Source organism: Abramis brama (assembly GCF_963993115.1).
Source record: "Abramis brama genome assembly, chromosome: 4".
Lineage (NCBI taxonomy): Eukaryota > Metazoa > Chordata > Actinopteri > Cypriniformes > Leuciscidae > Abramis > Abramis brama.
The window spans coordinates 14,318,931-14,584,309 of NC_139966.1; the positions used below are offsets into that span (position 1 = coordinate 14,318,931).

General features: G+C 39.4%; 3 protein-coding genes across 3 annotated transcripts in view; all 3 read left to right on the plus strand.

Moving 5' to 3' along the window:
• Nucleotides 1-34,771: 34,771 nt before the first annotated feature.
• Nucleotides 34,772-40,003, plus strand: LOC311082065 (neoverrucotoxin subunit beta-like; the record flags this gene model as incomplete). Its single annotated transcript, XM_084112809.1, has 2 exons — nt 34,772-34,862; nt 38,274-40,003. 2 exons carry the CDS (start codon nt 34,772-34,774, stop codon nt 40,001-40,003), a joined length of 1,821 nt encoding a protein of 606 aa, XP_083968935.1.
• A 73,835-nt stretch (nt 40,004-113,838) lies between these two features.
• On the plus strand, nt 113,839-238,616 carry LOC311081638 (NLR family CARD domain-containing protein 3-like; the record flags this gene model as incomplete). Its single annotated transcript, XM_084112228.1, has 7 exons — nt 113,839-114,094; nt 215,038-216,841; nt 217,846-218,019; nt 218,400-218,573; nt 232,947-233,120; nt 233,494-233,540; nt 236,584-238,616. The coding sequence occupies 7 exons, from the start codon at nt 113,839-113,841 to the stop codon at nt 237,108-237,110; spliced, it is 3,156 nt and encodes a 1,051-aa protein (XP_083968354.1). The 3' UTR covers nt 237,111-238,616.
• Nucleotides 238,617-265,183: 26,567 nt separating this feature from the next.
• The window catches only part of LOC311081675 (uncharacterized protein), a 2,516-nt gene continuing 2,320 nt past the window's right edge, over nt 265,184-265,379 (plus strand). Inside the window, exon 1 of the mRNA XM_084112288.1 lies at nt 265,184-265,316. Coding sequence (XP_083968414.1) covers nt 265,258-265,316 — 59 coding nt within the window. The 5' untranslated portion in view covers nt 265,184-265,257. The remainder of the gene's footprint in view (nt 265,317-265,379) is intronic.

Consider the following 265,379-nt stretch of genomic DNA (forward strand, 5'->3'; position numbering starts at 1 on the left):
ATAATGATGAACCACTTTATTAATCACATACCTTTTGCGTTGGGATAACATAAGTGGGATCCAACACATGCAGGAGCTCCCTAAACCCATCATCATCCACAATGGAAAAGGGTTGGGAGTCCTTGATGACCATGTTCACTAGGGCCTCATTCACCATTTCTTTTTTGGAATCTATAATAAAATACAATGCAGGTGTATTGTAGGAGGCTGAAATATTTTTTAAATGTTGTCTTTAAAAAAAAAAAAAAAAAAAAAAAAAAAATTATATATATATATATATATATATATATATATATATATATATATATATATATATATATATATATATATATTATTATCAATTACTTTGACTACTGTGTGGATTGGTAGTAGTTTGTGCATGCACATGCAGTGCTCGATAATGCCTGAGCATGGAGGAGGTGTTATTGCTGTATGTCAGCTCCTTTAGGCACAGCAAGCATTTCACCTTGAAACATAAATTAATAGACATGAAATATAATACAGTTATATAGTGAGGATAATTTTAATATCAAGACAGAATTTTGTTTTATAATAATAATACTGTCAAGTGTATTTAAAACACCATGGCTTCCCACACAAAAGGGAAGGACTTGACCAGACTCAGGATTTCACTCGTTCTTCAATTTATTTGACCAGTAAACAAGGAAGGTGAAAAACCTTTAAACATACAACAAATAAAACAAATTAAATAAAGTTCTATATTTCACATCAAATACAATAAAGCACAGCAAAGTACATCAGGCAAAGGGTATGTATATTTTACACTTAGATTAACCATTACTTCATTATTTATCAACCCAGGTAAGCAATGTAAATCAGGCATTGAATATAACCAGAAAGCCAGCTCTACTTTTAGACCCATTTACTTTTAACTTAACCTGTTATTCTTTGTTTAATCTAGATCATTCTATACAGAATTTATATATGACATATTTCATTCATAATTTCAACCTAAATGTAATCAAGCATTCCAAACGATTTTACTATGGATTAGCATAAGATTACTTCTGTTCAGAAATGGTTAAGTCTCTTTGTACAAAGCTAAACATTTACCCAATGTACAGAAATGTTTTAGCTTCAATCTATTAATAGTGCAATTAACAATGCATATCTATCAGCAGACCATAAATTTCGCTTGCCCATACAGACTACGACGTAGCCAGCGATCACATTTAAACAGTCTTCAGAGTCCAGTAAAGAGATGTGAGCTTACCGGTAGCCCTTTTGATCTTTTCCTTTTCCCATGAGTTTTAATTCCGTGATTCTTTAGCGATTTCTTCTTTCTTCTGCTGCTCTTAGCTGCGTTGCCAACCTGAACAAACTCGCGCCGCTTCTATTGTCTGAAGGTTTCTGGCGTGTGCTGCTAATTAGTCTAAATTCGCTCACCTGCTGAGGCGCGCTGCGGAGCTGCACACCCACTGTTACGCGCATGTAGAAGCAAGGCCGCTGTCACATACACCCGCACGCAGACACACCTCCCGGCAGATCGCCGCAACAAATACATATACCCTATTCTGACCAACCATTTCAAAAAACTCCCAGACTGGGGAGGTTTTCCTCTTTCTTGCTGGCTCCATTACAAGGAAAAAGGTCACAAAAGCAAACAAATCCAAAAGGGCAATCCAAATCAAAAAGCAGTCCAGTCCAGGTCCAAAAATCCAAAGCAATCCAAATAATCTTATGTAATTAATATAATACTAAAATATACTATAATTAACAATAACAATATACTATAACTAATATAACCTGATATAATGTAATAATATATAATCCTAACACATATATGACACAATAACGACGATGGCACAACTCTCTAACTCTCTAACTCTGACTCTAACTCTCTGACTCTCTGATTCTACTACAACTGATTCTACAACTCCTGACAACACCCACAAAGAGGCGCGAGTTTCAAACCCCTTTTATCCGGAAGCGACACTCAGACCGAACCGATGACGTATCCACACAAACCGAGGCCTCGTTTGTCATCAGTCACGTGATTTTCACGTAAACAATACAAGCCTCGAATCGCGGCTTCATCTGGCATGCCCATTTTTTCTCGACACAAGCTCCGATGCCTCGGTTCATATGTCACATCACTACTTACCGTCGATCCAGATCTTCAGCCTGTCTTCAGTCCATCTTCAGAGTATCGTCATCATCTGCATCTGCAAGAGAGAGAGAGAGACTTGGTCTTTCAGTTAACCCTCTGGGGTCTAAGGTGTTTTTGGGGTCCTTGAGATGTTCTGACATGCCCTGACATTTTTGCTTTTTTCAGTTGCTTATAAACATATTAATGGCAAAGGTGTAATTACACTCTATTTAGCACAAACAGGGCTACCATCATATGTGAGCACCATGCATGTACATGTTTGTATTTTTGAGAGAATAATGTTTATGCATGGTTATTGAAAAAACTAAAAACTAAAGTTTCTGAAATAAGGCCATAAAACACATTCTAAATATGTGTCAATAAGACTTTTGACTAATGGATGTCATCGCCTAGTGTTTTTTCTGTAAAATTATGTGAAAATCATCCTGCCTAATCATTCACAGAACACAATGCATTGATTTAAATTTTGCAAAACACTTTCTGTCTGGAAAGGCAATATGCGGAGTGGGCGTCAACGATCATGCATATTTAGTGGTTCGCACCTGGAGACAATGGGGCCGCATACTTAATGAGGCATTCATTCAGGTGTGTCACAAGAAAGAATGCAAGAGCAACAGTTGGAAGCATCTCGTGTTTTTTTTATTTTTCCACAAATTGTGCTTGCAAATTGGCCTATAATATCAAAAGGAAAACATGTCTAGTAATTGTGCAGTTAATTCTCATACTGTATTTTAAGTTTTGGAACATTTATCCTCTCCCCAAATTTGTCACTAATAAAACACCAATAAAAAATTATTTTAAAGAAAAGGCTTATATTTACCTTTTATTAGTTTGTTTACATCTACCTTGTATTTTTTTTTTATTAAAAAGGTTACAATTACAGCAACAATTCAAGTGTAATCTTTCTTTGTAAAAACTAAAGTATACATTTTATCATACATATTTCAAAGTTAAGAATTCATTACTTGAATATAGCCTAGGCTACATTGGAATAAACACTATAACATATTATTTGATTATTTTTGACAAAACATACTATATTTAACATATGAGCAAAAATTGGCAAACAAAAGCTTATTTGAGGTGGCAGATATTTTACAGTAAAAATGTATAATCTATCCAAAACTAATCAATGAAATGTTGTCTTTCATATGTCTGTAACATAGTAACTTTCGTTTTTATTATAAGAAATATAAATGTTAATTTGCAGTTTAATATGTTGCTTATACAAATACATTTTATTTCAACATATTTCACTCGATTTTTACTCAGTAGCCTATAGCAATACAGTTTGCTAAAAGCAACACATTCACAGACAGAAACGATTCAAATTTAAACCGTCTTTTGCCAGTTGTGGTAAACAGCGGCATCTCTGCCGTTCATTCATTCATTCATTCATGCACAGATACGCGCCGCACTTGAGAATGAAAAAAAAACTTACTACATTATTCCATAGCCTCGGATCTGTTGCTCCTCGTACTTCTGAGGTACATTTTCCATTATAGTATTATTCCTCACAGCGCTGCGAGACTGTGTAAACAAGTACAATGATCTGATGTGTTTTCTCGAGCTGATATGGGGACGTTCACAGTTTGCAGGATTGCCTCAGACATTTGCGTTTGAATAGCACGCGCTCTCCGTGGGCGGAGTCACATTACATCTGAATGAGCTCTAATTAGCTCGACTGGAATCACTCTCTTTTAATGCAGATTTCACAAGATGAGAATATTTGTTTTTTATATAAATTACTTCATTTAAAATAAGAGAATTCAAGCTTCATGCCTGTGTGTCTGTTTGACTGAGTATTCGCTGAGTTCAAGGGCGTAGATTTGGTTTGAACATTGGGGGGGTTGAAGTTTGGGTCTGCATATTTTTCATGTGATCATGGTATAAATATTGGGGGGGTTGTAATGCATAGATTTAAATATTGGGGGGGTTATCTCCCCCCCAACCCCCCCACAAATTACGCCCCTGGCTGAGTTACAGTTCATTTTCGGACGCGTTTCAGAATGGACTACACGGACAGAGAGAAAGCAGAACTCACTTCGTGTTTATTTGGCAAAAAGCACAACACTTTGTTTTTATTGTGAGTATGCACAAAAATAATACACATTTAACAGGATCGATTGATGTATAACACAAGCATATTAGATAAAAAGTAATATTTTATTTTATTTATTTGTTTTCACTGATAAGGAAAAAAACGAGCCTATCGCGCCGGCGCAATAGCCGACCTCAGGGGGTTAAGTTATCTTTCCTCATACGATTATCTACTTCCTGTTTACTCACCTTTCACGCTGTGTCCGATCCATTCTGCTATTAAAATATCAAACTTACCATCTTGTCTGCTTCGTTTGTGCAAACCTGACACTATCGTTTCGCTAGATAACCTCTTCTTCAGCTGTAATCACATACAGCCCGTTTAAACACTTCAAAGATGTTTGAAACTGCATTGATTTGGACTTAAAAACAATGGTAACCAATGGAATACATTGTTAGACGGAAAATCCAGAAATGTTTTCCTCAAAAAACATAATTTCTCTCCCGCTGAGGAAAGAAAGACATGGATATCTTGGATGGCATTGGGATGAGTAAATTATTAGGAAATTGTCATTTTGGGGTGAACTAATCCTTTAAACACACACACACACACACACACACACACACACTGGGTTTCCATGTTTTATCGGGACGTTCTACAGAAATAATGATTTTATAATGTATAATGTAACTATATACATTATATAACTATAATGTAACTATATTCTGTTTCCTAAACCTTACTGATGTATTTTAACAATGTGATTTGAGTATTTGTATGCATTTCATATTGGCAGCATTATATTACTTCATTTTTTTAATGGCTCTGATAGGTTTAATTTGTAAACAATTTAAGGAACACTTAATACTAATGTTATTAATGTCCAATAAAGATGAATATTTTAAAGATCTGAAATGCAAGTATCAAGCGCGAAACACAAGTAACTTTGTGGGCGGATCTCGCAAATCTAAAATGGGTTGGTCTGAAGTAGCTTCATTATTCATAGGTGTGGTTTGGGCGTAACGTGAAATAAACCAATCAGAGCGTCATCTCGCATTCCCTTTAAAAGCAGGCGCGCTTGTTCCATGGCGGATTGCTATTATAACGGCGGATTTGCCACCAGGAGCACATCGCGCATTGCCACTCCCGGACCCTCAATTGTCCAATCCCGCTGTGGCGCGCATTGCATGCCTATCAGAGGAGGGAAAAATAATTATAGTTCTTCTGTTTAAATCTTTTCAACTTTTCATTTTCCGTTTATTTTCTATGGTGTTATTTTTGCAATGTAGTCTAACATTAGACTGAGATTACTTTGCTTACCTCACTATAGACGATGCAGCAGGTATTCTGTCAAATAAGCTCTCCTCTCCCGTTTGCGCCGGAACCGCCCACGGGAGCGCAAGTTCATTCTTTAATTTACTGACGTGCATCTGTGGAGGGAAAAAAAAGGAATGATACATGCGTCAGTTACAAAGTCAATTGCGCTGGGTGCAAGATAGGACCCCATAAGTCCTTGGCACAAAAAAGCAAACATAACATAGTAGCCATTAGTTTAGACATTTTTGTGGAAAAGTCCTTGTTGCCAATTGTCATTTTGTACAAGCATGTACTTAGAAATAAGTTAAATGTGTATTTATTTACACACCTGACGGGCCATTTCGGGCCATAGATCGGCCATTTCTAGTCTCTGTGTCCACCCGTAGCAACCATTGAAAGATCCTTTTTCTGCCAAGCAGGGGTGTGTTTTTACCAGTGCCTCGGATACTTCACTAAAGTCTGCACTGCTGGGGTAAGCTTTATACCTGTAGATCTCATCGCAGACCTTCTCTAAAATGTCAGATTTCATTTTTGCAGTTGTGTTGCCACAAGGCCCAAATATGAAATCTTCTGTTAATTCCCTCAAACTGGAACCTCTTCTAAATGATTTAAATGTCTCAAAGGTAACTGATTAAACTCAAATATTTATGGACAATCTTTTAGTTGAACGACTTCAGAAAGACCACGCCAGAGAACTTCATAAACCCAAGAAAACGGAGAAGAGGAAGAAGACAGGCAAGGACCCATCTCCCCCGGGACCAGCTGATCTGGCAAGGCAAGCAGATGATCAGAATCATATGGCAGATCATCATCTCACGTCCGAATTTCGGGTGAAGACCTATACCTATATTTCTGTTATTTTTTACTTTTTAAAATATTATCTTTGTATTATTCTGAAACTTTTTTAAGTAAAATGAAACCATTTTTGGTGATTCTGAAACTTTTAAAACAAGTCTCAGAGTGATTTTTTTCCCTAGAAGTATCATTACTTTGTTGTAGTTTAGATATTAAGGCCGATCGCCACCGGTCAAGACCTCCCGTATACGTCGTCAGTTCTAAAGTGTGGCTTTCTACCAAGAATATTCCTCTCCGCTCCATTTCGAATAAGTTAGCTCCTAAATTCATTGGCCCATTTCCTGTCACCAAAGTCATTAGTCCGGTGACAGTCCGACTCAAACTTCATCCTTCCATGTGTCCAAATTAAAACCCGTATTTTATTCTCCCATTAATCCGCCGGCCCCGGTTCCTCCACCGCCGCAACTCGTAGATGGGGAACCTACTTATTCGGTAAATCGTATTCTGGACTCGAGACAGAGGGGACGCAGATTTCAGTATTTGGTGGACTGGGAGGGTTACGGTCCGGAGGAGAGAAGTTGGGTTCCTGCTAGGGACATCCTGGATCAATCCCTTATTGATGATTACAATCATCAATACAGGCGCTCCTAGGGGAAGGGTACTGTCACAGTTGATGAATTTATTGACTCTTCCTCGCGTTGTGTTTATGTGTGTGTGTGGGTCGTGGTCGCTGATTATCCTCCGGGAGAATCAGCTGCAGGTGATTCTCATTTCCAGTGCCTATTTATTCTCACCTCGTGCGTCTTGAGTTTGTCAGATCGTTGTTTTGTGGATGTTCCCAGTACCGTTCCTGTTCCTCCTCGGTTCCCCGTGTCTCCAGCCTGTGTCTTCGTTTGGGAGATTCACCGTTGCAGTTTTGTCTTCACGTCTCATCTTCACTGGGATTTCACCTCACTCGTCTGACCATGCATCTTCGAGTTGGTTCTTCGTGTTGTTCAATAAAGAACCAGTTTTACTTGCTATTGTCTCCTCTGTTTACTTTCCGTAACAGTGGCTCATCATTAATCATGCCACCGTCCTCGTGCCGCTCTCTCACGGCCCTCGACCTCGTCCTGCTCGCCACATTCAGAAAGTGTCAGCAAGACACTGTTCGTTCGCTTAATTTGGTTCCGGTGAGAGAGGACGCTGGCGCAGTTGGCTGCCGCTTCTCTACCGTGTGTTTATTAGTTTATTATTTTATTCATTTTATTAATTTTAAACTTATTTTATTACCGTTATTTTATGCTACGTTAAGTTGCAGTTCTTAGAGATAGGCTGCTGGATGCTTATAATCTTTTCCGGCGTCCTCATTGTTTTTGACTTTCGTACTGCTGCGGCTGGTCCGACACCTGCTGTTTACACCTGTCCGCACCCTCCCTGAGACGGAGTGAGTGAGTAAATCACGTGGATTTTTTCGGCTCGTCTGCTGCTGCTCTCTGTGAATCGCTGCATCTTATCTGCAATTTGGGACGTGTTCAGGATTTCTACTGGATTGGATTGCGGTATGCTGTACTCACTTGCAATAGTGATCACCCTGGTCTACACAATCGGATTCACTGAAATACACGAATACAAACTGTGGGACGCCAATATGAAAAGGTACTCATTCTCTGAACTTCTATCACTGGATCTTCAGTTGCCTCTTAGCGATTGTGCTCAAAATTCCCTGAGAGCATCCAAACTGTTGCGTCGGCCAAAATATGCACATCGTGGCTCTCATATGGGCTTATATAGCCTGCCACGGACTTGTATAAATGTTCTATGCTCCTACTCCCGGAGATTTGAACATCGCAAGTCCCGTGGCATTTGTATGTCCAATCTATCTTATCCACGTATGTCTCCAGAGAAAAAGCGCGGCAGGAATGAAACTTCTAAAATTAGACTCGCGCAATTAAATGTGCGTTCTATAAATAAGAAAGCAGCATCGCTTTATGACATAATTCTGGATGGAAAACTTGACTTTCTTTGTCTTAGTGAGACATGGCATCAACCAAATGACTGTTACAACTTGAACCTGGCCTCGCCACCTGGATATACATACATTGACAAACCTAGGCTTACCGGTAAAGGTGGTGGTCTTGCAATTCTATACAAATCAGAACTGACGGTTACTTTAATCTCTACACCTGAAATGTCTTCGTTTGAGTGTCTGGTTGTGAAAATTAGTGGCAATTCGCCTATAATTATTACACTTATTTACCGTCCTCCTAAGGTAAATTCAGTCTTCTTTTCTGAACTCGCGGAATTATTGACTCTGTTGAGTTTGAATTGTTCAGATATTTTGCTAATAGGGGACATAAATATCCATGTTGAAAACCCAGACTGTTCTCAAACAGCAAATTTCATGCACATATTGGACTGTTTTAATTTTAATCAGCATGTTGATTTCCCCACTCATAAATCTGGACACACATTGGACTTGGTTTGCACAGTTGGTATAGATGTAGACCAACTTAGAAATGATGAGCTACACTTCAGTGATCACAATTTGTTAACCTGTGAATTTTCTTCCTCTGCTTCTTTAAAAGCTTCTAAAGAGCGTGTCATAACATTTAGGAATATTAAGAACATTGATGCTCAGTTGCTTCTTAGCTCCACTGCTGAGCTTCCTGTGACTGATTCTGTGGACAGTTACAACTCTGCGCTATCGTCTATTCTTGATATTGTAGCACCACTGAAACAACGAGTCGTTTCTTTCACTAGATCATCTCCCTGGTTTACTGATGAATTACGGGCACTTAAAACCAAGCAAAGAAAGACTGAGCGCTTGTATAGAAAAACCGGTCTTACTGTCCACAAACTTATGTTTGAAGAACAGCAATTGAAATATCATCTTGCCCTTAAATCCACCAGAGAGGAATATTACTCGCATATGATTAATGAAGGTGCAGGTAATCCAAGATTGATGTTTAAAACAATTAACAAACTTCTTAAACCTCATAGCCAAAACATTTGTTCCTCTGTTGGTATGTGTAACAAATTTCATAAATACTTTACAGAGAAAGTTCAAGATATTTATAGCTCCATGGCTATTGGTCCCTCTCGTCTATTTAACAAGCCCCATCCTATACATTTATCTTCTACTTTCGCTAATTTTGTCACTGTTACCACAGATGATACTTCAAAACTGGTCATGTCTATGAATTCATCCACATGCTCTCTTGATCCCATACCTACTGAGATTTTGAAAAAGTGTCTAACACCATTGTGCCCCTCTATCACCGGTATTATTAATCACTCTTTATTAACTGGTCAGGTCCCCTCGACCCTTAAGTTAGCTGCCATCATACCAGTCCCTAAAAAGACTGGTTGTGATGTGGAGGATTTGTCTAACTATAGGCCTATCGCCCATCTACCTTTTCTAGCTAAGGTCTTGGAACGAGTTGTAGCTGGCCAGCTACAGGAATACCTGTCCATTAACAATCTCCTAGAACCATTTCAGTCCGGATTTAGATCAGGCCATAGTACTGAGACTGCTCTCGCCCGGGTTACAAATGATCTTCTCACTTCTGCTGATATGGGTGCCTGTAGTATTTTAGTATTGTTGGACATCACGGCTGCTTTTGATACAATATCTCATGCTGTCCTTCTTGAAAGACTGTCTGTATGGCTAGGAATCTCTGGTACTGCTTTTGAATGGTTTACATCTTATCTCACTGATCGCTTCCAGTTTGTGTCTTTGGGGGAAAACAAATCTTTACCAACACTAGTTCAGCAGGGTGTCCCACAAGGGTCGGTGCTTGGTCCCATCTTATTTAGCATCTATATGTTGCCTCTGGGTGACATCATTCGTAAGCTTGGGTTAGGTTTTCATTGTTATGCTGACGATACGCAGATCTATATCAGCATGCACCCTAATCCTAATCTTGCAGTTACAGCCCTTAGCACCTGCTTGGATGAGATAAAAGCCTGGATGCATGACAATTTTCTTAAGCTTAACCAGGCAAAAACAGAACTTCTTTTCGTCGGCACTCCAACATCTTTACTCAAACTTAACATTTCTGAGCTCAGTACTGTAAATGACATTGTTACACCGTCTCTTCAAGTGCGCAATCTTGGCGTTATCTTTGATCCTGAACTTATGTTCGATGCACATATAAAAAAGGTATCAAAAACAGCATTTTTCCATCTTAGAAATATCGCTCGACTACGACCTTTTCTATCGCTGCCAGATGCAGAAAGGCTTATTCACGCCTTTATTACGTCGAGGCTCGATTACTGCAATGCACTCTATTCTGGTCTCCCAAATAAATCCATCCAAAAATTACAACATATTCAAAATTCTGCTGCCCGGTTATTGACACATACAACCACTCGTCAACATATTTCTCCGGTACTCTTTGATTTGCATTGGCTGCCGATACAAGCACGTATCGATTTTAAAACACTGATTTTAACGTATAAAGCTATTCATGGGACGGCCCCTGCATATCTCTGCAGTTTAGTTACCGCTCATACTCCGGCCCGCTCTCTCCGCTCTTCCAGGTCATGCATCCTCCAGCAGCCTCGATATAAACTAAAGTCCATGGGTGGTCGAGCATTCTCGGTCTCAGCACCACGTCTATGGAATGCTCTACCACCGGAAATTAGAGACTCTCCAACATTGGATTGTTTTAAGAACTCTTTAAAGACACACCTTTTTAGAGCTGCTTACTGTAACTGAATGTGACTTTTTATTGTATTTCCTTGTAGCTGTTATTTTCTTTGTATATTGTAGCGCTTTGAGTCTAAGAAAAGCGCGTTAGAAATAAAATGTATTATTATTATTATTATTCTGGTTTAACAGGTTTACGTTCTGAAGAAAACAACTCCACAGTCCTTTATGAAAATGCACGTTTAATTAAAGGAGTTTCAAAGTAACTTCTGCTCAAGACAGTTCAAGTTCAGTGGAGGAACAAGCAACACCACACCGTCATTATTCACGGTTAGTAAATACTACTTTATAAAATACTGATAGATATAGATTTAAAAGTGTCATGTATCTGTTCACATTGATCTAGACTTAATAAACACCATTGACACATTGTTTATACAGTTTTTTATTGCTTAGCACTAGCAGCGCTGCCAACTTTTGAGTTAAGCTTGGTGTGAGAATTATAGAGAGATATTTATTGTTTGAATTTTGTAATAAAATTGACAGTATTTGAAAGCTGAGACTTTGTTTCATATCAATGTAATCTGCTCTGTCTTGTCTGTCAGAATCAGTGTCTTTGCTCCATGAGTTTTCACTGCATGAGAATATGGTTGTGTAACGAGAGTAAGCGTGAGAACAGTGTCAATAGCGTGAGTCTCGCACTGAATGTCTGAAAGCACTGGCACTTGTAAGTAAGCTTTTCTCCCCGAATCACAGAAGCGAACGGCAGTTATTTAGCCATGAGATCTCTTATTTATTATTATATGTCAAGACTATTTACTGGAGAGATGATCTTCATTCATCAATACACAAAGTTTGGGCATTTATATGCTGACCAAAGGAACTTACATTATCTTTACAAGGTAGAGAAACGTGTTCATGTTTAAAATTGAATGTATATCTCATGCTACACAATCCTCATTCCTTAAAGAGAATACTTCAGTCAACATATGTATCAGTGGACACTATGCTAGATTTCATTCACATTCCTCTGTGGTTAAAACTAACTCCTCTCACTCCTCTCCATGTCCTTGGCATGCAATCCTCACACACACTTGCTGTGTGTATGGATGCTTATAAAAATGTTATAGTCATGAAAAAATGCCTTTATTTTTTCTGAATTCCTGAGTGCCTTGGCCTTATATAATTTTTGCAAGTTGAACTATCCCGCATCAAAGAGCACTGAGATACTGATTTTATACTCCAGTTTGGATCTTGTTCAATCAAATGTTTGTCTTCACTAGTGATGGCCGCTTTCGTCACATGAATTCAGTAAAAATAGGCTTTGTTACGTCCCAAATGTTTCTAAATTTCAAAGGTTCTCTGTTGGGGGCTGATCCCAGTAAACCTGTGTTTATGGTTTTTACCTGATCTCAGATCAGTTTTATAGTTTTGTAGACATTTTAATGAGATGTTTGTGTAATTTGGTGATGGACAGCCCTGCCCTTCAACAATCTAAACTAACTTGTACAACAACATTACTCACTGCTTAACTACAGTAGTATGATGCATCATTGAAGAAATCCACTAATTCTAGTATCAAAATGATAAATCTGTCAGATAACTCGTTTAGAGTAACAGTACTAGAGCATAGACTGCCTTAATGTTGAAAAAGGGAAAAATTAAAAACAGAGAATATGAGGTGGTAATGAAATAGATTTTCACAATGACTTTTGGAAATTACAGGGTGAAACTTGTGCTAAATGCAATTTTGATCCATTGACAAAATCTTAATGTGAAAAGTTAATGTTAATCTTAATGTTAATCTTAATGTTAATGTGTTTGTCTTAATGTGAAATCTGGAGGGAATAAGTGAATTCTTCCTGGTGCCTTGAAGGGAAGAATGTAGTGAGCAAGTCTAAGCCAGATGTGTGAATTTTTCAGATGTGACAAAACTCCTCTAACAATGAGAAATCAAAACACTCGTTGTTCTAATGACACACACTTTGTTTGTGGTAACAAAGCTTATCTATTCCATTGTAAGGGATTTTAAGGATGTTATTTGGCTTCTATTACTGGCAATGTGAGTAATCTCAGAGGAGAGGATTATGTGAAACATCTTTTAATCATGACACAGATCGAGAATTGAATCTCTGAAACAGAAAATATGATCAATTTACAGAATGAAGTACAGACTCTACATGAGGCCACCTTTGGTGTTTGAGGACACAGCAAAAACTGCACTTAGTTCTGTTGCTGACATTGCAGAAGAAGTGCATGTAATGAGGAAGCTTGTTTTACTAAAGCGAATGGCTCTTGATATTCTGTTAGCCTCCCAGGGAGGAACATGCAACTGTTACATGTTCATATATACCAGACAACACTGGAAGAGCAGTGCACGATTTAGCTAAACTCAATATGGATCATGTCTTTTCTCCTCTGAGTGGGACGCATGGTTCGCATCAATATTGGGGCCACTGTGAATCAATTGAAAGCACCTTTATTAGTTACTGTTTCAGGAGTGTTTCTCATCTTACTCTTGTTCATTGGTTTGTTTTGTGACACACTCAGCTGTCGTAAGGCTTACATCTTACGTCAGACACACACCCTCAACTGACGCTGGTATGCGGTTCGACAGAGAAGACCTGTTCTGTTAAAGAGCATGTAGAAGGAAGAGTACAACCTGATCACACAAGCTTTTCAGAGTATGTTTTGATCATGATCATTGCTTTCATTTAATCAGTCTATGTAATCCAGTGTTTTCATACATGATTAAGAGGGGAATGAAGGATCTAAGGGTTTCAATAACAACCTGTTTTACTTAAGAAAGCAACCAGACATTGGTGTTGTTTTATTTATTTCCTTTTATACCTGATTTCATGATCATTTATAATCATTAGTTATTTATGTAGCTGTTATTTGATTGATCATTTATTTATATTATTGGATTTACATCATTGATTTATTTTTGTCATTTAATTATTTTATTATAAGTTTTGTTTTTATATTTTATATTTCTTTTTCTTTTTACTTATTTCCCTGCTCTTGCAGTGCTTGCTATTATTGTTGTTTAATCTCATGATTGTGTGGTTTGAAGGGATGTTTGTCTTCATGAGTTAGAGATGAGAGAATGTCTCCATTTCAAGGTTTTTAGCGTCACATGACGATGTTGAGAAGCAGTAATTTTCCATTGTTTTTCTCTTGATATAATAACACTTGTTGGAATTGTACTGGTCAGGCGAAGTGTAACATCTAGATGAAGTCAAAGCATTGAAACGTACACAACTAAGACTATTAAATAAACCACTCTTTTTTATTATCATCATTTCGTCTCCTGCTTCTGCTCTTCCCTGACTTTCCCAGTCAAACTCTCAGGCTGAAAGAAGACTTATATCTTCTGGCAGGGATTCAGTGTCCGGGTCGAATCTATATCTGATATTTCTGACTTGGAGATCCATCCGATCTAACATTTTGGCATGATCTAACACCATCTACAGTCCAAAGATTTGGAAACTTAAATACATTTCATTAATATTCTGCCCATCTCTGATCATGTCCTGCTCACAGACTCAGAATGAATGTCATAATGCTGCAAACGCTGGTCTGAGCTCAGAGAAACCTGATAGTGCTGTCGTCTCTTAACATTATATTTCAGTGCTGTCTGTCTGTTTAACTGTCTGTCTGTCTGTCTCTTAACTATATGTGACAGGTTGAGTGTTTTTAATACTTTCCCTGGCTCTTGGTTCATTAGAATTAGTTTTTACATCTTAATGGTTGTGTACCTCTCAAATGGGAAGAAACGCCCATTGGAGATACGTCTTGACATTGAGCAAACCTGTGCGGCGCAATAACTGAGGTGTGTTAGCTTTTAGAGGCTTTATAAAAAGCATGTTTAAGTGTGGTCGTGTCATTCTCCCTCTAAGTGTGTTCATGTTCTGTGGGCAGCGGTCTATCAGCTTTAATTTCCTGACACATTTCCCTGGGAGGTGTGTGTGAGAAGTGGCGAGCACAGTTAGCATTAGAGTTGGGGTACTCGAACTTGGACTCGAGTCCAATTTTGAATGAACTCAGACTTGTCACGCACTTGGGTAAATTTGTACTCTGACTTGACACGGACTCTGACATTTTAGACTCGGAAAATGTGCAGATTTCAGTCGAGTCCAGGCACTGGAGGACACAATATCAAAAACAAAACGAAACTCCTTGTGTTGTTTCAGCGTTGAGCATTGTAGCCAATCACAGAAATTTATATTACACACATGAACGCAGTGGCAAATCAGAGGCGTTTTAGAGTCACCATGCAAGGCAAGGCAAGGCAAGTTTATTTATATAGCACATTTCATACACAATGGCAATTCAAAGTGCTTTACATAGAAGAAATTAAAATAATAAAAAGAGATAAGAATAATTAAAACAGTTTAGAAAAATAAAAAAATAAAATACAGTACAGTACAGTCGGACGAACATTGGCACAGTGCTCATTCATTAAATGCATAGCTAAACAGAAGTGTTTTGAGTCTGGATTTGAAGTGACTACTGTAGGAGCACATCTGATCTCCTCTGGAAGCTGGTTCCAGCTGCGGCTGGCATAATAGCTAAAAGCGGACTCGCCATGTTTAGAGTGAACCCTTGGTATTTCTAGCTGATATGATCCTAATGATCTGAGTGATCTGTTGGGTTTATATTCAGTGAGCATATCTGCAATATATTGAGGTCCTAGGCCATTGAATGATTTATATACCAGTAATAATACTTTAAAATCAATCCTAAATTTAACTGGGAGCCAGTGTAAAGACCTGAGGACTGGTGTGATATGTTCATATGTTCTGGTTCTGCTCAGAATCCTGGCGGCAGCGTTCTGTATGAGCTGCAACTGTCTTATGGTCTTTTTGGGAAGGCCAGTGAGGAGTCCATTACAATAATCCACCCTGCTGGTGATGAAAGCATGCAAAGTTTGACTTTTTGACAAACGCAATGACTTCAGTTTTGTCTTTGTTTAACTGAAGAAAGTTTTGACACATCACACTGTTGACTTCATCAATGCATTTGCACAGGGTGTCAATGGGGCTGTAATCGTTAGGCGATAGGGCTAAGTAGACATGTGTCGTCTGCATAACTGTGGTAAGCAATTTGGTTCTTTCTCATTATTTGGCTCATTGGGAGCATATACAGGTTGAACAGGAGTGGAGCAAGAATTGAGCCTTGAGGGACTCCACATGTCATGGATGTCCACTCAGACTTATGGTCTCCTATACTCACATAATAACCTCTCCCATCTAAGTATGACCTGAACCATTTTAGGACTATCCCAGAAAGCCCCACCCAGTTTTCCAGCCTGTCAAGAAGTATGTTATGATCGACAGTGTCAAATGCAGCACTGAGGTCGAGTAGTACCAGCACTGATAATTTGCCTGAATCAGTTTTAAGCGAATATCGTTTATTATATTTATGAGCTCTGTCTCTGTGCTGTGGTGCGGTCGGAAACCAGATTGAAAATTGTCAAAGTATCCATTCAAGCATAAGAATTTGTTCAGCTGAATGAAGACAACTTTTTCAATGATCTTGCCTATGAAAGGAAGATTTGAAATCGGCCTATAGTTGCTTAATATGGTCTTATCCAGATTGCTCTTTTTCAGGAGGGGCTTGACAACTGCAGTTTTCAGGGAGTTTGGAAAACTCCCAGCGAGAAGTGAGGCATTTACCACTTCTAGAAGATCTGCTTCTAAACTGTTTAACACACTTTTGAAAAAAGATGTGGGAAGTGTGTCGAGGGCGCATGTTGATGTTTTAAGGTGCTGTACGGTTTCTTCCAAAATTTTGCCATCAATTTCTTTGAAATCAGACATAGTAACTACTTTCTCAGGTGGTCTGATCTGTCTGACCCCAGCGCAACTCAAGGATGTGCTGATCACTTTTCTGATATTATTGATTTTCTCAGAAAAGAAAGAAGCAAACTCACTGCACTTGTTGTCTGAGAGCATTTCACTGGGAATCTGGCTTGGGGGGTTTGTCAGTCTCTCTACAGTAGCAAAGAGTGCGTGTGTTGTTTAAATTGCTGTTTATAATATTTGAGAAGAAAGTCTGTCTAGCTTTGCCTAGTTCCATATTGAAAGCATGAAGGCTGTCTTTGTAGATGTTATAATGGACTACAACTACATGCGGTGAATTCGCTCAAAATGTATGTTCAGAATCAGTGCAAGCTTTATCCTTTTGCAAATCCCCTTATAAACAACAAAGTCTAGACGCGATATAAATAAGAGATTCACTGTGCAGTGTGGACAACTTCACTGTTTATGATGAGAGTTTTAGTGAGAGTGCAGAACGCGGTGAGTAAGTGATGGCTTAAAGATACAACACGATTTTTTGCCGCAAGAGGGCGCCGTTTCCAAACAATAACAAAGGCAAACCTTGATGACGTTATGAAGGAGAGTGGAATGATGGGAGATGTCATTCTCACCATCCAGAGATGTGTGGAATTCAGGAATCATGATAACGAATGTGGTAATTTATTAGTTTTTGTATTACCTAAACGTGTGATCACACTATTTTATGTCATTGTGATGAATTAACTGCAATGAACGCGAAATGTAATGGAATATTATCCTGTTACAGCTATTTTTTAAGTTCAACTGTGCCAAGGAAATTGCCATTATGCACACCATGAAAGGCAGGTTTCCAGATGCTAAATGTAATGTACCATACCATCTTCTTCCGTTTATCCGGGGCCGGGTCGCGGGGGTAGCAGTCTAAGCAGACTTCCCTCTCCCTAGAGACTTCCTCTAGCTCTTCCGGGGGGACACCGAAGCGTTCCCAGGCCAGCCGGGAGACATAGTCTTCCCCGGGCTCTCCTACCAGTGGGACGCGCCCAGAACACCTTCCCGGGAAGGCGTCCAGGAGGCATCCGGAACAGATGCCCGAGCCACCTCAGCTGACCCCTCTCGATGTGGAGGAGCAGCGGCTCTACTCTGAGCTCCTCCTGAGTGACCGAGCTTCTCACCCTATCTCTAAGGGATCGCCTAGCCACCCTGCGGAGAAAGCTCATTTCGGCCGCCTGTATCCGGGATCTTGTCCTTTCGGTCATGAGCTGTGGGTGAGAGTAGGAACGTAGCCTTGCGGCTCAGCTCTTTCTTCACCACGATAGACCGTTACATCGACCGCATTACTGCAGAAGCTGGACCGATCCATCTGTCAATCTCCCGTTCCATCCTTCCCTCACTCATGAACAAGACCCCAAGATACTTGAACTCCTACACTTGAGGCAGGAACTCCCCACCAACCTGAAGTGGGCAAGCCACCCTTTTCCGACTGAGGACCATGGCCTCGGATTTGGAGGTGCTGATTCTCATCCCAGCCGCTTCACACCCGGCTGCAAACCATCCCAGTGCATGCTGAAGGTCCTAGTCTGAAGGGGCCAACACGACAACATCATCCGCAAAGAGCAGAGACGAAATCGTGTTGTCCCCAAACCTGACACCCTCTGGCCCCTGGCTGCGCCTAGAAATTCTGTCCATAAAAATTATGAACAGAACCGGCGACAAAGGGCAGCCCTGCCGGAGTCCAACATGCACCGGGAAAAAAATCTGACTTACTGCCGGCAATGCGAACCAAGCTCCTGCTTTGGTCGTACAGGGACCGGACAGCCCTTAGCAAAGGACCCCGGACCCCATACTGCCGGAGCACCCTCCACAGGCCACCGCGAGGGACACAGTTGAATGCCTTCTCCAAATCCACAAAGCACATGTGGACTGGTTGGGCAAACTCCCATGAACCCTCCAGCACCCTGTAGAGCAGGGGTGGGGAACCTTTTTCCTATCAAGGGCCATTTACAATTTTTTAACATTCTTTAAGGGCCATTATAATGAGGTTCTGTGTTTGGAAGGAAGAAGACAGGGTCGGCGTGACTGGGACTCATATGTTTTATTGGAAACTCAAAACTATAAACAAAACAAAAGGTGTGCAGGCAGCGCATTCACCATAGCCTCGTTACAGCACAAAAACAGTCACACAATAATACTCTTTCCACAGCTTGGGCTCAACTCTTTCCACTAAATCACAGACTCATTCCTCTTTTAGTCGGCCACTCATTCCACTTTTAGTCGGCCACTCATTCCACTTTTAGTCGGCCACTCATTCCACTTGCTGTCGGCCACTCATTCCACTTTTAGTCGGCCACTCATTCCACTTTTAGTCGGCCACTCATTCCACTTGCTGTCTGCCACTCATTCCACTTTTAGCCGGCCACTCATTCCACTTGCTGTCGGCCACTCATTCCACTTTTAGTCGGCCACTCATTCCATTTGCTGTCTGCCACTCATTACACTTTTAGTTGGCCACTCATTCCACTTTTAGTCGGCCACTCATTCCACTTTTAGTCGGCCACTCATTCCACTTGCTGCCTGCCACTCATTCTACTTTTAGTCGGCCACTCATTCCACTTTTAGTCGGCCACTCATTCCACTTGCTGTCGGCCACTCATTCCACTTGCTGTCGGCCACTCATTCCACTTGCTGTCTGCCCCTCATTCCACTTTTAGTCGGCCACTCATTCCACTTTTAGTCGGCCACTCATTCCAGTTTTAGTCGGCCACTCATTCCACTTGCTGTCTGCCACTCATTCCACTTTTAGTCGGCCACTCATTCCACTTGCTGTCGGCCACTCATTCCACTTGCTGTCGGCCACTCATTCCACTTGCTGTCGGCCACTCATTCCACTCGCTGTCGGTGTACGAGTCCTCAGTCCTTCTCTCTCTCCCATCTCTCATTCTCCGGCAGCTTATATCCGTCTCCCCAAGGTAATTACTGCAACAAGACACAGGTATTCATAAAATAAACACCAGCAACAAAAAAATATAACGTTATAACACATTTATTCCTCCGCCAAGCAATGTAGTTCCAGAGAGGTTGCCAAGCAAGGTTTAAACTTTACATAAACAAAGTTGGTTATGTCTAAAACTAAAGTGAAAGCAAAAAATCTGCTTGTCAAATGCGTGTATATTAGATGCATCGCGTGAGAGACAGTAGCCATTGTAAACATTCTGCCACTTGTCCTTAAAGGGAAAGTTCACCCAAAAATAAAAAATAAAATTCTGTCATTATTTACTCACTCTAATGTTGTTACAAACCTGTATTAATTTCTTTCTTGTGCTGAACACAAAATAAGATATTTTGAACACTGTGGCTAATCAAACATTTGCTGGTCCCCATTGACTTCCATTAACTGTTTGGTTACCCACATTCTTCCAAATAACTTTTATTTAACTTTTATTTTCAACAGAAGAAAAACTTATTCGAGTTTAAAACAATTTGAGAGAGTAAATGATCTATCCCTTTAATGTTAATAAAAAAACAAAACACAAAGAGGAAATCACTCACTGCTCTTGACTGAGAACTTTAATAGATTATTTAATTTGTATATTAACTTGTGTATGTATGTGTATCTTTGTTCTTAATATTTAATAACAAAGAAATTAATGACAGTTGTGTTTATCTTCGCCACTTTGGCCTTAGATGTCTGCCATTTTTTTAGTATTTTATATTTTGTTACCTAAGGCTTTGTTTTTAAAATAGGGACATTAGTTTGGCTGTAATGCTCAGTCACTTGCAAAATAGTAAAACCAACATGAAAAAGAATCGTGATAAAATCGTGATTTTCCTGAAAAAAAATTGTGATATGATATTTTTGCCATATCGTTTTATAATAAAATATTGAACACATATCACTAACCTCTCTAGTGCGATGGTTGGAACTGCTTCTCTTTGGCAAGGCGTCTGATGTCACATGGTAGTGATGATGATGCTACTCGCAGCTGGTTTTCCAAGTTTGAGTCAGTCAGTCTTGAGCGGAATCGAGTCTTTGCAAGAGTCAGTTTTGAAAAGAACTGCTCACAGCAGTAAGTCGTCCCAAACAGAGATGCAAATTTCAGTGCATGTCTCCTCAGAATGGGAAAACCATCAGAATGTACATACAGTTTATAGAACTCGAGCAGAGAGAGGTTGTTGTACTTAGCTTTGAGCTCGTCATTGCTTTGAAGCTCAATAATTTCAAGTTGTAGGTTGTCAGGTACATCAGATGGTTCCACATTAAATGGCGTAGCAAATATCTTCAGTTCCTTTTGTTTACTTTTCATGTCCTGAAATCTCTCGCCAAATGCCTGAAGCAGTTTTGCACACTCACCAGCATATTCAGCTGTCATAGCAGGCTTTTGTTCTTGCAGAGTAGGAAAATGCACAGTGTTACCCTTTTCCAGTTGCAATTGCCACAGCTGTAATTTCACTTCGAATGATTTCACATTTGAAAGCAGAGAGCTGAGAAGCTGGTTCGGACCTTGAAGCTTGACGTTCAGCTCTGACAGGTACTTTGTTATGTCCACCATAAAGGCCAAATCACACAGCCACTTGCCATCATTTAGTTCAGGGGTTCTCAAACTTTTTGTGTGTGTGGACCACTATTTGTAATCAAGAATTTTCGCGGACCACCTCATAATACACATAATAAAATATGTCTAGAGTCCTACCTGAATTAATCTGCACCTCTAAATAGGCTTACTAGCACTAAAACTATAACTGGTCATCACATCAGTACAACAGGCTTGTTAAAAGAAAGTTTACTGCACACAACGGCTGCCACATATTTAATTTATTTATTTACTCAAGCGCCCGATCGAGGGCATAATCAGGTTCATTTGAACAACAGGTTTATTTCCATAGCGATTTTAGGGGATTATTAATCTTCAGAGTTTTACAAGTCCTCAAAAAGTAGCCTACCTAGGCTTGAGTTTGTCCACTTAACAGCACATCTGCAAAACATTTCAGAAACGCGAGATCAAGAAACTAACTGGAAATTAAAATAATAACAGGCCTTATTCATTCCATTTATCAACATTTCGTTTCATATAAACTGCCTATGCCTAACTGTGCGTTCACACCGGACGCGAATAGCGCGTCAAATTCAAAAAGGGATCATATGTCAAATTCGCGCCTGCCGCGTCTAGTGATACTGTCACGGTGTGACAAATGAGAGGGCGGAAATAAAGTTCGCCGCAATTGTGTCCCCTCCGGTACAATAACAAGGACACACCACCCCCCGTGTAAATGTGTATCTGTTGTCTTGCCAACCGGGATGAGGAAATCGACATCAGGTGTGGGGAATTAATCTAGAGCCATGACGAAGCCATGTGGGCATTGAGAAGGATATAAAAAGCCAGTGAAGAGAGACTGTTGTGTGGTTCTCCCCCGTGAGAAGTCGTTCTATTTGAGTGTTGCAGAGAAGAATTGTGGTGTGCAAGGGAAAGTGTTGTTGGAGGGGACTCGAGGAGCGTGGAAGAGTTGTGAAAACACACCGTTGCCTGGAAGGGAGAGAGATAAGTAATCGACCATTGGATCTCTTACCTGCATGTTTCAACACTGAATTTAAGGTGGATTGGAGTGCTTTGATTGTGCTATCTAAACGTCACTGAGTGAATTACACTGATTCATGTTCGATCTCTTACCCTCTTCCCCCGTGTTGGAACGGTGATGTGAATCCTGTCTATGTCTGTGGAGGAAAACCCCGAAACATCCTTTCCCAACATTGAAGCTCGTTGCTTGTGGCACGGAGACCTCTGGGTGAGTGCTGGCCTTATCTGCACTTATTGAAGTGGATTGCAGTGCCTAAATTGACGTTTCCCCCCTCACGTTGCATGTTTGGAGTGAAATTGCCGTGTGTGTGTGTGGAAGATTTATTCTCTCTTGCCGTGCACTCCCCACGTGCCATGCTGGTCTACTGTCAGTAACTGGAGCTTAATAATGTCGATCGGCCCCATCTGTTGAGGACTAGAAGGAACAGCATCCGTGAGTCAAACTAACCTCTCTGTTTTGAAGTAGTGATTCTGATTGTCTTAGAAGGAGCTCTGCCCAGCCTGTTGACTTAAGTTCGCTACCTGCCTGTCAACTCACCTGTATGGTGAGAAGTGTTCGTCCCCTTGCAACACACGTGAGACTGCACACTCTATCTGCAATCTTGATTCTGTTTGTCTTAGCAGAAGCTCCGCTCAGCCTGTTGACTTTGAGTCTGCTGCAGCCCTAAGCCCACCTGCACGGTGTGAAGTTATCTGTCCCCTGCAACACACGTGAGAACTGTATACTGCTGTTGAAGTTGATTCTGTCTGTCCTAGAGAAGCTCCGCTCAGCCTGCGACTTTGAGTCTGCTACAACCCCAAGCCCATCTGCATGGTGTGAAGTTATCTGTCCCCTGCAACACACGTGAGAACTGTATACTGCTGTTGAAGTTGATTCTGTCTGTCCTAGAGAAGCTCCGCTCAGCCTGTGACTTTGAGTCTGCTACAACCCCAAGTCCATCTGCATGGTGTGAAGTTATCTGTCCCCTGTAACACACGTGAGAACTGTATACCGCTGTTGAAGTTGATTCTGTCTGTCCTAGAGAAGCTCCGCTCAGCCTGCGACTTTGAGTCTGCTACAACCCCAAGCCCATCTGCATGGTGTGAAGTTATCTGTCCCCTGCAACACACGTGAGAACTGTATACTGCTGTTGAAGTTGATTCTGTCTGTCCTAGAGAAGCTCCACTCAGCCTGCGACTTTGAGTCTGCTGAAGCCCCAGGCCCATCTGCATGGTGTGAAGTTATCTGTCCCCGGCAACACACGTGAGAACTATATACTGCTGTTGAAGTTGATTCTGTCTGTCCTAGAGAAGCTCCGCTCAGCCTGCGACTTTGAGTCTGCTCCAGCCCCTAGCCCATCTGCACGGTGTGAAGTTATCTGTCCCCTGCAACACGCGTGAGAACTGTGTACCGCTGTTGAAGTTGATTCTGTCTGTCTTAGAAAAAGCCCCGCTCAGCCTGTTGACTTTGAGTCTGCTGTAGCCCCATAGCCCACCTGTCTGATGTAAAGTGTTCATCTCCCGGTAACACACGTGAAACCTGTATCCTCTGCTCCCAGTGTCGATACTGCCTGTTCAGAAGAAGGCCCGCTTAGCCTGTGGACTTCGAGTCTGCTGCAGCTCCAGAGCCCACCTGTCTAGTGTGAAGTGTCCATCTTCCTGCAACACACGTGAGAATTGCACACTCTACCTGCAGTGTTGATTCTGCTATCCTTCGCCAAAGCCCCGCCCACCGGTTTGACCTGAGCTCACTGTGCACCTGTCAGTCTGCCCGCATAGTGAAAAGTGGACATCTCAAGAGAGTGAATGTGAGAACTGTGCACGCTGCTTGAAGTCGCCATTCTGTTCGTCCCCGAGGAAGCTTGTCCAGGCTGTCGGGGTGAGACAACCGCATCCCGTTTGACCACCGACCCACCTGTGAAGACTCACCTGTCCCTCACAGGCCACTGCGAACCTTGCACCGGTGTGAGAAGAGGAAGAGCCCTGACCATCTACTCACTTGTGGAAACTCACCTGTCCATCGCATACCATTGTGAACTCTACATCGGCGTGAGAAGAGGAAGAGCCCTGACCATCTACTCACTCGTGGAAACTCACCTGTCCATCGCATACCATTGTGAACCCTACATCGGCGTGGGAAGAGGAAAGGCCCCGACCGTCTACTCACCTGTGGAAATTCACCTGTCCGTCATAGGTCCCTGTGAACCCTGCATCAGTGTGGGAAGAGGAACAGCCCCAACCGCATACTCACCTGTGGAAACCCACCGGTCCATCACAGGCCACTGTGAACCTTGCACCGGCGTGGGAGTGGGCCCCGGAGACTACTGCATTGCCTCGATTCCTGGGAAGAAGAAGAAAGGAAGATTTTAGTTTAGGTTATTCAAATTACTTTTAACTTTAATAAAAAGAACTGTTATTCCTTTAAATTCCGTCTCCGTCTCGTCTCTGACACGCTCCTCAGGGTGGTCCTGGTTCAGGGGTGGGCGCAGTCCGGCTTGGCCCATCCCGACCTGTGACAATACGCTTGACCACTTTGTATCAATTTGCGCGTCAAGAGCGAAATTGACGCGCGTAAAAACAAAAGTTTGAAGCGAAATTTCGTCCGGTGTGAACTCACCATTAAAGGCTATGCGTGTGATGTGATAATGAGAACATATTTGCCTCTGCCCTTTTCTCTTCAGAGAACCTGTTGCTATCCACCGAACCAATGTTGTTCTAACGGCACTGAACTTGAATGTCACGGCCGAACACCACTAGGCTATTTTAGTAATCACACAACTTGACAATTTAATTAAAATGTTATATCAATATAGGCCTACATATTCTTTTTACTTTTTTAATGGGAATTTCCTGGTAAAATGAAGGTAAAAAAAATATTATTTTATATTTTTGCCTTTCCACGGACCACCTGCAGTACCCTCACGGACCACAGTTTGGGAATGGCTGATTTAGTTCCACAACAGGTTTTCCCTTAATCTCCATGAATTGTTTTACTTCGTCCCTCAGTTTGTAAAACCGTGTGAGCATATCTGCGCGACTCAGCCATCGCACCTCACAATGGTAAACCAGATCTCCGTACTCAGACTCAGGATCACTCAGTAACTCTTTGAACTGGCGGCTGTTTAACCCTCTGCTTTTTATGAAATTTATTGTGGAAACGACAGTTGTCATTACACTGTTGAGCTTCAGGGAATGTGCACATAGACTCTCTTGATGTATGATGCAGTGGCATACAACTAAATCACTTGGATCGAGACTGAGACGACTCATTTCTTTTTTGACCAACGCAGTTAATCCCTTTTGCGAGCCAAGCATGGCTGGAGCTCCATCAGTGACAAGGCCACTTAACTTTTCAAATGGTAGTTCAAATTTGTTCATCACCAAAACAACTTGCTCAAACAAATCTTCACCTTTTGTAGAGCCATGCATGGCTTGCAAAGACAGCAGTTCCTCGCTTGTATCAAATTCAGCAGTAATCCCACGCACAAAAATGGCTAGTTGGGCAGTGTTTGTTATGTCTGTTGTTTCATCGCAGGCCAGAGAGAAAAACTGGAATTTTTTTGCAGTGTCCTTCAGTGTTTTTTCAATGTCTTGTGCAATATCAGTTATTCGTTCTGCAACGGTTCGTCGAGATAAACTGACAGCGGCAACAAGGCACTCTTTCACAAACTCTCCTTCTGAATGAGGTTTCAGTTTCTTAGCAATTAACTCACTCACCACAAAACTTGCATGAGTAACATTGTCTCTGTCAGAATGCGGTCTTGTGAAAACTGCTTGTTGGGCAACCAAACTCCGCCGAAAATTGTTAACTTTATCCAAGCGCATTTGTCCTTGCAACTCATCGAGTTTAGAATGTTTCGAACTGTAATGACGTTCGAGATTGACCTTTTTCATCACTGCAAGCGCATCCCCACAAACTAGGCAGACTGGCTTGCCTTTCACTTCAACAAAAAAAAAATCATTTGTCCATTTTTCTTGAAAAGCGCGACATTCTGAATCTACCTTTCTTTTTTTGACAGTCGCCATGATGCATATCAGCGATGACAACCGCTACGTGTCTGTTGCGTTCATTCTGACTGTGACCCGGACACAGTCGTAAGCGACCACCCGGAAACCTATTATGTTATTTTATAATATTATTGTATATTATCTATTATATTAAATTTAACGTGGTTAGTTAGTTAGTTCAGGGAAGAAGGAGGCGGGAACCGGCAAACGTTTAAACCACTTTAATACATTAATACGCAAATGACAAAACGAAAGTAAAAGCAGCAGCTCCTCGTGGACGACTACCACACACACATAAAGTAAAGTCCATGCCTGGTCCTCCGCTGTCTTAGTTCCGATCCTTTTAATGCGCCCCGAAGCTGATCAGTGAGAAACTTGAAATCGGTGCGGGGCGCGGTGAGAAACTTGAAACCGGTGAGGCACGCGCCTCCGAAGCTCATCCGTGAGAAACTTGAAACCGGTGCGGCGCGCAGGTGACTCATTAACACTCGCGCTACTGGCCTCGCCCTGCTCTCACGGCTCGTGGACTTGTGCTGCTTGCCACTTTGCCTATTTTGTGTTTTCTATCACAGTAAAAGTAATTGCTGAGATTTTTGTTAATGAATTTTATTTATTTATTTATTTTATTTTTTTTGGGAGGAATTGACTCACGGGCCGCATCAAACTGTTTTGCGGGCCGGACGTTCCCCACCCCTGCTGTAGAGGGTATAGAGCTGGTCCAGTGTTCCACGGCCCGGATGAAAACCGCACTGTTCCTCCTGAAACCGAGGTTCTACTATCGGCCGTATTCTCCTCTCCAGTACCCTGGCATAGACTTTCCCAGGAAGGCTGAGAAGTGTGATCCCCCTGTAGTTTGAACACACCCTCCGGTCCCCCTTCTTAAAAAGAGGGACCACCACCCCGGTCTGCCATCCCAGAGGCACTGTCCCCGTCCGCCACGCGATGCTGCAGAGGCATGTCAGCCAAAACAGCCTCACAACATCCAGAGACTTGAGGTACTCAGGGCGGATCTCATCCACCCCCGGTGCCTTGCCACCGAGGAATTTCTTGACTACCTCGGTGACTTCAGCTTGGGTGATGGACGAGTCCACCCCTGAGCCCTCAGCCTCTGCTTCCTCAATGGAAGACGTGACGGCGGGATTGAGGAGATCCTCGAAGTATTCCTTCCACCGTCTAACGACATCCCCAGTTGAGGTCAACAGGTTCCCTCTCCTGAGGCGCCGGACGGTTTGCCAGAATCTCTTCGAGGCCAGCCGATAGTCCTTCTCCATGGCCTCACCGAACTCCTCCCAGGCCTGAGTTTTTGCCTCCACAAACACCCGGGCTGCAGTCCGCTTGGCCCGTCGGTATCCGTCAGCTGCCTCAGGAGTCCAGCAAACCAACCAGGCCCGATAGGACTCCTTCTTCAGCTTGACAGCATCCCTTACTTCTGGTGTCCACCACCGGGTTCAGGGATTGCCGCCTCGACAGGCACCGGAGAGCTTACGGCCACAGCTCCGAGCAGCCGCTTCGACAATGGAGGTGGAGAACATGGTCCACTCGGACTCAATATCTCCAGCCTCCCTCGGGATTCGGTCAAAGCACATCTCAGGCTCCTTCCCCGCCAGCGGGGTGACGTTCCACGTCCCCAGAGCTAGTTTCCGTTTCCAAGGATCGGGTTCTCGAGGCCCCCGCCTTCGACTGCCGCCCGATCCTCTCAGCACCGGCCCCTTACGGTCCCTCCTGCAGGTGGTGAGCCCACGGGAAGGCGGCCCCACGTCGTTCCTTCGGGCTGAGCCCGGCCGGGCCCAGTGGGAGGAGGCCCGGCCACCAGGCGCTCGCATACGAGCCCCAACCCCGGGCCTGGCTCCAGGGTGGGGCCCCGGCTGCGCCATACCGGGCGACGTCACGGTCCTTGATTTGATTTTTCCCATAAAGGGTTTTTTGAACCACTCTTAGTCTGACCCGTCACCTAGGACCTGTTTGCCTTGGCAGACCCTACCAGGGGCATATAGCCCCTGACAATATAGCTCCTAGGGTCATTCGGGTACTCAAACCCCTCCACCACGTTAAGGTGGCAGTTCGAGGAGGGGTAAATGTAATGTCACATCTAGAATTTCTTCCAGAAGACCTCTGCTTTTCTCAACTTCTGTTTGTAATTGATTATTGATACCGCGTCCGGTAATTACTGAGTGCTGTAAGTTTCTCCATTTAACATAGCAAGTTCTGTGGACTCTGTTGCTTATCATAGATCCTGAGCCATGATACCACAGACATCTTGTATCATCTCTATGGCTTAGAGCACTCTGGGAACCCATTGCAAATATTCTGGAAATGGTTTCCCTTGGGAGTCTACATCTCCTTCAACATGCGTGTAACCTTTGTTGCTAACTTTCTGACAATCATCTCCCTTTCAATGTCCATTCATTGATCTGACCATAGATCTGGGTCATCAACCAGGATGTAGATTACTATAGTAATTATAGTAGTATTATTTACATATATATATATATATATATATATAAAAAAAAAATACTATAGTAACTATACATATATTCCACAAACATAAACAAAGAGTATTCAGTCTACATGCAGTATGATGCCAAAAGCTTAATACAATGCCAATTATGGCACTAAACTGACTACGCCACCACCGAAAAATGGCCAGGGACCCACAGGTACATCAAGTGCAAAGCACACAGATATGCAATGGCTGAGACAGATATCAGACAATGATAAAGCATTTCACAATTTTATTCCTAACCACATACAATAAAATACAAAACTAGTATCTTTTAATATACAAACATTAAAATGAATACATCAACCATAGAACATATTTCACACACACAGTTTCACCATTTCAGAATTGGGGGATTTTTTTCTTGCCTATCAAATAAACACTGCAACTACTCGTGCTCTCTCACCACACAACACCGAACCACCCGCTGTGAACACTGCAGACGAATAGCCGAACCACCACCACACACAGAGGACTCTGGCTAGTACTGGGACCCCAATTCTGATTGGAAAGGAAAACAATATGAGACACAAGCAAACACACACACATACACATTCCACGTAATGGTCTGTCGATTAAACACTTATCACATGCTGCCAGAAGGAATCAGTTTGTCGCACAATGATGGCAACCACTCACTGGCTGATACTCGTTAACTGTTGTCAGCCCAGAGCCATCCTATAAAGTTTAACCCCAGATTAGATTACAAAAGAACATTCAAAACACACAATAACAACTTTGAAAAACAAACAAAATTCAAAGAGACATAATATTCACAATGAAACACAATAGTAATGACAAAACACATAGCTTCTCAACACTGTACTCCTCAAGTCCTAAGGTCAATACTGGAAACATCAACTAAATTTAAATAGCTTGTTTAACTAACTGGACACATTGTATTTTTAGCCAGAATGCAACCGAATGCATATTACATTTATTTACCTCAATCAAGGTTTGTATAAACACTATATTAGTGTTGAAAATAACTCCCTTGGTGTTAATCTATTGACACACCTAGTTTTGACACACCTAGTTTCAACACACTTGCTGTAAATGGAGCTTGTGAGGGAGAAAAAACACACTTTTGCTGTTAATGGTCCAAAACCCAAGGTGCACAGCACAAAGCAGTGTGCCCCGATAGCACAAAGCAGTGTGCCCCGATCACACAGAGCGAGCAGTGTGCTACGTTTTTTGTGTTGCTAGGCAACCACCGAAACAGCTGTCCTGTCAAGTAAACGTCAAATCAGCCTTTTATTATCGTTATTTACTTTCTGTTAACATTGTGGTAGTTACTATTCGTGAAGTCATTAAAAGGGATAGTTCACCCAAAAATGAAAATTCTGTCAGTAATTACTCACCCTCATGTTGTTCCAACCCCGTAAGACCTTCGTTCATCTTCGGAACACAAATTAAGATATTTTAGATTAAATCTGCATATTGCAGGTGGTGAGCCCACGGGAACAATATGCAGGTGGTGAGCCCACGGGAAGGCGTTAGGTGTGATCAGGGCCTAACAGTGTTTTTTTATTTCTATCAAGTGTAAAAAATGTAACACTACTTAACGTGTAAGTTTAACTCGATTTAGTGTGTACCTATAAACACAGAAAAAGTGTTAATTTCCACACTCTGAGCCCTCATTGGAGGAAACATATGATGTTGTCAGTATGCGTCTCCAAGATTGACAGATGAACGAGAAAATTAAATACCCACATCAACCTGCTGAAAACGAAAGTAAAGAGCGAGAGACAGAGGGAAAGAGAACAAACTCCAAAACACAAGTCACACTTATCACATGGGACGTAACAGCCACCTACGTGTATTGCAGTATTGCAGGAAGACTCAAAATGCATTAGGAACAAAAATATGTCTTCAAACTAATCAGATGCATATGTCATTTCACCACAAAATTGGTTTTGGTTAAAATTATTTAATGGATTGCACTGTTTATGAACAATAAATAAAGCGAACGGGTTGAAGTGCGTGGTTTCTCTAGATCGATTAGAAAAGGAATAAACCTCCCCTTTCAATCGGATCGAAATTTCATTTGGATCGAGCTCAATCGGATCGAATAAAGCTGCAGTAGGGAGCTTTTAGAAAACGTTGACTTAGTAAGCAGGGCCACCGATGACGGCGGATAAACAGTTATGGCACATTCACTGGTAGGGATGAAACATCAACAATATGCTTTACATTGACTATGGCCTCCCCATACTACAAACTTGGTCCTCAAATCATTACGTATTTTGCAATACATGTAATGTAACTTTATAATGTTGCACTCTTTCTATAAGTTATAAATAGCTAGTAAGTAGAGCCCGACCGATATATCGGCGGGCCGATATTATCGGCCGATATTAGGCATTTTCTTAACTATCGGTATCGCCATTTATAATGGCCGATAAATTAATATTTAAAAAAATGCAGCGTGCAGTGATTTATGTAAGGATGGCGCTGCCAATAAAGCACCTAAAAGTAGGGCTGTCAACTTTAGTCGTTTAGTCGACTTATCGGTCGATGCCGTCTTGGTCGACTGACATTCTCATTGGTCGACCAGTCGCATATTTTTTTTTTTTTTTTTTCACCAATAAAGAAATTTTCATTGATTTACTCCTTGATATTTATTACTTTAAAAGCAGTTATATATTACTGTATTCTAAATATAATTAGCCTATGTTTTATCCCCAACTTTAAATGCTTTAGGCTATTTTGTAACAGCACCACAGTTTAGTGCACCACGTAGAACACTCGGGAACCGCACCGGTGGCTGGCTGCACTGCTGCTTCGCGCTCAGTAAGGAAGGTAGTAATCTCTATGTGTCTGTCTGTCCGTTTGCATTTTGATTATTTCGAGAACCGTTCATCGAATCGACCTCGCAAGGGAGTGCAGTGTCGCATTTGGTGCAATATAGACAGACACGCGAGACGCGACACGTTCAGAATTAATAGTGAACAGCGCGAGCAGGAAGCGGCGCACCTCACGCGAGCAGGGCTATATTCTCCGAGAACGGACACTGCACTAGTGATATAAAATGCACACAGTCTGTTAACTTAAGCAATACTTTTAAGGTAGTCTAATATTTTTCTGACTAACAAATTACTGACACAGTAAAGGGTAGATTTAAATAAATAAAAACTAAATTTAAATAAAGAAAAAAACGAAATTTAAATACAGAAAAAATGAAATTTAAATAAAGAAAAAGTAAATTTAAATAAAGAAAAACAAAATTTAAATAGGCCTAAAGAAAAACTAAATTTAAATAAAGAAAATCTAAATTTAAATAAAGAAAAAACGAAATTTAAATAAAGAAAAACAAAATTAAGTTAGCCTAAATTAAAAACGAGATTAATTTAGATTGATAATAACGGGTAAAAAGTCTAATACATTTTGTTTCTATTATTCTATTTTCCACAATGTCAAAGCAACAGCAGCAATACAAGCTCAGGCATGCACTTCGGTCCATACAAACTCCGCTGTTTTCCGCGTGGCTCGAGCCGCGCCTGAGACGCGTGTCTCACGAAGGCAGTGTGCAAACTCCAACCTATTAACATGGGAGTCGAAATAAAAACAGACACCCAACGCAGCTGAGACTCTCACGCCAGCAGCCAGTGTGTCGCCGGCCTTATTCAAGCGCGAATGAGAACTGTTTCGCGGGGGATCCCAGGTGTCAATAAAAAAATTTAAAAACGTTTTTTCGTTGTTGTTTTATAAATGCTCTATGCCAATTGTTTAATGAATATTCAATCAAAATGCAAAACATCGACTTAGTCGACTAATCGTTGTGCAGGACAGGACTTTGGTCGACTAAGCGTTTCTTTGGTTGACTACAGCCCTACCTAAAAGCTGTCACAAAGAACGGGCAAAAGTGGCAAAAAAATAACGGCCGCGTCCGGTGTATTTAAACGGAATTTAAATAAAGAAAAACAAAATTTAAATAAAGAAAAAACGAAATTTAAATAAAGAAAAACGAAATTAAGTTAAATTAAAAAACGAGATTAATTTAGATTGATAATAACGGGTAAAAAGGCTAATACATTTTGTTTCTATTATTCTATTTTCCACAATGTCAAAGCAACACAGCTTAACCCAAAACACAAGCTCAGGCACTTCTGTCCATACAAACTCCGCTGTTCTGCGCTCTAGCGAGAGAACACTCCCGTTGCTGGAACACTTGCTCATCAGTTCTATTTCTAGCATGCATGCGTTTTCCGCGTGGCTCGAGCCGCGCCTGAGAGACGCATCTCACGCAGGCAGTGTGCAAACTCCAACCTGTTAACATGGGAGCCGAAATAAAAACGGCCATGTCACCCAGTCAGTGTGTCGCCGGCCTTATTCAAGCGCGAATGAGAACCGTTTCGCGGGGGATCCCAGATGTGAAAAAAAAAACGGATGTCAAATTTTCAAATCGAATACCAACCCACCGAACGAATATTCGAATATTCGGGTCCAGCCCTATAGCCTAGTTTCACGTTTAGTACATTTTGCTTACTACTTATTTAAAATAGTATAAAACTACTGTACATATGTAATTATAAACGTTTTCATTATGATATTATTAATTTTACTTTACTAAAAAGATCTGAGTTCTTCCTTCACTGGTAGATATTAGAGAAATTAAGATTAAAAATAGAAGATAAGGTTTTGTCAGTGACACTTTTGATATATTTATTGATACAAGTTATGTTTTAAATAACGTGACTAAATTAAAAGACAAAGTCGTTAGTGAAGATTATGCAACAGTATTTAGAATATAATATAATATAAAATGCAATGCAAACTAGTTTGGTTACAGCTCAAATTCTCATTCTATCATTCACCCTGCCTCCATTACATATCTTTGTCACACAAGTGTTTGATCACCACATTTGAGTGATCATTGCAAAACGTTTATATATTTATTCTGTTTATACTGTGTATTCTATATACAGTACCCATCAAAAGTTTGTACACACCAATTGGAAAGTGTGTCCAAACTTACTGTACTATAATACACATAAATAATATTGCTACTGTATTATAATATACACATAAATAATATCGGCCGATATATCGGTATCTGGCTTTTTTTTTATCGGTATCGGCATCGGCGCCCAAAAATCCATATCGGTCGGGCTCTACTAGTAAGATAATATAACGGTAACTAACGTTACAGTATGCAAGTAATTATTCTAGATCTATGTAATGCTAAATAAGGTTTGCTAGTACATTATTTCAGCAACATAACAAGCCAGTGAATTAGCAGGTTTCAATTGTTGCTTTGCACAGTGCGTGACATTTTATCTGTATGTTATGCGGCTAGAGTTTTGACACTGAGTCAATGGGCTCTGACGGGCTTGTTTATCGTCATCGGTCTTTTGCCGTTTACATGTCTTTGTTGTATGAGCAGGTGCCACTCGAGAAATTGGCAGTTTTGGTTTCCGCGACACACAGGCAGTCTTGATTTTGAACGACAGTACGCGCTGTGTAAGAGAGGGGTGTGATCAGCGCGTACACGAGCTTGATTGACACTGCTAAGACACTCCTCCTGGCTCTGATTGGTTGTTTCTGACCGGGAGCGGTGTATTTCTGCAAATGGCAATAGAACCACTGGGAGGAGCCAGAGGATCTTGATTTTTTCACAGATTATCTGTCTCATATTCTACTGTCAGGACATAATGACAGTTTTAACAAATATGTAAAAAATAAATTTTTACAAAAGTTACCTACTGCAGCTTTAAGGTGTGTACATGAAGGCTTTTCAGTCCGATTGAGCCGTCAATCCCATTACTAACGGATTATTTGGTTGCATGTAAACGTAGCCGGAAGGATTTATGCCTTAATATTTTTTTTTAATTTTGAAAGATTGAATTAGATTGCATTTTAAGGAACGTTAAAACAATTAGTAAACTAATGAAATTAGTAACAAGTAAAAATAATTTTAGAATGATAAAGTATTCATTATTAATCTTCAAATGTATAAATGTCCCCATTGTTCATTGTTATTTCCTGCAGCCATGGGATCACAGACCATTGAAGTGGCAGCTCTAGGAAGACCTCTGTTTCCTGGTATGCTTTATGACTGCCGCAAGGATACCTTCATTCCAGGTGGTGTACAGTACCTACTAATATGCTTTTTACTCTCTTTTTCACCCAAATGTGAATCAACAATGTGGTAATTTAGAGATTTAAGAGAAAGGACACAACTATTAAATTGGTAGTCTAATAGATACAAAATTGGCATGTTGACATTGTGTCCTCAATATTCAACAATATTATTGGTCTGTCTGCATTGACATTATTATATGAGAACTGAACTGAGCTGGACGATGACGTCACATTTTTTTTCCAGAGCAGCTATAGTATATATATATATATATATATTAGGGCTGTCAAACGATTAATTGCGATTAATCGCATCCAAAATAAAAGTTTGTGTTTACATAATTTATGTCTGTGTACTGAGTATAATTATTTTCTATATATAAATACACACACATGCATATATATATTTAAGAAAATGTGTTATTTATATATAAAATATTTATATATAATATAAATTATATATAATATAAATATGTATACACAGTATATACATGCAAATATTTATTAAATATATACATGCATGTGTGTGTATTTATATATAGAAAATAATTATACACTGTACACACACATGTATTATGTAAAAACAAACTTTTATTTTGGATGCGATTAATCGCGATTAATCGTTTGACAGCCCTAATATATATATATATATATATATATATATATATATTTGTTTTTATTTTATTAAAAAGGTTATACAATTACAACAACATTTAAAATTGTAACAATATTTCCAGTGTAACCTTTCTTTGTAAAAACTAAACTATACATTTTTATCATACGTAATTCAATTCATATGAGCAGAAATTGGCAACATTATAAGCTTATTTGATGTGGCAGTATTTTACAGTAAAAACTTTATAATCTATCCGATTTTGTAGTCGATTTTTACTCATCTCAGTAGAGCAATAGAGTTTGGTAAAAGCTGTTCATTCATTCACACACAAAAAACGCGATTCATTTTTAAACAGTCTTTGTGCCAGCTTTAGTAGCTCCACAAAAGCAAGCATCTGTGCATTCATTCATTTACACACAGAAACGCGATTCATATTTAAACAGTCTTTTTGCGTACAGACACTTGCGATTAGAACAAAGCAAATAGAACTGACCTATTCCTCAGCCGGACCCGTCGCTCCTCGAAATGAAACTTTCGGAAATTCTGAGGTAAATTTTCCAGGATTATTATCAAGATAGTATTATTCCTCACAGCATCGTAAAGTACAGTCTGAAAGTGAAATCGCTGTGTGTGTTATCCAGCTGATGTGGGCGTTTCACAGGTTTGTATGGATCGCCTCACATTTGCGTTTGAATAACGCGCGCTCTCCGTGGGCAGAGTCACATTAAATTTAATGAGCTGAGATGAGAACGACTGACATCTCTCTCTTTTCATACATAGTACATGAACTGAGAATATTTGTTTTTTATATAAATTACTTCATTTAAAAGAAGAGAATTCAAGCTTCATGCCTGTGTGTCTGTATGCCTGTTTGACTGAGTATTCGCTGAGTTACAGTTCATTTTCGGACGTGTTTCAGAATGGACTACACTGACAGAGAGGAGGCAGAACTCGCATCATGTTTATTTTTCTTTATTTGGCGAAAAGCACAACAATTTGTTTTTATTATGAGTATACACAAAAAAATACACACTTAACAGGATCGATTGATGTATAACACAAGCATATAAGATAAAAATTAATATTAGTATTTTCATTCTTTTTTGCACTGATAAGGAAAAAAACTAGCCTATCGCGCCGGCGCGATAGCCGACCTCAGGGGGTTAAAGGAACAGGCCGACTTTTTGGGGCTTTAGCTTATTCACCGTATCCCCCAGAGTTAGATAAGTCCATACATACCCTTCTCATCTCCGTGCGTGCCGTAACTCTTTCTGACGCAGCACCTGAGAAGCCCCGTCATGAGGAGCAGAGAGTTCGCTCAGAGTTGGAGTAAATCACTCCTGAGAAGTAGCAGTGCTTTGCCTTCTGAGAATATAGTTCCCAGTATGTATACGGTTAGAAGATGGCTGTGTCTCATGTGACCTTGTTATTTGTACACGCTGTGACTATTGTAAAAGTTTATACGATTAATACCGTTCCAAATTATCCTACATCCTATGCAGGATATATGGATAATCCCGCGGTAACTACAGAGCCTATCCTATAGTCATACTTTTTAAGAGTTAGGCGATCAGTCTCTACAAATTCGTATTTTATTATAAAGATAATTAGAATTATAAATATAATAAATGTCCCCTTCGTAGTTTAAGTCTGCCTGTTTAGGTACTCTTCAACCGTGTTCGCTATACAACAATAACCCTGTTGTAAGCTGCCTCTTTGGCTAGGCTTTCAAATCAATCAAATCCCACAGTGCATACAATTTCTTATCAGAAAAGAATGCTCACCCTTGTGGAGTTTCTCTTCCAGCTAGGACCTTCCTGATCCAGGGGGAAGAAGATGACACGTACTCAAAAATCCAAGTTCCAGTCAGATGATTATAATAAATGTTTAACAATATTTATTAGAAAGAATCAAAATGAAAGATATACTTGTTACAGATTATAATAGAGTACTTAACTAACAGAGTAATATTAGCTAGGCTTAAAGCTTCTTGCATCCAGAAACTGCTGGGGTTCTGGATTGGAGATCGCAAGGAAGAGCACTGAGTCCTGTTCAGCTCGCTTCCTTTATAGTCCGAATTGAGGTGTCTTCATCAGATTTACAGTAAGGCATACATGAATTCAATATCACATTCGCAACTGCTGATCCCAGCTAGTGTAGTCTATTTCCGTACCCGCCTGACTGTCCCTCTGAAGACACAATAGCTCCTTTGTATGTGTGGACACAGACCCTTGTCACTGCTCTCTCATGTGACTTGAGAGAAGCAGAGATGGACAGAGAACTCTTTATTCAAAACAATATTTTTAGACAGTCATATGCTTTAGTAAACCAGAGAGCGCATCTGCAGCAGTATTTGTTATAGGCTTCTTATTGTGACCCTTTCTGCGTTGACGTCGAGTTTGAGGTGTGGGTGAAGTGAATGAAATGACGCTCTCAGGTGGAGCCTCGTGACCTTGCATCACACTATACAAATCACAACATGTAAATAGGAAAATGTTGGTGTTATTTTGTCACTTATTGGGAGCAGTATGCTAGCGTCAGACAGAGTTACAACACGCATGGAGATGAAAAAGGTATGTATGGACTTATCTAACTCTGGGGGATACAGTGAATAAGCTAAAGTCCCAAAAAGTTGGCGTGTTCCTTTAAGCTGGATGATGGTGCTATTTTCTTCTAGAAACAAACTGTGTTGCATTATTTTCCTGTTATCACTGTAAAGCTGAAACAATCTGTATTGTAAAAAGAACTATATAAATAAAGGCGACTTGACTAAAGGCGAAAGCCATTTCTCATTTCAGGTGTCACTCTGTGGGATAAGAAGTCACTGAATGAAGATTTGGACACCCATCCACAGCCCATGACAGATTTGAAGTTCAGTAGCTCCGACTCTCTCTCTAGTAAGTCCAGTCTCCTGGATGTGAGTGCTTCCCTGAAGGCCAGCTTCTTGGGAGGGCTGGTGAAGGTGGGAGGATCTGCCAAGTTCCTGCATGACACCAAATCCTCAAACCAACAGTCCAGAGTTACAATGAATTACAGTGAAACCACAAGATTCGACCAGCTCACTATGAGCCATCTGGGTCAGATCACTTACCCTCAGGTCTTTGACCAGAAAACTGCAACTCATGTGGTCACGGCTGTACTGTACGGAGCTCAGGCCGTCATGGTTTTTGAACGGACATTTTCAGAAGACGAAGAAAAGCAGGAGATTGAAGGAGAACTGAATATCATGGTCCAGAACATCTGTGGATTTTCTATTGAGGGACAAGGAGATTTACAAATGACAGAAGATGATAAGAAAATGGCTAAGAGCATCACCTGCACATTTTATGGTGACGTCCGCCTTGATCAGAACCCCACCACTTACATGGACGCCCTAGAGGTGTACAAAAAGCTCCCCACTATAATGAAGGAGAATCCACAGAATGCAGTTCCAATAAAAGTCTGGCTCTATCCTCTTTCTCTACTGGATACAAAAGCTGCTCAGTTGGAGAGAGAAATCACCAAACATCTGGTTTCCAACACTGAAGATATAATAGAGGGGCTGGGAGAAGTAGAGAGGACATGCAACGACTTCTCCAGAAAAACTCTGGTAAATGTTTTCAAAGACGTCAAAGAGAGGCTCTGTTTATTTCAGGGCTCTCTTAACATTTACAAAATGGTATTCCTAAAAGCAGTGGCCAAGGTCTTGCCTGCTATACGAGGAGGAGAGTTGAAGCAAAATTCATTGGAAAACATCCTGAAGATCCACTACAGCTCCCCCTTTAATGCCGACATGCTTAACCAGTGGTTAGATCATGCAACGGCTGAACTTAACATCTTGAGTTCTCACACCGAGATACTGGAGGGAATCAAAACTGAAGACTCAAACCGTCTCAACGCCATCCTCCTTGATCCTAATATTGATGTTGTGGTGTGCTTGACCTTCACATCTCTGAAGTATGAAGACCCGTATCTTTCAACCCTGAAGAAGTTTCTGGAATCTGATGAGTTTAAAGAGCTAGATGTGGGAATGAAACACAATTCTAGCATGTTAGTATCAGAAGAGTGGCTCAACGATCCTGGTGTCATGTCAAAGATGAGAAAGAACTTAACTCTTTTCAGAAGTTTTTCAGAGGCTAATAAAGATGAAAAGAGATATCGATTCATTATTTCTGTCATCTCCGATCCCTCCAGTCCAGGCTCCTCTATCTATCTGTATGAAACAGGGAAGCTGACAGACACACAGTTCCAGCCCGTGTCGAAGCCTCCCCCACCAGAAGTGAAGACGGTCCTGGAGGACAGTGTGTCCCTGAAACTGCAGAAGTCCCCAACTGGAGAAACTGTGCAGTTCAGAGTGGAGTACCAGCAGGAGAAAGCAGATTCTGGCTCTGAGGAACAGTGGATTATCATAAACACCGCTGATGAAGACTTTAATCTGACTGGATTGGAGTTTAGAAAGCAGTACTTAATCCGCTACAGGACAGTGGGTAAAGTGGGAGTGAGTGAAGCCAGTGACACTATCGGGCCCATACAGTCTCCAGGTGAGTGACATATGCACTTCTCTTTGCATTTTATATATATATATATATATATACAGGTCCTTCTCAATAAATGAGCATATTGTGATAAAGTTCATTATTTTCCATAATGTAATGATAAAAATTAAACTTTCATATATTTTAGATTCATTGCACACCAACTGAAATATTTCAGGTCTTTTATTGTTTTAATACTGATGATTTTGGCATACAGCTCATGAAAACCCAAAATTCCTATCTCAATAAATTAGCATATTTCATCCGACCAATAAAAGAAAAGTGTTTTTAATACAAAAAAAGTCAACCTTCAAATAATTATGTTCAGTTATGCACTCAATACTTGGTCGGGAATCCTTTTGCAGAAATGACTGCTTCAATGCGGCGTGGCATGGAGGCAATCAGCCTGTGGCACTGCTGAGGTGTTATGGAGGCCCAGGATGCTTCGATAGCGGCCTTAAGCTCATCCAGAGTGTTGGGTCTTGCGTCTCTCAACTTTCTCTTCACAATATCCCACAGATTCTCTATGGGGTTCAGGTCAGGAGAGTTGGCAGGCCAATTGAGCACAGTAATACCATGGTCAGTAAACCATTTACCAGTGGTTTTGGCACTGTGAGCAGGTGCCAGGTCGTGCTGAAAAATGAAATCTTCATCTCCATAAAGCTTTTCAGCAGATGGAAGCATGAAGTGCTCCAAAATCTCCTGATAGCTAGCTGCATTGACCCTGCCCTTGATAAAACACAGTGGACCAACACCAGCAGCTGACATGGCACCCCAGACCATCACTGACTGTGGGTACTTGACACTGGACTTCAGGCATTTTGGCATTTCCTTCTCCCCAGTCTTCCTCCAGACTCTGGCACCTTGATTTCCGAATGACATGCAAAATTTGTCCAAAAGTCCAGTGCTGCTTCTCTGTAGCCCAGGTCAGGCACTTCTGCCGCTGTTTCTGGTTCAAAAGTGGCTTGACCTGGGGAATGCGGCACCTGTAGCCCATTTCCTGCACACGCCTGTGCACGGTGGCTCTGGATGTTTCTACTCCAGACTCAGTCCACTGCTTCCGCAGGTCCCCCAAGGTCTGGAATCGGTCCTTCTCCACAATCTTCCTCAGGGTCCGGTCACCTCTTCTCGTTGTGCAGCGTTTTTTGCCACACTTTTTCCTTCCCACAGACTTCCCACTGAGGTGCCTTGATACAGCACTCTGGGAACAGCCTATTCGTTCAGAAATTTCTTTCTGTGTCTTACCCTCTTGCTTGAGGGTGTCAATGATGGCCTTCTGGTCAGCAGTCTTACCCATGATTGCGGTTTTGAGATATGAACCAGGCTGGGAGTTTTTAAAAGCCTCAGGAATCTTTTGCAGGTGTTTAGAGTTAATTAGTTGATTCAGATGATTAGGTTAATAGCTCGTTTAGAGAACCTTTTCATGATATGCTAATTTATTGAGATAGGAATTTGGGGTTTTCATGAGCTGTATGCCAAAATCATCAGTATTAAAATTTATTGAGAAGGACCTGTATATATATATATATATTATACATATATATATATATATATATATATATATATATATATGTGTGTGTCTGTGTGTGTGTGTGTGTGTGTACTTATCGAAATACAGGCTGATGTTCAACCTGCTGGGCATTGCTGCCTGACACACCTCCACCGGTGCCTTTTGTGCAGGTGTGCTCCTCTGAGCACCTCTCTGGGCATAAAACGGGTCATCAGCTGGGGACCACCAGTCATGGATGTTTCACTCCTTTAACCCCAGTATATCTCCTGGTGGTGGAGTGATGGCAGGGATCACTCCCTGCCACCCCCTGCTGATGCCCTAGGTGTTAATTGGCCCCCACCCCTTATGCTTCCTCCTTAGCCACAGCCAAAAGCTGCCCTTCTCTGCCTCCTCTGCCAGTTCTTTCATGGCTTTTCGACACCCTGCTCCTGTACATCCCATTTCGCGGAGCCCATGGGACAGTGAGCTCCACCAACAAGATGGTCTTGCGTGGCTCTGACCACATGATCAAGTCTGGCCGGAGCAAAGTTTCTACAATCTCCCTGGGGAATTGGAGCTGCCTCCCCAGGTCGACCCTCATGTTCCACTCACTGCCAGATGAGAGGACTCTAGACGTTGCTCTCTGATGAGGGTGGTTGATTTTTTTCTCCGGCCCTTGCAAACAGGATGGGACTTCTCGTTGGCGTAGAAGGTCTACTATTAGCCTCCTGTCTACATGACTCTGCCACCTCTGCTAGCTTCCTCAACACCAGATCATGTCGCCACCTATAGCGGCCTTGGGACAATGTTGTCTTGCAGCCCGACAGGATGTGCTGGAGGCTTGCATTGCTGGTACTGCAAAGGGGGCAGAGTTCTTCAGTGCCTGTATATATATATATGTGTGTGTGTATATCTATCTATATATATATCAGTGGCGGCTACTGGTCTTTCAAAGAGGGGAAGCTCATTTTCGGGCCTACATCATAAAAATTATTCATTTATTTATGTGTAAATTCTACGTTCCTTTTCAAGAAAATGCTCTGTGACAAATGAATGCAATAATATAATAAAGGTATAAATAATAATATAATAAAACTATAATAATACTACTTATAATAATATATATTTTTAATTATTTTAATAATTATTTTTTATTATTACTAATAATAATATAAAAAATATAATAAGTAATAATATAATAAAGGTATAAATGTATAATTGTGTGAAATGTATCATGGAAATTGGCTAGCAATTTCGACAAGCAAATACCAAGAAATGAATGCAGCAGTCTGTCTTTGAAAAATCCATGATGAGACTGAGCTCGAATAGCTTCAACATCAGCGACTTTTTATTGTATGAAATTGCTATCAATCAAAAGGCGATGCAGCCGTCTAACAGACCCTCCAATCATCACCCAGGCCAGCCCACTCCTCATTCACCCCCAGAGACGCTGAGCGTCTGTGGGCGGGACATAATCGCAGCATTTATCCAATGACCGTCTAGTTTCGAAGCGCTGAAAAAAACTGTTCAGAGCAGCCCCATTGAAGTCCATGGATGCTGGGCTTCAACAGGGAAATGCACTGTGACGCTACAGGAATGAGAAGGAAATCGAGTCAGCCGACCTATATGTAACTGATTCTGAACGAACTTGTCTTTGAGATTAACATTTTCTAACGCATTTTTAGTCAGTTAAAATATTAACACAACAGTACATATTTGACCATTAATTTTTTGACATTATAGGGGAAGCCGAGCTTCCCTTGCAGTCTTAACCCTCTGGGGTCTAAGGTGTTTTTGGGGTCCTTGAGATGTTCTGACATGCCCTGACATTTGTGCTTTTTTCAGTTGCTTATAAACATATTAATGACAAAGGTGTAATTACACTCTATTTAGCACAAACAGGGCTACCATAATATGTCAGCAACATGTATGTACATGTTTTCATTTTTGAGAGAATAATGTTCATGCATGGTTATTGAAAAAACTAAAAATGAAAGTTTCTTAAATAAGGCCACAAAACACATACAGATGGTAACCAACCAGAATGCCTATTACCGCCGCGCCAGCCTCCGCGGCAAAACTACCGCGGCAAAAATAATTCAAAGTCATTCGCATTTCAAAGTCATTCTCGAAATGACCGCCAGGTGGCGCAAAGGGATATTGTGCAAAACAGCAGCAATTGCTGCATTGCTGCAAGTGGGGTTAATGTCAATTAACAGTAAGGATGAAATACTAAAACTATGGTAAACAGAATAGAACATTTTATAGGGCCAGAAAAATAAAATAACAAGTTAAAAATAGAGACGATAACAATATAACCTGCATTTCATATTGTAGGCCTAGACGTCGGTGGGCGACAAGCCTATTACCCGGGGAGCAGTGCGATAAAACACACACACACACAAAAATAAAATTAATACCCAAAATAACAAACAAAAGTAAATTATGTGCAATGAAGCTGATTATTTGTACTATTCTATTGAGGAATGAGACGAATGAAGAGCGCTTCTCGCTCGTGTGAGCGAACACTCATCGGAACGTTTGGGCATTCCTCAACGAGTGAAGTGTTGGCCGAGTGGGAGAACTTACGTGTTGATCATTTAGATGACACGGGTTCAAATCCCGAATCAACTTGGACTACTATAATTTTTATATTAGCCTATTAATGCATTGTATAGCCTATTATTGATGCAGAGAGATTTGTCTAGTTCTAAAACTCTGTTGCACCATAGTTTTTTTGCTTATATTTATAAAATAAAATTACCATGCATTTCCATTTTACACTAAGGAACAAATATTATACAATGACTTTACTTCTGTAGCCTATAATAATTCCAATCATAATTTCAAAAGCAGTTCTGTTAAAAAAATGCTAATTCAATAGACCATATAAAATATATAAAATAAAGATATGCAACAGGCACATTTAAACGACAAACAATAAAATCAGAACCAGTGTTCTGTTGCGTTCATGGTTCCAGTGGCAGTAATGCATGCACGGCTTTTCAAAATGTCACAAAGCGTTTTGAGATTGTTTTGAATGAAATGTTGAAGTTTATAATTAAGTGTTTTGGCACACCACGACGAGTGGCGCTATGCATTGTTCTAAAGCCAGGTTTTATTCTGGCATGTTGAATTAGTGTTCGACAAACGCGGCGGCGCGTTCATTTGGATTTATTTTTCTCCTAACAGCTAACATAACTTAATAGGCTACTCTGTAGTTTTTTGATCATACAGATAAGAGTAGAGTATAGCCTACATCATTCAAAACTGTAAACTTTTATTCATATTAGGCTAACGACAAAAGTTTGTCTGTCTCTGTCTCCGGGAACTGCGCGTCACAAAAATGAACCGAACGCCACTTGCCTCAGCTCAGTCACGATACGAAATTAATCGGCTATATGTCAAAAGCCTGATTATGAAATCCATATGAAACCGAGAGGTACAGAGGATCTACTCAAACATGTTTAGCTATCATGTGAGCGCTTCCCAATGAGGAAAGGAAGGACAGGGTGAAAATATCGCTCAAATTAAATGTAGGCTAAATCGCCCTGAATTAAATTGTAAAAACAGATCAAATGAATGTATTTGTCAATGTTGCTGTTGGAAGGCCAACCAGCTGGAGTGGAAAAGGGAAATGACGTGCTGTACAAAAAGTTGATGCAAAATCCAAAAATGGTGTTTTATTGGAAGGTGTTAAATATTTACAGTGCAGGAGAAAACAAAAATAGATAAAAACTGTACAAAAGGGAACAAAAACAGCAACAATGTGCTAATTTTGGCTAAACCAAATGGCCCAAGTTCGCAACGCTGCTCAGTCTTAGAGTCCACAATCAGAACTGACATCCTTTCAGCCAGCAAGCCTATTTATAGGCTGAAGCCCCTCCTATAGAGCATACCAATCACATGTACAAACATTTTAGTTTGTAATGATCAAATGAAATAATATAAACACCCAAAACAACACTTAAACCTTCCAAACAGGTTAAACAACAACCATTAACAGAGGAAGAGTTTAACAACAAATTAAATGAAAAAGCAACTGTTTCTAGATCCCCTCCCCCTCTGACATCACACCAAAATGGTATCTTCCACAGGAAGTGATGTGGCGGTTTCTATAAAAAACAGATTAACCTGGATTATGGGTTCGGTTGTACAGAGTGTGAACTGGGAAGTTTAACTGCAATAAGGTTTGTGGAAATTATGTGGAAAAATAAAGGTAATTATTATATGAATTATTATGTGTTCTGGCATTCTGTTATTTTAAGAAAAATAATAACATCTTTTAAGGAAATGTATCAAGAGTTGAAAACTATAACAAAACACAGCAGCACCAAACTTTAGACTAAACAAAACAAAAACTCCATAACACTTTCCTGATGTGTACACAGATGTAACTATTGCCGGCAATGCACAGTATTAGTGAAATGGGTGTGTTTGTAAGTCCAAGTTTATAGAGTCACCAGGTTAACCTATGACATTTCTCCCCCCTTCCTCAGACACCTGAGGTGTCCTAGAGAGGTAATCCGCTGTACAATTTTGTGACCCAGCTTTGTACAAAATTTCAAAGTCAAATGGCTGGATGGCTAAAAACCATCTGGTGATACGAGCATTTGTGTCTCTCATACGGCCCAACCAGGCCAATGCCCTGTGATCAGTCTCAAGTGTGAATTTCCATCCCACCAGGTAGTATCTTAAAGTGTCCAATGCCCATTTAATTGCCAGACACTCCTTCTCAACTGTAGAATACCTGGATTCACGGGGAAGGAGCTTCCTGCTGATGTAGGCAATTGGTTGGAGCTGCCCTTGACCTTCCTGAAGAAGTACAGCCCCAATTCCATGCTCAGAAGCATCAGTCTGTACAGTGAAAGTCTTTTCAAAGTCAGGACTCTGTAAAACAGGCTCTGTGCATAAGGAGTTCTTTAAGTCTTGGAAAGCCTTCTCACAGTCCTGAGTCCAGTTAACTTTATTTGGCTTGTCTTTCTTAGTTAAATCAGTTAGGGTAAAGGCTCGTTCAGAGAAGTTGGGGATAAAACGCCTGTACCACCCCACAAGTCCAAGGAAAGAACGGACCTGTTTCTTGGTCACTGGCCGTTCTGCATTCTTGATGGCCTCCACTTTGCCCACCTGGGGACGTATTACTCCATGACCTAGCACATACCCTAGATATTGTGTCTCAGTCCTGGCTAGAGTGCATTTGTCTGGGCGGATGGTTAGACCAGCATTCTTAATTCGCAGTAGTACATCCTTCAGATGGCCCATATGCTCCTGCCAAGTTTGACTATAGATGATTATGTCATCTAAGTATGCAGCAGCAAACTTCTCAGTTCCCCTGAGGATCTGGTCCATCATCCTTTGGAAAGTAGCTGGAGCTCCGTGAAGCCCAAAGGGAAGGACACGGAACTGAAAATGTCCAAAGGGTGTTTTAAATGCAGTCACCTCCTTGCTCTCCAAACTTAGTGGAACCTGCCAATATCCCTTGCATAGGTCAAGTGTGGTGAGATACTTTGCTCTGCCAAGGCCCTCCACTACCTCATCCACTCTTGGCATGGGATACGGGTCAAATTTGCTCACACTATTGAGCTTGCGGAAATCCAGACAGAATCTCAGACTGCCATCCTTCTTGGGAACTAGGACAATGGGATTGCTCCATTCACTAGATGAAGGTTCAATCACACCAAGGCTCTGCATGGTCTCCAACTCCTCCTTCATAACTGGCAGAAGTCTTTCTGGGACCCGGTATACTGGCTGACGAATGGGTTTGGGATCCTTGAGAGTTATGTGATGGTGGATAACGCTTGTTCTGCCAGGTGTTTCCATAAAGAGTTGGGCTGGGATAATTTGTAGAAGTTCCTGCATTTTACCATCTTCCAGGTGCTCAAAATTCAGCTGACTGTTCCTCTGATGACCAGGCAGGTATTGTTCCTCGATTTCCTCCTCTCCCTCCACAGATCTCACGAACAAAGCAGTTGCGGTTCCCGCTTCTTCCTCAGACATAGGATCTAGTTCTGTGGAACGAGCATACCACTTTTTCAACATGTTAACATGGAAGATTTGCAAGGGCTGGGTCCTGGATGGGATCTCGATCTCATATGTCACAGGACCCACTTTCCGCTTGATTTGGTAGGGGCCCTGCCACTTCGCCAGCAGTTTATGCTCACTCGTTGGTAACAACAACAAAACTTTTTCACCTGGTTCAAATGTACGGGATCTGGCTGTTCGGTCGTACCACTCTTTTTGGCGTTTTTGAGACTGCAGGAGATTTTCTCGTGCAAGGGTTGTTGTCTTCTGCAGATGCTCTCTCATCTTTAGCACATAGGAGAGAATATTTTTCTTGTCTGGTTTATCAGTGGCCTCCCAACTCTCCCTCAGTACATCCAGAGGCCCTCTGACCTGGTGAGCATACAACAGTTCAAATGGCGAGAATCCTGTAGACGCATGAGGCACCTCTCTATATGCAAACAGGAGGAATGGAAGCCACTTGTCCCAGTCCTTGCCCGTGTCAGAAACATATTTCTTCAGCATCGTTTTCAAGGTCTGATTAAAACGTTCAACAAGACCATCAGTCTGTGGATGGTAAGGGGTGGTTCGTACTCTCTTTATGCCCAGCAATTGATATACCTTTTGTAGGGTGTGGCTCATGAAGTTTGGGCCCTGATCTGTGAGCACTTCCTGAGGTATGCCTACCTGCGAGAAAAAACGTAGGAGTACAGTGGCTATTTGCTTAGCTGTGACCTCTCTTAGTGGGTATGCCTCAGGGTATCTGGTAGCGTAATCGCAAATAACTAAAATAAATCGGTTCCCTCTCTGACTCTTTTCCACAGGCCCAACTACGTCAACTCCTATTCGCTTAAAAGGAGTGTCAACTACAGGAAGTGGTATAAGGGGTGCGTAGGCAGGAGTACGGCCAGTAGTGAGCTGGCATTCTGGACAAGATTTACAGAACTCCTTAACCTCACTGTACATCTTTGGCCAGTAAAATCTCTTTGCAATTCGCATTAATGTCTTCATAAAAGCCAAGTGACCTGCCCAGGGAATAGAATGCCCAAGTTCTAATACCTCCTTCCTGTATACCTTAGGTACTATTAGCTGCAGTCCGTCTTCCTTACTCTGTCGGTACAAAAGACTATTTTGTACAACAAAAGTCTCACCAAGCAAAGACACAACACCCTCATTTTCCTCAGCCTGTTTAAAACATTGAGTTAGAGTTGAGTCCTTACGCTGAAGTTGGGCTAGATTACCAGGGACCACTAAGTCTGCTTCAGTGAGTTCGGGTTCTTCTGCCCTTTCCTCAGCTTGCTCTGAAGTTTCCAACAACCCCTCAATCCATTCCCTGCGTTTCTGCAGCCTTTCCTTCTCTGTAGGCTGTGACTCACCTAAGCTAGTCTCAGAGCTGAAGGGCATTTCTTGCAGAATGTCTGGTGTTATTTCTTGGTTCTGTGGAACCTGTGTCAGCTGCTTTGCTTGGGCCCTCGTGACAACGCCACACCATACAGTCTCTTGCACCAATTCAGCTAGTACAGGGAAGTCAGTACCTAACAGTACAGGATAGGGCAGCTTGGTTGCAACACCCACATTCATCAGATATGACTGATTACAGACCTCAATATAAACCTCAGCAGTCGGCAACTCAGTGCTATCCCCATGCACACAACAAACTGTTACTGCGTCTCCTTCATTCCAGGAATCTCTGGGTATATATTGGGCCTGTACCAGCGTATGGGAACAACCTGTGTCCACCAATGCTGGAAGGGGTTTACCATTTAACAGTACAGTGATGACTGGCTCTCGATCGGGCTGTGTTCTTAACTGTTCTGGCCGTGGCATATAACAAAGACCAGTTGTCTTGGGCTTTTTGAGGGGGCAAAGGGGCCTAGTGTGACCTGGCTCACCACAGTTATAACATATGACAATCTCTCCCTTAACTGTTGTCGGGGCCATTGTGGCCGATGTTGAGGGGTTAGAATGACTGGGCTTAAAGATTTTAGGGCCACTTTGAGAGTTTGAACCCACCCCCAACCCATCAGACTTACCCTTCAAAGAGTGGAGGATGCCAGCATATCGAGTAGTTCCAGGCCCCTTCCGTGCAGCAATGTAGGCCTCAACCAATGTTGCAGCCTCTGCAGCGGTGTCGGGATCTCTTTCCCTTACCCAAGTCCTCACCTCAGGGTACAACACTCGCAGGTACTGCTCCAGCACAAGGGACTCCATAATGTCCCTCTTATTACTTTGCTCGTAGTGTACCCATTTGGAGAACAAGTCCTTCAGTCGGATGTAGAGTTCCGTAGGAGTCTCATCGGCAGGGGTACTAAGAGACCGGAATCTCAACCGGTATGTCTCCGCACCGATTTCATATTTTTTTAGAATTGCAGCTTTCACTTGGTCATAGTCTCTGGTTTGTGTAGGGTTCATAGCCACAAAAGCACTTCGGGCCTTGCCAGTTAGCAAGGGAATAAGACGAATGGCCCAGTCGCCCCTTGGCCACTGATACACCTCTGCAAGTCTTTCAAAAGTTGTAAGGTAGTGTTCAATATCATCACTGTCCTCCAGCTTGGCTATTCGAGGTTCATGGTCTATCACCCGCCTTGCAGCTCCTTCCGAAGCTCCATTTCTTGCTCGCTCCATGTCTAGCTGCATTTGGGTGACCTGGTGGCTGAGAACCTTGTAATTTTGTTCACGGCGAGAAGCCTCCTTCTCCTGCCTTTCATCCCGGTCCTTTTGGTACTGCATGAATGACTGGAACATTTGTGCCAGCGCTGTGATGGCAGCATCTCCCCCAGGGGCTGGGATTTCCGCAGGCAGCAATCTCTCCTCGACAACACCTCCAACAGCACCTTGGTCCATTACTGCATCTGTGCCCTCTACAGGCTGACCCCTCGTTTTGGGTGGCATGTCAGCAGGGCATTACCTTATGCAGGCACGTCCCTCACTGGTGGGACATCCCACTTCTGACACCATATGTTGGAAGGCCAACCAGCTGGAGTGGAAAAGGGAAATGACGTGCTGTACAAAAAGTTGATGCAAAATCCAAAAATGGTGTTTTATTGGAAGGTGTTAAATATTTACAGTGCAGGAGAAAACAAAAATAAATAAAAACTGTACAAAAGGGAACAAAAACAGCAACAATGTGCTAATTTTGGCTAAACCAAATGGCCCAAGTTCGCAACGCTGCTCAGTCTTAGAGTCCACAATCAGAACTGACATCCTTTCAGCCAGCAAGCCTATTTATAGGCTGAAGCCCCTCCTATAGAGCATACCAATCACATGTACAAACATTTTAGTTTGTAATGATCAAATGAAATAATATAAACACCCAAAACAACACTTAAACCTTCCAAACAGGTTAAACAACAACCATTAACAGAGGAAGAGTTTAACAACAAATTAAATGAAAAAGCAACTGTTTCTAGATCCCCTCCCCCTCTGACATCACACCAAAATGGTATCTTCCACAGGAAGTGATGTGGCGGTTTCTATAAAAAACAGATTAACCTGGATTATGGGTTCGGTTGTACAGAGTGTGAACTGGGAAGTTTAACTGCAATAAGGTTTGTGGAAATTATGTGGAAAAATAAAGGTAATTATTATATGAATTATTATGTGTTCTGGCATTCTGTTATTTTAAGAAAAATAATAACATCTTTTAAGGAAATGTATCAAGAGTTGAAAACTATAACAAAACACAGCAGCACCAAACTTTAGACTAAACAAAACAAAAACTCCATAACACTTTCCTGATGTGTACACAGATGTAACTATTGCCGGCAATGCACAGTATTAGTGAAATGGGTGTGTTTGTAAGTCCAAGTTTATAGAGTCACCAGGTTAACCTATGACAGTTGCGATATTGTTTCATTTAAGTTCATAATTATTCTATAAATGTTATTTAGTTTAACAGCAGCACGAAGCACTGCGGTTCGAGATTTATTTGAATACAAAAATAAAAAACTTTATTTACAAATCGCACCCTGGTTGTAACCCAGCAAACACATTTACGTTGTGGCAACGTCTCTGGCACGTTGCATTTCTGCTATGGCAACGTCGCTGTCTACGTGCTCGCAACATTGTAAGAATGTAGAATTGTAAGACGTGACAGGGCTGTAGCAACGTTTTTGCGCGACATTCAGCAACTGAGAGACGATGTTCTGACAATATTTTTATATGGTGTATTTTGTTAGATAATTATATACTTTTTATCATTTAATTGTTTATCTATATTATTATTTAATGGGGCTATCAACACCTGCAAGTGTAGCCTACACTTTGAAGAGTAAAATTGACAGAAGGTTTCGTTAATTCAACTTTATTAAAACTGCATATAATCAAATTGCACTTCCAAAAGTCATACATTTGTGAAAAAAAGAAAAAGAAATAAACGAATATACTAATTTATTTTAAGTATAATAAATAAAACATTAAAAGCAAATAAGGCAGATCAGAACATTTAATGAACAAAACCGGGTCTGTATGGCACAGTAGCCGAAAGCAGGTGTCACCGGGGAAACATCCACAAATCCAGAGGAGCAACGAAACGAATGAGACTAAATAGCGGAAAAATCAAACGAAAAACTAAAAAGTGCGAGCGATGCTACATTAATCACATTAGAATTAAAGTTGTAGGTTGTGTTTGATAGCTGAGGTAGGCTAAACGCAATACTCATGTAGCCTTGCTCGATGATGAATGAGAACACAATGAGCCCAACAACAGGTGGTTGGGATTTAAAAGGCTGATTTTCCCGCTTCAGGGCAGTGACGAGTACATATGTAGTCCAGTGGTTGTCAAGACACCGTTGGCACAACCTTAAAGACCCACTCCGATGAAAATCATGTTTTTCTAGGTGTTAACATGTTCTTGTGGCATTTTTCTGATGTTAGAGGACATATCTTGAGAAAAATAAGCTCAAAGTTGTATTTCTGAGTATTTCTGCATTCAAATGTCTGTGAATCAGTAGCAGACGCTAAAATGCCGGCTAAAATAGACTGGAGTTGTGACGTAGTAACTCCACTGGGCGGTGCCACAAGCTCATACTCCCCTCCGCCCCCGCCGCTCAGGTTCTGAGGAGTAGAGAAGACGATGGCGGATCAACACCTATGTGCGGTAGCGGGTTGCATTGCTAACTGTACGTTCACACCGCCGCCGACTTGAGCGGCAAAGAAGCTCTGGCCGCCCTGTCAAGGACGCTTGTCAAAAAGTACGAGGAAGCTTGTTGACGCTTTGGCCGCTCTGACGTAGCAGCATTCTGTGTTCGATCATGGGAGAAGAGAAGTGCCACACCATGAAAAAGTAATAAAATAAACAAGCAATACATTGACACTAGAAACCTTTTATAATGACAGCATTTGTATAACCGTTTTGGTCACATTATTATTTATTATTATTAATAGTGAGTGCGCGCGCGGCCGGGGATCTCTCTCTCTCTCTCTCTGCTATCTCTCTGCGTTCTTATATGCCCTGTCAAGCGCGCCCTGTTAAACTGGCAGAACTTAAAAACACATGCAAATGATAAACTTTCACTCTGATGGTTAAACTGCAATTAATCCGATAATGATAGGAAACCCAGCAACGGCGATGATCAGCTTCTCCTCCGTTTTCTCGGAAGCTCAAGTCGGCGGCGGTGTGAACGGGGGTGGAGGGTCGTCTCCGTGCCAACGGCTCCGCCCACAACGCAGAGGCGAATTGCTAATGAGCTACTGCCGCTCTGCTGAAGCAAAGTCCCAGAAAACGGCACAGGTTTTGTGATTTTGGCTAAAAACGGCATAATCATCATTTAAAGACCACTGAGAATGTTTAAAAATAGCTCAAAATATGATCGGAGTGGGACTTTAAGCAATGGCCCTGAAAGGTGGTTTAATGTCAACATTGTGACAACGCTGTAACAACCTTCACTACACAACGTAGTTATAGCAACCTTTTGGCCATGTTGTTAAAACGTTGTTAGAAGGTTGGCTACGTTGTGCCAACGTTCTGTGTTTGCTGGGAAGGATTCAAAGATCCCTGTGGAATTTAATATTGAGTTGAACATTTTTTTCATGACAACAAATGAACATGCGTTTGAAGATTGTATTTAGTTTTGCTTGGAAAAAGCTGGCCCAAACTGAAGTAGCGTTTTAATTCTTCAGTTATTGAAATATGCCTAATTAAATATTTAGTAATAAACATTTATAACAGAAATATTACTACATAGCCTAAATTATTTAATTCCTTCATTATCAACACTTGAATAGCCTATTGCTAAAGTCTAGAATAGCGATTTAAGTGTGAATTGCAAACTCTTTGTTTTGTTTTGCAAACTCAGATAAGCCTGTGGGGGGTTTGGAGAAGGCAGTTGCTTTATATATGCAGGACAGAGGTGTTAATGTTCCGTCTTTCATATGCATAGTGTCGGATAGCCAAAGGCAAAGGCAACATTCTTTTAAGGATAAATCTCAAGATCTCCAAAAGTCCATATGTAGGCCCTATATCTTATTCAATTATAAATATTGTAGTTTTATTGGTTGTATTTAAAGGTTTTCCACACACAATTTCAATTTAGCAGATACAAGCTCTTTAATTCGCAATCAACCTTTTTTTATTGTAAGGTGAATTCAACAAGGCATGCTGTGTCTTTGAAGCAACAAAGGCTATTTGTTACAGTTTTTTCTTTCGTGATTTGTGTGGATGACACGCAGCGACATAGTATTTATCAGCTGTATGGTGTGTTTTTACCCTGAAATGTTTAATTTCGAGAGAGACCCGGCGCGCGCAGTGGGAGACAAAAGAAACTTACTAAAAAAAGATCCAGCGCGAGAGAGAGGCAAAGAAAAACGCCTGCTCTTAATTTATGTTGTTTTGAACTATTTTCGTTTTACCGTTTTAATTTTTTAACTTAGCTGCAATTTCTTTGACAATAGAAATGTAAAATGTTACAAGAATAAGATTAATAAGATGTTTAATAAGATGTTAATAATATGTTTCTTATTTTGCATCGCAAAGGGAATAAACTCTATCGATGCAAAACTGTTTTAAATAAATAAACTGTCCCGACACTTTATTTATACCTTGAAATGTGCGATGGGTTTTCAAACTTAATTAATTTTATTTTTCTTTTACATTTTCATTGTTTATTTTTTTTAATTGAAAGCAATACTGTATTGAAAGTATTTTTCTGATTTGTTCGATCTGTTTTGAAAAATGTCTTCCGTTGCTATGGCCGGGTATCACTGTCAGTCATCTCAATTTCGTGAATGATTCACACAAAAAAAATAATTAAAAAAAATAAAAAAATTTAATTAAAAAATTAAAGATTAAAGACGAGCTTCATCATCTTAATTTTCTGGTGCGATCGGTTGACAGCCTTCATCAGTTGTGATCGTCTTTGCAGCGGCTCAACTGGAATGTAGCAAATTTATGTTGTAATGTACAGTTGATAATTAAACAAGATGCTTGACTTTAATAAACAGATACATTTAAGCATCAAGAACGGAAAAACATAAACACTGTCGGCTACACTGAGATTCGATCTCAGATCGCTTGAAGCTCCGAGAGGCTCATGTTGTTGCATTGACCACAGAGCTATCGTCTGAATACAGTTAAACTAATGTCTTATGCTCTTACAAAGCAAATATTTTTCTATTGCAATGTTTTATGTTGATATTTTTTTCATTATTCAATTTAATCAATTTAATTTCAGTAATTTCAGTATTGTGATTATGAATTCGTTCAATGTTTCATATGAATTGATTTGCTACTGCTTTCAATCGCTCTCAAAGAGTCGCGGCCGGTCGCGGCGCGGCGGCAGATTACGCAATAGAGAATAAACTGACACTTTGCGACGTCTGTGATTGTAGCGCCTCTTAGCGGTAAGAGGCTGCAAATACACCCGCCATTTAAAAGTATTATTCTGGTTGAGTACCATCTGTACTAAATATGTGTCCACAAGACTTTTGACTAATGGATGTCGTCGCCTTTGAAAGAGTTTTTTCTTCAAAATGATGTGAAAATCATCCTGCCTAATCATTCACATAAAACGATACATTGATTTAAATTTTGTGAAACACTTTTAGTTTGGAAAGGCAATATGCGGATGGGGCGTAAACTAGGGCTGTAATCAACCAAAGAAAATCTTGGTCGACTGAAGTCCTGACATTTTCGACTAAAAATCAACTAAAAATGACGTTAGAAAAAAAAGCGTTAAATTAATTAGCTACGCACTGTGCGCAGTACTTGGTAGCCTTGTTGTCCGCCTAGATGGATTATAAATAAACATAAAAAACTAGTAGGCTATTTGCAGTATATTAAATCGTTTTTGACCTAATTATTTTGCACTGAAATGAGTCTGACACACGAGTCTGTCGGCTCTGACAGCGTTGCATCCGTTTATATACTGTCTATGGTTGCATCACGTGCACCTGCGCAATATCATAGCCTATGATTTACGAAAATAGTGATATCATCACAAGCACTTTTCGAGGAATATGCAACATAATTTAGACAATTGTTTTTGTCATATGTATTATAATAACTGACACTAACGTTATCATTTCAGCCGCTCTGAGCAGCTCAGCTTCGCGGCTGAGACACGAATAGACTATTAACTTTTAAAAAAATGCTGCCACACTGCCGATGTCTTTGTTGACATGGTAGAAGAGGACTGACTATGAATTAAACGCTCTCACAATTAAATAATATTCAGCAAACCTTCTAGCCTACTTTCTTCAATCTGTCTCTCTTCTCCAGTGGGTTGGGCTAATCCAAAAGAAGTGAAAACAAGGGGGGTGTTCTGAAGACAGACTGTTACCTGTGAAACAGGGGTGCTCTGAAAACACCCCCATTAGCAATTAGTGCTTTTCACCTGGGGCCTATACCATGAAGCCGGTTTAGGTGGCTAGCCAGCTACGTTTCAGCTTAGTTTCCGCCAACCCTGGGTTTTAGGTACTATGAAAGTAGCTTGGCTTTAATCGGTGTTCGTTGCCATGGTATCTTACGCTGCACGGCTAACCTGCTCCGGGGCAGGTTATGTTCTGGATTCAAGATCTCAGACTGAAGTTTGACCAATCAGCTGAGAGCAAAGAAACATATAGGTGACGTAACTTATTCCAAGTGTCTGTTACAATGACTTCACCTTTTCTTCCAAATCCGGTGGACATCTCAGCACAAATTGTTTGACGAGCACTTCGTAGAGAAAGAGTTTTTAGCCAGACAATATCCCCTTGCCTTAACTGATAGTTACTTGTATGAAAGATACAGATTTTCCACGGAAGGAATGTCTTATCTTTGCGAACTTCTTGAGCCGCACATAAAGATTTTAACACCTCGAATTCATGCACTTACTGTACCGCAAATGGTATTGCGTTGCGTTTTTTTGCAAGTGGTAGCCTACATACTTGCACGTGGGTGACGCACAGAAGCAAGGGGAAAACACGGTTTGTCGAACCATTCGCAAGGTGGTCCTCACTCTGCAGAATAGTTTCATTAATAGTGTTCCCTGGACATTTATAGACCATGTCCATAAAAGAGGGCTTTTATAAAATTGCCGGTAAGATATATTGATAGGGTGACATCACATGAACAATTTTTTTTTTTTTTTTTTTAAAGCAAATTTCACAAATGTAGGCTACTATATACATAATACATGTTAAGAATTATTTTAAATCTTTATTATTATTCTGTTAATCTTATGATAGGATTCCCTAGAGTCATTGAAACATGTATGCAGTCTATTGCTCCAATCTCCACTGCTCTTGTAACGATCACCAGCTGGAGCTGCCCTTGTGAGCCACCAGAGGGCAGTCCACATCAGACTATCATATTCACTCACTAACTACATTTCCCATAACTCACTGCCCGGACTCATCACTTATCACTGATCACATTCACCTGTACCTCATTCACTGATTGCATTCACCTGTCTCATCATCCTGTTAGTCTGTCTATATATACCTTGTTCATTCATTCACTCACCGCAAAGTCTTGTTAAGTGTTACACTGCTATTCTGAGCGTTTCCCTGGTTGTCTTGTTTCTTGTTTTTGGATATCTTGCCCTGTTTCCTGGATTACTCTCTTGCCTCTGGTCCCTGCCTGTTTTGTTTGTTTGTTTGTTTGTTTCTTTGTTTTGGACTGCTTTCCTGTGTATGACCCTAGCCTGTATGTTGGATTACGCCTCTGGATTGCCCCACAAAATAAAGCTGCATTTGGATCTCCTACTTCGTGTCTCTGAGCAGTACGTGACAGAAGACTTCGCCACACTTCAGATCCAGCAGCTATGACCTCCTGTAATACAGCAGTACGGATCTCACCTGATCTTCCCAGCATGAGCCGGGAGTTCGCTGGACAGATCGCGGCCTTAGCCCTGGATAGCCTCGATCTGTTCCAGTACACCTGGGGGTTTTTTCCTCTCGCTGCCTCTTGCTCTCTGGGTGACGAGGCTATTAAGTTATGTTACCGGCTGGGGGCTAAGGAGGTCGACCCGAGGGAGCTCCCCGATCTCTCTGGTCTGGATTGGAGAGAGGCACTCTCCAGATGTCTGGAGAGCTTCCTTCCGTGGCACCCCCGTCCAGCCGAGCCTGCACTTCACGCCAGTCCAGCCGAGCCTGCACTTCACGCCAGATCTGCCGAAGCCAAGACAGCAAGCGACATGCCCGCCAAGCTAGAGTGTTCACCGCTGGTCCCGTCCAGCACAGAGCCCTCTTCACCGCTGGTCCCGTCCAGCACAGAGCCCTCTTCACCGCTGGTCCCGTCCAGCACAGAGCCCTCCTCACCGCTGGTCCCGTCCAGCACAGAGCCCTCTTCACCGCTGGTCCCGTCCAGCACAGAGCCCTCTTCACCGCTGGTCCCGTCCAGCACAGAGCCCTCTTCACCGCTGGTCCCGTCCAGCACAGAGCCCTCTTCACCGCTGGTCCCGTCCAGCACAGAGCCCTCTTCACCGCTGGTCCCGTCCAGCACAGAGCCCTCTTCACCGCTGGTCCCGTCCAGCACAGAGCCCTCTTCACCGCTGGTTCCGTCCAGCACAGAGCCTTCACTGCTGGTCCCGTCCAGCACAGAGCCTTCACTGCTGGTCCCGTCCAGCTCAGAGCCCTCTTCGCCGCTGGTCCCGCCCAGCTCAGAGCCCTCTTCGCCGCTGGTTCTGTCCAGCTCAAAGCCTTCTTCATCGCTGGTCCTAACCAGCTCAGAGTCCTCTTCGCCGCTGGTCCTACCCAGCTCAAAGCCCTCGCCGCCGCTGGTCCCGTCAAGCTCAGAGTGCGCTTCTGCTGATCCAGAGACTGTTCACGTCGCTTCTGCTGATCCAGAGACTGTTCACGTCGCTTCTGCTGATCCAGAGACTGTTCATGTCGCTTCTGCTGATGCAGAGACTGTTCACGTCGCTTCTGCTGATCCAGAGACTGTTCACGTCGCTTCTGCTGATCCAGAGACTGTTCACGTCGCTTCTGCTGATCCAGAGACTGTTCACGTCACTTCTGCCGATCCAGAGAGTGAGCTTCACGTCACTTCTGCCGATCCAGAGACTGTTCACATCACTTCTGCCGATCCAGAGACTGAGCTTCACGTCACTTCTGCCGATCCAGAGACTGAGCTTCACGTCACTTCTGCCGATCCAGAGACTGAGCTTCACGTCACTTCTGCCGATCCAGAGACTGAGCTTCACGTCACTTCTGCCGATCCAGAGACTGAGCTTCACGTCACTTCTGCCGATCCAGAGACTGAGCTTCACGTCACGTCCGCCCGTCAAGTGTCTCGTCCCGCCGAGACTGAATCCGTTCCTGAGCCTGAAACTGATCCGGATACTGAGCTTGAATCTGTTCCTCTTCCTCTTTCTGCGCCTGTGTCTACAGACAAGATGGCCGACTCCACGACTGTGTCTCCGGACAAGATGGCCGACTCCACGCCTGTGTCTCCGGACACGATGACCTCCGCCACCGAACCAGTGTCTCAGGACGAGATGGTCTCCGCCGAGCCAGTTTCTACGGACAAGATGGTCGCTGACACGTCTGTTCCTGAGCCGGAGCCAGTGTCTGTTCCTGAGCCGGAGCCAGTGTCTGTTCCTGAGCCGGAGCCAGTGTCTGTTCCTGAGCCGGAGCCAGTGTCTGTTCCTGAGCCGGAGCCAGTGTCTGTTCCTGAGCCGGAGCCAGTGTCTGTTCCTGAGCCGGAGCCAGTGTCTGTTCCTGAGCCGGAGCCAGTTTATGGGAGTATACACAAAAATAATACACATTTAACAGAATCGATTGATGTATGAAACTTGTTTTTAAAATCAAAGTCAAAAGAGTATTTTCGGGTCTCAATTCAACTCATAAGGAAAAAAGCGAGCAGATCACGCCGGCGTGATTGCCGACCTCTAAGGGTTAATTAACACATGGTTACCGAGTCGATCGTTCCCTGCGATGCGTTTTCATGAAAATCGAATGTATAAAGACAGTACATTACGCGTTGACATGCAGGATCCATCTTGGAAAACAGTCTCGACTAATCGAGCCACGAACGCCGTGCTACGTTAGATTTCACAAACGTAATTCCTATCGACCAGCTATCCTATCGACGGCGTTCGTGGCTCGATTAGTCGAGACTGTTTTCCAAGATGGATCCTGCATGTCAACGCGTAATGTACTGTCTTTATAAAGTATCTTCTTATTAAACTGTCTGTACACTTACAAAGTTCTCAATGCTTCGGTTTGTATGTAAGGACCCTCATTATGTTACCGTGTTAGTGTGAGGCTATTTTGAGCCTTGTTAGTGGTATTAACTAGTGATTTATTTTTACTTACTCTGTGCCCCATATACTAGTGTTATGAGCTAATCTGTTTTTAAAGATAAAACTCTTTACATTCGATTTTCATGAAAACGCATCGCAGGGAACGATCGACTCGGTAACCATGTGTTAATTAACCCCAGGTTTATTTTTCACTGGATTTGTCCTTTAATAAAAGCACACTGAAACTGCAGATAGGTCTCAAACTGTTTTATTGGTTTTGTGGGATGGGAGGGAGAAAGTGAGCAAGAGAAAGTTGCATTAATAAATATTCATACTAAAGTGTTACTTGGTTAAATAAGTTCACATACTGAGATCAGTTTTATCCAGCTGTCTGATCTCCAATTTATTTTTATTTTTTTTGGAGCCTCCTCAGCTCACAGTCCAGCTCCTTTAGTGAACAGTCTAGTTCGAGTCTTCTTTAGTGTGCAGTCTAGTTCAAGACTCCTTTAGTGTGCAGTCTAGTTCCTTGACTTCCTACAAACACAGGACTGACTGTAATTTATGTCAAGGGTTTTAAATCCTTACCTTGTTCACATTTCTTCTGAAGCCCATTGAGGTAGAGGCCTCAGTTTCTGGGGCAGGTTGTGAAAAGTCCTACAATAAAAGAGATGTGTAAGGGCCAGTGCCTTTTTTATGCCACACATTCAAATGTTTGCCATAATAAAAAGCCCATGCATTCACATCAGCAACTGTCTGAGAACACACAGACAGAGTGTCTTCATTTCCTTCACCCTAATAAATAAAAATAGGCCAATGTAAAGCATAACTGTTGTTAAGCAGGTTATGTTTCTGGTGTTCTGTCTGCTGCATACTGACCTCTGTGTGGGAGACTGTGTGTATGTGTGCTGGCTTCAACAGGGACACTGTATTTCCCTCTACTGCAGAACATACAGTCAGCCATATTTAAAACTTAAAGGTCCCATTCCATGGATTATTTTATTATTTTATAATGTTTCCTGGGGTGCCCTTATAATATTAGGATGTTTTTTAGATATTTTTTTTTTTATAATTTAGAAATAAAAGGCATATTTCCTAGCCTGATTTCATTCCCTGGTTTGAACACTCTGTTTGAAGGGGCGTGTCTGCTATGAGACTTCACCGTAAACGCCCTCTGCTGTGATTGGCTGACATGCTTGCATATGAAATATCTGGCATTACATGTGGAACTATCTGGAAAACTTTTACTATTACAGCTATTATACGTTTTTACTATTACAGCTATCGGGATTAACGAATCGTGAGAAGTTTTTTAAGTATTTAGATACATTTCAATCACATAAAAGGTTGCAGTGATGAGCATTGAGCAGATGACAGTCTGTTGATCGCGATGAAGATCTTATCATTGCAACGCAGTTTCTGCATTCACTAATGATTTCACCAATGCAAACATGAGGTATATAAATACAGTAAGAGCTTCGTTGTGCAGTGTAACAGCGTCATTGATTTCATAATGAGTTTTGGCAAGTGTCCAGATAAACTTGCGCTGTGTGATTGACAGCTTGGGCGATTGGAAAGGGATTGTTCTTTGATCGCTTTCTGTATATTAATCACAGTTTAAGTAAGATTATTTTCATCCTACTAAGCGAAACGATGTGAAGAGTGATCGCTACTTCCATAGTAAATCACTACTTACCGCTTGCTGGAATATAGTTGAAATTGTCCCCTTCGTCAGTATGAAACGCTGAGAGAAGCCTGCTTGATATTGTCCCAGGTTAGAAAAACAGTCCGTGGTGAAATGGACAGAGCAAACTAACAACTTCGAATTAAACTTTTGCGGTATCCGATTATAGATAAACATGCACACCCAGTGTTACTTGCTTAGAGGAGCCAGCACCAGGGTCAGATTGTACAGCACCTGTAATCCCATCCATAATCGGCCGTCCCTTATTGCCTACTCAGAGCCAACTCCTCAGCCAGTGTTTTCTGAATTTAACTCTTTATTTCTGTTTGCTGCAAACAAGTGTTTGTGATAAAATGTTCATAAAAATAATAAAAGGTTGTGGTAAATACTCACCACTTTGAATTACATTTGTATATTTTGTCTTTATCTGCTGCCAAGAACATTTGGAGATGGGGTTGCATCTAAAAAAAAATCAATGAATATTAATCTTTCTTAGTACATGCACATTTTTTATACATTATAAAAATAATCTATATTACACATAGGATACACATACATATAATAATTTTACATAAATATAGAACGTATTTGTTTAACTTACACATTAACAATCAGCAATCTTTCTCCAACAGTCTTCTCTTGCTTTGGCAGCAGAGACCGTATTGTTTTGAGCTTGAAATATTTAAATTCATCGTAATTCTGAATGATTATCTCTTGCTCCTCCGCAGAAAAATATATCGCTCTCGCTCTACCCGCGATTGGTTGTTCAGTGTCGACGTCACTCTTTTATGTGCACGCGCGCGTGGAGTAATCATAGCTTAAGGATCAAAGCCTGAGTTGACAGAGAAAGTTGATGAGCTGCATCATGGTACCAATAAAGCCTGATTGCATCGGTTTGGTTTTGTCAACTCAAAACTAATCCTGTAACCCCGAGTTTGTTCAGCTACCTTCATGGTACAGGCCCCTGATGAATTGAAAGCTCAACGCGGCAAAACTGATGAAATGAACGCGGCAAAAAATCGACCAATCAGAATTTTGGTCGAGCCAGAATGTATCGACCAAATAATCGACTAGGAGATTACAGCACTAATATATATATACTGTATACATATATATATGAAGAGTTCAGATGCAAAAGCCTCTAAGTGCCATCTGAAATTTTCTTCTAGAATGATCATTTTTATCAAGCTCGTATATATAAGTTCAATAATTTCACTTAAATGGCAATGCAAATTACCTATTAATTGTCATTTAAGTGAAATTATTGAACTTAAATATACAAGCTTTATAAAAATGATCATTCTAGAAGAAAATTTCAGATGGCACTTAGAGGCTTTTGCATCTGAACTCTTCATATATATATATATATATATATATATATATATATATATAGTATAAAATTAGTTCACAGTTGGAAACACAGTTGTTGTTGTTGTTGTTTTCACAAATTGTGCTTGCAAATTGTATAATATCCAAGGTAAACATTTCTAGTAATTGTGCAGTTAATTCTCATGCTGTATTTTCAGAAAGTTTTGGAATATATTCTCTACCCAAATGTGTCACTAATAAAACACAATAAAAAATTATTTAAAGAGAAGGCTTATATTGACCTTTTAAGTTTTTGTTTACATCTATCCTTGTTTATATTTTAGCTATTTTATTAAAAAGGTTATACAATTACAACAATTAAAATTTTAACAATATTTCCAGTGTAATCTTTCTTTGTAAAAATACATTTTATCATACGTATTTCAAAGTTAAGGATTCATTAGTTTGAATATCGCCTACATTGGAACAAACACTATAACATCTTAGTTGATTATTTTTGACAAAACATATATATATATTTAACACATGAGCAGAAATTGGCAACATTATAAACTTATTTGATGTGGCAGTATTTTACAGTAAAAACTTTATAATCTATCCGATTTTTGTAGTCGATTTTTACTCATCTCAGTATAGCAATAGAGTTTGCTAAAAGCTGTTCATTCATTCACGCACAGAAACGAGATTCATTTTGAAACAGTATTTGTGCCAGCTGTAGTAGCTACACAACAGCGTGCATCTGTGCATTCATTCATTCACGCACAGAAACGCGATTCATATTTAAACAGTCTTCTTGCATGTACAGACACTTGCGATTAGAACAAAGCAAATATAGAACTGACCTATTCCTCAGCCGGACCCGTCGCTCCTCGAAATGAAACTTCCAGAACTTCTGAGGTAAATTTTCCAGGATTATTATCAAGATAGTATTATTCCTCACAGCGTTGTAAAGTACATGAGTCTGAAAGTGAACTCGCAGTGTGTGTTATCCAGCTGATGTTGGCGTTTCACAGGATCGCCTCACATTTGCGTTTGAATAGCGCACTCTCCGTGGGCGGAGTCAAATTAAAACATAATGAGCTGACATGAGAACGAATGACATCTCTCTCTTTTCATTCATATTACATAAACTGAGAATATTTGTTTTTTATAAAAATTACTTCATTTAAAAGAAGAGAATTCAAGCTTCATGCCTGTGTGCCTGTTTGACTGAGTATTCGCTGAGTTACAGTTCATTTTTGGACACGTTTCAGAATGTGCTTAACTGACAGAGAGAAGGCAGAACTCGCTTCGTGTTTATTTTTCTTTATTTGGCAAAAAGCACAACACTTTGTTTTTACTGTAAGTATACACAAAAAAAATACACATTTAACAGGATCGATTGATGTATGAAACTCCTATGGAGTGAACAGAGTATTTTTGAGTCTCTTTTACAGTGATAAAAAAAATCGAGCTGGTATCGCCGGCGATACCGTCGACCCCAGGGGGTTAAAAGACTAAATACAGTCACTAAGACATATTTGAGAATCGGAATATCAGATTTCACAATAAGAAGACAATTGTTCAAGCTAAAAAGCAAGTAGGGTCTACCAAAGTGTAGACAATTTTTGTTATGCAGTTTAAAGACAAATAAATATATATATATATATATATTTAAATGTCTCACTTAATTCTATTCAATATTACTGTAGTGCAATTCAGAGTAAAATGTTATGCAATGTGTGTGTGTGTGTGTGTGTGGATCCTGACTTTGCTTGGGTGAACCCGCTCCTGATGATAATCACACTCTTCATGTCTGTTGATTTCCACAGATGTTCCCAAGACCAGGAACGACTTCCTTCATTGTAAGTCACAAAGAAAACAAGCAGAGAAACTCACTGAGTGTGTTCATGTTCTTCCTGTAAAAGCTGAGAGAAAACATGACAGAAACATTACAATCCTAAATGAACTAGTCATATCTGAAATGAAGACTCAAGATGGAAAGTTTCTGTAATTCACTGATGTGTGTTTTCTCTCCATCAGATTCTCATCAGTTCACTCTGGATCCGAACACAGCGAATAAACTCCTCCGTCTGTCTGAGGAGAACAGAGTGATTACTCGCACTTACAGACTCCTGAGCTTACTTATTTTCACAGTCCAGCAGTATCCTTATCATCCAGACAGATTTTATTTATATCCTCAGGTGTTGTGTAAAGAGAGTGTGTGTGGACGCTGATACTGGGAGATTGAGTGGAGTGGTGAACATGTGTTTATATCAGTGTCATATAAGAGCATCAGCAGGAAGGGATTGCGTGAAGAGAGTTTGTTTGGATATAATGATCAGTCCTGGAGTTTGATCTGCACTTCCTCCAGTTACTCATTCATACACAATAACATATGGACTGAACTCCCTGTAGAGCCCATCATCAGAAGAACAGGAGTGTGTAGAACAGGAGTGTATGTGGATCACAGTGCAGGAACTCTGTCCTTCTACAGCGTCTCTGACACACTGAGCCTCATACACACAGTCCAGACCACATTCACACACACACTCTATCCTGGGTTTTGGGTTGGTTTTGGATCATCAGTGAAACTGTGTTGATGAATGAGAATAGACTGATGAGAGACTCTACCCATAATGCTTTGAGCTGCATGATAAATCAGTGACAGTGAGATGTTCTAGAGTCTCTTATTGTCTCTTCATTACATTAATAACACAGCTGAACTTCTGTCAGTGAAATAAAGAGAAACAGACAATGATACACAGAGAAGAGAGAGGAAATATGAGACACAATGAGACTCACTGAAACATGTCTGGATGATACGAGCAAAACTAGACTTTCAACTCTAAACTCAGTTTGAGACATTCAGAGATGTTTTATCTGAACTTCTCGATCTGTTCAAAACATGATTGCTCTGCTTTGGGTTATGTGTGTATTATTAAAGACGCTTCTGCTGTAATATATTGCATACTGTACTAAACCTGTTAGTGGGGGTTTCTGGATTGATCTTTATCTTTTTATTATTATCTTAGTTTTTTATTTTTGATGTGTGATTGTTTATTAATTTTACTTTTAAAGATGATGTCAGAAGACAAAGATGTTAAAGTTAGAAGCAACAATGAAAGAAATACAGGAACAGAAAGTTAAAGTCGAGGGAATTAAGACACATATTCAAGAGAATGAATCAGTATCACAGTTTGTTGATCAATTCCTGTGTGAATGAAGGATCTCATGATTCTCTATACAAACCTGTGTGTGTGTGTTACCTATGACGTAATTTCACATGCATGAAACCTAATTCACGTACACAAAAAAAAATCACGTGCGTAAAAAAAATATTCACAAAAAGCAAATTTCACATGCGCAAAATAAAATTATATATTCGTAAAATACATTTCAAAAATGCAAAACACAATTCGTAGATGTACATCTGTGCACAAAAACCTTTGAATGTTTAAAATGTACGAGTTTATCCTTGAATGTGAATGTGCAAAACGTCATTCAAGTGTGTGAATCGCCTTGGATGTGTGTGTGCGCGTGTGAGACTTTCCTGGCAGCGCTCTCCTTCTACATCTATCATATATTCTATCATATATTCTTTGTTGACATCTGTTAATTATTGTCATAAAAGCCACATTTAATCTACTAGGCAATGTACCTGGGCTGTGTGAAGTGTGTATATGCACACACTCTTAATCATGTGCCTAATATGCTGAAACCAGCTCTGTTAATGTTTCATGTCTCGTCACATTCAAACAAATCACATCAATCAGAATCACGCAATTTGACGCAAATTATATATTTTCAATTCGAAATCTAAATGGCAACATTGACAGAAAAGTCGAGTGTGTCACTGGATTACTGCCGGTCATTTCTAATGTAAAACAGTTGACATATAGTAAATGTTTAGATGGCCTTCCTATTTTAGATTTTTTTTGTCCCATTTCCTATTTTATTGGTGTTTAGCGACTAAACACCAACAAGCCTCTTAACACACAAACACAATAACTTTATCATTCTAGAGTTGCAATATTTTTTTTATCTAGACAAACCTAATTCCTGACTTGCAAACAATAGCATGATAGCATCTTTACTGACACCATCCCCATTAGCATCGCTACTCTTTCCCTGGCCGTTATAATCACCAATATTGTAATTATTCCGAATTTTTAATTCCTGATTTGTAACACATTTTTCACCATCACTACTTTCTTACGGTTTCACTTTAGGACAGCCAATACGTTTGTGACTAAAAAACGAATGCCAAACCTGCCGGCAAAGCACATGAACTGGGGTGGGGTGAATGGAAAATATGGCCTTGAACAACTTGCCATCAAAGATTTTGTCCTCAGTAAGTTTTGTTTGTGTTTCATAGGAAAAACATTGACACTTTCTTGCCAAGAGTTGTATGAGAAGATTGATAGTGAGACTGTGATCAGATTTGTAGTAAACGTTCCCCGTTCACAGGCTGTGATGCTTGCTTTGGTAAGTAGTGACCATGCAGGGTGACCAAACTTTTATAGGCCTTTTTCTTTCACAATTTAAAAAAATAAAATTATATTTGTTTAAAATGAAGTCTACAACATAAAGTCCACATAAAGTGAAGGGATCAGAATACCTTCTGAAATGACTGTATAACATTCATCTTCTCCCCATCTGGTCTTAATGATAAGTTAGGATCACCAGCTTCATGTTTAAACGGGCAAACTTATGCCACATATCAACACACATAAACCCGACGGATGAATTATAATAGTTCCTTTTTTATTTAAGGAATCTGTCCGACTAAATGTAAATCGTGCCAGTGCTCTGGATGGAGAAATGATAAATGTAAAGTGTAAAACGATGGCTGGATCTGACAGGGATGGGGGAAGAAGAAAACAAACAAACTCTTCTTAAAGGAACACTCCACCATTTTTTGAAATAGGGCTTATTCACCTTCTTTCCTACATTTAGATAGGTGAGCAAATGCATTTTTGTCTCAGTGCATGCATTGTTTTAGTTTGACAGGGTCGGCGCTAGCTTAGCTTAGCATAATGAATGGAATCCTTTGTTGCCAGCTAGCATGGCCTGAGTAAAAGTGATAAATAAAAAAATAAAAAAAACTGAAAAAGATATATCTGCGCCCAAGCAGCAGTGCTTCGGCTGTGCTTCCCCCTAATATAGTCCCAAGTCAATATCTGCCTAGGAAATCGCCTAGTGTTAATCAGCATTGCTATTTGTACTCGTTGTGAATACGCAGGCCACAATAAGTAATTAGGTGGGTTTTTTTTTTAAATGTATCACTTTTACTCAGGACATGCTAGCTGGCAACAAAGGATTCCATTCATTAAGCTAAGATAGCGCCAACCCTGTCAAACTAAAACAATGCATGCACTGAGACAAAAATGTATTTGCCCACCTATCTAAATGTAGGAAAGAAGGCGAATAAGCCCCATTTAAAAAAAACGGTGGAGTGTTCCTTTAATTTAGTACCACACCTGTTCTGTTTTCCCTTGATTGCTCCCTAGTATATTTAAGCCTTCAGTTCAAACATTTGCAGTTCACGTGGCTGTTATTATGTATTTCTCCCTGTAATTCTCCTGAACTTTAACTGAAAAAGACTGGTTGTCCAACAGTCTTCTCTAGTATTTGCTCTACCATTATTATCCTGTTGCACAGGCTTAATGGGGAGGTGCATGTCAATTTAAAATAGAGCAAGCATCAGCAAAATGTTTGAAATGATCAAAACTTAATAGACTGTATTTTTATGCTATATGTTACACATATAGAAAGGAGCAGGCGTCGATTCTTGTGCAACACATTTAATAAAGGAAATATGGCATGCAAATCTGCAAGACAGATATGAGATTCAATGTCAATCACAAGCGGAGCGTCTCAATTCTGTTAGCTATCTGCTCGTCTCTGCATTAACTGCTATATTACGTGTTCTCATTCAATATTACATTTTCTCATTACTCATTTTAGCATTATCTATACCATGGCTGTTAAACAAACTAATGAAATAATTCACTTGCAAATACAATTTACATATTAAGCACTTGAACACATATCTTGCACCATCAAATCAAAAACACTTTTCAGAATACATGCATTCTATTTTCCAGCATGACTTGTTTACTCTAAATAACAAATAACACTGTAATGTTCTCCTATGTCACCTTTCATAACTCTTTTATATCATTACTGAGCGAATCACGTCGTCTGAGTTTATTAACTCTGCCGCCGCGGCATACTATTGCACGAAATGGCGGACACCCGCTAACTCCACGTGCGTTACTGAACCCGCGTCACTTAAACTATAAATTTAGCCATCGAAATCTCACAATAACTATAAACATCGCTGTAAATAATGTATTTTCATATCTGTGCACAATACAAACTCGCATTTCACATACAAGCTTTCATTACTGTTGTTTCTGATCATGTTCTATTCACGAGTAGCCTAATGACAATAGCCTACAGTTTTTGTCACAATGAGACTCACTGAAACATGTCTGGATGATACGAGCAAAACTAGACTTTCAACTCTAAACTCAGTTTGAGACATTCAGAGATGTTTTATCTGAACTTCTCGATCTGTTCAAAACATGATTGCTCTGCTTTGGGTTATGTGTGTATTATTAAAGACGCTTCTGCTGTAATATATTGCATACTGTACTAAACCTGTTAGTGGGGGTTTCTGGATTGATCTTTATCTTTTTATTATTATCTTAGTTTTTTATTTTTGATGTGTGATTGTTTATTAATTTTACTTTTAAAGATGATGTCAGAAGACAAAGATGTTAAAGTTAGAAGCAACAATGAAAGAAATACAGGAACAGAAAGTTAAAGTCGAGGGAATTAAGACACATATTCAAGAGAATGAATCAGTATCACAGTTTGTTGATCAATTCCTGTGTGAATGAAGGATCTCATGATTCTCTATACAAACCTGTGTGTGTGTGTTACCTATGACGTAATTTCACATGCATGAAACCTAATTCACGTACACAAAAAAAAATCACGTGCGTAAAAAAAATATTCACAAAAAGCAAATTTCACATGCGCAAAATAAAATTATATATTCGTAAAATACATTTCAAAAATGCAAAACACAATTCGTAGATGTACATCTGTGCACAAAAACCTTTGAATGTTTAAAATGTACGAGTTTATCCTTGAATGTGAATGTGCAAAACGTCATTCAAGTGTGTGAATCGCCTTGGATGTGTGTGTGCGCGTGTGAGACTTTCCTGGCAGCGCTCTCCTTCTACATCTATCATATATTCTATCATATATTCTTTGTTGACATCTGTTAATTATTGTCATAAAAGCCACATTTAATCTACTAGGCAATGTACCTGGGCTGTGTGAAGTGTGTATATGCACACACTCTTAATCATGTGCCTAATATGCTGAAACCAGCTCTGTTAATGTTTCATGTCTCGTCACATTCAAACAAATCACATCAATCAGAATCACGCAATTTGACGCAAATTATATATTTTCAATTCGAAATCTAAATGGCAACATTGACAGAAAAGTCGAGTGTGTCACTGGATTACTGCCGGTCATTTCTAATGTAAAACAGTTGACATATAGTAAATGTTTAGATGGCCTTCCTATTTTAGATTTTTTTTGTCCCATTTCCTATTTTATTGGTGTTTAGCGACTAAACACCAACAAGCCTCTTAACACACAAACACAATAACTTTATCATTCTAGAGTTGCAATATTTTTTTTATCTAGACAAACCTAATTCCTGACTTGCAAACAATAGCATGATAGCATCTTTACTGACACCATCCCCATTAGCATCGCTACTCTTTCCCTGGCCGTTATAATCACCAATATTGTAATTATTCCGAATTTTTAATTCCTGATTTGTAACACATTTTTCACCATCACTACTTTCTTACGGTTTCACTTTAGGACAGCCAATACGTTTGTGACTAAAAAACGAATGCCAAACCTGCCGGCAAAGCACATGAACTGGGGTGGGGTGAATGGAAAATATGGCCTTGAACAACTTGCCATCAAAGATTTTGTCCTCAGTAAGTTTTGTTTGTGTTTCATAGGAAAAACATTGACACTTTCTTGCCAAGAGTTGTATGAGAAGATTGATAGTGAGACTGTGATCAGATTTGTAGTAAACGTTCCCCGTTCACAGGCTGTGATGCTTGCTTTGGTAAGTAGTGACCATGCAGGGTGACCAAACTTTTATAGGCCTTTTTCTTTCACAATTTAAAAAAATAAAATTATATTTGTTTAAAATGAAGTCTACAACATAAAGTCCACATAAAGTGAAGGGATCAGAATACCTTCTGAAATGACTGTATAACATTCATCTTCTCCCCATCTGGTCTTAATGATAAGTTAGGATCACCAGCTTCATGTTTAAACGGGCAAACTTATGCCACATATCAACACACATAAACCCGACGGATGAATTATAATAGTTCCTTTTTTATTTAAGGAATCTGTCCGACTAAATGTAAATCGTGCCAGTGCTCTGGATGGAGAAATGATAAATGTAAAGTGTAAAACGATGGCTGGATCTGACAGGGATGGGGGAAGAAGAAAACAAACAAACTCTTCTTAAAGGAACACTCCACCATTTTTTGAAATAGGGCTTATTCACCTTCTTTCCTACATTTAGATAGGTGAGCAAATGCATTTTTGTCTCAGTGCATGCATTGTTTTAGTTTGACAGGGTCGGCGCTAGCTTAGCTTAGCATAATGAATGGAATCCTTTGTTGCCAGCTAGCATGGCCTGAGTAAAAGTGATAAATAAAAAAATAAAAAAAACTGAAAAAGATATATCTGCGCCCAAGCAGCAGTGCTTCGGCTGTGCTTCCCCCTAATATAGTCCCAAGTCAATATCTGCCTAGGAAATCGCCTAGTGTTAATCAGCATTGCTATTTGTACTCGTTGTGAATACGCAGGCCACAATAAGTAATTAGGTGGGGTTTTTTTTTAAATGTATCACTTTTACTCAGGACATGCTAGCTGGCAACAAAGGATTCCATTCATTAAGCTAAGATAGCGCCAACCCTGTCAAACTAAAACAATGCATGCACTGAGACAAAAATGTATTTGCCCACCTATCTAAATGTAGGAAAGAAGGCGAATAAGCCCCATTTAAAAAAAACGGTGGAGTGTTCCTTTAATTTAGTACCACACCTGTTCTGTTTTCCCTTGATTGCTCCCTAGTATATTTAAGCCTTCAGTTCAAACATTTGCAGTTCACGTGGCTGTTATTATGTATTTCTCCCTGTAATTCTCCTGAACTTTAACTGAAAAAGACTGGTTGTCCAACAGTCTTCTCTAGTATTTGCTCTACCATTATTATCCTGTTGCACAGGCTTAATGGGGAGGTGCATGTCAATTTAAAATAGAGCAAGCATCAGCAAAATGTTTGAAATGATCAAAACTTAATAGACTGTATTTTTATGCTATATGTTACACATATAGAAAGGAGCAGGCGTCGATTCTTGTGCAACACATTTAATAAAGGAAATATGGCATGCAAATCTGCAAGACAGATATGAGATTCAATGTCAATCACAAGCGGAGCGTCTCAATTCTGTTAGCTATCTGCTCGTCTCTGCATTAACTGCTATATTACGTGTTCTCATTCAATATTACATTTTCTCATTACTCATTTTAGCATTATCTATACCATGGCTGTTAAACAAACTAATGAAATAATTCACTTGCAAATACAATTTACATATTAAGCACTTGAACACATATCTTGCACCATCAAATCAAAAACACTTTTCAGAATACATGCATTCTATTTTCCAGCATGACTTGTTTACTCTAAATAACAAATAACACTGTAATGTTCTCCTATGTCACCTTTCATAACTCTTTTATATCATTACTGAGCGAATCACGTCGTCTGAGTTTATTAACTCTGCCGCCGCGGCATACTATTGCACGAAATGGCGGACACCCGCTAACTCCACGTGCGTTACTGAACCCGCGTCACTTAAACTATAAATTTAGCCATCGAAATCTCACAATAACTATAAACATCGCTGTAAATAATGTATTTTCATATCTGTGCACAATACAAACTCGCATTTCACATACAAGCTTTCATTACTGTTGTTTCTGATCATGTTCTATTCACGAGTAGCCTAATGACAATAGCCTACAGTTTTTGTGCTCAAAACTTACTTCACACAAAAAAATACCAAAGAGAACGGTTCATGAACCCCTTTTATCTATAATAAACTGAGTTAATCTTACCTGAAAGACAGATATGAGATTCAATGTCAATCACAAGCGGAGCGTCTCAATTCTGTGTGTTAGCTATCTGCTCCTCTCTGCATTAAAGTCCCTATAAAGTCAAAATTAAGTATGTGTTCTGAGTTTGTCACACCACAGAAAAATGTGTTATTAGCCACCCAGCCAAATCTGAATGATAAAAAAAGCCGGCAAGTACATATAAGCTATCAAAATCTTGAAAAAATGAGCAGTAGTCTCTGCTCTCAAACGCTGGGGGCGTGTCCGCTGGCTGCGCTGAAATCACGCCCACTCGCGGGAAAGCTGCCGTCGCCACACTCAACTGTCACCGCTACAGCCGGAATGGATGCTCCTAGGTTTTACAAAGCTATACATGTTCGAGCCTGGACTACTAATATAATTATAACATAAGCACACAAGGCAACTTACACTCATTGGTGGGCACGCACTGCCGACGATGGCACCAGTTGTCGGCGCGACGGGAGGATGAAGGCCGAGACGGGAGATAGTCGGCTCGGCCCCACTCACCAGTAACAGCGGATTATCAGTGAATCCCAGTTGTCTCCGACGAAAGTTTATAAAACTATCCCGTGTAAAATGATCACTACAGAAGCGGGTTTTGGCGGTGATCCTCAGCTGTCCATCAAGGTGGCTCTTAACAAAATTAATCCACCTCTTCTTGATGTGATCGTTTTTCGGAAATTTAAATAAGGACACCGATCTGTTTTGTACGTGATCGCATCCAGGTAGTACGCATTTCCGTGACGAAGGCATAGCTTGCTAGCAAACTGTAGGCTGTAGTAACTAATAGTACAGACAGTAACTCGCGATCGGCAAACTGATGTGAATGAATGTGCTATATTGTTAGGGGAGCGTCAGGGGCTCCAGTGCGTCATCAAGTAGGGGTGTGTCCAGGAGCTCAGGGGCTTCAGTGCGTCATCGAGCCCCCGTTTTAGCCCCGCCCAAAAAATCCGGAACACAGCAATGGTGAAAAACTGTTTAACGGTCTAACTCCACAATTCAGTACTTCACAGTTCACAGTCTTTGTAATATGTTTAGCAATACATTTCTAACATTTATAATGTGTTTAGAATTTTATTTTTAGAATTGCCTTTACAGGGACTTTAACTGCTATATTACGCGTTCTGGAGCAGATCTTAGCGAGAGCTCCCCCTAGCGGTTTGGGATAATTTACACCGCTGTATATACATAAATACAATACATAGTTCCCACATGACGTCACAACATACGGGCATTTGCCAACCCGGCGCCATTTCTGAGGGCAGAACACAACATTCTTACAATGCAGAACATGAGAAGAAGTAGCTGAAACGGAAATTTTGTGATTAAAAAGTGAAAATAGTCATCTCCTGCTGGGTCAATGGATGTTCCAATCGTGCCGGAGGTTCAGTTAAATTTAGTTTTTTAGCATTTGCCGACCCGGCGCCATTTCTGTGGGCAGAACAATAGTAGAAGAAGCTGAAGCGAGTTAATTTCGTGATAAAAAGTGAAAATGGTCATCTCCTGCTGGGTCAATGGATGTTTAAATCGTGTCGGAGGTTCAGTTAAATTTGGATTTTACAGTATACCCGTCATTAGACTTCATGAATGTGAGAAGACTAAGCTTTTGTCAGAACAACGACGGAGGTTATGGCTGGCGAGGATAAACCATAGACTGTAAAAAAAGATGGACGACGCCCCTTCGCTCTCTTCCATTGATGAGAACTGAAGCCGCCAGAGTCCCGTTATGGCGCTGACATATTGGAACTTGAGTCTGCGCAGTAGCGATCTCGGGACCAGACCTGCGCAGTAGTGAGCAGGAAGTAAAGCCGCGAAATCAACGCTCCGCCCTCACTCTCGCAGAATGCACTTAGGGAGAGTGGATTCTGCACACTTTTTTAAAAATTGATTGCAGTACGACAAGAGGCTTGTTAAAATAAAGTAAATACAATCTCCTCAGTCGTCCGAAGATCCCGAAAAAAATGTCCGTTGGTGCTTCAGTGACTACTTCGCTCGAGAACCTGTCAATCACAGCTGTCATGACGTTACACCACCGCATCACGTAACTAACTAAAAACCAACTTATTTTTGAAACAGACACTTGAACTTACATCAGCATGATAAAAACGACAGCAAATGAAAGAAACCACCTTTGGAAAAAAGATATTTGAAGTGTAATTTAATTGTTTAGTTGGTCTCACGTCCCATTGAATAACACGGGGAGGCGGGACTTATGACCTATACTAGGACCAGTCACCGGGGGGCGATCGAGACGTTTTGGCTTCACTTTTCATGGCTTGTGCGGCACGCTTGGGATAAACAGGAAAGAAACTCCCTCAAAACACGCAAGAATTTGTTGTTTTTTATTGCGAGTGAGTGTACACAAAAATAAGTTAACACTTTGCAGTTTGAATTATGTCCTGTATGAACAAAATGACGAGATATTAAAAACATACAAAAACAACGTTGTTTCCACTGTTCGATCGCGCCCGCGACTCTCTCACTCACACACACACACAATCACACACACACACACATTCCAGCACGGCAATCTCAGATTATGTCCCTAAAGAACCCGCGTATAAAGTAGTTCCGCATTACATTAATTAATTTGCACGCGAGTTTTATTTATTTTCATACCGTGTATATTACCGTGTATATTCATATTCATGCACATATTTCCAGGCTGGGAATTGCTCACATGTATTAAAACTCCTAGCCAATACCAGATAATGATACACATGATAATACTGTATCTGAGGCAAAGCTGCATAATCAGTGCTCAGTGCTTCCTTTGTTAGAGCATACGGATCCACACCATTTATGACTGAAATTTTCGCATTGTACCTCTCTCTGTCTTGTGTTAATAGAGTCTCTTTATAATCTCTGTCACTTAGTTTCTTCATGATTTTCGTAACATTTGCTTGTAAAACTCATAGACAGTATGGTAAAACATTGTAAACACAGCAGCTTTTGCCCTCAAAGATGGCATCTCCGGGGAGGTCACGTGACATTAATTGGCCTGTGGGAACTATGTATACCCTTCTTGCAGATCTCTTATTAAAGTAACCAAACAGGACTCTAAGACCGGCTTTAAACAAGCACAACATTTAGTCTGAATAGATTACTCTGAATATAAATGTATGCTAATCTCTCACTTTCGTTTTTAATGACTTATTCACACTAGTGCCACATATACTGCAATTTAAAAATAGTTGTGACCAACTAGTGAAGCAATATGTGAAATGAAAAAGACCATATAATGCATAAAAAGTTGTGCTGCCTCTGTTGCTAGAAATGGTCTTTTATGCCTGAAGTTAGCCAAATTAAATTGAATGATATTAGCTACCTTTTTGGCATGTTCTGAAATGACAAATGAGAGTCTAATGCGACTATACAAAAATGTATTATTTTATTCAATATGAAATTGGTATTTTTATCATACTGGAATTAAGCATATGGGTGATTCTTTAACTATGGTACTTTTCTTGCCCCTGGATGAAATAATAAAATCTAAAAAACATTTCTTCTTTTTTGTTTTTGTCACTTACTTCACCCTAAGGGGAACTTATGAAAAATGTATCATGGCTCAATCATTCTTTTTATTATATAATATGAGGCCTTTTATACATGGTTTTTACTGTTTTCCCTCTGTCCCTAAGCCAGACTTTGTACCTTCAACCTCGCTTAATTCTAAATTAAATATTTAAATAATGTAGATTTCAATTATACATATTATATATTGCAATATTTATTCACATTTTCCTATATTTTTCATAAGTAGAACCCTTGTCCCTTGGGTTCACTGTCATTTCCACCACACTGTACAAAATAGAATCCTGGGATCATTGTTTTAGGTTTGTATACTTAGTAACCATAGCAACAGAAACTCCACAGTGGAACACATGGCTGGGTGAAAGGGTGACCTCTTTAGGGGGTAATGAAAAGAAGAAAAATCAAGGTAAATATGACTTAAACTGAGAGTATGTTTATTGGTCGTCATTTCCAAACGGCTCATATTTCACATGGACGTAAAAATAACTGGATAAATTTAATTTAATAATGTGTAATTTGTGTATATTTAATGCTAACTCTAAAACTAATATTAGCAGGCTAACATAGCATGATATTTTAGAGGGAAAGGGGGGAAATGTAATTTCCACCACAGTCATTTCCACCACGGGGTTCATTGTGGTGGTAAAGACATGTTGTGGTGGAAATGACATTGTTCGTGCTAAACAGCAAATTATTTGGGCTATAATACTAAAACTTTAATGTAAAAAAACAACAACATATAATTAATGTAATAAACTTTAATATAATTAAAGTTAAGGTAGTAAGGAAATATTTTATTATTTATTATTGTTACAATATTTTTGGTAAATAAGAGAACAATAGTTAAGTAAGTTTGACATGAACATGGAGACTGCATTGGGATCACCAAGTTCAAGCACACTTACCAGCACCTTTCAACCCATCATAGACCTGCATAAGGGACTGATTGGAAGTTGGTGTGTGATACGGTATGATGGGGATCCTTACCCTGGCATTATACAGGATGTGGACCCTGAGGGTTGTGCTCTGGTGAGAACCATGAGTCATATTGGCAAAAACAAGTTCTTCTGGCCTATGAGAGACGATGTAATTTGGTACCGGCCAGAAGATGTGATCAGGCTGGTCCCAGATCCTCTTCCAGTAACCCCTTTTCCACCAAGGCAGTGCTGGTGCCGGTTCGGAGCCGGTGCCTACTCGCGAACCAGTTCTTTGTGTTTCGACAGCCAAAGAACTGGTTCTCGGCCAGGAAAATTGGTTCCAAAGCGGCACCAACTCTTTGCTGGACTAGAACCGTTCTTTTACCACGTCATGCTTACGTCGGGGGCTGGGGGCGGGGTTATTGTCGAACTTCTTCTCAAACGTAACCTCCGTCTATAGTAATCCAGACGAGCAGCACAAATGTGTTCTAAACGTCGTCTTCTGACCCCAATATAGGATCGCAAAGCCAGGAGAAATATTTGCAGAAAGACGATGTAGTCCAACATTGTAATTGTTATGCTTGAAGTTGGCACAAGCGTTTCTAGGAAAGCTAAGACGTAGCCTATGGCAACGTACACAGTGACATAACGACGTCGTTCGCTGGGCTCTCTAGTCAGTGGAAAACCAAACAAATTCTGAGAGGGTTTGCAAGTTGAACCAACTTTGAACCAGCACCAGTTCCGAACCAGTTCTTTTTTGGTGGAAAAGGGGTAAAAGAGCATGTGATGGTGGAGCCAACAGTTTGGAAGGAAATATGCTCTGTTCTTGACCATGACACATAACTGAACCTCAGGCCCATATGCAAGTTTGATAGATACAGTATTTTGCAAATACAATGTCTATTTAGTCAGATTCAAGTTGTTATTCCACATTATTACGTTTGACAGTACATGGATTTACGACATAACACACATGACAGTAACGTTTAAGTACAGAGTGGTTGCTCTGGTTCAGCATATAGGCATATAGAAGTTTTTGATTTCAATATTGCCTAATATTGCCTAATCAAATATTGCCTATTTTATCTGTTATTCAACATTTATATTCAACTGGTTATATTAAGGTTATATTAAGGTAATGATGACATAAAGGGTTTGCTCTAGTTTGTACTAGTTTGTACTAGTTCAGCATGTAGAAAGCAGTGAAGAAATGATTTTTGATTTTTAACACATATTCATGTTTTTTCATTTTTTGGATTGTTTTTCATTCAAAAATATTGATTCAATATTTTTGTTCACTAATGATGTTGCTTATTGATTTGCTCTGGTTCACCACATAGAGCAGTAGAAAAATAGTTTTTAATTGGAAGTTGCCTATCTATGTCATTTCCGCCACAACATGTCATTTCCGCCACAACACATATTTTAAAGTAAAACATATCAAACACATACAATCAAACCAACTATATTCAGTGGTGTTGATAATTGTGCAGTTAGGGGTAAGATATGTGTATACACTTTGAGAAATACATGATTTTGAGCTATGATAAGTAAATGAAATGTTCCAGTGATCTAGTTTTAGGTGTTTTTTTAGTGTAAACATTGTAAAATCTTTATAGTTACATTTCTGAAAAATAAATAAATTACAAATTTGATCAGAGATGTGTGTGCTATTTAATCAAATATATTTATAACAGAAGATATTTAATTATTTTCTCTTCAAGACACACGTTTTGCTATGTGATGGAAATGACCGTTTTCTTGGACTGTCAGATAAAAATGGAAAAATATATATATTATTCAATACAAATCATTACAGCCAACTTAAGGGAAGGTTTCTAAACAGATTGAGAAACCAACTGATACTAAAAAACTCTTTGAAGAAATGTTTATATTTTCTGAAACTGTCTAGCTCAAAGAGTACCATAGTTGAAGAATTACCCATATATAATCTTAATCAAGTAAAGAAAACATCCATATACAGTACCTGTTCATTTTCAATACAGTATTTTTTTTCCCCGCCGGATTACGACGAAGGCTGCAATGCCCTGTAATTGTGTCGTAGGAGACATGCACACCTGACTGCAACAGAACTGCCCTGATGTCAGAAAGAATGTTTTCTGCTCTCTAGAAAGACCAGGGGCCGTATTCACAAAACATTTTATCTTACTCACACGATCAGCGAAAACGAATAAAAACGCTGTATTCTGCTACCAGGCCAGTAGATGGCGATGAAACACTATAGACTGAACAAGTAATACGCATGTGCATGATGTCATCATCTTCAGAGATTCGTGTTTTTGTTCTTTACACGGAGACCGTTTTCAAAAACTTGCACTTTGAAACAGTGGCGGATACAGAACGTCATTAATAGGTGGGCCTGGTGAATATACGGAGGGGCCTCGGTTTTTTAAGCTTATATACACGCCTGATAAATATGTCAACTATAGCAGATCGGTACTTTGGTAGTGAATTTAAATAGGCCTATGCCTTGTACTCATGTCAGTCAGGATCCCGCCTGCTTTAAACCTGAAGATCATCTGTCTGTCATTACACGCAACTCGCATGTAGACTATTACAACGTTAAAGGTGGGGTATGTGATTCTCTTTTTTGTCCATAATTTCAAAATCACTTGAAATCCTATTCCTAAACCACTTACAGCCACAGGGTTAGAGGCACTGAAATGAAAATTAAGCAATTTAATCATCTGTGGAACGGGCAGGACTCGAAAAACTCCAGCCAATCATTTCAAAGACCAGCTAGAATCATTGGACAGTAAGTGCGTCAATCAAACGGTCGTACCATACCCCCCACCCCATCCCCTCGCACGCTTCGAATGGGTGGAGTCAGGGCCAGCGTTGGAGGAAAGAAGGTAGGACCATATGAGTTGTGTATTTTCAAAATCTGCCGGCCGTTTTGCAAATCCCACACCCTACCTTTAAGTCCATAGGTGTAATTTGCGGGTGGGTCGGACATGTCCCCACCACTTTTTGCTAAGGTCGATATTGTCCCCACCACTTTTTAAAACATCTCGCGGCACGAATGTACCAATTCTACAAATTAATAAAACGTCTCCAGTTAACTGGCAGAGCATTCATTTCGTTCATTTTTTTAAATAAGGGACGATCTAGCGCTGAAATGTGTTTTTTAAATCAAGTGATCAAAGTGCTCGTTGCTGCTGCGATCAGTGGCGCGGATACAGTGTTTTCTTGTGTGGCTCGTGCACACGCCGTACAGTCTTCACTCGGATGCGCGCTTCAATCCGTTGCGGATACTCTCTATTCGTTCTGGTGAAATCACAAAACATAATGCACACAAACGTGTCCCTGCTTGATATACAACCACTGATGAACATAATCGGTTTTGGTGAGAAAACAAAAACCACAGCGCTACCTGAGCTCTAAACCAGGCGGAGTCTCCTGGGCTTTGAGTTGAAAACGTTGATTATGTCATCATAATCCGAACTTGTCAATAAGTTCTCTTTCAAAAGACAGAAGTGCAAAGTTTTTCAGGCGTCCAGTCAGCATGGATGATCTCGTTTGGATCCTGTTTGTTGCTTTCGGTCCGAAAGTTTCGAAGCTAACGCAGTGTTGCGTGGACTGACACGTGATATGCCGACATAATATTTTTCTTTTGTAGCTATTTTTCGTAGCTACAGTACATAACTGTCCTCAGGAAACTATTAAAATGAAATTATTTATTAATTCATTATTATTATTATTATTAAAATTAAAAATCTTTAATGATGGCGGTGGGGACAAAACTGTTTTTTGAAATAGGCTTTAGTCCAGGTTAGTGCTCTGTATCTGTGACCGGATGGGAGTAGTGTGAAGAGTTTCACACTAGGGGATGGTCTATGTCAGCTGCTATTGCGCGTGCTAGGCGTGTGATGGCTGTGTCATTCATGTCTGATAGGCTGGGTGTGGGGAGACTGATAATCTTGGAGGCAATATGTGTGATTTTAGTGAGTTTGTTTTTGCAGGTTGCGGTTAGCATTGTGTAGAAACTGGTTGAGCAGCACAGCAGGTTGAATGATGCTTGTCAAATTTAAGGCTTTTTAAGACCTTTTTAAGACCCGAAGAAAACAAAATTAATACCATGCATTAGGGGTGTGCAATATTGACTAAATGTCTCGATATTTTCAAAGTTTTGTTGATAATAATTAGATACTATTTTACTGATTGTGTTTTTGTGCTTGGTGCCATGGCTGGTTTAGGCCTGTTGTTGACAGCTGACTGACGAAGATATTCATATTTTTCATATTCTATGCAGTGGTCAGTTAACAGCAGTGACAGAAATTATATATTTTTTATTAAGGGGTAATATTTGCCATCTTAAATTGATTTCCAGGGCCCAGTTTTTCAAAAGTAATCCAGTGGGATTTCAGATCACGGATTGGATCAAATCTTGGAAATGGGTTTTTCAAAAGCAAAAGAGGGATTCTGAACTAAGATCAGATCGTGTAATCCGATCTTAAATTTGATCTGGATCAAACCTGCCCTTTGGGTTTTTCAGAACTTTGAACTCGGTTTGGGATCTATTTGATCCAAAAAAACAGGATTATCCTGATCCCATCAGAAGGGTGGATTCCGTTGTGATTTTTCGAACCAAATAAAACCAGAGAGGTTTTTTTTTTAAGTGAATGATCACAAAATCAATGTTTACTGATGATATATATATTTCTTCATATTTGAAGCATATATGAAGCATGTCACATCTAATGAGATATGGTAAAACAACAAAATCTACAATTTAACATTATAACAAAATAAGGAAAGTAAAATGTTTCTGTTTATTACAGTGTTTCTGTTTCTTAAAATAAAAATAAACAATGGTTATTTGTGGCCACCGGTATTTTGCCAACTGTTGTTCTTTGCTAAGCCAGTAGGCTACACTGTTGGTTCCATTTAAGGCTCTAGTAAACAGGATTTGGTGATCCTGAAAAGTTCCTATCCGGATCAGATTGATCCAATCCGACGTTGCTTTGAAAAACTGGCTCAAAAGTAAGCTGGATTACGTGATCACGGATCGCAAAAAAAGGATTACTAAATCCGGATCAATTTTATCCGGATTAAACCTTTTGAAAAACCGGGCCCAGGGCCATTTTCACCTATATATGAACATTTGAAGATGTATGCTTCACCTTTTATGTCAAATTCTAACATTCAAATTAAATTATATTAGAATAATTACACAATACCACTGTTACCAGTCAAATTAAATCATTAAATTAAAATTAAATCCATCTTTGCAGTGCAGAGGTGACACAGAAGTGGCATCAGATCTGGCATTAATATATTTACACTGCATTTACAATTGCATAAATAAAGCTATGAGATTGTTAAATATGAACTGATTTCTAATTTTAACGTTCTAATTAAAGGGTACTTTAAATGTGAAACTAAAACTGCCAGTAGGTGGCGGCAAGTCACTGTCGGCAAGTCACTGTCTTAATAAGTGAGTTGAGGGAGTCATTCATTCAACCGATTTGTTCAAAAAGCTGATTCATTCGGGAAGCAAGTGATTGTTCATAGTAGGTGTGTTCGACATCGGCTGCGGCTGGATGTAACCGATCGGCGAGAGTAGCCGTGTGCAGGCGGGGAGGAGCTGCAAACGGAGACGTGAAGTCGGACACTTTCTGGTTCCCGTAGTGACCGCTCACGTGGTGTTTGCATACTTTACCACAGCTGAAGTGAAATAAATGCAATATTTGCCAAATAATACACAGATGTTTCAGAGACATTTTCATTCAATACTTTTATGTACTGCTTCACACAGCGTCTGTTTGAATAAGAATAAAGTTCAACATAAGCTACTATCAATGAAGTGGAGTCTACGTTTTTTAAGCAGTTTTAATTTGATAAACATGACACAATATAACGTCGCAACTACATGAAAAGAGTTTTTACTGTTATAAAAAATGTATTTGTGAGCAAACTAAAGGTGTTTGAATAAACACGAAACACACGTGATCATTGTCATGCGGTGAATCCGGCCAGTCGTGCAGCCCAGTGCAGCCGCTCTTGAGAAGCTGCGCTGACTGAGTTCTCCGGCTACTCTCGAATTGCTCTCGCGGTACTTTGATGGCACACGTCACAGTCACGTGGCGTCGGCGCTGTATCAAGTCGGACAAAATTTCTAACCGGCATGCACTGCTTCAAGTCAGCCGCCGATCGGTCTGCGCAGAGCTGCATGAAGTCGAACAAGCCTTGAATCATTAAATTGATTCGTTCAAAACGCGGATTACAGTCAAAAAATCATTGCTGTCTGTTGCTTTGAGACTCTGCTATGGCTTCATTTTGAAATTCTTGTCAGCGAAATAAAGGGAAATCAAACAATGTTGACTATTGTTTATAAAATGTAACTCACAATGTTAATTTATTGTTAATTTAACTGTTATATAAAATAAATATCACATTTGCAATTGTGCACGGGAAAACGGCACTCTTGCTGATGTGATATCGTAGGCCTATGATAACAACATAATATGATATAAATATAAGACAAACTCATTTGGGAACATACCTATAATTGCACACATCAAGCAGTGAAAGCAGGAGAGTCAAAAGCAATGTCAGCTCGCAGTGCCTCGTACACGCTAAAACAATGATTACAATATCCTAATAGATAATACACATCGCACACCACTACGCACATAAAGAATGAAATTAGAATTGAACTGACATTTACCAACTTGCTTCTCCTTCTCTCCTCCTTTCGCATGCAGGAGACGGACGTAACTCGAATGTGACGCGAAATGTCACGTGAACAAGCAAATCCACAAAGAAAAAAGTATGCTAATTAGATGGTTCTAATTTGGAAAACATTTAGATATGTCTAAGTCAAATTTGCCATCGAAAATTTAAGACCTTTCATAAGTAAAAATAAGACTTTTTATGGCCTTAAATTAAAAAAATCTAATTTAAGACTTTTTAAGGATCTGCGGACACCGTTACTAATGACCACAGTGATTGGCTGATTGGGGAGGGGTCTCTGTCAGTGATATAAATATTGTAGAACAAGGTATCATGTTGCCATATTTGTCACGAGGTGACAAAGTTGAGGCGGAACTAAGTCCCGCTGAAGTTATGTTCCCCCCGGGACGGTGCCATTGTAACACCGGGCCGGTTCCGGCTGTGTATCTGTCACCATAACAACGGCGGCTAATGACAGATAATCATCAGGTGCGGGGGATTTACGCTGGGATCTGTGATGAGGCCGCGTAGGCAAATGGAGTGTATAAAAAGGAAAGTGAGGAGACAGTAGGTGTGGTTCTCCCCTGAGAGAAGTTGTTCTTTTGGTGGTGTTGCTGATTTGCGGAGGCATCTGGAGAGTGTGAGAGTGTGAGAGTGTGAGAGTGTGAGAGTGTGAGAGTGTGAGAGTGTGAGAGTGTGAGAGTGTGAGAGTGTGAGAGTGTGAGAGTGTGAGAGTGTGAGAGTGTGAGAGTGTGAGAGTGTGAGAGTGTGAGAGTGTGAGAGGGCTCGGCTGCATTGAGGGTGAAGCGAGTTATGGAGATCGAGTGAAGACTGGAGAACGCCATCATCCTGAGAAGGGAGATAAGTAGTATGAGTATCGGATCTTATTGAATGTATGCACCCGCACTGAGCTGGATATGAAGTGGTGAAGTGTATTGATCATGAGTGTAATTGTCACTTGGGAGTGTTTGGACTGAATTATCGCTGAACTCTTGTTTCTCTTCTTCTGAGTGTGAGCGAGTGTCGAGGAAGCTTTATCCACCGTGCCAGTAAGAAGGCACCGAATCCCCTCGTTATTTGATGATAACTGATTCAGTACGACAGTGGAAGAATCGATCAACGGGTGAGTGCTGGCCTTATTGCACTGAGAGAGAGAGTGGATATGCAGTGCCTGAATTGATGTGTCACACAGTAGTGAATTGAAGTGAGGTTGCAGTGTGTGGGGATCATATACATTGACTGCCGTGTGCTCCCCGTTTCCTATTTCCATCCGCTGTCACTGAAGATGGATTTCAGGTGTTGAATGTGAATATTTCATCTTTGCATGTGTGGAAAGAATGCACATACTTGTATAACTTGCTCTGTCTGCTTAATAGAAGAATCTCTCCGTCAACATCTCTGCATGTGATGTCTGCCTGAAGGAGAGACACACATTGGACATACCCCTGTCTGTTTTACAGAAGCACGCCCCAGCCGTAAGCTCTTGTTTCTGCACTGAGGAAAAGCATGCATGCACACTTGTATAACTTACTCTGTCTGCTCAATAGAGAATCCCTCCGCTAATGTCCCCTTACGTGATGTCTGCCTGAAGGAGAGACACCCACTGGACATACTTCCGTCTGCTTTATAGAAGTACATTCCAGCCGTAAGCCCTTGTTTCTGCACTGAAGAGAAACAGTCACGTACTTGCATTGCTTACCCTGTCTGTTTAACAGAAGAATTCCTCCGCTGATGCCCCTTTACGTGATGTCTGCTTGAAGGAGGGACTCACATTGGAAATACTCCCTCGTCTGTCCGACGGAAGCATACCCCAGCCGTAAGCTCTGGTCCTTGTACTGAAGAAAAGTATGCACGTACTTGAGTTACTCACTTTGCCTGTTTAGCAGAAGAATTCCTCCGTCGAAGCCCCTCTGGGTGACGTTTGCTGAAGAGGAGGCTCACACTGGAAGCATTCACGTCATCTGCTTGCAGAAGTTCGCCCCCTGTTGCAAGCTCTCTTATTCTTACTTGGTGAAAGAACGTATTTATCTGAGTTACTTGCTCTGTTCGTCACTAGAAGAGCTTGATGGCCGAAGGTTTCTCCACCCTGGTGTACGACTGCTGAGGGAAACACTTACTGCCAATACCCACCTGCCTGGTAGAAGACTCTCTCCTACTGGCCAACAGCTCCCGTACTGGCCCCGCCCCGATTGTCGACGGTTCGACTTACCTGGATACTCACCTGTCTGTCCAAAGAAAGACCCTCTCGACCACGAGACCCTGTCCCGCTTCGCGTCTTAAGAAGGTATACGTACCTGGATACTCACCTGTCTGTCCAAAGAAAGACCCTCTCGACCATGAGACCCTGTCCCGCTCTACTTACCTGGATACTCACCTGCTGGTCGGGCCGGTGGCCGACTTCCTCCTCCCCTAGTCGTTACGTCCTGGCACGGGTTGCCTTGAAGAAATCCACGCCTTCCTGGGGGTCAGAGGTTCGGTCTCCGCACCTGTTGGGGCGGACCCAGAGGCTCCATTAGGACTTTTAAATTAATTTTATTCAATAAAACTTGTCAAACTTTATTCCACTTGTCTGTCTGGTCTTTGGTACGCTCCTCGAGGTGGTCCTGGGTTTTAGGGGTGGGTGCAGTCTGGCTTGACCCCCTCGACCTGTGACATATTCAAGTTAAGATTTTAAAATAAAAATGTTGCCATATTCAAATAAAGGTTTTAAAATGAATGTCACTAATTAAACTAGTATATGTTAACCCTCTGGGGTCTGGGGTGTTTTTGGGGTCCTTGAGATGTTCTGACATGCCCTGACATTTGTGCTTTTTTCAGTTGCTTATAAACATATTAATGGCAAAGGTGTAAATTCACTCTATATAGCACAAACAGGACTTCCATAATATGTGAGCCACATGCATGTACATGTTTTCATTTTTGAGAGAATAATGTTTATGCATGGTTATTGAAAAAACTAAAAATTAAAGTTTCTGAAATAAGGCCACAAAACACATACGAAATATGTGGCAATAAGACTTTTGACTAATGGATGTCATCGCCTAGAGTTTTTTCTTCAAAATGATATGAAAATCATCCTGCCTAATCATTCACATAAAACGATACATTGATTTTAGTTTTGTGAAACACTTTTAGTTTGGAAAGCCAATATGCGGATGGGGCGTAAACGCTCCAACAGCATCATGCATATTTAGTAGTTCACACCTGGTGAGACGATGTCCCTGCATACTTAATGAGCCATTCATTCAGGTGTGCCACCTATAGCTAACTTAAATATACAAGCTTCATAAAAATGATCATTCTAGGAGAAAATTTCAGATGGCATTTAGAGGCTTTTGCATCTGAACTCTTCATATATACACACATATATATATATATATGCATGCACATACATACTTTATAATCTTTTCAAAACTAGTCAACGTCTTTCAAAACTAAAGTATACATTTTATCATACGTATTTCAAAGTAAATGATTCATTAGTTAGTTGATGACTTTATTTTTGACAAAACACATACAGTATATATTCCTCATCTCAGTATAGCAATAGAGTTTGCTAAAAGCTGTTCATTCAATACAGCAGTATTTGAAAATCGATCATATTTTGTAAAATTACATTTATATTTGCATTTATGTCAAAACCTAGACACTTTTAAACATCAAAAGGACATTTATTAATATGTATTCGTGTCAAAATGACAAATAAACAGATTTTCCTATTCAATTTTGCATGGAAACGCTTCCAAGACGCTTGCGTGTCGCGTGAAAAATAGGCGTCGGTTCCATTTCTAGCATGCACACGTTTTCCACGCGGCTCGTGCCGCGCCTGAGATGCGCGTCTCACACAGGCAGTGTGCAAACTCTAAACTGTTAACATGGGAGCCGAAATAAAAACGGACACGCCACGCAGCTGAGACGCTTACGCCACGCATCCAGTGTTTCACCGGCCTTATCCAGCGGATGTGGGCGTTTCACAGGTTTGTATGGATCGCCTCACATTTGCGTTTGAATAGCGCGGTCTCCATAGGCGGAGTCACATTAAAACTTAATTAGCTGAGATGAGAACGACTGACATCTCTCTCTTTACATACATATTATATAAACTGTGAATATTTGTTTTTTATAAAAATTACTTCATTGAAAAGAAGAGAATTCAAGCTTCATGCCTGTGTGTCTGTATGCCTGTTTGACTGAGTATTCGCTGAGTTACATTTTCGGACGCGTTTCAGAATTGACTTCACTGACGGAGAGTAGGCAGAACTCGCATCATGTTTATTTTTCTTTATTTGGCGAAAAGCACAACACTTTGTTTTTATTATGAGCATACACAAAAAAAAAACACACTAAACAGGATCGACTGATGTATAACACAATTTTTTTTATTTTATTTTTTTGCACTCATACGGAAAAAAAAGAGCCTATCGCACCGGCGCGATAGCCGACCCCAGGGGGTTAAGCTAATTCTCAGCCTCTTACATGTCTGCATCTCAAGAGATTGCAGAATTCAAGGGACAACATTTTTTCACCTTTGTTGTTGTTTTTTCAAGCGGATCCAGCAAAGCCGTTTTTTCTCTTGGATACATGGCCTAAATGATGAAGGAAGGAAGAATATATCTTATACTAGCTACTATGCCAGCCGCAGCTGGAACCACCTTCCAGAAGAGATCAGATGTGCTCCTACAGTAGTCACATTCAGATCCAGACTCAAAACACATCTGTTTAGCTGTGCATTTACTGAATGAGTTCTGTGCCACTGTACGTCCGACTGATTACACTGTATTTTATTTTGCATCCTCCTTTTTACTCTAAACTGAACTCAAATGGCACTGAGAATTGGGTAAGAGAGATGAAAACTTGCTGATGACCTGGGTCTGTGGTGTAGTAGTTAGTTTGGCGTGATTAAACTCGAGGTTCTGTGGGGTGTGGACTGGATCGACTCCATTCCTAGAGCTTCCGAACAAATGGGATTGTGGGGTTTGGACTGACGGGGCAGTGAACCCGAGGTTACCCCGTGAATCAGTCCTAGAGCTCCTCTTGTCCGATTTTGGGGGAAAATCGGGTCCATCGGAGACGTCCAATAGATTTCTTAGGCGCGCTGAAAGAACACCACAGACACAGTGTAATCACCATGGGAAAATCTCAGAGTAAAACTAGGAGTTGTGAAAAATATGATACACCAGTGTTTTGCCAGATGAGAAGTTTATCTATGTATCATCTTTTTACTCTCTTAATTAATTTTATAACTGTATCATATCTCTTTTAATTTTTTTTTATAACTGTTTTAATTTTCCTTGCTTTTATTTTGTGATTATTTTAATTCCTTTCTATAAAGCACTTTGAATTGCCATAGTGTATGAAATGTGCTATATAAATAAACTTGCCTTGCCTTATACGCAACATACAAATATGCTCTGATACTGCACAACATCTATGTACCTTGCATCAAAAGTTTATGCGAAAACATATTCAGCCTGAGAGAATACTGGTTACATGTAACCATGCCTAAATGCAAGTAGAAATAATAATTATAATATAGAATACAACCAAAAACCAGTGATGGTTTTTACTGACCACACCAAAAATGGTTGTAATTGACTGGGTCCCACTAAAAGAAATAGCACATATTCCAGCATATAGCATTCTTTTATAACAACAACAAACTGCAATGGACTGTAAAACAAATTTAAAAATAATAGTAACCCTGAATCTTGGTCTTTTCCCATTCCACACAGAAGTCATTGCAAATGTGTCTATGTATAATGCTTTTTTTTGTTTGTTTTTTTCAGAGCCATAATAGTTTTCTGTTTCCATGACATTTTTTTAAATGTTGTCCAGATTTTATTTTTAAGTGCAAAACAGATTAAAGCTGCCATTTGTCCATCAGTCAGTGGGCTTTCTGTGTCTGGGACGATGACACTGGAGTAGCCATCAGCAGTAAGTCCACTGTTTTCCCCCACTCAATGTGAGGAATATCCATACCCTATCAAAGCAAAATAGAAAAACCTTACTTGTTTGCAGTATTATTTATCCTAATGGCTTTATGGCACTTACTGTAACCTACACTTTTGTAAACCACTTTGCTAAATATTTATTAACCCTCTGGGGTCTGAGCTGTTTTCTGGCCCTGGAGGTGTTCTGACATGCTCTGACATTTGTGCTTATTTCTGTTACTTGTGGCATTGTCATGGCTAAAGTCTGATTACACTGTATTCAGCACAAACTCTGCTACAATAATATATCAGCAGCATGTATGTAAAAGTTTGTAGTTTTGAGATAATGACATTTATGTGTGGTTTGTGAAAATACAAAAAAAATAATAATGTTCTTGCATGGCAGCAGTGAGATGGTATCTTTCAGCTAGCATTATCTGAAGTTTTGGACTGACCGTTGATTGTGAACACTCTTGCCGGATATGAAGCTGCCTCTTCCAGTGCCACGGACTGTAAACATGAGGCGTGCAATGTCTATATTTTCCACACCCTGATCAGCCCGTACCCTTTAAACAGAGTTATTTTTAAATTTTTTATATATATATCTCAACAAAACATTAATGTGGAACATGATGCATGCTTTTAACTTAGTTATAAAGGGTACCCCATTACATCAATATGTGATGCGATCCGGGAAAACCCACCACATGGTGAAATTTTACCTATTACAGTTTTGATATCATATGGAAGCTGGTATCATGCCCTTTCCAAATCTGTTTTTATTTTTATCATAGCTTGTTGGTAGCAAAAGTTATGTTTATCTGAAGTCGCTATGATTTTCTGGAACGGAATTTTGAGAAAAACAGGTTTAATTAATTATATTGTTATAAAACTGCGTGACATTATAGTTTAAACAGGATTGGCGCGAAATGCGCACTATACACATTCACTGTACATGTTATGTGGTTTATTTTAAAGGTAAACTATCTTTGTAGTGTTAAGAGACGGACAGGTGTATGGGATATACGGCGATTGTTTTTTTTTTCACCTAGAGAAAATGGTCGCATAGAATGCATTAGAGAAAGAGAGTATTTTCAGCTTGACACTATAAATCGCTGTTTTTCTGCACTAAACAAGGGAATTTTGCCAAGATATTTTCAGAGATAAGAGAAAAGATGTTATAGAATAATTTAATAAAAAATAAAAAAAATTGACAAAAAAAACTGACATTCAAACTATTTTGGAATTTACTGAAAACGGCCCAGCACGACATCCGATGGGTTTTCCCAGATCGAATCACATATAGACTTTGCTTTAACAAAAAAAGATCTATACAGTCATGCAAAAATAACTGAAATCGTCTCGGTTACTAACGTAACCTCGGTTCTCTCTAGAAGAGGGAACGAGTGTTGCGTAAGCTAGCTTATCCAAGCCCGGTATTTATAGCCATAAGCCACTCCTATTTCGGCGGGACATGACGTGCTAAGGCGCGAGTGCCTTCATTGGCGCTGACGTCACTGGCGGCTCGTCGATAGGCTGCTGCAGTTGCCGCAGAGCAGCCAATGGGCGCACGAGCTACCTCGCCTAGGTCGGCTTGCTGCTGCAATGCGTTGACAAGAAATGCTAAATTATGGATAATTTTTGGCTTCAGTATTCTCGAGAAAAGGAGGTTTTCCCGTAGCGTAAGCTAGCTTACGCAACACAAGAGTACTCTCGTAAGAGAACCTGTATAAATGGCTCCTGAAATACAGCATGATCTTTATCCAATTTATAAAAATATAGAAACAGTGTTTTAGGCAAATACCACACAAAAATGTACTTTTGGTTATTTCAAAGAGGTTTAAAACCATTCAAGCATGACTGTAAAACTTAAACATTCCTAAGTAAAATACTTACTTAAGAGGGAAACCAAACTTCTCCACAGATTCTTGGAAGAATGCCAGGGATGTTGCGGCAAGGTTGTTGGAAGCTGCACCAAGATACATAATCTGCAGTACAATGCAGTTTTACTACTTGGATGACAAACATGTACTGTGTATTTATCACTGAATACTGTGCTTACCTTCCATGAAAAGCCATCTATGCCACCAAAGATGACAATGTTGTAGCTGTAGGAAAACACACATACAAAAAAGATAAATATAACTTGGAGAAAATGTTAGTTGTTTGCTTTTTCACAGGTAAGCTTTTGAAAAAGCATCTGAATTGTGAACTTATACTTGTGAACAAGTAAAAAAATAAAAAATAACAATTGCAAAATGCAATACAGCAATTTCTAAAACCCTAGATTATTACTGTCATTTTTAGAGGCAATCAAAAAGTAATTTAGTATGTCAAAAGTGAATGTGAGCAACAGTTATCATGTTTGATGGAGAATATGTGTGCAGTAGCATGAAAGCAGCACTATTAAATAAAGATGATATGATGAATAGGCCTATGCAAAAGTATAATTATTTCATTACAATATTATCTTACTGTTTTTAATTTATCTGTCCTTTGTCAATAAAAGGACTTTAAAAACTTACTGGATTAGTTTATGATTTGTATCAATGTGCATCAAGGACTGGGGGCTAGGAACGGAGTAGGTTCTTCGAACAATGCAACCTAAGTTGGTAATTCGGTATATGACTCCGATGGTGTCAACACGGTGCATGGAAGCTCTGACCTGTTCATACTGCACCCGCAGTCCTTGAGCTTGAAGAAGTCCTTTCACCATTCGATATCCAGAATGAGGCTGCCTGGATTTTATGTCTATGACACACTGGTCCAATTCTTCATCTGTCAGAGTGCTGTACAGTGCCCTAACTGAGAGATCAGACTCAGCCATGCGTTGATGGACTGTTCGTCTCGACACCCCCAAAAGCGCAGCTATGCATGGGATGGACAGATTAAGGTCCAAAAGGCTGGAAATGTACTCCAAAGACAGGACCATTTTCGGTCGTCCAACTGGTCCTTGCTAAAATTGCACAGTTTTATAGTTTTGCTTACTTTTTTCTTTTTCTACATTTACAAGGCTATGTAGCTCTGTCACGGCATCTAAAATAGGCTGTGAAACAGCTACATGACTGGATATGGCATTTAAAAACACAAATTCTTGTGTGCTAATGAACTCTAAGTAGTCCAAATCCAGAGGCAATTGTCCAAGAATATGCTCTAAAATCAAAATGTGGTCAAGCAGCCATTCCTTAGAAACAAAAAAATGGAAGTCAGAAAAATCAGCTGCATTAATGAACATACAGTAATTACATGTCAAACCCTAACATTCTCCCAATAATTTAAATGCAGTTTCAGGGCTCTATATTCAGCAATATGTAACCCTCTGGGGTCGGCAAACGTGCCCGCGCGTTTTGCTGGATTTTCTTCACATTGTAGCACAATAAACTTCAATTACTCCGTCATTTATGGTCATACAGAAAAAAGAAATATGAAAAAAGAATCTGTGGTATTTCTACTTTTGTATGTGTCCACTTACAATCAAATCAAAACATTGTGCTTTTGTAAAATAAAGAAAATAAACAGGGTGTGCTTTCTGCCTCCCCGTCGCGGTGAACTTTTTTTTCTTGAGCACGTCTATAAACTGAAACCAAACTCAGTGAATACTTGTCACACATTTATGAGCCATATACCTTTATAAACATTTAAGTGTGTACTTTTAAATGATCGGATTCAAACTGAAAACAAATATTCTCTGTTTAAGTAATTTGTATAAAACCAACAAGATGTCCAGTATCTCAAACGCTTGCTCATTATTTTTAATTTGACCACGCCTACGCGCGCAAAAGAGATTCACATGCAAATCTCCACATGGAACGCGAACGCGTTTTCATTACCTCAAAAACAAAGCACGAAAAAACTTCACAAGTCTCTGCTTTTCGTCGAGTTTGAAAGACGCGCCGTGAGCTTACATTGGATTTACCTCAGAAGAAGAAGAACGCGATTTGAAGACAAGAAAGATGTAAGGTAAGAAATTCTTACATATTAGTTTGTTATTGTTGCATAAATTTCACATTGCAGTTGAACTGTTGCTAGATATATGGTGAATATTATAATATTTAGACCCGTGTTTACTGTTACTGTGTTTGTGGATATCTGCTCAAACGTAGATATGTATATGGTAACCATAATGTTTCATATTTTGGAGCGCGATCGCGTTTGAAAAGCAAAACGCACCAAACGGATTCATGTTTTTACTATTATCTCATTTCATATCATCATAACGAATGGAAACATTTGAAGTAACATATGATAATCAATATATTTTTCTCTAGCTTAGTTGTTACTGAAATCTTTTGGAAGATTTATAGGCTGCTATAGGTTATTGTTATTATTATTTTATGCAGCACTGCGCATAGCCTATATGCCTACAAGGCACAACAAACTTGGTGTTCATTATATTATATATTGTTGGAAACATTTGTGTGTGTGTGTGTGTGTGTGTGTATTATGTGAATTTTAAAAAGCAATTTTAACCAGAAAAATCTAAAATGTATTCCCAAAATCGTGCAGGCCTTTCTCTTGATTTCAACATGTTTTGTTTTTTTTCTTTCAGGGCCCAGATGCCACTGAGTCCTGCTGACTTCAACATTCACATGAGTCTCTGTACATGAACATGGTAAAGAGAAAATCAAACACCTTGGAAATGAAAGGTATGTACAATGTTTTTAGGAATGGCACAAAGGTCTCTGTCTTTGGACCATTGTTTTCAATAAGTGCTTTTTTGTCATTTGTTTTGTATCTTTGGATTATGTTGTGTTGTAAATAAATCCAAACAATCAAAAAGCCATTCTTTTTTAAATCTCTCCTCATTCTTTGTGCAAGGTTCCTCATAATGATAGGGCCTGATAGGGCCATTAGGGGAGGGTCTTTGTCTTCCTCAGGTGTGAAAGCCATCAATATTAATGATGTGTTCACGCCTCCTCGCATAAAGCTTTCTTACACAAAACATGTCTTACAAATTTTAAATCGATATATTGTCTTATCTGAATGAGTTGTCCAGGATGATTTTCACATAGTTTTGGAGTAAATATTCTAGGCTACGTGATACAATTTTCAAAAGTCTTGTGAATAAATAATCAGTAAAATTATTTCTGTTACTTGTGACATTTTCATGACTAAAGTCTGATTACACTGTATTTAGCACAAACTCTGCTACAATAGTATATCAGCAGCATGTGTGTAAAAGTTTGTAGTTTTGAGATAATGACATTTATGCGTGGTTTGTGAGAAAAAAGTATTGTTTTGTAAAATAGTAAAATACAAGTATTGTCACTGAAATAAGGCCATGATGGGTTTCAGTGACAATACTTGTATTTTACTATACAAGTAGGATTTTACTATACATGTATTTTACTATTATACTATTTTACAATACAATACTTTTTTCTCACAAACCACGCATAAATGTCATTATCTCAAAACTACAAACTTTTACATACATGCTGCTGATATATTATTGTAGCAGAGTTTGTGCTAAATACAGTGTAATCAGACTTTAGCCATGAAAATGTCACAAGTAACAGAAATAAGCACAAATGTCAGAGCATGTCAGAACACGTCCAGGGCCAGAAAACACCTCAGACCCCAGAGGGTTAATAAAACATCATTTAGATGAAATATGATATCACTAAAAAATGAATGTATGCCGTCTCTGTGCTATCGTTCAAAAACCTCAGAAATTTCTCTGCCTGAAAGGACATTTATTCTTGTTATCTGTGATTATTTGCTGCAGAAGTTACCTTGAGGTGTTAGTCATTGACCTACAAGTAAGCATGTTTGCCTTATGTTTGTGTTTATAGAGATTGGTATTTAGTTATTTATAACTGTGTCACACACGCATGTCCAGACATGCCCTCAGCTGTTGTTTCTGTTAGTCTAGAGGCGGAATGTCTGTGTCATCAGTTGTGTGAAGATGTGGTTTCTTTGACTGAAACGGAAACATTCCATCCCAGTACAGGCTCTCTTCTTCTTTTGGCATTGACTACATGAACACCACTGGGTCTCGTATATACGTGCTGCCTGACTTTAGCTTCTGCCTCAGCTTCTTCTATCTCTCTAAGCTTGATTTTCCAGTACTCTGGTTCATAAAGGTATGGGTGAGCATAGAAATACATATCCTCCTCACTGTGAAAATCTTCTGACATGTTTTGTAAATTGCATCCTCAGATTTGTGTATATGCGTGAGCGGCTACTGACGGCTCTCGCGCACTCTCTGAACACTTTCCATATGGTGCACGTCTCATTGTATAATTATATGATACTTTTGTATCCTTTTTGTAAAGTTTAAAACTTGAGGCAGGACATTTTTCTACAATGTGATACCTTATTGGCCTTTATTGGATTGTATATTCCATGGTGAAATGTTACTGATGAGGATTTAGTATCCTTTGGCTGCCTTTATGTACCAATGAATGTTTATTATTGTATATATGCCCAGCTATTCTTGTTAATTACTATCATTTATGGTATTTCTTGTTTTCCAGACTAATGCCTCTACTGCCTGTAATTGATATCTACCTGTGACATACCTGTACCTCTGCGGCTTGTTCTTTTATCAATACATCATCTAAACCTGCTCAACTGTTTCCTCATCCTTTCATTTTTCCAGACAGTTTCGCACACAACACTGATTTATGAATTATACAGCGCTTGTAAGCTGCCACCAATTATATTAGCTTCTGTTTGCGGCTCAGAATGTTCTGGATAATTGCTGTGCAATGCATTGAAACATTGCACTGTTATTATTGATGCATTGTTTGATGTTATCAGGCGTACAGACTGCCACTGTCCGCATGCATAACAAACACATTGGCTTTGCGTTGTGTTAGTCAGGCAAAATAAAACAAAACGTATCCACTTTTTTCTTCAAACTAGCCATGTTTTCGCTGTCAATGACAAATCACAGCATTCAAAGACCGCTGATGTTCAGTAAACTGTAAGCTTGTGCTTGTCATCCAAGAACATGAGCTTTCCAGAGCCACAGTAAAAACTCTGCATACATAAAATTGACAAACAAACCATGAAGTCTCATAGGCACTGCATCTACGTTGAAGAGTTCTGTTCAGAGCTTCTGCAAGATGGCATTCAATGCTACCTCTCTCTTGTTGCTGCATCATACTTGTGCTGACCCAGACAGCATGGTAACATTGATTCAATGTTGAGTTTTGATCCAAACCATCATTTTGGTTGACATCAAAATTTCAATGTTTAAAGTGTGTTGGATCAGCATTGAAATTTTGATGAAAGGGAACAGCACACATGGTTGAAGACAGTGACACTGAACTAACAGTGAGTCTTAGTTCATGAGCACAAGATCTTGCAGGCATGTATCTGTGCAAAACACTACTGGGTGTTTCCCAATCAGTGGGGCGTTTCAGTTCATGATGGGCACTTTCAATGGTGTTACCTCAGTTGCTCTAATACACTGGGGATTGGTTTAGGGGTGGGCCCTCATGATTTTAGCAAGTCTATTGAAAAATGGTTGAAAAACACCAATTGCAGTTTGAAAATTGGCACTAAATGGTATACGCCCATTTTGGTTTTGCATGTGGGCTTCTCAGTAGTTAATTGATGCTTCCTTATTAGAGAGAAAACACAAGGTGCGTCCTATACGGAAGTCTTGTGTGTTTGACATGCATGAACTCTCTGAGTTTCAAACAATGGTGCATATAATGTTTTTCTGTTTTTAGCATGCTTTTTACTTGCATTTTATTTATTGTTACTAAATCTACTAACATACATTAATTTTCAAAGTAAGTAAAGTGTTGAAATAAATCGCACAGATAGCATGGGGACATTGTTACAATGTTGAGTTTTGATCCAAACCATAATTTTGGTTGAAATTGATATTTCAGTGTTTAAAGTGTGTTGGATCAGCATTGAAATTTTAATGAAAGCCAACAGCGCACATGGGTGGAGACAGTGACATTGAACTAACAGTGATTTGTAGTTTATGAGCACAAGATCATTCAGGCATGTATCTCTGCTGAACACTAGTGGGTGTTTCTCAGTGGGGCGTTTTCAACCGCTTTACCTGATTTGCTGTAATCCACTGGGGGCTTGGTTTAGGGGTGGGGTGGTTTAGCAAGTCTGTTGAAAAATGGTTGAAAAACATTTATTGTAGTTTGAAATTGGCCACTGATTTGGTAAACGCCCATTTTGGTTTTGCATGCGCACTTCTCAGTAGTCTAATGCTTCATCATTAGAGAGAAAACATAGGTGCATCCTATACAGAAGTGTTGTTTGTTGAAGCACCTGACATACATGACTTCTCTAGCACAGTTTCAAATGGTGCATCTACTGTACCTTATTTCTCTCTTCCTTTGTTTTGCGTGCTTATTTGCGTATGATTTGTATTGTTACTCACTGTAATTAGATGCATTAAAAAGTTATTAACTGTTTGAATAAAGCATCTATTTTTCTACATTCTTAAAAAATGCATATTGCTTTAGTAAAGTTTATTAGTAATTTCCTGACTAAAGTTCTAACGTCATTTACCAGATTTCTTGAAGAGCAGGAGACATGAACATGAACAAGAAAGTTACACTGCAAACATAGCCCATGTCTTGCATCCGTCAGTGCTTGCATGCAGAGCACATTGCTCCTTTAGGAGTGAAGGCAGATGAAGATGGACAATAAAAAATAAAAAAAAGAGAAGCACCCTCCTGATAATGCTGACATTGATTATACACTGAGTTGTTGTCGAAAGCATAATCACCTGACCTGGGACTTATCACTGCTTAATCAGGTAATCATTCATATTCCTGAATCTGTATTAAATTTGAGAAATGTAACTGATTTCCATTCAGTTTAGCTTGTTTCCACTGAAACACAATAACAAAAAACATCTTGTGTTTATTAAGAAAGTGACTGGCATGGCTTTTTTGTGATATTTAAAGAGATTAAGGTCTACATAAGGTGAATCTGCAGCTTTAAAGGGATAGTTCAGCCTGAAATGAAAATTATGTCATCATTTATTCACCCTCAAGTTGTTCCAAACCTGTATGAATTTCTTTCTTCTGCTGAACACAAAAGATGAGAGTGAAGAATGTTGGTAACCAGAAAGTTGACGGTGGCCGTTGATAACCTGTCTGTGCTGCTTTCCAGTCCACTTTTAGACACGCACTTGCGAACTTACCTAAGCACTTCCCCTCGGGGGAATCCCCGCCGCCATTTTGAAGTGTGTTCCACTTCGTGAAGTGGACGAGGGAAGTTTATATGGACAGACCCTCGTTCCCTCGATTTTGACCGAGGGAGCGAGTCTACTTCAAATGTACACTTCAGGCACCTATATGTCCCACAATGCAGTATGACTGTGACGTCACCACAAATCTCGTCTAATCACCACCACAACAAACAACTCTATGATATATTAATTATATATATATTTTTAATTTAAAACAACCCACACACACCTATACATTTGGATACTGCATTAAACAAATTCGTAAAGGGAAAAAAATTTAAATAATAAATCAACTCCACAGCTGATTCCAAGTGATCAAGGGCTTAGGACGTTCCAGTTCAGCCCATTGCAGTTTCCGCCAGCAGTGGGCACTCGTGCATCGTAAGCAATGATGTACATCCGAGTGAACAAGACGGAGGGAAGTTAGCGAGTTAAGGGCATGACAATTTTGGACTGGAACGCAGCCCTGGTTACCAACATTCTTCACTCTATCATCTTTTGTGTTCAGCAGAAGAAAGAAATGTTAAGAGTGAAGAATGTTGGCCACCGATAACACTGGAATGTTATCAATGGCCACCGTCAACTTTCTGGTTACCAACATTCTTTAAAATATCTTATTTTGTGTTCAACAGAAGAAAGAAACTCATACAGGTTTGGAACAACTTGAGGGTGAGTAAATGACAACAGAAATTTCATTTCGAGCTGAATTATCCCTTTAAAGAAATTTTCATTGAAAAAACCTAAGCTCTTTTATTCTACAAGATAAACTTGTTACTTAAATGCTATGCAGTTTCACAGAAAATGAACTGAGATATAGTTAATGGCTATAGCTCAGAGGTGTTTGTTCCTCTTCATGAAGAGTTTAGCTATAACACACCTGCCTGGAAGTGTTCATTGATCCTAATGACCTTGATTAGCTTGATTAGCTGCATCAGTTGTGTTTAATTAGGGCTGGAGATAAAATCGGACACCCCTGCCATAGTACTTTCTTTTGATATTGAAGCATTAATAGATTTTAGAAAAATAAATTAAATGAACAGAATTTAACAATACTATAATCGTAGTTAGAATATGTTGTGTTCAGTGACTTTTTTTAAAAGTGAATTATATTGTGTTTAGTATATTAACATTCTTGAATGTGGCAACTGAACTGACTTGTTCTTGAGTAACATCATGCTTTCTTTTTCAGATTTCAGAGAACCCAAAGGAAAAGAGGCAGTAGTCTGATGTAAGACAGATTTTTAAAAACCTGAACCGTTGGACCACCTGTAGTTATGACATCAGACTTCTGAAGACAATTTTATTTTTAAAGGTTGAAATGCTTTTGTCCTATTTCTCCCCCTTTCTTTTTTAAAGAATGATCTTTTAATATACTTTTGTCATTTATTGATTGAATAAATAAATTAACTCAACTGCTGGAAAGGTGTCATTTATATTTTAAAAGGTTTTTGCCAAATTTTGAAATGGTCAGGAATTTGTTGACTCACCATTGAAGTGTAGTTGAAATATTAAATGTTTCAACATTAACTTGGTACATCAGAGGGCAACATTGTTTGACATTCCTTTTCAGTTGTATTTTCAGTGTTTCAACAAACTGTATTTAGAATCAACATCACATTGTAACATTGATCAAACCATATTACCAAAGATTATTTCTGTTAATTTCAGAGTTGATTCAACAGCAGTGATGTAGATTCAACATCTTAGTGTAACGTTGATTCAATATTACCATTGATTTTTGTTAATTTCAGTATTGATTCAGCATCGGTGATGTAGAATCAATCATAGTGTAATGTTAATTCAGTAGCATTACCATTAATTTTTTTGTTCAACAGTTTCAACATTAACTGAGGATGCAAAAGTGATGTTGATAAAATATCACTTTGTAATGCTGAATCAATACTATTACCGTTGATTTTTGGTTGAAATCTGAACATTATTTCAACATTAACCGAGGGTGCAAGAGTGATGTTAAAGCAACATCACTTTCTAACATCATTTCAATGTAATCAGCGTTGATGCAGAGAACGCAAAAGCTTTGAAAAATATTTTTTCCTCCCATCCCATATTTTTTCCAACACCATGTCCCTTTAGGGGCTCCGTAGGTTCCTTAGGAAAACTGCCACCTTAAAAGCACAGCAGCCCCCTGGTAAGACTCAAGATTTTTAAGTAGTAATACAGAGTTGAGTGGCTCCTCACTTCTGTTGTGCAAAGTGTCAGGGGAAAATAAAGAGGATTCCTCAGTTGACAAATGCCACCTTAGCGTGAAATCTGCTGCCGATTAAAGTAATACCACCCTGACTGAAGATGCCAATGGGAAAAAAGGACATCTGTCAAGCTGACACTGCTGTAACAGTGGATATCAATAATGACGATCTTCAACTGCTATATGTCCAAAATGTGACTGCTTTCAGGAAGATCACGGCTACAACCTAGAGTCTCCGAGGGCGTTGAAATCAGTCCACAGAGCAAGTTTTAAAATAAAATACAGGAAAAGGCTTAGAAGCCAAAAGTCCAGGGGCCTGATGTATAAACGTTGCGTACACACAAAATGGGCATAGAAATATGCGTACGCATTTTTCCACGCACATATCGGGGATTTATAAAAAATAAACTTGGCGTAAATAAGTGCGCACCGTAAGGATGCTCTTGACCGTGCGTACGCACTCTTTTAGAAGAGTATGTGTTTTGGCGACACCAACTGGCCCAAATAGCAATAACTATTTAAAATGAAAAACTTCTAAATTATCCTATTACATCACCCAATAAATCAAATTGCATCAACCTGAATTATCATTATCAACATTCTTAACCAGGTGCAAATACTTTGAATTTACTAATTTTTTTTAATGAATGGGGTATAAAAAGGTATGTGCGTATATAACATATCATCATAATGGATGCTCTAGTGCTGTTAGAAGACCTTGCTAATGACGCTCTACGGAGGGAGTGTGTTTTCAGAGACCGTGAAGATTTCCTTGCTCATGATGATGATTGGCTCATGAGCCGATTTCGATTCCCAAGAGCCATCCTCTTGGAATTGTGTTCTGAATTACGGCCAGTATTGGAAAGACCCTCGCGGAGAAACCACGCGCTGTGTGTTCCTGTACAAGTATTGACCACATTAGGCCACTTGGCCACTGATACTTTCCAGCGAGAGTTGGCAGACCGATCGGGTATGTCGCAGTCATCCCTGAGCCGTGTCATGCCATATGTATGGGATGCCATAGTGGGGATGGCACCCCGATACATCCGTTTTCCTTACACGCAAGCTGAACAGGCCAACATCAAAATGCAATTTGCAGCAATCGCCGGTTTTCCCAATGTAATCGGTGCTATTGACTGCACTCATGTTGCAATAAAGGCACCATCTGAGAATGAATTTGCTTTTGTTAACCGAAAACATTTTCATTCTTTGAACGTGCAGATCATATGTGATGCGCATATGTCTCTGACAAATGTAGTTGCGAGATGGCCTGGGTCAACTCATGATTCCTACATTTTGTCCAACAGCAGTGTAGGGAACAGACTGCAAACAGGAGCTGTGCGTGATGGATGGCTTCTTGGTAAGTCGGCAGGAATGCGCATGTAATTGTAATTGAGTAATAATGCAAATGTGTTTAAAGCATACCTTTTAAAATGTTTTTTCTTTTAGCTATAATTATAATCTCCAATGATAAACAAACCCCCACTTATTTTAATATTTTTTTAAAGCAAAATTTCACATTAATCAATGCAAATTTTCAGGAAACAAAACATGTTTTATAGCATTTAAAAATTAAGTCAAATGTTATATTGAATCAATATTGCCCTGGAAAAAACAAAAAGCTATCTGTAGGCTATTTTACAAGCATGTACTTTCTTTAAAGTATTCTTATAATATTGTTTATAATTGTTACCTCTGCCTAGCACTTTAAATGTTATATTAATTGTCCCATTGTATTTACATTCATTGTTTTGTTATATTTTCTTTAAAAAAAAATTGTTAATGTTTTACCTCTCAGGAGACAGTGGTTATCCCCTTAGAACGTGGCTGCTAACTCCACTAACTAGACCCCAAACCGAACAAGAACGGCGTTATAACGAGAAGCATTGCCGGACGCGTTCAGTGGTCGAACGCACTATTGGTCTGCTAAAAGGACGCTGGAGGTGCTTGGATAGGTCTGGTGGCACAGTATTGTACAGCCCTACAAAGGTTTGCCGCATTGTGGTGGCTTGCGTAGTGTTGCACAACATTGCTCAAAAGAATGGTATACCTGTTCCATCGAACGCCCATACTGAAGATAATGAACCTGACCCTGGCCCTCCTAATGCAGTGCATAATGCTATGGCAATACAGCGGCGTATAAATGTAATAAATGGAATGTAAAAAGGCAAGTGAATTCAAACTTTTTATTTTTTCACAAGTTCTTTAAGTGAACCACTTATTTCTGACAAAATTGTTTTTATTTCTTTCAGTTCGGAACACACCGCATTAACAGCATGAACCATGTGAGACGTTGGGTCTGCAGTGGTTCCCAAACTTTTTGAAAGCATGGCACCCCTTTGTAGTGTTTTTTTTCCCACGGCACCCTAACCCAATTAAACTAAACGAACATATGTACATACATATATACAATTATATCCAGATGAGCAAACAACCAATGAAGCATAAACAGCAGCATGAATTTATTATGAATGCATTACAACAGACATAATATGAGGCGAAACAACCCCTTCAGATGAATCATCAGTCCATTAATAACTGGACACACGTCAACAGACTGATTTTAACCAATAAGGCTACTGTATGTGAGAATCATTGGAATAAAACAGATTTAAAGATACTTAACTCTTTAAATAATAATAAACTCCAAATATTTTTGCATATGTTGGTGTTTTGATATGATTTTAAAATATGCTGTAAACAGGGTTAGCCTATTATAGTTTTGCATTTTTCATTAGTTTTTATTTTTATTTCGTTTTGACTTTTTGTTTTCAAATTCAGTTTAGTTTTAATTAGTTTTTAAAGTGGGTTTGCTAGTTTAGTTTAGTTTTTATTTTTTGAAAATGCTTAGTTTTCGTTTAGTTTTTATTAGTTTTAGTGTTAGTTTTAGTCTTTTTTTTTTTGTAATTTGGGTTATTTGTCAGGGGCAAGATTCAAAAAGACATAATGACATAACATTATTTAATATTTGAATCACAGCTTATATAGTGTTTTGACATCGACAACCACAACCAAAAAGTGCATTTTTCCTCAAACTTGCGACTAGTTAACTTTCTAAAGAAGGCGCAATCGCTTCTCGGGTCAACAATAACACACTGACAAAATTATATTCAGAATTTAAAATATTTTTATACCACTTTTTAATGTGTGATTATGTAAAGGTGTTCACGAGATAGAGAGACCAACCTTTCGCGAACTTGCTTGAGACACGGTATGCACGGAGGGGAGGAGCTGTGTGTGTGTGTGTGTGTGTGTGTGCGCGTGCGCATGTGAGAGACGCATGAGTGACAGAGAGAGCAGGGAAAGGAGATGCAGCTGAATGAATACGCTGCGTTTTTTAAATAGCGTTTTTTCCCACCTAGTTTTCGTTTTTTCGTTCGTTTTCGTTAACGATTATAACCTTGGCTGTAAAAGGTTATTATATGGTACGATAGTTATTTTAGGCTGTTTAAATTGGAAAATAAAGCTGAGATTCTGTGGCACCCCTAGCCAGTTGTCACGGCACCCACTTTGGGAACCACTGGGTCTGCATGACTTCTTCCGTCAGTACACGCCTTGAGTTACCAGCGCTCGGTGGTGGCACAAAGGATGATGATGATGATGATGATGATGATGATGATGATGCACTGGATTGCGCACAGGATGGGGTTGCTTGGGCATTTGATGATGGCGGCACACTGGACGTTGGTGGAGGCACACAAGATGCCGGTGGTGGCACACAGGATGGTGGTGGAGGCACACAAGATGCCGGTGGTGGCACACAGGATGGCGGTGGTGGCACGTAGGATCTAAGCCTACATCCCTTGTCTACCCCACTTGGACCACTCACCGGGCTTGAAGGCATTCCAGGATTAACTGTTCCTTTAATCATTAAAAAACGTTTAATTAAATAAAGGTTGTATTGCATATCTGTAAATGTGTGAAATAAAATGTGCACTTGATGACTTGCTTTTGTCTTTTTAAGTTACATTTTTAGCATATGAATAAACAGGAAAATCGACTATTTTAATAAACGTATATATCTTAAGGGCAGCTGCATCTATTGCTAGATTTGTCACTTGGATATTTTAGGACTTTCCACTTCCACGGAATTTGAATTGGTTGATTTAAATTATACACAATAAAAAAGCAGAATTTTAAACAGACAAAAACTTATATAATGTGTAGATAAATCAATTACTTACCATCGTCACCGCAAATCACATCCGTATCACCTTGGAATTCTGGAAGAACTCCACTTAATCCTGTTTCCCCTATAATCGCACCCACCCTTGCATCAAAGGCTGAGAGGTCAGTGATTCCTTGACCACCACCAGTTGTTACGACACTGCGCCTGTGTGCACATAATCACAGGGAGATCATACATATTCAAAATAGGCGGTCTTAACCTCCAAATATGGTTATTTCGGGAGGAGATTGGGGTAAGCTATAAGCACGTGCACCTGCGCACAATATTCAGATAATTGTGATTTATAAAGTGAACCTTGCGCAGGTTCTGGCGTACGTACGGTTTTATAAATCTGAAAACTTTTGTGCGTACGCAAATTCTGCCTTATGTGCGTACGCACACTTTAAGGATGAAATCTACGCAAAGTTTTATACATGAGGCCCCAGGTGTGTAAAGAAATAAGTTTGCACTTTAAAGGGTGTTTTTCACCAAAGAAGCCTCACTCACAACATGTCACAACTCCTTTTGAAACTGGTTCAACTAGTTTTCTGAAAGAGTTGTTTTAACAGGTTTGAGTTCTGAAGAAAACTCCCCCCTCCACAGTCCTTTATCACTTTAAAAATAACTTCTGCTCAAGACAGTTCAAGGTTCAGTGGAGGAACAATCGTCATTATTCATGGTTAGTAAATACTACTTTATAAAATACTGATATAGATTTAGATTTAAAAGTGTCACTGTATGGATTCACATTGATCTAAACATTGATCTAAACTTAATATACAGCATTGATACATTGTTTATACAGAACTTTACAGATTTAAACAACACAGCTTTCTGCAGCCTTATTTGTCTCTGTATCTCTCTTCATAAATAGCCTCATTCATCTCACAACATTTATTTCTCATTTAGATTAGGAGATTTTTTTTCAAAGATTTTTAACTACATGATTGTCGTGGCCAAAATAATAATTAAAATATATTGCGATATCTAAAATAATAATAATGCTATCAGTCAAAGTAACCTTTTATTTATTTTTTGGCTAATGAATCACACAATTGCATACAAAGGGAAATGCTAACCATTTTTAGTTTAGCCACTAGCAGGGCTGCCAACTTTTGAGTTTAGCTTGGTGTGAAAATGGAGCGCCAAAACTGTAATAAAATTGACAGAATTTGAAAGCTGAGACTCTGTTTCATATCATAGTAACCAGTTCGGTCTTGTCTGTTGATATCAGTGTATTGTAAAAAGCGCTATATAAATAAAGGTGACTTGATATGCATCAGTGGAAATTATGCTACATTGCATTGCATTAAAAATACAAAACTGATATGCACATCCCAAACACCCAGATTGGGCTCAGATTGCACCTGATGAAGACCTGATGGTCGAAACGTTGTGCTTTTAATAAATTTATCTTGAGTAGCATGCAGTGTGCGGACTTCACATTGCATTGCATTCACATTCCTGTCAAAAGTATTCTCTATAAGGAATGAGGATTGTGCAGCATGAGATATACATTCGATTTTAAACATTAACATGTTTCTCTATCTTGTTGGGATAATGTAAGTTCCTTTGGACCGCATATAAATGCCCAACCTTTGTGTGCTGGAAATGAAGACCACCTCTCCAGTAAATTGTCTTTCTTTTCTGTCTTGACATATAATAATAAATAAGAGATCTCATGGCAAAATAACTGGTGTTTGCTTCCGTGATTCAGGGAGAAAAGCTTAATTACAGGTCTAGTGCCAGGGCCATTTTTGATTTAGTCTTAGTCTTCATCTTCAGACAAAAATGCTTATTGGTCTTAGTCACATTTTATTAATTTTGTCTTTAATAGTTTTAGTCTAGTTTTAGTTGACGAAAGGTCATTGCAGTTTTTGTCAACTTTTAGTCATTACTTTTAGTCAAACTGCAGTTAGCGACATTAATTTTGGTAGCTATTTATATGTAGTCTTTAGACAAAAAATGTCATTATAAGTTTTCTCTCTAGGCCAATTCAATTAAGCTTATGAGAAATTTAAATTGAGGTAACAGGCTGTATTGACATTGCACTCTTTAGCAGTAGCACTTGTGCAATTCTACATACCCCTTTTCCTTAGTTCAGTGGTTCAGTGGTTTTTAGAGCGCCGTACCCCCTCTCTTCCACTTAGACTGCAGTCACACCTTTTCCATTAAGGGACAATATTTGCCCCCTTTAATTGATTTTTCAAGTTAATTTTTTACCTTTATAAGTACCTTTATAAAATAAATAATGCTTTAAATTAAACAATGTTCAATAAATATGCAATGATGGTAAAAACGAAGTGATACTTTTAAAAATGAAATTAAAATCGGCAGTAGGTGGCGGTAAGTCACTGTCTTTATGAGTGAGTCATGGAGTCATTCATTCATTCAGTAACAAAGCAAGTTGCTATATTTATGAACGGGTCATTGAATCTCACGATTCGTTCAAAGCCACAGATTTGTTCACGAATCACCGCTGTGTGCTGAAGTTCTGCTGTGGCTTTCGTTGCAAAATAGAGCAATAACCCTATTGACAATACTGTTTTAAATGTAGTACATCACTTAATGTTACCCTTCTGTTTGTTGAACTGTTGTATAAAATCAATGTCACATTTGAAATCGTGTGGATATTCAGGAAACATTGCATTCTTGCTCGTATAATATGATCAACATTAAAAACACTGCTGGATATCAGCCTGCATTTTGATCGCAGATTTAGTCGCACAGATAGCGCAAGCGGTTCGTGGCAGAGCACGGACCGACTGAATGGCACTTTAATTTAAGTACAAAATCTCAAATGAAGATCGCTGAACTCCAGCTTCTTCAGCAGTGTAGCGCGCGCATGGATGCCAGATACTATTGAAAAGGCCGGGTAGAAAGCGTGTTATTTTAACAGAAAAGCTCTGACTGGGGGTTTAATTAATAAAATCTGGCAACCAGAACGCTCGTAAAAACAGTCAATGTGTTGTCGTCTCCTTTATTTGACACAAACAAGTGGTTTTGGTCAAGTTTAAAAAAAAATGTAAACACATTTCAGTCTTGTCTTTTTTATTCTGTTGATATAGTCACAGTTATCGTTTAATGACGTGGGTGTCGTCTCTCATCGTCTTGTCTTAGTCAGGGAAAAAAAGGTTGTCAACAAACATTGTTTTCGTTAACGAAATTAACACTGGTTCTTACACTTACTCACGTTAGACAACCATATTCTCACGCAGTTTTAGTAAAAACTCTAGTTGCTGCGTTTTGGACGAACTGGACTTTATTATGCGTGCAGGGCAACCACCCAGTAGAGCATTACAATAATCTAGCCTTCAGGTCATGAACTAAATGTTCCGCATTTTTCATTGAAAGCATCTGTCGTAATTTAGATATATTTTTAAGATGTAAGAATGTGGTTTTACAGATGCTAGAAACGTGGCTTCCAAGTGAAAGATTGGTATCAAAGAGCACACCCAGGTTCCTAACCAACGACGAATACTTCAAGTATAGACCGTATTTTGGGTTAATACGTGCAGAGGTTTTTTGCCCAATAATTAGAAACTCTGTTTTTGTTAATTTTGTGAGTTGGTAAGTTTCATTTGAGTATCATCAGCATAACAGTGAAAACTAACGCCATGCTTCCTAATGATATCTCCCAAGGGTAGCATGTACAGAGTGAACAGCAACGGTCCTAGTACCGAGCTTTGCTGTACTCCATACTGAACTTGTAATCGATATGTGGTTAAAAATAACTCCTCTCACTCCTCTCCATGTCCTTAGCATGTGATCCTCACACACACTTGCTGTGCGGACATATGAATGTTTTTAAAAATGTTATAGCCATGAATAAAGGCTTTTATTTGTTCTAAATTCTCGAGTGCCTTAGCCTTATATGATTTTTGCAAGTTGAACTATCCCGCATCAAAGAGCACCGAGACTTTATACCCCACCAGCTCTCTTTGCATCTGGGGTTCAATAACATTTTTGTCTTCACTAGTGATGGGCGCCTTTGAAGCACTATTTTGTGAAGCTTTGAAACCTTTGCGAATTGTAAGTCACATGATTTTAGTAAACAAGGTATTGTTACATCACAACTGTTCCCAAATGTTTCGGAAATTTCAATGGTTCGCTGTAGGGGCCGATCTCAGTGAACCAGTGTTTATGGTTTTTACCTGATCTGGGATCAGTTTTATAAATTTGTAGACATTTTTAATGAGATTATGTATTTTGTAATTTGGTGATAGACAGCCAGCATTCAACAATCTGGGCTATGTTTCCTGTACAATGACATAACTCGCTGCTACAGTAGCGTAGTATGATGCATCGTCGAAGAAATCAACTAACTAGTTACGACTATTTCCTGAAACTGTATCAAATTTGTAGTTCAACCACGTTAGTTATAGTTAATGATGTCATGCTGGTAGTTGAGTAATAACTTAAATTAGTATTTATTTGAAATGAAAGATATTGTATTGAATGTCAGCTTGCTTATTTTGCTCAAGATAAGGATTTATTAAGTCCACATTTTATAAAAACAAGAAACTATGCTTCTAACCACAGGTGGAGAGCTGTAATTCCAACCACACAACTTTGCGACACTGTTTGCGAATGTTCGTTGGAGCTATGTTTCGGCAAACACAGACTCGTTGAACTACGCTAATAACGAAGAAACTTGTGACCATAGTGCTTTTGTGAAACGCATTGAATGATTTGTTCAATCTGAATGGTGCAACCAAACTGACAATTCTAGTATCAAAATGATAAACCTGCCAGACAACTTGTTTAGAGTAAGAGTAACAGTACTAGAGAATAGAATTGCTTAATGAGACAACAAATGGCAAAAGTGTTAAAGGGAAAGGGGAAAAAACAGGCAATGTGAGGTGGTAGAGTAGATTTTCACAATGACTTTTGGAAATTCCAGTTGTACTAAATTACAGGGTGAAACTTGTGTTAAATGCACAATTTTGAACCATTGACAAAATCAAATCTTTACAGACGTGTCTTTAATGTGGTTGATTATTCCTGAGACAACAAACTGCTGTTCACGAGCAGTATATGTCACTACAGAAATTATTCTCATTAACATTATAGTTCATGGCATTTGACTGCAACAGTACTGATTCTAGCTATCAGTTTGCTCTTAATGTGAAATCTGGAGGGAATAAGTGAATTCTTCCTGGTGTCTTGAAGGGAAGAATGTAGTGAGCAAGTCTAAGCCAGATTTGTGAATTTTCCAGATGTGACAAAACTCTTCAAACAATGAGAAATCGAAACACTCGTTGTTCTAATGACACACTAACAAAACTCATCTATTCTTTTGTAAGTGATTTTAAAGCAGATGCTATTTAGCTTATTTATTACTGGCAATGCGAGTAATGTCAGAAGATAGGATTATGTGAAACATATTTTCATCATAACACAGCCCTTACAAAAAAAAAAAACTTCTTTTAAACTAAAAATAAGAAAGTATACTTTCAGTCTACATTTTATATACTTCTCAGAAATATACTTAATGTACTTCTAAGAAATATACTTAAAATTACACTTAAGTGTACTTGACTTATACTGAGGGAAAAGTCCAAGTATATCTGGCCTGTACTTGTACTCAATCTTTTGACCGAGATATGCTTAAAAGTATAATTAAGTATTAAAAGTATACTTGGCTTGTAGTTGTGTTAACTCTTTTGATCGAGTAGCGTATTAAATATACTTTTTTAAAATAGTTTTTCATATACAGTCTTATGAAACTTACATTTTTGAAAATATTGATTAGAATATTGATATAAAACAGATGTGTTTCTAATTCTGCATATCTGAATTTTTGTTTAGGCTAGTCCACTGGTAGTGTACATAGGAATTTACTTTAATTCTACTTTACTCTTTCCCCACCATTTACTGAATTTTTCAGCTATCCATGTTTTCACCGTTATACGGTAGGGGGCGCTATGACACATCTTCTAGTACAGAATCTCCAGATCAAAACACAGGAGAAGAAGAAGCTGAAACAAGCGATAGAAGATTGCTCACGCAAATGTAAAATAACGTGACCATCAAACATTAAAAAGCATGTAAATCAAAACTGCTTAATATTACCAAATGAAATGTCGAACCCATGAAGAGAAAACGACTGTGAAGCTTTGGGGGTGTTGGACTCGATCTACTCCATCTGTGTTTTGATCATCGTTCTCAATCTGATCAAGGCGTATTGACAAAAATGTGATTTTCTCAACTTTTGTTTAAAATGTTGCCTTTCTTTATGAAACTTACCAACATTCAAGTGTTGATAAAAAAATTTTTAATTATCAAATACTGAGTAACAAAAATGCTTGCATTGTGTTCCCTTTCTAACCAAATGTTATTGTTTGATTGTAATCATAATGCAAAACCTGATACTTATCTAATAAAAATATATAAACCTTGACACACAGGGCCCTATTTTAATGATCTGAAACGCAAGTATCAAGCGCGAAACGCAAGTAACTTTGTGGGCGGGTCTTGGGCGCTGTTGCTATTATACCGGCGGGATAAATGACTCTTGCGCCCGACGCAAATCTAAAATGGGTTGGCGTGAAGTAGCTTCATTATTCATAGGTGTGGTTTGGGCGTAACATGAAATAAACCAATCAGAGCGACATCTCACATTCCCTTTAAGAGCAGGCGCGCATGGCGGTTTGCTATTATAACGGCGGATTTGCCAGGCAGGCACACGCCAACAGCGGTTCACAGCTGAGGAGACCGACGTTCTCGTCAGGGCCGTAAAAGACAGAGAAGTGACACTGGGGATGGGAGAAACCCACCCATTATGGCCAAGCATGCGCCCTTAAAATAGCATATGAATATCATGCGCAACGCGCCACTGACTTTAGACTAGGTTTTTCCTGGTCAGTGGCGGAATTGTTTTCTAAACCTGCAAAATAGCACCAAGGAACGTTTGCGCTGGAACACACCTCCTCTTTGCGCTGAACCGCCCCCGGGAGCGCAAGTTTATTTCCTAACTTACCAACGTGCGTCTGTGGAGGGAAAAGTCTGCTGTGCGCGGGTGCAAAATAGGAATGATACATGTGTCGGTGTACAAAGTCAATTGCGCTGGGTGCAAGATAGGGCCCACAGTCTTTTAGAATGTCTAAATATATATCTAAATAAATAAAAAACTAATAAAATGGAGAAATTATGTGTAAAAAAAACAATGGGAATCAAAAAGCCTCTCTATGTATTTATATAGGGAGCTATAGCCTACAGGTGGTTACACGACATTACATACGTTTTTTATTTTTTAACTCCTCACTTAAAAAAAAAAAGATTTTAAAGGCCTGCACTCTATTTTCTACTTAAAATGTTGCATTTATTAAAAATAATAATAATAATTCTAATGGAAGAAAATGCTCATAAAAATTATATAATTATTACATAGTACCATAGAATCCTTTCAAAATTCTAAATAATAATCAAAAAAATATTATTGACCAAAAATATATTACATTTTAAGGCTTTGGTCACTTTTGACCATGAAGGAGCCAAGTGTGACCCCTAAACGAAGAGGACCAGAGGGTTAACAGATTTGTTTGGATGAGAGTCCTGGGGTGCGTTTCCCGAAAGCATCGTTGGCCAACTATGGTCGCAAGTTCATCGCAATGTCCATTGAACTCTATTGGTAACGAGGGAACTTGCGACCATAGTTGGCTAACGATGCTTTCGGGAAACGCACCCCAGATCCGATTACAGCTTCATTTTATAATCCAAATAACATTTGAGCACTCACGTCCAAATGTTAAAAGTGAAACTACTTCAGATCTTTTTCTTCTTGTCTTGCAGCTGTGAATCTGTAAAGGACGATGGCGTCGGTTGAAGAGCTGCTAAAGAACTCACTGATGGACCTTGGAAAAGATCATCTGAAGGAGTTTAAATGGCACTTAAAGAATGACAAGCTTATATATAAGTCTGAAATGGAGAATGCAGATATCTTAGACATAGTGGATAAGATGATATCACGTTTTGGGCCAGAAGAAGCTGTGAAGATCACAGTGGAGATCCTGAGGAAGATAAACCAGAATAATCTGGCTGAGCAGCTGGAGAACAATCACAAGCAAGGTAACATTTAATTCACAGTGACTGTAATGTGACTGACTGACTTTGCTCTGTTGATGTGTTTGTGTGGTCTATGTTTCCCAGTGAGTGATCCTCTCTCTCACACACACTCAAGTCAGGCTGAAGGCAATATAAAGACGTCTGCTGCGGTTGGAGCTCATTCAGAAGAGATCAGGGGTAAATAACAATCACTGCCTGTACATGGAAATGAGAAAATATAACAGCAAGCAACAATTACAGGGCCAAGAAGAACAGCAGCAGATCTTATACAAGTAAATTTATTAGAACAGACTGTGTAGTCATTTTTTATGAATGGTTAAATGGTTTACAAGCAACATCTACATATAAAGGGTCATTGCAATAACCCCAACCTAACCCTAATACAGTCTTATTTATTGTTTGGTGTGCTAGATGTCAATGGTTTGATCAAAAAGCTTTTAATTATTTTGGTCAGCATGGCCTTAAGTTGATCTGAGTCCAATAGTGACAATCCAAGGAATGCTCTGGAAGGATTTAGAAATTAATCAGAAGTTATTAAGAATATTTTTAATTTAAACCAATTGCATTCGAGTCAGTGTTAGTCAATGCATTGTCATCACCATTTATGTTGTCAACTTCAGCATAATCAGTGTAAGATGTGCATGTAAACACTATTGCAGTAAGAGTGATTAATTTGAATATAGTAGAAGCATGATTTTATGAAAAACACAATCACTTACTTTTTGCTGTATTTTCCCTATTTCTTAAAGGATCAACTGCAGACGATAGAGAAGCTACTCTTCATGATTACACAGAGACCAGCCTCACACTGAAGGACATATTAAAACAGGACTACGAGCAGATATTGGTTGGTAATTCAGAGACGGGTCATCAGGAATACCTGAATGACATCTACACTGATTTATATGTGGTGGGGAATGAGACTGGAGGAAGAGTGAACGACCATGAGGTGAGACAGATCGAATCAAATCACAACCAATTGACTGCCAAGGAGAAGCCAATCAAGTGTAATGACATGTTTAAAGTCCAGTGTGACACGGGTCGACGAAACAGAAAAGTGCTGACAATGGGAATCGCAGGAGTGGGAAAAACTGTCTCTGTCAATAAATTCATCTTTGACTGGGCTGAAGGAACAGAAAATCAGGATATAGTCTTCATATTTCCACTTCCATTCCGTAGATTGAATTCGATTAAAGAAGAGTACAGTCTCATGGGACTGCTCAACAAATACTTCTTTAGTAGTCCTGAAGAATTGCCCTCTCTTCCTCAAGGTGATGGTAAAGTTATGTTCATCTTTGATGGGCTGGATGAATGTCGCTTTACTTTGAACTTTAAAGAAGATGACACATTTACAAATGTAAATGAAAAAACAACAGTGAGTAAGATAATAATAAACCTTATCAAGAGACATCTGGTTCCCTCTGCTCTCATCTGGATCACATCCAGACCAGCAGCAGCCAGTCTGATACCCCGTCACTACATTAATCAGGTGACAGAGGTGCGAGGATTTAATGATGAGCAGAAAGAGCAATACTTCAAAAATAACAGCAGTCCTGAGGTTGCTGGAAATCTCATCAGTCACATCAAGAAATCCAGGAGTCTGTACATCATGTGCCATATTCCTGTCTTCTGCTGGATCTCTCTCACTGTTCTTCAGCCTCTACTGGCTCGAGAGAGTAATGACAAAACTCCCACAACTCTCACAGGGATGTACACAAGCTTCTTAATTTCTCAGCAGCAACAGATGGAAGAAAAATACTGTGATGACTCTGAACCTAAAGCCAATGCAGAGTCTTTTGATCAGATTATTCTGAAGCTTGGGAAACTGGCCTTTCAACAGCTGGAGAAAGGAAACCTGATTTTCTACAAAGAAGATCTTGAGGAATGTGGACTAGATGTCAGAAAAGGGTCGTTGTACTCTGGGTTATGCACTCGAATGTTTCAGGAGGAAAAGGTTTCAACAAGAAACATTTACAGCTTCGTACATCTCAGCATGCAGGAATTCCTTGCTGCTCTTTATGTGTTTATGATGGGCAAAGATGAGAAAGCTGACCTATTTCTTCAATCCTGGAGAGAAAAACTGACATGGAAACTGTCCAAAAAGCCACTGCTTCAGCTTCATAAGGCTGCAGTCAAGAAAGCTTTACAGAGTGAGAATGGACACCTGGACCTTTTCCTCCGGTTCCTCCTGGGTCTGGAGTCCAATCAGAGTGACCTGAAGGGACTACTGCCAGGACTGGAACTCAGAACAGAGAACATGAAAAACACAGTTAACTATATCAAAAAGAAAATAGAGAAGGAGAAATCAGTAGAGAAGACCATCAATCTCTTCCACTGTCTGAGTGAACTGAAAGATGACTTTGTGGAGGAAATCCAGAAGAATCTGAGCTCAGGAAATCTTTCAGCACATAATCTCTCCTCTGCTCAATGGTCTGGTCTGGTGTTTGTGCTCCTGATGTCAGAAGAGACTCAAGAGATGTTTGAAATGCAGAAATACAGAAGATCTGATGAGGCACTGATGACACTGCTGCCAGTGATCAGAAACACCAGAAGAGCACTGTAAGAGTCTCCTTTACATTCATTTAAAAACACTGTTAGTCTTTTGTAATAGCCTTTATTTTAAATGGGTGACTTGCTGGCCTAGACTGTTCAGAAAAATAAATAAATGTAATTTATGTGATGATATAAATGCTGGTTTGATGTTTTATGAAGAGAGAATTGTTTTAGCTTTATTGATGTTTGTTTTGTTCTCTACACAGGCTACAGTACTGTAATCTCACTTTTCAGTCCTGTGAACGTTTGTCTTCAGTTTTGCAATCCTCAAACTCCTTTCTGAGAGAGCTGGACGTGAGTAACAATGATCTGCAGGATTCTGGAGTGAAGCTTCTTTCTGATGGACTGAAGAGTCCAAACTGTCAGCTGGAGATACTGAGGTGAATGGTTTTAAAATAATTAACTATGCTATAATCAGAGGCTGACTTAAGTCCCTTAACCAATAAGTGAGGTAAGCGGCCGCTTAGCACCCCCAAGAGACATAACAACATTTGCAGGAATGTGTTTTTTTTCCCCATATTTATACAGAAGTATGAACCATATGGACTGCACAAGTCTGGGAAAAATATTGCTTGGGGTGGGGGGGACAGGAATTGACTATAAAGTTTGAATTTGCAAAATGACTTATGCTTCTATTTCATACATGGATTGCTTCTGACAGCACTGAACAAGCTAGCAGCGCCATCTAGTGGCTGTGAATGCTTAGCATCTCAGCCGGGTTTCAAAATTAACACCACACACCAAATGGCGATTAACTTGAAACAGTGTTACTTATCAGTTGGCTGGGATTTTTTTTCATGAATTCTAACAATGCATGGTTGAAAGAACAGGACAAGAACAAATTGTGAATGTTGTGATGTAATTGTATATATATAAATTCTGACTGTAAGGACCAAGGTTAGAGCTAGGCTGTGAGGGCTGAATGTAGAAGGCTAATGATAAAGTAATTCCAAAACTGTAACTCCAATTTTTTTCCAAGGAGTCAATACAAAAAGCCAAGAGGGTGAGTGTTTCCCAAAAAGGTAAATTAAAAAACATCTAAAAATGTCAACAAAAAAATAAAAAAAGCAAATGTCAAAAAATCAAACAGAGCAAATAAATCCAAAGAAAATCACAAGAGTAATTTATCAAAGACTGAAGAGGTTGATAAAGCTCAAAATATATATATAAAAAAAAAAAATTGGAACAGAGCTACTTACTACTCGCAGGAAACGACGCACAAGTAAGAACACTAACACATGATATGATGGTGGGAAAATAAAAGGAAACACGAGGGCCTTTAGTGGCCAAAACTACTAAATAAACCTAACACTGACATGCTCTGTGTTTCAGAGTGAAGCATGGCACTGTATTCATTTACACACAAGCAACTCATGATCCTGTGTTTTCAGTGTTTCAGAGCGACTCAGTTCACAGTAAATCAGTGGTCTCAAACTGAGCTCCTGGAGGGTCACTGCCCTGCAGAGTTTAGATCCACCCAGCTCCAAAACACCTGCCTGGAAGTTTTTAGTAATACAGGGGCCCGTTCTTCGTACATCGCTAACTCAGTTAGCTGGATTTGATTGTTGACGATTTGGCATGATCTTGGATTGTTTGGTTCTTCGAAGTTCATCCTGGACTTGCTGTCATAGCAACAGGTGCTATTTATACTGCAACAGTGATACTTATTTGTATGACTGTTAATGTTTCTTATCTAAATGTAGATTATATATTTTCAATTCAAAACAATAAAATAAAATATAAAAAACAGAATAGTCCATTGAAATTACTGCTAACAGTTAAAAATAAGAAATACCTAATGAAAGGCTGAAATAGGTATAAATATTTCTATAATAAAGTCCGAGGCCATGGCTCTTAGTCGGAAAAGGGTGGCTTGCCTGCTTCAGTTTGGTGGAGAGTTCCTGCCTCAAGTGGAGGAGTTCAAGTATCTTGGGGTCTTGTTCACGAATGAGGGAAGAATGGAACGGGAGATTGACAGATGGATCGGTGCAGCTTCTGCAGTAACGCGGTCGATGTACCGGTCTGTCGTGGTGAAGGAGCTAAGCTGCAAGGAAAATCTTGATTTACCGGTTGTGGCAAGGGGGGCATGGTTCTGCAAGGTCTGTAACGGGAGAGAGAGAGAAAGGAGACGAGCGGTGCGTAAGTAGGTCAAGTGCAAAAGACGAACACCTGTGTCTTGTTGCAGTAATTGGCGTGGAGAGACCTGATAAAAGCCGCTGTGGAGTGAGAGAGAGAAGGACTGAGGACTCGTACGCCATCATCAAGTGGAAAGAGTGGCCGACAACATTGTGGAATGAGTCTGAGCTGATCAAGTGGAAATAGTTGAGCACAAGCTGTGGAAAGAGTATTAATGTGAGACTGTTTTTGGTGCTGTAGCGAGGCTATGGTGAATGCGCTGTGTGCACGCCTTTTGTTTTGTTTATTGTTTTGAGTTTTCACAATAAAACGTACGAGTCCCAGTCACGCCGACTCTGTCTTCTTCCTTCCAAACACTGAACCTCATCACACCAGTCGATCTACTTTCCTACTCTCACCTGTGGTCATGAGCTGTGGGTTATCACCTAAAGGACAAGATCCCGGATACAGGCGGCTGAAATAAGCTTTCTCCGCAGGGTGGCTGGGCGCTCCCTTAGAGATAGGGTGAGGAGCTCGGTCACTCGGGAGGAGCTCAGAGTAGAGCCGCTGCTCCTCCTCATCGAGAGGAGCCAGCTGAGGTGGCTCGGGCATCTGTTCCGGATGCCTTCCCGGGGAGGGATTATGTCTCCCGGCTGGCCTGGGAACGCCTCGGTATTCCCCCGGAAGAGTCTAGGGAGAGGGAAGTCTGGGCTTCTTTGCCTAGACTGCTGCCCGCCCCCCCTGGATAAGCGGAAGAAGATGGATGGATGTATGGATGGATGGATGGATATTTCTATAATGCAAATAATCATAAATGTGTCTGACGACTTAACTTCATTTAGAAAAGTTATATTTTTACTCTGGTACATTTCCACAGACACTTTTTTGACTGAGTCTATAGAAAATAACAGTTGCAAATACAAACTGCACTGGGATGAGTTTCACAAAAGCATCATAAGCCTAGGTTGATCGTAGAACAATTGCCACTAATAGTCTCAACGATCAACTTAGGCTTATGATGCTTTTTGGAAACGCAGCCAAGGTCAGTGTGTGATAGTAACGCCTGATTGCCAAACTAAAGTCATGTGGACTGTTGCTGTATGTCTTTGTAGATTGTCTGGCTGTATGGTGACAGAGGAAGGCTGTGGATATGTATCTTCAGCTCTGAGTTCAAACCCCTCGCACCTGAGAGAACTGGATCTGAGCTACAATCACCCAGGAGATTCAGGAGTCAAGCTGCTCACTGATAAACTCAACCATCCAAACTACAGACTGGATAAACTCAGGTATGTAGAGTTTTAAGCAACAACAAAAACAGCATTACAATCTTAACCAGTATTACTTATTACAAACCAGTTACACTTTATTATATATATTACATTACTACATTACTCAGAGGTTTAACTCTAGTTATGCTACGAGACTACTGAATGCTTCATTCTGATTGGCTGACGAAAATTCTAAAGTGTGCAATTATTTCCAGTTAACACACAGGTAAAGTAGTTCTAGGTCTTTACATATCACTTTGCAAAATTATTTCATTTATTTCAGAGGTCCTGACAGCCTATAACAGCAAAGGAACCAAAACGCACAAAGACTAAGAAAATATAACAAAGAATAGGATATAAATCACAAACCATTTCCAAGTTACAAAATGACTTTATTCACTTTCTCCCGCTCTCCCATAAAAACGCATACACATAGAGTAAAGACACACTCATACAAAACCACTGAAATTTGTTGTCACGCTGCCCTGCTATTTCATCAGTAAAATAGTTTTGCAACTTATGTAGTATGGGACTGTGTTTGGTGAGGTTCAATGAGGTGATGCATGTGCACATACCCGGCTTTTCTTATTACAAAATATATGTTTTGGAATTTTGTGCAGATACAACATCTAGTATATATACAAATTAAATGAAACACAGCTCTGCTTTTCTCTAACCAGAGCATGTGAGTGTGATTGGCTGGAGATTGTTTCCACCTATTGCAACTGTCACTTCTGTCTGTGTATATTTTGGCTAGTCTGGCATTGGTGTAGTGTACTCTGAAGAATCTTGCATTGCATCAAACTGTGCCGGGCGCATATAGAGTAAGAATGTTCTAAATCAATTATATAATCCCACTCTATTTCAAGTATAGTGACCACCAGCTCTTGTTCCCAAGTATTTTTGAGTGAAATAGAGGGGTAAGGATTTAATTAATCTATTTATTCATAAATTAGCCCTTTTCTGTCTGAGCTAAGAGAGAGAAGGGTGACCATTTTAGAATCAGGAGGAAGATTAGAAAACTGGGCAAACTGATTTTGTACAAAATGTCCGATCTAAAAGAAGCGAAAAATGTGTTTTGGGGAGATCAAACTTCTGACAATTCTGAAAAGGATATAAATATTCCTTTATCATAAAAGGAATGATATCATAAAAGGAATGCCGCTGTTCGTTTGTACTGTACTGTATTTATTTTTTATTTTTCTAAACTGTTTTAATTATTCTTATTTCTTTTTATTATTTTAATTTCTTCTATGTAAAGCACTTTGAATTGCCATTGTGTATGAAATGTGCTATATAAATAAACTTGCCTTGCCTTGCCTTGCCTTGCCTTGCCATAAATGTCCTTGATGGTACTGAGACCCCTAGAAGACCAGTCACGAAAAACTAGATCAGAACATGATGGTAGTAAAGATAAATGGTTTACTATAGGAGCCAGAGCAGATGGTTTGATTAAAGTGAGTAATGTAGATGAATTGCTGCTCTCTTCGGAGCCAGGTGAAAGTGTAAACAAGACTTCACCGTCTCCAAACTAAGCGCTGTCTTGCTCTCTCTCCCTCGCACATATTAATCAAAATAAATCGACACGGTGGTAAAAGTTCGGAAGACCAAAGCTTCATGTGGAGCATTAAGAGATTTTTTTTTGCCTGAATTACCGCTGGGTGTGAATTGTGCTAATAAGTTGCCTTATCTTCTCTGAAAAGCGTTCCAGACATTCAGCTGACATAAAACAACACTTTAATTAAATGAAAAAAACTATCCAGTGATGAAATGTTTTCTGTGTTGACAGAAATCTTGGATGTCCATGTCCTAACTGCTGGGATAGTCACACAACGTGCATGACGTGTCCAATTCGCGAACTAATGACTCCTTTGAACCGATTCATTTTAATGAATGGTTAAAACAACTGATCTTTCCAACAGTGAACTCAGGAGACGTCTGAATCGGTGTAACTAATCAGTAACACTTTACAATAAGGTTCTATTTATTACATAAATTACATAAAAAGTGCACTTCGCTAACTCAAGCTTAAGCTTTAAAATAAATAAAGCCACTTGTTTTTTTGAAAAGCATATGACTACATTTTTCCACACAGTGCTATCAAGAATCGATAAGAGAATCGTTAAAGAATTGGATCGATAAGCAGAATCGTCAGTGGCATTGATATTGATAAAATCTTATCAATTCCCATCCCTATGTGAAGACAGTAAAATTATAATCAAACATTAAAGAACATACATGTTTTTTTAATAGTTTTTTTTGAGAGTTAAAAGAATTAAACATTTTGCTAACATGAGGTCTTGTGTCACTGTCAGTCTTTTTACATCAGTGCAAAACTAGGGTATGCAGATTAAGACCACTATTCATCAGCATGCATTGATTAATCCCATGGCATGTAGCAAAAAAAAAAAAAAAAAAAAAAGGTGCGACCAAATCATATGCTGGTGCGACCAACTGAGAAAGTTGGTAGCACCAGTGCAACCAGTGGAAAAGTTAGTCTGGAGCCCTGTGTGTACACTGGCCCACCAGCAATAATATCTGGCCCGTGTCCGCAGCCAGATTATTTTGATAGTGGCTGGTTCTGAAATAGATCTGTCATGACTGCAATTGTTACTCACAATCACTTCGTTGTTAGTGATTTTGCTTTCAAAATAAAAGTATGAGAACATTTTTGCAGCAATGTTTTATCTTGAAATTAATTGAGAGCTTTTAATTTAAAAAGTTTTGAAAGACATTCAAAAGAGTCTGTGGATCGCTAGACACACCTCTAAAATAGCAGTCATGAAATGTGTGGTATGAAAAAACTAACAGTGAACCATTGAAATGTTTGCTTATAACGCAGGGCCTCAGCACCAACATGTGAACAATAACAAAGTTATTTCTTTTTTGTCAAATTAGATTGACAAGACAATCAGCAAACAACTAATTTCTTGATCATGGATGCAGAACAGCTGGGGGTGCAAATGCTTATACTCCTGAAATGACAGAGTAAACATGAGTAGGCTACATTAATTAAAGTTAGATTAAATTGAGTAACTACGTTCAAAATACATTTTGGCTATTTGGGCTAATTTGAAAACTGGCATCTTCCATCAGTCATGATTTTTTGGATGTTGGGTGATATGGATGTCACTTTAATCCACAGACAGTTCTCCAGGTTTTTATGCGTCAGTCATTTCTCTCATGTGTCTTTATCGCATTCATTGATGAGAAGGTTGACTCGCATGTATAGGTGGAAGGGAACATTGTCAGCACATAAAATGCGAGTGTTTTGATTGTGCTGTACTCTTCTGAGCATGCCACCCAAAAGGCACTCACAGACTCCGCACTTCTGAGCGCATGAATGACCAGGGAAGTTGTTTGGAAATCAGTTAACTCTATCTGAAATGCTGCCTCGTCCAACAAGGGGATCGTTTTTTTCACCACACTCTCAGAAAATAAAGTACATAATTGTACCTTTAGGGGTACAATGGCTTGTCACTGGGGCTGTACCCTCAAGGGTACATATATGTACCTTTTAATGCCTTTTGACCCTCAAAAAGGTACATATATGTACCTTGAGGTCCAATAATAAGCCCTATGGGGTACATTAGTGTAGATTGTACCTTGGAGGACAGAAATGGATTCCTACTGTAACCCTATTTCTGACAGTGCAGGGAGGAGAAGTCTCCTGGTCGGACTGTGAGAGGGTCACGCACAAAAGCAATAATATCCTTTGGGATAGAGTAGTCCTCAAACCTAGAAGTGAAGTTGGCCCGTAGATGAAGGTCCACCATCAGCTCTGTCACTTCTCCCAGTGTTTTTAGTGTACTGAAATGTAGCAGCCAGCCAGTTGATATATCTGATTTCAACAACTCCAGCTTCCTCAAGAATGATTCCAGTTTTTCAACCATGTCCGCTATGGTTTTGCCTTTCCCTTGTAGCTGCAGATAAGCTGATTTAGGTTGCCAAATGTATCTGCTAAAAATGCAACATTAGACATGAAATTTTCATCTTCCAGGAGGGCAAGGTGATCAGCTGCTACCCTCATTTTGCTTAATTTAAGGAACACCTTGACCTCATCCAGAAGCGGCTCAACGCGTTTCCTTTGCTTAACTAGCGCACGTCATTGTGTAGCAGCAAGTCTTCGTAAGTGGCCTCTCCTGACTCAGCAACAAGTTGTCGGAAAAGACGATGCTGTGTGCTTGATGTTCCCCTGACAAAATTAATGACTCGCATCACTTTATCCATAACTTCCTTTTGCTAACCGCTAAGCCTGGTGCAAAGGACACTCTGGTGGATGAGGCAATGCAGTTCATGTATTTGGGGGGGGCGATCTCCTTCACTTTGCTTACCAGACCTCTGTGATTTCCCACCGTCGCAGGAGCCCCGTCTGTCACGATTAGGTTAACCTTCCCAAATGACCATGAATGCAGCTTAAACAACTCTTCCACTTTTATAAATATAATGTCCCCAGTCGTGTGCCCTTCTAATGGAATAAGAGAAAACAGCTCTTCCCTGAACTCCTTTCCATCAAAGTATCTAACATAGACGCACATCTGGGCTACATCAGTGTTGTCAGTGCTCTCATCAATGGCTAGGGAAAAGTAGTTGGCCTGATTGAGACCACTGATCATAACTTCCTGCACAGCATCCGACAGCGCATCTATGCACTGGGTAACGGACCTCGCATATAGGGGTAACTGTTTCACAGAGGCAATAATAGCATTCATCGACTTGTCAGTAGCCGCCAGTCCTTTCAAAACTTTGCAAACAGCGACAACTTCGTTGCAGATAAGACACACCTATTTTCGCTGCCAACTTTCCTCTTTAGACTCTTTGATAGTGCCATTTTCTCTCACCAGCTTAAATGTTAACATCACTCTGCACACGACATAATAACATACCTCCAGCATGCAAACAATACATTTAAAAAAAAATGCAGTTTAGTATGTAAGGATGCCAAGGAATAATTCTGAGTGGAAAAAGTAGGCTACGTCAAATAATTATTACAATAAGTTAGGCTCCATTGTGTAACAAGCTAATTAAAATGATACACATTTATTATTCACAATATGGTAAGAGGAAATAAAACATAGTTCGTTAAAAGCATGACTCAAATGCCATTAATGGGCTTATTAAAGTCCTTTTAATATTTTGAGTTATTTTTATCTATTCCGCATCTCCCACATATGTGTGTTTTAGCAACTTTTTACCAAGGCGGTCTGTATCTTGTGCAAGTTGGTGAATGAAGATACTTGCTACGTGTCACTACTGCTTTATCAATTTATCCAGTGTAAAACCCTGACACCGCCACAGAAATGTGGCTTTTTGTTAATGACTGTCCTACTACAGGATTTAACACAGAGTAACAGCAAATTTTATTTTATTTTTTTTGGCCCGATACCAAACTTACTTGCCTACCCCTAGTATAAACAGTAGCTGGCTCGATGTAAGATCAGCAGATCTTAAACAGATTCTTAAATTTATAATCACAAACCATCTCAGGTATTTCCATAAGAACAAAGTAATATACTTTATTCTTATGGAAATACTGAGATGATGCAATGCTAATCGACATAAATTTTATTACACAAAGAGTACTTCAAAATAATATACTGTCTGCCTCATTCTGCAATGAGAAGCCACTTCAGATCCCAAATGGAAATTATTTCAAACACTCGACTGATGTTATGAAGTGAGTTCGGAGTAAAAACATGTAATATTTGGCGCTTTTTGCTTTTCAAATGCACATCATAAGTGACTCAAACTCACAGTGCTTGCAGAGATGGAGCAGCATTCACTCTAGCGATCAAGCTATTCTGATCACACTGACGCTCCTCACTATGAAACTTGTCACTATTATTGTTTAGCAGAATATAAACATCCAAGTTTGAGCAGATATTCACTAACGCAGTGTATTTCACAGTAAACACTGGTCTAAACATTCTTCTAATATTCATTATATTACAGTGTAAACACTCATTATGACCGCCGCTAGCATAGCTAGCGAAAGCGGTCATATAGGGATTGTCAAAGTTTTTTTTTTTTTTTTTTTCCGTCATCTACTGAATTTTTTCGTCAACGATACCAGGGACACCGAAACACCGGGGAACATGAAATTTGGTGGGCATGTAGCCCCACTAGACTTTTATGGAAAAATTTCGTTTGGTCCCCGGGGGCCACTCCCCCCCCGCGCTGGGCCCCCCCAAACCCAAAAAATGCAGTTTTTCCTAAATAACTACCTGAACCGTGGCACCGAGGATGAAGAATTTTTTATGGTATGTTGGTCTACTAGACTTTTACGGAAAAATTTCGTTTGGTCCCCGGGGGCCACTTACCCCCCCGCGCTGGGGCCCCCGTGAATTTTTCGTCAACGATACCAGGGACACCGAAACACCGGGGAACATGAAATTTGGAGGGCATGTAGCCCCACTAGACTTTTACGGAAAAATTTCGTTTGGTCCCCGGGGGCCACTCCCCCCCCGCGCTGGGCCCCCCCAAACCCAAAAAATGCAGTTTTTCCTAAATAACTACCTGAACCGTGGCACCGAGGATGAAGAATTTTTTATGGTATGTTGGTCTACTAGACTTTTACGGAAAAATTTCGTTTGGTCCCCGGGGGCCACTTCCCCCCCCGCGCTGGGGCCCCCGTGAATTTTTCGTCAACGATACCAGGGACACCGAAACACCGGGGAACATGAAATTTGGTGGGCATGTAGCCCCACTAGACTTTTACGGAAAAATTTCGTTTGGTCCCCGGGGGCCACTCCCCCCCCCCACGCTGGGCCCCCCCAAACCCAAAAAATGCAGTTTTTCCTAAATAACTACCTGAACCGTGGCACCGAGGATGAAGAAATTTTTATGGTATGTTGCTCTTAAGGGCCCACATCAACCTAGCCCATAATCACTCATTTGTGATTTGCGCCCCTCCCATAAAAAATGAAAATGCAATATTATTCTGCTTTAATCGCCCCTATCTTCAGTTGAGATGTTCAGAACTGCACCATATTTCATGTGTATGATTAACTTGACATCCTCTGGGGGTATGCTAAGTTTCGTAGAATTTCATCCATGGGGGGGTATAAAATAAATTCATTTATGTGCACATTTAGTGACTGTACACTCATCGGCCTGTAGATGGTGGTGTTGAGCGAAGGGTTGCTGGTTTAGGATGATACTGTCACTAAGGTTGCCAACTGTCCCGAATTAGGCGGGACGTCCCGCATTTTGGGCCTAATTTATTTGTCCCTTGCGTGACCTCCCGTGTCCCGTTTTTTGACAAGCTGATAAACCACTGACTGATACAACAGCAACAGCAGCAGTGCTGACCACGACACTTGAGAATGATCACCGACACCTGTCATCATCCAATCACAGCTTTTTTTAATCACTGTTTTGAGACAAATCATTGTTTGATTTGCGAACATCCTCTGCCGTCTGGTCGCTTCCGCTTCAAGCCGGACTCGTCTCGCGCTAACGGTAATTTCCTTCACTGTCCACGTTTTGATTTCGGCTAATCAATTTTGGCGAATGCAAACAACGTGATTATTGTTCATGAGTCTAACATCCAGCCACGCAAGAAAACATGTAATCTACCTGAGGGAATAATATGCTCAAAAAACATTTCTGATTATTATTAATGTTTTAAAGCTTTTAGAAAGTACATAGAAAGCTTTTATAACATTATCTTAACTGTCACTTTTGATTAATGTAATGCATCCTTGCTGAATAAAAGTAGGCAATTACTTTATTTTTTTTCCCAAAAAATAATCTTACTAACCCCAAACTTTTGAACTGTAAGCCTAGTGTATAATGTTAAAAAAGCTTTCTATTTTAGATAAATGCTGTTATTTTGAACTATGGTTTGTTTGTAATGTGACTTTTTTCATGTATGACATTAAAATTATTTTTAGAATTAAATACATAAATAGGTTAAGCAATACAAATGTGTTTATGTCTGATAACCTTTTAAACACAAACTTAACTGCAGACACTGAAATGACGTACACTGTGTGATACAGTACAAATATTTTGAGTGTCCCTCATTTTCCTAACCACGATTGTCCCGCATTTTCCTTTTCTGAAGTTGGCAACCCTAACTGTCACACACACACATGCAGGAATACAAACAAACGCAAGCATGCACACACACTGACATCCACACGCACAGACACACACACACATACAAATCCACATGCACAGACACACACACAAACACACACGCGCACACACATGTACGCACGCATACATACACGCACAGACACACACACACACACACAGACACACACATACACAAACACACACACATACACACACACACAGACAGACATGCACATACTACTACTTCTTTTAGGTATATACATAAACACGCAATACAGCCAAATTGCTCCACGTCATTTCTTTTTGTGGAAAGCCAGTGCAGGCCTGAGCGGCGGTCATATTTTGTACCGCCATGCGGTACATCTAGTTAATTTTATATTACACGTACACATATTTAATTAGCACTGAAAGGTTGCTTACCTTCCTATATTTCATATTTCAACATGTATTTCATGTTTCAGTCTATTTCACACACTTTCTCAAACAGTTCTATTATACCTAAATTAAACTCAGTACAAAGGGCGGAAAAATGTATTCTCTTTTAAATCCCCATGTGCAAGAATGTTAATATGGGCGGAAGTCAACAGCACATATTTGCCAAAATTAAAAATTAGTTATTTTATGCATTTAAATGATACATTTTTGTTTGAACTTTACAAATTAATGTAAAATTAGCGCCTATCTTCTATTACAAATGCACAGTGCTCACATTTATTTGTGCATTAAAAAATGACATATCAGCTGGTGCCTTATATTGTGATCTCACATAGCAGAATATTTTAGTCCAGAGACATGTGGCACATACAGGGCCTAAATTTAACACTTGTCAAGCACCAAATGAGAGTAAAAATCGGCGTTGGCGAGTGTTGATTTCTAACAATGCAATGTTGTAACAACATGAACGTGAACAACGCTCTGTACAGTTAATGGGTCAGTGCTGCATTTGTCTTTCCAATGTAAATATTCAAGCGCTGGAACACGCGAAAGGGAATTTATTACTCACACGCTGTGTGGGAAGTTTAACATCAGAAGCGCGTGACCTGAAAGCCACGTCTCTCACAGATGTTGAGCTCTCTTTCGCCTCCTGTGCTTGAATGGACAAATTCACTCAAAATGATTTAAAAAAAACCACTAGACCCAGACCCAGTTATTGCTGTTTTTGGTGTCAGTAGTGACAATGTGGAGCTATCTAAAAAACAGTGTATTGTGCTTGGAGTTGTCACAATCTTAGCACGTAGATTGATTTTGCTCAACTGGAAACAAAAAAATCCACCTCACTGCTCTGCCCTGATTTAGAGATGTTATGCACCACCTTCAACTCGAAAAGATTACATTTTCCTTAAAAAAGAAGACTGATATTTTTTATGTAGTATGGAAACCCTTTATTAATTATTTTAATAAAACAGCAATAATTGAACCTTAACCCCAGAATATTACTGCACACTGTATCTGCAAAGTGAATTTTGTTGGAGTTTTTCTTTGTGCCAATGTAAAAAATGTAATAAAGAGAATGTAAAAAAAAAAAAAAAGATATACATTAAATGAACACTTTTGTCAATTTCGGTACCTGAAAACTGTCATGCCTGAAGACTGTCTATTTCATTATGTATTATATTTATATGTCCTTTTGCTTTTAATTTGATTGTTAGTTATTATTTTATTACTGACTGTTTACTTGTAAAAATGTTGCTATTAAAATTTGTATTAGTTAAGCTAGTAGTTTTAGCTGTGGTATCAAAATTGGAATAGAGGATTGTGAATTTACACAAGCATCTAAAATTTAGGTGTCATAACTGCATGTTTTTGTGTCATGACTGGTAAAAAATATTTTCTTAAGTCACCGGCCATTGGCAGGTGTGGCAAAAAGTTAGGTTTAGGCCCTGGGCGCATATATAACAAATATATGCATGCAGTTTTGACGCAGCTTTAATCAGCTTTTTGGTTACTTCATGGCTTAACTGACGACAGAACTACGACATTACTTGTTTACTGCAAATACAGACAAATATCGTCCATTCTGTCATCTTTTCCGGTGTCTGTCACCTCCGACCACGGTCTGTCATGTAATTTGATTTATGATGTGCAGCAAACTCTGCTGCGATGCGACTGTTCCCCTCACACATCTAACATGCTGTATATAAGTAGTTTACATGATAAAAAGTGTTGTGGCTAAAAAATTCTATTAAATCATCATCACTGCGTAAGAGACACTCTGAATCAAATTGTCTTTTAAAAGTATTTATTCTTGCAAGAAGGCCCAGTCACCGCACAGAAGTTATGCTGTAGAATGAGTGAGACAAAAGTCAGGAAGAGCTGGGCCGCCTTTATACTAGTCTCAAGGTCTTTTTAAGCCGGTTTCTTTTCCCCATGCACATTCCAAGATAAGGGACACATTGTCACATATCCTTCTATTCATCAATAGCTGATGCTTAAGACCACCAAAAGTAAATACAAGGGTCAAAGGTCCCTTCCCAGCTGTTCCCAAAGTGTCTCACTCCTGCACTTCCACAGGTATACACACACATATATTTCCCGTTCACATACCACAATACAAACAATAGAAACATGTGATTTATATTACTGAAGATCAATGAAAATAAAAATTTTCCATTACAAAAGTAATCTTAAAGTTAAGATATGCCTCTAGTTTTAATCATTTAAAACAGGCCTTTGAAGTTTGGGCAAAAACTCCAGGCAATTATATGTTTTTGTGTATTCATACAGAAGTGTCAACAGCTTTCATACACGTACTGTATATACACATACATATATACCGGTATATACATACATACATATACATATACATATACATATATATATATATATATATATATATATACACACATATATATATATTTGACAAAAACTCCTTGGCGACTCTCAGATACCAGAGGCTAGTAGATCAATGACATCAAAGCAGATGGGACATTCTTTAAAACGTCTTCTTCATTCGGGTTCGAACAGCGTGAGGGAGCGCAATAATGACAGCATTTTAGCAGATTTTTTTGCCGTAAAGCAATTCGTTACATCGCGAGACCTGATATCACGCGATACTTCCTGACGCTGAGGTCGTTGGCCCGCCGGCTCAAAGTTGCAAAGGTGGTTTTTCGGCTCACAGGCACTTGGGGGGTGCGAGATGACCACCATTCAACCCGAAAAAAGTCATATAACTATTCCAATGACTCCGAAGCTGTTCGGTTAAGGTAAAAAAGTTACTTCGTTCACCTTTAACGTAGGGGGGAAAAAGGTAACATTACTCCAGTCTATCACATGATCCTTTAGAAATCATTCTAATATTCTGATTTATTATGAGTGTTGGAAACAGTTCTGCTGCCTAATATATTTGATGAATAAAAGGTTAAAAAGAACTGCATTTATTCAAAATAAAAAAATATTTTCTAATAATATAAATCTTCTTTACTATCACTTTTTATCAATTTAACTCATCCTTGCTGAATAAAAGTATTAATTTATTTCAAAAAAGAAAGAAAAAAAATTACTGACCCCAAATTACTGACCAGTAGTGTATATTGTTGTTACAAAAGATTTCTATTTTTAAACAAAAAATTTTATCTAAAAGTTTAAACTTTAAACTTTTTCTATTTTTTTTTTATTTATTTTTTTTATTCATCAAAGTATCCTAAAAAAGTATCACAGGTTATGAAAAAATAATGAATCATCATATTAGAATGATTTCTATGTGATAGACTGGAGTAATGATCCTGAAAATTCAGCTTTGCATCACAGAAATAAATGATAATTTAAAGTATATTAAATTGAAAACCAATTATTTTAAATTGTAATAATATATCACAATATTAAATTTTTTTCTGTATTTTTGATCAAATAAATGCAGGCTTGATGAGCAGAAGAAACTTCTTTCAAAAACATTAAAAATAGTAATGTTTCCAAACTTTTGGCCTGTACTGTGTAATGATAGCTTGAGAATCTGTTAGGCTATATACGGTAATATATAGAGCAACGTATGCCTGTTTGTGGCATGCGTAGCTAATAAAAGATATACGGTATTGAGTCAACACAGTGTTCGTTCATGCCGCTAGATGTGGCGCAGTTGTGAATAAAGAACCGAAACGGAGCAACGCTTCTATTGCCTCATTTATACATGACATCCTAACATTACATGGTGTCAGAAGTCAACGTGACAACATGGCAAAGTTTTCTCCACCCGAATGTTTTGACTTCAGTCATCCCGAGCTCTGGCCTGAATGGAAGCAGCGTTTCCACAGATTCCGAATAGCCACGAAGCTGGACAAAGAGTCGGGAGAAGTTCAAGTTTGTACACTTTTGTATTCTCTCGGGAAGGAGGCAGAACACATCGTCAGTACATTTGTGTATGCAGCGGATGGCGACGAGAATAGGTACGACATAGTTTTAGAGAAGTTGAACAATTACTTTGTGCCTAAAGTCAACGTGATACATGAACGGGCGAGATTTTATCAGCGTGTTCAAAAGCAAGGTGAAAGCGTGGAAGAATTCATTCGTAGCTTACACGAACTGGCTGAAACATGCGCATTTGGAGAAGCTAAAAGTGAAAATATAAGAGACAGACTGGTGATTGGTGTTCTGGATAAAGATATGTCCCAAAGATTACAAATGATGTCTGACTTATCGCTTGAGAGAGCATGTAGGCACGCACGGCAATCGGAACAGATAAAAAGTCACGTTTCCGAACAGACTAGCTCTTCAGCATTGAATGAAGTCGTACGGAGGAAGCACAGTGCATCATTTCGACCAAAAGGAGCGTTCAAGCCAGAAAGCATAGAGAGAAAATGGACACAGAGAACAAATAGCCAGAAAAACACACGATCAAATGACCCAATTGTGGGGAAATGCATGCGTTGTGGCAAACAACATCCAAAGAGCGTCAACTGCCCAGCGAGAAGAGCAGAGTGTCGAAAGTGTGGTAAGAGAGGCCATTATGCTATTGTGTTTCGTACTCTACATGTTAGTGATGTAAATGTAGTGCATGAAGAGCACGAAGATTCATTTTTCCTTGGAGCAATCACAGTAAAGGACTCAAGTGACGCATGGTCCATAACCTTGAGGATTCAAGATACGGAAGTGGAGTTTAAGATAGACACTGGTGCAGACATTAGTGTCATATCGGAACAAACTTATAAAGCTCTCAACACAAGGCCTAACTTAATGTTCGTGAATGCAGCGCTGGATTGTCCAGGAGGGAAATTGAGAAGTTCAGGGAGATTTGAGACAAGCACGCACCACAAGGGAAACAAGTACTGCTTTACTGTTTTTGTCATAGCAGGTCAGTCTGTTAATAATTTGCTGAGTCGAGAAGTTTCTGCTGCCCTGGGGTTAGTTCAGTCGGTTGGACTTTTGAAAACCGCTCCTGTGAAAATCAAGCTGAAAGCAGACGCAGCCCCATATGCCATTACGACAGCCAGGAGAGTGTCGGTTCCCTTACTTTCTAAGGTGAAAGCTGAACTAGACAGAATGGTGAAGTGTGGCGTGATTGAAGAAATTACAGAGCCTACTGAATGGTGTGCGCCGATGGTGCCTGTGCCTAGGAAGAATGGCCAGGTGAGAATATGTGTAGGCCTAAATCGTTTAAATCAAGCAGTTGAACGTGAAAGGTATATTCTACCAACCCTCGATGATATACTTCCCCAGTTGTCAGGTGCAACAATGTTTTCACTACTAGATGCAGCGAGCGGATTTTGGCAAATTCCTCTGGAGAGGGAGAGTGCTAAATTCACGACATTTATAACACCGTTTGGGAGGTATTTCTTTCATAGGCTTCCTTTCGGAATCTCCAGTGCACCAGAGATATTTCAAAGAGAGATGAATAACCTCTTAAGAGACTATGAAGGTACAGCAGCATACATGGATGACATAATCATCTACGGGGAAACGCCAGAGGTTCACGATTGTCGTTTAAAGAGGGTCTTGAAGACACTTTCTGATGCGGGATTGAAACTCAATGATGACAAATGTCTGCTGAGGCAAACACAGATACAATTTCTGGGTCATATCATTGATGCTCGTGGAGTCAGACCAGATGAGAAAAAGGTTGAGGCCATACTGAATATTCAACCTCCACAGAACGTGACAGAAGTAAAGAGGATTTTAGGAATGGTTCATTATCTAGGTCGATACCTACCTGGTTTGGCTGAAATAACCCGCCCACTTAATGATCTCCTTAAAGCTGATACAGTTTGGACTTGGAGTCATGCACAGGAACGAGCGCTCACAAGAGTCAAAGAGCTCATGACTGAAGCACCAGTTCTTTCTTTCTTTGACGTGAACAAACCAACCATTGTAAGTGCAGACGCTAGCAGTTATGGACTAGGAGGAGTCCTCTTCCAGCAGCATGATGGATGCTTGAGACCTGTAGCTTACTGTTCGCGTACCTTAACCAACACCGAAACAAAATACGCACAGATTGAAAAAGAATGTCTCAGTGTGGTGTGGGCTTGTGAAAGATTTTCCAAGTACTTGTACGGTCTGGACAGTTTTGTAATTCACACGGATCATAAACCGTTGATTCCGCTCATCAACAGCAAGGAAATTGACATGGTTCCTTTGAGATGCCAGCGACTCTTGATTCGACTGATGAGGTTCAATGCTAAAGCTGAATATGTGCCAGGGAAATCACTGGTTGTAGCTGATGCTCTTTCTAGACATCCATCTTCGACACCACATCTGGATTCAGTGGAGCTTATGAATGACATTACGGCCTTGGAGGAGTCCACTAGAGCTGCCTGGCCAATGTCATGTTCACGACTGAACGAGGTCATTGAAAGCACAAAGACTGATCCTGAGTTGCAAGTGGTGATAAAGTACGTTAGACAGGGATGGTCAAAGTATCCTTCACAAGTTCCAGAGCACGTCAAGCCTTACTTTGCTGTGAAGGATATGCTGTCTGTGTGTGATGATCTTCTGATTTACAGTGACAGGATCGTTATTCCAAGTGTCATGAGAGCTGAGGTCAAGAGGAAACTTCATGATGGTCACATGAGGATCGTCAAGTGTAGAGAGCGTGCAAAACAAAGTGTTTGGTGGCCTGGGATTAGCAAGGAGATCCAGGTATCTATAGAGAACTGTGCTTTCTGTCGAATAAATAAGCCAGCACAACACAGAGAACCTCTGATGAATACCCCATTACCAGACGCACCTTGGGTGAGAATTGCAGCTGACATTTGCGAAGTCAACAAAAAAAACTACCTTGTAGTGGTTGACTATTTTTCTAGATTCATTGACATTGCCTATCTTCCAGATATGTCAGGGAAGACGGTGGTATTACGATTGAGCAACATGTTTGCCAGATGGGGTTGTCCTGATACTCTTGTTACTGACAATGGTCCGCAATTCGTTGGTCAACAGTTTCAGGATTTTGCAACAGCTTACAAGTTTCACCACGTCACCACGAGTCCGTATTTTCCACAGTCAAATGGTGAGGCTGAAAGAGCAGTGAGAACCGCAAAGCACATTCTCAGGCAAGAAGATCCTTTTCTAGCTCTTCTAGCTTACAGAGTTACTCCCATCCAAGCCACAGGATACAGCCCTGCGCAGTTGATGCTTGGACGTCAGTTGAGAACACCGGTTCCTGTTCTGGAAAAGAAACTGATGCCTGAGTGGCCTGATTTTTCAAAGGTGAGAGAAACCGACAATATGGCGAAAGCTAATAACAAGCTTTATTATGACAGACGTCATGGTTGTCGACCATTGCCTGAACTCAAACCTGGAGATCCTGTTACAGTCAAAACGGACAATGAGAAAGGATGGAACAAGACTGCTACGGTTGTATGTAAACACACAACACCAAGATCTTACATAATTTGCACAGAGAATGGAGACTTGAGAAGAAACAGAAAGCATCTACGCTTCCTCAATCCAGCTTCATGCCAACGTGATTCCGATGAAGAGAAAAGTGTGGATGAGGAACTGGCACAAGCTGAACAATATCCAAGTAATCAGGATCAAAACGTAGAACAAGAAGTTCCAGAACAACCTAAAAAGGTTGTTACGCGTAAAGGAAGAGTTGTTAAACAGCCTGGATACATGAAAGATTTCATAGTTAGTACATAGACTGCCACGTGAGGCAGAATAATCCTCGGCTTCTATGTGGGTGACCAGTAGTCTACCCGGAATCCATAGATAGTCATTCATGATTATAACGAAGATTTAAGTTCTAAACAATTGTTGAATAAGATGTTTAAAAGACAAGAAAAGAAGAGACTGACAGATGTTTGTTTATTATCTTTATTGGTGTTTGTTGTTGTGACGTTCTCACGTGTTACAGAATAATATTTGAAAATGGGAAGATGTAATGATAGCTTGAGAATCTGTTAGGCTATATACGGTAATATATAGAGCAACGTATGCCTGTTTGTGGCATGCGTAGCTAATAAAAGATATACGGTATTGTCAACACAGTGTTCGTTCATGCCGCTAGATGTGGCGCAGTTGTGAATAAAGAACCGAAACGGAGTAACGCTTCTATTGCCTCATTTATACATGACATCCTAACATTACATACTGTATATACAACATGATTTATCCTTTTGATAGTATTGCACTTTAAAGAAAGAGTGATGTTGATTTTTGTAAAGACACGATTATTTTCTGTGAATGTGAGTATGAAAGATGTTGCCCACTGATCTGTGGAGAGTAGAGAAAACCTGTATTAAAATGTTTAAATTGAAATTAACAAATAGACACTGGAACATCATTACACTAGGGAAATGTTATATTGTTTTGTACAAGTGAAATTTGTAATAAAGAGACAGAGATTTGGAGACGAAGATGGCGGTTCGCTCTTTCACTCACTGACTTTGTGATTCTGTTTTCCAGGAGAGCTGAGAGTAGTGAACCCCAATCAAAAATAATTTGTTACTTCAGTTACACAAGTTGAAACTCGTAACACTACCAGCATTTTCATTAGTCAACAAACCAGCATCTGTACCTTCAACACTCGTTTAGTGTGAGCTTCTTTGCCACACTCAAAACACTTCATTATACCGGAATATGCAAAGATGACATAGGCCTAATCAAACCCGTCAATTCGACATTTGAATGCCACATTCAATTCATCCTCGCCATTATTCAAAACAATATACACTTGCCGTCTAAAACAAACAACATGTTTGAGACTTACAACAGAGCGGTATTTTCTTCATTTGAGACATGATCTTGCCATGCCTAGACAGCTCTTTTATCAGCAACTCATCCTTAATGAAGGGTGGAACATTAGAGAGAATTATTCTTTTCGTTGGTTGACTTAACGGTACAGCAGAAACCAACATATCTTGTATCACAACTCCACTCTGAACATCACTTTTTCTATGGCGTCAAAAAGAAAATAACTACAGCGCCATTCATTCGGGAAGCCGACACAATACTATCATAACCGACAGCCTTCCCAACAGCCAAAGCTCAATCCTCCACCAAACAATTAAAAACAGGCAGTACTTTAATGCCATGCCTGCGTGAAATTTGGTCAAAACTTTGAATGGGCGCCGCCATAGCCACGACACACAGCCAACACCCGCCTACGGCGTTCTTATTAATTATACTTCACACACTAATTATTTTCCTCTAAAATATTATACCAATGAGTTACTTAAAAACAAGCAACACAACATGCTTGTGAAAGAACAGTTTGGGAAAAAACAGGAATAGAGAGAAAAGCTCACTCTCACAACAGCAGCGTTCTCACTCACACACTCCTCGCAACACTCACTCCGCACATGCACACGAGAGAAAGAGAGAGTGAGTGTGTGTGTGTGTGTGTGAGAGAGAGAGAATGTGTGTGTGTGAGAGAGAGAGAGTGAGTGAGTGTGTGCGTGTGTGAGAGAGTGTTTTTGTGTGGGTGAGTGTGTTTGTGTGTGGGTGTGTTTACCGATTAACTGTGACACTGTGTGTCTTTTGTAGTGCGGATCATGGAGGAGAGATCAGGATTACAGCAGGATTACGCAAATGTACGTATATACACAAACACACTCTCTCTCTCACACACACACATATTCACTCACACATAACACTCACACTCACTGTCTCACACACACACACACACTCACTTTCTCACACACACTATCACTCACTCACACACTCTAACACACACACACTGTAAAAGATCAGACAGTTTCACAACTGGCCAATCGGTAAGCCCTGCTCCCCTTAGTTACTGTTGCGAACTCGGACAAACAAATGGAGTTGCTAACTGTCTTACAATGACTGCTGTCAGTGTGAAAACCTTGTCCCAAGATGTTTTTGATACATTTTGGACACAGAAGGACCACCTCTCGCCGAAGAGCATTTATGTGGGACTTACATATTGCCATGGAGGGATATATGAAAGATTTTAAAATAAATATGGTGGATAACAAGATTCATTTGAAATGCAAGCAAGAGAAGCATCATGTTACGGTCGTCATCACGATCACAGATGAACAACATCCAGGATCAACACTGTTCATATACCACAGTGTGAGATTAAATTAATGTACATTTACCAGTTTAATATGGAGAGGCACTGAAATGTAAACCTTTGTTTATGTGTTTATAACCTACACTGTACATGATCCAGGATCAACACCAGCAGCCATATCACCCTGTAGCCTAAGACTGGTTGCTCACTGAAGCTAAGCAGGGCTGAGACAGGTTAGTACCTGGATGGGAGACCTCCTGAGAAAACCAGGTTGCTGTTGGAAGAGGTGTTAGTGAGGCCAGTAGGGGGCGCTCACCCTGTGGTCTGTGTGGGTCCTAACACCCCAGTGTAGTGATGGGGACACTATACTGTTAAAGATCACGTCCTTCTGACTCTCTGTAGTCATTAAAAATCCCAGGATGTCCTTCGAAAAAGAGTAGGGGTGTAACCCCGGCATCCTGGCCAAATTTGCCCCTTGGCCTCTGTCCATCATGGCCTCCTAATCATCCCCATATACTGATTGGCTTCATTACTGTCTCCTCTCCACCAGTAAGCTGGTATGTGGTGGGCGTTCTGGCACAATATGGCTGCCGTCGCATCATCCAGGTGGACATTGGTGGTGGTTGAGGAGATTCCCCCTTCTATGTAAAGCGCTTTGAGTACCTAGAAAAGCGCTATATAAATCTAACAAATTATGATGTGAGAACAGTTAGCTATTTAGGTTTGTACGTTAGCATGGACTCTTCGTTTTTAATTGTAACTTAATATGACAACCAGAAAATGAATGTTTTCATCTTTATTGGGATTGGGGTTGAATCCTTAGGGAACCAGGTTACTGCACCCACATCATTGATAAATTAACCGGGCTTCAGTCGCTGATAATTGGTCCGTTCGCACAAATCTTATCACACTTTTTAAAACGAGCTGATGAACGCGCACGCACACTACGGTGATTCAAAACATGAATACCCATACACATCCTCTCCGGATACCTGGAATCATCAGTGTTACTAGAACCCCAGGCATATCGTTTTACCATTTTTGTAGTATAAACACCATCAAAACGATGAAATCGGATCTTCCGATGTTTCTCTATGGCGCTGAAACCTAAAGTTGTCCGAGTTCCGGTCCCCATGCAACTGATACTCAACTGCCATTGGATCATCTGCGTTTGAGGGGAGGGGTTTACCGATAGGTCAATTCCTTATTACAGAAAGATCTTAACTTTAGAACCCTCTCTTATCTGTTTGGTAATCATGGCAATTTCAGATAGAACCTCATTTATGACAAAATCTATTGCAGAATGACATTTCTTAAAGCTGCAGTCGGCAAGATTTTTTTTATCATATTCACTGAAACCGACACTATGCTCCGACAAAACAACGTAATCAGCCGGTTTTAGAAAAAAACCCTGCGCTTCTACCTCCACCTGGAGCCTGTTATTTGTTTTGCAGAAATCCACCGCTCCCGGTTCTTCTGGTCCAATCAGCACAGGGCTGTGTGAGATCTGGCTGTCAATCACAGTCTGTGCACACGCCACAGATCCCCCTCCCCCCTCGCGCACGTTACAATATCACATGCACACGCCTGAAGTTAGCAGGTGTGTTGGATTGTACAAAGCATGATGGTGGACAGAAAATCGACTAACAAGTTTCCAATTCCTCGGTTAACAACCAGAGCTTGGAGGTCCAAAACAACCAAGTTCTCCATGGCGTTGATCGATGCTGAAGAGACGGACGCGTTCACAGAAAATCTGGTGCACACACACTGACGAGCACAAACTCGATGAGAGGGTGCTCGAGAGTTGTAAACATTCCAAATTTTGGCTAAGTTGGCTAAAATGCTGCCGGCATTTTGTCAGTCAAAAATAGTCAATCTCCGAATGCAACATAACAGGGAGGAGAGTAAAGATGGAAAGCTTCTAAAGCTTAGTCCATATAAATTCACGGATAATTTGTTGTTTTGTCGTTAGTGAAAATCAATATTGACCTTGTATTTCCTCATTTGGAGTCAGTTCATTCGCATTCGGAGATCGACTATTTTTGACAGACAAAATGCCAGCAGCCGGAAACAACAACAGCTGCAGTGAGTTGTTCAAAACCTTTCTTTTTAGTAAACTCTGTGTACACAAACAATGTTCTCAATGCTCGAGTTCATGTGTAGAGCCCCTGGTGATACTTGGAGCACAGTTTCATGTTGTGTAGAGCCTTCTTAGTGTTTTAACAATAGCGATTTTTGATGCTATCATAGTCGTGCCCCTAGCACTCCCATTCAAAAGGCAATTTGACCGAAAACGAAAATACGGTCAAACTTAAAAGTGGCGTTTCCATTCTAATTATGCTTTTAAACTAAAGTTTGCCTCGGGTAGATTAACAAAAAGACCCTAGATTGCATTTTGGCGAAAGTTACGCTTTAAGATTTGCTTCTGTAATACGAAATTGTGAAAAACCCTAAATGAACTTCAGTCAGATTTGAAATTAAGACTCAAGATAGAAAGTTTCTGTAATTCACTGATGTGTGTTTTCTCTCCATCAGATTCTCATCAGTTCACTCTGGATCTGAACACAGTGAATAAACTCCTCTGTCTGTCTGAGGAGAACAGAGTGGTTACATTCTCTAACACAGATCAGGAGTATCCTGAACATCTAGACAGATTTTATTTATATCCTCAGGTGTTGTGTAGAGAGAGTGTGTGTGGACGCTGTTACTGGGAGATTGAGTGGGTCAGGAGTGTGTTTATATCAGTGTCATATAAGAGCATCAGCAGGAAGGGATCGGGTGATGAGTGTGTGTTTGGACGTAATGATCAGTCCTGGAGTTTGATCTGCTCTCCCTCCAGTTACTCATTCATACACAATAACATAAAGACTGATCTCCATGTAAAGCCCATCAGCAGGAGAACAGGAGTGTGTAGAACAGGAGTGTATGTGGATCACAGTGCAGGAACTCTGTCCTTCTACAGCGTCTCTGACACACTGAGCCTCATACACACAGTCCAGACCACATTCACACACACACTCTATCCTGGGTTTTGGGTTTATTCTGGATCATCAGTGAAATTGTGTTGATGAATCAGAATAGACTGTAGAGAGATTCTACCCATAATGCTTTGAGCTGCATGATAAATCAGTAACAAGTCAAGTCAAGTCATCTTCATTTATATAGCGCTTTTAACAATGTAGATTGTTCCAAAGCGGCTTTACAGAGATACAAGGATAGTTTAAAGTAACAGAGATTGTTTTGGCTTTAAAGCAGTTCTTGAATGAAGTTATTTTCCAGCTAAAGTTAATCTGATTGATTCACTTCCGTCGCAACAATCGTTAGTTATTAACTTAAGGGCTGCTAACACAACACCGTTTTAACAGGAAACTCTACACAGACTTTAAACGCGAAACCTGTGAGAACGCTGATGGCGTTCACATGCGTATTACGAGTTCAGTCTATTGGTATGCGTGTTTGAATATATGTGCGCAGGTTTGTAATTCCCTACAAACCAAGCCTTAAAAAACTACTTGTCTGGCCTTAACATTTTTGATACAGAATTTTATCACTTCGGGGTAGATACGCGAACCGAATTTTCTGTTGAACAGTGAGATGTTATAGAGTCTCTTATTTTCTCTTCATTACATTAATACTACAGTAAAATAACATGACAGAATAAATGTGTGTAATGAATCCTCAAATAGACAGTAAGATCAGTGTGTGTTTGTGAGTCATGATGAGTGATGGTGTGTATCTGTGCTTTTCTCAAACTATACTTGTGTTTATGGAAATCAGTCATTCAGTTATTATTGTAGTGTCATATAAATCATATTTATTATTACTATCAAAATGACCTTTCAATAAAATGTATCATTCAATAAAACATGTTATTTGTTGTAAAATTGATAAATGTCAATGTATTAATAAATGTGAAATATATAAACTAGGGCTGTCAAACGATTAATCGTGATTAATCGCATCCAAAATAAAAGTTTGTTTTTACATAATATATGTGTGTGTACGGTATATAATTATTTTCTATATATAAATACACACACATGCATGTATATATTTAAGAAATATTTGCATGTATATACTGTGTATATATATTTATATTATATATAATTTATATTATATATAAATATTTTATATATAAATAACACATTTTTCTTAAATATATATATGAATGTGTGTGTATTTATATATAGAAAATAATTATATACCGTACACACACATATATTATATAAACACAAACTTTTATTTTGGATGCGATTAATCGCGATTAATCGTTTGACAGCCCTAATATATACCCAAATCATCTGATCATACTGTAAACAATTGATCAATTATTAAATAAACCTCCTCCTGAACAGAACTGAATTTACAGACCTGGTGTTATTGTTAAAATGTCTTTATCTTGAAGTATGATTTTGGTCATATTGCCAATTACACATAATATGAACTTTTCTTTATTAATTCATATACTGTTTTAACATGTATTTTTAACTTAACAACATTTGTAGCTATTTGCATATTAATACTGTAATATCTGGTATAAATGGTTTCTGCACCCAAACATTACAGTTTTGCCTATTAGACAGAATCTCATAATCTTTCTGTCATGATTCCTGTCTTGTGTTCCCCTTGTCTTGTGTGGACTTTTGTTATTTTCTGTTCTGTGCCATGTTTTGTAGTCCTTTGTAGTTTTTCTTGTTTATTAGTCTTCCCAGGTGTTTCTGATTAGCCATGCCCCCTTGTTATCTTGTTTGCCTGTGTATTTAAGCCCTGTGTCTAGTTCAGTCTTTGTGGGTTCTTAACTTTGTTTGTGGGTTGTGCTGTTATTTGTGAAGTTTTGAGTTTATTTAATAAATACCTATTGCACGTGGATCCTGCTTCCTCCTATGCTTCAACCAATTGTTACAGAAGAACCCAACACAACATGGATCCATAGTAATGGCAAAATGAGGCTTCCTGAACCACTGAGACCTCGCCGCCTATTGCTTCAGCCAAAGGTTCATTACTCGAAGCTTCATTCAGCATTGCTCACTAGTGACACCTAGGTACTGTGCAAATAAATAGCAGACAAATTAATTAATTCTGAACCAGTGTCCCCCCCCCCAACCCCCCCTGTTTTATTTATTATTTTTTTCTCACTGTTAATGTCTGTAACCTTTCATTTGCAATAATAAAAAGACCTGAGCGGACATTTGTCCATTGCCTGGGTATAATATAAAATATGTATCTTTCTCTGTCTGCATTTACTTGAGCAGAGACAACTGTCACACACACAGTTAATTAATTATTCATAAATTGTTTGGATAGTGACAGTATGAACAACAAAAGTGACACTGTGTTGAGTGCAGTGCTTATGGTGGAGGGAGTGTAATAAAGTAAACTACAACAGAATAGTCTGGGGTGGTAAAAATTGTTTCTGGGGGTTATTGTGCATTGAACTGTTACTAGTTTTAGTGCAGTGTTGTGCTTATTGGACTGGGGATATCGAGGAGCAACCTGCAACACTGCAGTTTGGGGTGGGTGAAGGAAGGATTACAATAGATTTTTTTATTGAGAAACAGAATTATTTCAAGTGTGTTGGGATTTAGACGATTCCTCTTCTTGGACAAAATCTCTCCAGCCACAGAGGATGCAGGGGAACATAAAAATGCCAGTGCCAGCTGGTATAAATGAGGATACTGATGCTTTCCTCTTTCTTGCTGGCTCCATTACCAGGAAAAAGGAAGAGGTCACAAAAAGCAAACAAATCAAAAAGGGCAATCCAAATCAAAAAGCAGTCCAGTACAGATCCAAAAATCCAAAGCAATCCAAATACTCTTAACTAATTAATATAACAAGACTATAATATAGCTACTATAATTAATAATAACAATATACTATTAACTATTCTAACCTGATAATGTAATAATATACAGCCCTAACACATATATGACACAATAACGACAATGACAATGATAGTTATCTAACTCTCTGACTCTCTGACACTACTATAACTGCTTCTACTACTCTTGACAACACCCAGTAGGTGTCGCGAGTTTAAAACCCCCTTTTTCCAGAAGTGACACTCAGACCGAACCGATGACGTATCCACACAAACCGAGGCTTCGTTTATCATTAGTCACGTGATTTTCACGTTAACAACACAAGCCTCGAATCGCGGCTTCATCTGGCATGCCCATTTTTTCTTAACACAAGCTCCGACGCCTCAGTTCAAATGTCACGTCACTATGGATCCAGCATATCGTCTCTTCCTTCTCAGCCAAGGTAACCGTCCAATTGAGGAGTACGTGAGGGAGTTTTGTGAGCTTTGCCATGGGGTGGACTTTTGTGATGAGCTCTTAAAGGACATGTTTTGCCATGGACTTAATGAGCCGCTTTACTATCTTATGCCTGGTAATACCCCTCTCTACACTCTGGTGAGATAAATTGACTTTGCCGTTTTGTGGAGTGGCTTGTCATTTACTGCAGGCTTTTACGGATGAGGAGCCCCGCAAGCTCACAGTATCCTCTAAGCCTGAGCCAATTCACGTCATGCCCACTCTAATGTTGGCAACTCCAGTGCTCACACTTTGCTCACCAGCACATTCACGCCAGAGCCTCATCCTGTCATGGCCGCTGCCGAGCCAGAGACTGTTCACGTCATGCCAGTCTTGTGTCTTCGGACAAGAGGGCCACTGCTTGAGTCAGCTCTGGATGATACGGCAATTATGATAGTCATCACAGCTATGATGTGTGTGTGTGGCAGCACACACATTGGCTCCAGCCCACGAACCTTTGCCCAAGATGGCCGCCATGCCTGAGTCTCGTCCCGAGATGGCCGCCACGCCTGAGTCTCGTCCCGAGATAGCCGCCACGCCTCAGTCTCGTCCCGAGATGGCCGTCACGCCTGAGTCTCGTCCCAAGAAAATTTTGGGGAGGGGCAGTAGGTACCTGATTAAGGCCTCAGAGGCTGTGCCCCCTGAGCCTCGAATCCGCCCTGGCCCCCTGAGCTGTCGGATCCGCCCTGGCCCCCTGAAGCTATGTCATGATTCTTATCTTGTGTGGACTTTTGTTATTTCCTGTTCTGTGCCATGTTTTGTAGTCCTTTGTAGTTTTTCTTGTTAATTAGTCTCCCCAGGTGTTTCTGATTAGCCACACCCCCTTGTTATCTTGTTAAGCTTGTTTGCCTGTGTATTTAAGCCCTGTCTAGTTCAGTCTTTGTGGGTTCTTAACTTTGTTTGTTGATTGTTCTGTTCCCTAGTCCTATTTCTTAGTCTAAGTCTGCAAATTTGTGAAGTTGAGTTTATTTAATACCTATGCACGTGGAGCCTGCTTCCTCCTATGCTTCAACCGATCGTTACACTTTCATTGCCAGTTCTTAATATTTTCTGGGCTGCAAAAGAAAAACAGCAGCAGCGTGTGAACAGGACATTTATTTTGGTCTGGTTGTGTGACGTCATAAGGCTGTGCCGCGCTCCTGCATCTGTTGTGAATCGGCTGCCGAAAGGTTTGTGTTTTTACGCATTTAAAGTGTTTAAATCAATGCAAACCGTTCAGTCAATTCAATTGTTTTTACAAGCTAGGGACAATAAATGAACAATTCTTGACAGTATGCTTTAACAATATGATGAGCGTTATTTTGGGGAGTAAATCGCATTCCCTCACGAGTAACAGGAAAGGTGCGCCTCATTTCGCTCTCTATAACGTGAATCAGTTTTTCGTAAACACAAATTCAGGTACTGGAAAGAAGTGATGAGAGAAACTGAGTTCTTTTAAAACTCAGAGTCAGTTGAATCAATTGCTTCTTAAAATGATTCAGTGATTTGAATCACCGCATGCTGACATCACCAGCTGCTCAAACAATGTAAATGAATGAAAACAAACACCATTAATGTGTAATGACAACTTTTACAAATCAACTGCAAATGTTTTCATGAAAGTGTAATCTATTAAATTTGATGTTGTCGTGGCAGATCCATAGGAAAATAGGAAATAGGAAAATGTTGACGTTATTTTGTCACTTATTGGGAGCAGTATGCTAGCTGGAGCCGTTTACCTCCTGTCTTTGTGCTAAGCTAGGCTAGCGGTGGGTGCGTCAGACAGAGTTACAGAGTCAGACAGAGTTACGGCACGCACGGAGATGAAAAAGGTATGTATGGACTGTAATGGATTTTTTCCTAAATCTGACTATCTAGTGTCTACAAATCGAAACTTAATAAATAAATCTGTTGCGTCTACAAATCGACACTTAATAACTTTATACTCTAGCTCCTTGCGTCTTCCGTCGACAACTGGACGAGTCTCTTATCCTAACTTCTTTGCTGCGCAGCATAAATAACAAAAGAGACAGACTTCAGTAAATGTCCTTTAAATGCCTTTATTAACGGCCGGAAGAGTGTTCGAGCAGTTCTCAGAAAAACTTTCCAAAGAAGAATCAAGGCCGGAGGATCTCAGACAAATTCCATTGAGAAAATCCCACAGTGCACAAGAATACAACAGTTTTTATAGTATAGAGGTATGGCATAAATGTCAGGCTGCATTACATAATTTCCCCACTATTTGATTGGTTCTTCATATACAAACCCCTCTGTTACTAAGTAAAGCAAACTTTGTTTTAACGATGACTTCATTTGTTAATCACAAGATTCTAACAGACTGTCTAGTTTCATTTCCCAAACTATGTTATTTATACACACACACGCACACACTCAAAACCAAGTTTTCCATTGGTTTCGTACAGTACATCCTGTTCAAATGTTAGATGTTAAATAAGGTTAGATGTTAGAAACATGATTAGTTTAATATACAGTTTAAAATTTCTACGACAGGAGTTATCTAACTCTGGGGGATACAGTGAATAAGCTAAAGACCCAAAAAGTCGGTGTGTTCCTTTAACTCTCACTCTGACTGACTCTCTTACCAGTGAAGGGCAATTCCACACAAAAGTCATCCTTTACATGAAAAAATTAAGTTTTTACCTAAAGATCAAAACCGTTTTTAAGTTGTCCATTTAGGTCTGTAATATATTGTATTAATGTGCAGTATCGGAAGTTTTAAGAAATTGTTTTTTCACCACATATGAGGTGAGCAACAATGCTAAAATAAAATTTTCAACCAACCACATTTCATGCTTTCAAAAGAGGGATCAAAGACCCCCTTTTTTAAACTTTATTTTGACATAAAGCATTTTGCAGAAAGATGGAGGCATGCCTGAGAAATAAATTTATTAAACTATATAAATAAATTTAAAACTAATTTTGTCATAACAGCACTGGCTGTTTAATTTATAAGGGCTATAATTAAGAGGGCTATAATTAAGTGCTCTGTCACGTGCGTAACGTTTTAAAGATTACGCTTATATAATATAAAAATTATAAATACAAATAACTTGAAACTTTATATACAATGCTAAATTATGTTTATGATTGTTAGGATCGACTACTTTCATCTCACTATTTTTCTCTGAACAACCATAATAACGCTTCATATTAAATCACATGCATATGACTATTGCTGTGATCTGTTTCAGGCGTACCGCATATCAGTGTATATCCAATAATCGCAATAATATTTGTGCTTTGTTAGTTTTAATATGAAAAAAAGTCAAAATTTTTAAATTCAGGCTCAGTGTAAAGCGGCAGATCAAGCGCATATGAACCAATCTTCTCTTTCTTTTTGCCAGTTACAGAACAAAATAAAAATATCAGAAGGGATATGATATAGTACAACTTACAGAAGAGCATGTGTCTCATTGGACACTTCCCTCGGGATGCCGCGTTTTTCCGTCTTGGTTAAAACATGAATATTCATCATAATCCCCCGATCAAGCTGACAAAATAATAATAATTTTGCAATCATTTTGACACAAAATAAAATGTGATCATTTTGACTTACGACTGTGCTTTGAACTGCACAAGCGATCATTTAGACACAAAAAATAAAACACACCTGCGGACAATAGTGTCAATCAGTTCACCTGACTGTGGAGGAAACCTGCCATTTGAACTCCTATATGATAAACATTAATATTTGTTAATGTATTTTAGCAAGCAGTTCTGTTAGTAGGAAAATCATGGTCTCTATATTGAGTCTTGAACAAATGCACACACTTGTCAAAATGAGAAATAGTCTAATCAATTACCATTTGAAATAAAGTGATTTAGTATAATAAAGTTGATTAATTGTGCAATCTTACCAGACTGGTATCGCAGATTTCGATATTTAGTAGGGATAAGTCACGATTTCTAATACTCAATTAGTTGATTAAATTAGGCTATAAAACACATACAAGATGGCGCCGCGGATGGCTGCCTCGGTGTGGAGCTCTCCAGTTATTGTGTTGTTTTTGTTGGTTTGTTCTGCGTTTAGTCATTCTTTTCCTATCAGTTTCACCAAAGACGAACTACTGGACATTAGGAAACACACACCAGACAACTTTTTTACAGATTTTGATTACTCAGACGTTTTACTGGACATTCTCGTCGGAGGGGCAGCGGTGTTGTTCAAACGCGCGGTCAGACGCAAACGCGGGAAGCGCGCCGGCGCGCTGGTTAAACTCCGCGAGCGCGGCCTCCGCACTGCACTCCCCAGTATTCATCTTGCGAATCTCCGATCTCTTCCTAACAAAATGGACGAACTTCTTCTCCTCACCCGCACTAACAAGGATTTTTTAAACTCCGCTGGTCTGTGCTTCACTGAAACCTGGCTGAGTGAAGCCATACCGGACAACGCACTACATCTGCCGGGCTTCCAGCTGTTCCGAGCGGATCGCATCGCGGAACTAACGGGGAAAACGAGAGGTGGTGGATTGTGTTTCTACATTAACGAAAGTTGGTGTTCAGATGTAACAACACTGAAGAAGATGTGCTCTCCTAATTTAGAGGTGCATTTCATAAACTGTAAACCTTTCTACTCGCCGCGGGAGTTTTCCTCATTCATTCTCGCGAATGTTTACATTCCTCCAGACGCCTGTGTGAGCGCGGCGCTACTACAGCTGGCTGAACATATAGCTGAAATGGAACAAAGGTACCCAGACTCTCTTTTAATCATTCTTGGGGATTTTAACAAAGCAAATCTCTCCCGTGAACTGCCAAAATACAGACAGCATGTTACATGTCCTACCAGAGACAGTAATATACTGGACCACTGTTACACTACGATAAAGAATGCGTATCACTCCGTCCCACGGGCAGCTTTGGGGCTCTCTGATCACTGTTTGGTTCATCTTATACCGACCTACAGGCAGAAACTGAAATCAGCTAAACCTGTAATAAGGACTGTAAAAAGATGGACCAACGAAGCAGAGCAGGATCTCCAGGCCTGCTTCGATTGCACTGATTGGACTGTTTTTGAAGCTGCAGCCACCGATCTGGATGAGCTCACAGATACTGTAACATCATATATCAGTTTCTGTGAGGATACATGCATTCCTACCAGGACATTCTTATCATTCACTAATGATAAACCATGGTTTACTGGGAAACTCAAACAGCTTCGTCATGCCAAAGAAGATGCTTACAGAAGTGGGGATAAAATCTTGTATAACCAGGCCAGAAACAGACTGACAAAGGAGATCAGAGTTGCTAAAAAAAGCTACTCTGAAAAGCTGAAAAAACAGTTTTCAGCCAACGACCCGGCATCAGTCTGGAGAGGCCTGAGGAACATCACCAACTACAAGTCACCATCCCCCCCATCTGTGGAGAATCAACAACTGGCTGACACTCTCAATGCATTCTATTGCAGGTTTGAGAAGCCCAGACTCACACCTCACACCCGCTCTGATGAGCACTTCACACATCCACCATCACCTCCTGCAACCCCTCTCCTCCCCCCTTCTGCCATCCAACCTGAGCTTAAGGTCTGTGTGGAGGACGTGAGCCGAGTCTTCAAAAAACAGAAGACTAGGAAAGCTTCAGGCCCAGACGGCATCTCATCTGCTTGTCTAAAAGCCTGCGCTGACCAACTGGCCCCAGTCTTCACGCAGATCTTCAACAGATCATTGGAGCAGTGTGAAGTTCCCTGCTGCTTCAAACGCTCCACTATCATTCCGGTTCCCAAAAAAACTAAAATCACTGGACTTAATGACTACAGACCTGTCGCTCTCACGTCTGTGGTCATGAAGTCGTTTGAAAGACTGGTGTTGGCCTATCTGAAGGACATCACTGGACCCCTGCTGGATCCCTTTCAGTTTGCTTACAGAGCAAACAGGTCTGTGGATGATGCAGTCAACATGGGACTGCACTATATCCTGCAACATCTTGACAGACCTGGGACTTATGCACGGATCTTATTCGTGGGCTTCAGTTCGGCCTTCAATACCATCATTCCTGATCTTCTCACAGCCAAACTGACTCAGCTCTCCATGCCATCCTCAATCTGTCAGTGGATCTCCAGCTTCCTGACGGACCGGCAGCAGCGAGTGAGACTGGGGAAACTCACATCCAGGACCCTCACCATCAGCACTGGTGCCCCCCAAGGGTGCGTTCTCTCCCCACTGCTCTTCTCCCTGTACACTAATGACTGCACTTCTAAAGACCCCTCTGTCAAGCTCCTGAAATTTGCAGACGACACCACTGTCATCGGTCTCATCCAAAATGGTGACGAGTCTGCTTACAGACTGGGGGTTGAACAGCTGGCTGTCTGGTGCAGCTATAACAACCTTGAGCTGAACACGCTCAAAACAGTGGAGATGATCATGGACTTCAGGAGAAAACCCCCAGCACTCCCTCCTCTCACCATCATGAACAGCACTGTGGAAGCAGTGGAGTCATTCAGGTTCCTGGGCTCTACCATCTCTCAGGACCTGAAGTGGGCAAATCACATTGACTCCATTGTAAAAAAGGCCCAGCAGAGACTGTACTTCCTTCGCCAGCTGAAGAAGTTCAATCTGCCACAGGAGCTGCTGATCCAGTTCTACTCAGCCGTCATTGAGTCTGTCTTAAGCACTTCCATCACTGTCTGGTTTGGTTCAGCTACCAAATCGGACATCAGGAGACTACAACGGACAGTCCGGACTGCAGAGAGGATTATTGGTGCCCCCCTGCCAACCCTCCAGGACCTGTACTCTTCCAGAGTGAGGAAGAGAGCAGGTAAAATCATCACAGACTCCACTCACCCTGGACACCCCCTGTTTGAACTGTTACCGTCAGGACGGCGATACAGATCACTGGCCACAAGAACATCCAGGCACAGGAATAGTTTCTTTCCACAGGCCATTTCCCTTCTGAACACTTAACATGCCCCCCAAGGCATATGCCTGTAAGTGCAATACTCCCACTGTCTAGTGCAATATTCTATAACTCAGGTGATATTTATATCTATATTATTCATACTACTCAAAATACTGTAAATATGTTCATAATCTGCAAATGTTTATTCGGACTAAACCCAACTGTGACCCTACTTTTTTACTTTTATACTATTTTTATATATATATTTTTTTTAATATATTTTATTCTTAGAATTTGTACTACTATGTTCTTGTTGTATTTGTATACTGTATGTGCACTGGAAGCTTCAGTACCAAAACAAATTCCTTGTGGGTGCAAGCACACTTGGCAATAAAGCTCTTTCTGATTCTGATTCTGATTCTGAATAGGCTGTGCGATTATTGTCTAAAAAAATCTCCATGTTTTTGGTGCTGATGCTGTGGTGCTGAACGCATGTTCATGTAACATGTAAGGGTGACGCTGCCAATAATGCACCTAAAAGCGAAAGGGATACTTTGTTATTTTGTGTATTGAAATAACACAATTGAAAACATGCTGAAATATTTGAAAAGATTGTGCCAAAGCAGTTAAAAATGAACTGTAAAAGATCAGATAGTTTCATAATTCACAGATAGATTACAGAAATATTCTACACTCAAAAAAATAACTCATTGGACAAACTCAATTTAACTAAGGGGGCAGGATTCCCATCCAATAAATATGTGTAGCCCCAACTCGTAAAAAAAACTAATTCATGCAATGAAATGTAATTGAGTTGGTCCAACTAAATTTTGACCAACTTAAATGAGTTGGTCCAACTCAATTTTGATCAAATAGTTTAGATGAAATGGATACATTTATAAAATGAGTTTTATGCTTCTTAAACTTAAATTAAAACATTTAATTGAAAAATCAGTTATTAGGAAATCCTTCTTTTGTACCCCATAGAGAAAAGAGACAAATCTTGATTGAGATGTTTTTATTTAAAACTCAATACTGCAATAGATATTTAATGTGAAAAGTATTTAATACTTAAAAATTATTTAACCAAACAAGCTAGTTGCGACAATGCATTACACATTTTAAAGCCTTTTTTTCCAGAAAGTCTGGAAATTTGCCTTTGTGGCACATGAACAGTTTATGGAATTCCAAAGTCAAAAACTTTGGACTATTAAATACTATTTAAAACAGTCAAAATAAACTTGACTCTAAAATAAACTTCAGAATCATATATACATATGCATAATGGCTTGTCTTAAAAGGGATAAATGAAAATTGTCATAATTTACTCATCCTCAGGTTGTTCCAAACGTGTACAAATGTCTTTGTTCTGTTGAACACAAAGGAAGAGGTATGGGAAACTGAACAGTTCTGGGCCACCATTGACTTCCATAGTAGGAAGAAAAAACAACTATGGAAGTCAATGGTGGCCCAGAACTGTTCAGTTTCCCATATTCTTTAACACCTCTTCCTTTGTGTTCAACAGAACAAAGACATTTATACAGGTTTCGAACAACCCCAGGATGAGTAAATGACAGAATTTTCATTTTTGGGTGAACTATCCCTAAAGACAAGAACGACTAACTAGAAATACACACAAAAATGTGTAAGAAAAAGCATGTAAGAGTGTATAATTTTCTTTGTACTTTTTTTTGTGTGTGGTGTGTGTGCATAAGTATGTAAATGACTCAATATACAACAATGTATTCTCAAATACGTTGTGTCCTCAAAAAAAGTGCACATCTCATGCAAACAGCTTGATTTTAAGCTGCTGGATCTTTGCATTCAGCCTATGTCCATCCAAGTTCATTAGGATTTTCTGGATAAACTCGAAGGTGTACTTGAGGTTGTCAGGAAAACTAAGATCAAGTATCTTGATCTTAGAAAAAAGGACCCTCTCCACCCTGCAAAATTATTACTTTTAAAAATATTATTTTATTAAAATGAATAAAACAAAATCTTATTATTCCACTAATACATATTATTTTATTGTGAAATTAATTATTAAATTGAGCATTTAATAATAATAAATCATATATTCTATTATAAAACATAAAAGTATTAACAGGATTGTTGTTATTATTACTTTATAAAAAAATCACTTACCACATACTCCTTGCAGAAAGAGTCTGGATCTTCAGTGAGGTTGATCATCAGGCCTTTCAGGATGCACTCTCTCCTGATGTTTATGTTGTCACACTACAGCAGGGGGAAAATCAAGACTGAAATTAGCCAAATGCACAAAGCTGAACAATAACTACACAAAACAGAAGACATTGCATGCATTTCTACTAACAGAGTCTGTGATCGCCAGGGTATTTTTTATGTTTTGCTCCTTCACTCCTCCTTTGCTCTTGAAGATCTGCATCAGTTTATCTGAAAAGTGGTCCAGCTGTGATAGTTGTGATCCGCATGAACTCTGCATTCACCTTCAAAATAATTTTTTTTTTAAAAATGGGGAAAAAAACACAGCAATTTGTTTTGTTTATCCTTCTTACTACGAAAAGAATAACGACTAAAATAAAACACTACATAACGTTTACTGCACTCTGCTGAAAAAGAGCTGGCCATTGATTCTTGAACACCTCTATCATGGGCTTTGCTCCACATTCTGCTGATGTCTGTGGGAGAATGTTCTTTCAATTTTTGCTTTTATCATCACTTCATTGTCACGCTTTTTTACTTCCGACAATAAAGAAATTCTCTCGTGCTCCAAGCTTTCCGTAGATTCACCTTTTGGATGCAGAGGAATGTAGTTGACTTCAGCCTTCCTTGGTTTCTTGATGCTGGCAGCAACCTTGCCTTGTTCTTTTTGTTTGTACTTTAAGGAATTTACACAGATTTCAGGATGTCCAAGTCGGCCAAGCTTTGTGCGATAATTTTGCATCTTGTACTTAAGTGACTGCTTCCATCCCCAAAATCCTGTCTTGGAACCAAGTTGCCCCAAACAAGGATGGACCCTAGTTAAAGCTGCTGCTTACCTCTTCACACTGATAGTCTTTAGGATATTTAGTGTATTTTACCATTTCTTGGGCTAGGCCATTAAGAATGATAGCTTTCAGCTTTGAGCCAGGGTTAAAGTATGTCCCATTGCCCTCAAACTCAGTATTCTTTATGTTTAGCCCAAATTCTGCGTCATAAGTAAACTTGGGGACCAGAAAAAGCTTTGGGCCATGGGGACAAACCTGAGAGAGTTTCTGTAGATGAGTGAGAAGTAGATGCATACTGTATATCATCATCAAGTGATGAGGTTTGTGGCTCTGAATTAGTGGGAGTCTCAGTAAATGAACGTACTGGGTACAATGTGATGCAGGGCTCATCAGTCTGGAGCTCCGAAGGTGACAATGCAGGCAAGTATATCACCTTCAGTGTGCTTTTGTGTTTAATTTCAAGAACTGAAGTTAGGTTCATATACTCTTTGAAGTCAGCATCCATGTATTGCAACCGGAAGTCCTCATTCAACCGAAAGACTGTCTTTATAAATGCATGAAGTTCTTCCACAGTATCTGGAATTCCAGACATCAGGGACAGTTTCCTGGAGTCAGTCTCGTCACCAAAGATAATCCGCAGAGCAAAAGGACCCGCCATAATGCAACACCTTTAATCTAGAGGGGAAAAAAGAGAGAAAATTTTAAAAGAACAAGAAATTATCAAGTTATATTTTTGTTTTCATTTGAAATTAAAATATAATCTGAGATTTAGCAAGAGAGAGCATAATAAATACGGTAGACATTGGCATCCAGACTGCAAACTAGACTGAAAGGATTATACTAACCTTTAATCATTTTAACAGGCCTTTGAAGTTTGGGCAAAAACTATGGTTTCGTGTATTTTTTCCCCCACAGCGCTTAATTTCATATGGTGATTGTGAAACACGGAACACCTCACTTCATGATTTTATGGTGAAATCATGAAACCTCACTTCATAATTTTTTCTTCAGCACTTGCCAAAATGTCAAAATGAACCTAATTACACACAAGTACTACATTTAAAGAGCGATTTGAGGCTACATTTGGGACAGATAGATCAATTCCTGCAGCTACATCCACACGCTGGAACAGTACATTCAAGCAGCTACAGGCCCTTACAGCACTTGACCATAGGGATCTCGCACAAATTTGCAGTTCAGACTTTCAACATGTTCTTTTTTCAGTTCGTGAAAAAGTGGAAAATCTCTGAAGAATTTAGGTTCTGTTCTCTTTCCTTTTGCGGAAGCAACAGAGGGTGAGAAAATGGTCACTATTAGTATGGTGGTCCCCACTGTACTTGATTTAAACACTCATCTGCTCCAAATATCAGAGTCAAGAAGTCATTGCCGGCCACTAGCCATAGCCCTTCGGCAATCACTTTTAAAGAGATTCTCTGGGATCTTTGTGAGAACCAAAATGGTTGAGCAAAATGGGAAAGAGGACCAGTTCAACCATACTGTCTATTTATTGGCTACAATGCTGAGCCAGAGACTGTCCACGTCATGCCTGCCGAGCCAGAGTCTGTTCACTTCATGCCAAGATGGCCACCGCGACGCCTGAGAGTTTGTCTCTACCCAAGATGGTCGCCCTTCCAGAGTCTCGTCCCGCCGAGACCACCGCTCCAGAGTCTCGTCCCGCCGAGAGCGCCACGCCTGTGTCTTCGGGCAAGATGGCCGACTCCTTGCCTGTGTTTTCGGACAAGATGGCTGACTCCATGCCTGTGTCTTCAGACAAGAGGGTCACCTCTACATCTGTGTCTACACCTGCAGGGCCATAGCTAGAGGATTCGGGGCCCCCTGAAAAAAATATTGATGTGGGCCCCCACCACCCTCCACCAATATCATATACTGTACAATAGATGAGAATGGAGGCCCACATATAACAGAAGATGTTGATGTTGTTGTAAAACCTTTATTTTAAAAGTTAGATGTTTATATAAAAATTACAACTAATAAAAACTAACAAAAAGCAAGAAATTGTTAAATAATAATAAAACCAATTCTAAAAAAGTAACAGCAAATTAATGTTTTTTTTTCCCCATCAGTCTGTTGTAATTCATGAATCAAAAAGCAAACATTTAGAAACTGACAAAAATGCAGTCAAATTTAAAAAATAAAATACTTTGTCTTATTTTTTAATAAAGATAATAATAGAAACTGGTAATATTATTAAATAAAGATAATAAATGTATTCAACCTAATGCAGTGTGTTGTATTGGTGTTTTCTTGATGTAATAAATTCAGCCGGCAGGTCAGGTACATAATGCAATGCGTCGTGACTCGTGTACATTTTTTAACTCTATTTACAATAGTGTAGCGACAATGGGTAGAAGCCAACCACCAACTAATCTTCTTCCAGAAAATTAGTTCAAACTTCCCACTTCCTGCCGAACAAAGAGGAAGATTTGTTCAGAACACCTCATGATCGTCATCAATCTTGCCATCGGGTCCGGCATCACCGGTCTGACTAATTAAAGGAGCCCCCAGCACTAACTAAATAATGAATGGACAATGCTAGATTTGTGCCGAAACACTGACTGGTCAAGAGATGACGTGAGACCCAAGGTCCCACGAGAGACAAACAGATTTCAGCAGGAAATACCCATGACCCCAGGGCTGTCTTAAGCCCATAAACGTTACACACAAAGAGACGTTAACCTATCAAAATCCTTGAAACTCAACCCAGAGCCATGAATCATTCACAGTCTCCAGCTAGTCTACGCTAACCAACGAAAACCCCCAACTAAGAACTTTTATGAGCCCAGCTAAAGGAAGAACTTGTCAATGTGAGATAGCTTGGAAAAGAATGATTGGTTCTGAGATGACACAACTCGAGCCCACAACATTCCAGACCCCCTCCTCCTTAAGGACCTCTGAACGAACAAACCAATTCTCTTCTTTTCAAACCAGAGAACTGAGATTTTACCTAACTATACAAAAATCATTCAAGAACAATTTTCGATGGACTTATACTCAAACATCATGCAACTACATAATCCTGTGTTGTTTCTACCACTTACATGCATGTTTAATAAGATTATATCCCATGTAAGTCCTTTAATGGGTATAACTGTTAGATGTTTGAATGAAAGTGTGTTGTGTTTCACATCAGTATGATCGTATGCCCGAGATTCAAAAGATGGCTTGAATGATATCTGTGTAATATGTTTTGATCTTCTTTTAATTAGAAATCATGTCTAAACTGTGGCCTCTGTTCTCTCTGCTTAAGAGCTAGAGAACAGACACCCCCCCAGATAATGCATGATTTACGATGAGACAAACAAAGCCAGTGTCTAATTGGTCCGATCTCTTCAGGAGGGGGGACAAACTTTTAGTTTAAAAACCTTAGACTCAAAACTCTCTCTCTCTCTCTCGGTGCTCTCTCTCGGTGCTCTCTCTCGGTTCTCGCTCTGAAGAAGAACTCTCAACAAAGGCAGAACAAAGATGGGCAGAAAAAGATGAAGATCTAAACCAGACTAGCAAACATGTAACAGACGGAGCAGAAGGAACCCAAATTAAGATCAGAAGAACGGGTTCCACAGCTTTATCCAAGCCATATTACTAGCCTATACTCTCTTCTCAATTTCCTTTCTTTTCTGAGTCATCATTTCTTTTCCGATTGAAAGTCTCGGTTTTAAGTTAAGTTTTGCGGCAAAGTTTCGGTCAACGATTCACGGCTGCAACGAACACTTTCAACTTCAAAGACTTTTCATTCAGCAGCTCCAGCACACCACGTGACTGGAACGCCACAGACATTTATCCAAGCACGAGGAGGCCAGCCGACGAACGAACAAAGGGAAACCCCCCTTTTACGCAACAAAAGGAATTCCCAAAAGGAAAAGCAAAGACGCAAGTACCTCCAGGCTAAAATCTTAACTGGTGCATATGATACATTTAATAACCTGTCTTAAAACGATAGAAGGGTTAAATTAATGTTTGATGGTTCATTCAGGTTGTGTCTTATTAGTGCATAGAAACTTGGGATTTAATCATCTCATCTCTTAAATCTCTCTCTCTCTCTCTCTCTCTCTCTTTCTTTCTGCAACTCGTATGAATGTGTATGCGTGTGTTTGTGTTAGATATTAGCTTTATGTGTTAGTAGCCTATATAATCAATAAAGTATTGTTTGTATTTAAAAGAGATTACCCGTGTGTGCTTATCAGATTTATTGTCTTGAACTTCGATTTAAGTTACCTATGCTGTTACCCTTAATTTACTTCGTAATTTATTGTTAGCTGGGGATTAATTCTTTCTTGGCCAGGAAGATATTATATTTCCTAGAGTTAATACTTGTTTATGCTTTCTGTTCATTGGATGAACTGATAAAATGATCATACTATTGATTCTGCTACAGTAAATTCTGAAAATAATTAAAAATAATTAAAATATTAATTATTGGTCATATTCCGTTATGAATAATAATTAATAATATTTATACGTGGGCGTATAAACGCTACAATAGTGTAAAAGACAGGAATTTTGACCACATAATCATTTGGTGGATTGTGGTGCGCACTGATAAAGAAAAGTGACAGAACCCGGCAGGCTGTAGACGGTAGTTTTCTTATTCCTAGCGAAATAACAATACAACCTGTCTTTAAGAACGTCTTGATTGTCTGGGATACTGTCACGGGTGACGATTAGGAAGGAGGCGGAACCTTTGATTCCGTCCGGAGTTTCCTATGGGGAGCTCTTCCGGTGTGGGACCCGTGAAGACTCCGGTTCCGGGTACACCGGGCAATGACGGAGATTATTATGGAAGATTGAGAACAGATGCGGGAGGAGAGTAAGCGGAACAGCGATTGGGGCGCGCATTGATTGGGGGTAACATAAAAAGGTATTACATTCAAACCAAAGGCAGTTCAGCAGTTTAGCGGAGTGGAGTCGAGCGGTGTTGGGGCAGCTAGTCTTGTGTTCCAGACGTGGTAGGAGACCGGAAGCCGGGCAAAGGGTGAGTCCAACGGGCTGAGGCATAACTGAAGGGTTGGAGAGGAGAATCGACACCGATGAGAGATAAGTGATATCTTTAACTGGATTGTGGCATAATTTATGTCTTTTGGAACTGGATGAAACTTCATGTTGTTTGAAATTGTCTTTTGGGAGGAGTTTATAGTTTATTGAATACTCCACGCTTCGCTGCTGTTACCAATGAGACTCCATTGGTGAGTGGTGTACGGGACCCCATGCCAACACCCTAATCTGTGAGTGGAGAGACTTTGCAGTGCTGTACATTGATATATTCACGTGTGATTACTTGTGTGGTTTGCAGTGAAACACGAGTGTGGGAGTGCATCGCTAAAGCATTGTGGGTTCCAGTCGGCCAACGTGCCGTTCTCTCTGTTGTAATCAGAACCAGTTACGCTGTGGAACACTTATCTTCTCTCTCTCTCCGCCTGAGCCCTGTGAAGAAACAGTTAAGCTGTGGAACACTTATCTTCTCTCTCTCTCCGCTAGAGCCTGCTAAAGCTGTGAGTTATACGTACCCTCCATTCTCTGTCTGAGTCCAGTGAAGAGCCTGCTAAAGCTGTGAGTTATACGTACCCTCCATTCTCTGTCTGAGTCCAGTGAAGAGCCTGCTAAAGCTGTGAGTTATACTCACCTCCATTCTCTGTCTGAGTCCAGTGAAGAGCCTGCTAAAGCTGTGAGTTATACGTACCCTCCATTCTCTGTCTGAGCCCAGTGAAGAGCCTGCTAAAGCTGTGAGTTATACTCACCACCATTCTCTGTCTGAGTCCAGTGAAGTGCCTGCTAAAGCTGTGAGTTATACGTACCCTCCATTCTCTGTCTGAGTCCAGTGAAGAGCCTTCTAAAGTTGTGAGTTATACGTACCCTCCATCCTTTGTCTGAGTCCAGTGAAGAGCCTTCTAAAGTTGTGAGTTATACGTACCCTCCATTCTCTGTCTGAGTCCAGTGAAGAGCCTTCTAAAGTTGTGAGTTATACGTACCCTCCATCCTTTGTCTGAGTCCAGTGAAGAGCCCGCTAAAGCTGTGAAGTATACGTACCCTCCATCCTTTGTCTGAGTCCAGTGAAGAGCCTGCTAAAGCTGTGAAGTATACGTACCCTCCATTCTCTGTCTGAGTCCAGTGAAGAGCCTTCTAAAGTTGTGAGTTATACGTACCCTCCATTCTCTGTCTGAGTCCAGTGAAGAGCCTGCTCAAGCTGTGAGTTATACGTACCCTCCATTCTCTGTCTGAGCCCGGTGAAGAGCCTGCTAAAGCTGTGAAGTATACGTACCCTTCTCTCTGTCTGAGTCCAGTGAAGAGCCCGCTACAGCTGTGAAGTATACTCACCTCCATTCTCTGTCTGAGCCCAGTGAAGAGCCTGCTAAAGTTGCGAAGTATATCCGCCTCTTCCTCCATTCGAATCCTGTTGGGGCGAACGTTGAAGCTACTACAGTAATTGTTTTAAAGAGATGTTTTAATTAAATAAAGAGACTTCTGTACTTCCTTTGGTTGTCTTGTCTGCTGTGTCCTGCGGTTTAGCTCCTCACGGTGGTGTGTAAGTCAGGGGGGGGACGGCTGGCCATAAAGAGCCCACCCCGACCTGTGACAATACAACAACTCTCCTGGCCTCCCGCTCCTTCTTTTCATGCCATTTCTGGTACCCTGATTTATGTTTTCTTTTCCCCAACATTTTGTCAGTCAGTCAGTCTCCTGCTCTTCCACCAAGTTCATCGTTAACTTCAGGCACTGCCGCCTCAACTCTGATTGGTTCTGTTCACGAGCTGGGGTGGGACTTACAATTTTATTGGGTCCATCTGATGTTTGTCACTGACTGAATGATTAATAAATACTTTAGATAGGACATTTTAGGGAGGTAAGAGAAGCAGATATTTGGGAAAAAAACATTTAGGCAAGGCAAGGCAAGGCAAGGCAAGGCAAATCTCAGGCATACAACTAATATAAATATTAGAATTATTCATACAACAGGGGCCTATATAGTATAACTGCTGGTTCTGTTATGATTCCTGTCTGTGTTCCCCTGTCTTTTTCCATGTTTGGTAGTTCCCCGTCATGTTTAATGTTTAACTAGTCTCCCCATGTGTTTTAGATTAGCCACGCCCCCTTGTTATCTTGTTTAGCTTGTTTTTCTGTGTATTTAAGCACTGTGTCTTGTTCAGTCTTTGAGTTCTTGACGTTGTATGTTGGTTGTTCTGTTCCCTAGTCTGAGTCTGAATTTGTCAAGTTTTGTGTTTATTTAATAAAAGACTACGGCTGCACGTGGAGCTGCTTCCTCCTATGTTTCAACCGCATCGTTACATGGCCAGAGTAGAAGTGATTTCACAGAGACTTTGCGCAATCTGCTCCTGTTTATCCAAGACTGCATCGGCGATGACACGTGCAGTTGGACGGGACCTGGGGGCACGTACAGAGGCAGGCCTACTGCAGGAAGGCCGAATGGTGTCAGGTTCCTCTTCACAAAGGGGTTGCCTGGATTGGAGAACTGTAAAAAACAAAAACAATACTGAAACAGTCACAGTGCACTGATTTTTTTCTTTTTTTTTCTCGAAGTTTTAGTTTGTTCTATATAGGCCTACTGCAAAAGCAATAGGATTTCAAACTGAATAAACTAGGAATTCAGATGAGGACTCAGTCACATAGGTCCACATTTGGTTTGACAAACTGGTGTAAAATCCCTTTCCAATGGTTTCACCGCTGCTTTCAGTTAAACTATGGCATAAAATTGTACAAATTCAGAAAGACTTGCTTACCGTCTGATTCACTGGTGGGAGATGGCCTTAGAGGATATGAAGCTGTTGATATAGGGCCCTGGTCAGTGTCCAGTTGCTCCGCTGATGGCACACCCGAGAGTGCCGTATCACCAATAATGGCCCCGATGCACTGGTCAATCTCAGATAACTCAGTGAATAACTCCAGTGGTCAGCATATGTCTCTTATGTTTGGCAATGGATTTTTTGGTCTCTGATTTTAACCCTCTGGGGTCTGAGGTGTTTTCTGGGACCTGGAGGTGCTCTGATATTTTCATGGCTAAAGTCTGATTACACTGTATCCAGCACAAACTCTGCTACAATAATATGTCAGCAGCATGTATGTAAAAGTTTGTAGCTGTGCGATAATGACGTTTATGCGTGGTCTGTGAAAAAAAAAAACTTGTCACTGAAAAAAGGTCATGAAACCCATACTGATTATTTCTTCACAATACTTTTGAAATTTGTATCGCGTAGCCTAGAATATTTGCTTCAAAACTATGTGAAAATCATCCTGTGTACTCATTCAGATAAAACAATATATTGATTTAAAATTTGTAAGACATGTTTTTTGTAAGAAAGCTCTATGCGAAGAGGCGTGAATCATCATGAATACTGATGTGTTTTACACCTGAGAAAGACAAAGACCCTCCCATAATGGCCCTATCAGGTGGGTGAGTACAAAGAATGAGTAGAAATTTAAAAAAGAAGGGCTTTTTGATCAACATAATCCAAAGATACACAACAAATGACAAAAAAGTACATTATTGAACACACATTTGTGCCATTCCTGAAACATAGTACATACCTGTGATTTTCAAGGTGTTTAATTATTAATTTTACCATGTTCCTGTACAGAGACTCAGTGGCATCTGGTCCCTGTAAAAACAAAAAAACAACTGAACACACTGATATCAAGAGAAACTATAGGGCCGCATGAATAAATCCCAGATAGCAATGAGTCGGCGGACCGCTTTTTAATTTTGTCCTTCCGCGGCCCGTCGGAGGCAAGCGCTATTTTCGAGCGATCTGCTGCCACTTATTGTAATATATATATATATAGCATGCAGTTCATCAAGAATAATGATTGATCAAACCAGACAGATTTCCATTTGCCGTTTTAATTCCACATTTCAAAGTACAGTAACTGTCATTGAATCAAGATGTCAGATCACTGAAATATAAATAACAGGAAAAAAAAATACATACATACATACATACATGTTTCCAATTAAATTTTGGTAAAAAAAAAAAAACAGCCTTACAAGCAAATTATAACACTTACAATAATTGTTAATAATATAAAGAGGTCAGCTCTGGGATGAAAAGAATTACCAGTAAACATTATAACAAGTAATGAGGATATTTGGTACCAAAGAATGTGCAGGATACCAAATAAATTGAGGTATAACATCACATTTACAAGCCATTTCTAACAATAGGATAAGTGGTAATAATTTAGAGTAAAGCTCTGGAGTAGAATAGACCATTATTATGGCATTGCTGACCTGGGGTACAAGATTTCACTGTGCTGCAATAAGATCTGTCTCTCTTGTATCTGTGATAAACAACTTAAATATATATATATATATATATATATATATATATATATATATATATATATATATATATATATATATATATATATATATATACTGAGGTAAAAATAGTAGTAGAACAGACCATTATAACTGCAATGCTGACCTGTGGCACAAGGATTTACAAGCTATATTTAACAATAGAATAACAGTTAAGCACTGTGATGAAATGAAAAAAGCAAATGTTAAAAACAGAGTAAGTAGAATATTTGGTACCAGGTAATGTGCAATATCAAGTATCAGAGGTATGAAATAGGATTTCCAAGCTATTTTAATAGAATAACAGTTAAGCACACTGATGGAATGAAAGTAGGTACTAGTTTTGGTACTAGTTAATGTGCAATATCAAGTATCAGATATGAAATAGGATTTACAAACTATAATAGAATCGTTAAACACTGACGGAATGAAATAAGCCAATACTAAAGTCACGGTAAGTAGAATATTTAGTACCAGATAATGTGCAGATATCAAGTATTAGAGGTATAATCAAGGATTTACAAGCTATATTTAAAAATAGAATAGTTAAGCACTGTAACAATAAAATAAGCAGCAAATTGTATATGAAGTAATTGAGATCTTTGGTATCAAAGAATGTGCAGGATACCAGGTATAATATACATTTTAACATTCAACTTACACGACTACAATTGGGAACAAATACAATTAACAGCAGGAAATCTGGCTGTAGAGAATACAGGGGGAATTTGAAAATAAAAAGAAAGAAAGTAATTTCCACAGTGAACAGTGTGGATTGGGTGAGTGCAGTCTGACACTTCTGGCTTCTTTAGGGGTCTTGATGTTACTGACTGCAGGATAAAGAAAGGGTTCCAGTTGTCAGTGATGCTGGGGTGTCAGTAGTCAGCCTAGGTTTAATGGGTTGAAACATCTCCTTTTTCCGCCTTCATGGTCAGATGCTCCTTTCAGGTAACGCGTAACGTTAACCTGGACCGCTTCATCAGTGGCATCCTGGGTTGCTGAGTTCTTCCGGATGGCTCCTGTAGAAAATACAGATCTGTCATTCCATTTGAATGGCATAATGCCATACACGATAACTCTCCAACAGACACATTGGCACTGAAATGTTGCAGCATAGTGTCCATTTTGTTGTCCATGCTACGCACAACTGCGTATGGCTATCGCCAAACTCTCCAAGACGTCGCAGCATTAGGGTGCACCTACAGGGGTTCTGCAATATCTATACAATACAATATAATACAATATCTGCACCTACAGGGGTTCTCAGAATAAAATAATATAGTCAGTCCTGGTCCCTCAACTACTAAACTATGACATTTATACCTAGGTCTACTACATGTATAGGTGGCCCCAGTGGGAATTAAACCAACAACCACAGGTGTTGTTTGCAAGTTGTACCTGATTGCCCAGTGCGAGCAAACGTCTTCAACATTGTCCCAACTTGCTTCACCTGCTCTTGAAGTGAGCTGCTGTCATCCGAAGCTACAAAATGAAAGGCATATGGTAATTTTGGACCTACATCATGTACTCTTTCTTAAATTTTTTTCTTTTTTGTGCATGTTCTCACCTGCTCGTGCATTGCTTTCCCTCAGAGCTTCTCCTCCCTAAGGGCTTGGTTCTCATCCATCACGGCTTGTTTTTCATTCTGGAGTCTCTGGATTTCAAAAAAACAAAACAAAAAACACCTAAAGGCACTAATTTCAATACAGTTAAAACACTGGACAATAAGACATAGGCCTAGAATATACCTTCATAGCTGAAAACTTCATGCTGTACACGAGATGCCAGGGGAGTCCAAGGGCCAATAACGGAGCGATGACTTTCTCCTATTGATAAGTATTGACATGTAAAAATATATGTGAAGTTATTGCATACATTTAATGAATTGGACTTAAATGTAACACTTAGTTTAGCGCAACATATTACATACATACCTCCAGCGTTTTCACCCATATGCTGCCAGGGTAAATTTGCTGCTGGGGGTGTAAAGCTTGGTACTTGATGAGCTGGGGGAGCAAACATAACAGCTTTAATTTCACTGCAGAGTATTGCATATTCAGTAATGAAACTATAATTGAACTGTGCAAAGCTAATGGAATGTACAACACACCTCGACACCTTTCATCCAGAAACTGCTGTGGCGAGTAACCAGTCAAGTGTCCTAATGAAAAACAGATTATGATTAAAGGATTCCTCATCCTTATTCCTTCATTCCTTATTCCTTCATTCCTCATTCCTTAACCCTCTGGGGACCAAGCTGTTTTTGGGGTCGTTGAGATGTTCTGACATGCTCTGACATTTGTGCTTTTTTCAGTTATTTATAAACATGTTAATGGCAAAGGTGTAAATTCACTCTATATAGCACAAACAGGGCTACCATAATATGCGAGCAACGTGTATGTAGATGTTTGTATTTTTAAGAGAATAATGTTTATGCGTGGTTATTGGAAAAAATTAAAATGAAAGTTGCTGATTTAAGAACACAAAACACATATTAAATATGTGTCCACAAGACTTTTGACTAATGGATGTTGTCCCTTTGAATTCTAGCTTCAAAATTATGTGAAAATCATCCTGCCTAATTTTTCACATAAAACACTACATTGATTTAAACATTGTAAAACAGTTTTTTTGTCAGAAGAGGTTTATGCGTGGGAGTGGTAATGGGTCATCAATATTAATGAGATTCAGACCAGGGGTGTGACATAGACGCTCCCCCAAGTGCTAATGGGCCATCAAGTGAGGCAGCCTTAACAAAGAATGAGGAGATTCAAATGTTTTGTTTTTCAATCTGTTTTATTGTAATTTTGTAAAAACAAAAGTAAAGGCAGGTATCTCACAGTAAATGCTTATGCCCCGTTGATGCGGGCTCTAAGCAAATCAAATGTGAGGAAAATAAACAAAAGTAAAGGCAGTTGGTAAATATGTACTTACTCTTTCTGATTTCTGACTGTGTTGCTAAGCGCACTCCGAGTTGCAGGCGGAGGTAGTGATGAAGCTACATTCCTTTTAAAAAAGTTGAAGAATGTAGCGACTATGGCTCGATGGGTAAAAATGGACTTTTAATTTATATACTAATTAAAAGTGAAAACACTTTCTAATTCCCACAGACTTGGCAAAGTCTGTAACTGAACCCCCTTTTTACGACTCACTTCCCCCTTTCCACAGTGTGAGCTTCAAAGACATTACTGACATTCCGATCTCAACAGAAAACCCGCTCTGAATCACACACACACCAAACCACTCTGAAACTCTTAAAACACAAGTTACACACACGCATGAATCATTATCAAAATGTTTTTATGTAGTTTTCTTGTTTATGGGATGTGATGGGATAAATTGAGATATTTATGCCCTTCTGCAGATGTAATGGACACGTGTTTATACATTTGAGATGTATCTGTTTCATTAACTGATATTAATGTCGGGTGTGATATCCTACTGATCGTAATGAGCTTCCTGATACAGAAATAGAAACTATATTCCGCACAAATGTTTATTCCTAGACATAATGTGGTATTAAAGTTTTAATGCATTTTTCTGTGTACGATCAGAAGAGGCGTTCCTTCACAAACAATGAAACGCTCCCGCCTCAGAACCGAAAGATTTCATTGGGTCCCGTCATCAAACAGGGCGTTACCCCGCGCTGCTTTAAAACCACAACACAAGCAGACGTCTCTCTCTCTGCTCTCATACACTCTCACCCTCGTGACTCCGAACTCTGAACTCTGCACTCTCACCCCTCCCTGCACCAGCAGCGGAGCGGGAGAAGGCACAGGGCCTTCATCCAAACGAACCGCGGATGTAAAAATCCAGCTTCGTCCTGTAACTAAGTTTTCTCGCCTTTCCCGTACAGGGAAAAGAATTCTTTACTCGGTAATGTTACTTTCAAGTAAGCTTTTAAGAACTTCACGCGAAACGCAAGCCTACAAATCGATGAGACACGGTCCAGCCAAGATACGCACGTGGTCCCGAAGCCCAGCTTCGCACAGACAAAGGAACAGAATCGCAAGTGTCAAATGATCTCTCTCGAAGCGGCTTTCACAGTTGTCTCTTAAAAGGTTCTGTTTGTAGATTACCATACTTTTTCCCTCACTTTCTTCCTATTTTCATTCTGATCAAGTCATGTTTTATGTTTGTTTGTTTAAACGTTCGTGGGTCTTGTGTAATTTTACGTACGTAGATTAGCCTATATTACTTCCTATATGCATATAATCCTTTGTGTGTAATTTTTGATTAAATAAATCTTTTATACTTTGACTGACTCTGTGTTACAATCCCACCAATGTAATTGTCAATGAAATTGCGATAAGATCTGGCTACTAGCTCTTTATTTTAATTCATAAACCCAGCAATTTGCATCCACGGCCAGGAGAGAATTTGTCTGAGGTTTGATAATATAAATATTCCTTCTTAAGGCGAGACACGGCAGGCAAAAACATCGTTTTTTTTTTACTGGTCAAGTTTGAGATTTGGGGATATTTGTCTTCAATAACATGTCTTCTTTCAGACTTGTGTTGAAAAAAAGTCCAAAATACACATTTAGGTCTTTATTTTATTACACTTTGTCTGTTTGCGTCTGTAGATTTCTCATAAATTCAACAAAAGTTCGCGTTCTTAATCAACGTGCTGCTCCGCGATCTCTGCCGTCAGCCTGTCATCAGAAGCACCGTTAGGAAGCTCTCTCTCTTGTGTACAATCCTGTCGGATCCAAATATGGTCATTTCCTTTTTATCAGCAACCAATCGTGAAAGTAAAAGGGCTGAATGCGCAAGCTCATTGGCTGATGAAAAATCTTTAAAGCCCGTTTTCTCAAAATGACTTTTCTCTCATACTCCAAGGACGAAATCTCCACTTCAGTAGCACCTATATACACCAAACTTTCCAGACTTGTACCTAGTTATATTATGAAGACATTTACAGAGGGATTTGTAAATATATTATTCCTAGCCTGATTTATATAACATTTTATTCCAAAAAACATGGCGAAAATCATTTTTTTAAGGCTATTGACAGTATTTTCTGATTTACAGGATAACAAAAGTAGATATCCATAAATCCCTCTGTAATTTTTTTCCCATCTAATATGTGAACACAATGAAAAAATAATTTTTAATCTGGCTTTATCCAATACTCAGATATCGTTTTTTTAAATATATGCAAATTAGTGCATATTTGATTAGATATTGCCTGATTTGCATATTTAAACATTAAATTACAGAAAACTTGTAATAATTTTTTTTCTCATCTTAATGTAGGTAATCAACTGGGAAAGTTTCATGGTGATATCTGCTAGTTAAAATTTTTACCCTATTCACCTGTAGTGTCTCGCCTTAACTGGTATAATCAAAGCATTCGCTGGTCGAATGACTGATGAGAGACCAGTTATAGAACGAAATATTTTTGATAATTAGCAGGTAATGTAATAGCATATGTGAAATTTATGAATTATGACTATGAGTTATGATTTTAATATTTCCCCAAATTTCCTTACTGCTCGAGCTAATATTTCATATATGACCTAATTACGATTGTTACCATAAACGCTACAGTTTGGTGGAGAATGCGGGCATTTCAAACTTTACTTGGTGGAAAAATTCAGTTTCAGTCATAAGTTTATTGATTTGTTGATTAAAAATTGTGCATGCATGTTTTTGAACTGTGAGAGAAGTCGTAAAGCGAACTCACCCAGCTGACCGAGGCACAAAGCCAGCTCAGCTTACAAATTAACAGTGTCCACAAATGGCAAACATTTAGTCACTGTTAAATTGTATAAACTGCAGTATTAAAATTAAACGACTGTTAAGACGAAGAAAACTCTTAATTAGTACGTATAAATCTGATCAGTATTTAATTACCGCCGAATTAGGACGATGCTCTCCTCTTTCCGTGCGAGGCATAAATCTGATCTGGGCGAGTTTCCCCATTTCAGTCGCTAGGGCCCCCTTCTTAAATCGTTAGCAACGATTCTCTCCTGGTGAAACACTGGATTAGCTACCCAGTGTGAAGCCACGCATGTAAATTCATATTAGTGAAATTTTGTGTGACGTGAGACTGTAATTACTAGCAGATGAAAAATACCTGCATAAAAAGTAGACGCTTAATTCCTGCTTGTAAGTCAACCAATGACTCCTTTATTAGTAATTACTAGCAGATGAAGAAATTCCTGCGCATTAAAAAGCAGACGAGAAATTCCTGCTCGCATTAAGCAAACGAAAATTGCTACCTGTTCATTAGAAAGTAGACGATAATTCCTACTTGTAAACACTACAGATGATAATTCCTGTGTGTATTTAAACCGTTTCCTGTAAAATGTGTAATCGAAGACAGACGTTAAATCCCTGTAATTCACATTTGTGAAACGCGCGCAAAACGAGCCAAAATTTATTTGTGATTCTTAAAAGACATAGGAAGTCTGCAATTCTCAGTTGCCGAATCACTCCACTGACCAACACCAGAGGGCAGTCTTTAGGTGTGTGGCAGTTCTCAAAGTATACGCCCCCACGCTGACGTCATCTGAACAAGCACTTCCTCTTACTGTCAGCCTGCACGAGCGCAACAACGCCATCTCGTGGACGCTCTCAGATAAGACCTGCTTTTCCTCTAAAACTGCTTTCATTTCTAGACTGAATTTTTCTGAGCTCTCAAATGGGACATGCATTCAAAACCCCGAGTTTGTTATGCGGATGTTATTTGAGAGTTAGATAAATTCTCTCTTCTGTTTTTGACTGTCACATTTTGAGTTTAATTTGAAAAAGAAAATCAAATTAGAGCTTAAAATTTAATTCACTCAGTCCATTGAGAGCCCACCCAGGGGGGGGGAAGCACGCCACCTTGTGGCCCTCCTGGGTCGGATTATCATTTCTCCCCTCAAGTCTGCATTGAAGTGTCTCAACATTGTGGTTAACCATAATCACTTCTAATAACTTAAAGGTTATTGTAAGGATTGTAAAAATCATTCCGATTTTCAATTCAATTATTTTGATAATTAGTATCGATACTTAACTGCTATCATTCTGATTTTCTTCCCTCTGTTATCTTTGGATCTCTTGCATGTTTATTTGAATTTTAATTTAAATTGTGTCTGCTCAACCAGGTGGAAAGGAGTTACGCCCCCCCTGTGGTCCAAACCCACGTCAGAGGCCTAGTCCTTTCCTGCATCACAAGCCTGTGTTGTTATTCAAAATTTTATCTCACCGATAATCTTTTCTTCTTTCTCCAATCTCCAAAAGGGGGAGGGTTTATTCTGATAATTACCACCAGTTATCATAACTCCCTCTCGTTTTTATCATAAGTTTAGTAAAACCTTTCGCCTTTGACTCCTGCATGCATACTTACTCAATGTGTTGAACCCAAAAAGCCTTAATTCACATTAAGCCTAACGTTCATCCCTGATTGTGTATATATTGGCAGGACCCTCTCAGTGCACTGCGGTGATTCGACAGTCACTTCTGGTTGGTTTCCAGTGGGCGGGAATCATCTGTCCGGCGTTACTGACACAGAGTGTTAGGGAGACCGTCGGAGAGTCTGACCGCGCCCGCTGGGTTCCACCAGAGTGACCTCTATTCACCCCAGGTAAACTAAATTTGATAAAACCCATCCACTTATTATAAACCACAGAATACTAGATATTCCCCTGGTCATATTTTAGGTGTTTGGCCTACTTTTCTCTCTTAGACACCCCCTCTTCCGAGATCCTGTCCCGATAACTCACGCCTGCTGGACCTATCAGGAACTCTAGCAGTGTTTAAAAGGCTTAGGCCTCTATTTTAAATAACGCTCCCCGTGTTATTGTTTACAACATTTCATTCGCAGATCAATTCACTTCCTTGTGTTGTTTACCTTTTTCCCTGCTCTCACCTTTATCTCTCTCTTTTCTGTGTGATTTGTTCCCTCATTTCACTTAAGAGACAGAACCTTATAGAGAGACCCCCAGGAAAGCTGAATAATAGAGGGACGATCAAAGTTGGCGTCGCCAGACGCCCACCAGGCTACCGCCTGTCAAAATTTCTATTGTGGGTCTAAAACGTACCCACGAAATTGGCTCCGCTAACTGTCGGCATCAGTTAGCCCAAATTCTCATAGCGGCACGGCCCGTATGAGTCTAGCGCATTAACCTAAAAACAAACTTGCATTTTGTTTTTCTTTTTGTGTGTGCTGTGCTTCTCTCGCCAACAGTAAGCCGAGATGTCGAGCTCACCCTGTCCTGCAGTCTGCTGGGACCCACATCGCTCGAGCCAAGAGCAACGGGACACAGACCTGGACCAGTTCGAGTCCCATGATCCAGCCCAGACATACAGCCACGAGCAGCTGTCCAAAATCTTCGGAAACCTCACACTCAAACTCGTCGCCAGGGCCCGGGACAGCGAAAGGAGCAACTTCGACCTGCAGCAAAAGGCAGCCACACTACGGCTTCAAGCCACAGCGGCCCGGAAGGACCGGGACCACACCCAAAGTCGTCTAGACCAGCTACTCTCCCTGACAGAGGACGAGACGGACGCAACGCTGCGTCAGGAAGTTGAAAGACTTCAACATGCCCTAGACAACCTTCGTCTACACACAGACGGCAGCCAGCAGTCGAAGGACAACACCAGGAAGGAACTCGACGAAAGACTCCGACTGGCTGAAGCTCTCATAGTGCACATATTGAACTCAGAGACTTAGCCCACAAGGCTTATAACATGCGAAAGACTGTAAACACACCCACAATCAACTCCGTCTCTGAGCACTGCTTAGAGCTAGACACAGAGGGTTCTGAACAACCCCTCTGTCACAGTCCTTACTACAGAGAGTCAGAACCGTTCCAGGCAAGCAGAGGGCAGTACTACTGTGACAGTGCTAGTCCAGAGCACCAAAGCGAGCACTCTGGAAGATTCTGGGACCAGAATCACCAGCCGTCCAGAACTCATAGCCCTGACAACCAGCTCTGGAACCACTCTCTCCTGAACACTGGTGAGCCTGACTCTTCTTACTCCACAGATGAAGACAGCGCAGCCACTTCTGATACAACTGACATCCTGAGTTTGCTGAAAGAGCTCCTTCACAGGACGGACGAATAGAACAGGCCTGACATTTTATGCCTCAGCATAAAACCTGAAACAAGCACCCAGAACATTGCTTTCCATCCACAGGCTACAATGCTAACTGTCACCTCACAAAGTGACAGCACTTCACAAAGTGACAGCACCGACATCAGCCTGAGCCACCCTTCGATCACCTCACCAGCTCAAACGCCAACGTTTCTAAGAAAACTGATAGAAAAGGGGGTGGTTCGAACACTTTACATGGTCACACAACGACCACTCAAACACCCTCATGATTGCAGTGATTACACAGCACGAACGAACTTTAACAACACACTGCACGCCTCAGAGCCACTAACGCGGCCTCCGCTGTGTAGAAACAAGGTCATGCGGGCCTCTGAAGAACAAACTTGTCCTATGCCACCGCTTACCCCACCTGCCACCCTCGCACGACATCTGAACACTGACAGCCAGTAACTCAGATTGCTCTCTGAGTCCACGCACATGCTGCGTTCACCGGACTTTCAAATCGCATTGTGCACATGTTGCCATCACAGCGCCACAGCTTGTAAGGTCACAGCGCACAAAAGGGGGGTCAAGCATGCCCAGTAAACACACCATGTGCTGAACACCGCAGCACCAAAGCCACACATGGGACATTAAAGCATGTGGCATACCAACCTCAGCGAAAACAAAAGACTGTCCTAAGCCAACCAAGGACGTCCCTCGCTGGATTTTTTTTTTTTTTTTTTTTTTTGTGTTGTTGTTTTCTCCTTCTCCCTCTCTCTCCCTATTGCCTCTAACAGGATGCTGTGGTGGTTCGCGAGAAAGCAGCCACAATCAGACATCACCAGGTCCGGCATCCGGCATCGCACGGAGAGAGCAACCCTGAGTCCTGAACACCAAGGCAGGACTCGCACTCAACACAGTCCCTCCAAGCATGGGCAACCGCCCAGCCTGAACACCTCACCTGTGTCCATACCTGGACCGCAGCTGACGCTGCGCTGTGCACCTCCACAGCAACCGACCACGCCCTGACTCCCGTCTTGGCTTTCACCCTGTACCAGACCCTACCAAATGTGAGCAGCCACAGCAAAGCTCACAAAGCCGTGTCTGGTGGTTTCCTATGGAACCGCAAAAAGGGGGTCCCGATCCGGGGCTCGCCTAAACCTCATTTGACCTGAGTCCTCAGTCATCAGCCACTTGCCATCGACCATTGCGCTAATTTGTTGTTCGATAAAGTCCATCCGAGGTCTTCATCTAACAAAAAGGGGGAATATGTAGCGACTATGGCTCGATGGGTAAAAATGGACTTTTAATTTATATACTAATTAAAAGTGAAAACACTTTCTAATTCCCACAGACTTGGCAAAGTCTGTAACTGAACCCCCTTTTTACGACTCACTTCCCCCTTTCCACAGTGTGAGCTTCAAAGACATTACTGACATTCCGATCTCAACAGAAAACCCGCTCTGAATCACACACACACCAAACCACTCTGAAACTCCTAAAACACAAGTTACACACACGCATGAATCATTATCAAAATGTTTTTATGTAGTTTTCTTGTTTATGGGATGTGATGGGATAAATTGAGATATTTATGCCCTTCTGCAGATGTAATGGACACGTGTTTATACATTTGAGATGTATCTGTTTCATTAACTGATATTAATGTCGGGTGTGATATCCTACTGATCGTAATGAGCTTCCTGATACAGAAATAGAAACTATATTCCGCACAAATGTTTATTCCTAGACATAATGTGGTATTAAAGTTTTAATGCATTTTTCTGTGTACGATCAGAAGAGGCGTTCCTTCACAAACAATGAAACGCTCCCGCCTCAGAACCGAAAGATTTCATTGGGTCCCGTCATCAAACAGGGCGTTACCCCGCGCTGCTTTAAAACCACAACACAAGCAGACGTCTCTCTCTCTGCTCTCATACACTCTCACCCTCGTGACTCCGAACTCTGAACTCTGCACTTTCACCCCTCCCTGCACCAGCAGCGGAGCGGGAGAAGGCACAGGGCCTTCATCCAAACGAACCGCGGATGTAAAAATCCAGCTTCGTCCTGTAACTAAGTTTTCTCGCCTTTCCCGTACAGGGAAAAGAATTCTTTACTCGGTAATGTTACTTTCAAGTAAGCTTTTAAGAACTTCACGCGAAACGCAAGCCTACAAATCGATGAGACACGGTCCAGCCAAGATACGCACGTGGTCCCGAAGCCCAGCTTCGCACAGACAAAGGAACAGAATCGCAAGTATCAAATGATCTCTCTCGAAGCGGCTTTCACAGTTGTCTCTTAAAAGGTTCTGTTTGTAGATTACCATACTTTTTCCCTCACTTTCTTCCTATTTTCATTCTGATCAAGTCATGTTTTATGTTTGTTTGTTTAAACGTTCGTGGGTCTTGTGTAATTTTACGTACGTAGATTAGCCTATATTACTTCCTATATGCATATAATCCTTTGTGTGTAATTTTTGATTAAATAAATCTTTTATACTTTGACTGACTCTGTGTTACAATCCCACCAATGTAATTGTCAATGAAATTGCGATAAGATCTGGCTACTAGCTCTTTATTTTAATTCATAAACCCAGCAATTTGCATCCACGGCCAGGAGAGAATTTGTCTGAGGTTTGATAATATAAATATTCCTTCTTAACTGGTATAATCAAAGCATTCGCTGGTCGAATGACTGATGAGAGACCAGTTATAGAACGAAATATTTTTGATAATTAGCAGGTAATGTAATAGCATATGTGAAATTTATGAATTATGACTATGAGTTATGATTTTAATATTTCCCCAAATTTCCTTACTGCTCGAGCTAATATTTCATATATGACCTAATTACGATTGTTACCATAAACGCTACAAGAATATTATTACATAAATATAACCATAGTAGCATTAGTCTATAATGAATAACTGATGTAAATAATTTTAGACGCGTGCAATAAGCCTATATGCGTGTCAATGGGCCATTACCGGAGAGGCACACCGCAAACATTAGCCTAACACATTTGTGCACTTCATTAACTGGGTATATTTACACATTTCAGCACATTTACACACATTTACAACTGATATTTGCGAGCATGCATCGTTAATGATAATGAGGCAGCATTTATATAGTCAAAATATAATCTAAACACCTACTAGGCCTACTTTCTAAAATAATTTCTAAATTCTATCTTTCATACATAATGATCTAAACATATCATTTACTGCTAGGCTACACATACAAATACAAATTTTCTTAACCAAGGGGTGTAGCATATGTACACAAAAAAACAAAACAAAACATTTTTGACGTTGAAATGGTACGAGATATTAAATTCATGGTATAGATATGCACTTTCATTAGATCGTGTTGAATATAGGTAGATATCAAATGTCAATACTCTGGATGGCAAGTCCACCCAGTATAATATGTAAGCTCATGTTTTGAATAGCTTGTCAACTAATGCAAGTAAGAATAAATACTTACTCATCCGAAATTCTATCCACGGCTGGATCAATTCGCTCCTCAAAATACAAACGGTCGTCATCAGAGTAGTCGCGCTCCTCTTCTGATGAAAATCTGGACTCTTTGTCGCTAGTATCCAGGACGAGCTGAAGGGCTTCCGCACCGGTGTACCGTGTCATCTTCCCAACGCGCAGGTGACTGAATGATGAAACTTGAAGCGTTTAATTCAGTATACAGAAAAAAAATAGAAACTGAACAGGATCGATTGATGTATAACACGAAAATTAAAGATCAAAATTAACAGAGCATTTTGTGTTTATTTTTCATTGCTAAAAAAAAAAACGAGCAAAACGCGCGGGCGCGTTTTTGGTCCCCAGAGGGTTAAATAGAAGCAATAGTTTCCAAGACAAAAAACGTCACAAATAACATCACTTACTTGTACTCAAACTCTTGGCTCTGTGAAGTGGAGTCTGGATTTCTTGGGAGTAACCTGGTTCTGAGAAAGAGGTATAGTAGTCTAACAAAGGGTATCGTTTAGGGGCACGATCACAAATCAAGCATCACAGCAATACATTTTACATACCAGCTCTGAAGTCTACAGATGGCTCAACATTTTCCTGGTTTTCTGGAATCGATGCAACTTCTGGAGCATCGGGCAGCACTGAAACCTTGTTACCGGGAACAATGTTTTCAAAGCTCAAAAGAGGTTGTCGAAACGACAGCTCTGCTGGTGCATCTGGAAGAGTAGACTCCTCTTCATCAGAAGAGGCCTGGGGTCTGTACTTGGAAATTGAGATCGTTTCAACGCTGGAACCTGTTTGGAAGCGCACCAAATATCTCATCGCCTCTTGCCAAGATTCTAGAGCAGGGAATAATGAATGAAAGAGTCAGTATACACCATCTGAGAGTTCTGTTGTTTTAACACAAGTCACTGTTTTCAGAAGGGTTCTTGGGTCTTTAGGAAGGGTTGGATGATCCTTGGACAAAATGGTTAAAAGCTTACCAAGTGCCACATGGGGGATCATGTTGTCAATAGCCCACCCTTCCAATTGTGTGGAAGGCATTTAGGCAATCCTCTTCACTATCTTCTGTGCTTGAGGAAAACATTTCACCATGTTCATATTCCTCATCAACAGTTATTTCCTTACAGTTACAGTTTGTCCATGGCTTGTTGTAGCCATTCCATGTTGATGTTCATTAACAGGAGGATTTACTTGTTCAAAGTCGGGAATAACAGCAAGTAGAGCATTGTTTGCAGCTGCAATTTCCTGTTTGTCCCTCTCAACTCCTTTCAATATTCTTCTCCTTTTGGACCAGTAACTAGACATTGTGACTAACAATGCATTTACCTTTAAAGCCAAAACGATTGTCCAACAGTAGGTCTCTTGGCTGAAGTTAACCGGTTATGCTCCGGTCAAGGTATCTGCAAGAAAATGTGAACAAAAGCACATTGTTAACGTTAGGAATATATAGTAGCTATGCTGTGGGGGGAAAAAATTATCAGCCAAATGTGGAACAGTAAACTTACTCATTCAGTGTAGTGATTCAAGTGAACACAGCATTGTCCTCAAACATAAAAAGTACAGCAGTTCAGAGAAATATAACTCATCATAATCCCCTTAAATCCTAGAAGTACAGTAGCAACACATCACGTGTTAGCTAACACTTGCTAGCCACTGTAGCTACATTGTGAACTGAACTAGCAGCATACTTGTTCGGACAAACAAAATAATTTAAACAACCTATACATCATTCTGTTTTGTTACAAAACACCAAAAGTTACTTAGTCTTTCTATATGTAAAGCTTTGGCTACCTACTGTAGCTAGATACATTTCTACATGTAACGTTACTAGCAACATTGCTTAACCTCAGTGTGTACTGTAAGGCAAAACAGCATGTGTTAGGGTGCGGTAAAGTAGGTTTTATGTTGGACATTCGTTAGACATTCGCCAAGCAAATTAAGGGACTGTCTCAAAACTGCACACACACATACACACACACACACACACACACACACACACACACACACACACACACACACACACACACACACACACACACACACAAATAAGCATTCCAAGGTGTGAAACCATGCAAAGCATACTAATAAAATGTAAAGATGTGAATTAAGTGGAAAACCTAATTTTTGTCAAATAGGCCTAGATAGTTTTAAGCTGTGAATGGGATATCACTATGGGTACATGGTTATTACATTGTACTCCAAAATTTTATTTTACCTGATAGAAACAGGTGATGTCACACCACATGGAATGTATTCACTAACCCTTGGAACACACCATACACGACTTGAATTTGGAAAATGTCATTTTGTCTATTTTAATGATTTTTTGAAATACACAAATCGTCTATTTTTAATGAATTTTTTAAATATGCAAATCTATATACAGTGAGGAAAATAAGTATTTGTACACCCTGCTATTTTGCAAGTTCTCCCACTTAGAAATCATGGAGGGGTCTGAAATTGTCATCGTAGGTGCATGTCCACTGTGAGAGACATAATCTAAAAAAAAAAATCCAGAAATCACAATATATGATTTTTTAACTATTTATTTGTATGATACAGCTGCAAATAAGTATTTGAACACCTGTCTATCAGCTAGAATTCTGACCCTCAAAGACCTGTTAGTCTGCCTTTAAAATGTCCACCTCCACTCCATTTATTATCCTAAATTAGATGCACCTGTTTGAGGTCGTTAGCTGCGTAAAGACACCTGTCCACCCCATACAATCAGTAAGAATCCAACTACTAACATGGCCAAGACCAAAGAGCTGTCCAAAGACACTAGAGACAAAATTGTACACCTCCACAAGGCTGGAAAGGGCTACGGGGAAATTGCCAAGCAGCTTGGTGAAAAAAGGTCCACTGTTGGAGCAATCATTAGAAAATGGAAGAAGCTAAACATGACTGTCAATCTCCCTCGGACTGGGGCTCCATGCAAGATCTCAACTCGTGGGGTCTCAATGATCCTAAGAAAGGTGAGAAATCAGCCCAGAACTACACGGGAGGAGCTGGTCAATGACCTGAAAAGAGCTAGGATCACCGTTTCCAAGGTTACTGTTGGTAATACACTAAGACGTCATGGTTTGAAATCATGCATGCGTGCCATGTCAAGGCCCGTCTTAAGTTTGCCAATGACCATTTGGATGATCCAGAGGAGTCATGGGAGAAAGTCATGTGGTCAGATGAGACCAAAATATAACTTTTTGGTCATAATTCCACTAAACGTGTTTGGAGGAAGAAGAATGATGAGTACCATCCCAAGAACACCATCCCTACTGTGAAGCAAGGGGGTGGTAGCATCATGCTTTCAGAGGCGGCCTTACCTATGTTTCACCCGTTTCAATTGAAACAGGCCCCGCCCTCCAAGGGGGGCCCCCAACAGACCAGCAAAATCCCATTCATTTTCTCCGTAGGATATTGATTTTCAGCCATAATGTCTAAACCATCCAAGTTAGATTGACCACGAGCTACGAGGTTGTGAAACGAAAGTTTCTGCTCCTATAAAAGCCACAAGGTATAAAAATCAACCTTGTTATTTGCGATCTTCTGGAGAAATACTACACTACCCGTAATTCTAAGCAAAACACTGACGTCTCTGATTGGTCGAACTCGAGTCGCGCCGCGGTTACCATGGCAACGTTTACCGCCCCCGTGAACGCTGATCTGAAGTAAATAAATACCGGTAGTTTATGTGTTTATACTTTGCCTGTTTTCCGTAAGGTTTTTTTTTTAGCAGGAAAATAATTTGAATAGGAAATGAAACGTACATATTAGACTTGTAGTCAAGACCGCCTAAACCGAGACCAAGACACTACCAAGACCAGAGGGTATCGAGACCAAGACAAGACCAAGACCAAGACCAAGACAGACCAAGTCAAGACCAAGACCAAGTCGAGACCAAGTCGAGACCGGAGGGAAAAAAAATAGACTAGTGTTGAAGCTAAGCAATATGAATTCAAGAACAGCAGCATCTAGGGTTCAGCCGCAGTTTACATTCAATACATATTAGATGGTATTACTTCAACTACACAGGCAGAACAATACAAAGACAGACCATGTCATGTGTGTGACTGTGAGCTCACTGTAAATGTTTTTGCAGGGTGAGATCAACTATGTGTAGCAATTGCATGACGGCTGTTACTGCACTATTAGAGGATTGAGACTCCCTTAACTTTTGTGTACTGTTGAGGACTGACATGACTGGTACTGACTGGTTCATCTGACAAAACATCAAACACCTCCAACACCATCTTGCTCCTCCAACAACTGTCTAAAGAATGAGAAATATGTAACCAATTGAAATTATACTTAATGTGTAGATGAAATCGTAACATCAAATTAAAGATACGCAATTATAAACTTGGATTAGGCCTAATGTTTAGTCAACACAACGGAGATATGCAGATGATATTTAAAAGACCATTTATTTAGTCTAACACCATCTTAAATACAATACTGTAATCAAACAACACACACACACACACACATGCACACACACACACACACAGAGAGATATCAAAGACACAAATTCATCTAAGCAAATGCCTGCCTATCTCTGCCGATTTCGGAGTCTCCAAATTAATCCATTCTGCAACTTTTAAATACATAAAATGTTTAAAAACGAAATTATAGGCTTAAGTGCAGGATCCGAAAGTTGGTCGTTTTGTCACTATGGTTACACACACACACACACACCGTTGGCGGTGCGCTGACTGCGCTCAAAGTCATCTGTCAGTTGTGCAGTTACCCAAAATCTCCTGAATGAAGTTAAAACCCATCATGTCAATGATTTTAAATCAAGTGATCAAAGTGCTCGATGCCGCTGCGATCAGTGGCGCGGATAAAGTGTTTTCTCGTATATTGGGCGCACACGCCGCACTGTCTTCACTCGGACGCGCGCTTCAATCCGTTCCGTTGCGGATAATAATGTTGCATTATCGAACGTTGTGTCGTCGTGGATATTGTAGTAGCCTATTGTATTGCTAAATCCCCGACCACTATGTCGGTCTGAGACAGCGAGACCTAGACAAGACCGAGAGGTCCGAGACCAAGACAAGACCAAGACCAAAGACCGTCAAGGCCGTGACAAGACCGAGACCACGTAAAAGTGGTCTCGAGACCGGTCTCGAGACATACATCACTAGTACATATGCCAGTGGTGCTGAAAAAAGAAAGATATCAGACAACAAAAGAAAAGCTTTATTCAGTCTACCAAAAGTGACCTCTTTCTTTGGTCCAGCATCTGTAACGTTAACCCTACCGGCGACAGCAGCGGCCGAACCCCCGTCACAGGATGCTAGCCAAAATAAAGATTATCCGTCTTCAGCTCAAACTGCTAGCAATGATGACCAAACATTGTTAGAACAAGAACATGACGATGAAGTTTCTACCGCTGAGACAGGTGAGGGAGATGCCAGGGAGAAAGCCCCGTTTACAGAGACAGACCCGGGGTGCTGGCCAGAGCATATTGCCGATGACCAACGAATAGATATTGTTAGGAGCGGTCCCATTCAGATAGAGGAGTTTAACTTCCCACAAAGCCAATCACACCGCCGTTTTACCAAGGACAGATATTTCATGAAGATGAAAAACGGAGAAAAGATACGCAGGTCATGGTTAGTGTACTCAAAATCATCCGATTCAGTCTTTAGTTTCTGCTGTACCTTATTTGGCAAGCGGACGAGTAGTCTCACTCACAGAGGTTTTAGAATGTGGGAACGACTCACTCTTACACTCCAGGATCATGAAAAATCTAATACACACCGTGCCAGTATGGACAGCTGGCGCGAGCTGGAGAAACGCGTAAAAACGCACAGTACCATTGACAATACCTATCAAGAAATGCAAATGTTGAAAAAAAGACAGTGGAACGACGTCATGAAAAGGTTAATTGCCATAGTCTGTCACCTTGCAGAACGAAACCTTGCTTTCCGTGGCCATAATTCCAACCTACATGAAACAAACAATGGAAACTTTCTAGGTGTGGTGGAGCTGCTTGCAGAGTTTGACCCAGTGATGAGCGAGCATGTCAGACGAGCGGAGACAAAAGAGATTGCTGACCATTATCTGGGAAAAACGATACAAAATGAGCTGATCACTCTTATTGGAGACAAGACAGTGGAAGCAATAATACAAAGAGTAAAACAATCCCATTACTACTCTGTGATAATGGACTGCACCCCGGACGCTATACAATAATTACAATAATTATTGTAATTATTATAACAATAATAATAAAGTGCTAAGATTATCACAAATAAACAAAAGATTTTGATGCACGTCATTCATATTAAATCGTATATTCCACCCCATACCCGCTACAACTGAGAATCACTTTAAGCATGCAGACGCAGTAAAGACAATTTGATGTATTCCACTTAATACACAATAAAATAATATACTATAAGATTCGTTAACAACGTACCTCCTGGTGTTCTTCTAAAATGAGGGCGAGCCACAAATCCGTACAGCAGTTTACAAACCCGTGGGAACGGATTGCGAAAGCGTGGGCACGGTTTAAGAATTTGTGGGTACAGATTGCAAAAACTGAAGGCACGGTTTACAAGTCTGAGAGCGCGGATTAGAAACTCGTGGGTACGGTTTATTAATCCGTGGGCACGATTTGTTAAACCGAGGGAACAGTTTGAGAATTCGTGAGTACGGTTTATAAACTGGGCGCACGGATTTTTTTTTTTTTACTCACACAGTTGACTTCCCGGGCTCCGTATGAATTCAAATTGAGGGGATGTTTGAGCTGTTTTTTTTTTTTTTTTTTAAGTCAGCCCAGACAGCTGAAAATATACTGTGCAAATCAATTAAGCAGTGAAGTTGCCCTGCGTGAAAGGGCGAGGCTTATTCCAACGTAAAACGCTGTATTGTATATAGTTTTAATCAAATAAGGTTGAATTATTTCTATGTTGAGCTGCCTGTTAATGAAGCTGAAAGTGCACGTAATAAAATAATATGATGCAAACCAACAGGAATCCTTGCTTTTTCTGCTCTATTATGTTTATATTTTATGTGGGTAGGGCCCCATATTAGTTATTGAAACGGGCCCCCAGATGCTTAAGGCCGCCCCTGCATGCTTTGGGGGTGTTTTTCTGCACATGGGACAGGGCGACTGCACTGTATTAAGGCGAGACACTACAGGTGAATAGGGTAAAATTTTTAACTAGCAGATATCACCATGAAACTTTCCCAGTTGATTACCTACATTAAGATGAGAAAAAAAATGTATTACAAGTTTTCTGTAATTTAATGTTTAAATATGCAAATCAGGCAATATCTAATCAAATATGCACTAATTTGCATATATTTTAAAAAACGATATCTGAGTATTGGATAAAGCCAGGTTAAAAATTATTTTTTCATTGTGTTCACATATTAGATGGGAAAAATGTAAATAATGCTATACTTTATTTAGAAATGATAAATTGATCATTAATAAAGTATGAAAATACAATTATTAAACACATTCTAGATATGCTTATAAATCCAGAATAAAGCATTTATAGCTGTATTTATAAACTGCTTATTAATGTATATTAATGCTTTATAAATGATGAATTAACTGTTTAGTAATGCTTAACTAATGATTAATAGTGTGCAGTTATTATAAAGTGTTACCAGATATATTGCCAAGTAAGTCTTACAAACGGAATTATTTTTGGTTTATTGGTGCATAAAAGTGCAATAAAATAATTTGCAATAAAATAAGTGCATAAAATAATCTGATATATTTTAAATATAGCCTGTTACTGTATCGCTTCAGAGTTTCAAAGTAATTTAAATGTCATTTCCTAAACCTTACCTTATCATGGAATCAAGAGTCACTACAAAAAAAATACATGCATTCTGGTAAGAAAAAATACGCTTCATTCAAAGAGAACCTCTGTTAATTTTGAGAAATTGATCTGAAAACAAGGCCTATCTTTAATCTTATGTCAAATTGCATCTTAAGTAAATGTATCTTTTGTAGTAAATGTTCCATGACAATATGACAATTACATTTTTGTGTGATTTAACAATTACATTTGTTCATACACTGGTTTTATATTCACCACATTTAGCTGATGTTTGCAAAAAAAATGGAAGGGATTAAGAGATACAGAACAAGAACCGAGTGAAGGAGGCCAGCAGGAGTGGAGCGGGGTATAAACACTGGAAATATTCTGCTATTATGAGCTTCTTAACCCCATTCCTGGAGTTCAGGGAGAGCTCAAGTAACATTTCAAGAATCTCTCCACCCTCTACAACCAGTACATCGCGTTCAGAGTGCCCAGGCATCCAGTGCAAAGATATCCCATCCAGCCAGATCACATCAGAATTGCAGGACAGACAGCGAACACATGCCCGCCATGCATCCACTAGAGCACCTAGGCAGTCAGTTTAATATGGAAAACTGTCCCAGCTCCCCTAATAGTGTGTCTAGCTGACCAGCTTCACCTGTGCCCTCTCACAGTCAGTGCAGTCAGCCCCCAGCATCCCCTACTACAGGATCTGGCAGAAGCACCCAACCAGAGGAATGTGTTGATAGTCAGCCACTAGCTAGCCTGTCTTCCCAACCACAGCCTCAAAGGAAGCGAGTTCGAAAGGACAAAATGTCATCCTTTGAAAAACGGATGCTCTCAGTAGTAGAGAGTGCATCTAGCCCTGCTCCAAATTCAGCTCAACATTATGATGAAGATGAGCTCTTTCTACAAAGCATTCTCCCGCTCCTCAAAAGGCTCCCGATACAAAAGAGATCAGAGGTCAAATTTAATATGCATCGTCTTCTTTATGAGGCTGAAGTAGAAAGTAATAAAGCAGTTTGAGTGGCACCTAAAAGTAAAAGTAAATACATTTTGGTTTAATCAGATCTACTTGTGTTTATGTTCACATTCATGCATGGCTTGTCTTTTTTTATAAAAATTTTTATTAGCTGTGGATCTTTGTTTACATACACTCTATGAAAATGGTAACTTCTTCAATCAGTACAGTAATCAGTACAATCAATGGTTAAAAACCATACCATAATGGTTAATAATACACTGTAAACCCAAACAGTATAACTAACTTAAAATGGAAAGTACCTGTTACTCAAAATGTGCCAAAAAGTTTAGCTAACTATTATTTTTCAGTTTATTCAACATCTATCAGAGATTTAAATTAACAGTAATAGTTTTTTTTTAGTTTTTACAACTACACTAAAGTTAAGAGTTTAGGGAACTTGAAAAATAGATTCAACCATAATCAAATACTTTAATGTCAAACATACGTCCTCTAGTGGCGTAAAAAAAAAAAGTGACGTCATCGCTGAACATGCACTCAGACATATTCCAAACAGATGCACAGAAGTTCGCGCTCTGAGGGCGAACTGTTTGGATGGCTACAAACATATGCAAGTATTCAGCGGTTTCAAATAATGTTGCCGTCTAGTTGGTATCAGCTACACTAACACCCACGTTAGGTTTTCCATTTTTCAAAATATTTAGAATAGAGCTACCAGTTAAAAGTGTACAAACATATGTACATTTCTGTAACGTTAGGATTTTAAATGATGCAGCGCACATGAACATTTTTAAATCATATTAAGTCGTGTATTTTTTCTATACGTGAAGTCAACTGCAGGTTATCTGGTGAAAGTGCGTGTTCTATCTCTTTTCTTTGTCTTATGGATAGTTTTCTTCTACGTTTTGAAGCATAAAAGTAGTCTGAACTTAACAGGCCTGTCCGGTCCACCTGTCCACGCTGTTCCCGCAATTTCAGTTCCCAAGGTGAGACACGAACATTTTTGCTACATAATCCTTACACGAACATAGATTTTGTTTAATGAAAATTGCCCGGTTGACGCTAAATGTTGACGTAAATCTGAAGTTAAAGGTTATTTCATTGGCATTATGTGTTTAGGATTGTCACTGCCAGTTGAAATTCATGTTTGTTTTTTTGGATAGTGATAGATAAGGTTGTCTTTTGTTTGGATGCATACTTTTTGTGAAAATTAAATGATGCAGCGCACATGCGGTATGTTAGGCCTTTCTGTTTTTTTGTTTTTTTTTTAAGTCGTTTATCTTTCTATACGTAAAGTAAGCTGCAGGTTATTTGATGAAAATACGTGTTCAATCTGTTTTCTTTGTGTTACGGGTAGTTTTCGTCGACGATTCGGTGCATAAAAGTCGTCTGAACCTAATAGGCCTGTCCAGTCCAGGTTGTTCCCGCAAATCTAGGTCCTAAGGCGAGACAAGAACCTTCTTGTAAATATAATCTTATTAGACTAACATTAATAAATTGGTAATGAAAATTGCCTCACTGATGGAAGTTTTGTAAATTTGAAGTTAAATGTTATTTCATCTGAATTAGCCCTATATGTTTTAGGATTGTCACTGCCTGTTAAAATTCAAAATTTCTTTTAAAAAGTGCCAAATAAGGTTGTCTTTTGTTTTGAAAGATTGTTACAAAAAAAGGATATTAAATGATGCAGTGCATATGCAGTCTTACAGTATGGCCTTTCTGAAAATGTGTGTATTTTTGTATAGGTGGAGTCAGCTGCAGATCATTTGATGAAAATAATTTTTCTTTGTGTTATCATTTTTCAAATCATTTCATTTCCCCCAAAAAAATGTGCTACTGAATTAAATGTTTATTTATTGCATCTGAAGTTTAGGTTTCATTTAAATTATTTTTTATTTTTAGGATCTCTGCCGAGCAAGTTGAAAGTTACAGTTACAAAAATTGGGACAACTTCCAGGTAAATTTGTCTAAGATTTTTGTTTGGTGAATTAGAGGGATGGCTTGGGACTGTAAGCTGTGTACAGCCTCATTTCAATCCAGAACACACTTGCTCACACACATTCGATTGCAGCATAGTCATTATTCAAAAGTTAGTCCGTTGCCATGTTTACATGAAGACTGTGCATGTTCATTTTACTCATTTAATGCCCTGAAAACCCATTTATCTCGATATCACATAGGAGACAGTATTACACAAGAGGCTCAAAATCCGGAACCTTTAGTTTTTATCTGTCCAATTTGTTTATTTAAGCATCCGTTCTCAGACATCACTCTCTTCAGGCACCTGAGAGTCCATTTAAAAAGCCATGAAGTGGTTGAATGTCCATACAAGAATTGCCAATTTAAAAGTAATGTGTACTCGTCATTCAATTCACACAAGAGCAAGAACCACCAATTTCATTCCACCTCAGATTATAAAGATGGTCTAATAGTCAGTCAGGAATCAGATGTACCACAGTGCTCTCATGCTACAGCATCTGACACAACAGAAAATGAACCTGGCCCAAGTAATGACAGCCTTGATGTAGCAGAGATGCAGTGTGATATTGACAAGTTGAGATGTCAATTAAAATGTAATTTGTCCTCATTATTTTTGAAGATGCAAAGCATCCTCCATGTCTCGGACACAGCTTCACAGGAAATCATTCAACACTTGAATGAGATATTTTCCTTATCAAAGCCAATAGTAAAAGAGACCTTAACAGAGACACTTCAGAAACATAACTTGGCTGTTTCTAGTTCTGTTCTGGACGAACTAACGGAGGCTGTTATGGACTGCAATGTTGTAGTTAAAGCCACGTCAAAAAGCTCAGATTTGTCTACTGCAAAGCGCAGAAAGGTCTTTGTCGAAAAAAATTACCCTCTGGTAAAACCAGTTCAGTATGACTTGGAGATGTCAGGGAAAAAAATGGTTTATGTGCCTATTCTTAAAATGATTCAGGAGCTGTTCAAAAACACAAATATTCTTCACAAACTCCAGGAGTCTGTTAGTTTACCTGGTCACTATACACTCACCTAAAGGATTATTAGGAACACCTGTTCAATTTCTCATTAATGCAATTATCTAATCAACCAATCACATGGCAGTTGCTTCAATGCATTTAGGGGTGTGGTCCTGGTCAAGACAATCTCCTGAACTCCAAACTGAATGTCAGAATGGGAAAGAAAGGTGATTTAAGCAATTTTGAGCGTGGCATGGTTGTTGGTGCCAGACGGGCCGGTCTGAGTATTTCACAATCTGCTCAGTTACTGGGATTTTCACGCACAACCATTTCTAGGGTTTACAAAGAATGGTGTGAAAAGGGAAAAACATCCAGTATGTGGCAGTCCTGTGGGCGAAAATGCCTTGTTGATGCTAGAGGTCAGAGGAGAATGGGCCGACTGATTCAAGCTGATAGAAGAGCAACTTTGACTGAAATAACCACTCGTTACAACCGAGGTATGCAGCAAAGCATTTGTGAAGCCACAACACGCACAACCTTGAGGCGGATGGGCTACAACAGCAGAAGACCCCACCGGGTACCACTCATCTCCACTACAAATAGGAAAAAGAGGCTACAATTTGCACGAGCTCACCAAAATTGGACAGTTGAAGACTGGAAAAATGTCGCCTGGTCTGATGAGTCTCGATTTCTGTTGAGACATTCAGATGGTAGAGTCAGAATTTGGCGTAAACAGAATGAGAACATGGATCCATCATGCCTTGTTACCACTGTGCAGGCTGGTGGTGGTGGTGTAATGGTGTGGGGGATGTTTTCTTGGCACACTTTAGGCCCCTTAGTGCCAATTGGGCATCGTTTAAATGCCACGGCCTACCTGAGCATTGTTTCTGACCATGTCCATCCCTTTATGACCACCATGTACCCATCCTCTGATGGCTACTTCCAGCAGGATAATGCACCATGTCACAAAGCTCGAATCATTTCAAATTGGTTTCTTGAACATGACAATGAGTTCACTGTACTAAAATGGCCCCCACAGTCACCAGATCTCAACCCAATAGAGCATCTTTGGGATGTGGTGGAACGGGAGCTTCGTGCCCTGGATGTGCATCCCACAAATCTCCATCAACTGCAAGATGCTATCCTATCAATATGGGCCAACATTTCTAAAGAATGCTTTCAGCACCTTGTTGAATCAATGCCACGTAGAATTAAGGCAGTTCTGAAGGCGAAAGGGGGTCAAACACAGTATTAGTATGGTGTTCCTAATAATCCTTTAGGTGAGTGTACATCCTGCTGTGATGGTTCATATTTTCAAACTAACACATTGCTTTCATCAGGAGAGTTCAGTCTGCCACTCCAACTATACATTGATGAATTAGAAATAGCAAACCCACTTGGAACATAAAAAAAAATCCACAAACTATGTGCTGTTTATTGGGTCTTTGCCAGCCTTCCCAGTAAGTATCGCTCAGCCTTGCATACAATTCAGCTGGCACTTCTATGTAAAGTAGCTGACCTTAAAAAGAGTGGGTATAAAGCTGTGTTCTCTCCACTGTTGAAAGACATTAGCATTCTTGAGGAAGAAGGTGTGTTTATTGAGTCATTAGGGCAGAATGTTAAAGGAACTGTCTTTTGTGTGTCTGCAGACAATCTTGCAGCACACGGATTGGGAGGCTTCACAGAATCATTTAGATCTGAGTATGGAGTATTTAGATGTAGGTTTTGTTTAGCCACTAGAGATCAGATGAAATCTATGAGTGTAATTCAGGGGGATTTCCCCATGAGAACAGAGACCAGTCATGACATTCATGTTCGTGATGTTTTGCAGAGTGATACCCAAAGCAGTAAGTTTGGTGTAAAAGGAGACTGTGTGCTGCGTGAAGCATTGAAACATTTCCACCCTGTCACCGGATTTGCTCCAGACATTCTTCATGACCTATTGGAAGGTATTGTACCAGTTGAGTTGTGTTTATGCCTTCAAAAGCTGGTTAACAAGAAGTACTTCACTTTAGACTACCTAAACAATAAGATTGAATTGTTTCCTTATGAACACACTGACAAAACAGACAAACCACACCCAATACCAAAAACCTGTTTCACAAAAGGTAGTGTTGGTGGAAATGGTCATGAAAAAGCCACCTTACTTAGACTGTTTCCTCTGATGGTAGGTAGCAAAGTTCCAGAGGGAGATAAGTCATGGGCTGTCTTAATGGATTTAAAAGACATTGTTGAGCTGTCATTATCACCAGCATTTACGGAAGAAACTATCCAGTATTTGCAATGTAAGATCAGTGACCACAGGCAGATATTTTCTGAGATTTTCCCTGAATCGTGTTTCCGCCCTAAACATCATTTTGTGGAGCACTACCCGAATCTTATAAGGCGTTTCGGGCCGCTAGTGCCTCTCTGGACAATGAGGTTTGAGGGGAAGCACAGATTCTTTAAAAGAGTTGTACATGACACCCAAAACTTTAAGAATGTGACTTCTACTCTTGCAACTAGACACCAGAACATGATGGCGTATCATCTGAGCTCACCATCATATTTTAAGCCACATACACATACTTCAAGTGTCTCTTCAGTGCTAGTCTCAACACTGCCTGATTGTGCTAAGGTTTTCATTCAGGGACAGACAACTACTAGCATAGTCTACACCACATCTAGGGTCACCATAGATGGCACTGACTATGCCCCAGGAATGTTTGTGTCTGCAGAAGCCTGTGGTGGATTGCCTCAGTTCTGGAGGATTGATGAAATCTTTCTTGTCAATAACAATGTGTCGTTGCTCTGCAGTTCATTTGAGTCATGGTATGTTGAACATGTGCGCTGTTATGAGCTGTCACCAATGCCAGGAAGACTCTCTGTTTTTCAGATTTCGGATCTGAATGACACAATCACACTTGCTGCGTACTTCATTGATGGTCGGCTAATGCTGTCTCCCAGAAGATACATCTTGCAAAGGTATTGCTGAAGTTCAACATGGGTAGTTTAATGGGAAATGTTTCTGATCTGTGTTACAAAACACATTTTCAGATGTTGTGCATGTGATTGTTCATTTCTTTTTTTTATTACTACTCTTCAGTCCATAGAAAAATGGCAGCTTCCTCCTGTTTGATGCTTCGTGTCATTGTTGATGCCAGGACTACTCGGAAGATCACACTTGCCTCCTATCCTGAATCCACCGATGACCTGAAAAATGTTTTAAGAGAAAAACTGGACTTGGATAAAAACTTCAGCATACAAACCGAAGACCCAGATTTCGATGGACAACTTGTATCTTTGGTGGACATCGACGAGTTGCCACCAAAAGCTACTGTTAAGCTTTTTTTTGATGGAGGAAGTAGTTCTACATCAACAACAGACAGTGAATTATTAACTGATGTTTCCACACCTGAACGTGTTTCAGGGTGGCCTCAAGACAATTTTCCAGTGCCTGCATTTTCTTATGAGGTCGAACACATACTTAGAGAAGGAAATTCTGCCTTTGAAAAAACAGGAAAAGTGCTGCAGCTAACCAGAGACCAGAAGCATGATGTCCTTGACAAATTAGCAGCTGCAATCTATAATTTTAAAGCCTACCCAAGTGACAAAGAGCTGTCAAAAGCAGCAGAAGCTCTGGTCACCAAACACCCATGTCTGAAAGAGCTGGGTTCAGACACCGGATGGTTTGGATGGAAAACTAGCATCAAATTTAAAATTGGAAACTTCCGAAACAAGCTGAGGAGAGCAGGATGTATGGAGGTTGCAGTGAACGCTGGAAAACGAAGCAAAAGCAGTCCAGACAATGAACCATCACACTCGAACATAAAAAGGGCAAGACGTGCCGAGGTAAACTACTTACCAGACTTCCCCCAAGGACATGATTCTTCGACTCTAGAGCAGCAGAGGGTTGAAATTACAGAAGAAGTTCAGAAGGCTGAAAAAAATCTTGTTGTTGTTGATAAGAAGATGCAGATGACATTTGCATTACGCAGGAATGAGATCATTACCAGTCCATCACCAGTGAAAGAGATCCTTGGACGCTGGCCAGCTCTACGTTTGGAATCACAGGTATAATTAAATTTAATTATGTGTTTAAAGAATTTATTTAATAGTTTCAGTCATTTTGTGACATGCTTTTCTTGTCTTCTGTTTCAGGTATGTGCTGAATTTCAACGCATTACCAACCAGAATTTGACAAACACATTTTACGCAGAGCTAGACCGCCACAGTGTTCGCCTGATGACTTTATATCGACAGAGAGCAGCGAAGACTGGAAAAACTGCTGATGCACTTGCTGAATTTCTTCGGGTTCATGACTTAAAGGTATTATCGTGGTATTATTGTTGTTTAATGCTTCAACAGACATTGTTTTGACTGTATATACTGAATATTATCACTTGATCTAAATATATAAGTCTGACTTGGATTTATTATGTGTGGATTTGGATTTATTATTATTTATTATTTATTTATTAAGTGATGAGTAAACCTTTTTCAGAATTTTTTGTATTTAATTTAGAACAGTGGTTCTCAAACCTGTCCTGGAGGACCCCCTGCCCTGCACATTTTGTATATCTCCCTGATCAGATGCACCCAATTTAGTTCTTGCAGTCTCTACAACGAGCTGATGAATAGAAACCTGTGTAGATGAGGGAGACATACAAAATTTGCAGGGTAGGGGGTCTTCCAGGACAGGTTTGAGAACCGTTGATTTAGAATACATTAAAAAAAAACTTCTGATGTGTCTTTGTGTCCTTTTAAAGGGATAGTTCACTGAAAAATAAAAATTCTGTCATGAAATACTTGCTCGTTGTTCCAAATCTGTATAACTAACTTTGTTTGGATGAACACAGAGGAAGACATTTGGAAGAATGCTGGTAGTCAATTGTTTGGTTATAAACATAATTATAAACATGTGTTCATCAGAACAAAGACATTTATACAGATTTGGAACAACTTAAAGGTGAGTAAATGATGACACAATTTTTATTTTTGGGTGAAGTATCCCTTTAAGAGTCAGGACTCTTACCGTGATTACTTGTTTTATCTATGCCTTGATCAACTTTTTGGCATTCATTCCGTTTTAAGTTAGCATTGTTTGGTTTTGTGCTGGCTAAAATGTGTGTTCCACTTTTAACATTGTTTTCAATGTGAACTTTAAGGATCAACATGATGTACACACAAGGCGAACAACAGTGCTCTGTGCACTTCCTGTGTATCTGAGAGAAGACACTTCAAAATTCTTTAAAACATGCACGGTAAGTCACTTATTCTGCATATTTCGTAGGATTATATGTCAACATTTTTTTTCACACTGGTAAGATAGCATTTGGTAATTGTGTTTCAATACTTTTTACATCCAGATTGAAGATGATTCAGAAGAGCCAGATGTTGATTCATCAGTTGCCCTTTTGACAGTCGTCCGAGAACTCCCAGACATTCAGTACAATCCAGAGAAGATTTCGATCATCCTTGAGAATGAAGTTGTCATAACAAACCTTCAGAGACTCTCTGATGCTTTCCTTTTGATGTTTGGCTTAATCTATGCATTGGATCTCTCATATCCAAAAGAGATGGCCAACACATTTGAGTTTATTCAGAAGGTTCTTTTGGGTCTTGATGATGGCAAACTTAAGCCAAGGGTGCTGGCTCTAAAGAATGACTTGCTGATTCATGCACAGTAATTTTATACTGTGTGCCTGTGTTGTGTTGTTTTCTTTGGCATATGTGACATCAGGCATATGTGCAAGATTTCAACAAGACAACAATTGGTGCTCTGCCTAAAATATAAACAAAAACAAAAATAGCAATTTCTTCTGTCACAAAGTTAAAAAAAAATTGAAGACAGCAGATCAAGAAAGCTTAATTCTGCTTTGTATTCATTAAGGTAATATTTTAATTTATTATTTTTGACCAGGTGTGCCTTTTTTTGTTGCACAGAACTGTTGTCAGTTTTTGTTGGCATAATGGCTGTTTAGGTAATATTTCAATGTATTTTCTTTGACCTGGTGTAACTTTTTATTGCACATTACTGTTGTCACTAATTTTGTTTGCATAATGCCTATTCCTTTAGGTAATATGACAATTGATTTTCTTTGACCAGGTGTGCCTTTTTTTTGTTGCACAGAACTGTTGTCACAGTTTTTGTTGGCATAATGGCTGTTTAGGTAATATTTCAATGTTTTTTATTTGACCTGGTGTGCCTTTTTATTGCACAGAACTGTTTTAATTTCTCATGTTTTATAATACATTTTTGTACTTTGTTTAATGATTTCAGATTTGTAATTTGTACTGTTAAGTTGTAAAATGTATATATTTGAGTACAGGAAACTTAAAAAAAAACAAGGCAATCAGTTGCCACAAAATATTTAAGTAACATTACTACTACAATTTAAGTTACGTAAATGATATAATTTAATTTAATAACACTTAAAGTTCATTAAAGTAAGTTTAGATAAATTAAAAGTGTTGATATATATTTGAGGGATATTTTAATTAAGTGAAATAATTAAAGTTGTCAGTACTCAAAACTTTGAGTTGCATTAAAGTAAAGATGAGCAATACACTAAATATATATTTTGATTTAAATTAATGTTTATTTATAATTTACAGGTACTCAAAGTAAGTAGCTATATGCTTACTGAAGCTATTTAAGTTTGCAAACTTACAAAAATAGCGGCAATCAGTTGCCTCAATTTTTTGGAGTTAGTAGAACTTATCCGGGTTTACAGTGTATAAAAACTGAGTACATTGGCATTGTTGAATATAACGGTTTAAAAAAACATAATATAAAAGTCAAACTTTGGTAAGTAAGATTATATGATCAAAAAAAGGAGATCAAACAAAAGAAATGTTTCAGAACATAAGTGTTTGGAATGACATGAGAATTAGTAAAGATATAGAAGTAGTTATGTCTGTGTGAAGTACTTCCTTTACACATGAAAATAAAGTATGCTTTTCAATTACAACCCCATTTCCAGAAAAGTTGGGACATTTTGTTAAATGCAATAAAATCAAGAATCTATGATTTATTAATTCTCTTTAACCTTTATTAAACTGACAAAAGTACAAAGAAAATATTTTCAATGTTTTCACTGACCAAATGAATTGTATTTTGTACATATACACACATTTTTTATTTGATGGCTGCAACACACTCCAAATAAGTTGGGACAGAGGCATGTTTGCAACTGTGTCACATTAAATTTCCTTTTAATTACACTTTTTAATAGTTTGTGATTTGAGGATACTAATTCTTGAAGTCTGCAAGTAGAATTTTTGCCCAATCTCTTCTGATATAATACATATGCTCAACAGTCCATGGTCATTGTTGTCTGATTCTCCTTTTCATGATGGGTCATACATTTTCAGTAAGAGACAGCTCTGGTCTGCAGGCATCAGGCACATCTCTTCTACGGTGCAGAGTGTCTAGAAACCACTCAGTTTTAGCATGTGCAGAATGAGGCCTGGAATTGTCTTGCTTCCCAGGAAAGATGTCACCTTGATGGCAGTTAATGTCTCTGTCAGTTAAATAAAGGTTCAAGATAATAAATAAATCACAGATTCTTGATTTTATTGTGTTTTGTCAAAATGTCCCAATTTTTCTGGAATTGGGGTTTAAGCTACAGCACAAGATGTTGCCAGGGCACAGCACCCTCTGTACAGAAATAAGCAGAGAACGCATCCCTGATGCGAATGGCAACACGTGCAGCTTTGTTGCTTCCCTGTCTTGGAGCCTCCTGTAGTGCTGCTGGCCCCTCTCTCTGCCAAGAAGAGACACATAGGTGGTTTCTGGTCCCTCTTCTGGACATCCTAAGAAAGTTGTGGAGGATGCAGGTGGCCTTCACACACACCTCTGCCTATGCTGGGTTGACAGTGAGCAGTCGATGGTACATACGCCATTGGCTTGTTAGTATGCCAAAGGCACACTTCACAGTCAACCTGACTGAGACGACAGTTGAAAATACGTTTTTCCCTGGAGAGATTGGACGCAGGAGGTAAGGCTTCATCCCCCACAAACACATGTGGCAGTGGAGTACAGTGCTGTGATCCTGGCAATACACAGTCATCTGGGAGATCAAGGTTTCCATTCCTCAGGGCTTCACCAACGGCAGAGTTGGCAAGGGTCCCGCCATCACTGTTACGTCCATATCCACCAACATCTATTATACGGAACAGATATTTGGCATCCACAACTGTCAGAAGGACAAGAGAGAAGGTCCCCTTGTAGTTATGAAACAGAGACCCTGAGTTTGGAGGGGCCTGGATGACAACATGTTTGCCATCGATGGAACCCAAGCAGTTTGGGAAGTTCCATTGCTTTAGAAAACCTGCAGCAATGTTGCTCCAGTCCTGCTTTGATGGCACAGGCATATAGTCATCCAACAGGCACTCCCATATAGCCTGGGACACTGCCCCAACAATGCGTACCACTGTGCAGACATCCACACGGTAGCTGTAACTTATTGTTGTGAATGAGTCACCAGTGGCAAGGTAGCTGCAACAACAAAGGTAGACTGTAAAAAAAAAAAGCTGTGTGGTATTTATAAGAAAATTAATGTGAAACAAATCAATTGTGGCTACAATAACAAAAAAGAAGTAATTTTTTTTATGAAATTGGTTTTCAAAACAGATTCCCACCTCACTAACCTAACAAGTCAAGTCAAGTCATCTTCATTTATTTAGCGCTTTTAACTATGTAGATTGTTTCAAAGCAGCTTTACAGAGATAAACGTATAATTTAAGGTAACAGAGAAAACTTTTAAATACCAACATAATACAACATTTAAAAAAATAACAACAATTCTCCATTTTCTCATCTTGCAAGAAAATGTATAAAATTAACTATATTCTTCTTCTTCTTCTTCTTCTTCTTATTTATAAAAAAATATTTAATTACTCTCCCAAGTTAAACATGAGAACTATGTTTTTAAATAAACATGTAAAAGGCCTATAATGCAAAAATGACATTAAAAATCCTATAAATAATCACCGTAGGCAAATGGCAAGGCGTCCCCTTGGAATTTATAAGGTTCTATCTGACATTTTTGTCAAAATTTAGTTATTCTTATTCTGTACCACTTCTTTACATTATGTGATGTTGTTTTTTAAGTTGTGTACATTTTGGAACTTTTTATTTAGAAAATAAAAAGGTTCTTTCTACACAGTCGAATGGAATGCAAAAACTTTAAAGGTCAATATCTCAAAACTGCTCAGAACGCAGATAGAACCTTATAATTCCAAGGGGACGAAGGCGCTCGGCTGGGGGAATTGCCAGATGAAACGATGTGTTCTGCATCGTTATCCTAGGTGCCAGTATGGTCAGCAGCTTATCAAACTCTGTCTTGTTCAGTCTGAAATAACTCTGAAACAAGACATCGTCAAAATGAAGCTCCTGTACCAAACGGTAGTACTCGCTGTGTGATCTGCGGTACTGGCGTATAGGGTGTACCCAGAACCTATGGCGCCGTGTCCTTCGCATGTAAAGTAGGGTGATAATGACAATCTTCGTTCGATAGTCCATGATGACAACTGACAAACATTGCTGGATACCATTTTATAACCCAGTATTACCTAATTCCAGAATAAAAGCATATTTTACATTTATTATTTTATTTATTTGATGTTATTAAATTATTTTGCATTCAATCATTTGTTCAGATTGTAGTTTAGCTCTAGTCAATACATTCGCAAGTTTTTTTTAATAAACAGTACAGTGGAGTGACTTATTTAAAAACAGCCCTTTTTTTGAATTACGAAATTTTCAAATATCAAATAAGCCTAAAAATGTGTCAGTTGAATGATTATTTAAACATTCATAAATTATACCCTTTATTTTTTATTTTTTAGTTACTCATGTGTTTTATTTAGGTCTGTCTTGAACATTTGCTGATGAATTGTTTCATCAGTTTGAACTTTAGATGATAGATGGCGCTAATAAAGTACTTGGTTTGTGAACCACCATTAAAAAAAGAAGAGGAAACGCAAACAAGGTGGAGACATTCGTTTCGGAGGCGTGCTCCACGGTAAATTTACTCACACGCCCCAAAGTGGAGGCATAATAGCGTTGCCAGCGGCACTGAGCGGAGTTTTGCCCCTGTAGTGGACACACACCGTTAGACGGAGGCAACCGCCAAAGAAAATGAAGCAGTCTGCCAGAAATTGAGCGTCAGCGTCAGTTCTGGCAGGCCAGGTAGTCAAGACGCTGCTAATGCTGTTTGCTAAGAACACTGTCCCGTCAGCTGATCTGCTCCAGCTGAGCTGCATTAGCTCGTTAACTCCCCTCGCTGCTCAATGGCCAAAGCTCAAACAAGGCGCCCTATTTAAAGCACATTCAGTTTGCTCATACATGCTTGCTGCTCGCTTCTGCTGATCTGTACGCTGGTAAAAAGTTGTTTAATTCCTTCATCTAGCTTGTTTCTCAGAAGATGGCTTAGTCATCTCTTCATAGCATTTACACTGTAGACTGTCAAAACAGTTCAAAGTCAGATAATTCTAGGTAACAGCATGTTTTAGCTATTGCGGTCTTGAATAGTCATTTCAGTAATTAATTCATTTTTACCATAATATAAATTGCTAAATTAGGGTGGCTCAGACGACACCGTTTGAGACACTCAATTTCTGTTTTGGGGGGAATAGCTCATCTAGTCAAAATAATGTGAGAGCCCTTATGCTGCTACTGCATCCCCTCATGCTGATAATGCTGTCTCTATATGCTGCTGCTATCTCCTCATACTGCTGCTGCAGGGGACAGCAGCAGCAGTATGTTCTGATCAGATGAGTCCCCTGACCATTCATGAATTAGCAGAAGTCAGGGGACTCATCTGATCAGAACATACTGCTGCTGCTGTCCCCTGATTCTGCTAACTCATGGGTGGTCAGGACTCATCTGATTATAACATATTGCAATTATCCATATATTCGTAGATTACTAAGCATATAATTGTTAAAATAAAATCATCCTCTGTATCTCAGAGGATTGCCAGGTGTGGTTTTGTTTGGGGGGATATTTTAGCTCTCACAGTCCTAAACTGTGTGAGCGTTCCCTAATGCTGCTGCTGCTGTCCTCTGACTCTCTGCTATTTCATGGTGCTCATGAAAGGTCAGAGGACTCCCTGAACAGAGCCATACCGCCAAATTTCAATTCAGGAACATCAACTTGTTTGCAATCTATTCAATGAAAATTCTTTATTTTTATTGTCCGTGTGTTCTTGACTTAATGGACCTGACAGAAATTGAGCGTCAGCGTCAGTTCTGGCAGGCCAGGTAGTCAAGACGCTGCTAATGCTGTTTGCTAAGAACACTGTCCCGTCAGCTGATCTGCTCCAGCTGAGCTGCATTAGCTCGTTAGCTCCCCTCGCTGCTCAATGGCCAAAGCTCAAACAAGGCGCCCTATTTAAAGCACATTCAGTTTGCTCATACATGCTTGCTGCTCGCTTCTGCTGCCCGCCACCTTCCCAGCTCCTCCTTATGCATAACGTGGCATTGCTTTATGTCATGTTGCTTGCTCTGTTCACAGGGGGGATATTTTAGCTCTCACAGTCCTAAACTGTGTGAGCGTTCCCTTATGCTGCTGCTGCTGTCCTCTGACTCTCTGCTATTTCATGGTGCTCAGGAAAGGTCAGAGGACTCCCTGAACAGAGCCATACCGCCAAATTTCAATTCAGGAACATCAACTTGTTTGCAATCTATTCAATGAAAATTCTTTATTTTTATTGTCCGTGTGTTCTTGACTTAATGGACCTGACAGAAATGGGAGTGACGTATTCGCAGTGGTGTGCCGTCAGAGCCAGCAGGGCCTTCTCTGCTGGCCCTGTCAAAAAAAAAAAAAAAAAAAATTTCTATAATTAAATTAATGTGTGTCTGAACATGTCTAAATTCAATCACTGTCTATCAGTACGTTACGATTATATTTCCAGAAAGAATATGGTTATTTTTTGTGAGTCGGAGCTGTATTTTACATATGTCATCTAAACGCGGCTCCGTGGACCAGCACTAGTAGTATAGCTAGCCTTCTGTTGAAGCTGCCATTTTCCATTTGATTATAACTTTGACTGACATGTTTTATCAGCCAATCAAATTGTGATGCATATGACAGTACGCCCCAGAGGCCCAGCGATGTGCGACGGCTAGCCCGCGCTGATGTCATTGACATGGGTGGGCAGATACAATACATGTTTGTGTACAATAACAATTTTCAGGAAAAATTACATTACGATGTCCAGAAATCAATTTCATTAGTACATTGGGTCATTTTGGGTACATTTGTCATTCTAGATCTACTATTTTACTATTTCCACGTGACTAAATACATTGATACTTATATAAATTCTGTGTTCTGCGATGGTCTAGTGGTAGAGCTTTTGCCAAGCGTATCAGAGGTTCTGGGTTCAAATCCACACTCGTATAGGTTTTTTTTTTTTTTTTACCGAATATGTTCATCAGTGGTTTTATATCAAGCAGGGCGTTTGTGTGCATTTTGTTTTGTAAGATTTCAACGAATAGAAAGTCTCCGCAACGGCGATAGATTGAAGCGCGCATCTGAGTGAAAACCTATTTTTTTACAGTCTATGGTGAAAACTGTGCGCGAGCCACAAGAGAACACTGTATCCGCGCCACTGATAACAGTGGCAACGAGCACTCAGCTTGAACAACACATTTCAGCGCTAGAATGCATCTTATTCAACAAACGAAAATTAATGTCCTGCTAGTTAACCAGAGAGGTTTTATTTATTTGTATTAGGTACATCCATGTGCAAGATGTTTCAGCTCAGCTTTTATAATGTACAGTGGTGTGCGTGTGCGCTGAGGTTGAAGATCAGCTGTCTCGTCGTTGATGTTATGCAGTAGTCCATACAGTGCATGATTGTATTTTGCATGAATCTGTGTGTGTTGTTATGGCGATGGGGGGTGTTAGATCGTTACTGAAGGCCCTGACTGAAACCCCACAGTACGCTACTGCGTATTCGGCGGCAAACGTTTCATCCTCGCCAGTGGGACGCACCTATAGCCGACAGCTTAGGGCCGGCGGCAAAAAGAAGCCGTGCGGATATTTTTTGCTATCTGGGAAATTGTAGATTTTTCTGGTTAAAATTGCTATTTAAACAATATATATATATATAAAATGAACACCGGGTTTGTTGTGCCTTGTAGGCATATACTTATATGGCTGCATAAAATAATAATAATAACAATAGCCTATAGCAGGCAGCCTATAAATGGTTAAAAAACGAACACTTCAGTAACACTGCAACAGAGAAAAAAGATATGGATTATCATATGTTACTTAAAATGTTTCCATTCGTTATGACAATATGAAATGAGATTGGAGTAAATAAAAACATGAAGCCTAATGTTTGGTGCGTTTTGCGTTTCAAACGCACAGCACGAGTGACAAACTCTCAGAGAACATGCAGAGAACATTTACTGAAGCGATCGAGCCGCTCCAAACTATGAAACATTGTTACCGTATTATACATATCTACGATTGAGCTAATATCCACAAACACAGTATTTAACAGTAAACACGGTTCTAAACATTATAATATTCACCATATTAGAGTAAACACTCATACTAGCCTACTTTTATATCATGCTGTGTTTTATTATCGAACATAAAAATATCCTTGTGTCGTACATGTATATAAATTTTGCATTGAAAGGTAGCCTTCCTGTCTATAGTTCATATTTCATCATGTTTCCATCGATTTCATACATTTTAGTCTAGCAACAGTTCAACTGCAATGTGTAGTTTATGCAACAATAAAACTCTAACTAATATCATTCAGAATACATATCTTACCTTAAAATCTTTCTTGTCTTCAAATCGTGTTCTTCTTCTGAGGTAAATCCAATGTAAGCTCACAATGTAAGTCTTCCAAACTTGACGAAAAGCAGAGGAATGATGAGGTTTGGTGCTTTGTTTTTGAGGTAATAAGGGCGTCGGGTTCCTTCACATGGACGATTTGCATGTCAATCTCTTTTGCGCGTGTGGGCGTGGTCACATTAAAACTAATGACCAAGCGCTTGAGAAACTGGACATCTTATTGGTTTCATACAAATGACTTAAACAGAGAATATTTGTTTTCGTTTTGAATCAGATCAGTTAAAAGTACACACTTAAATGTTTATAAAGATGTATTGCTCATGCATGTGTGATAAGTATTCGTTGAGTTTTGTTTCAGTATATAGATGTGCTCAAGAAAAAAAAAGTTCACCGAGACGGAGAGGCAGAAAGCACACCCTGTATATTTTCTTTATTTTACAAAAGCACAATGTTTTGTTTTGATTGTAAGTGGACACATACAAAAGTAGACATCTCACAGATTCTTTTTTCTGTATGACCAAGTCTATTGTGCTACTATGTGAAGAAGATCCAGCAAAACGTGCTGACCCCAGATGGTTGTCAAGCCATTTCTTTTTTACATCTTCAATTGAGCTCAGTTCACAGAGATCGCCTTTCATGCTTCTGTTCTGTTGGTGGCTTTAAAACCACTGGAAAAACTACTAAATATTATGCCTCGTTTGGCATTTACCTGTTGCAGTAGAATTTCTATTTCAGAATTACTGAAGTTGTTTTTTCGTTTGGTGATCGGTGGACCATCACCGTCTGTGCATCTTTTGGACATCCTCCAACTTTTCTTGCACACGGCCCTGAAGTGTCATGTCCTTATATGGGAATTTGCGGGCGTTTTCTTATGCTAATTAGGAACAACTGGCACACGCTTTCAATTACAAAGACGTGGGATTCATCAATCCTAAGAACACAGGTGCGAACAATTCTGTTGTTTAAGAGCATGTCATGAATCCGACGTAGACTTTTCTTAGGAAGTTTATTAAGTACAAAGTTAAGAAAATTCTTTGGAAGATATTGGTGAATGAGGCCCATAGACATCTGTCAAGCTGACACTGCTGTAACAGTGGATATTAATAATGATCATAGTTATGCAGCTTCAACTGTTATATGTGCAAAATGTGACTGCTTTCAGGAAGATCACGGCTACAACCTAGAGTCTCTGAGGGCTTTGAAATCAGTCCACAGAGCAAGTTTTAAAATAAAATACAGGAAAAGGCTTAGAAGCCAAAAGTCCAGGTGTGCTTAACTCACAACATGTCACAACTCCTTTTGAAACTGGTTCTACTAGTTTTCTGAAAAAGTTCTGTTTTAACAGGTTTAAGTTCTGAAGAAACCTCCCCCTCCACAGTCCTTTATGAAAATGCTAATTTAAAGGAGTTTCAAAGTAAGTTCTGCTCATGACGGTTCAAGTTCAGTGGAGGAACAAGGAACACCAATCGTCATTATTCATGGTTAGTAAATACTACTTTATAAAATACTTATAGATATAGATTTAGAAGTGTCATGTATGGATTAACATTGATCTAGACTTAATATACAGCACTGATACATTGTTTATACAGAACTCCACGAAACTCAAAGCAAGTATTTGCATTGCAGATTTAAACAACACAGCTTTCTGAAGCCTCATTTGTCTCTGTATCTCTCTTCATAAATAGCCTCATTCATCTCAGAACATTTATTTCTCATTTAGATTGGGACTGTCCCGATATCAGATTTTTCACTAGATGATTGCCGTGGCCAAAATGATTAATGATAAAAATATATTTTGAGATTGCAATAGACGTGAAGGACTATAATACGTTAACCCTTAGGGGTCCAACGTGTTTTGACATGTCCTAACATTTGTGCTTTTGTCAGTTGCTTATAAACATATTAATGGCAAAGGTATAATTACACTCTATTTAGCACAAACAGGGCTACCATAATATGTGAGCAACATGAATGTACATGTTTGTATTTTTGAGGGAATAATGTTTATGCATGGTTATTGAAAAAACTAAAAATTTAAGTTTCTGAAATAAGGCCACAAAATACTAAACATGTGTCCACAAGACTTGTGATTAATGAATGTTTTCGCCTACAGTTTTTGCTTAGATGATGTTAAAATCATCCTCCCTACTCATTCACATAAAACAATACATTGATTTAAACTTTGTAAGACACTTTTTGTTTAGAAAGGCAATATGTGTGGGGGCATGAATAATGATGTGATTCACACCCGAGAAGACAATGACATTTCTAGTATTTAGAAATTTCGAGTAATATTTCATATTTTTCCTCTCCCCAAATGTGTCACTAACGATGTAATGAGAAGGCTTATGTTGACCTATTAGGATTTTGTTTACATCTACCTTGTTAATATTTTCTGCTATTTTAAAAGGTTTTCACATGTAAATCAACAACAATTACAATATTTGTATGTAATCTTTCTTTGTAAATGTAATCTTTCTTTGTAAAAAGCATAAAGTTTATTGTATGTATTTCAAAGTTAAGGTTTCATTAGTTTGAAATTATATTGGAACAAACACTATAATAACATCTTAGTTGATCATTCAATATACCCACTTTATTTTTGACAAAATACCCCATACTATATATTTAACATGAGTAGAAATTGGCAAACAAAAGCTTCACTGATGTAGCAGTAGTCTATTTTACAGTAAAAACTTTATAATCTATACAAAACTGGTCAACAAAATCGTGTCTAAACATTCATATTCCATCTGTAACATTGTTTTTATGATATATTAATATATGGCATTTAAATGTTAATTAGCAGTTTAATACGTTGCTTATACAAAGACATTTTATTTCAGCATGTTTCAGTCTATTTTCACTCATCTCAGTATAGCAATATAGTTTGGGAAAAGCTAAACTAGTAGATGTGTTCGTTCATGTAAAATAGCATGTTTACTAATGCAAGTGCCTGTAGTAAATAACAGTGCACATCTGTGCTGTTCATTCACACATAGACACACGATTCATATTTAAACAGTCTTTTTGTGGTTTATAGACACAATTCCATATTGCGATTAGAACAAAGTCCTTAAGAATAAAGAACTTACTATTCACAATAATAATAATAATTAATAATAATTCATTACATTTATATAGCGCTTTTCTAGGCACTCAAAGCGCTTTACATAGAAGGGGGAATCTCCTCAACCACCACCAATGTGCAGCATCCACTTGGATGATGCGACGGCAGCCATATTGCGCCAGAACGCCCACCACACACCAGCTTACTGGTGGAGAGGAGACAGAGTGATGAAGCCAATCAGTATGTGGGGATGATTAGGAGGGCATGATGGACAGAGGCCACTGGGCAAATTTGGCCAGGATGCCGGGGTTACACCCCTACTCTTTCGAAAGACATCCTAGGATTTTTAATGACCACAGAGAGTCAGGACCTCGGTTTTACGTCTCATCCGAAGGACGTAAAATCCTCAGCTAGATCCGTTGCTCCTCGAAGTGAAACTGAAACCAGCACTTCTGAGGTCAAATTTTCCAGGATTATATTAATATTACACTATTATTATTCCTCACAGCGTTGCAAGACGACGTAAAGTGCATGAATGGCCGTTGACAGGTTTGCATGGATCGCCTCAGATCATTTGCGTTTCAATAGTGTTTCTACGCTCTCCGCAGGCGTGTTCACATTAGCAGATGAGTTGCCATGAGAACAACTGACATCTCTCTCTTTTCATACAGATTACATAAACAGAGATTACTTGTTTTCGTTCTGAATTAGATAATTTAAAAGCAGAGAATTAAATGTTCATAAAGATAAATTGCTCATGTCTGTGTGACTAGTATTCGTTGAGTTTTAAGTTTAGAGACGTGCTCCAGAAAAAAAAGTTAACGGAGATGGAGAGGCAGAAAGCACACCCTGTTTAGTTTTTGTAAGTGGACACACAAAAAAGTAGACATTTAACAGTTTATTTTTTAATATTATATATTTCTTATGTTTGTATGACCATAAATGACATAAATGAGTATTTTAAGTCTATTTTGCTGCTATGTGAAGAAAATCCAGCAAAACGCGCTGGAGCGTATGTTGACCACAGAGGGATAAGAGCTCAAGTACTGCGGATCTAAACCATTTAGTACCTTGTAAGTAATCAGCAATATTTAAAAATGTATACAATGTTTAATAGGGAGCCAATGCAGTGTTGACTGAACCAGGCTAACATGGTCATATTTACTGTCACGTAACGGCGGAAGTAATTGCAAGTAAAAGGCTCTTTAATTAGAACAATGGTTGACTCAGGCTGTATCACAGCAGATTGCCGACAGCAGACAGCAGCAGAGCGGTGATGCAGGGATTGAGATGGGCAATCTCCGGGGTAGGAAGTATCCGAGTGGTGAGATGGTGAACGAAGAAAATCAGAGTTCAGAGAACGGGAACACACGAGGAGAACAGGGAACAGGCAGTGACACCAGGAAGCTTCAACAACAATCTGACAAACATTCGTCTTGAAAGACAAGGCATTAAATAGGCTGGCTGATGGAATGAGGGAATCAGGTAATCAGCGGTAACGCCCACACGAAACACTCAGTACGAACACTACACACACAAACACACAAGACGAGAGAGAGACAGTGGATCTAACAACCGTGTCATTTACTGGTTCTAATAAAAACTCTAGTTTCGCGTTTTGGATGAACTGGACTTTATTAAGCATGCAGGGCAACAACCCAGTAAAGCATTACAATAATCTAGCCTTCAGGTCATGAACTAAATGTTCCACATTTTTCATTGAAAGCATATGTCGTAATTTCGACATATTTTTAAGATGTAAGATGCGTTTTTACAGATGCTAGAAACGTGGCTTCCAAGTGAAAGATTGGTATCAAAGAGCACACCCAGGTTCCTAACCGACGACGAAGACTTGACAGAGCAGCCATCAAGTGTTAGACAGTATTCTAGGTTATTACGTATTTTTTCGCCCAATAATTAGAAACTCTGTTTTTTTTCAGAATTAAGTAGTAGGGAATGGCTAGTCATCCAAATTTTTATATCAACCATGCATTTCGTTAATTTTGTGAATTTGTTAGTTTCGTCGGGGCGCTAAGAAATATAGAGCTGAGTAGATTTTCACAATGACTTTTGGAAATTCCAGTTGTACTAAATTACAGGGTGAAACTTGAGCTAAATGCACAATTTCAATTTTGAACCACTGACCAAATCAAATCCTTACAGATGTGTCTTTAATGTGGTTGATTATTCCTGGGACAACAAACTGCTGTTCATGAGCAGTGTATGTCACTACAGAAATTATTCTCATTTAAATGATAGTTCATGGCATTTGACTGCATACAACAGTACTGATTATAGATATCAGTTTGCTCGTAATGTGCATCTGTAGGGAATAAGTGTTCCTGGTGCCTTGAAAGGAAGAATGTAGTGAGCAAGTCTAAGCCAGATGTGTGAAATTTCCAGATGTGACAAAAAACTCTTCTAACAATGAGAAATCAATACACTCGTTGTTCTAATGACACAAACTTTGTTTGTGGTAACAAATCTCATCTATTCTTTTGTAAGGGATTTTAAGGCAGATGTTATTTGGTTTATCTATTACTGGCAATGTGAGTAATGTCAGAGGATAGGATTGTGTAAAACATCATTTAATCATAACACAGACCAAGAATTGAATCTCTGAAACTGAAAATATGATCAATTTACAGAATGAAGGTACAGACACTACATGTGTCATGATTCTGCCATCTTGTTCTTGATTTTCTCTTGTCTTGTGGCAGAATCATGACAGACCCATGTTTTATGTTCACACACATGGCCTTTTGCTGGCCATGTGCTTGTGTTGTCTCGTTCCTTGCCCCGCCCCCCTTGTTATCCTCGTTTAGTCATCATTGCTTTACCCTTGTCACCTGTTTCCCTCATTAGTTTCTCCCTATTTAATCCTCTTGTGTTTGCTGTCCTGTGCTGGTTCATTGTCATTCATTATGTGAAACCAACCGTGAGTAACCTGTTGAAAGTCTTGTGAAGAGTTTGATCCTGTCTTAGCTATTAGTTTATTGTTCAGTTTTCTGTCTGAGTCTTAGTCTAGTCTTGTTAGTCTAATATAGTTGATCCTGTCTTGTTTTGCCCCCTCGTGGGTTTTGTTTTCCCTGTTTTTCTGTAATAAACGTAAATTCACTTGCATACAGTCTGCATTTGGGTTCATCTCCTTGCACCATCATAACAACATGAGGCGTTTGTGGCCTTAGCAAAAACACTATTGCTGACATTTCAGTGGAAGTGCATGTAATGAGGAAGGTTGTTTTACAAAATTGAATGGCTCTTGATATTTTGTTACGATATTTGTTACGATATTTTGTTACGAATATATTGATATTTTGAGTGTTGTTCATATATCCCAGACAACACTGGAAAAGCAGTGAACAATTTAGCTAGAGTTCTGCATGAACATGTAACTAAACTTAATACAGATCATGTCTCTGAGTGGGACACATGGTTTGGATCAGTGTTGGGGCCAATGTGGAATCATTTGAAAGCCCCTTTATTAGTTACAGTTTCAGGAGTTACAGTTACAGTTTGATCATGATCATGAAAGTTGAATTGCAATGCTCTTGCAATGCATTGTTGTTCTTATGATTGTTGGGTTTGAAGGGATCTTTGTCTTCATGAGTTAGAGGTGAGAGTGTCTCCATTTCAAGGTTTTTAGCGTCACAGGACAATGTTGTAAATCAAGAATTTTCCATTGTTTTTCCCTTGATATAATCACACTTGTTGGAATTGTACTGGTCAGGCAAAGTGTAGCATCCAGATGAAGTCACAGTTTTAAAACATACACAACTAAGATTATTCAATAAACTCTTGAATAAGAATAAACTTATCACTTTGTCTCCTGCTTCTGCTCTTCCCTGACTTTCTCAGTCAAACTCTCAAGCTGATAGATGACTTAGGGCATTTTTACACTGGCAGTTTAGGTCGGAACAGTGCACGGTTTGCAAGAAAAGTTGCTGATGTGAAAGATGTCATGTGGAACCGGGTGTGCACCGGGGTACCGAACCCGACACTACCTGAAGGAGGTGGTATGAGCTCGGTTTCACTCGAACTGTGCCGCAATTCGTGTGAATGTAAAGGCATCACTGACTCAGGTGCACACTTGTTCAGGAAGTAAAGTAACCTGCGCATGCGTTTTAGCCGATTACGATGTACACTGAACAAAATTATAAACGCAACACTTTTGTTTTTGCCCCCATTTTTCATGAGCTGAACTCAACGATCTAAGACGTTTTCTATGTACACAAAAGGTCTATTTCTCTAAAATATTGTTCACAAATCTGTCTAAATCTGTGTTAGTGAGCACTTCTCCTTTGCCGAGATAATCCATCCACCTCACAGATGTGGCATATCAAAATGCTGATTAGACAGCATGATTATTGCACAGGTGTGCCTTAGGCTGTGCACAATAAAAGGCCACTCTAAAATGTGCAGATTTACTGTATTGGGGGTGTCCGGGGGGCTCCGAAAACCAGTCAGTATCAGGTGTGACCACCAATTGCCTCACGCAGTGCAATACATCTTCTTCGCATCGAGTTGATCAGGTTGTTGATTGTTGCCTATGGAAAGTTGATCCACTCCTCTTCAACGGTTGTGCGAAGTTGCTGGATATTGGCAGTACCTGGAACACACTGTCGTATACGCCGATCCAGAGCATCCCAAACATGCTTAATGGGTGACATGTCCGGTAAGTATGCTGGCCATGCAAGAACTGGGATGTTTTCAGCTTCCAGGAATTGTGTACAGATCCTTGCAACATGGGGCAACATGAGGGGATGGTCGTGGATGAATGGCACAACAATGGGCCTCAGGATCTTGTTACTGGATCTTGTCACTCTGTGCATTCAAAATGCCATCAATAATCGTTGTCCATAACATACGCCTGCCCATACCATAACCCCACCGCCACCATGGGCCACTCGATCCACAACACTGACATCAGCAAACCGCTCACCCACATGACGCTACACACGCTGTCTGCCATCTGCCCTGTACAGTAGTGATGAGTCGTTCATGAACGATCCGTTCATTGAGTCTGTCACGTGACAAATGAACGAAAGACTCAGAAGGTAAAGTAATTATTTATGTTCCCTGTAAAAAAAAATTTGACTGCATTATAATGATTTCTTAATTCAGAATAAGATCAAGATTGCGTAGGTGGATGTGTTCGGAGAATTTGCCTGTTAAAAGTATAACATTTAAAGCCCCTTAAATGAACTAAATGACTTGAAAAAAGATTCATTCATTTTGATGAACAAGATCGAACAAGAGAGTCAGTAAAATGATCCGGACCTACCATCACTACTGTACAGTGAAAACCGGGATTCATCTGTGAAGAGAACACCTCTCCAAAGTGCCAGACGGCAGACGCCATCGAATGTGAGCATTTGCCCACTCAAGTCGGTTACGATGACGAACTGCAGTCAGGTCGAGACCCCGATGAGGATGACGAGCATGCAGATGAGCTTCCCTGAGACGGTTTCTGACAGTTTGTGAAGAAATTCTTTGGTTATGCAAACCGATTGTTGCAGCAGCTGTCCGGGTGGCTGGTCTTAGACGATCTTGGAGGTGAAGATACTGGATGTGGAGGTCCTGGGCTACAGGTGGTCTGCGCTTGTGAGGCCGGTTTGATTTACTGCCAAATTCTCTGAAACGCCTTTGGAAACGGCTTATGGTAGAGAAATGAACATTCAATTCATGGGCAACAGCTCTGGTGGACATTCCTGCAGTCAGCATGCCAATTGCATGCTCTCTCAAAACTTGCAACATCTGTGGCATTTTGCTGTGTGATAAAACTGCACATTTTAGAGTGTCCTTTTATGGCCAGCCTAAGGCACACCTGTGCAATAATCATGCTGTCTAATCAGCATCTTGATATGCCACACCTGTGAGGTGGATGGATTATCTCGGCAAAGGAGAAGTGCTCACTAAGACAGATTTGTGAACAATATTTGAGAGAAATAGGCATAGATCTTTGAGTTCAGCTCATGAAAAATGGGGGCAAAAACAATTGTCAATCCACTGTCTCCTCTAAAGATTCAATTTGCAAGCAGCAGAAAGTGCCTTCATACGACACATATATATAGTAAACCCAAGTGTTGTTTACTCAGCTGGGCACAATAGCACCAAATTAATAAAAAAACACTACAGCTGTGTCCCAATGTGAAGGCTGCATCCTTAGAAGGACGCACCATGTAGCCTTCGAAGGATTTCCTAATTGTGCAACCAGGTGTTCCCGATCACCGCTCCTGGCGCCAAGCAACGGTGCAAGAAGACAGCTGCCATCCTGATAATTAATTTGATATAATTGAGTAAACAGTTATGGAGCCAGAATTGGCTATTGTCATTTTTATGTTTTATATTTTACTGGAGGACATGTTGAGGATGTTTCAGCCCTGGCGCTGCCAGGTTATGTATTTTCGGTTTAGCCCTGTTTGAATATAAAACCCAATTGAATATAAAAAAGTCCAGTATTTCTCCCGCTCGTCATCGGCAGCTGTCATTGTTGCCAGGCGACAAGATCAATCCACCATAGGCTAGACCGGTCCGAGCGCTTCAGATGTGCCCTTTGATATGGGACGCAGCTGTAGTTAGCAACAATTTGTTAATATTGTGACAATAGGCCTACATTTTGTTACTTTCATTTTCGGAACTGCATACTTCATTAACTATTCACGTACAAATGTGAAGTAACCTACTGAAGTACTTTTTTTCCCTCACATCACAATATGTTTTTACATTAAACTACACAAAAGTATATACTGTAGTTTAAATGTAACAACCTTGAAAATATACAGAAGTAAAATGCAACATACGCAGTAATGCAGTAGTACCCTAATATAAATGCAAAACCATCATAAAAACCATGACAAGGAGTTTTTTCCCCCTGCAGAATACATACCCATTGTTTTACTCTTGATACTTTAAGTACATTAGAGTATGCAAGATAATTTTGCTTAACTAAGGTTTTGTAGTTTTTCCCCAATGCAGTAGTTTTTAAAAGTACTTTTTTCAGAAAGCCATCGATTGAATCAGCCCTGCAAACCTGTTGGTAGACAACTTAGTGGATAGTGGAAATATGCACTTAAACACTCTGGAGACCATCCCAGATGATGTCCCACCAGCAGAAGGCCTTACCAGGGGCAACCCATCCCGGTCCAGCAGCACCACCAGGGTTGCCTCACTGTTATGCTCATTAAAAGTCTACATAGTTTTTTTCTTATTTTATGTACTGTAAATTTAAATGTTTATGTGGATTTTGTTATGTTTAACGTATGTTGTAAATAGTTGGTAAAAGTACTTTAATGTAGCCTATAGAGCAAATGATTTTCATTTACCAATTTTATTTGAAAAAAAAAAAAAGGTATAGAAGAATTTGTTTCATGTAGAAATTATGTCCAGAACAATTCATTCTCTTTTATTTACACATTTAAAGTTGCATAAAAATAATGTACAGAATTTCTTTCCTTTTAAAAAATAAAAGTGAAAAAAAGTTAATATATATTTTTCAATAATTCTCTCAAGAAGAGAAAACAGCCTGTCCATCCTCTCCCTTCTTTTCTGTGCTCTCCTCGCCTCTGCCTCCGTCTCTAGTTTCTTCTCTAGTCTTCTTTGATGAAGTCCAAAAACTCATCCTCTGTCTCGCCGCCTTCGTGCTGGTGCTCCTGCTGGTGTGGTTCCTGCTGCTGGTGGTGCTAGTGCTGGTGCTGCTGCAGGTGCTGCTGCCTCTGGCTCCTCCTCACCGTGGGCACCCACTGCTGAACTCGGCCCTGGTGTGTCCTCAGGGATTGAGGCAATGACGACAGGGGGGTTGGTGCAATGCCTCTGTCCCAACACCTCATCCATGAGGATAAACTAGGGCCAAGTTTCAGCACTGGGTTTCCCACTCACGCCCTCACCTGTCCCAGGACACTTGCAATCCTAAGGGCAGAGCAAATGAACCATGGCTTGTTAACAACAACAGCACTACATTTCAGCAAAGATGTGTGTATTAATTAACTTTAAAATATTAAAGGTTGTTTGTGGTCTTTTGATGACAGACAGTGATTCTCCACATAGTTTCACTCTTATGTCACAAGTCCTTTTAAAAAAACTGATTCTATTAGTTTTCAGAGAAAGTTCTGGTATATCAGTAAAACAAGCTGATGTTTTATTTATTGCTGGCAGAGTATCCGAGGAAACACTTCTGGAAAGGGGGGTTGGGAGCAACAGCTAATTTTCATTTAAAGAGACACAAAAACAGCACATTTTTGGTTCCACTCAAAAAGGGGCATGTAACGAGGTTAAATGTGGGAAGAAGAAGGCGGGAACCGGTGAACATTCGAACACATTTTAATGCCAAAAATAAAACGAATACAAAACAAAAGTAAGTATCTGTCACATCAAATAAAACATAAACATCAATAAAAAATTTTAAGGAATTTCAGTCTATCAGAAAAACAGACAAGATAGATAGATACAGAGGTTTTAGGGTGTTGATATGCAGTTGCTAGAGTACTCGGGGTGGAAGTAGGGTGTTGCTATGCTGTTGCTAGGGTACTCATTACTATCATGTTTCAGATAGATACCATGCAAGGAGCATTATAGGACCCCTTTAACAGATTAGTTTGGATGAGAGTCCTGATCTGATCACAGATTCATTTCATAATCAAAATAAAATGTGAGAGCTTAGGTCCACATGTTAAGAGTGAAACTAATTAAGATCTTTTTCTTTTTATCCTGCAGCTGTGAATCTGTGAAGGACAATGGTATCTGTTAAAGTTGAAGATCTGCTTGAGAAATCACTGAGTGAACTGGAAGAAGTTGAACAAAAGAAGTTTAAGTGGCACTTAAAGAATGATCATGAGTGTATAACAAAGTCTGAAATGGAGAAAGCAGACATCTTAGATACAGTGGATAAGATAGTAGGACATTTTAGGCCAGCAGAAGCTGTGAAGATCACAGTAGAGATCCTGAGGAAGATGAACCAGAATCTTCTGGCTGAGCAGCTGGAGAACAATCACAAGCAAGGTAACGTTTAATTCACAGTGACTCTAATGTGATTGACTGTTTACCACTGTGATGGTTTGAATTGAACTTTGCTCTTTGCTCTGCTGATGTGTTTGTGTGACATATGTTTCCCAGTGAGTGATCCTCTCTCACACACACACACAGGTCAGGCTGAAGGCAATATGAAGACATCGTCAGCTGGTGGAGCTCATTCAGAAGAGATCAGGGGTAAATAATCCCTGTCTGTACATGGAAATAATAAAATATAACAGCAAGCAACAATTACAGGGCCAAGGTCATGATTTTATGAACGGTTAAATAGTTTATAATTGTCTTAAACCCTGAATTAAAACTTCTACAAGCAACTTCCACATACGCAGAGTCATTGCAATAACCCCAACCTAACCCTAATAGAGTCTCATGTCTTGTTTGGTGTGCTAGATGTCAATGGTTTGATCAAAAAGCTTTTAACTATTTGGTCAGCATGGCCTTAAAGGAATAGTTTACTTAAAAATGAAAATTCTGTCATTTACTCACCCTCAAGTTGTGAGGTAAGTTATGAAGTTGAAGATATTTTGAAGAATGTCAGTAACAAAAAAGTTGATGGGTTCCATTGACTTCCATAGTAGGAAAAAAATATGTTCATACAGGTTTGAAACAACTTGAGGGTGAGTAAATGATGACAGAATTTTCATTTTTAAGTGAACTAAGTTGATGAGTCCAATAGTGACAATCCAATAAATGCTCTGGAAGGAATTTGATTTTTTTTATTTTATTTTTTTATTAAAACCAATTGCATTCACGTCAGCATTAGTCAAGGCATTTCCATCACCATATATGTTGTCAACTTCAACATAATCAGTGTAAGATGTGCATGTAAACACTAATGCAGTAAGAATGTGAATAATTTGAATATATTACAAGCATGAATTAATGAAAAACACGATCACTTAGTCTTTTCCCATATTTCTTAAAGGATTAACTGCAGACGATAGAAAAGCTACTCTTCCTGATTACACAGAGACCAGCCTCACACTGAAGGGCAAATTAAAACAAGACTACGAGCAGATATTGATTGGTAATTCAGAGGCGGGTCATCGGAAATACCTGAATGATATCTACACTGATTTATATGTGGTGGAGAATGAGACTGGAGGAAGAGTGAACGACCATGAGGTGATACAGATCGAATCAAATCACAACCGACCAACTGCCAAGGAGAAGCCAATCGTGTGTAATGACATGTTTAAAGTCCAGTGTGACACAGGTCAACGAAACAGAAAAGTGCTGACAATGGGGATCGCAGGAGTGGGAAAAACTGTCTCTGTCAATAAATTCATCTTTGACTGGGCTGTAGGAACAGAGAATCAGGATATAGTCTTCATATTTCCACTTCCATTCCGTAGATTGAATTTGATAAAAGGAGAGTGCAGTCTCATGAGACTGCTCAACAAATACTTCTTTAGTAGTCCTGAAGAATTGCCCTCTTTTCCTAAAGGTGATGGTAAAGTTATGTTCATCTTTGATGGGCTGGATGAATGTCGCTTTACTTTGAACTTTAAAGAAGATGACACATTTACAAATGTAAATGAAAAAACAACAGTGAGTAAGATAATAATAAACCTTATCAAGAGACACCTGGTTCCCTCTGCGCTCATCTGGATCACATCCAGACCAGCAGCAGCCAGTCTGATACCCCGTGACTACATTGATCAAGTGACAGAGGTGCGAGGATTTAACGATGAGCAGAAAGAGCAATACTTCAAAAATAACAGCAGTCCTGAGGTTGCTGGAAACCTCATCAGTCACATCAAGAAATCCAGGAGTCTGCACATCATGTGCCACATCCCTGTCTTCTGCTGGATCTCTCTTATTGTTCTTCAGCCTCTACTGGCTCGAGAGAACAATGACAAAACTCCCACAACTCTCACAGGGATGTACACAAACTTCTTAATTTCTCAGAAGCAACAGATGGAAAAAAAATACTGTGATGACCCTGAACTTAAAGCCAAAGCAGTGTCTTTTGATCAGATTATTCTGAAGCTTGGGAAACTGGCCTTTAAACAGCTGAAGAAAGGAAACCTGATTTTCTACAAAGAAGATCTTGAGGAATGTGGACTAGATGTCAGAAAAGGGTCGGTATTCTCTGGGTTATGCACGCAAATGTTTCAAGAGGAAAAGGTTTCAGCAAGAAACGTTTACAGCTTCGTACATCTCAGCGTACAGGAATTCCTTGCTGCTCTTTATGTGTTTATGATGGGCAAAGACAAGAGAACAAACCCATTTCTTGAATCCAGGACAAAAAATCTGACATGGAGACTGTCCAAAAAGCCACTGTTTCAGCTTCATAAGGCTGCAGTCAACAAGGCTTTACAAAGCGAGAACGGACACCTGGACCTTTTCCTTAGGTTCCTTCTGGGTCTCTCACTCGAGTCTAATCAGAGTGACCTGAAGGAACTACTGCCAAAACTGAAACTGAAAACACAGAATGTTAAAGACACTGTTGACTATATCAAAGAGACAATAGAGACACAGAAATCAGTGGAAAGAACCATTAATCTCTTCCACTGTCTGAGTGAACTGAAAGATAACTTTGTGGAGGAAATCCAAAAGAATCTGAGCTCAGGAAAACTTTCAGCACAGAATCTGTCCTCTGCTCAATGGTCTGGTCTGGCGTTTGTGCTTCTGATGTCAGAAGATACTCAAGAGAAGTTTGAAATGCATAAATACAGAAGATCTGATGAAGCACTGGTGAGACTGCTCCCAGTGATCAAAAACACCAGAAGAGCACTGTAAGCGTCTCCTTTACATTCATTTATAAACACTGTTAGTTTTTTGTAATTACCTTCATTTTAAATGGGTGACTTGCTGGCCTAGACTGTTCAGAAAAATGAATAAATGTAATGTGTGTGATGATATTGTTGGAAACTCAGAAGCGAAGACCAGGAGACTTGGTTATTTCTTCAGCAGGATTCTTTATTGAGAACACGAGCTGTCGTAGCTGCAGTCATCAAGTCTAAACTAATGGCAGTGTACATTGTAGTTTATACCTTTCAAGGGGGAGGGATTTACATAGAGGTGGCATGTAAATGAAGTACAGGAGTCAGCCAATTTCCTGATCTCATCAGCATAACAGTGTCATTTAAATGCATAGATGATAATCCAATCAGCCTGACAGTATCACCCATACCTTCACATTATCATAGCTTAACTTGGGACAATGACACTGTTCAGGGGTGCATACAGACAAAAGGTTAATGTCAGACACCTGGGTTGCTTGACTTTTGAATCTCATCATCTATGCCTCAAAATGTAAAACACAGTGTACAGAACTTTCTCGGTTTATATACTATTGTATTGGAACCTAAATTAAACATTTAATACATTTGTAATACAACAAGATAAATACTGTTTTGATGTTTTATGAAGAGAACATTGTTTTAGCTTTGCTTACATCACTACAGTTAAAGGTTTTTCAAGCTCCAGATTATAAACGCTATTTGTTTTGTGCTCTACACAGGTTACAGAAATGTAATCTCACTGTTCAGTCCTGTGAACATTTGTCTTCAGTTTTACAATCATCAAACTCCTTTCTGAGAGAGCTGGACCTGAGTAACAATGACCTGCAGGATTCTGGAGTGAAGCTTCTTTCTGATGGACTGAATAGTCCAAACTGTCAGCTGGAGACACTGAGGTTTGAGTTAAAATACTTTATTTTTTGCAATAAGTTAATTATTAAAAATCACACTGCAAAGATTTATTATGTATGCAGTTAAATTGTGTTCTCCTTATTCAGATTTCCTACATGTAATCTCAAAGCTCAGTGTTGTGAGAGTTTGTCTTCAGTTTTACAATCATCAAACTCCTTTCTGAGAGAGCTGGACCTGAGTAACAATGACCTGCAGGATTCTGGAGTGAAGCTTCTTTCTGATGGACTGAAGAGTCCAAACTGTAAGCTGGAGACACTGAGGTTTGAGTTAAAATACTTTATTTTTTGCAATAAGTTAATTATTAAAAAAATCCCACTGCAAAGATTTATTCTGTATGCAGTTACATTGTGTTTTCCTTTTTAAGATTTCCTGCATGTAATCTCAATGCTCAGTGTTGTGAGAGTTTGTCTTCAGTTTTACAATCATCAAACTCCTTTCTGAGAGAGCTGGACCTGAGTAACAATGACCTGCAGGATTCTGGAGTGAAGCTTCTTTCTGATGGACTGAATAGTCCAGACTGTAAGCTGGAGATACTGAGGTTTGAGTTCAAATACTTTATTTTTTGCAATAAGTTAATTATTAAAAATTGCCCTGCAAAGATTTATTCTGTATGCAGTTACATTGTATTTTCCTTCTTCAGATTTCTCACATGTAATCTCACTGCTCAGTGTTGTGAGAGTTTGTCTTCAGTTTTACAATCATCAAACTCCTTTCTGAGAGAGCTGGACCTGAGTAACAATGACCTGCAGGATTCTGGAGTGAAGCTTCTTTCTGATGGACTGAAGAGTCCAAACTGTCAGCTGGAGATAATGAGGTAAATAATAATAATAAAAAAATGCAAATCCACCTGATTTGGCAAAATGTATTTAGCAAACGCTCCAGTGCGTATTTGTGTTTGCGCTCTTTCTATTTCCACCATGTTCTTGCACCGTTGAGCAATGTACAGTTGACAGTTTTCTAGCACCCCACCACCACCACACCATCTCCTCACTCCTAACTATTCCTCTCCCAGTCTGGAATGGGGGGGAGAGTACTCTGGGTTCAGACCAAATTCCGAGCTTGGACCCCTCTCCTCGGACAGCAGGCCAAATATGCATAACCTTTACTCTACTTATCAGATTATATTTAAGTGTGAACTCTTGAAACTCCAAACTATGAGACAGCAAAAGAGAGTTACAAAAGTAAAAGAACTGGAATTTGTTCTAGTTTCTAGTTTCGCACTGGCTATAATAAAGTTATCACAACAAATGATTTTCTCACAGAATTTGACATCTGTTCTCAATGGAATGCCAGAACGAGAGACAACATATTCAGCAATGTGATATTTTACCATATGTATACAGTGACAAGAGGTCTGCACAGACTTTAAACTAATGAGATGTACCTGTACCGGAGATCATTTGACCTGACTTGAACCCAAAATCCGTTGCTGTAGAGATGTACCTGTATTTTTGCTACCATAAGTTAAGACAGCTTTTTAAGACCTACACTGCATGTAACCGCTGAGGTATTTATTGGTTGAAATAACAAGATCATATGTGATGCGATCTGGGAAAACCCGTCGGATGTCGCGCTGGGCCGTTTTCAGTAAATTCGAAAATAGTCTGAATGTCAGTTTTTTTGTCAAATTTTTTTTTCCATTAAATTATTATTCTATAACATTTTTTCTCTTATCTCTGAAAATATCTTGGCAAAATTCCCTTGTTTAGTGCAGAAAAACAGCGATTTATAGTGTCAAGCTGAAAATACTCTCTTTCTCTAATGCATTCTATGCGACCATTTTCTCTAACGCCCGGCAGAGGTGAAAAAAAAAAACAATCGCCGTATATCCCATACACCTGTCCGTCTCTTAACACTACAAAGATAGTTTACCTTTCAAATAAACCACATAACATGTACAGTGAATGTGTATAGTGCGCATTTCGCGCCAATCCTGTTTAAACTATAACGTCACGCAGTTTTATAACAATCGCACGACGTCCCGACGGTGACAGTTAATTAAACCTGTTTTTCTCAAAATTCCGTTCCAGAAAATCATAGCGATCGGCCGATTTCAGATAAACATAACTTTTGCTACCAACAAGCTATGATAAAAATAAAAACAGATTTGGAAAGGGCTTGATACCAGCTTCCATATGATATCAAAACCTGTAATAGGTAAAATTTCACCATGTGGTGGGTTTTCCCAGATCGCATCACATATCATAGAAGGTTTAAAACATTTAGCCTAAATTGACACATCAAGTGGTAGAAAATGTGTATGATTCAGAGAGATGCACAGAGACGGCAACTTGACTTAATCGCACTTCATTGCACTCATTCATTTATCACATCATACAATGTTTTATATTATATTTGGTCTTGGTCTTGTTAGTAGTTGGATTCTTACTGATTGTATGGGGTGGACAGGTGTCTTTATGCAGCTAACGACCTCAAACAGGTGCATCTAATTTAGGATAATAAATGGAGTGGAGGTGGACATTTTAAAGGCAGACTAACAGGTCTTTGAGGGTCAGAATTCTAGCTGATAGACAGGTGTTCAAATACTTATTTGCAGCTGTATCATACAAATAAATAGTTAAAAAATCATATATTGTGATTTCTGGATTTTCTTTTTAGATTATGTCTCTCACAGTGGACATGCACCTACGATGACAATTTCAGACCCCTCCATGATTTCCAAGTGGGAGAACTTGCAAAATAGCAGGGTGTTCAAATACTTATTTTCCTCACTGTATATATATATATTTTTTTTTTAAGTGACAAGACAGAGAATATTACTTGTCTGATATATATATATATATATATATATATATATATATATATATATATGTATATATATATATATATATATATGTATGTATAAGTGTACGCTGCTCACAGCTATATATATATATATATATATATATATATATATATATATATATATATATATATATATATATATATAGCTGTGAGCAGCGATGGAGGGCCCAAGCTGGTCAAACCGCCACCCTAGTGCCTTTAGTGTAACTAAAGGCACCAGGGTGGCGGTGCCACTGGCTTGGGCCCGCAATTGCTGCTCGCAGCTATATTTGTTATTTATATACACACACACACACACACACACACACACACACACACACACACACACACACACACACACACACACACACACACAAAAAGTCACAAGTTTTCCTCAGAGTTTGGAAAATGTCGTTCCTGCAAGAAAAACAAATGTTAGTTGATTAATTAAAGTTGATTAATTAAAAAATCCATCACAGTATGTATCCTCTCCCCAAATTTGTCATAAATAAAACACAATAAAAATAATTTAATTAGAATGCTTATATTGACCTATTAAGATATCGTTTACATCTACCTTGTAAATATGTTTTGTGCTATTTTATTAAAAAGGTTACAATTTTAACAATATTTCAAGTGTAATCTTTCTTTGTAAAAAGTATACATTGTATCATACGTATTTCAAAGTTAAGGATTCATTAGTTTGAATATTGGAACAAACACTATAATAACATCTTAGTTGATAATTCAATATACCTACTTTATTTTTGACAAAACATCCCATACTATATATTTAACATATGAGTAGAATTTGGCAAACAAAAGCTTATTTGATGTGGCAGTAATCTTTTTACAGTAAAAACTTTATAATCTATCCAAAACTAATCAACGAAAGCTTGTCTAAACATTCATATTTCGTCTGTAACATATCGTTTTTATGATATATTAGCATAATAATAATAATAATAATAATGTTAATTTGCAGTTTAATACGTTGCTTATACAAAGACATTTTATTTCAACATATTTCAGTCGATTTTTACTCATCTCAGTATAGCAATATAGTTTGGTAAACTAGTAGATGTGTTAATGTAAAAATAACATGTTTACTACTGTAAGTGTGAGTGTGAATGAACGGCAAAGATGCGTGCTATTGTTTACTACAGATGTAGTAAACAACAGCGCGCATCTATGGCGTTCATTCATTCACACTCAGACACGCGATTCATATTTAAACAGTCTTTTTGCGGTTTACAGACACTATTCCATATCGCGATTAGAACAAAGCACTTAAGAATAAAGAACTTACTATTCAAAATCCTCAGCTGTAACTGATATTTTTGAACAGAATCGACTCAAAAGAGTGATTAATTTGTGAATTGAGCATCGCTCATGCCCAGAAAAAAAAGATACAGTGCGCTTGGAATAAACTACGCATTTAACAACATTAATTAAAATAAAACATTGCATTAAAATAAAGTATCGAGAGGAACGTCGCCTAACGTAACTAAGTTAAAGTACAGTTTTTTCATTAGAAATATATTTGAGTTAAAGTAAAAGTACCCACATTTAAATCTAATTTTTCCAAGAAAAAGTAAATGTAACGAAGTAAATGCACTTTGTTACTAAGCGTAATGGCTAACTTGGATCATGTGAAGCATCTCAGCCTATCGTGTAATGGCAGTGACATCAGTGCCCGCAGTTCAAAGTTTTATGACAGTCAGTTACAGCTTACATTAATCAGTTTCTTGTGGATTATTAGGTAATTGGTCTTGTGAATAAATGTTCAATATTAGGTGTTATTGCTAGTAAAGATACAGTATGACTGCATTGTTTGTGATACAAATGCAAGAGACACAATACAAGACATAATAATATCAAACACACAATGTCCTGGGATGCATGTTCATTTATAGATCAGTTCATCTATAAATTAATGCAGGAAAGTCTGTTTTAATGAGGGCTATGGGTCTTTCCTATGGCTTCTGTTTTACTACATGACCACATTTTTCACAGCAATAAAACCATCTTATCTGATGGTCACCCTGGTGACTGCAGCCTTTTCTGCTCTCGTGTCTCATATCGTGGGATGTTTCATTAATAAGAGTGGGCTTTAAAGCTTATTTGTTAAATGTAACAAATAATTATCAAGTGCAGCGTCAGTTCTGGCAGGTCACGTTAGTCAAGCTAATATCAGCTGACTCTCAGCTGATTCACATCTACCTAGGAATACGACGCCTATCACTGTATACATATAAAAGCTCCTTCAATATTATCAGCAACTATCGCGTTTCTCAGGAGCTAATTACCCTCCTCCATCCCCAGCTCCTCCTCTCGTCAGTCACGATTTGGCATTCTGATTCCCTTTGAATTAGAATAAATTCTCGAATTATGTTGTACTTTAAAATCTTGAACTAAATATATTTGCATACATTCATGTTGGTTCTGTTCTGTTTACCCTGAGGGGGGGTTATTGCTGCTCTCCCTGCTCTTATCCATGCTAGGCTGCATGGGAACCATACCACCAATCCAAACTGTATGCTAATTGACAATCGTATTTGATGATAGTGGTCCTAACAGAAATGTGTCTGATTTGCCTCAGTCATTACAGCGCACGAGAGCGGGAGCACATGCGCAAAACTGTTAATATACAAATATGTATGTGCTCCCACTCTTGTGCGCTCTTTCGGCCACAACACAGCGGAAGGCAAGCAGACCTTAACTGGATATATACAGACATGCTCAAATGTGACCAATCACGAAAAGTAGGGACACAAGTCGGTTCTGGGGCATTTTGAGTTATTCACAGATTCTTAAAGTGTAGTCTCCAAGCTTCCCAATGATGTGTAACACATGGAAATCTAATAATATTTGGAGAAGTTGTGGCCATTTGAAGGAGGGCACTCAAAAAAGTTCAAAGGGGAGAAAGCAGCCTCTAAAGATTGTGAAGTTCTCACCTCTCTCTCCTGCTGGGAGTGACAATAGGGCTCATTTACATATCATTTAGATAAGCCATACCCCCTGTAAAGCTCCCCCTGTAAAGCTGTAAAGCACAGGGGGGAGCAAAAAGGTCAGGAAAATGTGCCTGCGAACAGGTAATATATAAATAAATGTATCTTAGCATCTACCGATAAAACTGTATAGGCAACTCTTATGTACACTGAATAAAAAAATAAGATAAACTCTAGAGAATGTTCAAATCAAAAACAGGATGTGCTATGTGATGTATGTATGTATATATGTGTATATATATATATATATATATATATATATATATAGCCTACAGTATATGAGTATGAATCCAAGTATGACTCAGAATCAGAATAGATTTTATTGCTATTGTCAATGAAAAGTTTCACAGACTAGGAATTTTCTTCGGTGTACTCGTGCAATGATGGCATTGTCTTCTGCATTGTCTTCAAGTCCACAACTCCGTTGATATCCTCAGGGCTGATGAACCTGGCTGGTGGACATAATGCTTGGCCATCTAAACCTCTCTCATCCCACTAAACATGAATAATCCACCTATTAACTTAAGTCTTGTTAGAAAACAAACAATAAAAAACTATTCTTGGAATTTTAAATGCGAATCATTTTTTCCAAAATGATTGTATGGAGTAGAAAGCTCCTGCAGTGTGCATTAGCTCAACAGGTAGCCTCAAGCTACATGACACAATTTAATTTATTAATATAAAAATTTTATTTAACCCTCTGGGGTCTAAGGTGTTTTTGGGGCCCGTGGGATGTTTTGACATGCCCTGACATTTGTGCTTTTTTCAGTTATTTATAAACATGATAATGGCAAAGGTGTAAATTCACTCTATATAGCACAAACAGGGCTACCATAATATGTGAGCAACATGTATGTAGATGTTTGTATTTTTAAGAGAATAATGTTTATGTGTGGTTATTGGAAAAAATAAAAATGAAAGTTGCTGAAATAAGACCACAAAACTCATAATAAATATGTGTCAATAAGACTTTTGACTAATGGATGTTGTTGCTTCGAATTCTGGCTTCAAAATTATGTGAAAATAGTCTTGCTTTATCGTTCACATAAACCAATACATTGATTTAAATTGTGTAAAACAGGTTTTGCTTGGAAAGCCAATATGCGAGGGGGGCGCAAAGGGGGAGTAGTTTACACCTGAGAATACAATGTCCCACCCACTCTGCATAATGAGCCATTCATTCAGGTGTGACACTGACTGAGCCACAATGCAAGGACAAAATATATATTTAGAAGAAGACTTATATTGACCATTTAAGATTTTGCTTACATCTATCTTGTAAATATGTTTTGCTATTTTATTAAAAAGGTTACAATTACAACAATAATTACAATTTCAACAATATTTCAAGTGTACTCTTTCTTTGTAAAAAAATGATTATAGGCCTACATTTTATCATATGTATTCATTAGTTTGAATATAGCCAACATTGGAACAGCTAACATCCTAGTTGATGACTTTATTTTTGACAAAAATAGTATTATATATATATATATATATATATATATATATATATATATATATATATATATATATATATATATATAACATATGAGCAGAAATTGCTAAACAAAAGCTTATTTGATGTGGCAGTATATTCTACAGTAAAAACTGTACCCAAATCTAGTCAACAAAATGTTGTCTTTCATATTTCGCCTGACTGTAACGTTGTTTTTTATGAAATATTAGGGCATATAAATGTTAATTTGCAGTTTAATACGTTGCTTATACAAATAGCCTACATTTTATTTCAACATATTTCAGTCGATTTTTACTCATCTCAGTATAGCAATACAGTTTGCTAAAACATCATCATTCATTCACACACAGAAAGCGATTTAAATTTAAACGGTCTTTTTGCGAGCTGTGGTAAACAGCGCGCATATCTGTCGTTCATTTATTCACAAACAGAAACGCGATTCACTTGAGAAGGAAAAAAAACTTACTACAGTATTCCTCAGCTCAGTTGGATCCTTGCTCCTCGAAATACCCGCACTTCTGAGGTACTCCATTATTATTATTCCTCACAGCGCTGCGAGACGGTGTAAACAAGTAATGATCTGAATAAACTTGTTTTCTCGAGCTGATATGGGGGCGGGGCGTTCACAGGTTTGCGTGGATTGCCTCATTCATTTGCGTTTGAATAGCGCGCGCTCTCCGTGGGCGTGTCACATTACATTTGAATGAGCTCTAATGAGCTCGACTGGAATCCCTCTCTTTTAATACAGATTTCACAAGCTGAGAATATTTGCTTTTTATATAAATTACTTCATTTAAAAGAAGAGAATTCAAGCTTCATGCCTGTGTGTCTGTATGCCTGTTTGACTGAGTATTCGCTGAGTTACAGTTCATTTTCGGACGCGTTTTAGAATGGACTTCACTGACAGAGAGAAGGCAGAACTCGCTTCGTGTTTATTTGGCAAAAAGCACAACACTTTGTTTTTATTGTGAGTATACACAAAAATAATACACATTTAACAGAATCGATTGATGTATGAAACTTGTATCAAAGTCAACAGAGCAAAATGAATCTCTTTTGAACTGATATCGCGAGCTGGTATCGCCGGCGATACCGCCGACCCCAGGGGGTTAAAGCTCACTTTAAAACACCATCAAGTATTTGTATCGTATTCCGGTCGCGGTTTAAAATGGTTTCAAGTCATAAAAAGCTTTTGAAATATGTTATATTTAGCATTTTAGATGAAGCTATGGGCTATCCTTACCTAGCATACGCATTCTGTAAACATTCTTTATTCATATGAAAACCCCAAATCGCACGAAAATCACCCACAAAACACAAATACTTCAATCTTGCATTTATTTGCTTCTTGTTTCAGGTGAAGAAATGTCACTTTCACTTTGTTATCACAGATGTCCAGAATGAGGAAGTGTTACACAGGAAGCGTCATGCAGAAGAGGTCACGTTGAAACACGTGAGATGATTGACAGCTGTACAGCAAATCATAGAGCTCTGAGGTCAAATCTGACGCTAATAAGGAAGAGGAGATACACATCTCGCTCCGTTAGCTGTTTGAGCACTTCAGATCGCATAATTCAGTGGAAAATGAATAGAAGTGTTATTCTGTATGACGAAATAGTTTACTAGCATGTGATAATTAATCATTATTTCTCCAAATATGCGCACCATTGGACTAGCCCTGGCGTATGCTGTATATTATATGTATTTGAGCACAAATAAAAAGGAGAAGACGAGAATGAATGTCGTGTGAGTGATGATTTCTATTCAAAATAACGAACGTTACAGATTAATTATTTTGCACTCCTGGCATAAATTAAGAAATTAATGCCACTGCAAACCAGTTTAATCATAAACAGTGGTCAAATATCAAAGCTGGAGTCTTAAACCTTTCTTATGATGCTGAGTTTGTCCAGATCAAGTAAGAGTGTGATGTTTTGACGAGTAATGAATTTTGAACAACAATAATCCGGGATCACCACTGATCCCTGACAGGCAAGGGGATAATAAGTAGCCATGCTGTTCCCTTGGAGGGCGGGGGCAATAACAAAAGAAACAAAAGCCAGCTTATCCAGTATGGAAATACACACAGACAATGACACGCCCCTACTGCATGCTAGAATCTCAGAAAAACAAGCTGATTTCAACCTCAAAATGTACGCTTTTAAATATACCAATACTGCTATCTCAAACATGGAGAGGCTTCTTCGTGATCTCAACTAACAGATTGCAAAAAAGCGAAAATCACCCATTTTGAAAAAAAAAAAAAACGGGTGGTCTTTCTCATTTTGCTCGAAAGTTGTGCTGCCGACTTGTGTCACTGGTTTCTGTGACGGGGCACAAATTTGTTGGTATCCCTCCACAAAAAACGAAGAATGCATAATTTTCTTTGAAATAATTTGAAACTGATAAAAGTAATTGGCATCCACCATTGTTTATTCCATATTTAATAGAAATCAAACTTTGCTTTTGATTTTTTATTCAACATAATATTGTAAATAATAAAACAAATGAAAATGGCATGGACAAAAATGATGGGACCGCTAACCTAATATTTTGTTGCACAACCTTTAGAGGCAATCACTGCAATCAAACGTTTTCTGTAGCTCTCAATGAGATTTCTGCACCTGTTCACAGGTAGTTTGGCCCACTCTTCCTGAGCAAACTGCTCCAGCTGTCTCAGGTTTGATGGGTGCCTTCTCCAGACTGCAAGTTTCAGTCTTTCCATAGATGTTTGATAGGATTCAGATAAGGACTCATAGAAGGCCACTTCAGAATAGTCCAATGTTTTGTTCTTATCCATTCTTGGGTGCTTTTAGCCGTGTGTTTTGGGACATTATCCTGTTGGAGGATCCATGACCTGCGAGGGAGACAGAGCTTTCTGACACTGGGCAGTACGTTTCGCTCCAGAATGCCTTGATAGTCTTGAGATTTCATTGTGCCCTGCACAGATTCAAGGCACCCTGTGCCAGGTGCAGCAAAGCAGCCCCAAAACATAATCGAGCCTCCTCCATGTTTCACTGTAGGTATGGTGTTCTTTTCTTTGAAAGCTTAATTTTTTCGTCTGTGAACATAGAGCTGATGTGACTTGCCAAAAAGCTCCAGTTTTGACTCATCTGTCCAAAGGACATTCTCCCAGAAGGATTGTTACTTGTCAATATGCATTTTAGCAAATTCCAGTCTGGCTTTTTTATGTTTTTCTTTCAAAAGTGGAGTCCTCCTGGGTCTTCTTCCATGGAGCCTACTTTCACTCAAAAAGTGACGGATGGTGCGATCAGAAACTGACGTACCTTCACCTTGGGGTTCAGCTTGGATCTCTTTGGCAGTTATCCTTGGTTCTTTTTCTACCATTCGCACTATCCTTCTTTTCAATCTTGGGTCGATTTTCCTCTTGCGGCCGCGCCCAGGGAGGTTGGCTACAGTTCCATGGATCTTAAACTTCTTAATAATATTTGCAACTGTTGTCACAGGAACATCAAGCTGCTTGGAGATGGTCTTGTAGCCTTTACCTTTACCATGCGTGTCCATTATTTTCTTTCTGATCTCCTCAGTAGTGATGTGACATTTGAAGCGAGGCGTCGGAGCTTGTGTCGAGAAAAAATGGGCGTGCCAGATGATACTTTGATGATACTTTTCAGATGATACTTAGGGTACTTTTTGGGTAGTCCTACTATGATATTAGACTACATAGCCTATAATAAAAGATAATGAATTTCAAACCTGAACCAAACATATTTTTATTCAAAGATCAACAGTCTGTCATTAGTCTTTAGTCTGCCACAAAAAACAACATTAAAATCATGAACACAAATGTCATTGTGAAATAAAAAATAAAAAGAGACTGTTGCAACAGTGCGTAAATCAGACATTACAGGCTATAGCCTGACGCTAAGCCTTATGCCAAAATTATTAAATGACTAAATTGACGGTCATTAAATAAGAAAACTAAATAATTGTGTAGATGATTTGCTTTGTGTAACCCGACATCAGACATTAGGCCTAAGTATTTTTTTGCACACAGTGCCGCGACCAATCAATCACTCCTTTACGACTGGCTGCCTGCACATTCAGTGTACTCGCGGCTGCGGCAACTTGCGCTCGCTTATCAATGCATTTAAATTCGCGCCTACGGTATCTTTGTAGAACTTCAAAAAAGAAAAAAAGATGCTGCAGCCAATGAGCAGCCGGCGGGGGCTGCAGGACGACTCAACCTCCACGGACAGTTGTTAATGTTTTATCAGACAATAACTACTCAGGAATTTGCTTTAGTATAATTTTCGGGACAATGAGGGCCGGATTCGGGATTCGGGACAACAGCTTAGATTTCGGGACTGTCCCGAATTTTTCGGGACATCTGGTCACCCTAATATCCCCAGTCCAGTAAGCACAACACTGCAATAAAACTAGTAACAGTTCACAGCACAAATACCCCCAGAAACTATTTTTCCCACCCCAGACTTTTCTGTTGCAGTTTACTTTATTACACTCCCTCCAACATAAGCACTGCACTCAACACAGTGTCAATTTTGCTGTTCATACTGTCACTATCCAAACAATTGATAATATGAATAATTAATTAACTGTGTTTGACAGTTGTCTAGAGCTGCATAAGTAAATTCAAACAGAGAAAGATAGCCTACATATTTTATATTATAGCAGGCAATGGACAAATGTCTGCTCAGATCTTTGTATTATTGCAAATGAAAAGTTACAGACATTAACAGTGAAAATAAAATAAATAAATAAATAAATAAATAAATAAATAAAACAGACCGGGAGGAGGGGGTACACACACTGGTTCAGAATGAATAAATTTGTCTGCTATTTCTTTGCACAGTAGCTAGGTGTCACTAGTGAGCAATGCTGAATGAAGCTTCGAGTAATGAACCTTTGGCTGAAGCAATGGGTTGCGAGGTCTCAGTGGTTCAGGAAGCCTCATTTTGCCATCACTACTCCTCCGACAACTCTCTCCTTTGCTTTCTCTGGTCCATGTTCAGTGTGGTGCACACAATTATACCAAACAGCACAGTGACTACTTTTCTCCATTTAAATAGGCTGAATGACTGATTACAAGATTGGAGACATGTGTGATACTAATTAAAGAAACAAATTAGTTTGAAATATCACTATAATCCAATTATTTGTTGTCTTTTCTAAGGGGAACCAACAAATGTGTCCAGGCCATTTTAGAATATCTTTGTAGAATAAGCAATAATTCATCTCTGTTCACAGCTTCTTTGCTTTATTCTTTGACATACCAAAGGTATGCAAGTATACATGATAAAATAGCTTTTATTTTCATTACTTTTCAGGAGGAATGAAGCATAATTTCAATGAGCTGGTATTTGGATACCAACAAATTTGAGCACGTCTGTATAGTTTTTCTTAGTTACAAAACAGAAGATATCCATGAAACATGAACCTGAACCCTACCCGAAACCCGCAAATTCTTTGGGACCCGTCAGGCTCGGGTTGGGTAGCAAACCTCTAACGTGGACTGCATAAGTCTGAGAAAAATATTATTTGGGGTGAGGAGCAGGGAATGGACTGTATGCAAAATGGTTTTAAACAATTACTAAACAAACTGTAAAATGGTTCTATTTCATGCATGGATTGCTTCTGACAGCACTGGACAAGCTAGCAGTGCCATCTAGTGGCTGTGAATAGGACACCCTTAGAATCTCAGCCAGGGTCCAAAATTAACAATACTCACCAAGTGGCGATTAAATGAAATGGTGTTACTTGTCAGTTGGCCGGGCACATTTTTGATGAATTATAACAATGCATGGTTGAGAGGCTTAGTACAAATATCAAATTGTGAAGATTGTGATATAATCATATAAATATACATTCTGACATGCCCTGTGTTTGAGTGAAGCGTGGCACTGTATTCATTTACACACAAGCTACTCATGATCCTGTTTTTGTTCAGTGTTTCAGAGCGGTTCAGTTCACAGTAGCTTTTTCCATCACCCTGTTTTTATGGCTTTTTGAAGAATGCAAAACATAAAAATGTAAACGGCAAATTTAGAAAAAAATCTATTACATAATTCAAAAAAAATAAATAATAATAATCACACTCCATGCAGAAACTGTATGTTATGTTAATGCATATGCATAGAAAAATGTATGTGCGTGCGATGAAACGAGAGTGGCGGGGTAATGTCATCACCTGTGATCACATGTACATACACAAATTAATATTCAGTTAGTGACTACTTGACGTGTGGCTGAGCAGTGTAGCGAAATGATAATCATATTATTCTGTCTTGTATTAATATATAAAAAAAGAAAACGGCTCTCAGATGGGAACCAACTCTCGTCATTCACTTAAAGGAGTCGGCTCATAGAGTCGAATGACACCACTACTGTTTTCGCTGATGGGTGTTTTATTTACTGGTGGTTACTAGATTACCAATACCACCGTCATCCGCTCAAACAACTTGATGAAAACGCACCTATTTTTTATTTTTTTTGGCAAACTTGTAAATGATTCACTTCACGTTTGGATAGAAACCCAGCTAGTAAATCAGTGGTCTCATATTCTGCCCTGCAGAGTTTAGATCTAACCAGCTCCAAAACACCTAAAGCGGTGCACACTGTGAGATTTATAATAGTCCTTTATGATTGTTTTTTGTCAGACTGTACGAACATGATCCTCGCTGTAAGCCATGTAACACTGTAAGATCTCAGTTGTCATTAATGTCAGACTGTACGGCAGTCAAGACACGTTAAAAACAGACACATGCAAGAAAACTTGTCCGGAGTTTTACGTCATCAATCAATGACACGTTCGGTGACTGTGAGCTGCTTTACACGTTGGATTGAAATGGTGGCTACAAAGAAATCTCTAACGTTAACTTTGGTCATGGCTTGTCTTGAAAAACAAAGACAATTTGACGGTCGTCGTAGGAAAAGTCACACTGCAGGACAGTGAGTCAAATCTTCTGACACTGCCAGAATTTCGTCAGAGGTAAAATTTGATAGCAACGGTCATATTCGGCTGTCGGTGAACGTCAAACTAACGATCAAAGACTTCAGATTTTAGCCTAGGATCAGAGGATTCTTTTAGGATTTGCAAAATTTGTCTCAGACGGCCAAATTGTGGCCAAAATCACACAGTGTGCACCTGGCTTAACTGGAAGTTTCTAATAATCCTGATGACCTTGATTAGCTGGATCAGATGTGTTTAATTAGGGTGGAGCTAACCTCTGCAGGACAGTGGCCTTTCAGGAGCTGAGGTTGAGTCCACTGCAGTAAATCCTACTCAACATGAACTCCTGCAAGTGACTTTGGGCCACTCATAATATGGATCTGTTGTTTTATTGTCATTAGCTCCCTGAGGTTTTCTCAGTTATTTTTTCAGCTTTAGTTATTTTAAATTTGAAGTTATTTAATAAAGTATTTAAATATATTTAAGGGAAACAAAGAATTTATTAGCAACTATAATTCATTGTAAAGTAATGCAACTACTTGCAAATAATAATTTGTTTAAAAATATGCACACATTCACTCTTATTTGTATGAATCTATTAATGTTTCTTGTCTAAATGTAAATTATACATTTTCAATTCAAAACAATGAAATAAAGGAAATTACTTGAAATTACTGCTGGTTATCCAATTTTTTTAACAGTTAAAAATAATAAATACCTAATGAAAGATGAATAGATGGATATAAATGTTCAACTATCAATTTCTATAATAAAAATAAGTATGAATGTGTCTGATGACTTAACTACATTTAGAAAAGTAAATTAATACTTTTTCTCTGGTACACTTCCACAGACACTTTTGTGCTGCCTGAATCTACAGATAAAAACAACTACAAATACAAACTGTACAGGTCCGTGTTTGATGGCAACATCTGATTGCCAATCTAATGTCATGTGGACTGTTGCTGTATGTCTTTGTAGATTGTCTGGCTGTATGGTGACAGAGGAAGGCTGTGGTTATGTGTCTTCAGCTCTGAGTTCAAACCCCTCGCACCTGAGAGAGCTGGATCTGAGCTTCAATCACCCAGGAGATTCAGGAGTCAAGCTGCTCACTGATAAACTGGAGGATCCAAACTACAGACTGGATAAACTCAAGTATGTAGAGCAGGAAGAGTTTTGGTTAAATATATATTTAACTGTGAACCATATTGAACTTAAATATGAGTTGCCTTTGACGGCAACTACAGAGAGAGAGTATAGCTGTGTCCCAATGTGTCTTTGGCTAAGCCGAAAATACATGACCCATCAGCGCCAGGGCTGAAACATCCTCACCATGTCCTCCAGTAAAATGCAAAACATAAAAATGACAATAGCCAATTCTGGCTCCATAGCTATTTACTCAATTATATCAAATGATTTATCAGGATGGCAGCTGTCCTCTCGCACCGTTGCTTGAGTGTTTTTGTGTGGGTGAATGTGTTTGTGTGTGTGTTTACTGATTAACTCTGACACTGTTTGTGTTTTGTAGTGTGGATCATGGAGGAGAGATCAGGATTACAGCAGGAGTACGCAAATGTACGTATACACACACACACTCTCTCACACACGTCTCTCCATAGACATAATGGTGTTTATTCTGTTCAAACTGTCCCTTTACAGCACATGTGTCAAACTGAGCTCCTGGAGAGTCACTGTCCTGCAGAGTTTAGATCCAAAACACCGGCCTGGAAGTTTCTAGAAATCCTGACGACCCTGTTTAGCTGGATCAGGTGTGTTTATTAAGGGCTGAAACTAAACTCTGCAGGAAAGTTTGACACCCCTGCCTTACACTTACCCTAATCCAACACATCAAAGAAAACTTGCTGCATTTTTACATCTTTAAAAAACATAATTTAGTATGATTATTATGTTTATTATTAATTCATTTCCCTCATGTGGATCCTCTGTGTCTCAGGTTTTACTATCCTTGTGGGGACACTTAGTCCAATTACAATGTAATTTAAATCTGTATACACACACACACACACACACACTCAAACAAATATTCACTCATTTACACACACACAGACACACACTCTCTCTCACTCACACACACACACACACACACACACACACACACACACACACTTTAACAATTTATTTAAGTCCACTTAAAAGAAATGAATTACAGGGACATAAATACTATAGTTGCTGTCAGTTACATGTACAGAATCATGGACCAGTAACTACAGCGGATCTTCACATTATTAAGCGTCACTCAGTTGTTATGGGTCCCAGTAACACCGTCTCCGCCAGATATGAGCTGCATATAATAGCAGACAGAGAACAGTGCTTTGCTTGCCATTTAGCCCTCTTTTTGGGCATCCCAAGTTGTTGAAGCCCTCATACAATCAGCCTGTGTGTGTGTCCTAAGCTGCCAATATGAACACCAGTAATCGGCTCCAATAACCAAACTCTGAGATGTGTTTAGGAGTGGTTGATATTGAATAATCTTAGTCATAAAGGCTTCCTCCATACTAGAGTCAAAGGTACATGAACCTCCAAAACAAACACATCACTGATCTCCTCAATCACAACAACATCTGGTGTATTAGTAAACAAATGTGAAAAGGTTTCAGAGTTACTATCATAATGCTTAAACATGGATGGTTTTACACAGGAATGTTTGTACATTTTTACTGAAGATGAGAAATGGCTTGATATGTCCTTCACTATAAGGTCCACTGTTCTTTCGTGGCGTGTGATGTACATTCCTTTATAAGCATGGCAGCCATTAAAGATATGTGGCAGTGTTTCAGTGATCTGTTCTGTAGAGTGATGCAGACAATGGGGAACCGGGGGGCGCACATTGACGCATCCACTTTAACCATTGGTTGATGGCAATTATAAAGTTAATTGTACTCCAAGGGCAGCCAGTTTTAATGCCTATCTGAAGTGATGTTGGCTGAGTGAGCTGTTCTCCACAGATTACTTAAATAAAGGAGCCTCTATATACATCTTTCACTATGTCAATGAACAGTTGAGGTAGCTGTATTTCCTCCAGTGTTCTGATCATGACATTGTGAGATAAAGTTCCAAATGCATCTCTAACATGTACAGTACAGTCTACATGACTCATGCTTAAAGTCATTCCTGTTTTGAGGCAAAATACCTTGTCTATTGATGTATGCCTTTTGCTTAGTGGATAAGATGTCAGCTTCCACCAACCAAGGGAGAACTCTGGCCAGTATGCATTTCATGAACACCTTATAGATGGTAGGAAGAAGGGATATATCCCTCCATGTCGATGGATCATCAGGGATGTTGTCTTTTTTTGGAATACGATGAATTAATGCTCCTTTCCATGAATCTGTCACACACTCACACACACACACACACACACACACACACACACACACACACACACACACACACACACACACACACACACACACACACACTCACTCACTCACTCACTCACACTCTCTCTCTCTCTCTCTCTCACACTATATATATACTTTGTTATTTTGTGTATTGAACTAACACAATTGAAACTAACACATGCTGAAATATTTGAAAAAATTGAGTCAAAGCAGTTAAAAATTAACTGTAAAAAATCAGATAGTTTCATAATTCACAGATAGATTACAAAAATATTCTACTTAAGAACTCTTATCTGTTTGCTAACCATGGCGATTTCAGTTAGAACCTCATTTTGGACACAAACTGTTACAGAATGACATTTCTTAAGTGCTTTATTATTGTTGGTTGCTTGGCAACAGACCTGAGAGTTGAGTACCAAACTCAAGATTTCCTCACAACAGATCAGAGGAGATTTCATTCACTCCACCCAAGTAGCAGAGCTTTGTCTTCTGAGAATATAGTTCCCAGTATGTATACGGTTAGAAGATGGCTGTGTCTCATGTGACCTTGTTATTTGTACATGCTGTGACTATACAAATCACAACATGTAAATAGGAAAATGTTGGTGCTAACTCTTCCTTCATGTCTTTCTGGATCCATTGTTCAAAAACCCAATAAACTGATTTGGCCCTTTTATCTATCTATTGAAGGATCTGATTGATGTGTGTTCAATTTTGACTCTTAGTGTTTTCACCTGGGTAATTGTGTGCTAACTGAGCTGAAGCTGTGCTGACTTGAGTGAATAATATTGAATGTTAGTGCTTTCTATGTGACAACATGGTCTAGGCAGTGAGAAATGAAGGGATTTGTGTGTAGAGTTTTGCAGTGACAGTTCAACAAATCTGACTCATGTCAAAACCGGGGAAAAGTGTTTATAGTTTAGGGAAATGGGTGCGCTTTTTGATAAATGCCATTAAGGTTTTGAAATTTTAGTTCAAAAGCCTGGTTATAGTGTTTAAGCAATCGAGAAAAACTGTATTTTGTCACTTATTGGGAGCAGTATGCTAGCTGAAGCCGTTTACCTCCAGTCTTTGTGCTAAGCTAGGCTAGCGGTGGGTGCGTCAGACAGAGTTACGGCACGCACTGAGATGAAGAGGGTATGTGTGGACTTATCTAACTCTGGGGGATACGCTGAAGTCCCAAAAAGTCTGTGTGTTCCTTTAAGACTCAAGACAGAAAGTTGCTGTAAATCACTGATGTGTTTTCTCTCCATCAGATTCTCATCAGTTCACTCTGGATCCAAACACAGTGAATAAACGCCTCCGTCTGTCTGAGGAGAACAGAGTCATTACATTCACTAACAGAGTCCAGTCGTATCCTGATCATCCAGACAGATTTGATGTGTATCAGGTGTTGTGTAGAGAGAGTGTGTGTGGACGCTGTTACTGGGAGATTGAGTGGAGTGGACGTGTGTGGATATCAGTGTCATATAAGAGCATCAGCAGGAAGGGAGAGGGTAATGAGTGTCGGTTTGGATGTAATGATCAGTCCTGGAGTTTGTTCTGCTCTCCCTCCAGTTACTCATTCAGACACAATAACATATGGACTGAACTCCCTGTAAAGCCCATCAGCAGGAGAACAGGAGTGTGTAGAACAGGATTGTGTGTGGATCACAGTGCAGGAACTCTGTCCTTCTACAGCGTCTCTGACACACTGAGCCTCATATACACAGTCCAGACCACATTCACACACACACTCTATCCTGGGTTTAGGCTTTATTCTAGATCAGTGAAACTGTGTTGATGAATCAGAACAGATTCTAGAGAGATTCTACTCATAATGCTTTGAGCTGCATGATAAATCAGTGACTGTCACACACTGGCTTGACTAGATAATCCAAGAAAAGAGTATTGGCGCAGAAAGACGACTGACACTTATATTTAATAAACATCAGCAGGAAACATTAACACAAGACCACGAACATTAGATGACTGAGGGTTTAAAAACACATACCCTGCGTCCCAATGTGCATACTATACACCCTATCTGCCCTAAATAGTATTGACAATTACTAATGTCACATACTATTTAGGATGGATAGTATGCACATTGGGACGCAGGCTAGATAACAAGGGCAGGTGATGGTGATAAGTTGTCATGGTTACAAACAAGGGTTGCTATGGAAATGAACTGAACACAGGAACTGAAAACCAGACACAACAAGACAAAGGGAATTCAAAATAAGAGTCTATGAAGACAGAGAGATACAGGTAATAGTGACAGTAACTGTGAGATGTTATAGAGTCTCTTCATTACATTACTACTACAGCTGAACTTCTGTCACTGAAATAACATGTTCAGGTTCTTCCGGTCGACATTAGAGAGGTATTGTTCAGTAATCAATGAGATCCCACTAAACTCCATTATAAAAGTAAGAGAAGGTTTAAGGATGAGTGTGAGAAACAAGGTGAAGAGCAAGAGAAAAACAGACAGTGATACTAACAGAGAAGAGAGAGGAAATATGAGACACAATGAGACTCACTGCAAACATGTCTGGATGATACGAGCAAAACTAGACTTTCAAATCAAAACTGAATTTAAGACATTTAAAGATGATCTCAAAAGACAAAGATGTTAAATTAGAAGCAACAATGAAATAAATACAGGAACAGAAAGTCAAAGTCGAGGGAATTAAGAGACAGATTCAAAATAATGAATCAAATGCAGTTTGTTGATCAATTCTTGTGTAAATGAAGAATCTCAAACATGTGTGTGTGTGTGTGTATGTGTGTGTTACTTCAACCATACATCTGTGTTGTGCTTTATTTTCTTTGATTTTATGTTATAATCATGTATAATCATTAGTCATGTATGTAGTTTGTCATTTGCATCTGTCATTTACAGTATTTATCATGTTAATATTATAATTATTATTATTAAGGTTATGTTTAGTTTTCCTGTGTTTTTGTTCATATGTTCCTTGAGTTTCCTCTTGATCGTAATTACTCCCTGTTTCTGACTATTCACCTCGGAGGGTCACTTCATGCCTAAAGCCAGAATCCATGTGTCATCCGTTTAATCAATGGAGATATTCTTCTGTTTATCAGTCCATTTGTGGATATTTTTATAAGTTGATCTATTTCTTAACCAATCACAATCATTCAATCTGAAGTAATGACATAGCTTAGTTACATGTGTAGATAATAATTGTTGTGGTTTTGTGAATGTACAGCAGAGCGGCCTATGAACTCCTAGCTGAGTGTTTAAACCGTAAACTGTAAACTATTCTTCAGTAAAACTTTATTCAGTTGATTTAACCTCTGACTCCGGGTCTTCATTCATCATATCTGGTTCTTGGGTCTTTAACTGTCAATTCCCTTACATAGTAGTAATATTTTATGTATTTATTTATTATGTTTATATGTCTTATATGTTTACATGTCTTTTCTGGTTTAATTTAAAAGTTACGTTTTGGTGGAGGGGGGATTATGGTGTGGGGTTGTTTATTTGGGTTCCAAGCCATCCAAATTTTCAGTCTCCGCTCTAATTCATCCCAAAGGTGTTCTAACGGGTTGAGCTCAGGACTCTGCAAGCCAGTCAAGTTCCTCCACACCAAACTCGCTCATCCATGTCTTTATGGACCTTGCTTTGTGCGCTGGTGCGCAGTCATGTTGGAACAGGAACATCCCGAAACTGTTCCCACAAAGTTGGGAGCATGAAATTGTCCAAAATGTCTTGGTATGCTGAAGCATTAAGAGTTCCTTTTCACTGGAACTAAGGGGCCAAGTCCAACCCCTGAAAAACAACCCCACACCATAATCCCCCCTCCACCAAACTTTACACCTGACACAATGCAGTCAGGCAAGTACTGTTCTCCTGGCAACCGCCAAACCCAGACTCGTCCATCGGATAGCCAGACAGAGAAACGTGATTCGTCACTCCAGAGAATTTTTATTGCATAATTGCACAGATGGCAACCTACCACGGTACCACGGTTGAATTCACTGAGCTCCTGAGAGCGACCTATTCTTTCACAAATGTTAGTAGAAGCAGTCTGCATGCCTATGTGATTAATTTTATATACAACTGAATTTAATGATTTGCTGGGGTGTCCCAAAACTTTTGCCAATATAGTGTGTGTGTGTGTGTGTGTGTGTGTGTGTGTGTGTGTGTGTATACAGCTCTGGAAAAAATTAAAAGACCACTGCAAAAGTATCACTATTAGTATTGTGTTGTTTAAAAATGAATATGAACTTATGTTCTTTCCATTATTCGAGGTCTGACAACACTGCATCTTTTTTGTTATTTTGACCAGTGGGCGTTTTCTGCAAATAAATGCTCCAAATGACAATATTTTTATTTGGAATTTGGGAGAAATGTTGTTAGTAGTTTATGGAATAAAACAAAAATGTAAATTTTACCCAAACACATACCTATAAATAGTAAAACCAGAGAAACTGATAATTTTGCAGTGTTCTCTTAATTTTTTTTCCAGAGCTGTAAATATATATACATATTTATATAAGAATGTATTAGAATATTATCAATTAAATTAATTATTTCTACTTATTGAAGAACTGAGTATATGTTTTCAACACAAAATATAGTTCTGTTTTTATATCTGCATGCATTGGTAAATAATTAATGTATACCCTTTTTAGTTTTTAATCTTAAACATTTAAATTAAATGTACATTTCTCATAGAATATGGCCACTAGAGCCATAGCCTCAGTGCTCTATGGCCTATAGGGCTGCCTGTGTGAGGAAAATGCCACTCCCACAAGCTATGTGGACACAATCTTTGAAGAAGTTTTACGACATGATGCACAGAGGCACTTCTGGTCTGTCAGCCTATATCCTGAAACTATCATTAATGATTGTCAAGGAACTTCTTTCTCTGAAGATGTGGTGGTGATCAGAAGGACCTTATAAGCATCCCGTCAATGGGGGCAGCCTGAGGCACCACAGGTTAGAGATGCGCGGATGGGCTATTATTTCATCCGCAACCGCATCACAAAAATCATCATCCGTCCGCCATCCAGCCGCACCAACGTTTTTGACCAATTTTCAAAACCGCACCCGCCCGCCATCCGTTGATTTGTGTATACATATATTTTTCATTTGATTGGTTCAACCGCCCGCCACCCGCCCGAATTTAATTAAAATATTATTTTTCGTCACGTCATCCGCCCAATCCGCGGTTTATCCGCGGAGTCCGCGGCTGTAACCGCCAACCGCGCATCTCTACCACAGGTTCTAAATGTTTTCATTGTTGCTCTCTCTCTCTCTCTCTCTCTCTGAAGATATGTGGTGATTTTTTTTTTACAGATCCAACTTTAGGAATTATTGAACATTTCACATGTGTGAGATGACTTGTGAGACCCCAAATTTTTACATGCGCCCTGATAAATAAAAAATATACTTTAAGTTTAAGTCAAGTTTTTTCCATAGGTCTTAAGATCTAGAAGATTTGTTTTATTAAGACTTTAAAGATTTAATTTAAATAATACTTTAAAGATTTATTTTAAACAATCTTTTAATTTTAATTATAATTTAAACTTTTAAGATTATGCTTTGTAATAAATATAGCACAAACAAAACATTAACAATGTTTCATCCAGGGCGCCGAGTCTCAGAGACTGTCGGGCATTGGAGTGAGAAGCACTTCAGGAAACAGGTTTTATATTTCAACTTTGCCATGGCTTTTGGTTTGCTTAGTTGGGGACATTTAATATTCAACAATATTATTGATTATTGACGATGACACAATTTTCTTCTAGAAACAAACTTTGTTGTATTATTTTCATGTTATCAATGTGAAGCTGCTTTGATACAATCTGTATTGTAAAAAGCGCTATATAAATAAAGGTGACTTGACTTGACTTTAAACTTTTCGGATTTTTGTTATCCAATTCATTCATGGTATGGTCATTGCTGTGTAAGGAACTACTACTTCAAATCTCTGAAAAAGTAATATTTGCCATTTTTATTTTTTTTATCTAAAATTAAAATAACTGGTTCATTGTGTTTCAGTAAATTTAGTAAGACGTTTCTTTTTATATTGAATGCTATAATCATTTCATTTATATTCATTTTAAAGTACAATGTTTTGTCACTTTTTTCAACTTAAGTTTGTGTGTAATGCTGGTTTGAAATGTGTGTGTGTGTTTGAATTATGATGAGACAACCTTATTATATGTTCTGTAAAAATTTTCCTTAAACTAGATTTAGATTTAAAGAGAGAGACCATAAAATGCCCTGAGATGTAATGTGGAAGCAACATGTCTCCTACAGATGCAGCTGGATATTATAGGTACAAAATAACTCTCAGGCCTTCAAATATGGCATGTTAAAGTTCGAAATGGATCAAAGGTCATATTATTGATGGTTTCTCTCTGTGTGTCCTGCCCTGTATGTGAGAGCGCAGTGATGGTCTCTCTCTGGGTGTCCTGCCCTGTATGTGAGAGCGCAGTGATGGTCTCTCTCTGGGTGTCCTGCCCCAGGGTTGCCAACTCTCATGCATCTGGCGTGACACTCATGCTTTCAGCATCAATCTCACGCTCTCACCCAAAATCCATTTTTCTCCCCTCTCAATCCGTTAATTTTCTGTTAATGACTAGACTAGACCACAGCGTATTAATGACAGGAGAGGAATTTAAGGCCCACAGCTGTAATATCTGCCAGTATCTGATCAGTATTCTCTGATCGTTGATTCGCTGAAAACCTTGCACCTGATACGTCAGTTGTGTGTGAAAAGTTCAGAGTTCAGAGCACAGGTTCGGAGTCAGAGCCACTGATGCACGTTTGAAAGTTTGGATGACAATCAAGGTAAGCAGATAATAAAATGGTGTGCCTTGTCACTACAGACGTAGCCTTGCCTAATCAGTCTGTGTGCCGAGAGTACAGACTTCAACTATAGTTGCAAACGTTGTCTGACGTGCGTTAGGTGGGCTAGCTAATTGCTCAATAAAAATAGGCTTATGGTACTAATTACGTTTTGTTAGATGAGCTTGCTGAAATATTTTAAAAGAAAGACGGAGGATGGACATGGAGAGGAGAAGAATCAAGTAGAGCTTCAGCAGGTAAGTTAGTCACATAATTAATTGTTCAGTTGTTTGTTAGCAAAAAGAAAAATGTTACACTAGGCTACCTATTCATTAAAAGATGGACAGTGTGCCCTCAAACTCAAAATATGACCCTGTCTTACCAATGTTAGCACAGGAAAATCTAGGCATGTCATTTTAATGGAAATGTACTGGGTTATGATTAGGCTACTATGTCTTTATAAGGCATGAGGAAAGATAGAGGAAAGAGTGGAGAAAGACAATGAAGAAGTGGTGGTGTTGAATGATGAGGTGCTGGTGGAGGAAGAGGAGGAGGAGAAGGAGGAGAAGAAGAAGGAGGAGGAGGAGCAGGAGAAGGAAGATACAAGCACAGAGCCAACAGTCAAGCAGAATAAAAAGGCAAAATCAGGGGCTGCTGCTTACAATTCCAAATTTATCAGTGTCTGGACTAAAGAGTGGCCTTTCATTACACCAGGCACTACTGAATTTCACTTTTGGTGTGAAGTCTACCGGCATGAGTTGGAATGCAAGCATCAGGGCAGGGCAGATGTTCAGCGGCATATCACCAGAGAGAGTCACATCAAAAAACAAAATAATCCTTGACAGTACCAAAAAATAGATAGATTTGTTTGTTCGAAGGCTGAAGAGATGAATCTGGACACTCAGGTGATAATTTGAATGCAATCTCTTCATACGTGTGTATTCTGTCCCTCTATGTTCTATAGTATTGTATTAGTTCGCTGGTGCATTTCTTTATTTTCCCACTTGGGGTCAGTATCTCCTTTAGTGTTTGTTTTGGGTTCTTCTTCATGGATTATAACGCGTGTTCTACTCAGCGCTCTGTTGTGATGTGCTGACGCAGCAGGAAAAAAGTTTGTTACACGCAGTGAGAAAATGTTCGGAGGTCAGGTGTTGACATGCTTCACTCTTCTCAGTCCCCTTTTTCTTTGGGAAGCTTTGACATGCCATAATCTGTAAGTTATTAGCTGCTAATTTTGTTATTCTAAATGTTTAGTTATTTTTCTGGTACTTAAGAGGTCATTTTAACTCTTTCAAGCAAAAAGGTTGTTTGTGATCTAAGTCAAGCTAATGTTGCTAGCTTCTGTTTAGTATGTGGTTGTACAATATCTTATAAGTCAATGTGAACACTGTTTTTACTCAACTTAAGTCGTCAGGTTGTATATATGTAGCGGTTGTTCCTCTGCGTTGTGTTATTTTGAATGTTGTAAATAAAAGGATTTTCCACTCAAAGCTGGTCATGCAAAAGATGAATTTAATTACAATACCTGTGTGATAAAACACATAAACAGACAGGCACTGTTAAACCGCAGCTCTTTTAACGTTACCTCTCCTCAAGAGACATTGCAGGAAAGAGAACACACACACATACACAATATATGTAATAATAGCAATAGTATAATAATAATAATAATAATAAAAATAATAATATTATTCACAAAAATGTCATTGTATGCAAATAATTCAAAACAGCATTACAGTGTTTCTTAGATCCCAATTAACATACCTGTGTGATAAAACACATAAACAGACAGGCACTGTTAAACCGCAGCTCTTTTAACGTTACCTGTTAAGCACAAAATACATGTTTAAATACACCAGTAAGTTAACTACAGAAACCAGTAAATGCAATATACAATATATATATATATATATATTAATAAACTAGAATATATTATGTAGTATGTGTACCAAATATACACATCTATATATAATTTAATCAAGACGTTAGCCGCTTAGCCATTAACACATCTCTCACTTGTGACGCACACACCGAGCCGCCATTTCACACAACGCACTATTCACTCATTAACAGCGCAAAAATAAACTTAATTTAACAAGTTAATGACTCGAACTAGTAGTCAAATATAACATCTCAATGAACACTCTTGCACAATTGATTATTTAAACCTGACATGAACACTTATAACTCAATTTAACATCAAGTGCACGGAGCTCATGAAATCGTACCTCTCCTCAAGAGACATTGCAGGAAAGAGGACGAACCTCCGATTGCACTGCCGTTTGAAGCTCGCTCCTACGCATGACGTCAGCCGACGTGCATACTGTGATGATTACCCTTAGTAAGAGCACGCAAACTTCTTTCAAAATAAAATGCCCCAAAACAAATAATAAAAATAAATAAAAATATAAATAAAATAGTTTATAATCTGGTGTAACAACATATCCCTGCTACATCCACCCCCACTGTTTTACACCAGATTCTGCATTACATAGGCCTACAAAGTCTTACCAAAGTAGCGGTGTCAATTTCCCTGAAATCACACTAGATTCGCTCACAGTTCTTAACTATCTCTTTCGAGATTAGGATAACCCAGGGGTAGCTAATCCCCACATTACCCATAGAAAACCATGCCTTATACACAGTTCTACTCATGACACCAACAATGTACCTCTAAATGTACATTACTCACAAAACATGCAAAAAAAAAATCCTTTAAACTTATTCCAAAAAAAAAAAAAATGTAACCAATGTAACTTAATGTAACCACTCAAATGTCATGAATTGCATATACTCTTTGTGTAGACATTGTCTGTATAAGCCTGTTAACTGGCTTAATGAGTCTCCCAAATCTTGACATATAACCCTCTTGTAGACCAGGGACTCTTACATTTTGCTGATCTTGTACACTTGACGTTGAAACAAGAGTTTCTGCAACAGTTGAAGTACACTCGTCAACTTCAGAAGCACATTTGTCACTCAGAACTGCTGATACAGAAAAATCATCAGACACCAAAGAACATACAGACAAAGTAGAGGCGGGAATGTTGTCCATATTTGTCTTACACTCAGGTACACTGTCCAACTCAGTGTCACATTCCACAACCGTGTCTCCAAATGAATCACTCTGATCAGCATCAGAGCACTCCACAGACTTTAGTTTGGTCACATCTGTGTCAGCATTAAGATCGAACACCCAGCGGGAGGTCCGATCATCACTCTGAGTTTGATCATCTCCATCACATGAGACACAGACAGTGGAATCCACAACATCATCATCACCATCACTACCATCATTCCAAGCTGGCACCGGCAGGAAATTGACAGGCATCAATAGATTACGATGTACCGTCTTGGTACGCCCCGTCCCAGGATTCCTTATCTGGTAAGTGTTCAGATCACCCCTTTTTCCCACAACAACATACACTACCTTTTCCCATCTGTCTGCTAACTTCTTTTTACCACGTTCACCCTTATTCGCCAGGAGTACTCTGTCACCCAACTCAAGAGAATGACCTTTACCCTTACGATCATAATACTCTGCTTGTTTTACTTTTTGCTTTTTAGCATGCTCTTGTGCAATTACCACTGCTTCCCTTAAGTCTTTCTCAAGAGACTGAACATACTTGTGAACATTAACAGTATCACTATGCAACATGACATTTTCAAACAAAACATCCACTGGTAATCTTGGTGTTCGGCCGAACATCAAGAGAAATGGTGGAAACCCAGTGGTCTCGTGTCTCGTACAATTGTACGCGAAAGTAAGAGTGTTCAACATCTGCGGCCACTTGACTTTAGATCTTGGAGGCAGCGAACGAATCATATCCCCTAGAGTACGATTGAATCTCTCTGTTTGTCCGTTTCCCATGGGATGATATGGGGTTGTGTGCGATTTTCCCACACCCGACAATCTCAACAGTTCGACCATGAGTGAGCTCTCAAAGTTCGCACCCCTGACGGAATGTACTCGACCCGGAAACCCATAAATACAGAAAAACTTGTTCCACAAGACACGTGCAACAGCTTCTGCAGTCTGGTTCGGACACACATAAGCACAAGCGAGCTTTGTGAAATGGTCAGTGACCACTAGCACATCAACCGTCTTGTTGTTAGAATCTTCCGCTGACCAAAAGTCAATACACACCATTTCAAGAGGGGCACTCGTGTGAATCGACACGAGTGGAGCCCTTGCCTCTGGCTCAGGCCTTTTACTCAAAATACACCTCTTACACTCATTAACGTACATCTTTATGTCCTCTTCCATAGACTCCCAGAAGAACCGTTGCCTAGCCAACCATAGTGTGCGATGCTGACCCTGATGACCAGCGTTATCATGCACCCCCTTCAGAACAGTACCTCGAAGAGCTATCGGCACCACAAACTGGTAAGTCTTTTTCTTAGAAACTGGATTCTTAGAAACTCTGTACAAAACACCCAACCTTAAGGTAAGTTTACCCCATTGGCGCAGTATCTTCACAGTTCTTTTAGACTCAAACACTTTTTCTCTGCGAGACGGACGTCTTTCTCTCTCCACAAAGAACTTTACTCTGTCAATCGCAGGATCCTGACTCTGTTTCACCAGCAATTCATCATGGGTAAGACTAGGGAGCTCACTCTGCCCTACATCCCCCAAACTCTCTAAATGCTGCACAAACGACATACTTCTAATGGCTGCACCATGCTCCCAGTCACAGTGAGAATGAAGAACAGCTGACAAATCTTGGTGAGAGACTTTTCCAGTTAGGTGAGTGGACCTTACATTCACATTTCCACCTACATCTGTAGACTCCAACAGGCCCTCTACCTCTTCGCCATTCGGACGCTCACACGAAAAATGGAACATGTCTTGCACCCGCTCAACAGCGACAGACTCAGCCTCATGCAACAAAATATCATAAGGTGTCCTTGTCAATCTGTGCAAAATTCTCGAAGTCACAAACGGTACCCTACTTAATGCATCTGCCACGACATTTTTCGGTCCAGGGATATACTGAATGTCAAAATCATAAGGCGCAAGCTTTGCTACCCACCGTTGTTCACACGCATCCAACTTGGGCTTTGTGAGGATGTACTTAAGTGGGTTATTATCAGTCCACACAGTAAACCTGTGTCCCCGCAGCCAATGACTAAATTTATCACAAATAGCCCACTTCATTGACAAAAACTCAAGTCTATGTGCTGGATACTTTGACTGCGCATGATTCAAAGATTTTGACGCGAAAGCAATAGGCCTTGCCACAGCACATCCCTCCTGAACCTGCGACAAAACAGCCCCTAACCCACTAGTGGAGGCATCTACAGACAACAGAAACGGCTTAGAAAAATCTGGGTGCGCAAGCAAAACCTGACTCACCAAAGCAGACTTCAAACTCTCCAGAGCTGCTCTGCACTCATCAGTCCAATCTGCCGGAGAAAGTGTACGACTTCTTTTCAATCCTTTCACACCTCTTCCCTTTCTGGGTCTTTTTTGTCCTGTCAAAAGCTGAAACAAGGGTTTAGCCACCATGGAACAATTTTCTATGAAATGCTGGTAGTACACCACCATACCTAAGAAGGACCTGATTTTACTTGCTGATGGTGTAACACAATCACTCTCCATCAAATCTTTTTCAGATATACTCACAATGGCCTCAATTTTTGCTGGATCACTGGCCACTCCCTTTTCAGACACAATATGACCCAAGAATTTTACAGACTTCCTCAAAAACCTACACTTTGAAGGAGACAATTTCAAATTGTGGTCTTTTAGACGCCGAAACACCATCTCAAGCCTTTCCAAACTCTCTTCCTCAGACTTCCCGAAAACCAATAAATCATCTAAATAACAAAGAAGGCTCAAAAAGTTCTGGTCACCAAACACAGTCAGCATCATTCTCATAAAAGTGGCTGGGCTGTTGCACAATCCCTGGGGTAATCGATTATATTCATGGAGCCCCAATGGTGAACAGAACGCCGTGAACCTCTTGTCATCTTCATGCAACGGGACGTTATAATACCCAGAAGTCAGATCCATGGTACTAAAGTACGCGTTCCCACCCAACGCTGCAAGGACAAAATTTCTGAATTGGTCGGGTTGATCATTTTTACTGGCAGCCAACCATCACCCCACAAAGGTGAAACAACCCTCCCAACCAGCACATTCCGATGCACGCAACGTGAAGTACTTGGTTCGATGACTACTGTGCTCCCTACAGACAGCACCGACCCTGGGGGCAAACGACCCCAAACAAGGTGTTCACTCCTTGGCTGGAGTGTCACAGCTGACCTCAGTCTCAGAGTACCCACCCTGTCAGGAATCAAATCACCCCTCCATCTCTCAATACAAGAAAGCATGCGCAAAAATTGGCTATTTTCCGATTGTATAGCCGTGTCTGGTCTGTTTACCACCCTCCAAAACTGCTCTGTATGCTTCATCTGACTTATTGAATCTGGTGTAACAACATATCCCTGCTACATCTACAGGTTGTCAAAAGTAAAACAAGTAGCTTTTGTTTTACTGTGTAGCTTTGATTAAGGCTTGCTGAGTTCATGTTCTACTAAATCTAGAGGAAAAGAGTCGACCTGTTATATTCTTACTGATATGTTGAATAGTATTTTGAATTGCCTGTGAATCTGTGCACTGAAACTGCAATTAACTGCAGTATATTCTGCAACCACATGGTGGCAAACTGAATCATTTAAAGATGTAATGTTGTGATTCTTATATCTTGAACTCTGATCACTTCCAGCATTCAAATTCACAACAATGAGTCTTGGTTTGTTAAATAATGTATTTTTAATGAAATTCGCTTGTATGTTCACAGTTTTACAATCAAAAAGAGAGGTCTTCGGGGGTCACGTGATGCTAAGGAGTTGAAAGGACGTGAAAGACCGAGCTCCCAAATGATAGTCTCTATTTAATCTGAAAACAACGCTGAATAAGCTTATATTCGACGACTTCGAGCACGTATAATTCACCTTTAAATTCTGCAATGGATCGTCGTTCCAAGCTAAAGAAAGATCCTCAGAAAACCTACGAACTTGTCGAAGGTGAAACAACAAAAGATGGCGCCGGATCGAAGAACTCAAACGAAACTGAAAGTGAAGGGAATCGGGAAGGCGACATGCTTGCGGTTCTTCTTAAAGAAATTCAGGAAGGCAACAACATCCTCTCGCAAAAGATAGACTCTAAAACAGCGGATTTGCAAACGTCTATAGAAAACTTGCATTCGACGATGAGCAGCCTTCTTGGAAGAGTAATGGAGGCCGAACAACGCATTGGTGACACCGAGGACGAAGTACGTCGGATTGACGGCTTTATGAAAGTGATCAGGCAAGAGAATGAGACACTAAAAGGTAAAGTGGAATACCTTGAAAACTACAGCAGACGCAGCAACATACGTATAGTTGGTATGAAGGAAGGCAGCGAAGGAAGCGACCCCGTTAAATTCTTCAGCGAGTGGCAGCCCAACGTTTTAGGCCCGCAACACTTCTCTGGACAACTGGATATAGAGCGGGCTCATCGTATTTTGAACCCCGTGCCGAATCCTGATAAGCCTCCAAGACCCATTTTGGTCCGATTACTCCGCTATCAAGATCGGGAAAAAATCCTGCGACTCGCCAAACAGAAGGGAGAACTAACCATGGACGGAAAAAGAATTAGTATCTTTCCCGACATGAGTCCGGATCTTGCTAAGAGGCGCAAACAGATGATCCCAGCTCTGAAAGCATTTAAGGAACGTAAGGTCTCTTGCTACCTGGTCCATCCCGCTCGCATTAAGATCCTAATAGAAGACGGGAAATCCCGGTTCTTTGAGACACCCGGCGAGGCGTTCAAATATCTGGAGGGCCAGGATAAAACCTGAACGAACTATTCGGACTGTTGTGTTCCCAAGGACTACTGCTATTCCATTTTAAAATAACAGTACTTATTCCACTGAAGGTACGCGACTACTTGCCCTTTGCTTTATGTATATATTTTGTTAATCAGTAAGGAAACTGAAAATTACCTTAGTCAATCTATATGGAAACTAGCCTAACTTTTATAACTCAGTGTTGTAGTTAGAGTTAGGGAGCTCGGCTGGCAGCAGGTTTTGACTGTTCAGGATGATAAAGGAGCGAACGTGTTTTTCCGTAGAATTTGTTTACTTGTTTGCCGGCGTTGTTCTAAGCCGACAACTGAGCAGAGCAAAGTTTAAGTGTTCTTACATGTGTTTTTCCTTTCTTTTCCTTTTTTTTTTTTCTCCGGGAGATACAGGGTTCTCTATGTTTTTCTTTTTTCCAAATATCCGCAAAAAAGGATTGTTAACACTTTAGCAGCCACATGAATAGCCCATTAAAGTTTGTAACGTTTAACGTAAATGGCTTGCATAGCCCAATAAAAAGGAAGAGGGTATATACATATCTTAAAAAACAGAACGCAGATATAGTGTTTTTACAAGAAACACACTTAACAGCTCATGAACATCAGAAACTCAAGAGAGAGTGGGTTGGACAGGTTTTTGCATCCTCATTTAATTCAAAATCAAGGGGAACTGCAATATTAATTAATAAAAATGTTCCGTTTAGATTGTTAAAGACAGTCAGTGACCCATTGGGAAGATATATATTAGTACAAGGTTTTATATATTCAGAAACGTGGACTTTTTTAAATATATACGCGCCAAATTATGATGACCATTTGTTTATGCAAACTATTTTTCTTACCAGACACCAGGTTGGATTTTGGTAGGTGGGGATTTTAATTTCTGTATGGATTCGGTCCTGGATAGATCTTCACTTAGACCACAACCCCCAACTAAAGCATCTAAACTTTCTAAGACTTATATGAAAGATTTAAAATTAGTCGATATATGGAGGCAGGTCCATCCTAGTGATAGGGACTACTCTTTTTACTCCCACCCCCATAATACACATACAAGAATAGATTATTTTTTGTTACCTATCCAACTTGCACATCGGGTACTAACAATTGACTACCTTCCCCGCTTACTAAGTGATCACTCCCCATTGGTTATGTCCATATCCATGCCTGACAAAATAAGAGGTACTTATAGGTGGAGATTCAAATCCACACTCCTTAACCAAGATGATTTTGTTACTTTTATCAGAGAACAAATTAATATTTTTACCCTTACAAATAAACCCTCTTGTACAAATAAATTTATTCTGTGGGAAACATTGAAGGCCTACATTAGAGGACAATGTATTGCATATACCAAAGGGTTAGCAAAGCAAAAGAATAGTAAACTGGAAAATCTCGAAGCTGAAATAACTGATCTTGAAAAAATGTATAGAAAAAAACCTTCTAAATGTTTATATAGAAATTTACTTAATAAGAAAAGGGAATATAATACCCTGAATACATATCAAGCAGAGAGGACCATAACAAGGTCACGGCAACATTACTATGAACTTGGGGAGAAATCTCATAAGGTGCTGGCATGGCAACTTAAAGCAGATGAAAACAAACAAATAATAAATTCGATAGACACTGGCAATAATATTACTTATAACCCTATAGAGATAAATGCATTTAGAGAGTTTTATATAGAACTGTACTCTTCTCAAGTGAGGGACGATATGTCCGAAATGGAAAAATGTATCTCTACTGTTGACCTGCCATCCTTAACTGAAGAAAATAGTCATAGTTTGGATAGACCATTCTCCACTACAGAACTAAATGAAGCAATACAGTCATTACCATCTAATAAATCTCCAGGAGAGGATGGCTTCCCCCCTGAGTTTTATAAAACATTCAAAGATATGCTCACACCATATTTAATGGATGTTTTAGACCAAGCTAGGAATGACGGGTGCTTCCCGGAGTCATTTTCTAATGCTATCATTTCAGTTATTTACAAAAAGGGGAAAGACCCATTACAGTGTGGTTCTTATAGACCAATATCTCTTCTTAATACGGATTACAAAATAGTAACTAAAATGATAACCAGGAGACTAGAAAATTATTTACCTTTGCTTGTGAAACCAGATCAAACAGGTTTTATACGTAATAGATTATCCTCAGATAACTTAAGACGATTCTTTAATATAATACACTTTGCTAATACCAATCGGATACCTGGAGTTGCCATCTCTCTTGATGCCGAAAAGGCATTTGACCGCGTTGAATGGTCGTACTTATTTCGTGTGCTTGGAAAATTTGGATTTGGTGAAAAATTTATTGATTTGATTCAATCTCTCTATAAATCTCCCAGAGCTAAAATTATTACAAATGGAGTAATCTCTGCCCCATTTCCTCTGTCCAGAGGATGCAGGCAGGGCTGCCCACTTAGCCCAGCCCTCTTTGTATTAGCAATTGAACCACTGGCGGAAGCCATTAGAACTAGTTCTAATATTAAAGGATTTGATATTGGCTCTGAAATACATAAAATATCACTCTTTGCTGATGATATTCTCTTATTTTTAACCAACCCGACAGATTCTCTTACACATCTGCAAAAACTTTTACATTCATACAGTCAGTTCTCTGGTTATAAGGTCAACTTTGATAAAAGTGAAATATTGCCTTTATCTACATTTGAATATGAAACCGTCAGTGACAAACTTCCCTTTAAATTTTCACCTGCTGGCATTAAATATCTTGGCATTTATGTAGATGGGGACTTGAAAAATCTTTATAAGCTTAACTTACTTAAAACCTTGGAGAAAGTGAGGGGTGATCTGGATCATTGGATGGACCTGCCTCTTACATTACTGGGGAGGATTAATGTCATTAAGATGAATATCTTGCCTAAATTCTTATATATATTTCAATCTCTCCCAATCCATATTCCACAAACTTTTTTTTCTTCCCTTAATAGTTTGATCAGACGTTTTATATGGCGTGGTAAAACACCCAGATTAAGTCTTGATAAATTGACTTTAGAGTATAATCAAGGGGGATTAAAATTATTACAGATATAGTAATACATTATTTTTTTTTCTCTTAAATCATTGAACTGCTTGATTGCTGTAATCTATATTTTTCATCATCACAGAGTTCTGTACTTTTTGTGACACAGGCTACATGGAGACACTGCTGCATGTGAGCACAAGATGGCTTAGTTTGGAGATGGTGGTCAGTCGGATTCTACGTCTCTATAATGCACTCAGGAGTTATTTTGGAAGCATCCGTAAGTATAAGCCTAGTTTAGAGGATTTTGAAACCTATTTGATGAATGATATTTCCATTTAATGTTACAATGTATCATTTTCTTTGCAAAAATGTTTTTGGTTTGTCACAAGTTGACACAGTTGCAAGGAATATGAGAATGTTTCAAATTATTATTCATTTGTTTGGATGTGCCTGTTCTTTAACTCCACAGATGAGAAGCAAGCCAGGTGTGTCAGGCTATGTGAAGTGTTTCAGGACCCAATGTCGGAGATCCATCTCCTATTCTACCAGTCGACACTGATAATATTTACACATTTCAAGCTGCTCTTCCAGCGGCCATCTCCTTCATGAACAAGTGCATAACACTTATTGTTGCATTTAGTTTGTTATTTGTAGTTGCACTCTCAAATATATTCAAAGTTATTTGTCTACTATACTATTCACTTAACTATTTTAGAGTTATTTTAGCCCTGTGCCTTAAGTAATTGTGCAAATAGGGATAATTTTCAAGGGGGTATATTTTTTAGGGTAATGTGTGAGAGTCCGTATTTTTGATAACCTAAGACTTTTACTTTTACTTTTATTTGTGTATTCAAGATCAGGTTTTTCATCAAGAAACTCCTGTCCAAGTTCTTGAAACCAGGAGCTTTTAGAGGGGTCAATGTGGACACAGTGGACCTCAGGGATGAGGAGAGCCAATTGCCAGGTGAATATTAAGAGTAACAAAAACAAAGGTTTTATATAATGCTTGCATTGTATGCAGGTCTTCTATTACTCTAAGCACTAAATTATCCATACATACCTTTTAGATTCTCAGCTTGCTGTTGGCTTCACAACAAGGACGACATTAAACCGCCTTGTGGAAGCAGGTGTTGCTGCTAAAAAAGGACTCTGCTAAAAAGTTCCATGTTGCAGCCAGGAGCTTTTTTGTCAAAGCAGTCGAGTATGCCGCAGCTATGCTCCCACTACATGACCCTATGCTGGAGCATTCAAGATTTGTTGACTTCAGACAAATAAATGGATACCAGCTTGGATGATGCGCTCTACTTTGTTCATAGGTATGTATGCAACCATCTGGGCTGTAGAGTGATATTGGTTCATTCTGTTTCTGCTGCAAAGACACTTTTCTAACCAATATATGTCTGTTTAGATTCAACCATCTCCTGCCCTATTACCAGCCAGGGAACAGGACCAGCTAAATGATGAGTTCTTGGAGATTCAAATGATGGAGGAGGAGGATATCCCAGCATCCATCTGGGGAGAAGCGGTCATCAGGACAAACGAGGATGGCGAGTACCACAGGATGGACCGCCTATGGGGATACCTTGGAAGTCTGAAGAATCGGGCAAGTGGCATTTTAAAATTCCCCAAATTATCAAAGGTTGCCCAGATTCTGTTGAGCCTGCCACACTCAAATGCGGATGCTGAGCGAACCTTTTCAGTAATTGGCCTAAACAAGACTGACACCAGGAACAGACTGTCACTTGATGGCACCCTGTCATCAAACAAAGGACTGGTCACACAAAGATGGCGGTGCGTGCACACGCAGCGGCTCAGCTCTCCACGTATTGGCATGTTTTGAGTTGTTTATTGATAGTTTATTATTTACTAAGTACCACATATGCACAGGCATATATTAACCCTCTGGGGTCTGAGGTGTTTTCTGGCCCTGGAGGTGTTCTGACATGCTCTGACATTTGTGCTTATTTCTGTTACTTGTGACATTTTCATGGCTAAAGTATGATTACACTGTATTCAGCACAAACTCTGCTACAATAATATGTCAGCAGCATGTATGTAAAAGTTTGTAGTTTTGAGATAATGACATTTATGTGTGGTTTGTGAAAATACAAAAAAAAATTGTCACTGAAATAAGGTCATGAAACCCATACTGATTATTTCTTCACAAGACTAGTGGAGAGAGTGTCTAGCTTTACATTTTTGGGCACACACATCTCTGAGGACCTTTCATGGACTACAAACACCACAGCGTTAGTCAAGAAGGCACAAAAGCGGCTGTATTTCTTAAGAATGCTTAGGAGAATAAACCTGTCACAACGGCTGTTGGTGTCATTCTACCGGTTTTCCGTTGAAAGTGTCCTCACATATGGAATGCTGGTGTGGTATGGAGGAAGCTTGGCAGCTGATAAAAAAGCCTTGCAGAGAGTACTAAAGACCGCACAGAACATTACAAAACAAACGCTACCTGCCCTGGATGACATTTTTACCTCTCGTTGTCTGCAGAAAACATCAGATACGAACCCCCTGCAGAGGTTGTGAAGCAGGCCAAAACTGCCACTAGGGCATACAACAGGCCTAATTTGTGAAACTTGTGTGTTGTGGTTTTCTGGGAAGGTGGAGTAACTATTATGTGTCCCTTTTATTATGAGATTTCTTATTGTTTTGATGTTGTTGTTTTACATGTTTGTTATTTAATCACCTCTATCTTTATTTTTTTTATAGTGCAATCAATAAATTAATTGTACATTTTGAAAAAGCATTTCCATTCTATTAGTTGCTGTTTTTTTTGCATAAATCAGGCTTGGGACTCGGCTGCCCGACTGTTTAAAAGTTGATTTTCATAAATTATCCCTATATGCAGACGATCTTCTACTCTTTATTTCTGATCCAGAGACTTCTGTTCCCGTTATTCTGAACATTTTAAACCATATCGGTAAAATTTCAGGGTATAAGATTAATTTTCATAAGAGTGAGTTGTTCCCTGTAAATTCTTTGGCGAATAACCTTGCACACTCACTTCTACCATTTAAATGGGCGGCTGATGAATTTAAGTATCTGGGTATTACTGTGACCAAATCTTTAACTGGAATGTATGTTTCTAATTTTGTCCCCTTACTTAAAAAGGTTGAGTCTGACATGGAACGTTGGGCTAACCTCCCTCTTTCTCTTGCTGGGCGTATAAGCCTAATCAAGATGACTGTTCTTCCCAAGTTTTTGTATTTATTTCAGCATATTCCAATTTTTCTTAAGAAAAAGTTTTTTATGGATTTGGACAAACGAATAATTTCCTTTTTATGGGGAAATAGACCAGCTCGAATTAAGAAATCAGTTTTAGAGCTCCCTAAAAACAAGGGAGGTCTTGCACTCCCAAACTTTTTGCACTATTATTGGGCCTGCAATATCCAGAAAATTGTATACTGGAGGAACAATCTGAATTCTGAACCCCCTTGCTGGGCCTACCTGGAACAATCCTCAGCGCGCCTCTCTCTGCACTCAGTTATATGCTCTCAACTACCATTGCCTACCAACATTAGTTCAAATTTAGTAGTATCTCACTCAGTTAAGATATGGACTCAATTTAGAAAACAGACTGGGTTGCATAGGTCTTCTACACTCTCTCCGATAATTAAAAACCACAGTTTTGCACCCTCTAATATGGATGAGGCGTTTCGAATATGGTTTGATAAAGGCATAAGGACCATTGATGATCTCTATGAGTGTGGAGTTTTCTCGTCCTTTAATAACCTTTCCAAAAGATTTGACTTACCTAATTCCCACTTATTTCGTTTCTTTCAAGTCAGGCATTTTGTGCAAAAACTATTCCCTCACTTTCCGAATCGCCCCCCTGAATCGCCATTGGATGACTTCTTAAAGCTTGAACCACATTCAAAACACTGTATTTCTGTAATTTATAATTTGATTCACAATAATAATCCAGCCTCTACAAGTAGGGCCAGAGCGGCATGGGAGGGAGACTTGGGATTTGAAATCTCTGATGAACATTGGGAGCGCATTCTTGCTCTCATACACACATCATCTATAAGTGCAAGACATGGCCTGATACAGTGTAAGATTCTACATAGGGTTTACTATACAAATGCTAAACTTGCTAAAATATACCCATCTGTCAGCGATGCATGTAATAGGTGCAAGCAATCACCAGCAGATCTCATTCATATGTTATGGGGATGCCCTAAATTATATGACTATTGGACTAAAATATTCAAAATTCTGAGAGAAGCCTTCGCCATAGATCTTAACATAAATCCTCTTCTGGCCATCTTTGGGATGACCGTTGAAGTTAACCTTTCTGTAACGGTTCAAAAGGCTCTAGCCTTTACTACTCTGCTAGCAAGACGTCTCATACTTCTGAAGTGGAAACATGCCTCACCCCCTTCTTTTGATTCATGGCTGAAAGAAGTGTTCACTTGCATTAAATTGGAAAAAATCAGACTGTCACAGACGGGATCTTTAAGGACCTTTGATAAACTGTGGCGCCCCTTTTTAGACTATTTACTAGCTAATTCTCAAGACACTTAAGCTGAGCATCCTCTGATGATTTATTTATTTTATTTTGAAAATGCTTTAAGATATCAATATTGTATTTTTATTTATTTATTTTTTTTTATTTTTTTTATTTATTATTATTATTATTATTATATATGTATATGTTTTATTTTATTTATTTATTTATTTTTTTTTATTGGAGGCTGTAGGTTGTTTACTTGAGGGAGGGTTTTAATGGGGTATTAACAGGGAGGGTTTTAATGGGGTATTAACAGTGTGGAACGATTACTTTATAAAATCATTGTTATTATACGTTGACTTGATGTTCCCAGCAGAAAAACCAATAAAGAAATTTAAATTAAAAGTTGATTTTCAATAAATGCATTGTTGATTTGAATTCTTCGCTTCTGGGTCTTCTCTGTTGCAGAACCTGGCAGTCCTTATACTGTAAGCCACCTTGCCATACCCAAGTGCTAAAAAATTCATTATAAATAAACTGCATCAAGATATAAATTATTAAATTAGTTGTAAATTAAATAACTTTAAATACTAATACAAAAAGAAAAGAATAATACATTGACTTGGGTATATAGGCCTATTATTTGCTCTAACATTCATGCAAAAACTGATGACCTGAGCACAACAGAGATAAATGCACATACTCTGAGGTTTATACTGTAGCCTTGTGTAATTAAAATGTATTAAAACATAGGCTAACTTTTCCTGTGCGCACCGGCGCGAACTGCTGCGCGCTCGCGTGTATGTAGCAACAGCGAGGCCAAGATTTAACATTATCCGTTTGTTTCTCGTCAAACCCAGAATACATTCAGAGCAAATATAGCACGATTTGCATGGGATTATTGTCATGAGCTGGGTTTGTTCTCTCTCTCGCTCTGGCCCTGTCTGTCTATTTTCCCACCTGTTCATGGTTGCAATTAGCGTTCGTGCTGCTTCTCTGTGACACCTGTTCTCACTTTAGTCTCATTACTTTCTCTCTACTTCTAGCATTTGTTCCTTTTGTTGGATTATTTCGTGTGTACGTGAGTCATGCCTGTGTGATATGTTATCTCCATGAAGATTTACCTTTTATTATCTTGTTTTGGAGTTGTGCTTGTCTTGTGTGCTTTCTCTACCCTGTCACCTTGATGCTGTTGGCCTTCTACAGTCTTCTCTCTGTGGTTTTGTGGCCACTTACAAGGACTGTGTTACTGCCACATGAATTACCAGCTCTGCAAACTATTACCAAGACAGGAGTCTTCCGTTTTTTGCTGACCTTCTGTAAAGTACACTAACTTTGAGTTTATTCCAGTTCTGTGTCGTTGCATGACAGACTGCCTATGATTATTCTTCATTAAAGACTATTGCAAGGACTATCCTTTGCACTTGGATCCTGTTTCTTCTGAAAATTATTTTATGACATTTGAATCCTTTTTTTCTTTTTTTACATGAAAGTGCAGCAGGGAATATAATTTTATTTTTTATTTTTTTTCATGTAATCTTGTGTTCCGAAAAAATAAGGTAATAAGGCTTTAAAACAACATAAAGGTGAGTAAATAATTACTGATTTTACATTTTTGTGTGAACTGTCCCAAAGACAGTCACAGAAAAATAGTGAAGGAGTAAATGAACTTTAAACCGAATAAAATACAAATTCACCAATTTATGAGATCTCTATTTCACCTTTTTCTTTTTTGTAGAATCGTAAGGGACTGTTCGTTTTTTTTTATTTAAGGGGCTACCGGAGAAGTTTTGAGATCTGTAGTCAAAAAAGACTTGACCCTCCCTTCGCCAGCAATAATTTTTTTCTATGACCCTCCAAAATGATTGTGAAAAAAGGCATGACCCTCCCCGATAATTTGATTACTTCTGTACTAGTTTGCGCTTTGCAAAGATGTTCAGATAGGCATTGTTTTTTTACAACCATTACAAATGACTAAACTCCTGCTTTCTCATCTTACTAGGGCTGTAATAATAGACCAAACTTGCGATTCGGTTCGTATCACGATTTTTGATTTTAGATTTGAAAAAAATCATGTTTTCGGTGCTGATGCGGTGGTGACACGTTCATGTAACGTAAGGGTGGCGCTGCCAATAAAGCATCTAAAAGCTGTCACAAAGAACTGGCAAAAGTAATGATTATTTATGTCAAATATAGCAAGGAGACATTTTAATTGTTTATTAATAAACAAGTGTTTTCTCTGTCAGTGTCGGCTGCAAAGATGAAGTTGACGATGCTGACTTGCTATCTTCACAGTAGTGAACGTGCCAGAGAGAAATGCACATTTCATACGGATTACATAAGCAGAGAACAGTCTGTTTTCTTTCGTTTTGAATTGTTCTGTTTAAAAGTACACATTTCAAGCTTTCTATATATATTTCTCAGGTCTGTGAGGCAAGTACCTTATACGCTGAGTTTTGGTTCATTTATGAGACGTGAGTTCAGTTCACGCGCCAGCGCCTTTGTGTCATGATTATCTATTTTCTACTATATTTAAATTAAGATACAATTAATAAAAAACAAAATTCACTTTAAAGAAAGGCTTTGTGCTTTCTGTTTGGGGTCTGTTTAAAAAAGCGGTCATGTCCGTAACGGAGAACTGTCACGTCCGTAACATTGTTTTTTTTCCTCATAAATGCGAACACGAAAAATAAAATAATATTTTATGTCCTGCGGAGGCCGACCCTTCTTCATTCGGTGGGTAGTATTACTTTTGTTTTGCGCAGTGTAATTCATAGAATTACAAAAAAATATTTTGCCACCTAAAAGTTAAAAGATTTTTTGTGTCACGTCACATGTGTATTTCCCACATATTAAATATAAAACACATGTGTAGACTGATATTTTTTTAATGTCTTGACTCCTTTATTAAGGGAGTATGGATATATAAACAGACGTTTCAATATATTGGTATTAAATGCATTTTCTGAGAATTTATATTTCAAGTTTTGACTGCAAATGTCACGTCTATAACGCTGGAATTGCCCAATTTGAAATAATTTATCCTCAACTAGTTTTTTGGTGTAGGTCTACGTATTTTTTTTATGTTAACTTCAAATAATACTAATAGTAATTTAAAGATGTGGTAGCCCTACATCTTACACATCACACTCCACTGTTATGGTGGCAATTTCAGTAGACTTACTCACTAACATTGTTGTGGAAACAATAAGAATGGAAACTAAAATATGGTAGTATCGTGCTACAGCGCTCATTCTATCAGCTGTTCTGGCGCCTCAGTCCCAATACTGTAAAACTCGACGTACATTCACATCAAATGTTAATGCAGCGGTAGAGTTACACTCACAGGGCACTGCACTTATTCGCAATCACAAAAGTTCATTATTTGCTCGTGCTTTAAAGCTTTGCCAGGTAAACATTTCATTGGCGTTCTGTTCTGACATGATGCACTTTTTCTGAGCGCATACGCCCGAAGCGCGCGCGCACTGTCAATCAGCGCCAAACTGGATTTTTGTTGGGTCAGACCCATCTGATAGCGATGGGGGTCGAGACTGAGAGAGCTACATGGAAAAAATATGTACCAAACAAGCCACTTTGAAATTTTGCTGTTTTCATGAATACAAAAGTTGGGTGACCCTCCCCCTAGACTAAAAAAAGTTGGATGACCCTCCCCTCAACAAAGAATAAAAAGACATGACCCTCCCCTATTTTCCTCCGGTGGTCCATTCCATAAATACCGAACGGTCCCTAAGGGAATTTTTATTCATTCATATAGCTGAATATAGCTATTCATATATTCATATTTTTTTAAATATATTTTTTAAGTTTTAAATCGGTTTGTGCTGTTGGTTAATGTTGTAACTGCAGTTTTGTCTTGTTCTTATCTGTCGTTTTTGACTTACTTGAATTGATATTGTCACGTAATATTGTTAGATTAAATAACATCATTTGAACTTGACATACCTTGACTTTTAGTGAGTTGGTGCTAGGGGTGTAACAATACATCGATATGGATCGATGCATCGATATAACGTCTAACGATACGATGCATCGATGCCACACGTAAAATATCGATATATGGTAGCTTTATTATGACACTCTCCACATTCTCACATAACATCCTTCCACCAAAGCGGGCATTTCCGTTTACTCACCATACTGTCTGTCGGTGGCATCACTTGACCACTGTCAAGGCATCGCGAGTTCATGTTTTACAGCAGAAACAGACAAGCAGTAGCACCCGTTTTAGCGACTCAGCGCGCAGTATTCAGGTCAGATGTCACTTCGAAAAGACGCGCTAGCTAAGAGGAGTTTCGTCAAAGCTGACTAAAAGTGATCGAGGATGTATCATTTCAACGAACTTGATGAACCCGTGATATCTTCTTCAGGGCGTAAAAGGAAAATAAAAGCTGAAACCTCACGGAACCTTGCTAAAGCAGCACGTTTAGTGGTGAGGGAAAAGCTCACTGTATTGCGTGTACGTTAATCACAACAATAACGTTTGTCAGGCGTCTATGTCAGTTGAGGAGATTAACGTTACAAAGATTAACCAACCCAGTCTCTTACTACTGCGTATCTATACCACGAGTTTTCATTTTCATTTGGCGTAGTATTTACACGCCAAAGTCACATTTTGCGTTCATATGATACGCAAAACCCTCCCGTTAAACTTCTATTGATGGAAAATGCGTATGCATTGCACGCAGTCACATTTTGCGTTCATATGATACGCAAAACCCTCCCGTTAAACTTGTATTGATGAAAAATGCGTATGGATTGCACGCAGAAATGTATTATAGTCAACGTCATCGTCCCGCCCCTTAATCGTACGAAGATTCACGATTCCATCTCGTGCAGATGCCGAAGGTGCATGCAGAAATACGCGTTATTATTTTTATTATTATTATTATTATTTATTTTATTTTATTTTTTTGTACAGAAACATAACTCATAATCTCTAATGGGGACGAATGTTGTTACTACATCTAATATTACACGCTTGCTCACTAATAGTCGGGGGACTGTTTTTACAGTTTAATTCTAAACAATCCATTTCCGGGAAACACAATGCTTCAATATAATTTTCAATAATTCAGTGTGAATATTTTATGCTAGTTATTGTAGTTCTATATCTGTCGTCTTTATTTATTCTGCTCTCTGCTTTTGTCTTTTTGACTCATACACGCATTTTTGTTTCTTTGTTTGTGATTGTATTTGGAATGGTAAAAGTATTAACTAATAATAATAATAATAAATTAACAAATTAATAAAAAAAGGTACTGAATTTTAGTCATTCGCTGCTCCAGGAAACACCCACTACCGCTTGAAAACCAATTAAATGTTTAAACATTTTCAGCGCCCTCATCACTTCCCGCCCCTCAATACAGTGGTCAAGTTCGCCTCTTCCATTGAATCATCAGAATACACAAGTAAGTATTTAGCAAAAGAATAAAACATTTCAGTTCTTGTTAACCCAAATTATTGTAAATGCAATAGCGTCCGATATCTAATGTGTGTCAATGCTGTCAGCATCAAATTCTTTAAAGTGAGCATGCACATGTAGCCCTACAGTTGTCAGGCGATTAAGGTCTGTTTAAAATAATTAATTATTAAACATTTTAGGTTAAAATGTAGTGTAAGAGTTTGCTGTGCGCAACAATTGTTTTTTATTGATGCACCATATGTTTGTGGTTACCTTATGGTGAGATAACTGCACATTGCTTTAAGTCAATACCAGGCATTACGTGTAGATCACAGATGTGTGGATTATTCAAATCTCTGTAAACCTGATTTAGCCCAAATTGTTTTTTATTTTGTAAGACCCCCCATTTGTTTACATTTGTTCAAGCAGAATGTCCAGAGGCTCTTTGGAAGCATCACTTCTTCTTGGAGATGTGTTTCTTGATCAGATACAGGTAACTTTAGAAATTGTATCTTGAATAATTATTTATTTTTACTTTTTCTCTGTCAAATAATTTAAAGAAAAGTACAGATGAATAGTTATATAGCTAAATATATCATTCATGACAGGCAAGTATAAACTACTTTAAAAACCTGTTAAATATACTAATTGCATTTTAGAAAGAGGAAAAAAATAAAGTCAAGAGGTCTAAGCCACTTCCCACGACTGTAAAGTGGAGGCGAAGGGACAGAAATGGCAATGTTGTAAGGCCTCTTCGAAAAACTGCAATAAAACCAAAACTCAAAGGAAAGCCTCCTAAACACGGTGAGACAGTTGCTAATTTAAAGTTATCTTTTAAATTTACTGTTATTTTTTAGTTATGATTAAATATTTTCTCCCTATTTGATAACTGTTTAGATGTATGCAGTCTATTTTAATTTTTTAAACCCCAAAGCATTATGTATTCACTTCGCTCTTTTTTTTTTTTTTTTTTTTTTTAAAGCTCCCACCAGTTTGCCCATCCAAGAGGAATTTGTTTATCGAGCAGAAACTGGTAACTGTTTACTATAGTTATATGAAATGGCTGCTGGTTTATAGAGTTTAAGTAATATTCTGGCAGCTGCAACATACTGTGCATGTACTGAATATATCACTGTTTCTTGTTTCTCCTTCAATCAAGTCTCACTCATTGAAGAATTGGGGCACATCCTCAATGACGAATGTGTTCATCCTGAAAAGGTGTCAACCTGGCAAAAGCGGCAGTCCCTAAGCCATGAAAGATGGCACATTGCAAGGGAGGCCATGGTTAAAAATATTCTGGCAGCTGAACATGTTCAGGAATGCATCTGCCAACACTGTTTAACTACTGAAGCTATTGTACGGTGCAGGGACTGTCTACCTAGGCAGTATCTATGCAGCATGTGTGATGGAGATGTCCATCAGCACCTACCTCTCCATAACAGGGACTCTATGGCCCATGGGTTCTTCAAGCCATTGTGTCCAAGCACTGCAGTGAAGAGACATTCCAAGACGTTTGAGTTCTCTGAACAGGGTATGCTTTTCATGTGTTATCATTTATATAGCACTTTCAACAATGTAGATTGTGTCCCATCATTCTTTTCATTCTGTACATCTTAAATGGCTGTACATTAGTGTAAAATTATATTTAATAAATATATTAAATTATAAATTTAATTTTACTTGTTTATGAATCCTTCACTAAGGAGTTTATTACTATTTTTGTTTGCTTTTGCTTTTTTAGTCCGATATCTTCCACTACTTCTGCCAGACAAAATCTGTGCCTGTTCAGAAGGTTCATGCAGAGTGATCAGTGGCAAGCCCATTATTGTAATTAATTTTAATGGTAAGATTTATTTTTTTCTCTTTATGAAAACAGCATATAAAGGTTAATATAAGAACTAAATGCTTGCATGTAATATCTGTGATTAGGAATTTTAACGCTGTTGTGATGCATCACTTTTTATTATAGGACGGTACAATCTCACCCTTCCATCATTGGAGTGCTCATGCTGCGGGACAAAATGGGCAGTGGGGCTCAGTGATCTCCTCAAGTCTGGCTACTGGCCAGCCTCTATACATTTTGAAACCGTGTATGAGGTTGGCCTTTTTAGGTCTTTTCTGGACTTAAAACTTTTTGCTCCAGGTCTTTCACGTCAAGCATTCCTTGGAATGCTTGACCGAAGAACAGATTACAATGGCAGGGTAAATATTGTTATTCAGTGTATACTGTTAAGATGCTGTTTGTTCCTTAAAGTCATTGGTTTGGTTTTTTCAACAGAGTGGTAAAATATGTGGAGACACATTCCAGAAAGCCTTTCTGGAGTGGACCTTTGCCCTGCATGAGGTTGAGAGGTTTTGTGGTGTTCAGCCATTTAAATGTCCCGCTTGCAGTCCGTCCATGCATGCCATCTCAGTGGACGGTAACAGGAAGCTATACAGGTTCCATAATGCACATGGGTATGTATTGTCTTCTATTTTTTGTACATTTATTGTACTTCTAAACTGTACATCATGTTCCTC